This window comes from Hippopotamus amphibius, chromosome 7 (genome assembly GCF_030028045.1).
Source record: "Hippopotamus amphibius kiboko isolate mHipAmp2 chromosome 7, mHipAmp2.hap2, whole genome shotgun sequence".
Taxonomy (NCBI): Eukaryota; Metazoa; Chordata; class Mammalia; order Artiodactyla; family Hippopotamidae; genus Hippopotamus; species Hippopotamus amphibius.
The window spans coordinates 45,054,150-45,336,093 of record NC_080192.1 but is presented as its reverse complement, the minus strand read 5'-3'; the positions used below and the strand labels follow the sequence as shown (position 1 = coordinate 45,336,093).

At 38.6% G+C, this 281,944-nt stretch overlaps 3 protein-coding genes and 1 pseudogene across 4 annotated transcripts; all 4 read left to right on the top strand.

The window, feature by feature from the left end:
* The first annotated feature begins 14,517 nt into the window (after nt 1–14,517).
* On the top strand, nt 14,518–42,674 carry RAB21 (RAB21, member RAS oncogene family). The gene is made up of 7 exons (XM_057742935.1): nt 14,518–14,936; nt 26,602–26,661; nt 27,417–27,524; nt 30,436–30,499; nt 37,836–37,890; nt 38,392–38,480; nt 40,963–42,674. The coding sequence occupies exons 1-7, from the start codon at nt 14,787–14,789 to the stop codon at nt 41,103–41,105; spliced, it is 669 nt and encodes a 222-aa protein (XP_057598918.1). The 5' UTR covers nt 14,518–14,786; the 3' UTR covers nt 41,106–42,674.
* Nucleotides 42,675–84,770: 42,096 nt separating this feature from the next.
* On the top strand, nt 84,771–167,511 carry TBC1D15 (TBC1 domain family member 15). Of its 2 annotated transcripts, none has more exons than XM_057741668.1 (17): nt 84,771–84,832; nt 108,402–108,500; nt 108,834–108,908; nt 113,264–113,402; nt 118,164–118,374; nt 125,333–125,435; nt 126,765–126,962; nt 128,034–128,162; nt 129,112–129,215; nt 130,188–130,282; nt 148,148–148,264; nt 153,772–153,812; nt 157,728–157,827; nt 158,571–158,668; nt 160,645–160,761; nt 161,274–161,360; nt 162,432–167,511. In XM_057741668.1, exons 1-17 carry the CDS (start codon nt 84,803–84,805, stop codon nt 162,651–162,653), a joined length of 1,965 nt encoding a protein of 654 aa, XP_057597651.1. In that variant the 5' UTR covers nt 84,771–84,802; the 3' UTR covers nt 162,654–167,511. The 2 variants fall into 2 exon arrangements, with proteins under 2 accessions (XP_057597651.1, XP_057597650.1); XM_057741667.1 differs by having other exon boundaries at nt 153,712–153,812.
* Nucleotides 167,512–168,331: 820 nt separating this feature from the next.
* LOC130857604 (E3 ubiquitin-protein ligase RNF114-like) lies at nt 168,332–176,700 on the top strand (annotated as a pseudogene).
* A 5,115-nt stretch (nt 176,701–181,815) lies between these two features.
* Nucleotides 181,816–265,165, top strand: TPH2 (tryptophan hydroxylase 2). Its single transcript, XM_057742133.1, has 11 exons — nt 181,816–181,920; nt 184,311–184,463; nt 187,183–187,366; nt 187,477–187,577; nt 192,378–192,445; nt 212,062–212,258; nt 215,373–215,508; nt 230,558–230,684; nt 256,390–256,485; nt 264,728–264,861; nt 264,991–265,165. The coding sequence occupies exons 1-11, from the start codon at nt 181,816–181,818 to the stop codon at nt 265,163–265,165; spliced, it is 1,476 nt and encodes a 491-aa protein (XP_057598116.1).
* The last annotated feature ends 16,779 nt before the right edge of the window (nt 265,166–281,944 follow it).

The following is a 281,944-nucleotide window of genomic DNA, read 5'->3' as shown; positions in this document are numbered from 1 at the left end:
TGAGATTTCTACTGAATGACCCATTTATTCAGTGAGGTCAGCTCACTCTATCTGATGGGCACTGGAATGATCCCAAGCTCTAGGAATTTTCTTGCATTACAGCTCCTCTGTAAATGTTCCCTCCTTAGCAGTTCTTTGCCCCACCTCATGGGGTTTTATCTTGCACACACAAGACTGGAATTTAGTCTGAAAGAATGAAGGGAGGGACACCTGTGAACAACTCTGGAGTTCTTTTTCTAGTACCTCTCTCTCCTATTCACTGTCCACAAGTCTTAGCAGTCTTGGCATCCCTGAATTTTCATCCCTATCTTCTCATCTTAATGAGACTTTCCTGCACTGTGATGAAAATTGTCCTCAGGGAGAAAGCCAGGGCATTCCTAGTGCTCACCTAGTCTGTTTCCCTTTGCTGAAAGATCACAGACCTGTGCTACCTGTTGTCAAGTTGTTTGATATTTCCCCCTACTTTTTTTTTACCCCTAGTTTTCTGCTTGTTTACAGTTAGAGGAAGGGGAGTCCCAGAGCAGCAGAAAGCTAGCCTTGACTTAATAATCAGATTCTTTGTAACTGTCCCTGATGTTCTTAAAACTTAACAGTTACAACATCTGAAAATGGTTGATGAAAGTTCCTTTGCTCCTAAATGTAGAAAAAGCATATAAGGGTGGAAGCAGTAAAAATCTCATTAATGTTGTCAAGTCTATAGTTCACTGCAAGGTGTTTTTCTAATGAAAACCACACTGGGGGCTACTATAGGTACATAAAAAAGACAAATCTTGTTAATTTCTTTTTCTACAGCGCATCCTAAAGGATCCCATTGGGGAAGAGAAGAATGGTTGACTTTCAGCCAAGCTTCACCTCCTTCTTAATCAATCATAATAACTAATGTAGCTCATAAAAATCTGTGTGCCTTTGAGAGTTTTTTTGTTTGCCTGTGCAGAGGTGACAACAAATAATATACTCATTATCAGTAAATGGTTTTCAATTATTCACTGATTTAACAAAATATTTTTAAATGCCTACAATGTGCCAGGGACTACAGCAGACACTGGGCATACAAAGATAAATAAGAAACAATCTCTGATGTCAGGGGGCTTATGAGACAGTGAGCAGACAAGCTCCTGAACATTTAATTATGGTGCATTATATAACCACAAAAATAAGAGTGTATTCAGGGCATCACAGGAGCACAGAGAAGAGAAACCTAATCCAGTTTAGAGGGGAGTGGTTAATAAAGTCAAAAGCAGCAGAGAAGTCCAGACAGTTAATTGCGGAATGTCCACTGGATTTCTCAATATGAAGATCATTGTTAATTATACCCAAGGAGTGCTATAGAAGCAGATGGAGTGGTTTGAGTACTGAAAAAGTGGAGACAATGCATGAAGACATCTTACTGAAAGTGTGGATTTGAAATAGAAGACTCCTTTAAAGATAGAGAGGCAATATACTGTGAGATTAATGTCTGGAGTCCTACTGCTTGCATTTGGAAGTTGGCTTATTTTCTTTGTGTAATCTTGGTCAAGTTACTTAACCTCTCTGTACCTTGGGTTTTCTTCTCTGTACATTGAGGATAATACTGTACTAATATTAGCCACCTCATAGCATTGTTACTGGGATTAAATTAGTTAATACATGTAAACAGAAGCATGGTACATAGAAAGTACTGAATAATTGTAGACATTCCCATTATTATTAAGTAGGAAAGTTGGAAGTTGAGGAAGAACATACCCATTGACCTAATTTTTAGTGATCTAGAAAGCAAAGTCATTTATTGAGAGGACCTGTTGTAGGTTCCATTAGAACCAGGAATGCCAATTAAAAGACAGAGATTGTCAGACTAGATTTTTTTTTTAAAAGTAGGACTTTACACACTCTATAAGAAATCCATAGACATAGATTAAAAGTAGAAGGATGGAAAAAGATATTCCATGCAAACACTAATCAAAAGACTTTTATAAGAGCTTATTAATATCAGACACAGTAGACTTCAAAGCAAGGAATAATATCAAGAATAAAGACGGATATTACATAATAATGGAGAGGTCAATTCTTCAAGAAGACATAACTGTCCTAAATGTATATGCACCTAACAACAGAGCTTCAAAATACATGAAACAAAAGCTGATAGAACTGAAAGGAGAATTAGGCAAATCCACAATTGGAGCTGGAGATTTCAACACAGAAGTAGTAGGCAGAAAATCAATAAAGATAGAGAAGATCAAAATAACCCTATCAATTCACTTGACCTCATTGACATTTATTAAAAACTTGACCCAGCAATAGCAAAATACACATTGCTTTCAAATACACACCGAATGTTCACTGTAGACCCGATTCTTGGTCATGAGACAGATTTAACCAAATTTAAGGAATAAAATCATACAAAGTATGTTCTCAAACCATAGCAATTAAATTTATAAATTAATAGCAGAAAGGTATATGGCAAATCCTCAAATACCTGGAAATTAAATGACATTTATAAATAACTATCCATTTTCTATTGCTGCTGTAACAAATTATCACAATTTTATTGGCTTCAAACAAAACAAATTTATTATCTTACAGTTCTGTAGGTTAAGACAGCCAACATGGGTCTCACTGGGCTAAAATCAAGGTGTTGAAAGGGCTACATCCCTTCAAGAGGGATCTAGGGACAAGTGTGTTTCTTTGGTTTTTCTAGCTTCCAGAGGCCACCTGCATTTTTTAGTTCATGATTCCCTTCCTACATCTTCAAAGCTGGAAATGGTGGATCACATCACTCTGACCTTGTTTTTTTATCAGCACCTCTTTTCTTCTGTTTCCTGTTTCCACTTTAAGGATTGTTGTGGTTACATTGGGCCCCCCTGGATAATCTCCCTATTTTAAGGTCAGATGATTAGCCACCTTAATTCCATCTGCAACCTTGATTCCCCTTTGTCATGTAATGTAACATATTCACAGGTTCCAGGAATTAGGATATAGACATTTTGGGGGTTAAGGAGAGGGAGAAGAGGGACATAATTCTGCCTCCCACAATAACCTATGGGGCAAAGAAGAAATCTCAAGGCAAATGAAAAAATACATACATATTTTTAACAGAATGAAAATGCAAATATTCAGTGTTAAAATTTTGTGCATGCAGCTATTATAAACACTTAAATAGAAAAGAATAAAGATCTCAAACCAGTAATCTAAGCATCTTCTTTAAGAAGCTGGAGCATATTAAACCCAAGTCAGCAAAAGACAGGAAATAAAGATTAGAATTCAGTGAAATTAAGAACCGAAAAATAATTGAGAAAATCAATGAAATCAAAGCTGATTCTTAGAAAAATAAATAAAATTGATAGATTTCTTGCCAGACTAACCAAGAAAAAAACCCAGAGAAAATATATAACCAATATCAGGAATAAAAGAGGGGAAATCACTACATATGCACAGACACTAAAAGGATAATAAAGAGATACTATGAACAACTTAAATTAAGACCAGAAGTAGACTGAGGAAAGTTTGCAACAGTGGTAAAAGAGGGTGGGAGGAAGCTGAAGCCAGAAAAGTAAAGGAACTGACAGGTAGCCCAGGAATGAAGTTGATGACTATGATTTTTTATTGCAAAATCTAGGAGGCTCAGAAAAAGTTTCCAGAAGTTTACTTGAAGGTTGGTGTGCTATGATGATGCAGTGGACATATAAAAATATAGGAGATTCAAGAATGTTGGTAAGAGAGAGTTTAGGTGCTCAATAACGAGTCCAAACATAGTGATAGAGGAGAGTGGGGATATGAGGGCACTAGAAGTAGGGGGGATGGAGAGACCAAGAGAAAGCTGATAGATGAACTGGGGAATGGGGATGAATTTTCTGCATTATGGCTCCTCTGTAAGTTCCTTCCTCAGCAGTTGTTCTTTGCCCTGCCTCATGGAATTCCACCCTTCACACACAAGATTGGAATTTCATCTAAAAGATTCAAGAGAGGACTTCCTAGGTGGCGCAGTGGTAAAGAATTCACCTGCCAATGCAAGGGACACAGGTTCGAGCCCTGCCCTGGGAAGATTCCACATGCCATGGAGCAGCTAAGCCCGTGTGCCACAACTATTGAGCCTATGCTCTACAGCCCGTGAGCCACGACTACTGAGCCCATGTGCCGCAACTATTGAAGCCCACGTGCCTAGGGCCCATGCTCCACAACAAGAGAAGCCACTACAATGAGGAGCCTGCGCACCATGATGAAGAGTAGCCCCCGCTCTCAGCAGCTAGAGAAAGCCTGTGTGCAGCAATGAAGACCCAACGCAGCCAATAAATAAATTAAACAAATAAATTTAAAAAAAAAGATTCAAGAGAAAGACAACTATGCAAATGGAGGTTGGGGGTTGGTGGCAGATGGAGGTTCAAGGAATTGGAGGTTTGCACAAAGGTAAAAAAAAAATTACTGAAAATGGAGGCCTAAGAGAGCTGGTATTTGGGAGATTTGGTCAATTTTTTTGGGTCTCCCATGTTTCAGGCATTATTCTGGACACAGGATATATAATAGAGAGCAAGGCAGGTAGATGTTTACTACCGTAGAGCTTACAGCTTTAGTGCTGATAGATAAATAAATAACTGTAATATTCAATGATACATGCTAGGAAGTATTTATTTTTTAATTTATTTTATTGGCTGTGTTGGGTCTTTTTTGCTGTGTGTGGGCTTCTTTTAGTTGCATTGAGTGGGGGCTACTTTTTGTTGCGGTGCACGGGCTCCTCATTGCCGTGGCTTCTCCCATTGCAGAGCACAGGCTCTAGGCGCATGGGCTTCAGTAGCTGCAGCACATGGGCTCAATTGTTGTGGCTTACAGGCTCTAATGCACAGGCTCAGTAGTTGTGGCACACGGGCTTAGTTGCTCCACGGCATGTGGGATCTTCCTGGAGCAGGGATTGAACCCCTGTCCCCTGCATTGGCAGGTGGATTCTTAACCACTGTGCCACCTAGGAAGCCCTGCTAGGAAGTATTTGGAAAGTGGTATAGAGGAATGGTAAGATTTTAAATGAGCCCATACAAGGCAGGAATGAATAGCCAAGAGGAGAAAACACTCAAGCAAGTGGGACTGAGTGCTATAATCCTCAGTATATATGTGCACTACTTACAAACTTCCCATTAGACCACCCACAGCTATCAAAAAACTCTCCAATCTCAACATCACAAATCTCCCATAAGAACCCTCAGCCAGATTATTTTGCCAGGGCAAAACAATTTTTCTAAGAGGCTTTTCCATCTCTACACTGATCTATTTCTCAAGAAAATGGAAAAGTATAGTCATTCAGACCTAGTTTAAGTGGACAAATCTCTTTAGAATTTCCAGTTCCACTTAACTACTGACATCTAGTTTTAAAAAGTGAGACTGACTCAGACTGCTACCGTTCTGAACTGAACTTTTTAGTAAGGTACTTTGTTACATGAAGATACACAAGATACTGTAGTAAGATACTGCTGATACACAATTCTATTGCCAGGTATATCAAACATACACTTCCATCTGATACAACCTCATGCTCTGGTTATTTCAAAATACGTGTACAATTTATAAATGGTAATATAAAATACACGTTACATTTAAACTGTTTGGCTTCTTTGTTTTCCCTCCTTTTTTAATTCTTGAGATTGCATATTTTTGGTATAAATTGGTAAGTTATGAGAATCTGCAAGTTTGGCTTAAATTCCTTCTTTGACAAGAATATCTAAAGTTTCTTAAGATACTTTTAGTTAACATTGGCACCTTAAGGATAAATGGCTCTCCTCCCCTTGCCTGTATGTCCCCTGAAATATTATTTTCTGTAACTCAGAAGAAAATCGACTTGAATGTACTCTAGCCAACCTGGTAAATTTCATTGAGCTACTTGTGCCCCTTTGTGGCCAGTGCTTACAATTACAGCTCAGTTTTGTTTGCCAGGGAGAAGCATTTCAACTGCTGCTTCGCATGCATGAACAATGGCCTCTAAAAGCTAGAAAGAACAACAGGGAGATGAGATCAGGACCAGCTGGAAGCTAGAGGCACATGGGCTGCACAGGAGAGAGTGGGTACCTGAGCAAGGACCAGATTCTGGTTGAAAGGAGAAGGAGGTGTGGATGGTAGGATGGTCTCTACACCTTATTGTAGAGGTTTCTGTGTTGCCTCCCACTCTAGAATATGAGCTCCAAGAAGGCAGAAACATCTTACCTTACAAAGGTTGTTAAACAACTGAGCAAATAAAGGAATGAATAGGTTTAGTTCACTGAAGTTTCACAGTAGATAACAGCTATCTTTCTTTCTATTGTTAATTATTTGTATTAGATGCTTAAAATGGAAAATGCTTTGACAATTTTATTTAACAAAGCCCCATATGTCCAAGAGCATTTATCAAACCTCGGTATTTTATAGGCTTAGCTTTATTTATTCACTTGCTTTAATTAATAAATATAAACTGAGCACTACATTCCAGGATCTGGAGATACAAAAATGTGACAGACACAGTTCTTGTCCCCAGTGGACAGCACATCAGACTATTAACGGTGTATTGAAAATCCCCGTCTTGCTGCCAAGCACCAGATTTCAGTTCCCTCTGCTCTGGAGCTGCAGAAATAATAATATCTTTAGTTTTCTTTCCTCTATTTTCTTTATCTCTCTTACTGTATTCCTGTTTTTTCCTCCACATTATCTCCTAATACTCAATTTATTCTCTTTCAAATGACTGCATACTATAGTACATGAAACCCACACTTTTTGTATTTGTAGAAAAGCTATACAGGAACAGTACATCTATATGAAATTTCTATTGATATAAGTAGTTATAGAGGTGTTTTTGAATTCCCTTTTTGTCCCTAAGGAAAACCCCAATTAAAATAAGAATGTGTTCCCTGTGGCAGTTGTTAAAGGAAGGAGTGTTCATGGAGGATTATAAATGCCTTAGGGATACAAGATTATTCTACATGAAGAAACGGAGCTGAGAAAACACTTTAATGATTGTTTAAAAGACATACCTAGATAACGGAGGCAAAGTTGGCAATAGTTTCCTGAGCTCTTGTGTTTCTCATTCCCATTTACTACTTGTTCAGCCATGCTTTGCCTCAGTAATATAATACATCCAGGGCATTTATAATTATGATGAGCTGCAAAAGTATACACACTTTATTAGGCTAAAGCAGGGTTTCCCAACCTTGGCATTGCTGATGTGACGGGCAGGAGAATTCTTCATTAGGGTGGGGAGGGGAGTTGTCCTGTGCATTATTACAGAATGTTTAGCCTTATTTCTAGCCTCTTCCCACTAAATGCCAGTAGCTAAAATGTCACCAGATGTTGCCAAATGTCCCCTAGAGAGCGTAATTACCTCCAGTTGAGAACCACAGAACTAAATCAACCATTTTCAGTTAGTTCCTGAGCATTACAAGTTTAATTCAACCCCTACCATTCTATCGAATCTGTTAAACCAAGATCTGTAATTACTACATTGTAGCTAAACCAGTGGACACTCACAAGTCCTTACTTAACTTGATTTCTCCAAAGCATTTCACGATTCCTTCTTTTGCTAAGACATTCTCTTCTCCTTAATATTGACTTGTTCTAGTTTTCCTCTGACTTCTCTGAGTATCCCTTGCAGCTCCTCTTTCTTTGCTCATCCCTTAAAAGTCAATGTTTTCAGGGTTCTGTCCCAGGCTGTGGAGCCACTTACTTTTACACACTCTCTCTGTGTTATCATCCACTCCTGTGGAGTCGACTTCTGTGTCTACATTGATGGCTCTCTCTCATTCTTGCCCCAAGCCCAGATCTGTCTCCTATGCTGTCAGCCCATAAAGCCAGCTATAAAAACTAGGTATTTCTATTTGGAAATTTCTCAGGGCTTCAAAATAAAAATGCCCCAAACCAAAAGAATATAACCGATTTTTTTTTTCTTCTCCTATGTTTCTAATTTCAGTGAAAGGCATCGCCATTTACCAGTTGCCTAAGCCAGAAATGCAGGGCTCCAATCCCTCCTTGTCTCTCTCACTTTGCTTAACCTTGTCTCCTAAATCAGTACTTTACAACCTTCAGTGTGAATAAGAATCACAAGGAGGATCTGTTAAAACTCAGATTCCTGGATCCTGTCCCAAGAAATTCTGACTTAATGGGGGGAGGATGGGAGTGGGGACTGAAAATCTGAGAATGTGCATTTCTAACAAGCTTCCAGCTGATGCTGATGGTCTGCAGGCCACGCTTTGTGTCACACTGTCCTAAAAGACTTCTCACTGTTTTTATGATAAAGCCCCCAAATTTTAGCATGACTTTCAAGGTTCTATATGACTTTTTTTTTTTAAAGAATCTTGGCTGCGTCAGGTCTTAGTTGTGCCATGTGGGCTCTTCATTGTGGCGTGCAGGCTTCTCTCCAGTCGTGGCCTGCTGGTTTTCTCTTCTCTAGTTGTGGTGTGCAGGCTCCAGGGCGCGTGGACTCTGCATTTTGCGGCATGCAGGCTCTCTCACTGAGGCGCACAACCTCAGCTGTTGCGGCTCATGGGCTTAGCTGCCCTGCGGCATGTGGGATCTTAGTTCCCCGACAAGGGATCAAACCCACGTGCCCTGCATTGGAAGGAGGATTTTTTTTTACTGCTGGACCACCAGGAAAGTCCCTTTATTTACTTCATGTTCATTTCCCACCATGCTCATCTCATTCCTGATACTTGTTTAATGGCATGCTGGGTCCTGAAATCTGAATGTTTATCTCTTTGCTTGGCTGATTCCTCCTCCTCCTCCAATGTTCAGATCATTTATTTACTCTATAGGGGGTACAAGATCTTTGTCTACAAACAAGAAATTTAACTTTTCTGAAACTGAACTTACTTGTTTGACTTCTACCAGATAATAGAAACTAAATCTCAATGTGGGTAATTTTAGTCAATTCAGAATGTCCTTCATGTCTTGCCTAGGTTATATCAGTATTTGAGGGGACCAATTATTACCAAATTGGTCAACTGGACCCGCACTGGGGTCCTAGCAGCCTGGGCTGAGACCCGTTGTTTTGGTTTCTTTCTCTGCTCAGATTTGTACAGCCAATAAAGAAACTGATGCTGAGACTGGAACAGCACAGCTTTATTCAATAGCCAAAGAATGGAGAAGCAGGAACTTAGTTCGCAAATCAACTTCTCAACTCGATTCCAGTGGAGACACCATATATATAGGAGGGTCAAAGCAAAAGGGAGGGAACTGGAAAGAGAGGGAGGAATGTTCATGACATCCTCAGACACGGGTGTGATTTGAACCCAAAACTGATGCAACATTGCTTTTCAGTCCTTGTATGGGGCTTTTCTGGTTGTTGCCATGACAATTGTCAACTGTCATGGTACTGGCGGGTATGTCATTTAGCGTATGCTAATGAACTACAGTGAGCGTATAATGAGGCTCAAGGTCTACTGGAAGTCAAATCTTCCACCATCTTGGGCCTACTTGGTTCTAACCAGTTCTTGTTTTTCTCTTTGTAGCGTCCTCCTGAAATTTAGATAACAGTAATTGATTTTCATTCAAGGGAGGGGTAGTGCTATGATTCTGGGGCAACAGCCTTGCTAACACTGTGAACTCTGGAAATGCTGGGCATCGAGGTCTCCGTTATCATCATCCAAGCATGCTGGCATCTGGCATCTATCCGCATTCTCATAGCCATTTGGCCCTCAAGTGCTGCTCTGTCCTCCTTGTCTTAGCCACAAAGTCTCTTCAAGTAGGGTGACCAACAATTCTAGTTTGTCCAGGAATGAGGGGTTTCCCAGGATGTGGGACTCTCAGTGCTCAAGTCAGGACAGTCTTGGGCAAACTGGGATGATAGATCACCCTATCTTGAAGTCCAACTCTTTATCTTTATCAATTTTCCTCTGTAGCGTATAGAACATTTGAAGACTCTTAATACTGGCATTGAGGAAACTCTGTACGTTTATTTCAGGGCTCCATTTTAAACATAATGTGTTTGACATGTCTATTTGACATTTGAGTGACAATGTTAAATGCGAGTTGCCTATACATATCTGGTGCACAGGGGAGTGAGCAGGAGTGAAAGATGTACATTTATGAGTAATAAATCTGTGGCAGATATTTCAAGCCAAAGGACTGGGTAAGATCACCTAGAGAGAGTTTTATTGGCGAGAACGGAGTCTGGAAGCCCCCTAACATTTAAAGGTTGGAAACAGGCAGAGAAACAAGCAAAGAGATGGAAAAGCAGCAGCCGATAAAGTAGGGGAAAACTGAAAGGTTGTGATGACCTGGAAGCCAAGGGAGGTACATATGCCACAAAAGGAAGAGTGGCCAGCTGAGACAAATCTGCCAAAATACTGCGAAAACTGAAGATAAAGGAAGGTGTCCATTTGATCTGACTTATCTTATGGAACAGCTGGTTCCACAGCTGGTTAGTTGCTTTTCCTGTGTGGTTCCATAGCTCCATGTATGTGTCCTATAAGCCATTTACCATACTTTATTGTATAATTGCTTTAATTATTTGTGGTTCCCCTTAGACTGTAAACTCCATGAGGGCAAAATTCATGTCTGACTGGATTCCATTTGTAGCACAACATCTGACACATAGTAAATGCTAAATAAAGACTTGTTCAACAATGGATGAATGAACAAAGAATGAATGAAACATGGATGTACAAAAGGCCATAGACAATCACCCTCCCTCCCAAATGAACAAAGAAGCATTACCAGACTCCTCAATACTGGATAGTTCATCAAAATTCAACAATTGAGGGCCCCAGATAGTCACATTAGAGACCATGAGGTTGGTCTTCATCCACAAAAATAGCATAAGAACAGGGAGAGAAAGGAGGGGCCTTAAAAAAAAAATAGGACTTTCAGAATTTAAAAGCAGTCCATAAACCCAACCTGATAACCACCACAAAACTGGTAGGATTATTCTCCCCTCTTACAGAAGCTATTAGAGCTACACATTACTTTCTGTGGCAACTTTTCCCATTTGATACTGTGCTACACATTCACGGTTTAATAGATTTCACCTGTATAATTATGCTTGGGGTTTGGGATTTTTTTGGGGGGTGGGGTGGGGGGAGGCAGGAAGAGGCTTGTTTTTGGTGCAAAAACTATATGCTTTGGAATTTGCACCCTAGCATGCCTCAGCCCTCACCAATCAGGAATCTATTTTGAGTTTTCTACTCACTGAGGAGTTCTTCCCATGTATAAAGAAACTAGAGTTCCAGTTTTGTGTGGCATCTTCTGTCAAGTCTATATAGACCAATCATAGTTGACTCCAAGACTGATCTAAGTTCTTATGAGCATGCAATCTATCCCACGATCAGCCTGAATTTCTTTCAGTGCTTAGACTAATGTAAGTCACTTGTTTGGCCCCAGGATACTTATGTATTAGTTTCCTGTGGCTTCTGTAACAAATTATCACAAACTTAATGGCTTAAAACAACACACATTTAGTCTCTTTCAGTTCTGGAGTGCAGGAGTCCAAAATCAGTTTCACTAGGTTGAAATTAATGTGTTGGCAGGGCTGTACTCCCTCCAGAGACCCTGGGGGGAAGTCTACTCCTTGTCTCTGTTACCTTCTGATGGCTGTCAGCATTTCTTGGCTTGTGGCTACCTCACTCCAATCTCTGTCTCCATGGTCACATTGCCTTCCCTTCTGTGTGTGTAGCATCTCTTTGTAAGTCCCTCTTATAAGGATATTTATGATTGCATGTAGTGTCCATCTAGATAATCCAAAAAAATTTCTCCATCTCAAGATACTAAATTTAATCACATTGGAAAAGACCTATTTTCTAAATATGGTAGCATTTACAGGCACAAAGTATTCAAACCTGGTATCTTTGAGAGGCCATTACCAACCCGCCACAATTTACATCTATATTTACCAACTCTGTGCTCAAAATTATGCCAAAGTGACTTATTATAACCTGTGAACTTTTGCAACACATTCCTTAAATCCCAATGCAAGTTAAACCTGGAAAATTATTTTAACTTTAAACTTATTTTATTTTACAATAAAAATTTTTCATTGTTTTTCAGTGATAAATACAAAGTACTACATGTAGATTCTAAGATGATCAAGCTAGTAAATGATCTGGGATCCATCTCATTTGAACAGTGATTGAAAGGGTTGGCTACATTGAAAGAGGAGAAGAGAAGGCTTAGAGGAAGGTCACATAACTTTCTTCATGTGTATAAAGATGTTTCACAAAGAATAGAGATTAGATACACGTGTAGGTTGAATGAGGAACACAACTGCAGGCAGAGAGATGCAGATTTCAATCCAATATTAAGAAGAATTCAGAATGAACAATGGAAGGGGCCCCTTCAAAATGAAGTCTCTTCCTAATTCTGGAAGAATTCATGAATATGCAAAGACCCAGAGAAGAGAAATGCAGAGAGAAGTAGAGAATACAACATTAGATGCAATCATGAGGACATTTTATAAAAATCTAATGTCTCTTTAATGGCTGATTCTAAATAAATTGAAGTAATATTACCCTTCTCCAATCCATTTTTCAAATTACAGCCAGAGCAATCATTTAAAAGTCAAACCTGATTATATCAGCCCCTTTAATTAAAACTCTTCATTTGCTGAAAGGTCCTTTCAGTATTGATTCCTGGCTTCCATGCCAGCCTCATCTGAAGCTCTCTGCATTCTTATTGCACTTGCTTCTCATCTTTAGATGCTCAAGGGTGTAAGACATGCTATTCTCTCTGCTTGCAAAGCTCTCCTTCCTTCCTGCCTAGGTAACTCCTACCCAAAGGTAGCATTTTGCCAGGAGCCTTCCCTAGTATGCTAAACCAGTTGAGTCCCCATATACATTTGCAAAATACCCTCAAGTGCTTTATCAAGATGAAAGCATCCAATTGTATAATGACTGTGTCCATCTTTCCTGCTAAAAAGTAAGTTCTTGATGACAAAGACATTGTATCTTGTTCAGCACAGTGCCTAGCATATGGTGGGCACCTTCAAATATTTGTTGAAAGAATGAATGCACTATCTGGTTTGAAGCGGAAAGAGAGTGTCATGAAAAAGAATATGTTTTCCTAACTGACATCGGATATCTAGTTGCAAACTTTTAGAAACACTAATATGCTTTCTTCAAAGAGCATATTTCATGAAAGAAAGGGGAGGCACATGAGGAAATATACAAGAGTGAGTCAAAAATTATCCACACCTCAGTTATTATTAAAACTTCTGTTGGCCGCACTGTTTTATCAGCACTTTCTATTCAAGGCTACCGACTCCCCAGTCACTGCTGTGCAGGTGTGAACATGTTACATCAGTTCATTTGTAACTGCAGTGCGTGCAAAAACAGATGCCCCACTTATGATTTACATGAAAGAAGAGCAGCGTGCAGTGTTTCATTTTTTGTGGTCTGAGGGTGTACCTGGTGCCGTTATTTATCGACGACTTTGTGCGCAATATGGAGAAAGTGTTTTGTCACAAATAAGTGTGTATGAATGGATAGAGAAGTTCAACGAAGGTAGCACAAGTGCTAGCCATCAAGAAGGAGCTGGATTCACTTCTGATGAAGAAGTGAAGACAGTGGTGCATCCGTGGCTTGCAGCTCAGCCTAAAACATTTTTTAATGCGGGAATACGCAAGTTTGTTGACAGATGGACAAAGTGTATTAAAAAGCAAGGAGATTGTGTCAAAAAATGATGTACTTGTCTTTTCTAAAAGTTAATTAAAATAAATTCTACAGCCAGAGTGTGGATAATTTTTGACTCACTCTCATGAGTAATCATCAAACAAGCTAGGTCTATCAAGGCAGAGTCAATATGGAGTGTCAAAAGTTTCATGGGGGCGGGGGGTCATGACAGATAGGAAAATTGGGAAAACAAGCAATGGCTTAAGACATACAATTCATTCCCAAATATTTATAGAATGCCTGTTATTTGCCTGACACTTGGAGTCAGAAACTCAAAGGTGAGCAAGTCTCACATAGTTCTTGTCCTTAACAAATCTACGGCCTAATAAGGAAAGACAAATATTCAGCAAAGTAATTTCCACGAAGTGTGGTAAGCGCTGCTAGAGAAGATATACCAGTGTTATGAAATACCCTAACTTGGGTGGGGAGAGGGATAGAAGGACAGAGGGAGAAGGGTGGGGGGTCAGGGAAGCCTTTCCGGGTTAAGCTGAGACCTGAAAGATGAGGAGTCCAGGTCGTCTGGGGAACTGAAAGAAGTTCAATAGCTAGGATTTGGGATCCCACAGAGGAATACTGTCAAGATACTGCAGGGCACTTGGCAGATTCGGTTTACCGGGACCCTGGATGGGAGAGGTCGTTAGCCTTGGGAACATCCCCTGGGCGAGAAAGAAAACATTCTGCACTTCAACATTCCACCTGAGCTGGGCTTGCCTCAAATTATTCATTCCTTGTTCCCCGCAGGCTCCCACCAGCTGCAGACTGGTGGTGACCCTCGGACAGCCCTGCTCTGCCGGAGACTGCCCACAGGAGCTCCGCTCCCGTTCACGTCGCCCCGGCGAGGCGGCCAGAAGCCCCGCCCACGTCCGGGCACGTTCGCCTGGGCCGACTCCCAGGGGCCGCCCCCGGCCGCGGCGGTCACGTGACCCGAAGTGTGACGTAGGAGGAAGGAGACGCCATTAGAGGGAGGCGGAGAGGGAGCGCTCTTCGCCGTTCCTCGGGTTCCTGACGTGGTGGCTGGGGCCCTTCCTTCTCGGACTTTCCCTCGGCCCTTCCAGGCCTCGCCCGGAGGCGGGAGTGGAGACGGCGCCCGGGATTGGCGGCGCCGGCGAAGAGGGGCAGCGCCGGCCGCGGCTGTGAAGAAGGCGCTGCGGCGGCTGCTGGGAGCTCGGCGCGGCTCTAGGGCTCGGGCGGCGGGGACGCGACGGGATGGCTGCGGCCGGCAGCGGCGGGGCGGCGGCGGGCCGAGCCTACTCGTTCAAGGTGGTGCTGCTGGGGGAAGGCTGCGTGGGGAAGACGTCGCTGGTGCTGCGCTACTGCGAGAACAAGTTCAACGACAAGCACATCACCACTCTGCAGGTGCGGGCCCCGGGGAGCGGGAGGTGGCGCCTCGGGACCCCTACCTCTCCGCGGCTCTGAGGACTCTGCTGCCGCGGTCGTCTCGGTCTGGGCTCTCAGCCCTCAGGCCTGTCACCTCCGCCTTCGGATTGCCTTTCCGCCTTCGCCCTGGGAACGCGCGTTGTCGGGGCAGCCGGGAGACAGAAGGGCGGGCTGTTGGGAGGGGAGTGGAAGGGCCCTGAAAAGTCCCCAGTGTCCCCAGTGTGCCTGCGCGTGTCGTGGAACCCTCATCGGTGGGCTCGTGTTTCCCCTTGACTCACTTCCGCTTGGGCCCTAGGTGCCTTCACCCTACAGTCAACCGAGTGTCAGCCCTTTTTCTTTCTTTCCGAATTAGGAACTTAGCCGCGGATTTGATTTTGCGAACTAGGTGATTTGTAACTTCAGCGTTTACTGATGACTAAGTGTTTGTGCAAGTTCCATTTTGTCCTGTGTTCGAGTAACGTGCTTGTTGGCAAGACGTTCCTCTCCGGAGGGTTTTTGAAATGACCGCTTGCTGGTGTGGGTTACGCAGTTCCATTGCTGCCTGCGTGGGTCTGACTTGTGGGTCACTTATATTCAGCGATGTGGGTCGACCCATACTCACATGGAAACGTCATGTGATTACTGGCTAGCAGTTGGTCCTCAAAGTAACAGCTTAGCTGCTGCTGCTATTTATTTTCTTTGCTTGTAAAGTAGGGCCGGCTTTCATCTGCAGATACATGATTGTTAGAAAAGTGTTAAAATGTAATCATTAATTGGGCGTGAAGACAGGCCTTTGAGGCCCCTCTGTCAAAGAAATCAGTTTTCATGTGTTAGAAGAAAAATATCCAACGAATCTGCCTTTATCAGTTCAGTCAGAGGCGGTCAAGTCTAACGAACTTTGGAGCCTGATTGCCTAAATTCATATCGCACTTCCATGCCTTTAAAGTAGCTGTGTGATCTTGGACAAGTTAATTAACTTGTCTATGCCTAAATTTCTCTGTTAAAATGGCCATAATAATAGTGTCTAGTTCATAGGGTTGTCAGGACAGATATACATAAAAGCACTTAGGCCCTGGACCAGTGTAAGCTCTCCATCTTTATTATTACTACCCCAAATTGCACAATAGATCTTAATTAGTGGTTGTGTAGTGTGTAAGTACATGGACACTATTTAATAGAGTGCACAGTCTCCTAATTGTTGTGACATTTGATGTTTGATGCTATTATTAAACTACTGAGCCTAGAATTTACAAAGATGCTCTGGTTGTGATTCCGTGTTCTATTTTTACACCTCTGTTTTTACTCCTATATAAAGCATACTATCTGAAAACGTGAATGTCAAGGACCTGCACTTTTTCCCTATATTCTCTCACAAGGTCACGTAACACAATTTTAGTAATTATAGTTGAGTGTTATTAGTGTGATCAAGGAAATTCATAGGGTAAATACCCTATGATCAGTTGGAAATTTAGAAATTTAGGTACAGTAATAACGATAGCTAACATCTAGTGAGTTCTTACTGTGCTGAGAATGTCTTCAGTGTTCTCATCAGTCATTAATAGACTCTGAAAGAAAGGGGGGAGAGAGGGCCAAGTACAAAGCTCTTCACAAATCTCACTGTAGTCCAGTGACATGTGACCAGAGGAGTATTTCTCTTTAGATATGCAGAATCTTAGGGTGGGGCTTTTTCCAGACTATGCACAGCCCACAGCCCTCTTTCCTTTTGACAAAATATTTTACCAAGATAGGTAGTAGGTATTTCTGTTGACAAGGAAAAGGGGAAACTCTTCCTTTCATATCTTATGATGCATTAGCTCCTCTCCATTTGGAAATGAAAGGCAGACAAGACTGTGTCATTGTAATTGAACTCTTAATTTTTTTTAAGGTAATTTAGCCCTTCAACCTAAAAATTACACTTTCATTATACATTCCAAAAACATCCTCAAAGCTAAAAGCCGGCTAAAGATTTTTAAATATCTGAGAGGAAACCACTGCAGTCTGTCAATACATAGGAGAGAATGATGGTAGATCTCTAGTATCAAAAGCATAGCATATCTCTCTCATCACAAACAGTGTCTGGATTATGTTCCAGAATTGAGGATTTTGCTGTGTGCCAGTGTATGGAAACAGTATTATATTCAGTCTCCTTCTCTTAGATATCAGATCATTTCATCTTTTTAAACAATCTTTTCAAAGAAATTTGACTTGAGTGAGACCCATAAGACACAGTCTTGTCTGCCTTTCATTTCCAAATGGAGAGGAGCTAATGCATCATAAGATATGAGAGGAAGAGTTTCCCTTTTTTCTTGTCAACAGAACTACCTACTACCTATCTTGGTAAAATATTTTATCTTTTGGAAAGTACACTCTCATGCATTCCTATTTTAAGGACTGAGAGGAACCTAAGATAGTTTATGGTTCACTAATTCAGTCTTTTGTTTAATATTTCAGTCAAGTGATTGTCTGCTTTAGTCTGAACACCTTGGAGGTGAGATGGTAGAGAAGGTGGAAAACTCTATGTCCTGAGGTGGCATGTTTCATTTTTGCACAGGTCTACTTTCCAATTCATTTTTCTGTGTCTAGAGACAAAATCTCTTTCCTTGCTCTCTGAATTTTAGTCATACATGCATCCCTTCTGATAGTTGAAGATGGCTGTTACATCCCTTTGAGTCTTGTCTTTTGGGTTAACAGCTCTGGTTCCTTTTAGTGGATCTCCTATAACATTGTTCTAAATCATATCACTATTTTGATATCCCTTCTAGGCACTCACTATTTAATCATTGTCCTCTTTTCTTAAAATATGACTTGAGTTGTAGAAATGATTCCAAGTGTGGTTTGAACTGTGCACAGAAGTGCAGGCTATCACCTCCCCTGTGGAGAATCCTTTTCTAATACTGAGGTATTATAGAAAAGAGTCTGAGTTTTGGGGGCAGCTGTCACATTGATTAATATTCGGCCTGCTGTCTCAGTATTATTTGCTGAAAGAAAGAGAGGGAGGGAGGGAGGAAGGAAGGAAGACTGAGTTTACATCCCTCAAATTCATTTTTCTTCGATTTTGTAGTTAAATCTTTTTTTCCTAATGAATTTGACCCATTAAAGTTGGTTTTGAAAGATTTTCTCTAATGGTTAGTGCCTGTTAATATCCTTTTGAATTTTGATTTTGTCATTCAAGAAACATTGATGGAGCTCCTGTGGGTCAGGCACTTGGTTGGGTCCTGAACATGCAAAGAAAAATAAGGCATGGACTCTGCTTTTGGATTAGCTACTCATTTTAACTTTGTCACCTGAAGATTTGGTAAGAATGTCTTCAGTGTTCTCATCAGTCATTAATAGACTCTGAAAGAATGGGGAGAGAGAGGACCAAGTACAAAGCTCTTCACAAATCTCACTGTAGTCCAGTGACATGTGTCCAGAGGAGTATTTCTCTTTAGATATGCAGAATCTTAGGGTGGGGCTTTTTCCAGACTATGCGCAGCCCACAGCCCTCTTTCCTCTTGACTGAGAAACAGTCATGAATGGAGTGTTATACGTATTAATGATAGTGGAAACAGAAAACAAGACTGACTGCTATGGGCTACTACCTAGTGGACATGAAGCCTTTAATGAAAATGGCTATTTGTTAGCCTTAGAAACCTCCTAACTTTTTCAGTCTTGCCTGTGGGGGATGTCATGAGATACTTTGTCAAATGCTTGCAGAAGACAAGATACATTGTGTTTTTTTTTTTTCTGCATTAGGAGGCCATATGATGTGGTAAAAAGGGACAGGACTTTGAAGTTAGTTTGTATTTTTGGCTCCACTTTTTAGCCATCACAATTTTGGCAGATTATTGTACTGTTTGTAAGCTGGCTCTTTATCCATGAAATGGGAGAATTTCACTCATAGGATTTTTATGTGGATTAGAGAGCCATAGTATGTAAATCTCCTGGCACAGTGTTTGTTTAATGAATGTTTGTTGTTGAATGAATAGATGGTGCTTAATTTGTGTTGGTTTCTTTCGTGGTAACCCAGTCAAAAAGGTAATGGGATTAATTTGACATGAATTATTTTGAGAATCCATGCTTTCTGAGGGACTGCTACATTTTATATTTTTATACATACATATGTATTTGTTTATTATCCATTCTAGACTTTTGTTTGGGATGGACATTTCTGGAAAGTCACTTCTTTCTTGAAAATCATGACATTTGCCGTACTTTGGTGTTTTAGTACTGCCCCCTTTTTGCCGACCTCCTCTTAGGTTCCTGATAATTATGAAGTAATGTTGTAGGTGAGCTCTCTGAGAACTCAAGATGATTTACATTGTTTACCAAGAAAACTTGATCTTATATAGAGTCTTCAAACTTTCTTACATGATTTTCTCATTGGTTTGGGGCTGTGTTAAACTTGACAGAGACAAGAAAGACAGTTGGAGTGAGGGACTTACTGCTTTTTCTCTGGAATTTAACTGCTGAATTATTTCATACCTGTTACATGTCAAACATTGTGCCAACTGTGGAATATAAAGATGAGTACAGTACTTTAACCAGCTGTTAGCGTTCTTCTTTCTTCTTAAATGTTTGTGCCATTTCGATTGTCTTTGGTTTCTCTCTCTATATTTGTACTTCTGGGTGATCACTTCCTTTTCTTTAGCTGAACCCCCTTTTTCTCCTTACTGTAAGATTATGCACTCTAATTTAAATGCCTTCTATCACTTTCAACTAGTCTCCTGTGTAAAAAGTAACATTCTTTATAATTAGAACCATCGATCATCTTCCGAATTAGAATTCTAACTGGAATTCCACCTATCTGCCTCCTGAAGTCTAGGGTAGGTGCCTGTCATTTGATTAGCAAAGCAGTGCTGTAAAGTTGGCTGGGAAGACAGATAGTATCCTAACAGTTTGGCAAATGAGGAAACTGAGACATGAATTCGATTTCTGAGGTCCCGTATATGATAATGGTGTACTGTTTTTTCTTAAGCTAAGTCGCTATATATATATTTTTTTTCTCATACACCTTAACCTCCTGAGCAACCCTTGGCATTCAGGTTCTAGCAGTTAGTTTTATACTAGATGTCACGGTTCCTGGTCTAGGAATCTTAATTTTCTTGTTTGTAAGATTAATGTTTTGAATGTCTGAAATATCTTCTAAGTAGTTCCTGAAGCCACTTTAGTGTTGATTCAGCCAGTTTGTTTACAGTATCTTTATAAAATACAGTAGTTGAAATCTTTCCCTTTTCCCTTAGTATTTTACTAGATGTGTGTGGGCTATAGAAGGGTGGATGATTTTTTTTTTTTTTTTAAGAAGAGTTTTTCTGAATTACGGCTTTAAACCTCTAATATACAAATATTCTATATCTGACTGCTATTTTCTGCTTTGTGTTTTGAGCTAGTCCTTAGAAGTGACTTTTTGACTGTCCTTTTCAAAGTGTTTACTTGGACTCTAAACTGATTATAATACCTCTTTTTAGAAACTAAGGACAAGAAATGAAGTATTCAACCACCCAGCTTGGTTTTCTTTTTTTCTTTTTTAATTAAAATATATTTGACATATAACATTGTATAAACTTAAGGTGTACATACAACATGTTAATTTGTTACATTTATATATTGTAATGTGATTTTGCCATTGTAGCAATTCATCTTAGTTTTCTGATAGCTAATTTTTATTGCCTTGCTACAGAGGACTAATTTTATGAATTACCTGGCTGAATCCTTTCAGGTCCATGTCTTAAGTTGAAAGTAGTTAATAGATACTTTTTTTTTGTCCCCTGCTTAGTTCCCTGACCAGGGATTGATCGCGGGCCACAGCAGTGAAAGTGCTGAGTCCTAACCACTGGACCGCCAGGGAACTCCCAATAGATACTTTAAATACTTAAGCCTGAAACAATGTTAGTAACTGTAGCAAAAATAATATAACTGTTTAGTTATACACACACATATTATTAATGAAAGTCTGTTGAACTTAGATAAAGACAGGAAAATATTTTTCTACAATTTAGTTGCTATGCCGCATTAGGTATTTTGCTTTGCCAGTGATTAGCAAGAACAAGTGATCTGGCTAACAAAAACAAACAAAAAAACATTAAAACATTGATGAAACAAGTTATGAAAAGACTTTCATTTGGCAAGTATAATTTGTTCTTATTATATCTCTTCTATAATCTTATTTTTTAAAATAGATATTAAAAAAATATCCACTATGATTTCAGATAAGCTGTTGGGTAAATAAGCATCAGGTGCAAATGACAGATGTCTAATGAGATTGTTAAGTCTGTTAATACCACTAAAGTTTGGAAGATGACCTCATTAGAATTAGAAGGAATAATGGTGCTTTAACTGAGGGTTTGGAGGAGTAAGGTGGGAAACGTACCATTACTTTGCTCCTCATTACTTCATGCCTACCCTGAGAATATTTTGGGAGATGAGTTGGTGTCCAGGAACACTTAGTGTCCAAGTGGAGGAGTGCCAGGTTAAGAATGTGTGTGTGTTCTAGAATAGCCAGCTTTGTGCAATGGAAAAAGCACTGTGGAGTCAGACAGGCTTCCACACACTGCAGTACCTGACTGAGTTGTCTGACCTTGGGTGAGTCACTGTATTTCTTTAACTCTCAGGTTCACAGCTGTAAGTAGGGTGAATTACCTACTTCACAGGGTTGTTACAAAGATTAAATGAGAAAACCAAAGCATGATGGCACACAGTATGTACTGTTTTTTTCTTTCCAGATTCCTAGAACCTTTGAATTGACATTGTTTATGCCACCCTCCTCTGCTCTTTCTAGATGGGGTTCCTCACTGAGATGGTGCCAGGGATTTATAAATCCCTTGGGAAAATGAGTGAAAAATTTTTTTGATATGTGCACATGAGCAGTTTTCTTGAGAGTGAGTGGGTTCATAGCTTTCGTCAGATTCTCAAAGAAGTCTATGATCATGCCTCCCTCCCACTCTTACTACCATGTAACAGAATTAAGAACCTCTGCCCAGAGTAAGTATTATATAACCATGAATGATATCTCAGTAGTCTGGCCAAATTAAGTATGCCTCATAGAGGTAGTAGAAAAAAACAAACAGATTTCAACCTTTTGATCATTTGCTGCTATCTTGATGTTATGCAAAATCTTTCAGCCTTCTTCTCAAATATAATTGTTTTTGCTTTTAAAACAGGGGATGTTTGTTCTTTAAGAAAACATCTATAACATATTAAAAACAAGATGTATGTAAAATGAAATGATTTGTATTACAGAACGACTCTTTCTATAGAGTGGGTTTTAAGTGTTTCGTTATAAAGGGGAAAAAAAAAAGAGCAGGGACCCTATGGTAATGTGCTTTACTAGTGCATCAGATATTTGAGTTAAAATAATTTGGTTTATAAGGAAACTTTTAAGAACACATCTCTTATGTAAATTGAGTTATACCAGTCACATTGTAGATGTGTTTATGTACAGTAACAACATTGGCAAGTCTGCTATGGGCAGCACTGTGGTTCCCCCCCCTCCCCCCCATTAGAGAAGAAGTGTTAGCTCACATCTCAGTCTGGAAGGTACCGTAGCATAGTGGTTATGAGTCATTTCTGGAGCCAGACCACCTGGATTTCAAATCCTACTCTGTCACTTACTATGTCACCTTGGACAAGATGCTTACCATTCCTTTGTCTCTGTTTCCATGTCTGTAATATTTGGATAATAATTATCTCTAATCACAGAGTGTTACGAGAAGTGAGTTAATATTGAAAAAGTTTTAGAACACTGCCCATTTCAAGTACTGTGAAAGTTATGTTAAATAAAAAAATATGTAATCTAGTTAACAGAAGACTTATACCCATGAAAAGATAACTTAAAATACAAGGTGACATGTTGTATATTACAAAATTAGGTTCCCTAAAGTTCTTCTACATAGAGAAATTCAGTGTGGGTTGTATGGGTAGTGTGAGAAAGCTTAAAAATTCAAGGAAGAAGAATATAGGTCATGAACTGCTCTTGGGTAGATGAGGTTCAAATAGAGAATAAAGAATAGGCCCAAATTAGAGAGGAATTTTATGAACAAACAGAATTGGAGGGAACGTATAATATAGACTATATGAGTTCCCAAGTAAGTAGAGAAATACTGGCAGCTTTCTTAGGATGATAGTTGTGGACAAATGGTGAAGGTCCTTGGATACAAAGATAAGGCTTTGAGATTTTTATTTGTAGATTAGGGCTCCCTGACTTTTATAAAGGAGAAGCTTATGAATGATTTTGTAAAAAGTGCATAGCACAGTACTTGGTGGAAGGTAAACATTCAATAGCTGTTAGCTAGTATTAGCAATAGTAGTAGAAATGACTGTGTAGTGTCTCACTGTATGGATGGGCGGTATTTGTGTATTTTTAAAAAATTTGCCTATTGGTGGACAGTTATTTCTTTTTTCTTTTCTTTTTTTTTCTTTAATAATCATTGCTGTGATGAGCACTCTTTACATAAAATTGTTTTATATATTGATAGTTCCTTAGGAGAGACTTAGCACTGTCTCTAAACTCACCATGGAAGAGTGGTGGTAAGTTTCACTGGTAGAGAGGAAATGATGGAGCTTTACCAGCTATAAGTCATCCCCCACTCCACAAAACTCACGATAAAAAGGCTATTATGGGGACTTCCGTGGTAGCACAGTGGTTAAGAATCTGCCTGCCAGTGTAGGGGACATGGGTTCCATCCCTGGGTCGGCAAGATCCCACATGCTGTGGAGCAACTAAGCCCGTGCACCAGAACTACTGAGCCTGTGTGCTGCAACTACTGAAGCCTGTGCACCTAGAGCCCATGTTCCACAACAAAGAGTAGTCCCTGCTCGCCACAACAAGAGAGAGCCTGCTCAAAGACCCAATGCAGCTAAAAATTAAAAAAAAAAAAAATTAAAAAAGCTATTATGGTATTAGCTGCCAGTAGGGATGTAGTTCAAGCATACTTATTAAAAATGATAACTAATTAGAGAACTCAGCTATGGATATAAGGGGTTTTTGTTGTTTTTGTTGTTGTTGGTTTTGTTTTTAATCATGGAGGCTTTGGGAAGATAACTTGGCATGCAGACCAGAGAACCAGAGTGTGAGGTGAGACCAAATGTATTTGTATTATGATATAATATTAGACTGGTGGTTGTAGAACTCCAGAGAAAATATGAAGACAAGACTTGGTAGGTTTTTTTTTAGAATATGGGATGACAGGGAGGAAGAATATTCAGTGATGATACTCCTAAGATTCTAAACCTCAGTGACTTGGAGAATGTGATCAAAATACTAATGTTGGAATGGAAAGCTGATTTTGGAGGGATGATCAGTTTAACTTTATGTTTGAAGAAGAGAGGGAGGCATTGAAGTTTACGTATCCATTAGATATTAGGGTAGGAGTCAGATTTTGAGTTTCTTTATGTAACTTTGATATTGAAACAGTACAAATGGTTGAGTTCAAATAAATTATACAGCTAATAAGTGGCAAAACCAAGATTCAAATCCAAAGTTCTGCTTCAAAGTTGATATTCTTAGCCCTTACCCTATGAGTGGGAAATAGTCCTTTATTCATATTTGCTGTCATAACATGTATCTGGTTTTCTCATTTTCCAAGTTATTTCTTTGTTGTTTTGTCACTGAATTTATTTTATACCCTTTTCTGTATAACCTTTGTTTTATTTAATAAAATATCTTGAGTGTAGCTTAGGCCTTGAAAACAGACATTCCTGGATTTGATCTCAGCTCTGCCATTTGTGTCTCTGTGGATTCCTTTAGTTAATCACTAAATCTAGTGGCCTTTTGTTAGTTTTCATTTTCCTTGGGTTACATACAACAGAAAGTCCTTCCTGAAATCTAGGTTCCTTCTCCTTCAGTAATAATTCACTATCCTAGCCTTTTATCTGTTTTACTTTCCATCTCTGTACTTTCTTTTACATAGATACACTTAAATGTGACTGTCTCTGCATAGCTTTGAACTTGGCTCTTTGTTCCTTTTTTAAACATGTCAGCTGACTTTGGTTTCGGATTATATTCTCTTTTCAATTACTCTTTTTTTACAAATTTAATTTATTTTATTTATTGGCTGGGTTGAGTCTTCATTGCTGCGGGCAGCCTTTCTGTAGTTGAGGAGAGCGGGGGCTACTCTTCATTGCAGTGCGCAGCCTTCTTATTGCAGTGGCTTCTCTTGTTGAGGAGCATGGGCTCTAGGCGCATGGGCTTCATTAGTTGTGGCACATGGGCTCAGTAGTTGTGGCACTTGGGCTTAGTTGCTCCTTGGCATGTGGGGTCTTCCCAGACCAGGGCTCAAACCCATGTCCTTTGCATTGGCAGGCAGATTCTTAACCACTGCGCCACCAGGGAAGCCCCCTCTTTACTTACTCTTGATTCTGTTCTCTCTTTTCTGTCTTCATGCACTTAGTTCAGGCCCTTTATGTTTTTCTTTCCAACTTTAAAATAGCCTCCTGGCTCCCAGCTCTAGTCCTGTCCTTTCTTCCTATCGTAGTCATTCTCTTAAACTTCAGCTCTTTAGGATCTATAAGACATTCTCACTGCTTAAAAACCCTTCATTGATTCTCCGTTGTCAACAGTATTATTTCCTAACACTCACTTCTTTGAATGAGTTAGGTATTTCTTTAGGGAAAAAGAAGTCAAGTGAATTTGGGAAATGCTTGTATAAATGCAATTAGTCAGCCTTCCTTTTGGCAGAATCTTAGCTAATGGGCACGGTGAATGCACAAAGGGGATACAGAGCAATATGCAGCAGTCCCCTAATATACCTGACTTTAGTGTACATTAAAAACAGAAGCCAAAATACAAGTCTCGTGTCTTGGAACAGGTTTTGTTGAGACGCACAAGGTAAAGTCCATACATTTGGATATGGAGTTCTAGGAGTTTTTTTTGATTAAGTCAACCTTTGCCTATGTTTGAAGTCTCATCTCTAGCATCCACCAGACCAACTTGAAATTTCCCATGGGGTGGGGAGTTATGTGTTTCAGTCGTCAGTGGCTTCACGCATCTCTCAGGAAAACCCCCTACTACTCCTAAAGGGGAGATCATTACCGTCTTTCTGAAGCCTTCTGTGACTTATCCAGGCGGGCTTTGCACTTCCTTTCTCAGCATTTTCCTTATAGTATACTTGGCAAGACTGTCCATTTTAACAATTATCACATGGGCATTGTGATTCTCTTTATATTTTAACTTCTGCAGTGGACTCCTTGAAAGCTGGAACCATTTCCTTTCATTTCTGTTACACTAGTACCTAGGGCAATTATTAGGTATAGTTTAAATAATTGAATTATAAAATAATTGCAGGAAAATTTCCAATAATAATGGTATTCATACAGTTAAGTAAACTATCAGTAAACATTTCTTTTATCTCAGAAGGCCTTTAGACTCTTTCTATAATGAGTAGGCAAGGGGGCATCAAATTAAATGCTAAGGAAATGTTTTAATGAGGAAAAAACTAAGAAAACATTTAATTACCAATTTTTTTTGTACTTTTCATAGCTCGTGTTCGGATAACAAAATGTTTTCTTCTTAAGATTGGAGTAAAAATAATGTTCTGTCTTCAGTGGAAATACTGTTTAATCATTAATAAAAACTCAGTGATTACTTTTCCTCCCATCATATTGATATGATTCATTCATCTGTAGTTTTTAGGATAAGAAATGTTATTTTATGTGAAACATTGTTTAATGTATATCTCTCTTTTCTTAGGCATCATTCTTAACAAAGAAGTTGAATATTGGTGGGAAAAGAGTAAATCTTGCTATATGGGTAAGTTAACCTTTTCAACTGTATGAATAAAGATCTAGAGTACCTATTCCTGGCACTCTAATAACTAATTGGCTCAAGAATTTCTGGATTCTTTTTTAGTTAACTGAAGGTTAGCCAAAACCTTTTCTTAAATAAACATTTTTTTTCTAAAATCTGGCTAAGAATTTTATCTTGAGTACAATTGTAGACATGAAGAGTTCTATGATAACTTTTCAGCTAGAGAAGGTCAACTCCGTGGGATTCCATGTCGGAGAAAGGGGTGGACAGCCTACCTGGCCTTTAATTCCTCCCCCGACCCCCGCCGTCTCCGTGTTCTAATCATCCAGGGGCGTAGCTAGTGGAGAGTAGGGCAAGGATAATGAGGTAATGGACCTGTTGGCAGGTGGTCCTGGTGCATGGTCTTTCTCTCTGTTATGAACCTAAATTTAGTGCATGGTCTGTTCCTGGCTTATAATGCCATTGTGGCCATTCTGACCCTTGATAACTGAACTGGTTTTTTAGTGAGGGTTGGAAGATTGCTGAGGGAGGAAGGTTGGGGAGGGGAGAAGTAATCTTTACATAACAGTAAAACATGAAATATTGATTATAACTTGACTTAAAAATTTTTTTTGTAACCTGTTTTGTTTCTTTTTACAGTGTTTTGGGGTTATCTATAAATGTATACGTCACTTTCCAATTAATCAAAAGTTCACTGTAGTTAAAATAACAGACGTATTTTTTCTTCTGCTCTAATAAGAGTTTATTGCTTTATTTAGGATACAGCAGGTCAAGAGAGATTCCATGCATTGGGTCCAATTTACTACAGAGATTCAAATGGAGCTATTTTAGTTTATGATATAACAGATGAAGATTCTTTTCAAAAGGTATTCTCTTTACTTATGGGTAGATGACTTTGTAGAACAACACTGATATTTCAAGTCTGCATTAACATGCCTTTGTTTACTAATGTGATTAGCCTTGGCTTTAAAGGTAAAGTGTAGTTTGTACATCAGTGATGACCACTCATTTTTTAATGGAGTATTTAATTCAGGCTAACAATATGGATATCATTTATTAATAGTTTATTACATGGCTTTCTTAGATCTTAGGAAAGGGAAATAATCTGAAGTAAAGCTTCAGAGAAATATAGAGGCTTTTTTTCTTCCTATTAAAGAAAAATCACATACATTTTTTTGATTCTGTACATACTGGGCACCTGAAGAGTTGGTATGGCTGAATGGGTGGGTTCTGTAATTGGGGGGAGGAAAAAGAGGAACTAAATCAAGTTTAAGCTGTTTCTCCCCACTAAATTTTCTGGAAGATATAAATTTTAAAAGGACAATCTAGGTAGTGTTTATTTTTTAGCTGCTGCTGCTTCTTTTTTTAACTGCACACTAAACAGTCACCAAAAATAAAGAATTTTTAAAGTTGTTTGGGACCAAAAATGAGTGTCCATTGAACTTACCTCTGAATTCTCATCACAATTAGGATTGTGAGTAATTACTTATTTGATCTTTTCTTTGAAAGCCCTTCTTGGAATAACTTTGTCAAGGGTGTGTAACTAAAAGGGGTAATTTCCAAGGCAGAAACTTTTCTTGCCTTAAGTTACAGGTTTGTGCTTGTTGAAATTACTTGCCTTTTTAGTTTTTTATTTTTTACTTATTTCCTAGTATTTAACTGAGGAAGCAGAGGTACAACTTAGCCCTTAGATTATTAATGTCATGTGGAAAAACTTAGTCCAAGGAGTAGAAAACTGAAGCAGTAGGTAGCTTTCAGATTTAATGATATTTTAAAAAGTTACATATTTGGGGTGCTGTTTGTTATCCCTTTCCTGCCTTTTTGGCATAAAAAGAAATGGTTTAAGTATTCTATTTCTTAAAAGAAGGTGGAATCTATTAGGTTGAAAAGTGACCAGTTATCACTTGCTGCATAACAAAACCCCCAAAACTTGGTGACTTAAAACAATGATTTATCATTTCTCACGGTTTTGAGGGTTGACTGGGCAAGTCCTTTGCTCTTTGTGGTGTCAGTGGAGTCACTCATGCAGCTGCATTGCACTGGGGGTTTGGCTGGGTGGGGACCTGGATTCAAGAGGGCCTGGTTTTCTTTCACAAGGCTTCTCACTTCATTTGGTATCTCATTCTCCAGTACTCTCTGTGCATGCTCTCATTATTCCATATTCCAGCCAAAGCTTCGTATGTGACAGCTGGATTCCCAAGAGTGTAGCTGCCAGACCTTCTTAAGGCTTTAGTCTGGAATTGGCATGTCATTAGTTCTGCCACATTCTCTTGGTCAAAGCAAGGCTAGCCCAGAGTCAAAGAGAGAGGAAATAGACTCCTGGCAAAGAATTTGTGATCATCTTTAACTCATCACAGAATGTATGGGGGTAATGAATAGGATGCCTGTGGAGGGGGATCTGATTGCAGATGAATAACAACTTTTTAAAAAAATTAGATTTAGTAGGTTGTGATACTATATGCACAGGGAGTAGGGTAATACGTAATTGGATTCTGGCATGTTTCCTTTGAAGTGATGCGGATGTACATTTTATACCAGTACTATCAAATTTTCTTATGTGAAATCAACTAGGGGTGGAAGTTAAATGATTCTCTGAAAATGTTATACGTATATGTAAATAAAACAGAAAGATGGGACTGTACTGCAAAAAGTGTAGTTCAATGGTATTATAAAGATAAGGTAGTGATATTGATTACTTTTGTTTTTGTAAAGATTTTGTGTTTACTACAGTTCTTTAGCATTCTTGCAGAAAATAGGAGTGTGAAACTTTGTGCATAGCAGCATATGCACAGTAAATGCTTACCATGCATATCTAATGTAATTTTTGTAGTTTATAGATGTGTGTGTATTTTTTTAGGAAGGTATATAAGTTCTGTGTGATTTGATTACATACATATTAAATTTCATTACAAAAAAATGAAAGTAAGTATCCTAAGTTTGTTCTTTATCCTGTTTTATTGTGATCAGTATATTGAAAATCATGAGTTCAAAAGATTACTTAAGTTCAGCTTACTCCCAATTGTGCCTACTGCTGTGCTCCACCCACAGTGAAGAATCGGTTTGCCACTAGAATCATTGTGCACCAGTGGTTCTCCACCAGGGAACAGCAATGTCTGGAGACATCTTTGGTTGCCACACCTGGAGGATGGTACTGGTAGCTAGTGGATCGGAAGCCGGGGATGCTGCTAAGCATCATACATTGCACAAGACAGTCCGTCACAACAAAGAACTATCTGAGCCAAGATGTCAGTAGTGCTGAGGCTGAAGAAACCTATCATACACCAAAGGATAAAATTTTATTTTACTGTTTTTGGTACCCATATACAGTTTGTTTTTCCTTTAAATGTGTGACACAGAAGTGCCTATGCCCTCTATTGAGGACTCAATTGGGGTACAAAAGACTTTTAATTAAGCCCATGTTTTCTTAAGTCTAAAGTGTTTCTCTACAAGCATCTATTATCAGAGGCTGGAACGGGCATGTTTTTGCTTTGGTGAACAGCTTTGCTTGGATTTATGGACAGTTATGAAAGTTTGTAATTAGAGATGCTTCTGTTTATACTTATATGTAGATATAGATAGAAATCTTTCCATTGGATGTTTGTGTGGGGGTGGTTTGTGATGTAAATGATCCTACAGTGAATCATTCCTAGTAACAACCAAATACATGGACTGTTAGACAAAATTTTGAGGTAGTTTGACAATGTTGAGTTTTAGGGTGTTGCAATGGTAGTTGTTGTTACAGGATTTGTTTTAATATTTACTCTTTTGTATACACAGGTTAAAAACTGGGTCAAAGAATTACGGAAAATGTTGGGAAATGAAATCTGCTTATGTATAGTTGGTAAGCATCATTACTTTTTAAAAATGTCCTTTGTTTCTTTAACACTTTATTAAAGAATAGTAAATAGGTGTTCTCATTTTAAAGTTACACGAGAAAAGAAGAATGGTATTTTAGTATTTAATATTTGAGTATAATTTAGGATTCGGAAGTGATCTTTCAGGAGATTCAGACATCTGTACTTCAAGGAATGCCTTTGGGGAGCAAGTAGAAAGCCCTAAACATGTAGGGCTTCAAGTGCCCTAGCCTTGCTTCAACTTGACCTTTAGTTTTTCATCATAAGGTTATTTTAGAGAAGAAGAGTTCGGCAACTACTTTACAATATAATTAAAACCCATGACTTAAGCTGTGTTCTTGCTCTGTACATTTAACAATACACATTTTTGAGTTAAGGACAAATTTGACTCCAGAGATATAAGTAGATCATGATATACTAGATTGGAGAAATATTCTTAATGGGTAAAGTAAAAGAACTCTAGAGCTCACTCTTGGACTTCTGGCATTTCTCTTTGGTTTCCTTTTTCTTTAGATTATTATTTCTGTGATATAACAGCTAATTATTGAGCAATAAAGTGTTCCAGACACTGTGCTGTGTACTCAGTGGACATTATCACATGTAATCCTCACAACCCCATGAGGGCTTTGTAGAGGAAGCTGAGCCCTGGAGATACGTACTTAATAACTTGCTCAGTAGGATGCAGCTTTCAGAGATGGGATTCAAATTGAGGTCATTGAGACTCTTCTGCTTATGTTATTAATCCTTATGATGAATAGCCTCAGGCTGTTTTCTCTCTTCCTTTTTATGTAACTGTTAAAATGGCTTGGGAGAAACCAGGGTAGTTTTAGTGGAGGACATAGAATGCAGTAGTCACTATGGGCAAATTCTGCTTTTAGCCTTAAGAATTTCTTTTTAACCTGAGTTTACATTTCTTACACTTTGTCACCATTGCATTGGTAAACTTTACAGGTCCAGATCAAGGTGCAAGTTTTGGGAGAGTAACAAGTGGTGATCTGGCCTGCTCTTTAGTCTAGATGCTAGATGTTAGGCTAGATGGTGGGAATATTTCAGACAAGAACACTGAAGTAGTAGACCACATAGGAGTTTGGGGCCAAAGCTGCAGCTAATCATTAGTGAGTTTGGTCTGCCTTTGTCTAGTATATCAGGCTTACTGGGAGTGGAAGTAGTCACGGTAGGTGAATGACTGAAGATTTGATCATTTGGGATTCTGGTTATCTCTCAGAAGAGAGGAAGGAACTAATATATTCTAAGAAACATAGCTAACATATTCTTAAGAAAGTCAAAGAAGGGACTTCCCTGGCCATCCAGTGGTTAAGACTTCGCCTTCCAGTGCAGGGGGTGTGGGTTTGATCCCTGGTTGGGGAGCTAAGATCTCACATGCCTCATGGCCAAAAAACCAAATCATGAAACAGAAGCAATATTGTAACAAATTCAATAAAGACTTTAAAAATGGTCCACATCAAAAAACTCTTTAAAAAAAAAAAGAAAAAAAAGAAAATTAAAGAAGCCTCAAGAACTTGTTGCTTGACCAAGGTTATAAAGTAACATTTAAAAAATTAGCTGGGTGGGAATTTGCTGGCGGTTCAGTGGTTTAGGGCTCTGTGCTCCCACTGCAAGGGGCATGGGTTGGATTCCTAGTCCAGGGAACTAAGATCCCACAAGCCTCGAGGTGTGGCAAAAAAAAAATTAGTTGTGTGAATAAGCTTAGGATAATTAACTTAAACTTTGTATTCTTGTTCATATTCTAAGAAGGTTTAATATTGAATCTGGTAGGTAACTGCCCCAAGTAGGTTTACATACATCTCTTTTTATGTTATATAATGTTTATTAATGATTGGTATAAAGTATAAAAAGCTCTCACTCTCCCTTTTCCATTGGCAAGTATGACATGGATTTTTATTTGTAATTCAGAGTTGGAAGAATTTTGAGAGCCCATTTACCACAAAAGGAAAATTTCACAGTTACTTTATCTGTGTAACCAGTTCATTAGAAGCCCCACCTGTGCTTCTTTCTCATCCCAGCATTACCCCAGTTGCCTTCCCCTCACCATCCCCCACCCCCAAACATGATCCTGTCTTTTTATTGCATGGAGTAGTTTCGTTCTGAATTTCACACAAATGGAATCATATGGTATGGATGCTTTTTTGTCTGTTTTTTTGGCTTTATGTTATGTTTGCAAGATTCATCTGTGTTCTTGTATATAGTTGTAGTTCATTTTACTCTCTTTGCTATCTAATACTTAATTCTGTGAATATTCCACACTTTATCCTTTTGTTGTTGATGGACATCTGCATTATTTTTTCCATGTATATTTCATGGAAATGAAATACATTTGATTTCATTCTGTATATGTTCAGTGTTTATTTTCTTTTCTGTTTTAAAACTAACTTCAAAATAATAATACCTCACAGGATTGTGGTGAAGAGTAAATAATGATTTGGGAAATACTTGACATTGAGAAGGCATTTGACAAATATTTGTTCCTTTCCCTTTATATGAGACAATTCTTCAAACATTTGAGGCCTACTTGGACAGTTCATCTAAAATCTAACCTAGGTTTTCAACTGTTTAGGCTAACTTTCAGACATCCTCATCATCCTGTTTTTTTCCTAGGTTTATTTCAGTGTATCAGTGTGTCTCTTACACTTGAAATGAATACTAGAATCTAAACATCATTGAGTCAATGTATAACATAGCTTGCTCGCTCTCTTTTTTTTTTTTACAAATTTATTTATTTACTTTATTGGCTGTGTTGGGGTTTTTTTTTTTTTTTTTTTTTTTTTTTGCTGTACACAGGCTTTCTTTTAGTTGCAGTGAGTGGGGGCTGCTTTTCATTGTGGTGCACAGGCTCCTCATTGCCGTGGCTTTTCTTGTTGTGGAGCACTGGCTTTAGGCACATGGGCTTCAGTAGTTGCAGCACATGGGCTCAATAGTTGTGGCTCACGGGCTCTAAAGCACAGGCTCAATAGTTGTGGCACACGGGCTTAGTTGCTCCGCGGCATGTGGGATCTTCATGGAGCAGAGATCAAACCCGTGTCCCCTGCATTGGCAGGCGGATTCTTAACCACTGCGCCACCTAGGAAGCCCCCATAGCTCTCTTTTTTTAAGTCCTCTCACTGTCCTTCTACCAGCATTGCCCAAGATTGCGTGTACTTGTTAGTAGTCATGTCAACTCAGTTTCTCTTTTACATAGGTTATAGTTAACAAAAATCAGAATTCCGTTTCTATAAGTATTGCTCTTCTGTCAGGCTTTTCCCATCTTCCTACATAACTAAATTATTTAAACCTAAGTGTAGGAATTTTAATTGTCATGTTTCTATCTTTCTTTTCTTTTCTTTTTAATAATTTTTGTATTTTATATTTTGGGGAACTTCATTGCTGTGTGCGGGCTTTCTTTAGTTGCGGCAAGCGGGGGCTACCCTTAGTTGTGGTGCACCGGCATCTCGTTGCGGTGGCTTCTCTTGTTGCGGAGCACTGGCTCTAGGTTCTCGAGCTTCAGTAGTTGTGCCACCCAGGCTCAGTAGTTGTGGCTCATGGGCTTAGCTGCTCCACAGCATGTGGGATCTTCCTGGCCCAGGGATCAAACCCATGTCCCCTGCATTGGCAGGCAGATTCTTAACCACTGTGCCACCAGGGAAGCCCCTGTCATGTTTCCGAATGTTTATGTATGATACATAATCTACTAGCTTTTCCATGTGTTAATTAGATACTGAACCTTCTAGGTCCTTATCTAAACCACTGATAATGTGTAAACCAGGAATCAAAAACTCCATACTTTGCTAGCAGGGACGTTTCCCTCTAGTTTTAGTTAATCCATTGATCAGCACTCTTGGCTGTGGTTGCTCTACTTAAGAGAATATTTTGTTTCTACTCTGTCCTTAACATTTGTATGTTTGTTAAACAGATATTTATTGTTAGTGATATTACCACTTACTGAGTGCCAGGTACTGTTCTAAGAACTACACACTTATTATTTCATTTAAGCCTCCTGACAACACTGCAAGAAGGTATTGTTGCCATTTCCATTTTACACATGAGAAAATGCACTTAGAGAGCTTGATACTTCTCCAGCTACATACTATATAGAGAGACCTGGGATTTTGATTCAGGATTCTGTCTGCTACTTCAAACCCATATACTTAACCAACAATATATAGTGCTTGCCATGTACTAGGCTTTGGGAATAATGTAGTGACTAAGTTAAAAAAATAGATATGGTACTTGTCTTCCCAGAGCTTATCACGTAGGGTGAGAGACAAAAACAAGCAGTTATTGTATATTATGATAAATGCTGTGAAGGGGGAGGAGAGGGTGCTTTGATAGCACAAAAGCAAACTTAACTAAATTGGGGGTGGGGTGGTTAAGGGATTTCCTAGGCCAACCAGGGTTGTGGTAGGAAGTGTGTTCATTACCATGGGCTTTAATTCTCTCATAACAGTATTGATTTTCCCTTTGGTCATTCACTGTGATGACTGTGGCTGATTTTAATAACTACTCTTTATTGAACATGTACTATATGCTAGGCCTTTTACATTTATCTTATTTTCATATCAACCCTGCAAAGTTTATTAGCTACATTTGTACAAAGTGAGACTAAGAGGGGTTAAATAATTCGCCCCAAATGTTATAGTTTTGAAGTGAGCCAGGACTTAAAAAACAAGTTTTATCAGATTTAAAAGTTTCTTTCTACTAGGCCACACACTATCCAGTCTAAGCAAAATACACTTCTACCTCCTTATTGCTACTAGGCCATCTGCCCTTAGCAATGGGTATTATTCTTTGTTCTTTGGAAAGGTGTCAGTCACTGACAGGCAGTTGTTAATTCAAATAGGTATTTATGAAGAAGATAAAATTTTTAGTATTCTTAGCAGAATAGCCTTTTCCTTTCCAATAGCTTCAGCCATCCCCCCCCCGCAGCCTTTATATTTACAATACTTTCAACTAGGTGCTTACTTTGGTGGTTATTCTTGTTTTCAGGTGTTTTCAGAGAAAGTTCCCTGTGTGACTGCACAGTAGTATTGAGACAGATGTGAGCCTCAACCATAAGCTTTAGCTCTTTTGCTTTTAAAAGAACATAGGAGCTAAAAAGGTCTTGAACTTTGGAAAGGTGTCAGTCATTGACAGGCAGTTTTGTGATGTAGTCTATGCTATTAATCCACTATGAGCACTTATTGTTCAAAGAAATAGTAGTTATTTAGTAGAGGGATTTTTTTTGTTTAGAATATTAGTTATGTGATTAAAGTAGTTAGCCATTTTAATAATAACTGATTTTAGGGAATTCCCTGGCGGTCCATTGTTTAGGACTTGGCGCTTTCACTGCTGTGGCCCGGATTCAGTCCCTGGCCAGGGAACTGAGATCCCGCAAGCCGCATGGTGTGGCCAAAAGATTAAAAACAACAACAACAACAACAACAACAAACTGGCTTTATTAAAGTTAAGTTTAAAATGCCATTAAATAATAAATCAGTGTCTGAATAATTTTCCCCAAATATTCATTTGAGGCAATAAGGTGATCATCTACTTTCCCTGTCCTCATTTTTAAAAAATAGATGTTGGTAATTCTGGTGGATTTTGAAAAAAGAGACTTTAAAGCTCTAACAGTCCAGCTCATAGGGTTTTAGTTAATTGCAACAAAAGTCTCCTTTTATCTATAGAAGACTTTTACGTTTTTATGGTGGCAGAATTTTGTGCCTCTGTTTGTTGAAGCCACCTGCCACTAGGTGGTGCTTTTTGCATTCTTCATAGCATAAAACAACTTACTCCACTGGTGACCATTGGATATACTGGTTGTAGTATTTAGCAAATTAGAAGCTTTATTGACAAAGTATATGTGGGAAATCAGAACTAATATGTGTCTTCTTTTTTATTAATTAATTTATGTATTTTATTTATTGTCTGTGTTGGGTCTTTGCTGTGCATGGGCTTTCTCTAGTTGGGGTGAGTGGGGGCTATTCTTCCTTGCGTGTGTGGGCTTCTCAGTGAGGTGGCCTCTCTTGTTGTGGACCACGGGCTCTAGGCACACTGGCTTCAGTAGTTGTGAATCCCAGGCTTAGTTGCTCCGCAGCATGTGGGATCTTCCCCACCCAGGGCTCCAGGCTGTGTCCCCTTCATTAGCAGGCAGATTCTTAACCACTGTGCCACCAGAGAAGTCCCTAATATGTGTCTTCTTGCTGAGGTAGACTGATGACTGTTCAAAGAAGGAAGAGTTTATTACTGAATTTGTTAGTACCCGCTGAGCTTTAGTATGTCTACTTCCCTCCCTCTCAACCTTAGGCTGTGGTGTCAGATTGTTGTTTGAAGCTGCGCATAATTAGATGCTCAGATTATTTGAGGTGTTCATATACAGAACCTCTGGGCTTGTACCTCTCAGTTCTAAGCATCACGTCTTTCATTGGGTGCTTATTTCAGTGCCTTATCTGAAAGTGTCTTCTAGACTCTAAGGTCCCTAGAAAACATGACCTTATTTACAAGGTTTCCTTTTTTATCTCTAGAGGTCATAATAGAAGAAATGGAAATATTTATTTGACGTGTCCTTTCTTAGGGTATTTTTCCCCTTTCCTGTCTGTTATTTCCATTGCCTTCAGCTCTCTGTCCAACCTATTTACCTTAATGTCTACCGTGTAGATAATTAGGAATCTGCATTTTGCAGTTTCTTCACTTTTATTCTGGTGGCTTTATGGCATAATCTCAGTTTGCATCCACTGTTTAAGGAGAGCTAAACTTATTTTCAGTAATTTAAAATCTGCGTGATGTTCGTATACTAAGTTCTCTCATGTTTTTAAAACAAACAGTCCAGTTTCTTCCCCTGCAGTGGTGAAGTACTTCAAAAGCCATATATTTTAATGCTTTCTTTAACCAGTTCATATCATCCAAAAAACCAAAATATTCTTAGGATCCAAAAGGCTAGCCTAATACATTTTCATGAACAATAATTATTGATTGGGGACCATTTACACTTGGTTAAGAATCATAGGTTTATCCTTAGGGTTCCCTAGTGAATCTTAGTCACATTGATACCCTAAATCAAAAACAGTGTTCATCATTTTGGAAGAGTTATTTTCTCTGATGGAGGCTGCAGCTTCAGCAGGGATATGCATTGAGCCATTTGAGGGAGGTTGAGGCATTTACTTTGACAGTCATGATCAACCTTCATATAATAGGATTTAACTTTATACATAGTTTCAGGACATTTGGAAGTCTGGTGGGGATTTGTATTATTTTTCTAGGTGATTAAAATGGTAATTGTATATTTAGAATTGGCTTAATTTCACTATAAAAATGAATCAATATTAAAGACTGACATTTCCTTTTTCAAATTAGGTAATAAAATAGACTTGGAAAAGGAGAGACATGTTTCCATTCAAGAAGCAGAATCGTAAGTGTTATCCCTTCTCTTCCTTCCCTCAGTCACGCTCTGTGAGAAGTCTTCATCTTTTCACAGTGTTCTTTACCATTTAGTTATTACTCAAACCTCTTAATATAGATTGAGCTATTGGATTCAGTGAAGCGTGTTTACATGGGCAGTTTCTGGACTTTTGGTGACATTTAAAGATATTCCACTTTCACTTCTTTTTCTGGTTTTAGTAAAAAGTATAAGAGTGATGCAAAAGAAAACCATCGTGACCAAATAGTGAGTCACAAAAGCTATATTTGGGCTGCAAATTAACTTATAAAGATTTCAGGTCTTGGTATATTCTTATTTAAAAGTTGGTTCAATATATAGAGATGTTAAATGGTATATAATCTTAATTTCACTAAACCTGGGTTAATTAGTAATAAGTCACCAAAATTGCTTGTAAAAAAAGTTCAAGTAGCAGTCATGACAAAAACATGAAACATTTTTTTACATCAATTACTGATGTTACTTTTTTTTAAGGTATGCAGAATCTGTGGGAGCAAAACATTATCATACTTCAGCCAAACAGAACAAAGGAATTGAGGAACTCTTTCTTGACCTGTGTAAAAGTAGGTATACGGCTCTTTTTAAAATATTGGTAATATTTCTGGAGTGATGTTTTACAGTCTCTGGTTTGACCACATTGATGATTTGTCACATCGACCAGTATTATTATTTACTTAATATTTTAAACTCATTTTTTGAAGCTTAAATAGCTTCTTTAGCCCTGTTTCAAGTAGTAATGGCTATGAAATGTTATGTGTAGTATTTGCTAAGTATACATGTTAAACGCATTACTATTAACAGTGAAAATGGAAGGAGAATATACAGAATAAAACAGATTTAAGAGATGTAACAACCTGTTGCAGTGGATGGACCTTATTTGGATCCTAATTTGACAAACTAGTGAAAACAAACATTTGTGAAACAATTGGGACTATGTGAACACTCACTGGATATTGATGATATTAAGAAATTATTGTAAATTTTTTTAGGCATGTTATGGTATTGTTGGTTAAGCTTAAAAAATCTCATTTTTTTAAAAAGTTTTTATCTTTTAGAAATCATATTAAAATAGCTTATGAATAAAATTATGTGTCTGGGATTTGATTTAAAATAATGATAGGGATGATTGCCAAGTATGGATAAAATTGTGTGATGGACATACAGAGTTTCATTATGCTCTTCTTTCTCCTTTTATATATATTTGAGCTTTTCCGTTTTTAAAAAAAAAGGAAAATGTTTATTATATACAATCTGAAAGTCATTTTTCATATCACCAATAGAATGCATACTAAGGAAAAGCCTAGTCTATAGAATAATGGATTGAAATGATTTTGTCAAATTATATTCCTTGAAGTTATGACCTCAGACTCTTTTGAGAACATGATGAAATGGTGGTTTTTCTGTCTAGAAAAATGTACATGTACACAAACTGTGGAGTAAATTTCAGTTTTATGTACACCGGAAGCTCATTCATAATTCTTCTAGAGCAGTATTTCTCTAAATATGGTTCGCTATTCAGCAGCATTAGCGTCACTTGAGAACGTGTTAGAAGTGCAGATTCTTGGGCCTTACCCCAAACCTGCTGAATCAGGATCTCTGGAGGTGGTGCCCAGAATCTGTGTTTTAACAATCCATCCTTATTATTCTGATGCATACTAAAATTTGAGAACCACTGCTGTACATATCAGTCACTAGGAGCTCTTGTTAAAATGCATAATTTGGTAAGTGGGTCTGGTGTGGCCCTGAGCGTCTCTTTACTAACAGACACCCAGGTGGTATTAATACTAGTCCTCAGACCATACTGAGTACTGAGGTTCCAAATCAGTGCCTTATAAATGTTATATATCACATCTTTATATGAAGAATTTGGATAGTCTCCATGTGTTTATTTTAAAATTATAGAACATGTACAAGTACTTATGTATTTTGCATTTTGTAAAATATACATTAACAAAATAGAGATTTTGAAAGGTTGGGGAAAATAATAGAATGTTTTCTAATTTTGTCTCTGCGGATTGTCCCATATACCTCAATTTGGAAACCATTGTTCAAAAGCAGTCTCTGGACCCAAGTTTAAGAACACTTATTCTGTTTAAAGGACTCTCTTTTCTTTCCTTATCTTCTCAGATATGTATTTTGCAACTATTTTCTCCTAACCTGTTTTATATTCTCATTTTTCTTAACTGTCTCTCAAAGAGGAGAAGTTCTAAATTTTAATAAGGTCTGATTTATCAGGTTTTCTTTATGAATCATGTTGTTTGTGTCTCACTTGAGAAACCTTTGCTAACTCAAAGTCATAAAGATTTTCTTCTACAGAGATTTCCTCCTATGTTTTCTTCTAGAAATTTTGTTTTGCATTTAAGTCTGTAATTAATTTTTTGTCAATTTTCACATATGGTGGGAGGTATAAATTGAACTTTTATTTTTTACATGTAAATGTCCAGTTCCAGTAGTGTTTCTTGAAAAGATTATTCTGTTTTCATTGAATAAACTTGGCATGTATATTACAAATCAAGTGACCATATGCATGGGGGTCTATTTCTGGACTCTGTTCCATTGATCTCTATATTTCTCCTTTTGCCAGTATCTCACTGTCATCATTAGAGCAACTTTCTGCTGAATCTTTCATAAATCAAATAGTGTGTGTCCTCCAGCTTTGTTCTTCCTCTTTCATCTTAAACTCTCTTTCTTTCAAATTTTATTTGCTTAAGAATTTTACATTACTTGATGAAGAATAACTCTTGTACCCTAAATATTCCTTCTACTTGGAACAATTTGACCTTCTTTGAGATATTTCTAAGTATACTTGGAAAATCTTAAGGATGACACTTGTATACAGTCATTTGCTTAAATTAAAAACTTTTTTTCCTCTGGTGATATCACTGTGGCTGTTATACAACTGGACAGATACATTTGCTATTAATTTTATTTAGTTTCCTTGTTGGTTGAAAGTCAAAAATAGCTATCATGGTGGTAAACTGAAATTATAGAAACAGAAAACTCAGATTGTGGTCCTAAATAATTTCTGCTTCCTCCCTTTTTTAGGAATGATAGAAACAGCACAAGTGGATGAGAGGGCAAAAGGCAATGGCTCCAGTCAGCCAGGAGCTGCAAGGCGAGGTGTACAGATTATTGATGACGAACCTCAAGCCCAGAGCAGTGGCGGAGGGTGCTGTTCTTCTGGATAACTGTTCACCCCTAAGAAATTAAAACAAACTGTGGATCATTGCCCTCAACATGAAGACTGCCATATTCCAAGTCACGTTATTTTACCAATGGGATTATAGAATTAACAGTATTTTAAATTACATTTATAACACTGCAGAGACCTTAAGTGCTAAACTTAGTGGAGTTTGTGACCAGAGAATTGGCATTTTCTACAAATGTTAACAAAGCAATTACCAATGGCCTTTTTACATATTTTTTTCTTTAATAAGGAATAATATGCATGTAGAAAAGATCTACTTAAAGGCTTCATTTATATTCTTTTAAATCAGATCTTTATTTAATAACTTATATATGTTGTTGGAATGGTATACATTTTTGCAGTCCTTTGTATTTTGTGGTAGTTTGAATTGTATCCTTCTAAACTGCAAACTTTTTGTTTTCTTTTTTTTCAATTAGCAGATACCTGAAGTACTATTTTTGCAGGGTTTGCACAGGCCCCCTAACTGTCTACTACACTTTGATATATCTGTATACATCCTGTATGCTGAGCTGATAAAATACATTGTAAATTACATATTAAATATTTTATCTGCTTTTACAAGTGCAAGGTGCAAAAATATATACAATAGTCTCATTGATGACTGTAAAGTGAATTAACATTTGGTGATAATGCCTAAGCTTTTTGACTCTGTTATAAAGATCATAGCTTCCCTTCACTTTTGTCTTAACTTGAAAGTGGTGTGTTTAAATTTTCTCATATACTTTACTTGAATTATTGCTGTTGTCACATTTTTTGCCTCTGTAAATCCATCTGATGATTGAGCAACAGCGTTTGCCTTTTGGTTTGGGGTGGTTTTTTTTGTTCTTTTGTGGGTTTGTTTTTTGTTGTTGTTTTTTTCTGGATAAAAGAGATGACTTCTGCCAATTTTGCTTTAGAATGGTTACCTTAGAAGTATTTGAGTGGAGCATGCCGAATTTCACTTCCGCAACGGCTTTGGTTTTCTCTTAGGCTTTATATGAGATGGATTCACTGGTATGAGAAGAGAGGAAGAAGTCCCAGATAGTAGCCACTCACCAAGACTCATTCATACAGCATGTTAGTGATAGTTCCTGCTCCTGAGGCAGCACTTTTAGATCCTTTGTGAGCAGGTTGTATTTGTGCATTGCTTGTCAGAGATGAACACAGAAAGTTTTGTTTCATTTTATAAGAGCTAGCCTTCTGAGTTTCTTCGAAGGCAAACATTACATGTAATGCAGTTATAGCGAACACTGGAAAGATTTATTATAAAATTATATTCTTGTATACTTTGTAAATTAGTCTCTCACTAGATTGGTTTTTTTGTTTTTTGTTTTTTCTTAAGCATAGGACTGAACTTAAATTTGTTAATTTTAATAGAATCAGGCACTGCTCACAGGAGGAATACAAATTGTGGAAATTAACACATTGTTCTTGTTCTAATATATATATTTTTCCATTTCTGTCATGCTTGGAAAACTAGTAAATGTTATGTCTAAGATAAAATGGAATGGTCCCTGGATTTACTTCTTATAAGAAGCAGTAGTATGCAATAAAGTTGTTAGCATGAGCAATTAAGAGAATACAAAGAGGTTATAGTTACTAAAGAAGTAACTTTCCCAGATGGGTTAAAGTTGAATGAATTGACACCTTGATGTTATGATATTAGAATTTTAACGTAGTGTTAAGTGTTCTGTAAGTCCTCATTTTACCTTCTTTAATTATTGTCCTTGTCAAGCTCAGCACACGGCTTCTCTTGTGTGTGTTTAGGGAGGGTGGGGTGGGAAGAGTCGTCAGGAAGATAAGGTGAAGTTGTCTCCTTTTATGGGATGACTGTCCTCTGTGTCGTCTTGGTTTCTTGTGAAGTTACTGTTTATGCAGGGGGTGGAGGGGGGCAGGGGCAATCGTGAGTGCAGACACAGGAAAGTATTGTTCTTGCCCTCCCACTTCTCTCAGTGGCAGGAAGAAAGCCTTGCCATCGCTGCGGTTGTAGATGGGAAGTAAGCTCCTCTCCATTGGAGTGAAGTATGTTTTTAAAACTAATTAGAGATGAAATTGAGCTTTATTCCAAAAAATAAAATCATCAAGCCTGATAATTGGAGAGTTGTATTCTCGATTTTTGACCCTATATTAATGATACAAAGTCCAGATAGAAACCTCTCCTCCAGAGCTGCCAGGTAATTATTGGTGAGGAACAACCACTCTCCGTATTTTTTTTTCTTCACTCTTTTTTGGTTTTTGTGTGCCTTTCTTAATCTCAAGCATTTCATTCTTCTTTTTTTAACCTGTAAATTAAACTAATTCAGTAGCAGCAATAGATAATATGGTATACCTGGCCTTGCTCTGAAGCGCAAAAGGTCTTTAGGTAGGAATAGGGTGAAAGGGTAATGAAAGAGGACCAATCAATTGCAGCATGTATACAAAGCAAAGATAAACGATAAACCAAGACTGAGAAAGTCTTTTTGCTACCTTCACCTAATACATATCTTTTGTGTTCCTGTCTTTATAATTGTGCTATTAGGAAGAAGACACAAGTTATCGTGTTGTGTATTAAAAGTAGTAGGTAGGTAGAACCAATATATTTTTCAACTAGTAAGTGTATACGCTTAGTATATATAATTAATAATTGGTTTAAGATAGTTATTAAAAAGGTATTGGAATATTTAAAGTATACAATCACTGTTTACTTTGATTGTAAACCCATGATGATGGGTATTCTGCTTCTTGTTTTGCGTTGTGATTATAGAGGAAGATTATTGTTTTTAAAAATGTATATTGCAACAATTTCGGGGTAAACAGTAATCTGAAAAGAAACAAGCATCACGTTATTATATGAAATATGAGTGTTTGAATTTCTTTTGTTCTGGGGATATCTCCTGAAGATAGGTTAAGGCTATGGCTGTTACAGCTAAATTGAAATCTTTTAAAAAATATTAGCCATATATTATTAGTGATTACTTTTTATTTGGCATCAAAAGAAGAATGTATTTCACTTTAAATTTTCAGTAAGAAAAGGTAAAATTCGAGAAATGGAGAAGGAGGGTAGTGAGAAGTAGAATAAAAGTCTGGTAGATATGAAATTCTACAACCTGGCAATTTTTAAAATCATTTTAAAAACTGTGTTTTTCAAATAGTTTCTAAATAAGGCAAGTTATGCATTGTGCCAAATATTTAGAACATTAAAAAACTGAATTGTACTGTTTATTTCTTTTAATATATAATTTGCAATTTTCTATGTTATAAATGCTACCAGGGGTCTAGATCATTGATCTTATATTATCTCCAGATAATACAACTTACGTTTATCATTACCACTTACGTCTGGCAGGGTTTGATCTGTGCCTTTGACTTCTGAAGTTTATCTTTTGACTTCTGTTTGCCATTGTAGTTTTCATGTGTGTTTTTAATATAGATAGTGTGACAAAGAAGGAATACATAGTTTGTGACCATTTAAAATGTTGAGATCTTCTAGAAAAGGCTGGAGGTAGTAATGACCAGCAAAAGCCTTACAGTAATTTCTAAAGATATAGAGACTAAATGGATCCTTAAGTATTCTTTTCTAAATTATAAAATGCATTACCTAGATGTTAATAATTAAAAGCTGGGATTCATTGAACATATACATTTACTTGATTTCATAATAGGCATTGATTCTAGTAAGTTGCTGTTCTGTAATTTTTCATCAACTGAAACAGAGTAATTGATGTTGTGTGCTAAAATTCATACTACACATATGTCTGATGGCTTTTCCCTTTTCAAGAAAACAAATGAATTACAATTATGAACAAACTTTCCTAAATGTAAGTATTTTAATATTAATCATATGTAATGAAAAAAATTTAGAAATACTCTTAAGAATTTACAATTTTAAGTAAAAATGCTTTGCTTCTAAAATATCACTTTGATAGATTTTTGGCACTGTTTGGGCTATCTGGGATTTATATATCTTTTCAAAGGAAGAAGCGGAGTATGCTTTTGTAACCTTTTTCTTGCAACTTTTTTTTTTTAAGCTCTTTATTGGAATATAATTGCTTTACACTCTTGTACCAGTTTTTGAGGTACACCAAAGTCAGTTAGCTGTATTTATACACATATCCCCATATTCCCTCCCTCCCGCGATTCCTCCCCACCCTCCCCGTCCTGGCCCTCTAAGGCATCACCCATCATGGAGTTGATCTCCCTTTGTTATGCAGCAACTTCCCACTGGCTATATTATAGTTGGTAGTATATATATGTCTATGCTATGCTCTCACTTCGTCCCAGCTTCCCCTTTGCCCCCCGCCCCCCCAGCCTCGTGTCCTCCAGTCCATTCTCTGTATCTGCACCCTTATTTTTGTCCTGTCACTGGGTTTATCAGTACCTTTTTTTTTTTTAGATTCCATATACATGAGTTAGCATACAATATTTGTTTTTCTCTTTCTGGCTTACTTCACTCTGTATGACAGACCCTAGGTCTATCCACCTCATTACATATAGCTCCATTTCCTGCAACATTTTTTGTGCAGTAGATAACGAACACAGCATGTTACTTGGCACACCCAGAAAGAATCTTAAAGCATCTTGTCCTCTCCAGAATACTGTACATATTTCCAAGTATGTTGCGTTAAAGCCAAAGGATGTGCCTGCCTACTTAAATGAGCTTTATTCCCACTATATCAGTTCTCACTTTGATTTTGATACTTCCTGGCAACTGAATCATTTCTTCATTATCAGGTATTCAAGAAAAAGCTAATATGATTTTCCTGAACTTAGTAGAACAATGAGAGAGGTGAGGGATAGCAGGGATGAAGTACGATGACGTTGAAAAACAGATAGCAGTGGTATTTGCTAAACTGTCTTCAATGGTAGCAGACTATTTTAAGGAAACCATATGTAGTACTTCCTAGAAGTCTAAAAGTTACTCATTTTTTGTTTAATTAAGGCTATCTTCTAGGAAAAAATAAAAAATACAGATATTGTAGAAGTGCCCCTGGGGTACCCTCTCCCAAATGGTAACTATCACTTTATAGTATACACTCTTCAGTCACCTTTTCTTTATGCCTTTATATATGTATATATTTACCTATAGAAATACATAATTTTGTGCATTTAAAATTTTTACATAAATTGTGTCTTACTGTGCATATGTTTTGCAACTTGCTTTTTTTCTTACCAATGTGTCTAGGAGCTCTTATGTCATTATATACAGACTTTCATGGTCTCCCAAATCTCTCTGGGTGTGTTTTGCCTTTTTATATAACTTCTGACTCTCCATAAAACCTTCCCCAGGGACCTCCCTGGCAGTCCAGTGATTAGGACTCTGCATTCCCACTGCAGGGAGCATGGGTTTGATCCCTGGTCGGGAAAACTGGAATACCACATGCCTCGTGGCCTAAAAGAAAGAAAAAAAACAAAAAACCCTTCCCCAAAGGAATCTGGTCAATGAGGGAGATTTCATTAGAATCATAGAATTTAAATGCAAGCTAGCGCTCACCTTAGAACCAGGGTCTCTTTTAAGTATGTAAATCAGGAAATTAGAATATCATCTGCCTATAATTCACTTGAAGTATTTTACTTTTGGCCTACTGTTGACTGCTTAATATATAAAATTCAGGAATTAACTTTAGCAGATTTTTCTTTATTCAGAATAGGTTTTTATTTGAGGAAAGGAAAAAGAGGAAAGGTGTAGTTGATAGGAAAAGAGGACAGGGCAAACTAAAACAAGTCTTTATACAACCTTTTGAGCAGTTACATAACACAAGACTTCATGCTACCAAAAATTAAAACTTGCTTGATCTGTGCCTTTAATATAGAATAAAAATGAAAATCCCTCTTCAGATATCTCCCCACTATCTCACATCCCTCTTCAGAGGTAACTGTTGTTAATTTGGTATGTGTCTGTATCTCTTATATCTAAATGTTTTAATTTATATTTGGCCTTTATGAAATTTCAGTTCCCTGAAAACAACTTCTACCCTATGTCAAATTCTGTCCTCAATTACCTGACCAACTTTCCAAGAACAAACCAGAATCATACCTTTTTAAAGAAAGTTAAATCACTGGTGACAGTTCTTGAGCTAGAAGTTAACTACCTGACTCTTAAGATGTTTTATGTTTATTGTAAATTAAGCTTAAGGAGTAACTCTAGCATTCTGGAGAAGTCAAATCAAATTTTGGTTTCTGCCCCCTGTGGAAATAGTGCTGGGAAGAAGGGTTGAGCAAGTCCAAAGTCCTTGATACCCATGTAATTCTGGGTTGGCTCACTGGCATATTTTCCTGCTTGGGCAGCATTGCAGTGTCCTCAACAATTACCTTATGAGTACTTCTCTGCACTGTCAAGGCTGTAGCTTAGCATGTGAGTACTGTGATGAAAAGTTCAGTGTGTGTGCTCCAGAACAGCAAATTTATTCATATTTGACTTTTAATGAAAATAATTCAGAAGGCAAGTTAAGCACAAGTGTACATGATTTTGTTAATTGTTTCCATATGGTATTTTACAAAATTTAAAACACTTTCTACTAATCATGACTGTTCTATCAATTTCATTTCATTAATTGAGTGCCCAGAGCATACACAGGGGAACCAGACTTCCTTTATAGTTAGAGCTTGGAGATGGGGAACTGATTACCATTGCCCATAGTCTAAGATGTAGATAGCTTATCTGTGATATGAGGTCAACCAAACACACATGTTCACATTCTGTATTTGATCACATGGACATGTACCAGTCAAACTTTTGAGGTGCAGTAAGTAGAATAACAGTAGTTGAAGCTGATAGTGAATTTGAGGTGAAGCTGAACAGAATGATTTTGAGTCTTGCTCAAAATAATACATTTTCAAGCCAGATTAAAATCAAATAACTTGTTTCCTAGCTGCAAGTGGCAATTAAATGATCCTCATGTCCAAATTGCTTTTCCAAATTTTGTGGTAGCACTGAAGAAACAGATGCCTTTTGTTTGTTTACATGGCTGCTTTTTTTTTAATCTAGAAAAAATGCATTTAGAAAAGCAATTGTATTGTTTTCTTTGCCTTTGACGGATGTTGCCTTGCTGCCAGATAGTAACCCAGGACGAAATCAATTTCCGAGTCCTAGTGGCCCATTTGGGGAGTGCAACACAATATAACGTGTTTCTAAAGGCACTTTCCAGTATGGGTTGCCTTTTTCCTACTTGAACTTGAAGATATAGGCCAGAAAGATAGCTTAATGCATATCAGGAATTCCTAATACTCTTTCCAGTGCCTTTTAAGAATATTTTTCATATTCAGTGTATTATTAAAATTAAATTATCTAGGTTCCTTCTTGGTCCTTTTGGGAAGAAAATAGAGTGAAATCATTGTTTTTTATTTTATTTTTTTAAACTATTCCATGAACCAGTTATCAAGAAGTAACTTCTGTTCATTTGCATTAATTCATCTGCACTAATTCACCAAAGGTGAATACTGTTAATGATCTACTGACAGCTATTCAAAATGTAAAATGCCTGTCAAAGAAAAACTGTATAGTAAGAACAAGATGCTTTGAGAACTTTTGGCTGTCTCCTGGGTGACAAAGTTATTCCTCTTGTCCAAAAACTGTACGATATAAGCTCCTCCCATCCCCATATTGAATCGCATATTGATATTTTTAAACCTGAAAATGTTCTTTAGCTGAATAAGTGGCATTTAGTAGCTCCTCCCTGTCAAAGATCTTAAGGCCAACAGTAGCACTAGAAATTTATTTATTAAGGACATAATCCTGGGTGAACTTTATTTAAGATCACCAGGTATGGCATTGTTTATTTACTTAGAACTCATCTTTGGTATGTTGCCTTGAGGTTGACGTTTGACAGTCCTAATTCCTCAACATTTGGTTCACTGCTTTGCCAGAACTAAAGCTGTGCTACTGTATCTTACATTTGAAAATTTAAAAAATTATTAGATGTAGCATTATTTACAAAATAATCACCATATATAAGCAGTTCTCATCTATGGAATGCTTAACAAGGTTATGATTCTAAAATATGGGGTTGGGGGAGGGGGAATTTCCTTAAATGCAGACCTAAGATCTAAAGTTCAAGAGTTGTGATGTCGATGGAGAGCTTCACTCAATCTAGTAATTTTATTTGTCTTTTTTCTATAAAGAGTGAATGCTAGGAAAATGGGTGAGTTTAATTAGAGAAATAAAATTTGCAAGATTTGTGATTCAGAATATTAAAAGCCAAGAATACAAAAATAGCCATTTAAAAACATACTATCAAAGAATCACAGGATTTGTAGCAGTGCTGAAAAAAAAAAAAAGGGAAGCAAAAGCAGCAGCTCTAAGCCAAGCTCTGTTTTGTTTTTTTGTTTTTTAAAGCATGCATTTAATAATAATAGAGGCATTTGGGGATGCCCCTACACTAATAATGACTTATGCTGACAGTATTTAAAGTCAGCTTTAATATTATTAGGGAAGATTGAGACAGGTTCTATGACCTTTAGTTACTAAGATTAACTAGTATCTTTTTCAGAGTCATGTCTTCCCTGCCCCCCCCCCAATTACAGTCTTTCTCTGTGATCATTAAATTACACAGAAGCTTCCAGCTACTTGGCATTTCTGTGGTGAATTCTCAATTCTTCATATGCCACAAGTTTTGCTAATGCTGTCTTTGAATTTCCTTACCATCTTTGCTATCTTTTGTAGGTGGTGGTGGTTTTTTTTTTTTGAAGCTGATATGGCACTGCCTGTTATCTTTTGGAAACACTTGAACTAGAGAACTTTAGCTGTGTACCACTAATTTTGCCCTAATGTTGAAAACTGGGTAAAAGTTAGTATCCCCAAATTCTTAATTTCTGATAGAAATGTTTTTAATGTTTTTAGCTTCTTCAGTATTTCAAGCTAATTTAGCTGTTTTTGTTTTCTGGTTACTTTGCAATTAAAAATTGCACATGCCAGTTACTTATAATTAATTCAGTATATTTAATAGAATATTCAAAGCAAATCACTACACTTACTGTATTAACTCGAATTTGTATGCTCTTTTAATGTATATACCAAGAAATGCTGAAAGGAAACTGTGTGTGCCTGATGCAGCATCCCAACTGAGAATTAAACAGCAAATGGACAGGAAAAGAGGCAAAACGTAACATAAATTTGAGTCATAATCTCAGGTTGTCACTTACACTGATTGGCCTTATAGATGGATATTTATCTACAGGCATACCTTGTTTTAGTGAGCTTTTGCTTTATTGCACTTTGAAGATTTTTTTTTTTTTTTTAACAAATTGGAGGTTTGTGGCAACCCTGTGATGAGCAAGTCTATCAGCGCCATTTTCCCAACAGCGTTTGCTCACTTTGTGTCTTTGTTTCACATTTTGGTAATTCTCATGGTATTTCAAGCTTTTTCATTATTATATTTGTTATGGTGATCTGGGATCAGTGATCTTTGATGTTACTGTTGACATTTTTTGGTGTATTTTAAAATTAAGATATGTACTTTTTTTTTAGACGTAATGCTATTGCTCCCTTAATAGGCTACAGTATGGCGTAAACATAACTTTTATATACACTGGGAAACCAAAAAATTTGTGCAACTCGCTTTATGGCCGTATTTGCTTTATTTCGGTGGTCTGGAATGGAACCTGCAGTATCTCCGAGGCATGCCTGTATTTATCCAAATAAGAAATCAATTAAAACTTACTGCATTTATTTTATTTTAGTGTTGTGGTCAGGATTCATATCCTGGCTTATGAACTCATTGATTAGACCTCCAAATCTGTTACCTGCCTTTAATGGTCTTTGATGGTAATCTTAAAATAATAGTACATTTGAAATTTTTTGCCTCATTTTTTAGGAGTTGGGAGTGTGGTATATACACAGTCTATAAGTTCCAAGGGATATAGGTTCAATATAAGACACAAGGAAGAATTAGTTATTGAAGAAGTGAAAGAACCTCATCATGAGGTTTGAGAAGAGCATTAGAGTTAGGCTGAGGTATAATGTCTTATGGCCCTATGAGGAAAATCTACAAATATTTATTCATTTTGGCTGGACAGTTTTAAGAGCTGCTTTTTGGGGAATTCCCTGATTAGGATTCTGGGCTTCACTGCTGTGGCCCAGGTTCAAGGAGGGAACTGAGATCCCACAAGTCACATGATGTGGCTGGGAAAAAAAAACTGCTTTTTGTCTGCACATTCCTGAATTTTCATCTTATTTCACTGTATCACAAATTGCTGCTAGCTTTACTTCACCTTATGTAAAATTAATTTGGAAGTTAAAATTTTTAACCACATCTGAAAATGGTCTGGTGAAGAAACATTTGTTTTATCAAGTGGAACTTCTGATTTGGTGTAGTATTTTTAAGATGGACATGTGACTGATATATCCTTTTGATATCTAGGTAACCAGTGTAGTTTGGAAATATTTTAACAAGATCTCTAACTATAAAGTAAGAAGACTAATTTTCTTGTATATAGAATTTAATCTTCTATTTCATGCATATAAATATCTTTGGTTTAGATCTGATTTTAAACTTTAATGGCCATTTTCCTGCTCACATTATACCTAGTGTGTATAGTTTTTACATGATATCATACATAGTTTTAGGAAAACTGTTATGGACATGAATGAATATTATCAAGAATATTTAAGCAAACCTGAGACTAAAATTTTTACTTTCTTGCCTGCAATCTCATATGTAAATCTAAGAAAAAAACTTGTAAGTTGAAAGGCCTACTTTGTTACAAAATATATATGTGACACTTTAAGAAAAGTTATGTGGTAGGAGAAAGGAATTAGATGCTGTGAAGGGACAGAATTGATAAATTTCTTTTTAGAAGAAAATCAGTTTTGGTTTATTTGTGAGACCTGAAAAAAGCGGTATGAATGAATGAATCAGACAGATTCAGAATTTAGCAGGCACTTCATGTTTTTATTTTCATAATAAGGGTCAGCCATAAACCATTCTATGCAGAGCATTTCACTGGTGCTCTGAAAGGTGTACAAAATGCACTACTATAATTCATGTCCTCAAGTAACTTAAAAACCTAGGGAAAATTATGTAACAGATGTGAGGGAATTCAGAGACATTAAAAATGGAGGAGGAGGTAAAATTGTAGAAGATAGTACAAGGCTTAAGAGAGTCAACTGAAAGCAGTATCCTAAAACTAATAAAGTCATGGGGTATAAAATTAGTCACAGAAATTAAAAGCTTTCATTTGTATAAACAATAGGCATTTCAAAGATGTAATTGAACAAAAGGCCCCATTTAAAGTAAGAACAAAGGAGAGAAAATACCTAGGAATAAATGATATGTAAGACCACAAAAAGAAAACTTTATGCTTTTGCTGGAAAGAAAGTTCAAGCACATGAAAAGGCATATCATATTCTTGGATAGGAAGACCTAACATCATACATGCCAGTTCTTCGTAAATTATTCTATAAACTGCAACCCCAAGAAAACGATCAGGGTTTTCTAAAACTAGAAAGCTGATTCCAAGTTTCCTGTGAAAAAAGAAGCAAGACTAGCCAAGAAAACTCTGAAAAAGCAATAAGGGCAGACTAGTCTTACAAAATATTAAAATAGAGAACACCAATAATTAAACCAATTTGGTACTGGCATATGACTAGTCAGATCGTTAGAACAGAAGAGAAAGGTCAAGAATAGACCCAGGGGACTTCCTAGGTGGCGCAGTGGTAAAGAATCCGCCTGCCAATGCAGGGGACACGGGTTCGAGCCCTGCCCTGGGAAGATTCCACATGCCACGGAGCAACTAAGCCTGTGTACCACAACTATTGAGCCTGTGCTCTAGAGCCCGTGAGCCACAACTCTGAGCCCATGTGCCACAACTCTTGAAGCTCATGCACCTAGGGCCTGCGCTCCACAAGAGAAGCCACTACAATGAGAAGCCCACGCACCACAATGAAGAGTAGCCCCCGTTCTCAGCAACTAGAGAAAGCCCGTGTGCAGCAATGAAGACCCAATGCAGCCAATAAATAAATTAATTAATTTATTAAAAAAAAAAAAGAATAGACCCAGGTATGGTAATTTAGCACAGGGCAAAGGTGACATTTCCTTTCAGTGGTGGATAATATGGTTTAACTCATTAAAGGTATTAAGACACCTGGTAGCTATTTGGAGGGAAAAAAGTTGGATTCATACCTCATATTATACCAAAATAAAGCCCAGTTTTAAATGTGAAACTGAAATGTTTAAAGTACTTGAAGAAATCATGGGGGGAATCCTAAAAGATTTTAGTGTGGTGAAGGCTTTTCTAAATTTGCTATAAAATCCAGAAACAATAAACAAGATAGACTCACTATAAATTTATAATAATGATAAATTATACACTATATAAAAATAAATTCTTCATGGCAAAAACCACTATAAGCAAAGTAAAGAAAAATGACAAGTATAGAAAAATATCTGCAAATCATGCCATGCATTGCTTAATATATAAAGAAATCCTAGAATTCAAAAAGAAAAAGTTCAACAGTCCAAAAGGATAAAGGTCCAAACTGTAAACAGAGTTTTCACAGAAAAGGATACGAATGACTTAAACTGAAAAAAGTTCAGCTTCACTATTAAGAGAAATACAAAATAAAAGTATACTGAGAAACTAGTTTTTAACCTATTTGAATAAGAAAAATTTTTTTAATGTTTGTGAAACACTGTTATATCCTAGATATCATTGATCAGAAGTGAGGAACAAATATTTTTGCTTGTAGAGATGTAAATTGGAACAACCACAGAGTGCTGTGTTCTCTGGATTTACTCAACCACCAATTTACCTTCCTAGTCAGAGAAGTTGAAAAATAAACACAGTTCCCAGATTTTTTTGTGTGCAGCTAGGGTTCTGGAATCTAATTAGGTTTTCTCAGTTAAATGTTATCTGCATGATTTGAAAAGAGAAATGAGGCAAAGGACATCTTCTTGAGGTTTTTGAATGTTGCAAGGTTGTGGGAAACATGTTTCCATGCAGCAGTTAATTGTCCTCCAACTTTCTGGATATAGAGAAATGGTGGTGGCAGCAGCTTCTTAATCAGACATTTTAATTCCTGGATTGTGGTATTAGATCTTTTTTCTCCATTCTCCCAGGAGTGCAAGGCTGTGGGGTGACCTCTGGCTTCCATTATGTCTCCACGTATGACCCCAGAGATAGTAGCTCCCCTAGTGAATTGGTTCTGAGTCATGGTGGGCTTCATTCTGTGAGACTCAGCCTAGATTCCTAGACCCTGCTCCTTTAGCCTTTCCATTGATTTGGTAAGCACCAACTTCCCTATAACAAGTGCCTTCCTGTTTAAACTATCTGGAATGGTTTCTGTTTGCTACATTGAAAATTGATCCATTTGATAGTAGCAATCAGGATTGTATTTCCTTTTGACCTAGTCTAGGAATATATCCTATAGCTATGCTTGTATATGAAGGAAATGAGTTTGTACAAGATTTTTCAATGCATTGTTTGCAAATTGTCATCAGTAGTGGAATTGTAAAATCAATTATATTGCATGTATATGATAGAATTCTAGGTAGCTACAAAAAAGAATGAGAAAGCTTTGTATATTTAAAAGAAACAATCAACAGGGCATATTACTTGGAAAAAAAAAAAAGCCGGGGGGCAAAACTGTGTATACTGTTTTTTAAAAAAATTAATTGGTTTTGTTGAAGTATAATAGACATAAAGTACATAAAGTGTGCAGTTTGATATCTCTGACCCACGAAACCATTATCACAAAGATAATGAACATATCTGTCACCCCCCCCACACAAAGTTTCCTTATGCATCTTTGTAATCCTTTTCCCCGAATCCCTGCTTCCCTTTACAACAGCTTAGTTTGAATTTCCTAGAATTTTATATAAATGAAATCATAGAGTGCATCTACTTCTGAGTCTGGCTTCTTTCACTCTTCATAATTATGTTAAGACTCACCCATGTTGTTGTTTTTATTCCCTTTCTTTTTGCTAAGTACTATCCCTTTGTATGCACATGTTACTTTTTGTTCATTTGTGGATGGGCATTTGGGTTGTTTTCCATTTATGGCTATTAAGATAAAGCTTCTGTAAACATTTGTGTACAAGTCTTTGTAAACACAGTTGCTTTTATTTCTGTTGGGAAGCTACCTAGGGGTAAAATGGCTAGATTGTTTGGTAGGTGTGTATTTAACTTTTCAAGAAAACTGCCAATGTTTTTTCCAAAGTAATTGTACCATTTTACATTCCTACCAGCAGTACGAGAGTAACAGTTCCTCCACATCCTTGCCAACACTTGATATGGTCAGTCTTTTTATTATAAGCTTTCTAATAGGTTTGTATATCATTGTGGTTTTAATTTGCATTTCCCTAATGACAAATGATGTTGAGCATTTTTTTGTATGCTTATTTGACTTCTGTATATCTTCTTGGTGATGTGTCTGTTCAAATCCTTTGCCCATATATTATTTACTTAGTTTTGAGAGTTCTTTACATATTTTGGATACAAACCATTTACCAGATACATGATTTGCAAACTCTTTCTCCTGGTTTGGCTTACCTTTTCATTCTTTTAGTGTCTTTCAAAGAGCAGAAGTTTTAAACTCTTTTCTGGATTCTGCTTTGGTGTTGTTTCTAAGAACTCTTTGCTTAGCTTATGGTCACAAAGATTTTCTCCTATGTATACTTCTAAAAGTTTTATAGTTTTAGGTTTTACATATAGGTCTATGATTCATTTGGAGTTATTTTTTGTATATGGTACAGGGTGAACATTGAAGTTTTTTGTTTGTTTGCTGCAGCACCATTTGTTGAAAAGACTATCATTTTCCCACTGCATTGCCTTTACACTTTTTTGTTGAAAATCAGTTGTCCACAAATGGGTGGTTCTATTTCTGAACATCGATTTGTCTATCTTGATGCCAACACTACACTGTACTGATTGCTGTAGTTTTATAGGTGGTCTTGACATCAAGTAGTGTAAGTTCCCCAGCTTTGTTCTTTTACAAAATTGTTTTCCTATTCTAGGTTCATTTCCATATGAATTTTAGGGAGAGAGAATCAAGATGGCGGAGTAGGAGGACGTGCACTCACTCCCTCTTGCAAGAGCACTGGAATTACAACTAACTGCTGAACAACCATCGACAGAAAGACACTGGAACTCACCAAAAAAAACCACCCCATATCCAGAGACAAAGGAGAAGACACAATGAGATGGTAGGAGAGGTGCAAATGCGTTAAAATCAAATCCCATAAATGCTGGGTGGGTGACTCACAAGCTCGAGAACAGTTAATACCGCAGAAGTCCTGAGGGTTCTGAGCCCCACGTCAGGCTTCCTAACCTGGGGGTCCAGCAATGGGAGGAGGAATCCCCAGAGAATCAGACTTTGAAAGCCAGCAGGATTTGATTGCAGGACCTCCACAGGACTGGGGAAAATGGAGACTCCACTCTTGGAGGGCACACAAAAAAGTATGCTCACCAGGAACCAGGGGGAAGGAGCAGTGACCCCATAGGAGACTGAACCAGACCTACCTGCTGGTGTTGGAGGGTTGCCTGCAGAGGTGGGGGGCAGCTGTGGCTCATCGAGGAGACAGGGGCACTGGCAGCAGGGATTCTGAGAAGTGCTCACTGGCATGAGCCCTTCCAGAGTCCACCATTAGCTCCACCAAAGAGCCTGTAAGCTCCAGTGCTGGATTGCCTCAAGCCAAACGACCACCAGGGTGGGAACATAGCCCCACCCATTGGCAGACAAGCAGATTAAAGTGTCACTGAGCTCCACCCACCAAATTGGATTAAAGTTTTACTGAACTCCACCCACCCAGCCCAACCCACCATCAGTCCCTCCCATCAGGAAGCACCCACTAGCCTCCTAGACAGCTTCCTCCACAAGAGGGCAGACAGCAGAATCAAGCAGTATCAGCAGTATTTCATCTTGTGGAACCGAAAATCACAGCCACAGAAAGACAGAGAAAGTGAAAAGGCAAAAGACTTTGTACCAGATGAAGGGACAAGATAAAACACCAGAAAAACAACTAAATGAAAAGGAGATAGGCACTCTCCTGGAAAAAGAATTCAGAATAATGATGGTGAAGATGATCCAGGACTTTGAAAAAAGATTGGATGCAAAGATCAAAAAGTTGCAAGAAAAGTTTACCAAAGACCTAGAGGAATTAAAGAGCAAACAAACAGAGATATACAACACAATAACTGAAATGAAAAATACACTAGAAGGAACCAATAGCAGATTAACTGAGGCAGAAGGGCAAATAAGTGACCTGGAAGACAGAATGGTGATAATCACTGATGCAGAAAAGAGTAAAGAAAAAAGAATGAAAAGAACTGAAGACAGCCTAAGAGACCTCTGGGACAACGTTAAACGCACCAATATTCACATTATAGGGGTCTCAGAAGGAGAAGAGAGAGAGAAAGGACCCGAGAAAATACTGGAAGAGATTATAGTTGAAAAATTCCCTAACATGGGAAAGGAAATATCTACCCAAGTGCAGGAAGTGCAGAGAGTCCCAGGCAGGGTAAACCCAAGGAGAAACATGCCAAGACATATAGTAGCCAAACTGACAAAAATTAAAGACAGAGAAAAGTTATTAAAAGCAACAAGGGAAAATGACAAATACAAGGGAACCCCCATCAGGTTAACAGCTGACTTCTCAGCAGAAACTCTGCAAGCCAGAAGGGAGTGGAACGATATATTTCAAGTGATGACTGAGAAGAACCTACAACCAAGAATACTCTACCCAGCAAGGATCTCATTCAGATTCGACAGAGAAATCAAAAGCTTTACAGACAAGCAACAGCTAAAAGAATTCAGCACCACCAAACCAGCCTTACAACAAATGCTAAAGGAACTTCTTTAAGCAGGAAACATAAGAGAAGAAAAGGACCTACAGAAACAAAAACAAAACAATTAAGAAAATGGTAATAGGAACATACATATCGATAATGTAAATGGACTAAATGCACCAACCAAAAGACACAGACTGGCTGAATGGATACAAAAACAAGACCCATATATATGCTGTCTCCAAGAGACCCACTTCACACCTAGGGATACATACAGACTGAAAGTGAGGGGATAGAAAAAGATATTCCATGCAAATGGAAATCAAAAGCTGGAGTAGTGATACTCATATCAGATAAAATAGACTTTAAAATAAAAATTGTTACAAGAGACAAGAAAGGACACTACATAAAGATTGAGGGATCAATCCAAGAAGAAGAGATAACAATTATAAATACATATGCACCCAATATAGGAGCACCTCAATACATAAGGCAAATGCTAACAACTATGAAAGAGGAAATTGACAGTAACACAATCATAGTGGGGGACTTTAACACCCCACTTACACCAATGGACAGATCATCCAGACAGAAAATTAATAAGGAAACATATGAATTTTAGAATTAGTTTGTTACTTTTTATAAAAAATTTTGTTTTAAACCCTGCTAGAATTCTGATTGGGATTGCATTGAATCTATAGATCAATTTGGAAACAGTTGACATCCAATAATAATTATTGAGTCTTTCAATGCATAAAGATAGTATAGCTCTCCATTTATTTACATGTTCTTTAATTTCTTTCAGCAATGTTTTGTAGTTTTTAGTGTACATATCTTTACCAGATGTATTTCTAAGTATTTCATGTTTTTGATGTTATTGTAAATAATATTTTAAATTTTAATTCTAATTATTCATTGCTAACATAGAAACACATGATTTTTGTGTATTGAACTTGCATCCTACAACTTTGCTGAACTCATTTATTAGTTCTAGTAACTTCTTTGTAGTTTACATAGGATTCTTTACATAGATATTGTGTCATCAGTAAATAACGGCAATGAAATTTTTTTCTTTCTAATTTGGATGTGTTTTACTTCTTTTTCTTGTCTCCTTGCATTGGCTATGTTGAATAGAAGTGGTCAGAATTGACATCTTTGTCTTGTTCCTGATCTTTTTGTTGTTGAAAAAGAAAAAAGAGTAACCATATGTACATATTTGCCTCTATAAACCTAGAATATCTCCAAAAGGATACAGAAAAAAAACAGTAATATTGGTTGCTTCTGAGGAGAAAAATAGGGTTGGATGGGGAAAGGGATGAGAATCCAACTTCTCACTGGACACCTTTCAGTATATTTTAAAGTAGTAGAGGAGCCATGCAAATACAGATATTACTCAACTTACAACGGGGTTATGATAAACCCTTTGAGAGTTGAAATTATCATTAAGTCAAAAAAATGCATTTAATACACCTAACCTCCTGAACATCATAGCTTAGCCTAGCCTACCTTAAATGTGCTCAGGAAACTTGTTACCCTACAGTTCGGCAAAATCTTCTAACATAAAGCCTATTTTATAATAGTGTTGAATAGCTCATGTAATTTATTGAATACTGTACTGAAAGTGAAAAACAGAATGATTGGGTACAGAATGGTTGCTGTAAGTGTATCAGTTGTTTCCCCTTGTGACTGTGTACTGATTGGGAGCTATGGCTCACTGCCGCTGCCCAGCATCACGAGAGTATTGCATATGGCTAGCCTAGCAAGAGATCACAGTTCAAAATTGGAAGTATGGTTCCTACTGAAACATTGCTTTTGTACCATCGTAAGGTCAAAAAATTGTAAGTCGAGCCACCCTAAGTTGGGGACTGTCTGTATAAATTAAGAAAACTTAGGTGTATAAACAGAGCACTTGCTAAATACTGAATATTTTTGCAAAGAAACATCTTAAGAATGGGACACGGGAGATCACAAAGTTAAAAATTAGCAAAGGTATACTTAATCATTTAAGAATACTTGGGAATAGGTGATATTTGCAGTAGACTTTGAAAGAGGAGGGACATGAATTAAGGGTGAAATAGATATTTTGAGAGGAAGATATATATACATAAAGGCATGAAAATGGTAAATGACAAACTTTAGCAAGCAAATTAATTTGACTGGGGCATTGGGCCTGGGAAGGGAAATAAGAAAGAAAAGTAAGAAGAGGGAGGGCTTTGCAGAAGAATTCAGACAAACATAAATGCAATTTCATATGGTTCAACCCAATACCCACCCAATCCAAGGCACATATTTACCTTCAGTTATCTTAACTTGGTTGACATATTTTTAGTGAGTGCCTGCTCTTCAACCAGGTGCACTGCTAGGTGTTGCATATGTACCTAACAGTGAACCAAATGTATATGATCACTGTTCTGGTAGAGCTTTTAGTCTAGTGGGCACCTCTGGGCTTCAACAAGATGAGCAATCTCCACATTTCCTTTTGTTTCAAAATGCTGGCTACAGATTCAGTCTGACACTCTGAAAACCCCTAACCCTTTGCCCACCCTTAGATACACCGTCTTTAAAAATTCAAACCATTACAGTAAGTAAGTCCTCTGCATACAAACAAGTTCTGTTCTGAGACTGTGTTTGTAAGTCCAGCAAAGTTAGCCTAGGTACCCAACTAACACAATCGGCTATATAGTACTGTACTGTAATAAGTTTATAATACTTTTCACACAAATCATACATAAAAAACAAACACAAATAATAAAGAAAACATTTGCAATCTTACAGTCTAGTACCTTGAAAAGTACAGTAGTACAGTACATCAGCTGGCATACAGGGGCTGGCATCGAGTGAACAGGCAAGAAGAGTGACTGACTGGAGGAGAGACTGAAGGCGGGAGATGGTAGAGGTGAAGCATGGTAAGCAATAGGAGACGGAGGGCAGGCTGCAATGTCACTCAAGCCTGAGGTTGCTGGCACAGGTTCTGGTTCCTTGCTGGATTCAATTCTATCTACCCTCTTGAAAAAAATGATCCAGTGATGTCTGGGTAGTAGCTCTTTTTTTACTCATCACAGGTGACACAGTAGCACCGGATTGCATTCTGAATGGCTGCTGCAACCTTCATGTACTGGGCAATGTTCCGGTCCTATGCCTCAAATACTAACAGTGCCTCCTCAAATAAAGAGAATTCCCTTGCCACTTCTTGCATCATGAATCTCTTCAGGTCATCAGTTACTTCTTCCTCTGTATCCCTTTGTCCTTGCTCTGGGCCTCCAATTCCATCAGGTCTTCATTAGTAAGTTCCTTGTGTTGCACAGCAAGGAATTATGAGAAGCCGTCTTCTTGCAGATCTAGCTCCAGCTTCTCACTGAAGGCCACTAAGTTGTTGAAGACCTCTTTGGAGTCCTCATCCACTTTCTCAAATCCATGAAAATTGTGAACAAACTGCAGGCAGAGGTTCTTCCAACCTCCATTCATGGTGACATCCATAACCTCATGCCAAGCAAAGTCAATGTTTTTTATGGCCTTGTAGGTGTTATAGTCCTTCCAAAATTGTTGCAAGGTTGTTCCTGATTTGTCACTCACATTTACTGCGTGACAAAAAGTGTAACATGAATAATATTTCTTGAAAGTCTCTATGTATCCTTGGTTCATAGGTTGGATGAGCAGCATAGCATTCAGTGGCAGATGCACTACTTTGATGTTGGGATGAAAGTTGTCCATGAACGGGGGCAGCATTGTTGAGCAGCAAAAGAATGTTGAATGGGACGTTCTTCTCCAAGCAGTATTTCTCTACCTCTGGGATAAAGTGGTGGAAAAACCAGACCTGGAAAGTGGCCTATGTAACCCAGGCTTTGGGGTTACTCTTCCACACAACAGAAAGAGAGTCTTTGGCTATGTTTTTAAGGGCATTTGGGTTCTCTAAATGATAAACTAAGAGAGGCTTCAGCTTCATATCACTGGAAGCACTGCCACCAAACAACAGAGTTAGCCTATCCTTTGCTGCTTTATACCCTGGCATCAGCTTTTCCTCCTTACTGATATAACTTTGGTCTGGCATCCTCTTCCAGTACAGTCCTGTCTCATTCACATTAAAAACCTGCTCGGGTAAATACCCACCTTCATCAATAATTTCTCGAAGTGTTTCAGGAAATTCCCAGGCAGCTACCATATCTGCACTTGCTGCCTCACCACTTTTGTGTTGTGAAGGTTGACTCTAGCCTTGAACCAATGAAACCAGCCATGGCTGGCATTAAAAGATGTGCCCTCTGATTCATCGCCGTGTTTCTTCTTCAAGTCTTCATAAAGGCTTTTAGCTTTCTCTTGAATCAGCATTAAGCTGAGTGGGACTTGATACTGATGCTGATCCTGCATCTGCACACAAAGTTTCTCCATCTCCCCCATCACTTTTCCATCCTTCTTTGATATTATTGTTGACATCTTCGGCACAGCAGACTTCACATGTTCCATGATCTTGTCTTTGTTCTTTAGAATTGTGCCGACTGTTGAATGATTCATGTTAGAAGAACGAGTGACGGGACTTCTCTGGTGTTGCAGTGGTTAAGAATCTGCCTGCCAATGCAAGGGACACGGGTTCGATCCCTGGGCCAGGAGGATCCCACATGCTGCGGAGCAGCTAAGCCTGTGGGCCACAACTACTGAGCCTGCACTGCAGAGCCTGAGTGCCACAACTACTGAAGCCCATGCACCTGGAGTCCGTGCCCCACAACAAGAGAAGGCACCACTATGAGAAGCACGCACACTGCAATGAAGAGTAGCCCCTGCTTGCCACAACTAGAGAAAGCCGCAGCAACAAAGAATATTAGTTATTACATATGAAGTGCTTAGAACATACTGATTTTTAATAAATATTAGCAATTATATATTTGTATTATATACTATTATGTATTATGTGTTATTATTGGCAGAATATCTTGCTTGTGTCATTTCACCCAAGGCTAATACTTCCCACCAACTGTATCCCACCCCCTCCCACCTGGTGGCCTTTTTATAGATGATTTCATTTTTCCCACAGCATATTGAATATTCTGGCCCTTTTCCTAGAATTATAAACATGATCAAGAGCTGCCAACCTAAAATCCACCCATAATTGTGAGCATCTCTTCTTCTTTTCTGTTTTATAATCAAATTTATTGGAAGTCTACACTAGTGCCTTCATGTTCTCCTATCCTCCCTTCATTCCTTAACCTACTGCAGTCTTGCACCTGACCCCATCACTCCATGAAATTACTGAATTGTGATGATCTATGTTCTTATCTTCTACATCAGATGAGGAGCTACTGTAAATACTGGAACCATTGTTTTTGTCTCTATTAGCCCTATTAGCCCAGAGACTGATCCATAGTAACAGTGAGTATAAGGAGTGTACAGGAGTCACTATTGTACCAATATTTTTGGTAAATGCTTCTGGACGATACTCCAAGGCCTAAGAAAGTGGTTTTTAAATTCTGCAACCCTAGAGCTCCAATGAGCTGATACTAGGATATTGTAAACAATGAAAATTTAAGTTACCTAAAGAAACTGTACAAGTCAGCAGTCTCCAGAGAAACAGAACCAATAGGACATTACCTATCTATTATCTATCTATCTATCTACCTATCTATCTATCATCTATTATCTGTCTATAATTTATTATGAGGAATTGGCTCATGCAATTATGGAGGCTAAGATCCACAATCTGCCATCTGCAAGCTGGAGACCCAGGAAAGCCAGTGGTGTAATTCAATTTGAGTCTGAAGGCCTGAAAACCAGGGGAGCTGATTATATAAATTCCAGTTCCAGGGCAGAAGATGAGATGAGAAGTCCCAGTTCAAGCAGTAAGACAGGGGAAAAGAGAGGAATTCTTCCTTCCTCCACCATTTATTCTATTCAGACCATTAATGGCTTGGATGATGCCCAGCTACAGTGGGGGGAGGACCATCTACTTTACTGAGTCCATCAAAGCAAATGCTAATCTCATCCAGAAACACCCTCACAGACACACTCAGAAACAATCTTTTATCCAGGCAACTGCTGCGTAAAATTAACCATCATGCTTTTTATCCCTTTAATCTGTATTGTTTTTTTTTTTTTAATTTATTTATTTACTTGTTTTGGCTGTGCCGGGTCTTAGTTGCAGTGCTCGGGATCTTCATTGCGGCATACAGGCTTCTTAGTTGCAGCATGCATGTGGGATCTAGTTCCCCGGCCAAGGATGGAACCTGAGACCCCTGCATTGGGAGCTCAGAGTCTTACTCACTGGACCACGAGGGAAGTCCCTAATTTGTATTATTTATTAAGATTTCTTGAAAATAGTTCTGCTGCTAACGAGAGTTTGAAAATGGTAGGTTTAAACCAAAGATAAAGGAAAGAAAAGAAAGAGGACATAGTTCTCAATCCTAAATCCACACTCAGATCACTTGGGAAGTTTCTATATTGATACCTGGACCCCACTCCCAGAAATACTGATGTTAGGGACCAAGCACAGATGTACGAGAATGAGTCAAAAATTATCCGCACTCTGGCTGTAGAATTTAATTAACTTTTAGAAAAGACAAATACATCATTTTCCAACATAATCTTGCTTTTCAACACTTTGTCCATCTGTCAACAAGCTTTCATACTGTCTCACTGAAAAAAATGTTTTAGGCCGAGCTGCGAGCCACGAATGCACCGCTGTCTTCACTTCATCAGAAGTGAAACTTCGTCCTCGTAGGGGTGCCTTCAGGGGACCAAACAGGTGAAAGTCCAATGGAGCAAGATCAGGACTATAGGGAGGATGCTTTAACACCTTAAAACAAAGTTTCTGCAGAGCGTCGATAGTGTGGGCAGATGTGTGTGGATGCGAACACCCTCAGACCACAAAAAACAAATCCCTGCACTCTGCTCTTCTTTCGTGCAGATCACAAGTGTGGCTTCCATTTTTGCTTGCACCACAGTTACAAATGAACTGATGTGACACGTTAACAGTTCACACCTGCACAGCACTGACTGGGGAGACAGTAGCCTTGAACGGAAAGCGCTAATAAGACAGTGCACCCAACAGAAGTTTTAATATAACTGGAGTGCAGATAATTTTTGACTCACCCTCATATTTTTGAATTCTTCAGATGATTCTAACATACAGTCAGGGTTGAGAACTACTAGAGTAGGTAATCCTTGAAAAATGGGGCAAGGCTACCAGGGGAGAAGAACGTCTACCGAGAGAGGCAAAATGTCCTCAATGGTTGCTTAATGTCCTCTTTAGTAAGACTGGGCCATAGACAGTCCTTGTCACTGTTTTTTTATGGTTATGACTAGTAATTGGATCCAGACACTTGAGGGGAGCAAGACCAAGTACTTAATGGCTACCTTATGGGACACTAATAGCAACTAAAAAAAAAATCCTTCTTCCTTGAAGCTTTCTGAAAGGTTAATTATCAACCAGTTCTTTGAACCTTTAAATTACTTTCAGAGGGTGAATCAGAAAGAGGAGTATAGATTCTATTAGGGGATTGTGGTACTTACTGTAGATGAATTCTTCTTATTAAATGGTACTTTGTTGTTCATTTTTCACCACAAAGAGACTAACTTAATCCTTGTTTCGAGCTTGCATATTGAGCAATTCTGGATAATTGCATGTAGAATGATGACCTTTATAACAGGCACGATTCAATACAGAGGAAAATTCGTTCTTGGAATGCAATTTCAAATTCATAAAATGAGACTTAGTATCTTGAAAAGGGAGCATATGAGTTTCTTGGTGTAGTTTTATTCCCAAGGGAAATTTCCAACATTCTATGATTCAACATAGACTTGGGATAAATATATATGCCACAGGTACTACCTGAGGCATACTAACAAATTAACCACATTTGACTCATTAGCAGGTAAGTATGGTTAACCGATGGTTGTATAATTTTGGTCACAGATACTTGTTTTTGTTAGTATTCTTTTTATGAAAATACATTTCAATGACAGAAAAACTCTCCATGTAAAGAAGGGTGAGTTATAATCCAGTTCTTTGTAAAGAGTAAGCTATTTTCATAAAATATAATAGAAGTTTTTTTCCACTTCAGATTAACTGGTTCTTGTGACTGAATCTGATGAAATAGTTTACCACAAGAATTGCCTTTTACATTCCAAAACAAAAGCATTAAATGAAAGTTGACTTTAACAGAAATGGATATTGCATTATTTCTTCCTCAAGTGCCTGTACTTTTTATTTTGTAATGATTTGTGTTCCCTGATATGCTTTATCTCATGCTTGACTGATCACAAATGTGAAGGGGGGTTAAATGTATTCGCTGTTGGCAATTTAGCATTAATTGTAATATGCTGTAATCCAAATTACGATCTGTCATTTCCAGTCAAATTGTGAAGCACTGTAATTGTATTTTAGAGTTTCACTGCCATTGATTATAGCTACCTCATTTGTGTTTTAATATACCATGACAAATTTGTGAATGGAAATACAATCTTGTAACAAGGCAGGAAACAAGTATTGTTCTTCCTATTATAACAGCAAGAAAATTATTTCTTAACAAATGAAAAGAGAATGAGATGGTAAGAAGTAAAGAGGATTCATTTAAGGATGAAAAAGACAAAAATGACTTTAATTTTCAAGCAGTGCATAAAAATAAATGAGCCATGGAATTTTGGAAAACACTTTTAAACAAAACATTACAAAAATATTCTTTAAATTAACATTATTTTTGAAATCTACTCATACTAATACAAACACTCTAGTTTATTCATTTGAATTGCCATATAGCATTCCACAGACATTCTCTCCCTGGTGATCATTCAGGTTGTTTATAGGTTTTTACTGCTACAAATAATGCTGCAGTGAACATTCTTGTACAGACTCTTCATACCCATGGAGGATTCACTAGGGAATATACTTAGAAGTGGAATTTCTGGGTTGCAGAGTATACATACCCTCTATTTTACTCTGTGTGTGTGTGTGTGTGTGTGTGTGTGTGTGTGTGTGTGTGTTTAGTAACAACACATAACATGAGATCTACCCTCTTGACAAATTTTTAAGTATACATTATTGTTGACTATAAGCACAGTGTTGTATAGTCACATCTCTAGAGCTTATTTCTCTTGCTTGACTGAAACTTTTTGCCCATTGATTAATAACTCCCTGTTTACCCCCACCCCACCAGTCCCTGGCAACCACTATTTCACTTTTTATTTCTAGAATTTGAGTATTTTAGATATTCATATAAGTAGAATTGTGTAGTATTTGTTTTTCTGCAACTGGCTCATTTCACTTAGAATAATGTTCTCAAGGTTCATCCATGTTGTCACATATTTCAGATTTCCTTTTTTTTTTAAATGCTCAATACTATTCATTGCATCTATATACCACATTTTCTTTATTGGCTTATCTACTGATGAACATTTAGGCTGTTTCCATATCTTGGCTATTGTGAATAGTGCTGCAATGAACATTGGAATGCCAATATCTATTCAAGATGCTAACTGAAATTCTTTGGATAAATACCCAGTAGTGGGACTGCTGGATCATATGATAATTCTATATTGAATGTTTTTGAGGACTCTCCATACTGCTTCCCATAGCAGCTGCACCATTTTGCATTCCCACCAACTGTGTGCAAGAGTTCCAGTTTCTCCACCAATATTTGTTGTCTTTTGGTTTTGTTTTGATAATAGGCATCCTGACAAGTGTGAGGTGATATCTCAATGAGTTTAGTTTGCATTTCCCTGATGAATAATAACAATGAGCATTTTCTCATATACCTGTTGGCCTTTTGTATGTCTTCTTTGGAGAACTGTCTATTCAAGTCTTTAGTCCAGTTTTTAATTGGATCAACAGTTTGTTGTCATTTTTTAAAAAACTACTAAGTTCTAGTATCTATATATTTTGGAGATTAACCTCTTTTCAGATATGATTTACAAATATTTTCTCCCATTCCATTGGTTGCCTTTTCACTCTGTTGTTTGCATTGCTGTTCAGAGCTTTTTAGTTTGATGTAGTTCCACTTGTTTATTTTCATTTTTGTTTCCATGAAAGCATTGCCAAGACCAATGTCATGAAGCTCTTCTGCTATGTGTTCTTCTAATAATTTTAATTTCAGGTCTATGTCTAAAGTATTTAATCCATTTTGAGTTAATTTTTGTATATAGATGTAAGATAAAACTACAATTTCATTGTTTAGCATGCGGATATCCAGTTTCCCCAGCACCATTTGTTTAAGAACCTGTTCTTTGCCCATTGTATGTTTCTGGGACCTTGTTGAAGATGAGTTGATCTTATATGTGTGGATTTATTTCTGAGCTCTCTATTCTGTTCCATTTGTCTATATGTCTATCTTTTTGCCAGTACCATACTGTTTTGATTATTGTAGCTTTGTATAATATATTTTGAAATTGGAAAGTATGAGGCCTCCAGCTTCATTTTTCTTTCTCAATATTGATTTGGCTATTTGAAGTCTTTTGTGGTTCCATATGGATTTGAGAATTTTTTTCTATTTCTGTAAAAAAATGCCATTGGAATTTTGATAAGGATTGCATTGAATCTACAGATAGCTTTGGGCAGTATGAACGTTTTAACAATATTAAGTATTTCAGTTAATGAACATGGCATATCTTTCCATTTGCTCACGTCTTGCTTAATTTCTTTCATCAATATTTTGTAGTTTTAATATGCAAATCATTCACCTCCTTAGTTTAGTTTATTCCTAGGTATTTTATTCATTTTGATTCTACTGTAAATGCAATTGTCTCCTAATTTTTTTTTCAGATAGTTTGTCATGAGAGTATAGAAACACAACTGATTTTTCTGTGTTCATTTTGTATCCTGTAATGTTACTTAATTCATTTAATACTTCATTCATTTTTTTATGGAGTGTTTAGAGTTTTATAAATGTAAGATCACACTGTTTGCAAACTGGGACAATTTTACTTTTTCCTTTCCAATTCTGATGACTATTATCTCTTTTTCTTGCCTATTGCTCTGACTAGAACTTCCAGTACCGTGCTGAATAAAAGTGGGCATCCTTGCCTTATGCCTAATCTTAGAGGAAAAGCTTTCAATTTTTTGCCATTGCATATAATGTTTGTTTGTTTCTCATATATGGCTTTTATTATGTTGAAGTAATTTCCTTATTTCTAGTTTGTTGAGAGATTTTATTATGAAACGGTATTGAATCTTGTTAAATGCTTTTTATTAATCAATTGAGATAATCATGTGATTTTTATCCTTTATTCTGTTACTGTGGTGTATCACATTAATTGATTTTCATATGTTGAGACAATGCTTGATCATGGTGTATGATTCTTTTAATGTGCTGGATAGTATTTTGTGGAGGATTTTTGCATCTCTATTTATCAGAGATATTGGCCTGTAGTTTTCTTTTCTTATGGTATCTTTGTCTGACTTTGGTATCAGAGGATTAATGGCCTAAAATATGAGTTTGGAAGTTCTCCCTCTTCTACAATTTTTTGTAATTGTTTGAGATAGACTGGCATTGCTCTTCTCTAAATATTGGTAGAATTCACCATTGAAGCTATGTGGTTCTATGCTTTTCTTTGTTGGGGGGTTTTGTGGTTACTGATTCAATCTTCTTACTAGTTATGAATCTGTTCAGACTTTCTATTTCTTCCAGATTTAATCTTGGTAGGTTGTATGTTTCCAGGAATTTATTCATTTCCTCTATGTTAATTTTTTGGCATATAATTATTTATAATTGTCTTATGATCTTTTTATTTCTGAGGAATCAATTGTAATGTTTCTTCTTTCCTTTTTGATTTTATTTATTTGATACCTCTTTTTTTCTTAATCTAGCTAAGGATTGGCTATTTTGTTGGTCTTTTCAAAAAACTATCTCCTGATTTTGCTCATTTTTTTCTATTTTTTTGTTTTATCTATTTTTGCCCTGATACGTTATTTTTTTCCTTCTCCTAATTTTGGGCTTAATTTGTTCTTCTACAAGACTTTGATGAAAAAAATTGAAGAAGATACAAATAAATAGAAAGACATACTGTGTTCATAGATTGAAAGAATTAACATTGTTAAAATGTCCACACTACCCAAATTCAATGCAATCTCATCAAAATCCCAATAGCATTTTTCAAAGAAATAGAAAAAAACAATCCTAAAATTGTTACGGAACCACAAAAGGTCCCAAATAGCCAAAGCAATTCTGAGAAAGAAGAACAAAGCTGGAAACCTCACACTTCCTGATTATAAACTATAGTCTACGGCCATACCACCCCGAACATGCCCAATCTCATCTGATTACACACTATAATAAAAAGCTATAGAAACCAAGACAATGTGGTATTGGCATAAACACTGACATGTAGACGAAATGGAATAGAATCAGAGAGCCCAGAAATAAACCCACACATATACGGTCAACTAATATTTGACAAGCAAGCCAACAATACTCAATTGGGCTATGTAAGAATACTCAAGGATAGACTATTTAATAAATAATGTTGAGAAAACTGGGTAATCATATGCAAAAGAATGAAACTGAGCCCCTATCTTACACCACTCACGAAAATTAACTTGAAATGGATTAAATATGTAAGTATAAGACCTGAAACTATGAAATTCTTAGAAGAAAACATAGTGAAAAGTCTCCTTGTTATTAGTTTTGGCAAGGATTTTTGGATATGGCTCCAAAAGTACAAGCAAGAAAAGCAAAAGTGGGACTACATCAAACTAAAAAGCTTCTGCACAGCAAAGAAAACAATCACAAAATTACCAACCTATGGAATGGGAGAAAATATTTGCAAATTATATATCTCATAAGGGGTTAATATCCAAAATATATAAACAACTCATATAACTCTATAGGGAAAAAACCCCAATCTCATTAAAAAATGGGCTGAAGAACTAAATGGACATTTTCCAAAGAAAACATACAGATAGCCAAAAAGTACATGAAAAGATGTACAACATCATTGATCAAAAGATGTTCAACATCACTAATCATCAGGAAGATACAAATCAAAAGCACGAGATATTACCTCACACCTGTTAGAATGGCTGTCATCAAAATGACAAGAGATAGCAAGTGTTGGCGAGGATGTGGAGAAAAGGGAACGCTTGTGCACTGCTGTTGGAATGTAGATTGGAACAGCTACTATGGAAAACAGTATGTGGTTCCTCAAAAAATTAAAAATAAACTACATTTGATCCAGCAATCCCACTTCTGGGTGTATCTCCAAAGGAAATGAAATCAATATCTTGAAGAGATATCTGTACTGCCATGGTCAATGCAACATTATTCACAATATAGCTCAATTATGGAAACAACCCAAGTGTTCGTTTAGAAATTAATGGATTAAGAAAATGTGGGGATATAAATATACATCCATGAAAAAGAAGGAAATACTGCCATTTGTGACAACATGGACGGACCTTGAAGAAGTTATGCCAAGTGAAATAAGCCAGACAAAGATAAATACTATATGATATCACTTGTATGTGAAATCTAAAATAGCCACACTCTTAGAAACAGACTAGAATGGTTGTTTCTAGGGGCTGGAAGTTGGGGGAATTGGGGAGATTTTTGGTCAACGGATACAAACTTCCAGTTAAAAGATGGATAAATTCTGGGAATCTAACATGCAGTGTGGTGACTATAGTTAACAGTTTTATATAATTGAAAGTTGCAGAGAAAGTAGATCTTAAATGTTCTCACTACAAAAAAGGAATGGCAATTACATCAGGTGATCGAGGTATTAACTAATGCTACTGTGGTAATCATCTTGCAATATATATGTATCAAATCAATATGTACATCTTAAACTTACACAATGCTATGTTACGTGTCAATTATATCTAACCAATGCTGGAATAAAGTATGAATAAAAATAAAATGCCCAACAATATGAGAATTTAAAAAACACGTATAAAATAATTATGGGTCAAAGAGGAAATCATACTGTAAACTAAAAAATACTTAGAGTTGAATGATAAATGAAAATACTACATACCAAAACTTGTGAGATGCAGCAGAAGCAGTTCTTTTAAGAATTTATAGATTTAAGATTTGCATTAGAAATAAGGCTGAATAGTAATATGATAGAGTTTTAACTTAAGAAATTAGAAAAAGAACAACAGAATACATCCCAAAACAAGTAGAAGGAAAGAGATAAAAAATATAAAAGCAGAATTCAATGAAAGAGAGAACTAAGATACCATAAAGAGAAAAAACAAGTTCAGAAATTAGCTCTATGAAAATCTTAAAATAGAAAAACTTTTGGAAATTTTTTCAAGGAAAAAGGAAACCACACATAAGTAATATAATAAATGATAAAGAAAATATAACTATAGTTACATTAGAAATATAAAAGGTAACAAGACAATATTATCAATAATTTTATGCCCATAAAGTTGAAATGGATTAAGAATTCAGAATCTGTGACAATATGACTTAGATAAGACTATAGACCACCTATGTCAAATTGACTTAGCTATTTGAGGAAATTTGGCCTGGAATGGATAATGCTGTAAACAATAAATAATTTCACTTTAGAAAACCCCACAGATCAGTTTATCTGAGACAGTAGACTGCTCACTTCTGCAATTAGCTTGCAAGTATTTACAACAATTTATACTTATGACAAGTGACAAGAATCACTTCAATATCCTCTCTTCGTCCACTTAAATTTTGAACAATTATATCACAAATTTGCCTGATCCCAATCAGCTCCTTGCCTTGAAAGACCCATTCTAAACTACTTGAATTCAGAATCCAAAATCCTATAAATATTCAGTTTGTGACTTCCCCCTTCTGACACACTGCTAAGATTCTCTCAGGTATTGCTCTCCCTTACTGAAGGAACCACTAGTTATAGCTTTGCTTTAGTAATAGGTCTGGTGATGTTTTCGGGAGTTCAGAAGGGTAGATTTCCTCTCTTTTTGGAACTCTACATACAAAAGATAAATTTCTAGTGCTCTTCGTTCCTTGCCAAAGCAAGTCACAAGGACAGCTCAGATTCAAGGGGTAAGGAAATACATTCCACCTTTTGATTCAAGGAGCAAAGACACCTTGTAAAGAGGCATGCGTACAGGAAGGGATAGATAAGTGTGGCTGTTTTTGCAATCTAATACAGGGGTGGAGAAATCATCTAATAGTCCCTGTGTTTTACTGTAACCTTTAACTTAGAGATTGGTTGATTTGTCAAAGTTTACACAACAGTTAAGTGGTGGCGCTTCTCCTGAGTCTGTTCCTAACTGATCCTCTTCAGGGCTTCTCCAAGGTGTTCCTGATTCTCATGGTTCCTAGCACAGCATACTAACAGAGTAGGCACTAAGAAAACATTAGTAGTGAATATCTGAAGAACTAAATTAATTATTTGGAAATGTTTACTATGACATCTGACTCTTCAAGTAAAATATTCAAATTTTTGTATAGAATAAAGGGAGTGAGGGTTTGGGGGCTTGAATTTCTTGATTCTCCTCATAAAAAAATATACAGACTCACCAGGCAGAGTGTGTTTAAAATATTCTGATTATCTGCTGATTTTGAAAGTAATATAGAGCCAGTGTCATGGAGAGGGGTGGCTTTCTCCGGGTTTTCCCAATCCCCCAACCCTATGGGAGCCTGGTGGGGTTCTTACAAGAAGTCAGCAGGAAGATAGTAACCCCTGTCTATTGCTACAGCCCCCAACACTCTGGAGTTGTTCCATGCTTGGCCTACAGCAATTCATCCAGGTTTCTAGTTTGGACTTCCTACTGGTTTGTGTGGCATCTGGTGGCTCTGTTTTTGTTAAGCGGCAAGGCTTCTGATTCATAGGAATACAGATTCAGGATCTTATATACCATTGCATTGTAAGATTAAACTACTGACAGGCTGAGGGAACAAATATCAGAAGATTAAATCACTTGCCCAGAGTCATATTGCTGATAAGGATTTACCCAAGATTGCCTCCAGATACCACACTCTTGACCACCCTCCACTGACAACAGGGAACCCAATTCCAGTATAATACAAGAACTTTCTAACAATGAGGGGAAAAAATAAACTGATTTTTAAAATTTCAGACAATACAAATTGTTTAAAGTTAGAAAGTAGAACTCCTCTTACACTCCTAGGAGTTTGGTGTTTGGTTTAGAATCTATACTGTAGATCCTTAGGTCTTTTTGTTTTTTCTCTTTTATCCTTTATGCCCTTAACAGGTAAGGAAACCAAACAGTTCACTTAAGTAGTTGGCTCCAAACATTCTAAAATCTCAATAACAGGAATAGAAGGCATGATTCCTGAATCTATCAGCTAATTGAATCAGGCACCATGTATACTGTATGTCTTTTCTTAATGTTTAATATTGACTCAAGTTTGGGGGCATGAAGTAAGAAAAACTACACTAATTATGCCTGCACATGCTGTTTGTAGGGAATATTTGCATATGATGCCTCACACCTCTTGTAGAGAAAGATACCCCCCTGAACTTTGGATGGAATAGCAGACTGTAACAACTGTTATTTTCAAGGGCTCAATTTATGCAAATATTTGAATTTGCTAGTTTTGTTTTCCATTAGCTTCATCAGAGTATGAAAGAGAAATGCTGTAGATTCATACCAATATGATTTACATGATTATCACATTGATATTCCTTTTCCTTCCCAAATAGCTTATAAATTTCCTGTCTCCTTTCTTCATTTTTTTTTCTTCATTTTATACATAGTTTTTTTTTTTTTCTTAAAGCATTTAACAACATAAAGCTCCATGACACATTAAAGGAGAGAAAAATGTGAGTGGGGAAGCAATGAAGCTGAGAAGGAAACATTTGATACTGGGTAATATGTGCCTTGATAGGAGAAAACAAGAGTACCTCCTCAGGCTTCAACAGTAACTCTCTTTCTCAATAGTTAGCAATGTTATGATTCTGAGATAAATGGAAACATTTTATGAATAATCAGCAGTTTGGGAAGCTATTTTTTATTATTTGCCTAACAGGTCTTTCATTTCCAAAGCATCATAACATCAGAGAAAAGAATATGGTATGTACAGGCTGTCACTGAGATAGAAAAAATTGACACTCAAAAACTCCTTATATATAACCATGCCTCGGGTTTGAAGTTTTTGTTTATTAGTTTTTCAATTTCTCTTTATTGCTTTTCTAGCTCACTCCTACAATTCTATTAGTAGAGACTCTTTTCCCTATCACTACTAAGATGAAGAATTGTGGAGAAGCCTTCCAGGAGAAAGATTGATATCCTGGTTGATTCTTAAAGTATGAGGAGCCATTTCCTAGTTGAAATGCATAGGTTTGGGAATGGAAAGCAAGGGCATGCCAGGCTGAAGCGGCCCCATTAGCAAAGGAAGAAATAGCATTGGTTCAGAGGACCTAAATAGCTTGGGGTCATTAGAAGATTAAGATTTAAGAAGACTGGGACTTACCTGGTGGTCCAGTGGTTAAGACTTCGCACTCCCAATGCAGGGGGCCTGGGTTCAATCCCAGGTGGGGGAACGAAGATCCCACATACCGCAATTAGGCCCTCAAGCTGCAACTAGAGAGCCTGCACACTGCAACGAAGACCCAGTGCAGTTAAAATAAATAAATAAATAAATAATAACAGAAAAGAAGATTAAGAAGATCACTGAGCTTCATTGTGGGGAAAGGATTAGAAGGGAACAATACTTTAGGCAGAGAGTACAAGGAAGTGTACGAGGAAGGAATTCATAGGGGAGATGACAGTGGCCTTAGATATAATGGGTAACTATAGAGCTATTACTTTTCAATTGCATAGGGCTTAAACAAATTTTTCAATCCCAGCTGTACATACGGTGTTGCAGAAATATAGGTTGTCTACCCAACAGCCATTTTTCCATTTTTCTTTGCTAACTGCTTTCTGATATTGAGAGCCATATATTCAGGCCTCTACTACATTTCCAGAGCCATACGAATTTAGGAATGAGAATGAGATGCAATACTGGCCAATATGGTTTGAAAGAACAACTCCTGAGGTCTTTACATTAGTCTTAAAAAAGGAACTCGTCAAAGAAACTTTGTTCTGGCCTTTGCATGTTTTTGTGGAAGGATGTGATTAATGGGGCTGCTGTAGCCATTTTGAGATTTAGTGGACAGTTTTAGGACAAAAGCCAACATTCTGGAAATGAAAAGGCAGAAATATAGCAAGAGACTGGGTCTTTGATGACCAAGTTGGGGTGGTGAGTCAATCAACCCTGATTATCTTTGAATTTTTGCTATGTAAGACAAAACAAAATCCACTTATTTATTTGAATTGTTTGCTACTCACAGCCAAAGACATCCTAACTGATATATATGTGAAAATATATAACTTAATTAAAAAATATCTAACATACATATAAACTTTGGAAATTTGCAGAAAAAAGTACAGGGAATTTCCGTATACCTTTCACCCACTTTTTCCCAATGATAATATTTTATATAATTACAGTACAATATCAAAACCAGGAAACTGACTTTGATACAATCCACAGAATTTACTCAGATTCCACCAATTTTACATGCACTTATTTGTATATGTGTGTGAACACTGAGTATAGTATGCAATTTTATCACATGTGTAGATTCATGTAACTATCACTGTAATCCAGATACAGAACTGTTTCATCATCACAAAGCTGCTGTGCACTATTCCTTTATAACTATACTCTCATTCCTTTTTCCTTCCTCCCTGATCCTAACCCCTGGAAATACTAATCTGTTTTCCATACCTATAATTTTGCTATTTCAAGAATATTACATAGATGGACTCATGTAGCATGTAACCATTTGGGGATTGATTTTTTTTTTTATTCAGCATAATTCTCTTGATCCATTCAAGTTGTTGCATATATCAATAGTTCACTCATTTTCACTGCTGTGCAGTATTCCAGGGTATGGATAGGCCACAGTTTGTTTAATCTGTTAAAAGACACTTGGGGTGTTTCCAGCTTTGGCTATTACAAGTAAGGCTTCCATGAATATTAATATATAAGTTTTTGTATGTGCATAGCTTTCATTTCCCTGGGATAAATGCCCAAGGGTACAGTTGCTGGGTCATATAGTAAATGTATGTTTCGTTTTATAAGAAACTGCCAAACTATTTTCCAGAGTGATTGCATCACTTTATATTTCCACCAGCAATGTATCAGTGACCCAGTTTCTCCACATCCTCATAAGGTTTGTTGTTACCACTACTTTTTATTTTAGCCATTTTAATAAATATGTAGTGATACCTCATTATGGCTTCAGTTTGAATTCCCCTAATTTCTAATGAAGTTGGACATCTTTTAGGTGCTCATTTTGCCATCTTTATATCTTCTTTAGTGAAATGTCTGTTGACGTGTGTGATAGGAAGAACAACTGCCTCCCAAAAATATGCCATAATCTCCAGAATCTCAAGAATATGTTACTTTACACAGCAAAGGTACTTTATTGGTGTGATTAAAGGTATGGACTTTGAGATGGGGAGAGTATCAAGAATTATCCAGGTGGGCTTAATCTTTTTTTAAAAATTAATTAATGAATTAATTTATTTATTGGCTGTGTTGGGTCTTCATTTCTGCACACAGGCTTTCTCTAGATGTGGCCAGCGGGATCTACTCTTCATTGTGGTGTGTAGGCTCTTCATTGTGGTGGCTTCTCTTGAGTGGAGCACGGGCTCTAGGCATGTAGGCTTCAGTAGTTGTGGTACACAGGCTCAATAATTGTGACTCATGGGCTCTAGAGCACAGGCTCAATAGTTGTGGCGCACAGGCTTGGTTCTGCGGCATGTGGGATCTTCCTGGAGCAGGGATTGAACCAGTGTCCCCTGCACTGGCAGGCGGATTCTTAACCACTGTGCCACCTAGGAAGTCCCAAGGTGGGACTAATCTAATTCCATGAGTCCTTATGTGGGGAACCTTTCGGGGGAGATGTGACTAAGGAAGAAAGATCAGAGATGCAGAGATTGCAGAGAGATGGAATATTGCTAGCTTTGAAGATGGAGATGGGGGTCATGAGCCAGGGAATATGGGTGACCACTAGAAGCTAGAAAGGCAAGAAAATATTCTCCTTTAAGAGCCTCCAGGGGCTTCCTAGGTGGCGCAGTGGTTGAGAATCCGCCTGTCAATGCAGGGGACACGGGTTCGATCCCTGCTCCAGGAAGATCCCACATGCCACAGAGCAACTAAGCCCGTGCACCACAAGTATTGAGCCTGTGCTTTAGAGCCCGTGAGCCACAACTATTGAGCCCATGTGCTGCAACTCCTGAAGCCCATGCGCCTAGAGCCCGTGCTCTGCAACAAGAGAAGCCACAGCAATGAGGAGTCCGCGCACCACAACGAAGAGCAGACCCCACTCACCACAACTAAAAAGGAAGCCCGCGCACAGCAAAAAAAAGACCCAACACAGCCAAATAAATAAATAAATAAATAAATAAATAAATTTATTAAAAAAAAAAAAAAGAGCTTCCGGAAAGGGCTGTGTTCAGTCCTGCTGACACCTTGACCTTAGACTAGTGAGATCTGTGATGTCTAACTATAAGAAAATAAAAATGTGGTTTTCTCCCCCCAGCAACTATTGTGGTAAATTTCTTACAACAGCTATAGAAAAATAATGCAATCTCTTTTACCCATTTTCTAATTGGACTATTTGTTTCTTTAATGTCAAGTTTTGGGAGTTCTTTATATATTCTAGGTATTTGTCCTTTGGGATATGTGGTTTGCAAATGTTTTACCCTGGTCTGTAGCTTGTTTTTTTATCCTTTTTACAGAGTCTTTTACAGAGCAAATTTTGAAATTTTGATAAAGTCCAGTTTATTAACTTTTTCCTTTATGGATCATGATTTTGGTGTCAAGTCCAAGAATTCTGTTAACCGTATATCCGGAATTTTTTTTCTCCTTTTTTTCTAATTATTTAAAAAATTGTGGTATAAAAACTATGAAATTTAATGTTTAAATTTAAATCAGCCAGGCTTCTGTGGTGGCGCAGTGGTTAAGAATCTGCCTGCCAATGCAGGGGACACAGGTTTGAGCCCTGGGCCAGGAAGATCCCACATGCCACGGAGCAACTAAGCGCATGTGCAGCAACTACTGAAGGCTGCGCACCTAGAGCCTGTGCTCCACAACGAGAGACGCTACGGCAATGAGGAGCCCACACACCACACCGAAGAGTAGCTCCCGCTCTCCGCAACTACAGAAAGCCAGCACGCAGCAATGAAGACCCAACACAGCCAATAAATAAAAATAAATAAGTAAATAAATTTATAAAAAAATTTAAATCATCCATTTAAAAATGTACAATTCAGTGGCATTAAGTACATTCACATTTTTGTGCAACCATCACCACCATCCATCTTCCCAAACTGAAACACCGCACCAATTAAACAATGACTCTTATTCTCCCTCACCAGCTCCCCCACCCCCTAGACCACTATTCTATCTTCTGTATCTATAAATCTGACTATTCCAGATACCACATATAAGTAGAATCATACAATATTTGCCATTTTGTGGCTAGCTTATTTCACTGAAGCATGTTTTCAAGGTCTCTCCATGTTGTAGTATGTATCAGAATTTCATTCCTTTTTAAGACTGAATAATATTCCACTGTATGTATATATACCATTTTGTTTATCCATTTACCTGCTGATGGATTTTTAGGTTGTTTCAACCCTTTGGCTATTGTGAATAATGCTGCTGTGAATATTGGTGTGCAAATACCTGTCTCTGCTTTCAATTATTCTGAAAATATATCGAGACGTGAAATTGCTGGATCATATGGCAATTCTGCTTAATTTTTTGAGGAACTGCCATGCTGTTTTCTACAGGAGCTGTACCATTTCACATTCCCAACAGAAATGTCCTCTTTTGCTCCCATGCTGGTTTCCTGTTTTCTAGACTCCATATGTTGCTGGCTCGTAATTAACTGCCTTGTTTCGGTGCAACACAGCCTCCACTTGCTTCCTGAGAAAGGATGTGTAAGAGATACAATTTTTTTGAACTTGCGTGTCTGAAAATGGATTGTTGTACTCTTACACTTGTTTATTTAGTTGGTATAAGATTCTAGGTTAAAAATATTTTCAAATCATTTACTCCACTGTCCTACAGCTTCCAGTGCTTTTACTTGCAAGTTCAAAGATATATTTATTCTTGTCCTATTCATGCAACATATTTTTACCCCACTCTGTGCAAGTTTTTACGATCTTCTTTTGATTTCCGTTGTTCTGAAATGTCACAATTATGTCCCTTGCTGTTTGTTGGTCTTTCTCTTCCACTGTGCTGGGCACTTAGTGGGCTGATACAGTTTGAAAATGCACATCTGACATTTCTGAGAAAATTTTTTGAATTATGTTTTTTAATAATTTCCTTTCCTCCATATTCTCTGCTCTCTCCTTTATTTGGATGTTAGATATCCTGTTCTAATCCACTAATTTTCTTAACTTCTCTCTCTCATTTTCATAGCTTTGTCTTTTTGTTCTACTTTCTGGGACATTTCCTCAGTTTGTCTTTCAATCCACTTATGGACTTTTTCATTTATGTTATCATGTTTTTAATTTCTAAGGGCTCATTTTGGCTCTTTAAGTATTTCTTACATGGGCTTTTATTCTTGTTTCATGGATGCAAAATCTCTCATCTCTCTAAAGGAATTTATTATAATTAAAATGTCTGTCTTTAATTGCTTGTTTGTTGGTTTGTTCATATTGGTCTCTGCCTTTCTACTTAAAAGATTTTCTTCAAATGTGAAGTGATCCATGGTTATCTGTTCATATTTAAGAGATTGGAATAAAAAGTTGATAGGAAGTTTTAGGAATATAGGTGTGGCTTGTTGTGTTTTGTTCTTCATGGTAGAATGACATGGTTGGGTCACTTCAATGGAGATTCCCAACTGTCAATACGTATAGATCTGATTTCTTCAGCTGCTCAATTTATCCCGAGAGAACTCCAGCATTCTCTTGGCTGTCAGCAAAGTCTATGCTTTTTTCATGGCATTACCTTGTACAGTTAAGCACTAAAATAAGTTTTTAGTCTGACTGTTGTAAGAGTTCAGGCAAGGTAGAGATCAACGAGTGGTGGCAATGTTAGGGGAATCTTAATAAATGATGGGTGACACGGGATAAGCCCTGAAAGGCAGACAGGTCAGTCAAACTGAGGTGAGAGAGAATCAAACTGAACAGTTAATTAAAATGCTGTAGTTCAGAGAGGGGAGTGATCACTTTCAGAAGACAGTGCAGCACAGCTGACTAAGACACATATCTGTGATGAAGTCTCTATTCAGCCATAAAGCAGTTCATGACTTCAGCAAACCATTAATCTTTAAGAGCCCCAGTTTCTTCAATTGAAAAACCTGGGAAACTATCTCTAAATTCCTGCCCAGGTCCAAAGTTTCTTTAAGGTATTTCTTAAGATTCTTTTGCATAATACAACTTTTTGAATAAGTTATAATTAGTGAATGCCTATATAGTTCGTGGGAGTGAACTTAGGAACTATAAAATTACTCACTTCCATGAAAACAGTAGTTATTTTAAGTTATAGGGAACAATGACTTTATCAACATTAAATTTATATGCATGCTGCTTTAAAAAAGCTGTCAATTTGTTATATGTAAGTGTACTCTGATTTTTTCCTTCTACTGTAGTAAAAACCTAAAACAGAAACAAATGACATTGAAATCCTGACCTTCCTTCTTCCCTTTGCATATAGACAGAAGATATCACTGAAAACAGAAAATGGTCTCTCTCCTTTTCAATGTAGGTATAACTGTGCCATTTCTTTGTTTTTTTTTCATAAATTTATTTATTTTTATTTATTGGCTGCATTGGGTCTTCATTGCCGCGTGCCGGCTTTCTGTAGTTGTGGAGAGCGGGGGCTACTCTTTGTTGCGGTGCGTGGGCTTCTCACTGTGGTGTCTTCTCTTGTTGCAGAGCACAGGCTCTAGGCGCATGGGCTTCAGTAGTTGCAGAGCGTGGGCTCATTATTTGTGGCTCACAGGCTCTAGAGCACAGGCTCAGTAGTTATGATGCACGGCCTTAGCTGCTCCACGGGCATGTGGGATCTTCCCGGCCCAGGGATGGAACCCATGTCCCCTGCATTGGCAGGCAGATTCTTAACCACTGTGCTACCAGGGAAGACCCAACTGTACCATTTCTAAACAGAGAATTAGTTGACATTAATTTATTAAACAAACCCTTATTTAATGTCTACTATGGGTCAGTCATTTCTGCCAGGTGTGGTGGTTGCACATATAAAAATATGCATAGTCCCTACTTTCCAATATTTCATAGCCTAGGAGGGAAAGGAAGGCAGTTTAGTGAACCACCAAGTATTTTACAGTGTGACACCATGAAAGTGCAGAAATGGAACCTCTGTGATTGATGTCTGCTTGCTTGCTCAGCAGCCACTCCTCTTTTTTTCTGGAATGGTTCCTGGATTTTCCCCTGGGAATTATGCTTCCTCTCATTCTGTGTACTTTGACTGGAGCTGTGGGCATAGAATTCAAATCTAGCCAATCAGAATATCATATCCTTTGGGCCACTGTGATTGGCTCAAGGATGGTTCCATGATCCAAGACAAGTCAATCTGCGACAGTGTGAAGTCATCTTGGGACACAGTATGAACAGTCAGGGAACAGCAGTTATTTGGCTCTGGCTAGAGAACTGGGTCTGAGTTGGGAAGATAAAGCTAAAATGGTAGACAGCAACAGTTTATGAAGGACCTTCTATGCTATGTTGGAGAATCTGGACTCTTTCCTGAAGAAATGGGGAGCCATTAAGGGATTTTAAGCAGGGAGTTCACATGATCATGTTATGCTTTAGAAAGATTAATCTGGTAGGAATATGAATGACGGGGGAGGGGGAAGATGAAGCAAAAAGCAAGAGAATGAATTAAGATACCACAGTAGTTATCCAAACCAGAGGTAATGAGAGACCTGAATGTAGGAGTGGCAGTGGGGATAGGAAGGGGATGTTCTCCAGAAGACACATCAAAAAGAGGTAAGGATAGCAACACTTTTTTGGAGAAACTGTGTTCTGACTACATCTCGAGTTCAGCAAATGGTAGTAATTTTCAGAGAACAGAAGCAAAATTTAAGTTTCATTTAAGACCATATTTCTTAAAGTTTAATGTATACACAAATCACCTGGGGATTTGTTAAAGTACAGATTTTGATTCAGCAGTTCTGGGGTGGAACCTGGGATTCTGCATTTCTAATAAGCTCCTAGATGATGATGGTGTTGCTGGTCTACAGACTACACTTTGAGTAGTAAAGATTTAGGATTTTTTGAGGTGTGGATGGGTCATTCAAGTAAAAAGGTCCAGTAGGCAGTAGGTGTAGGCTGTAGATTTTAGGGAAGAAAGAGACTTAAGCTTGAGATATTTGGGAGTCTTCAGCACTTAAAAGGTGGTGATATCGGGATATGAAGATAATAGCCCAGGAATAGCTTTTAGAAAAAAGTAAAGGAAGTCTAAGAATAGCCCATGAGTAGCACCAGAATTTAAGGGGCAGTTGGAGGATGAGGCTTAAGATATGAAGAAGCAGCTGATGAACCTAGGGTGCCAAATTTTCAGTGAGAAGCCTTTAATTTTCAAGCTTATTATATAAATAATAGTTACAATTTATTGAGTATTTTATTCCTAGTACTCTACTAAGGACTTCAACTTTTCTCCGAAACACAGGGCATAACAAACGTCATTAAAATTTTTCTGGAACCACACCCTGTTACTCTGAGCGGGTGGAAAATTTAATCTGGGTCATCACCATGGCTCTACACATCACACCTAAGACTGCATGAAAGTTCTAGGGGTCATAGTTAGTCCAGTACATTTGGGGAAGGCCCTCAAGTCTGCACTCAATATTGGTGACTGCTAATATGCTCATTCCCCCAGCTCGTTTATCCTTTGCAGGTGAGCTGTTTAACCACCTGAATGCCAAGCTTGGGCATGGGGTCTCGGCCATGGTTGAAATCTCTGGTGCAGTCTTCCTAGTAGTACTACACATCCATTCCCATCTAAGGTCTTGCCACCTCCTTCACCCATTAGGTTCCCAATATTCACAGAACAAGCAACTCTCCTCTTCTGTTATTCCCTTTGGTTGCCACTTACTCAACCAACCTCAAAAGCGTCTAAACTCTCTCCACTGCGTTAAGAGAGAAGTACCTCAATGGGCACAGGTGTTTCGGTACAAAGGGACCTTTTATTCCACTCTGGGGCAAGGGCAGTCCCAGATCTTGTGCCAGAGCTATCGGCGGTAGTATCCAATCATTCTCTGGCATTCTTTTACAGCACTAACAAAACAAATTATTATCTTAATATCTTAACAAATCATCTTACCACATATGCACTGTCCCATGAAATCTTTGCAATCACTCCATGGGTAATTCTCACTTTCCATCCTGAAGCTTGGATACATTTAGAAACTTGTTTCCAGTCTCACACAGCCATTAAGCAACTGTGTAGGAGCTGTGAGCTACATGCGTTGGACTCTGGAGCAAAGAGGGAGCAGTATTATCACAGTTTCGATCAAAATACCTTGCTCTTGGTCATGTGTGAGTTGCAGTTACCAGACTCAATTTCACAAACTTCACACAGAGGTGAAAAGTCTCTGGGTGTGCGCCTCGGGGAGAGGGCTGGGACTCCTTTAATCTTCACCACAGCCTTATCTCAGTCTTACAGATGAGAGGCTGAGGCTGAAGGTGGAAGTGACTTGCCTATGGCCAGAAAGCCAAGACCAGGTTTGCTTGGTTCCCAATATGGTGTCCTTTTCATCATACCAAGCTGAAGGGGCCTGCGACTTGCTCAACAGTCTCGCCCCCAGACAAACTCCAAAGCAAAAACGCTTCAATTTACACATCCTCCTAGGAAAATAAACTGGCACATGCGCAGTATGCACCAGAGACTCCACCCAAGCGGCCTCCGAGTCCTGCTCAGCGCGCATGCGTCAGGCCGCTCCTGTCGTCCCCGCCCTTTCACGTCTCGCCTTTCCCGCCGCTCCCCGCCCCTTTCCCGCCCGGATATCAGCCTAGTTTTGCCGGATGTTGTTTTGAGTCCGAGAGACACGTGAGGCGCTGCTACGTCATCACAAGCACGCGCAGGAAAGATGGCGGCGGCGGGTGTTGTGAGCGGGAAGGTAGGTAACGGCCCCGGGGAATGCTCCTGTTTTTCTTCGGGATGGGGCTGCTTCTGCTGCTTGGAGGCCGGTCGGGGAGGATGCGAGGGCCTTTCTGTATCAGGAATGGCCTGTGGAGGATGCAGGAGAAGATGACTAGTTGGTGTCAGCTGTTTTCTCGAGAATACCGGCTCAGTCCGGGAATTAGAGACCCGGCTCCTGCTCCGAGGCCAGCTAGGCCTCGGCGCTGTTCTGGTCTGCTCTATCCCAGGGTCAGGGGCTTTTATTTGTATTGCCTTCCTAAGAGGCAGGTGGTTGCCCCATTCTTTTCTTTTTCTGGCTCGATTTCCTCTCACTGTAGTTCTTTATGTCTCCTCTTCGGACTCCAGGATTTCTTTCTCTTCCTAATGTACCTTGCCTCTGCCTTCCTCTGCTTCACTCTGGTGAAGGCATCTTTGTCCTTTTCGGGAGGAGCTGAAAACAGGTGCTTTGCAGCTGTGCACTTAGAAGAAGCGTGTATTGGAACCATTTGACCAGATCGCCGAGGTGGTTGGTGATGGTGAACAGCAGGGCATTCTTCCACTCAGGGAGCTGGAGATTTACAACATCGCACGCTGGTCTAGGAAGGCGTTAGTTACGGTGTTTATTTCCTAGACAAATCTGCGATATTCCCTTGGGAGACTCTGTGGTGCCCTTTTACGGAGGTGATCATTGACCCCCTCGTCGTAGTTCGATAGGAATTAGGATTAGGTGCGGAGGATATTTTATCCCATAGTGCCTGTTTATGTTCCGAGGGCACATCTTAATGCCTGTTAGTCAGGTCTGTCATGGTACGCTACTGACAGCCTTTCCCATTGCGGGAGTATTTCACAAGCAGGGTAATGACTCCTCTAACACTAAGGACGGTTTACTTTTCACAGATCGCTTCCTCTTTTCCTTGAGTTTCACTCATTTTCTTTACGCTGCGCTCTCCATCCCATTTTGAATTATCTGACAGCGTTTGTGCTTTAGTGCATGGGCTACAGCCAGAATAACAGTACTATTACCCTGAAGTGTGACCTTGGGAAATTGACCAAACATGACTTCTCTGTCCTTCGTATTCTTTATCTACGGAATGGATGTGGTGCCAGTCATTATTTTCTGTATTGTAGTTGTTAAGATTACATGAAATAATAAAAGCATTACAAAAAGAATTACATACTTCTACCTACTGAGCGTTTTAAATAATGGGTTGGTCACCGTTTTCGGATTTTCACAGTCTCTGGTTGTCTTGTCCGTTTTGTCTTCAGGGTGGATGCTGATCTTCTGCTTGGCTCACTATATATTTTAAGGTTATCTTGTTTGCTTTCTTAATCTGGACTGATCCAATCTAGGACTTTCCAAGAAAGGATCTTTTCTATTTGAACTACACGTCCCTCTCTCAGATGTGGATTCATTTTGATAGAACCCTTGAGATGATGAAGCAGAGTTGTGAAATATAAGCGTTTTTCCACCCTTTCTTTCCAGCCATCACCTTTCATAATTTGACTTCTCCATCTTTTAATTCTTAACTCTACTTCATCACTTCATTTATTCTCACGCATTGCAAATTTACACCAGTTCTTATCACTCCACCTAAATTATTTTTCCATGCCCAAAACTGCCCCGTTCCCAGATAATTCTCTGATGACCAGCAAAACCCACTTACTCTTCCCTCAGCAAGTTCAGATCTAGTTTAATGGCATCATCGTTCACCTGGTTGCATGTGAAATGAACTTGGAGATGTCCATTTCTATAACAACATCTAATCAATAACCACGTCTTACCAGTTTTACTTTAAAGAGGTTTCTTAAATTTGCTGCATCCTCTTCATTCTCAGTGCTTAGTTCATTCAGGCATTTAGTCTTGAGTTCTTGGCTGATTTTTCTTTTTGTCTGCAGTCTCTTTGCCCACTGTCCCCTCTCTACACAGCCACTGGAGTTATTTTCTAATGCACAAGTCTGATTGTCACTTGCTTTAAAAAACCAACAAAATCTTAATTTTGTTATTGTCACCATTAAAATAGTACTCAAGTCTGGTTAACATGGCATAAAAAGCCATGTTGCCTTTCTGGCTTTATCTCATGCTTCCCTACTTCCTAGTCGTGTTTCTTTGGGAAAGGGGAATAGCAAAGAACACACACACACACACACACACATTTATAAAAGAGTGTGTATATGTGTGTAAGTGTCTCTCGGTATTTATTTATTTCCCACCCCCCCACCCCAAAGGTCTAATTTAGAAACCTAGGGCAGTGAATGTTAACCAAGACGTGTAAGAATCACATGTGGTACTTTTAAAAAATATAGATGCTGGGCCACAACTTAACTCTGTTGAGTTAGAATCTCCTGGTGTTGAGGTCTAGGATGCAGAGTAACTTTTCTACTAAGTCTAGTTTGCTTGCTTTGAATTTTGAGTATAGGAAGTGATGGGGGGGAGGAAGTTAATCTCTGTCATATGGAGAAGCAGTGTAAGGTAACAGTTCAGAGCTTGGACTCTGGAGCCAAACTAGTTTCAAAAACTAACTTCACACTTGCTAGTGACTTCAGTCAAATTATTTAACCTCTCTATGCTTTAGTTTCCTTATCTGTAATATGGGGATGATAATAGTACCTACTTTATGGGATTTTTAGGATTAATAAGTAAATATATTAGAAAAAAGCCAGGTGCGTAGTAGATACTGTGTAGGTGTTCTTCGTCATCTTAATTTCCCTGCAAGTCATTGGTTGGTTATGGCAGAATTTTAAAGGTTTAGAATATGGTTTTTGGTATGGATGTGAACTTCATTTTTGAAATTACCTCAGTTCTAATTTTCAATGTTATTTTAGGATTTGAAAAATACCTTGTTTTAGAAGTCACATACTTTTGATGAGTGAAAAGTCATCACAGTAGGGCAGTGATTAAGGAGATGGAGCCTGATTGCTTGGGTTCAGAACATAGCTCCACTGCTTTATAGCTGTGTTACTTTGGGCAAATTTTTTAACTTTCTGTGCACCAGTTTTCTCGTTTGTAAAATGGGGCCTAATAGTTATTCTCCGTTATGGGGCCTACAACGTGGAATTGTAGAGAGGATTAAATAAGTTAATATTTGCAAAGCGTTTAGAATAGTACCTGGCATCAGGTAAGTGCTTAATAAATTTTAGCTGCTATTATTACTATTGTTAAGGAAGATCTTTCAGACAGTGTTAAAGTTGTAAGGTTATTATTGGTTTGAAAATAGTTGAATGTTTAATTTTGCTGCCATTTTTACAAGGAGATTAAGGCTGCTCACAAATATTAAAGCACTATGGTTATGTAAAATAAATTAGAGGGAAAAAAGGCAAAAGGAAATTAAACAGTATGCTTTAGCGGGCTACAGTTTTGATGTAAATTTTCTAGCAGCCAAAGAGGGGAACGTGATCAATAATAAGAATTACAGGATCCACTATAAAATAAAACCAGAAGCAAAACCCCAAAAAACTAGTTTCTGATGATTAGATCAGAGGGTAAAGTCTTCTGTAGATTCTTTATACTATATACTGTAATGAATTTGATCATATATTGTATCCTTTTGGTAAAAAACAAACAAACCACAACCCTATAATACCCATTAGTATGCTGAAGGTTTTATGCCAATGGCTAGTTAAGTAGTTCAGTAAATACAGGGTACCGATTTGATGTATTTAGTTCTTTGATGATTTGACTAAATTCAAGGTTAGGTTGTTGTCAACATGAGTGGATGGGTTCAGTGTTTCATATGTGTATATTTTTCTCAGCTGAGCCTTTGAAAGTGGGTTTGAGTTTGATTATAAACCCTGATTAGTTCTTGGAGTTCAGCTATTCTTTGTTGCTACATATGTATAGAACCGTATGTTTTAACAGTCAACCAAATGGGGGGAAAGAGTGACATTCTCTTGTGAATATTTTTTTCCTGGCTGTGATCTTTATTTCCCACAGTTTTATTGAGAAGTAATTGGCATACATCACTGTATAACCTTAAGGTGTACAGCCTGATGGTTTGATTTATATGTATTGTGAAATGATTACCATAATAGGTTCAGCTAACACTCATCTTCTCATATAGATCTTCTTGTGAATTTTTAGGGGAGAAATAGGGACGCTGCCTGCAAAGGCTATCCTGCTTTAGGATGATTGATGGAATGAGTTGAATTAATGGAATGAGTTGACTTATCACAGAGAAGGCGGGAGAAAAGCGATAGTCTGAAATAGGTTTTGGCCTTATACCCTGTGCCTCAGATGGTTGCAGTTGACTTTTATTCATTTATTCAACAAATATTTATTAAGCACCAGCTTTCTTCCAGGCACTATTTTAGGCATTGGGGATACACCTTGAAGATTAGAGAGTTCAGTTCTTCAGAAGGAAAACATTCATGAAAAACCATCCCTTTGTTTAAATAAATTCAGTATGAGTTTCAGGTCTTTGAAGTGGTGCTATTTTTAGTGAATGTTAGTTTTCTTGAGACTTGCAGACTAACTAGTCCTCATGAGGGCAGGGCCTGAAATGTTTCACCTGCATCTGGCATAGATCCTGGCACGTAGTAGGTATTCAGTGCAGAAGAAAGAGCAAGAAAGAAAAAAATGAAGGGGGACTAGAGGAAGAGAGGTGGGTTCACTACGAGCACTCTTGTTTTGGAGTTAAAAAGTCTTGTTTTAGTATATTTGCATTTCACTCTAGGTCTGTGTTTTTACTGTGATTGTTAGGATTTGGTCCTATTGAAAATAACTTGAAACAATTGGGAAATCACCTGTTATTTATTCATTGGATTTTTTTTATGGCATTCTTATTAAGAATTTATTTTGTAGCTTAGATTTGGCCCTTTCCAGTTCCTTTTAGATATGTTTGTAGTCCGGTGAAACCCTGTACTTAAGAGAGATTAATATTCTTAGTGTCTAGTAGATTTTCCTGGAGAATTTTCTTGGACTGGATCTTGTAACATGGTAGCATGTAGGGTACATTATGAGTATGTCTTCTTTATTTCTCTGGTGTAGGGTACATTATGAGTATGTCTTCTTTATTTTTCTGGCATCCTTTAACAGACATTTGAGTACCTTGTGTGTGCTGAGTTCTTTATTCTTTTTTTTTTTTTTTATTTGGAAAGGCCATTTATTGAGGCGGGGTCCAACATGGTGTGTGTAAAAGGGAGTGAGCTCCTCAGTGCGCTGGACTCAAGCAGATGGAATGTAAAGAGGGACGTCAGGCCAGACGTCTTCTATTACCCCTTCCAGATCACGTCTCCACCCTGCTTCGCCCTGCTCGCAGCCCTAGAGGCTGACCTGCCTGGGCTCCATGAGGGCTCCCTTGTCTTCTGTCTCGGGTTGGATCTGGTCAATGGGGTGCCAGTTCTGGAGGCTGGAATTCCAAGAAGAAGCTGTCAGCAGGATTGGTTTTTTGAAGACCTCTCCTCTTGACTTGTAGTTGGCCATCATCTTCAAATGTCTTCACATGATGGTCTTCCCTTTGTGATTGTGCGCCTGTGTCCTTATGTCTTTCTAAGCTCATCCATGGTCTGACTCACATCTCCCTTAAGGAGCATATTGGCAGGTAATGATGAGTTTTGTCTTTCATGGCTTTATACAATGTCTGACCCTGCTGGTGTTGGAGGGTTGCCTACAGAGGTGGGGCGGGGGCAGCTGTCGCTCACCGAGGAGACAGGGGCACTGGCAGCAGGGGTTTTGGGAAGTGCTTATTGGTGTCCTTTATTCTTGACATAGTACAATAGTTTGCAATTTTAACAAGTCATTTCAATTTGTGATTTAATAAAAGCATGACATTTTTGGGAAGAATTCAAATATTGTTTGCTTTGATGGGACGTAGCTGCTGAGACTAAATGAAAAATTGTAACCCAGCCTCTTAACTTTCACTTTTTTGGTGGAAGGAAATCCTTGTGAAATCTATTTACTGTTTCTTGTGCAATCTACGGTGTGTCTGTAGTTGTTGGTATAAGAGAAGTCATTCATTTAATCCTTGTTATATCTCCCATACTGCCCTCCTGTCTGACATTGTTTGCCACACTGATGCTTTTAAGAAGCAGTAATAGTTCTGCTGCCTGCCCTTTATTGAGAATTGTATCATCATCAGTATCTCAATATCTGTCTTCACTCTCAGAATTTGTGTGGTTACCCTTAAAACCACATGTGTTCTGCATTTCTTTGAGTTACACAGTCATTACTGATTAACGTGCCCCAAATAAAACTTGTTTACTTTTTTCATTCTGTATTCTCTGTTTCAGTGAATAACCGCACACACTGTTTTGTCCTTGACTCCTCTCCTTTCACCTCCCACATCTAATCAGTCACGAAGTCCTGTCATTTTGATCTTCTAAATATCATTCTGAGCCATCTGCCTTTCCTCATCTCACTGCCACTACCTTGGTGCAGGGCACCATGAATTGCTTCCTCCCTGGATGACTGCAGCTGTTCATTCTTGGCTCTGCAGCCGGTGTGTTGGCTTAGAAAAGGCTGGTCTGATATGGCATTCCCCTGCTGGAACTTTCAAATGACTTTCTAGTGGGAAATAATTTTTTTCAGGGTAAATTCCAAACTCCCAAATTCCTAAGCATGGCTCAAAAACCCTGTATGATCTGATCTCTACTCTTGTCTCCAAACTCTTAGTCACTGCTGTCTGATCTGGGTTGCAGCCACGTACTGAACTACTGCTCTCTGTATAGAACATATACCTTCTGCCAAGAACACATACCTTCTTCTAGTTAAAATTGCCATTCTTGAGGTCTCAGCCTATATGTCACTGTAGTTAAAGTCTTCCTGATTTCTCATCCTGCCTGAACCCTTTACATCTAGGTTAGGTATAACTTATTAGGGTCTGCTGTGGCAGCCTATTCATACCTCTATCATATGTTGTAATTATTTGTTTTCTTGTCCTAATCCCTTTAGGTTGCTATGAAGGCAGTGACTGAATCTTATTTATTTATACCTAGAAGCTTACTCTGTGTCTGGCACATTGTAGGCATTCATTATACATCTATGGAAGAAATAACTGAATTTGACATCTCCTACAGGATCCTGTGCCTAGTTCTATCACACTTTTTTCTATGACCGTTGATTTACATGATATTACTAGTTTAGTCAGACACTTTTTACAATGTACGTTTTTTTACCAGCACCTTTTATTCCCCATATCTAGTTGGTGCTTAATAAATGTGTATGAGTAAAGAAACTTAGGTGGAATGGGGGTGATTGAAATGTTTGGACAGGCTATTACTTGTGTTCCTTTTTTAATGATTTTTATTATTTATTTATTGGCTGCATTGGGTCTTCATTGCTGCACATGGGTTTTTCTCTAGTTGCAAAGAGCGGGGGCTCCTCTTCATTGTGGTGCGCGGGCTTCTCATTGCGGTGGCTTCTCTTGTTGCGGTGCATAGGCTCTAGGTGCACTAGCTTCAGTAGTTGCAGCACATGGGCCCAGTAGTTGCAGCTCGCGGGCTCTAGAGCGCAGGCTCATAGTTGTGGTGCATGGGCTTAGTTGCTCCGTGGCATGTGGGATCTTCCTGGCCCAGGGATCGAACCCATGTCCCCTGCATTGGCAGGCAGATTCATAACCACTGCATTACCAGGGAAACCCTGCTTGTGTTCTTTCGAAGAACTTAGTGGAAGTTGTCTGCAGAGAGAAGGTATAAAAGGGTGTTCTAGGTAGAAGGAACAGAATGCACACACACAAAAAGGCACAAGGTTTTGAGGGAACAGGTGAGTTCAGAGGGGCCCAAGGCAAGAAGTATTGGGGAGTGTCAGGTGTTACATAGTTGTAGAGGTAAAGGGTGGTGTCAGAAGGATTTTACGCTCAAGTGTGGTATGGTGAGATGTACAATTTATTAAGATCATTTTTGGCAGGGGTTATACATTTTACAGTTTACACAGGTTATTGGGAGGTGACTGGATTGGGGAAGAGAGACCAGAATGTTATTCTAATAACCCAGGCTAGAAATGATGAGGGGTCAGTGTCAGAGGTGACGATTTGAGGGATTTAGGAGGTAGGATGGGTGTGGTTAAAGAGCCAATTTAGGGTACTGGGTGAATGAGATGTCTTAGTTGAGAATATCAGAAGAGCAGGTTTAGGATTAAACATATTGAGTGTAAGATGCCGGTGGGTTACTCAAGTGGAGATACCAAGTGGTTGCTTAGGTATTTGGGTGTAGAGCTTATTAGGGTTTCTGGGCTTACAGTGGCATTTCCTGGTGATACCATCTTTAACCAAAAGTTTAAATTATTTATATGCTGAATGATTTTAAAGAAACTGAATTTTTGTTACTGTCTTGTTAAGTTTAGCTTATAAAATTCACAGTTGCTAAAGTTTAAGAATGTATGTTGTGTATGGTAGGTGTTGGATTTCCAGGTTTGGGCAGAGATTTAGGGTAAGAATTTTATCCCTAAGCCTAAGAGTAAATTTCAAATATCTGGGTTGAATGTTTTCATTTATCTTTAGTTTTTATTATATTATAATAAGATATTATAATAAGTATAATACAAATAAAAATCCAATCCCACTTAAGTATAGGAGCAATGTAAAAAATTATCTGCTACTATATTGTGCAACTTCATTCTAACTTTTGCTAAATTAGAGGTAAGTTGCTGTGGTCCCCAGAGCACCTTTAGTGAGTTATGTTGGACATGGTTCCTTTGCTAAAGGGAAAAAAAAATCAGCATTTTCTATTGCCATCAGCAGGCTTTCATTGGAAGCTTTATAAATATAATTACAGGTACCTGCTTATGCATCTTAGCAAATATTTAAGAATAAAGAACTTGAAGGGCCTGAGACAATTTTATCCCAAATGGAGAACTTTTCTCCTTTCTTTAGTACCTTCACACATTGTTCTTTTTTTTCCTCCCAAGAGGGTGGGGAACAGTTTAGAATATTCTAGGTTGTGTAAAGATTTTATCCTTTTTATAACATTGCCAGATACATACAGGGAAGGAACTTTACCTTGTTTGTTTTTCTGCTCTCCATGGTGTCTGACACATAGTAAGTGCCTAATAGAAGTTTGTTGAATCAAGTTTAGATAATTAGTTTAACACCACCAAGTGGCAAGTCTGTGAATGTCCTTGGTAGTTTTTGCTCCCTATGGACACTTAATCCACAATGCAAAACAGGTAGGGTGTGATTTTTAAATTTTTTTGAGGCAGGATCAACTTCTTTTTCTTTTTTATTTATTCTTTTTTTTTTTTTTAGTAAAATATCTCTACATATGTATTTACTTTTATGTAGACTCTTCCTGTAAGTTATTTTTTATACAGCTTTATTGAGGTACCAGTTGACAAAGAGTAGGTTGCACATAGCATGTAAATGTGATAACTTTTGATGTATGTATACACTATAGACCCCTCAACAGAATAAAGATAATGACAGGTCTACCACTCAAAGTTTCCTGCTGACTTCTTGTAATTGCCTTCATCCTGTTGACAGGCAACCGCTGAGCTGCTTTTTGTCACTATAGATTAGTTTGCTTTTTCTGCAGTTTTATATAAGTGAAATTATATGGTACGTACTCTGTTTTTGGTCTCCATTCAGCATAATTATTTTGAGGTTCATTCATGTTGCATGTATCATTAGTTAATTCCTTTTAATTACTAAGTAGTATTCTGTTGTATGATATACCACAATTTATTTATCCATTCACGCATTGATAGACATTTGGGTTTTTTCCACTTTTGGCTGTTACAAATACAGGTGCTGTGAACACTGATGAATACGTCTTTGTATGAATATATGCTTTCTCTTTTCTTGGGCAAATACCTAGGATTAGAATAGCTGGATCATAATGTTAGTTGCATGTTTAGCATCTTAAGAAGCTGCCAAACTATTTTCAAAAGTAGGTACCATTTTACATTCTCACTAGTGGTATATGAACGTTCCAGTTGCTCCACATCTTTGTCAACATTTGGCATGTTGGGGACTTCCCTGGCAGTCCAGTGTTTAAGACTGTTCTTTCACTGCAGGTAGTGTGGGTTCAATCCCTGGTCAGGGAACTAAAATCCTGCAGTCCCTCCCCGCTCCACCCCCAAATACATTTGCCATGTTGGTTTTTAAAATGATGGTTTCAGTTTGTAGCCATAATGGCTTATGGTGTTGAGCATCTTTTCATGTGATGTCATACCTATACTTTCTTTGGTGAAGTGTCTGTTCAAACCTTTTGCCCATTTTATTTTATTGAATAAATTGTTTTCTTCGTTTTCTTGTTACTGAGTTTTGAGAGTTTTTTTTACGTTCTGGATACAAGTCCTTTATTACACATACAACATGATTTGCAAGTATATTTTTTCTGCCTGAGCCTTGACTTTTCATTTGCTTAACAGTGTCTTTTGGAGAGAAGTTTTCAATTTCAATTTTAATGATTTATCTTTTTTTTTATGCTTTTGGCATCATTTCTAAAAATTTTTTTGCTGAAGCCAAGGCCACACAAATTTTTCTCTTAAATTTTCTTCTTAAAGTATTGTAGTTTTAAATTTTACATTTAAATCTATGACCTGTTTAAATTTTATTTGTATATGTTGTGTGATGTATGGATTGAAGTTTGTTTTTTGCACATGGATATTCTTGTGTTTAAACACTGTTAAAAAGGCTGCCCTTTCTTTGCTGTATTTGTCAAAAATAAATTTACCATGTATGTGTATGTTTGTTTCTGAACCTTTTATTCTGTACTAGCAATCTGTTTTTCTTTACATCAGTATCACACTTTCTTGATTACTATAGATATATACTGAGTTTTATAGTCAGATATATTAGTGCTACACTGTTAACTCTTTTTCAAGGATGACTTGGTTATTCTAGGTCATTTGAATTTCCATACACATTTTTTTAAGAGTACAGCTCTATCTCCATACACATTTTAGAATCAGCTTGTTAATATCTCCAAGAGAGCCTGCTGGGATTTTGATGGGATTGCATTCAGTCTAGAGATCAGTTTGGGGAAGATGGACATCTTGACAATATTAATTCTGAATGTGGTATGTATCTTATTTAGGTCTTTCATTTCACTCAGAAATGTTTTATAGTTCAGAAGCCTTCTTTGTGTATCTTTTATCAGATTTGTACCTGAGTATTTCATATTTCTTGATTTCTTGTAAATGCTGTATTTTAAAATTTTACTTTATGAGTGTTTATTGATGCTTATAGAAATATAGTTGATTTTTGTATGTTGATCTTGAGTCCATGATCCTTGCTAAATAAGTTCACATAGTTTTGGTAGCTTTTATGTTGATTGCAATGGATTTTCTACGTAGATGATCATGTCATTTGTAAATGAGTTGTTTTACTTCTTTTCTAATCTAGATGTCATTTATTTTTTCTTTATTGTATTATCTGAAACTCAGGTAAAATGTTGAATAGAAGTGATAAGGGTGGACATACATATCTTGTTCCTTATCTTAGGAGAAAGCATTCAGTCTTAAGTATATGATGTTAGCTGCACTAAGTGTTTCACAGTTGCCTTTTATCAGGCTGAAGAAGTTTCTCTTCCGTGCCTAATTTGCTGAGGGTGTTCATGTGAAGTAGATGTTAGATTTTGTTGAATGCTTTTCTGCATCTTTTGAGATGATTTATATGGTTTTTCTTTTTAAAGTTTTTCACTGTGGTGAATTATAGTCACTGATTTTTTAATATTAAACCAACCCTAAGAGTAAACCCCACTTGGTCATGAAATATTTTCCTTTTTTACATATTGTTGGATTCAACTTTTATTTAAAAAATTTTTGTACATAAGTTCATGCGAGATACTGGTCTATAGTTTTATTTTCTTGTTTTTGTCTGATTTTAGTGTCAGAGTAGTGCTGGCCTCCTAGAATGAGTTGGGAAGTATTCTTCCTCTTCATTTTCCTGAAAGAGTTTGTATAGGCTTGGTATTACTTCTTACTTAAATATTTGGTAAACCTTTCTAGTAAAACCATCTGGGCCTGGAATTGTCCTTGTAGGAAGGTTTTTAACTACAAATTCAGGGAATTCCCAGACCGTCCAGTGGTTAGGACTCTGTACTCTCACTGCTGGGGCCAAGGTTCGGTCCCTGGTCATGGAACTAAAATCTCACAAGCCGTGGGGTATGGCCAAAAAAAAAAAATCAGATTAAAAAAAAAGTACAGTAGAAACTAACACAACATTGTAAATCAACAATATTCCAATAAAAATTAATTTAAAAAATTCAGTTTCCTTAATTTATACTGGGATACTCAGATCGGGTTATCTTTTTCATCTTGTGAGTGTCGGTAGCTATGTCTCGTAAGGAATTTGTTTTGTCTAAGTTGTAGTTTTTATTAGTATAAATTGTTCATACATTTTCTTAGTATCTTTTTTACTTGTATACATTTGTAATGATGTTAAAGTTCTGTTTCCTAATACTGGTAATTTGTGTCTTTGATTTTTTCCTCATCCATCTGGCTAGAGTTTTACCAGTTTTATTCTTCTCAAAGAACTAGCTTTCAGTTTCATTGATTTCTTTCCCAGTCCCCCCCCCCCCCCATTTTTCTTTTTTCTGTTTTATTGATTTCTACTTTGATTTTTCTTTCTGCTTACTTTGGGTTTAATTTGCATTTATTTTTCTAGTTTCTTAAGGCAGATGGTGAGGTCATTAATTTCAGGCCTTTTTTCTTTTCTAATAAAGGCATGTAATGCTGTATGTTTCCCACTAAGCACTGTTTTAGTGGCCCTGCACAGATTTTAATATGACATGTTTGCGTTTTCATTTGTTTTCAAATACTTTCTAATTTCCCTTTGATTTCTTCTTGATCCTTGAGTTATTTAGGAGTATGTTATTAATTTCCAGATATGTGAGAATGTTCTGAAGATATTTCTATTACTGATTTATAATTTCATTCCATTGTGGTCACAGAACATACTTCAATTCTTATAAGTTTTATGGCCCAAGTTTTGAGATTTGTTTTATGGCCCAAGTTTTGTTCTGCCTTGGAAGATATTTTGTTTACATTTGAAAGAATATGTATTCTTCTCTTGTTGAGTGGAATGTTTTATTAGTGTAAATTAGGTCCAGTTGGTTGATGGTGTTATCAAGTCTTCTGTATTATTGTTGATTTTCTGTCTACTGTTTAATCAGTTATCGAGAGATGGGTTTGAAATCTCTGACTATAATTGTGGACTTGTTTATTTCTTCTTGCAGTTTTATCACTTTATGCTTCATGTTATTTGAAGGTCTGTTGTTAGGTACATAAACGTCTGGGATTGCTAGATCATCTTGAGGCATTGACCATTTTATCACTGTGAAATTATCTTTTTACCTGGTACTATTTCTTATGTTCTGAAATTTATTTTTGTCTAATATTAATATAGCCATTCTAGCTTTCTTCTGATTAGGGTTAGCATATCTTTTCATATTTTTATTTTTAACCTATTTGTGTCTTTATATTTAAGATACTTTTCTTGTAGGTAGCATAGACTTTGAGCTTACTCTTCTGTTCAGTCTGATCATCTCTTTTTAGTGGGAAGTCTTTAGATGATTTACATTTAATGTGATTACTGATGTGGTTAAGTTTACGTCTGTCATCTTTGTTTGTTTATTTGTCCCACCTCTTCCTTGTTCCATTTCCTTTTTCTGCCTTCTTTGTGATTCATCAAGTAGTTTTCATCATTCTATGTTTATTTCCTTTGTTGATGAATTCATTATAACTCTGCTATTTTAGTGATTGCTTTAGAGCTTACAGTATATATCTTTAACAATATTTACATTCAGCACTACTTCCTGTAAGGTGTAAGAATCTAGAACGATATACTTTCATTTTTCTTCTGGCTTTTGTGCTATTTTTGTTATTTTACTTTCGCATATATTACAGACCCCACAAAAAGCATGTATTCATGTATTTATCTATTTATGCTTTAAAGAAAGAGATTTGATTAACAAGAAAAACATATTTATCCACATAGTTACCATTTTCGGTGGCTTTCATTTCTGTGTGAGGATCCAGATTTCCTTCTAGTGCAATTTATTCTGCATGAAAGACTTTAACATTTTCTGTAGTGTAGGTCTGATAGTGGTGAATTTTTTTAGCTTTTATATGTCTGAAAAAGTCTTTATTTTGCCTTCTTTTTTGAATGATTTTGAATGAGTATAGAATTGTAGATTTAACAGTATTTATTTATTTTTTTCATTGCTTTAAAGATGTTGCTCCAGATAGGAAGGAGGAATCCTTGGGAGGTGAGGGATATGTTTGTGACTTGATGGTGATAGTTTCATGGCTGTATACCTATTCCCAACTTACCAAGTTGTACATATTAAACACATATAGCTTCTTATATGTCAATCATACCTCAATAAAGTGGTTTTAAAAAAAAAGTATTGCTCCATTGTTTTCAGTCTTCATTGTTTCTGAAAAGGAACCTGCTGTAATCATTGTGCTTAATGTTTTTTCCTCTGGTTGATTTTAAGATTTTCTGTGTATTACTAATTTTGCATAATTTGATTACGACATGTCTTTATATAGTTTTCTTTCTCATTCTTGCTTTCATTTTGGAGTTCATTGGTTCATTGGTGGTTATGGGTTTATAGTCTTAATCAAATTTAAAAGAATTTCTGCAATTATCTTTTCAAAAAAAGATTTTTTTTCTGTTGTTATTTCCATCAACTCTCTCAGGTACTTCAGTTATACATATACTAGACCACTTGAAATTTCCCTGCAGCTCATTGATGTTTCTTCACTTATTTCTTAGTCCTTTTCCTGCTTTCTGTGTTTTGTTTTGTACAGTTTTTATTGTTGTAACTTCAAGTTCATTATTCCTCTGCAATATCTAATCTGCCATTATCCAATTCAGTGTATTTTTCATCTCAGACGTTGTAGTTTTAACCATTAGAAGTTCAGTTCGGATCTTTTTTATGTTTTTGATGTCTTCTCTTAGCAAGTTCTAACTTTTCTCTAGTGTCCTGAACATATGGAATTTAGTTATAATAATGTTTTAAGGTCTTTCTCTATTAATTTTATTATTTGTGTCATTTTGGGTCCTATGTAATTCGTTGATTTTCTCCCTCGTGAGTCATATTTTTCTGATTGTTAGCATGTATGGTAGTTTTTGTTTTTTTTTCTTTCTTTAAACCAGATGTCAGACATTGTGAATTTTATCTTTTTCGGTGCTAGATATTTTTGTATTCCTGTAAAATGTTCTTGAGTTTTAATCTTATAAGGTACTTATGTGGAAACGATTTGATACTTTTGGGTCTTGCTATTAAACTTTGTTAGATGGGATTAGCACAGCGTTTATTTATTTATGTCTTGTTTTGATTGGAGTGCAGTTGATTTACAATGTTGTATTAGTTTCTGGTGTATAGCAAAGTGATTCAATTTCTTTGTGTGTGTGTGTGTGTGTGTGTGTGTGTGTGTGTGTGTGTGTGTAAACTCTTCTGTTTATGCTCTTCCATGAGTTTCAGTATTCATCTCACACAAACTTTTCAAAACTTAGGTGTGTCATGGATTACTTCTTTTTGAAGTGTTAAACCATCCTTCTTATAGTCCTGATCTTGCTCCATTGGACTTCTACCTGTTTGGTCACCTGAGAGCAGCCCTACGAGGATGAAGATTCACTTCTGATGAAGTGAAGACAGTGGTGCATTCTGGGCTCACAGTTCAGCCTAAAACATTTTTTAATGAGGGAATATGAAAGCTTGTTGACAGATTGACAAAGTATATTGAAAAGCAAGGAGATTATGTTGAAAAATGATGTATTTGTTTTTTCTGAAAGTTAATTAAAATAAATTCTACAGCTAGAGTGCAGATAATTTTTGACTTACGTGTGTGTGTGTGTGTGTGTGTGTGTGTGTGTGTATGTGTGTGTGTGTGTTTTCCACAGTCTTTTCCATTATGCTTTATTACAAGCTATTGAATGTAGTTCCCTGTGCTATACAGTAGGACCTTGTTGTTTATCAGCACAGCATTTAATGTGAGACTGATTTTGCCCCAGTGCTGAGGCAAGACGGTTCTGAGTACTCTATCTAGTGCCTTGTGAATAATGAGGTTTCCCATACGGATGGGATTGTTTCTTCTAATAATTTCAGGTGGCTTTTCCCCCTTGCCTTAGGTAGTTTACTGATGTGTGTGATCTGTACTCTGCTGAATATTCAGGGATCTTTGCAGATCTCTTGAGTTTACTCTATGTACTTCTCTCTTCTCTGGTACTCTGTCTTGGCCTCGCCCAATTCCCAGCTCTGTGTCCTCAACTCAGGGAGACCCCTGGGCATCTTCTGGGTTTTCTCTTCCTTTGTCACAGCTGGGAACTCTCTCAAGGTGGTAAGGCAAGGCATTTGTAAGACTCACCTTCTTTATTTCCTTTCATTCAGTAGTCAGTATCCTTCATTACTTGATGAAAACCATTGTTTCATAGATTTGGCCTTTTGTTTTTCCCTTGCAGGAGGGTAAATCCAGTCTCTTGTTACTTCATCTTGGCTGGAAGTATAAGCTGCTTTCCTCCCCCCACCCCCACCCCCCCACCCCTTGGCCCCACTACACAGCATGCTGGATCCTAGTTCCCTGACCAAAAACCTGTGTCCCCTGCAGTGGAAGTGTGGAGTCTTAACTACTGGACCACCAGGGAAGTCCCTTTTCCTCTCTTTTTGTTGGGATTCTCCGCTGGAAGTGTAAGCTGTTACAGGGATTTTTTTTTTACTCTTTGGTTTTGGTGGGATTCATACCTATCTCTTCTAAATACATTTTTTCCTCCCTCAAGCTCAGGCTGTTTTACTTTTTTCCAAATTTGTTTCCTTTGTGTTCTTACAAACCTTGAGATGGTCTTTTTTTCTTCCAGAGTTTTTGTTAATATTTTTTTCTTGTTGGTCTGTATTCTCTTCTGTACCTTCTGAGAGGTGACATAGTTAGGAAGACATTCAAGAATTTTATCAAATTCTAAGTATTTAGAGAATTCCAATAGATGTTTGGGTGGCCGAAGGTAATCATCATATCTATAGAGTGAGTTATAGCAGTTTGTTATCCATATTAAAGTTCCTTTTTTCCCTATTTCTTTGGTAGTCTCTACAACAATAGCAATTTTTCCCCTGTCCCTGCCATGGGGCGGGGGTGGGGGGGGTGGTGAGGCAGGGACACTTAGTGATAGGTTGTGCTATTTCCTTGCTGAATTCATGTCATGATTTCCATCTGACAATATCCCTCTATTATTCTTGAGATTTGGTTTAAATTCTGTTTAAGACCTCGTATTTTGTGTTTATCACCAGTAATTTTTAGCATTTTGGTTGTGAAACCAAAATGTGCAGAAAATCACACTTGTATAACTTAATGACGCATAAGGCAAACGTCCTTGTAACCACCACTGTGGTCAAGAAATAGACATTTGCAGCCACTCCAGAAAGCTTTCCATGTACTGCTCATCTCCTAAGTAAGTACTGTCCTAACTTTTATAGTACTTACTTTCTTGCATTTCTTTATTATTACTAGCATTTCTTTAAAACACTGCTACCATGTCTTTTTTTTTTTTTTTGTCCTCTTTCTCTGTCCTCTACTTGGTATTGCTGGGTACTTCTTCCAGTTTTGTTTTTCTCAGTCATTTTCACCTTTGTCTTTCGTGGTATTTGATATCTTATTTTTCTTTGAATAGTTTGTTCATTCATTTCACATTTGAATTTAAGTTCCTTTTATCAAACACAGTACTTCTTGATTTCAAAAGATTGGACATACAGGAATCGTCAAAAACAAAAAAAACACCCAAACCTCCCAAATCCTGATTTTTGACAACAGCTATCTGTTCTGTTGTGTGAAGTTTTCATACTTAGCTTTCTTTGCCAAATGAACAGGAAGATAAAGTGAAAACACATTTTTATTTCCATTAGAGATGTACTCCAGATATGTTTTTACCATGTAGCTTGTTTGCTTGTAAAGTTTCACAAATTAATAAGTTGTTAGGGTTGGAGAATCTGAGGTAGACTTTTAGTAATATCTCAGATATATGTGCTAGAGAAATGATTAGGCTGTTTTATTTTTACATTTAGTGCCTCTGTATCCCTAAGGTAGCAATCATGGGAAGTCTTTACTGCCTGTACATTGTCTTGCTATTCGGGATATTTGGTGCTGATAACTCACAGAGTCTGGATTCTTTGCAGAAGGAGTCTGAAACAAGTTGTATCTCTCTAGTAGTGCAGACTTTTGTTTCATCCTTTTTCGTCTCATAGCTTTCCATTTGCCAGCTTCCTGACATTAGTTTTCATTGCCCTTGACCTCTGTGGAACGTAATTTTTTTCTTGTCTTTCTTTCTGATGTACGTATTTTTTTCCTGTTATGCTTATGAACTCTTCATCTTCCCTCGAATCTTAGGTAGTGGAAAGAAAGAAGCATTGCTGATGCTGTTTCTTTGCTTCCAGTAGCACAGAGGACCTACTCATGTTCACAGCACAGGTGTTTGGTGACTGCTTTAGTTTGGAATATGATGAGCACATAGGATAGCAGAACAATGCTGCCAGTGTCCACATATGCTAAGCTTTAAGTTGGTGGCCTCTTACATTATGTACTCTTTGGACAAATAAAACTTGTCAGAGCAGACCTGAGTCTCAACCCCAGAGAAATGGAAGAACCTTGATCAAATCACTTAACTTCCTTGCTTTTTTTCCTCATTTACAAAGTGGGAGTGATAACATATCTAATTGAGTTGTGAGGATCAAATGTAATAATGTAAAAATGCTTTGTAAAGTAATGCATAGTAGAAATATTACATGGGCAATGATAGCATTTGAACCTTTCTTTTTTTTTTTGGCATTAGAGATTATGAATAAAACCAGAGTAAGGAAATCAGAAGGCTGTTTTACTAAAAGTATTATTTTAGATGAAATTCCTGATATCATAATTGTTCCCTGTAGCAAAATAATTTTTCACATCAAACAAGCTTGGAGATAGCTTTTCAAATATCAGTCATTACCATTGATAAATGTAAGAAGCAGAATGTCCTATGGCAGAATGGCACTCCTCAGGAATCAATTCACTGTAAAGTTTAATAAAGAAATATCATCTTCATGCTATTGTTGTAAGACCAAATTCTTTTTTTCTTTTTCTTTTTTTGTTTTTGGCCTCACTGGGCACCTTATGGGAACAGGGATTGAACCCAGGCCCTGGCGGTGAAAGCAGAGTCCTAACAACTGGACTGCCAAGGCATTCCCTGAGATCAAATTCTTCATTGGACTTTTGTTTCTGTATTTTGAGCTGTTTCAAGTAGTTGATACAACTGTATTTTATTATATACATGTACCTACAGACTGTGGTGATGAACATATATATGCTATGAATAAAAAATAAGAAAAATCATTCCCTCAAAAAAAGTAGAGTGAAGGGCTATGATATTAAAATGAATGATTCAAACCAAGATGCTATAAAAGGGACTAAGTTTTTTCTGTGGACTGTTTAGGAGTCCAGATCGGGGAGAAATTAAGGGTTTTTGTTTAAAGGCCAAATTGTTAAATAGCTGCTGTATTGATTTATAAATTAAAGGCATTTAGAAATAGTTTTTGGGGAATTCCCTGGTGGTCCAGTGGTTAGGACTCCTCACTTTCACTGCTGAGGGCCCAAGTTCAATCCCTGGTTGGGGAACTAAAATCCCACGAGCTCCGTGGTGCAGCCAAAAAAAAAATTGTTTTTAATTCTTGAAGCTGCATTATGTTCTACGTCTAAGAAATTTCAGAAACCACTTTCCTCTAGAAAAGACATGTAGAAATTTTCTGGTAGTTTCTTGAGGCAATAACAGTTGAGATTTAATGGGTGAAGGTACCAGGAAATCTGAAATCCACTCCTTCCTCTGATATAAAGTGACTTAACAGTTCTGTGTCTCAGTTTATTCTTCTGTAAAATGGAGGTGGAGGTAATAAGATCTATTCTGACTCATTCAGTTTGGCTGTGAGGATTTAATGAGATCAGAGTGCTTTGAAAACAAAGTGCTATTCAGCTAAAACTTATTATTAAGTTATCTTATATTTGAAGTAAATTATGTACTAATGCAATTAGTGTTTGTGTGTGTGCCTTTAAGTCTTTTTAATTAAGTTTTGACTGTGTTGGATCTTCATTGCTGTACTTGGGCTTTTTCTAGTTGCAGTGAGTGGGGGCTGCTCTTCATTGCGATGTGCAGGCTTCTCATTGTGGTGGCTTCTCTTGTTGTGGAGCATGGGCTCTAGGCACAGGGGCTTCAGTAGTTGTAGCACGGGGGCTCAGTAGTTGTGGCTCACGGGTTCTATAGCACAGGCTCAGTAGTTGTGGCACATGGGCTTAATTGCTCCGAGGCATGTGAGATCTTTCTGGACCAGGGCTGGAACCTGTGTGCCCTGCAGTGGCAGGCGGATTCCTAACCTCTGTGCCACCAGGGAAGCCCGCCTTTAAGTCTTATAAGACTTCATAAGGTTTAGTAGCACATGAAGGTAAATTTACAAATTTTATTCCTTCTGCAGAATTAATTTGTATTGGTAAACATCACACTCTTCAAATCAGAAAGCTGAATATGACTGCTTTCTAAGACAGTACAAGCCTGGGTTTGGAATTGTAACATTTTGAACATGTAATTTGTTCCTCAGAACATGAGATGAGTGCAGTTTTGACTTTTTTTGTGAGGCGCCTGGTACTTTAATACTTTCTAAGATATTTTCCCAGCTAAATTACTTTGGAAACTCAACTTTTTCTTAAAGGAAAAAGAATAAGGCAACACTTCACTAACATATGTATGGGAAAGAAAGAGCTGTTTAATGTGATTCAGTTAGGTGAAGTGTTTCATTTTCTTTAGAGTTCATTTATTTCATTAAGGCTCCGGAATCTCTTTAGTATTATTAGTCCCACAGAATCTTAGATTGCACTATTAGTGATACCACGCTTTTCTTGGCAAATGAGTGTCCCTTTTTCAGCTATAGAGTTCTTGATTGCTCTGATAGCTGAGTCTTGGGTGAAATATGCTAAAGTGTAGTTTCTGGATATCTATTTGTCAAAAAAGCTTGAGATTTTAAGTTGTTTTTTCTTTCCCATACACTTTTCGTATTTCTGTTTTGTGGCCCCAGGTATAATTATCTCGTTTAGCCTCCGTTTTATACATTGATAAGTTGAAGTCCTGAAGGGTTATAGTTTATACTTCTGGAATTCCTTTTTACTTTACTCATTAAAACTAATTTTTAATTACTGAAGCAATATATACTATATTTTCACTTCGAAATTTTCAAATAAGTTCAGCATTAACATAGAAAGTTACAGTTCCTCTTTTAATCTTTCCCCATCCCATTATCTTTTTCAGAAGTAACCTTTGTTAACATGAAAGTGTGTCCTTCCAGAGCTTGTTCTGTGTATTTTACACAGATATAGAGAAACTTTTAAAAAGTATAATTGTCATCATATTATGTATCATTGGAAGTTTTTTCCATGTATGTCTGTTTGTCTGTTTAATCTACCTCTCAACTTCTGAATAGTATTCTCCATAGAATGAATATCACAGAATATATTTTATAATTTTTCTCTTTGTGGTCATACCTTCGTTTTCCTCCTTTCCTACTCTACCACCCACCATGTTATAAATAATACTATTGTGAATATTCTTATGCATATCTTTGTGCAAGTGTGGATAAATCTGATTTTTCATTTCTATATAAACAGCATGGAATTGTCTCCCACCACTCCTCAATTCATATTGTCTCCAGTCTTTGCCTTCTGCTTAATGCTAGTCTTCAGCTATTTCATTGAAGGCCATCTTGGGATCAAAACTTCTCTTGTGGTCTTGATTACTAGAAGGACTCTTTCTTGACATGCTGTAAGTCTATATTACAAGTGATTAACATAACAGGAGAGCCAGTAAAAGTAATGTGGGAGCTTTGTAGTGCAGTGGCTAAGAGAACAGTTCTCTGGTGTCAGACTGCCTGGGTTTTAAACTCCACAACACTCCTTACCCTCCCCTTAGTATTTGTATCATCAACCTTAGACAAGTTATTTAACTTCTTTTTCAGTTTTCTTGTTCACACAGATGGGCTCCTCATCCTAATGATGTAGTTATAATGATATAATTATAGAACCTATGGTCTCGGGTTATTGTAAGGTTTAAGCTACAACATGTGGAATTCTTGGTGCGTAAGTGTTCCACAAATGTCAACCAGGGTGTGATAGTGATGCGCTGTGTTGCTTGTCCTACATTCTTGGTCCCCATGCGATTCTGAATAGAGATGTGATTGTATTAGTAAAAGGTCTACATAAATGGGAAGTGCACTGTATTCCAAACTTATGTCAAAATTAGTTAGGTCTGGAAGTGACTTTTATTTCCCTTTACTTATTTTCATAATGAAAACAAATTTTTAATAGTTTGAAATGGGCCCCAGGAATAGTCTTTTTTAAAAATTTTTATTATATATATTACAAGTATTTCTTCCCAGTTTCTTCCATATACATATATAATTGTTGTTGTTGTTGTTTTATCCTTTGGCTGTGCCTTGCGGCTTGTGGGATTCTAGTTTCCCGACCATGGATTGAACCCACACCCCCTGCATTGGTAGTATGGAGTCTTAACCACTGGACTGCCAGGGAAGCCCTCCTGAGTCTTTTTTTTTTTATTGGCTTGTGACATTTATTTTTATATTTATTTATTTAGCTATGTGCAGGCTTTCTCTAGTTGTGGTGAGCGAGGGCTACTCTTTGTTGCTGTGCGTGGGCTTCTCAGTGCAGTGGTTTCTCCTTGTGAAGCATGGGCTCTAGGTGCACGGGCTTCAGTAGTTGCAGCTTGTGGGCCTCAGCAGTTGTGGCGCATGGGCTCAGTAGTTGTGGCTCGCGGGCTTAGTTGCTCCGCAGCATGTGGGATCTTCCTGGACCAGGGAATCGAACCCGTGTCCCCTGCATTGGCAGGCAGATTCTTAACCGCTGCACCACCAGGGAAGTCCCCCCTTGAATCTTAATATATAACATTATGCCTTTGGAACATAAGGCTTAACTTTATAACATTTGTTTACTCAGGAATTTACTGAAGTCTCCCCTGTATTCCCATAGGACATTGTTCAGGGACCATGTGTAAATCCTGTTCTTACACCTACAGTCTTACATGCTTTTACATGTAGAAGCGTGTAAGACTCAGTATTTGTGAGCTTCAGCTAGTTTAGTCATTCCAAGAAGTCCTTATCATTACTCTCTAAGAGTCCCATATTATTCCATGAATTTCTATGCCAGTGTGCTACAAAAGCACACCAAAATAAACTTACAGTAAAAAATGTGCTGTTGTGAAATCGTTAGAAATCATTAATTTCTCATTGTATTTCATCTGTTCTTATTTTTGGATATTTTCCATTTGAATCCAATACTTTGCTTAATGTTTGTTAAAACTATATGTTAGTTGGAATTTGCATACAGGGTCACATAACAGTGAGCCTGACATGTTTGTTTAAGGAGAAGTTCAAGATCATGATTATCACTAAACCAACAAACTTACATCCATAACAGAGCAAATTTCCTTCTAGTTTATCTTTGTTTGAAGTGCTTTTAAGTCTGAGTAGTATTTTTAAGATAATAAATTTTTATATGAAATGACCAGAAACTTGGTTCAGGCATTATAGGAAAACATCTCTTAATTTTTTTAAAACAAATGTTGAAATAGTATTGAATAAAAATGGTGTGATTAATCTTATTTTTGCTGTTCCAGATTATATATGAACAGGAAGGGGTCTATATTCACTCATCTTTTGGAAAGACCAGTGACCAAGACAGCTTGATTTCAGGAATATTACGTATTTTAGAAAAGGTATGTTTCTAGTAAATGACTTTATTTAATAATTGTTATTAAATAAATAACAATAAATGAAGTGCTTTAGATGAGCCAGTAAAATGGCAGGGAATATTTTAAAACTTATGGAAAAGTGGCAGCAATATAATTTTTTTATAATGAAAAGCAGAATTTAGAAATCTATATATTGTTTGTTGTCAAATAGTGATTTACATATGATTTGCATATTTTAATGTGCTGATAAATTTAAGGAGTTAAAATTTCATTTTTGGTTCAGGCAGTTAAGTATAGGTGACTAAAAATATAAGACATTGCTGAATAGTAAATATGGTTAATAATTTCTTTCTCTAGGATGCGGAAGTAATAGTGGACTGGAGACCATTGGACGATGCGTTAGATTCTTCTAGTATTCTCTACGCTGGAAAGGTACTTAAGAAAAAATGCATGACTAAAGGAATGCCATTTTTTAATAAAAGCTTTGTTGAAATATAATTCATATACCATAAAATTTTTTAAAGTATGTAATTCAGTATTTTTAGTGTATTTACAGTTTTGCAACCATCACCAATATCTAACTTTCGAACGTTTCTGTTACTTCCAAAAAAGAAACTGTGCCTCTTAGCAGTCTCCCCTTCATTCCTACTTAACTCCAGCCCCTGCACCCATTAATTTACTGTCTTGTCTCTGAGGATTTGCCTGTTGTGGACAAATCTTTATCTAAATGGAATCATATAATATGTAGTCTTTTGTGACTAGCTTCTTTCACTTTAACATAATGTTTTCAAGGTTCATCCATGTTATAGCAACTATCAGTACTTTGTTTCTTTCCTTTTTTATTTTTTTGCTGAATAATATTGTCTTTATGAAATTGTACCATATTTTATTTATTCACTCATCAGTTGATGGATATTTGGGTTGTTTTCATTTTTTAGGCTAATATGAATAATGCTGTGAATGTTCATATTCAGGTTTCTGTGTGGACACATTTTCCCTTGAAAACCTAGGAATGGAGTAGTTGGATTAATTTATGTTTAACATTTGTATCATGTGTTGACTTGTCACTATGGAAGGTAGAGATTTAGCTCTATCTTATCTCTAATTCACCTTGAAACTATAGCTCAGTTGTCTACATTTCTCCTCAAAGTATTTAATCGCATAGTTGATCTTCTAATTTCATTTTCTTAGAGACATTTCTTCCAGAGCCTTCTTAAAAGTTCCTTCTGAACTTGTTGCTCTTTTGGTTTTCTGTGCAGCAGTTATCCTAGGGATTCTTTTTGCCTCTTTCTCCTATTTTAATCCCCGTTTCCTATATCTTCTGCTGTCTTATATTTTGGTTTACTCCCTAGTTGTAGTCCACCTCCAGTGCTTCCTGAGAAAAAGGGTGCAGGAGAGCAAAAGCATTTCTGTTTTCAAACTTTTCTATCCTTATTCTGAATTAATAGCTGGCTGGCATAGAATTACAGTTTGAAAATGAATTTCCCCCCATATTTTTGAAAGGTATTGTCTCAGGTTTGACTGATTTCCTTTATGGCTGTTAAGTCTAATGCATTCTAATTCCTTATCCTTGCTGTGTTTTTCCTCTTGAGAAGCTTTTAGAGTTGCCTTTTTGTTTCTAGTGTTTTAGATGTCCTGAAAATGTGCCCTTGTGGTCTTTTTTATCCACTGTGTTGGGTGCTTGATAGGCTTTTAAAAAACAATTTAATAAAAACATTTTTTATTGGCTCTTTTGGGTCTTAGTTGCTGTATGAGGGCTTCCTCTAGCTGTGGCAATTGGGGGTTACTCTTTGTTGTGGTGCGTGGGCTTCTCATTGCTGTGGCTTCTCGTTGCGGAGCACAGGCTGTAGGCACGTGGACTTCAGTAGTTGTGGCACGATGGCTCAATAGTTGTGGCTCGCGGACTCTAGAGCACAGGCTCAGTAGTTGTGGCACACAGGCTTAGTTGCTCCGCAGCATGTGGGATCTTCCCGGACCAGGGCTTGAACCCGTGTCCCCTACATTGGCAGGCGGATTCTTAACCACTGCGCCATGAGGGAAGTCCCGATAGGCTTTTTTTTTTAACATGAAAACTTGTGTCTTTTAGTTTTTAGAAAATACTTTTAAATTATTTTAGTGGGGTTTTCTTCTTCCTCTCCATGTTCTATTTTCTATCTTTCTGGAGCTCTATATGCTTTGGACTGATCTTGCAATATTTTAATACTTACTTTACTATTTTCTAGTTCTTTGTGTATGTGTGTATTATTTTCTAGGAATTTTTTTAGTTTTATCTTCCAGTTCTTCTATTGCCTTTTTCATTTTTGTTGTTTTTTAAATTTCTAATACATCTTGTTATAAGTGTCCCCTTTTCCCCCTTTTAAAAAGTAGCATCCTGTTCTTCATGGATGTACTATTCTTCCTTATTTTTGAGGAGTTTAAGGATAGTTTTTTAGATATTTTCATCTCTGTATATAGTCCACTTCCTCTAACTGACCTTTTTTTTTCCTATTTCTTTTGGACTTTATCTTTTATGTAGACCCTTGCCTTTGATGTTTGGTGATCTTTGTATTGTGGTGCTCATATTTAATAGCAAACACAAAAAACTGATTATACTCTCTATGTATGGGTAGGTTTATTAATAGTTGGACGTCAGGGTGACCTGGCTAGGCTGTTTCCTTGGGGAATCCCCGATGTTGAAACCTGGATCGTTTTTCTTGGGCTAGTTTTGTCAGAGAAGAATCTACAGATTCCTGTCTGGAGAGGGAAAGCTGGATTCCATTGTTCTTGGAACTGAGTGGAGGAAGAGAGCTGGGAGTCTTGGCAACTCATTATATAGATGAATTTTCATTTAATTCTCCTGTTTTCAGTGTATTGTCTCTTTGCTTAATGTCCTTGGTTTCTCCTAATCCAGAGATAATCTGTTTTACCTTTTCTGATGAATAAACCTCCAGCCTTTTAGACTTTTGTTAGCAGTCCTGTTTTCAACTTGACCTTTATCCTAGTTTCCAAAGGTACCTGATTTACCAGTTCCAGACCTTTGTGTGGGGTGGGGTGCTGTAAATTCTGCTTAGCTTTCCCCTCTATTGATGGGAGAGTTGGTAGTGGTGGTGGTAAGGGTTGCATTTTTTAAACTGGGAAACAAGGAGGGCTCCCTGAGAAATGACATTTGAGGAAGGACTCGGAGGGAAAAACATTCCACTTCATAATTTCATTCATTGTTTTTTCCCCCTTCAATCTATTTCTATTTCTTATTAATTTCTTTTGTTTATAATATATTCCTGTTCCTATAAATCTTCCTTTTTCCACTTTTAAAAAGAATTACACTAGCAACACACATACACATTCTTGTTGTAAAAATAATAGAAAGTTGAAGTCCTCCTTAACTAAAACCCTGTCCCTCATCTGTCCCTGTTTAGTGTATATCTTTCCAGACTTTTATCAGTACACATTTCCTGTCTGATCTATCCATCCATTCATCCCTGGTTTTCTCTAGTGTGTTTCTAATTAACATATGTTCCATGTAGTTGTTGTACTGCATACATTGTTTCATAACTTCATTTTATTTACTATTACATATTGAACATGCGTACATGTGAACAGATATCAGTCTTTAAACTTCTGCCTAGCATTTTATTGGTTACCCCCTAGTTTATTTACTTATTATTCCTTCATTGATGGAGAATAAGGTATTTTCAGCTTTTCACTTTTACAAACAATTCTGTGATGAAAATTCTTGTGTTTACCTCTTTGTATACGTGTTAATATTTCTGTAAAGTAGATGATGAGAAGAGTTATTGTGTTGAAACATATGCTTATTTTGAATGTTAATAAATATGACTCAGTTGTACATTTCAGTCTGCTAATTAGCACTGTCATCAACAGTGTGAGATAGCATTTCCTCACACTGTCTTCCATATTTTTATTTTTTAATTGAATGGGGCAGGAAAATTGAAATTCATCTTAACTTGCTTTTCTTTGATTGTTTCTGAAGTTGGACATCTTCCTTTGTCACTTCATATTTCTTTGATTTGCTTTTCATACCATTTCCTTATTTTTCTCTTTTGATATTTGTTGATTTCTAAATAGATTGGTAGGAGTTTTTGTATTCTGGATGTTTTTCTGTCATCTTCTGTATGTTTTGGAAACATTTTCACACAGTTTTGCTTATCTTTAACTTATGTTTGGTATCTTTTATTGAATAGACGTTAAATTTTTGATTTAATCAGATTATTAGGATAGCATTTTAGACTTTTGGTTTTATTCTCTTTTAAAATAGAAAGTTCTTTAGAACTAAATGCCTAGATAGGTTTTGTAGCTTTTAGCTAATTTTGATAAAGAGACATATGCAACCAATGGTGGCTTAAATAGATAGTCACCATTGGCTATTTTCCTCAGATAACCAGAAGTGTGGAGGTTCGGAGCTATTTGCAGTGTTTTTCTTGCTTTTTTCTCTGGTTTTAAGGTGGCTGTTATATTTTTAGGCAACATAGCTGCATTGAAAGCTGGAAATAGGGAAAAAGGGATGAGGCTTTTATTAGGAAAGCAAAAGCATTTCCAAGGCTCTACTGTTGACTTATGCTTATATTTCATTGGCAACCCTAATTGCAGGAGAATCTGGACAAGCTTTTCTTGTCTTTTTGGTAAGTTGAGCAAGGGAGAAAAGGATAGGAAATACTGTTCAGTTTTCCCACCAATGATGTCTGCCACAAGCTACAAACTTAATTTATATAAAGCAGAGAAGACATTATTGATTGAAATGAAATTATAGTCTTAGTCCCTGAATATTTTATATGTTATAATTATTTTAGGACTCCAGTTCAGTCGTAGAATGGACCCAAGTCCCAAAAGAAAGAGCTCATCGAGGATTGGAACATCTGAACAGTTACGAAACAGAGTGGGACATGGTTAATACAGTTTCATTTAAAAAGAAACCACATACCAATGGAGGTATGAATGAAATCTTTTGAAATCTTAAACTGATTTGCTACAATATAACATAAACAAAAGTGCAAAGAAAATTCTTTACTGTTTCTTAGAAGAAGGATGAATTGGTACTTTGATTACTACGTATGACTCCCACTTTATTTATATTCCATTTTCATCTTTTTATTGCTTTGTTGGTTATAACTTCATAAAAAGGCTTTAAAAATACTTGTTCTGTTCTGTAGTTATGAATGGCAGAAAATAGAAACACTTAAAAAGTTGCTTTGGCTATCTCTCATGCACATTTTTCTTAATCCATTATAATTAAAAAAATCATGTTATTTCATCCTAAAGCACCAGGGGGAGATGGAGTATGCCACTAAACCATACTGTTCTAATTTCATTGTTTTCTGGGATCTTCACAGCTCATTGCAGCTCCCCTTTATATATGTTCAGCAACTGTTCCCCTTTATATATATATATTAAATTTATGTTTGCTATGTGGTGATGATCTACATGTAGATAACAGAAAAGAGCCAAGCTAGCATTCTGATAGAACACATGTACTCCCCCAGATATGATCTAGCTGGCCCATGTGTGATGTGGCCAGCCTATTTGTGATCTCTTTAAAAAATATTAAACACTGTATAGAGTTAAAAATTTTTTCCTATTGACTTCTTGTGTTTTATAACTAATAGAATATTTTATCTTTTAATGATTTTGGTCTGAATTTAGGATTTATCCACATTTACCAGATTCAAAAAGGCTAGCCAGAATTTACTAGAATATGTATTGCTATGTTTATATAGCATTGTTACTAAGTAAAATTGTTCATGTGTGGCCTGGGGAATCATTCTTATATACAGTAGTTATACGTTGTGCTGTATCATTTCTTGGGAACAGTGGCAAATAAGGAAATGGTAAATCAAAAGCTTTTGATAACAGTCAGCTCATGCATATATATCTTTTTTTTCCCTGGCACTCCCATTCTACAGGGAAGGTTCTTACCAGAGCAATGCAGAAATGTTAAGGAAAGATAAAACCACAGGATTTTATTATATTTAGCATATGAGGGATTTTTAACTTCTCTAGACCAGATCTTCACGATTGGTTTATGTGAACTGCTATTTTTTGTTTGCCTAACATTGTTAAATCCTTGAAAATGAAAAAGGTTACAGAAATGAGTATAAGGAGTGAGTTTTCAGAATTTCATAAAAGAAGAATTACATGTTTGTGAAAAGCATAATCTGACAATAAAGATCTTTTTAGATTAATGGTTTTTAACTTTGGCTGCACATTGAAATCACGTGGGGAAGTTAGGCTTTTAAAAAAAGGACCAGTGCCTGGGTTTCAGCTAGCAAATTAAATCATGCTCTGGAAATGGAACCTGGGCATCTGTATTTTTCAGAAGCTCTCCTGGTGATGTTAGTGTGCAGCGTTGAGAACCACTGTGTAGTTGCAGAACTTAGCAAAAAACCATCGACCTAAATGTACCCCTGACCCTAACCACAGACCTTATGTATCTTGGCATTACATTATGACTTGTAAAGAGCCTTTATTTAGTCATTATTAAAAGTTAAGGACACATTTTCTTTCTTTTCTTCACTATTTAAAAAATTTTATGATAGCAGTAAGAAACACACTATACATTATGGCCCAGTGTGCATACACATGCAGATATTTAATAGAACAAGGAGTTAATGAAGTACATGTACTCTCTTCCATCCCATCCCATCCCATCTCATCTCATCCCATCTTATCCTAGACTGTCTGCCTTATCCAGTCATATTTCATCAAAACTCCTTCTTAAAGAAGACATTTTCTTAGCTGGATGTTTCAGAATTTAAAATTTTGCCATAATTTTTTACATTTTCAAAAAGCATTTTTGCAAATAAAATTTTTATTTTGTTTATTATTATAAACTTCACTTTTTTTTGTTTTACTTTTTACCTTTTTTGTGATACATAGAGGAAAATTGGGACAAACCTTTAAAAAATTGACCATTGAAGACTTTTTTAACTTTATATTTCTTAAGAAATATACTGCTAAAGGTTTTTATATATTAGATTAAATGTTTTGAAAATATATCTCCCCAGAACAACAGACTGCCGTGATGTTCTGGAAACTCATTTAAATAAAATGTCATGTCCTAGATGTTAATTCTGTTCAAGACATATGGAAACTTACTGTTTTGTTTACTCTTCTGCTATTACGGCCAGTTTTCCCATATCAGTGTGTTGGAGATATTTTTTACACATATTGGGTAACACAGTAAGTTCATCAGAACTGATTAGCTTTATTTACCTTTCTTTAAAGAGAAAAGAAGGAAATTTTGAGTTAACTCTTGGATTCCGTTAGTTTTCCTTTTTAACAATTTCTAGTTCTGGTTAGCTATTACTGGTAGACCAAATTGCAGATTACTTTTCTGTTGACTTGGTAGTAAGTTATTCATTTATTTAACACATCTCTGACTACTACTATGTGCTAGTCATTCTTCTAGGCACTGGGGATATAACGGTGAACAGAATTAAATTCTTGTTCTCATGAAGCTTATACACCAACAAAGGGACTTCTGGGATTGACTTGTAATTTTTCTCATCATTTATCAGAGCATTAAGTGAGGAAATGTGTGAGGCATTTTCTGTTGTATTTGATATGTAATGTGTGTCTGTTCCATTAATACAAGGGAAAATCTGTAAAATTTTTACTTTTGAATATACACAAACTGCTAATATACCTGCATATATTATTTAATATTCTTAATATGATTTTCTTCATATGATTTTCTTGCATTACTTTGGATTAAATACTTTTTGCGTAATTTAAGAATTTAATTTAAAAAATTGTATCTGATTTTTCATTGCTGTTTGCTTTGAAAATATTTTTGGTCATTGCAGATAATCTAGTATGATGTATCCTTTCTAGATAGTCCACGTGCATTCACACTTAGGTAATTCTTAAAGATGTTAGAATTCTAGAATTGTTCTCACTTTGATATTAGTTTGTAATGGTGTTATGAGCTGTATAATATAAATTGCAGTGAAACATGATGTGTAGTAAAGTGGGCACATGGTATTTAATCTGGTACCAGCCTTAGATATGAGTTCACCATCTGAACTGGTGTGGAAGTAGGCAGGTCACTGCATAGATAAGTTACTTTAGACTTTCTGGACTTTGTTTCAAATGATACTTGTTAAAATGTCCATGAAAGAGTGATGGTATCTGCATTCTTTGCAGGTAGAGGTTTCTGTAAGCTGTAGATTTCTGTGTCAGTTTAGGAGACCTTGTTGGAGGTGGTGGAGCTGTAGTGTTCCTGACTATATAGGAAGGTGACACGCATGCGGCTCAGTACTGACTGATCTATCCCTTGAGTAAGTTCTATAAGCAGATATTATCTATGTAGTTTATCTTTGTGGAATTGATAGTGTTGGGATACGATTAATGAAGATTTTCAATAACAGGATAGTATGATACTTCTTAGGAAATAACATTAGGGAAAAAGTTTTTTAAAATTTCAGATGTGACATGCTTAAGTGTGAGTTAAAATGTTAAAATGACATTTTTAGATTAGAAATTAATTATAAGTATTAGATAACATTTTTCCTTTGTTTAAATTTTTATTTAAATAGATAATCTTTACATTGCTTGTCATCAGTTATATTATTCACAAACCTAGAACTTTAAACTTCTATAAACAACCCACACACTAGGAAATGCTTTATTTTACAAAGCATAGTTTGGTTTGAATTGAGGTCTTAATGTAGTAGAAGTTTGATTTAGTAGGAAGATTGAATGTATTCAATCTTTTTGACGCATTCACAACTTAGTTACCTTTTCATCCTCAATTTCCCACTGTTCTTAGGGTTTTTGCAAATGTGTTCTCACTCCAATGTTACTTTTTTTTTTCAATTAATTTTTATTGGTGTATAGTAGCTTTACAATGTTGTTAGTTTCTACTGTACAGCAAAGTGAACAGTTATATATATACATATGTCCCCTCTTTTTTGGATTTCCTTCCCGTTTAGGTCACCACAGAGCACCGACTAGAGTTCCCTGAGCTATACAGTAGGTTCTCATTAGTTATCTATTTTATGCATAGTATCAGTAGGGTATATATTTCAATCCCAATCTCCAATTCATCCCCTCCCCTTACTTTTTATACTGGTATACTTTTACCTTCACTCAGTGTAGTCTAGTAAAAATAATTGCAGAAGGAAGTGAGGAGTAAAGGTTTGTTTTTGTTTTTGTTTGTTTTAAATGACTACAAGTGCATCATGCCATTTGCATTTGAGGGAAGTGGAAAAGTAATATTTATTGAATATTTGCTATATACTTGGTGCTGTACTTGTTAGTTGAGAAGTATTATCTCTTTTAAGTCTTAGAATAACATTGGGAGGTAAGTTTAATTATCTCCATTTTACAGATGAAGAAACAGAGGCTCAGAAAGATTCAATTATTTGCCCCAAATCATTCAGCTAGTAGGATGGTGATGCTGCAGTTTGAATCCAGCCTGCCTGCTTCCAAAGCCATGATCGTTTTGGGGCAAAGCTGACAATATAAAAATAGCATTTTTTTTCAGTTTGTATGCAGTAAGATTATTTTAAAAACTATTCTTTTAAGAAAATGTATGTTGCCATTTCTAATACAGGTGGAAGCCATGGTAATATGAATGCTACAGTCATTCCCTGGGTTCAACAAATTTCTGTTAGGCAGTCATGAAGAGTGCTGTCAGTACCTTTTAAAAAGGTGAACAAAAATATTTTGCCCCACTTTCTTGTTTTTAAGATGCTCCAAGTCATAGAAATGGGAAAAGCAAATGGTCATTCCTGTTCAGTTTGACAGACCTGAAATCAATCAAGCAAAACAAAGAGGGTATGGGCTGGTCGTATTTGGTATTCTGTCTAAAGGATGACGTCGTTCTCCCTGCTCTGCACTTTCATCAAGGAGATAGCAAACTACTGATTGACTCTCTTGAAAAATATGTGGTATTGTGTGAGTAAGTATCAAATTATTTTCTCCTTACTGAAACTGGATTGTTGTGTTGGTCCCAAGGCAAACTATTTTTATTTGTCTTTGGGTATCAGTGACCTATGCATATTAGGACACAAGCAACTTTGTCTTTTTTTGGAATATTGACTACTTTGGATGAATGACTGACTAAAATTTTTCTATTTTAGTAACTTGGATCTGCACCTTATCACCTTATTACTGTTGTAAAGAATGGTCCAGTATTTTAATACACATTTAAGTGAATGATGATACATCAGTAGCTTATGAATTACATATTTACCAGTTTTATCCTATAATATGTAGTTTCTGTTAAACATAGAGTTTCATTTGTAATGTTACAAATTTAAGTCAGGCAATTCTAAGACCTTTATAAAATCATTGTAGTGTTAGGGCTTTCTCGCTTCACGAAAATCTTGTGTCTCAAATTTATTTACCCAGGTGCATTTGTACACACATACTCTTTCTCTCTTTCACTCTCAACAAATACATTTTTGGTATCTATTATGTTCTGAGCACTGTGCTGGTTGTTTGATATTTAATAGTGAAGAAAACAGGCATGTTCCTGGATATCTGAAAGTTTATGGTCTTCTGAAGGATACTGATCAGTAAATAGCTATAAAGTCAAGAACTAAGATGGAGAAAGTTCAGGGAAGGGAAGAAGGGTACCTTCATTCGGACTGAGGGTTGGGTAGGGGTCAGGGAAGACTTTCTGGAGGAGGTAACATCTAGGTTGAGACTTGACAAATGAATGGACCTTAGCATGAAAGGGAAGGAGATATTTCGAGAAAAAGATGTTTTAGATAGAGGGAAGAATATAAAACATGATGTAATCACAGAACAGAGTAATTCAGTATACAGGTCTGCATAGTAGGGAAAGGAAGGGCACCAGATTTAAAGATGAGGCCAAAGAGCTGAGTAAAGGCCAGAGCATGAAGGATCTTATAAATCACATTAGCAGGTTGCTCCAGTTATCTAGATGAGTTTGTAGTGGCACGAACTAGGAGAGTGACAGGAAAGAAGTGTTGGAGGAATATTTAGTGTTAGAGTTTGTGATTGATTGGATATGTGGAGGAGAAAAGAAGGGAGAAGTTGAGATTTTTAGTTTGGGGAACTGTAGGGATGATTGTTAATTTCATTAATTATGTCCTCACTTTAGGACACTTTAATAGAGTAATGTCATGCCTAAATGTAGATTATATAAAACTAGGAGTGATCCACAATTTGAAAGATACTGACTGTATGTTTTCTGGCATGAAATTCTCTTCCCTTACCATGTTGACCGCCTCTGGTTGGCATTAGGCATGCTGATTAGTACCTGTAACCATAAGAAAGTCAGACCTGGTTGGTAGTATGTGGGTCTTGGATCTTGAAGTGAGAAGCTGTGAATAGGCTACCACCCATGGGGTTAAGTGTATTTCAGGAGGATCATTATCATGACTGGGGCAGAAGGCTTGGCTGTTGAATAGCAGCTGTTAAAGACTTGGGAATGCATCAAAGCAAGCTCAGTATCAGTCCATGCTGTGATGTAACTTACAAAAGAGCTCTTTCATTCTGAGACTGTTGATTAAAGCATAGTATGTAGAATGAAGTGGTAGTCCCTTTCTGCCCTTTACTGGTAAGATCATATTTTGGAGAACTAGGCTTAGTTTTAAACACTGCATTTTAGATGTTAGACTATACTATGTGGAAAAAGACGGCTAGTGTAATGAGAGAGATCAAAGTGGTATCATATGAAAAACATGTGGGTATGTGGGGATTTAACTTGAAGAATAGGAGCTTTGTTGCACGGTTAAATAAAACCGAAACTTCTTACTATGGTCAGTGAGGGCCTGCCCTACCTTATCTCTGTGTATTTCTTAAAGCTCACATTATGCCATTCTCTTCTGTATTCTTGCTATATGGTTTTCTTTCAGTTCCTGAAATGCCCTAAACTCTTTCTTTTCTTAGGGTCCTGTATGTATGTGTTTCTTTCGCCTAGAATATTCTTCTCCCTTTCTTATCCCTGAGGTCTCACTTTAATGTCACTTTCTTAGAGGGGCTTTTCTGGATGCATAGTGTCCCATTTAATGTAGGTTCCCACCCCCGTTCCTTTTTGCTTTCTCATTTCCTTGTGTGCTTCATTCATGGCCCTTAACAGAATAAAATAGTTTTGTCTGTTTACTTCTGTTGTGTTCTCCTCTAGAATATAAGCCCATAAAGGCAGGGATTGCATCTATCTCATTTACGTTTTCTCCTAAATTCCTAGCCAGAGTGCCTGGCACATAGTATTTGTTCAGTACACTTAGTTGAATGAGTAAATGGCATGGTGCTTATCGGTTCTACAAATAATTTCTAAAGGATTGTTAAAAGAAATAAACTGTAGGTTTGTTTTGTATGACTCCAAAAATAAATTAGAAGGAAATAGCTCACGGTGTAGAAATTAGAAGGAAGTAGCTCAAGAGGTAGAGAGTTTTCTATCCTGGGTGGGTTCAAGGATAGACTCAACAATCACTTAGGTGCTTATAAGGGAATAGGTACCTTAAATATGTGTTGGTGATGTTTTAATGAAGCTTGTAAGTGAAACTATGTTCCCTTTTCTGTATTGGTGAGGCTTAGATAGCATCATAGTAATTCAGCCCAAATTAATGTCGAAGTCATCCAATTATCACTTTTGGACAACCACAGGTCTCCCTAGTGAGGGCAGACCACTTATGACATGAATAAGAGCAGACTAGAAACCACTTTCTTTGTTGGCAGGTGGATCCAAGAGATTTAGAGAGCCTGAAAGGGGTTATGCCACACATGCATACTCTTTCCTGATCTCAGCAGTCAAGTATGTCCCTGTGAAGATCTTCTTTAATAGGAGTCCATATTTCCACCTGGGAACAAGAAGACAGGGGAATGGTGTTCCTCTCTACTTTATCATTCAATAAGTATTTTTTTTGAGGACCCACTATGTCCTAGACATCATACTAAGTGCTGGAGAGGAGCACTTTGTCAAAAAAGATATGGCATCTGTCTTCATGGAGTTTGTGCTATTACGGGAAAGATTAACATTGCTTATACAAATAAATGTAAATTTTCAGCTGTAATAAGTGCTATGAATAAGAGATATAGTGCGATGAGAGCATATAATAGGATAATATGTAAGTGTGTGTGTGTTAGTAATAAATGAAGCACTGAGAGAAAATGAGGTTAACTAAGGAGAGGATAAACTGGGCCAGAATGTGAGCATAAGTGATTAATTATAGCCTTTAATGACCTAGTCAAAGAGAAAATCCTAGCAGAGGAGTCTGACTCCCTACACTTTGTTTTCTCTCTTCCCACTAGGCTTTCTCACATTTATGGTCAACCAAGGATGTGGCTGTTTCTGGGGGAGGAGATAACTGTGTAAAGTGAGTCCTTTAAAAGCTTCATCCCTAATACCAGCCACTTTTCTGTTGTGTATTCTCCTGTGACACCGAGGGGCCAGTTTATTCTTTGCCCCCTGAATAGTCTGAAACGTGTGAGAATAGTACATCAAATATTTTATCCCCAAGGCCCCTCTGTACGCTAGGCAGAAAGTAAACACTCCCCTGTTCTCTTTCCCATCATAAATTATGCCCAGTTACATTGTGTCATATATGCTTTGTCCAGGTGGTAGGATATAGATATTCCAGATAAACAGTCACCAGTATAAAAAATAAGTCCCAAATTTGTATAAGCCGTCTCCCATTATCAGATTCTTAGGGAGATATTAAAGGTTCTTGTTCTTTATGTGCATTACTAACGATCCAAATAAATGGGATTCACAAATAAGTCCAAAGAAATGAAAATTCCCAAATAGCCCCCATTTTTTACTTTATTAGGTATCTTTCCTGTCTCTGGAGCAGTTAGCCTAAGCAGAATGGTGTTTCCAGAGTCATGTTTCTGTGGCCACAGATTGTTGTAGAGACCAGAAGAGAGAGTAGACCAGGAAAACCTTGGTTTCAGCAGCTTCACTGGGATCCCAGCCACTCTGTTCCTGGGTCATCCTTCTTGTGTTCTTCTGAGTTCGAAACATCAATAGAGGGAGATTCAGACCACGTTATCATTTTTTCTTCAGTTAACCTAAATTGAAGAATGTGGCTTGCATCTGTGGCCATGATGTCTTCCTAATACTCCCTGTAACAAATTAAGGGCCTTACCATACAGACGAATAGAAATTGCAAATTTGCTAGGGATGTGCAGCCTTGAGAGAGCAAGGTAAAGGTTGGGATAACCATGCGCAGTTCCTTCTTTCAGTCTCACCGACTGGATCACACAGCACAAGATAGGCCAACTTCTTGAGGCTTATTATTTCTCAAATGGTTTTCTTATCTACTGGGAAAAATAAATTGTCCTATTCATCAATATTCTTTACTGTTCTTTGACTTATCACCATTTAAAATATGGTATTCAGTTGGGTAAAAGAATGAGCCACAGATAGATTTTTGTTACATTTCTGGAACCAAGTTGGTTGCTAGGATATGAATGAAGGTTATTGGTTCCGTTAAAATTATTTTATATATTGGGCCATTTTCAAATTAGTACATCAATATCCAAGCAGTAAAATATTTCCTTAAAAAGTCAAATTGGTTGTATCCTAACACCTATGAGATTAAATTTTAGACCCTCATTTATTCCCTTTGTGAGATACACACACATCCATACATATACACACACAGATATATATGTATAAATTACATAGATGGGAATAAACTATATAGTTATGTTGTAAATATTCTGTACCTCTTTATTTTTTATTAATCTTTTCTGCTTTATATTTTTTGCAATGATGTTTTTATTTATTTCTTTAGCTTTCCATATTGGTCTTCTCAGTAGCAATATAAAATGGTTACTGCTACATCTCAGTGTGCAGACATTCTTCAACATTCTGAATTCTGAAGTTTTGGGGAGAGGCTCACTTCCAAAGTACTTCTGAATTTTTAGTAGTTATGCATCTGTAATTGTGATATTAGACAGTGGTTTTCTTTAAGCCCTTTAGTAGGATCTAACAGAATTGCTGATGTTAGCATCATTAAAAGTTCTGTCTTAACTGCAATGAGTTTTTGTTGTTGTTGTTACATTTCTGGCAAGTATAATGAATTCAGGCTGTTATGAGTTAGCTGTAAACACTGAAAATCCACTTTCTCTTCCACAGCAAGGAAAGCATGCAATAGTTTTTGAAAGTCTTGAATAATGTTGTCATGAGTGATCAACTTCCCAGAATCCATAATATCCCCAGAATATATAAATATAATATTTAATCTTCCCAGATTAAATCATTGTGGTAACATGGCAGATGGAAATGTAACAGTATTCTGGAATGCCAGCCCGCCTTTTGGTGAGCTCTGAAGTTGCTTAGCAACATATTACTTGTCTTCTTAGACTGATGCACTTTAAAAAAATGTTTTATTGATTTCTTTAGTGTCAACCAAGTCTAATGTGACTTCCCCCAGCCCCTCATCACAGACCATTAGGGATAAAAAAAAGAAATCCTTCCTTTTTTAAAAAGTATCTGTGGTTGTTTGTTGGTTGAGCAGTCATTTCTTCTTACCATCTCCAGTTTTGTGACCATAGTGTTAGATCTGGAGCCATAAATAATTGGCTGGGTACAGATAACTGAAGGCTGCATATGTGTTCCCCTTCAACATGCATAGCCAGTGTTTGAACTTTCATGATCGTTTTATTTGTAGTTGAAAAAAAAATTTGACAATCTATTTTTAGAAAAAAAAATAATAACTATAGTGCCAGCAGCGCTGTGTTAAGAAAAAAAATGTGCCTATACTAATTACCTTTCTGTTTCTGGTGCTACGTTTACAAGTTGATCTATCATTAGGAAATGCCTTGTGAGAATCTATAGGTCTTCATGTTAAACCATGACTACCAGAAGATGTTCAGAAAAATGGTGATTAATGAAAATTGAATATTTATAAAGTTGTTTTCTTCCTGCTTCATATGACTCAATCTTAGCTCTTTTAAAAAGCCAAGGGGCTTATTAAACTACTATTGTCTGTGAAGATTGAATGGTGTTTCTAAGTTAGAATAAGATCATGTTTTGGATTTCATATCCCCCCAGCATTGCTGTTGCATCCTGTTGTATTAGAATTGGGAAGAGGTAACTGTTATTAAAGTTCTTATCTCAAACATTTATAATAAACTAGAAGTAGATAGCAGCAAAACAGTGCATTGAATTTTTGCTTTTAAACACACAAGTTGTGGATTTATTACAACTGACTTAAATTATAAAACTTATTGAATAGAAAAGAGACTGGATAATTCATTTGATTACTTCAAATTAGATGTCTGGAAAGCATTTTGTTTATTTGGTAGTTATTAGGAAATGTGGAGAAAAAGTTGTATCCAGAGGTTAATAAGCAAAAAGTAAAAATATAGTGTACCTGAACTGTACATTACAACCATGTGTGTTTATAATAATGGTTAGCATAATTAATGATCTTTAACAAATAATTAAGGTACTGTATCTTGTGTTTTTTAACACTTATATTGCAAAACTACCAAGCTGTGGAGTGAAGTTGGAAATCATTTCAAAATAGGACATTTTCCTGTAGTGTACATATTATATATACTGATGAATCCTAAAGTGTGTTTCAACTTTCTTTATAAGAGAAGATATATTCTTATAATAAGGGAAGGTACATTTGTAAGGATTTCCTACTCTAATTCTAAACAATAGTTTGGGTTCATTATAATTTAGTCCACCTAGAATAAAAATATACTTCATCCCTTTTACATTTATTTAATATTTAATGTTTCATGTAGTTTGGGAACTCACTTAAGATAGTTACTAAGTACTTGCTAATATTGTGTTAATGGGAAACAGTCCTAGAACTGGCCATTTAAGGTTTTTTGTTGTTGTTGTTAAGGAAAAATAACTGTGCGTTAGTAATTGTTCAGGTAGTCAGTGTGCTATTGTTTTCTACAAATCCCTTCTTTTATTACAGATCTCCACAGGACAAAAGAACACTTCTTGTGAATTGTCAGAATAAGAGTCTTTCACAGTCTTTTGAAAATCTTCTTGATGAACCAGCATATGGTATAATACAAGTATGTTTCTTAAGTCTATCTTGTATTAATCTGTTAGTCTGACCCCATTATTTTATCCTACCTCTCACTTTCTCAGAGATTATACAGAATGAGGCAAGTGTCCGTGTGTGTGTAAACTTTATGGAACTATTCTCTATAATTTTATAGAAATAATAATATATATCATATTATTTGTAAGACTCAGAAGCTTCCTTGGTTCTTAATTACTCTTACAGCAATTTTCCCCTTTATCATAATTGAAATTGGACATTAGATTTTTATTATCATAGCTTTCATTGATTAGGTGAAAAGTCAGTGGGTAAGCCACCTTAAATTAGTCATTGATAAACTTATGAAAAAATGTGGTTTGACTTTTTATTTTAAGTAGGTTCATTTGGGGTCAGATTAGTCTAATTCCTTTTAAAGTATTTGAGTATATTCTTGCATTTGGCTAAAAATGTGCCCTTAACACAGGCAGAAATAAAGATAATTTATTTTTCACTCAGGTTTCTATGTAAACTAATGACATGTTTGTTTATTCATTCATTTGTTCACTTATTCTTTCAACAAATGTTTGAGTGCTTCTTTGTCCCAGATATTATCTCTTCTTGGTTCTGAAGATAAAGAGGGAACTTTTTAGGAAGGAGGACAAGAGAGCTAAACACTGATTAAAATAGAAAGTGAGGGAACAGTTTTTCTTATTGTGAAAATAATCATTGTAAAGATAGGCCTTTAAGAAGTAACTGTTTTTGCTAAATATGAATAAGTAGGCAGTTTGGGATTTAGAAGTAGCTGTAATACTAGAAAAACCTTTTCACTGCTTTATAGGGCAGCACTGTACAGAACATATTACTCTTTTGGCATAATTCACCAGTTGTATAATTAGATTAAAATGTCAGCTAATATTTAAATATTGTGAGCGTTTAAACTTAGCTATCAAATATTTTGTGTTAGACTAGTGTGGTACTACCCACTTCAAGAAATATTTTTTTTGTGAAGGCAGCACTGCTAGACAGAAGAAAGCTGTTGTGGGCCATTCATCAGTTGAAAGTAAGCACTGCATATGTTTCTGGTGTATGCAGATTGAATGAAGCCTGCAAATCATTGTTTATCTGCAATTCAATCAGTAGCATTAGCTTGCCATTTAATATACTATTTTAACTAAATGAAAAAATTGGCTTAGAAAACTTAAATTTTTCTTCACAGAAAAAAATAAAATTTTAAAATAATCTTAGAATACTCTGTTTTAGTTCTGATTCCCGCTCTTTAAAAAACTGCCCTTTTGCCTGTCATGATGTATTTTTCTTTATTTGATTTAATTATGCAAATATTTTTCTTCCTACTACATAGAAAATTAAAAAGGATCCTTATACAGCAACTATGGTAGGATTTTCCAAAGTCACAAACTACATTTTTGATAGTTTAAGAGGCAGTGATCCTTCTGCACATCAACGACCACCTTCAGAGATGGCAGATTTTCTTAGTGATGCTATTCCAGGTTTAAAGATAAATCAACAAGAAGAACCAGGATTTGAAGTCATCACAAGAGTGAGTGGAGTTTATATTAATACAGCTCTTGTATTTTAGCAGGAGGAATGCTTTTTAAATGTGTACTGAATGCTGTAGAAATAGAAACTCAGTTTTGGTCATACCTGCCTCTTTCTCACAATCCTTCCTTATAGCTTTTTGCTAACTAATATATCTAACAACTCATGCTTGTCCTGCCACCAAATTCTTGGTTTCTTCTTCATCAACTGCTGCTTACACTTTTCATCAGTGTTGGCTCTCTTTCTTTGATTAACTTTTGATAATAATGAACAGGTGGTTCATTTCATTGAGTGTATAGCAGTGAGTAAATAGTAAGCCTTGCATGTTGCCCCTAATTCTGTTCCTAACTTGTTTTCTCAGGTACTCTTCACAGGCGGGAGCTAGTCAGGACACTACTCTCGGGCTTTTATTCTTATGTGAATCTTTTCTTTTTTAAGTAAGATGGATTTTGGCCTTGAATTATGGCAAATCTTTATATATGCTCAACAAGACTTTTGAATTTGCTACAGTTCTAGGCTGCACATAGTTAGAACATTATACAATATCTAAATTGTAGTACTTAATTAGAGGGCTTATCTTGCAAATGGTATTTTAAAATTACCAACATCTGTTAATTGAATAAAAAACTGTAGAAAATGCAAAGTGGAGCTAATGGATCATGAATCAATTCTGAGAGCTACAAATTTTAGCTTGGAAGAAAAGCTAATTTTAGAATATGATTAATGGAATAATACTCTCTGTTTTTAATAATACAGCATACCATTTAGTTTGAAGGGTCTGTTTTAGAATTTACATGTTGAGTGTTCTGTACTTATGTAATTGAAACCCAAAATAGCAAGTGCATTTCTGTTTCTGAATTTATAACCCAGTTATTTGTGTGTTTAATAGGATGGAAAAAATGTATGCAGTGCTATTGCAGTTTATAAACTAAAGATTGGAAACCAAGGGAAAATAGTTAGAAATGTTAGAACTTATGTCTGAGTAATAGTATTTTAGTTGCAGTTTCTGTGTACCTTGATTTCATTTCACTAGTTAAAGGTGTACTTCTTATTGCTTATCTTCTTATTTTAGATTGATTTGGGTGAACGACCTGCTGTTCAAAGGAGAGAGCCAGTGTCATTGGAAGAATGGACTAAGAATGTTGATTCTGAAGGAAGAATTTTAAATGTAGATAATATGAAGCAGATGATATTTAGAGGGGTAATTTCTTTAGTATTTTAAACTGTTGGTATTCAAGTTTTTCTTTTGAGAGGTGGGAGAGATGAACACCTTTTTGATGAATGATGCCTTAAAATCCCTGTAGGACAGAGTGAGGTGCTTGTGATGTCCTTGAGGGTTGAGTTGGAGGGATATAACATTAAGCCTATGGAAAGGTATTTTTTCTTTCTTGAAGTTCTGTGAGTTATATGAAGGAGGCATATGTGTTCCTCAGTGATAGTTGCCTTATCCAGTAAAGATTGAGTTTAGAAAGACTAATCAGTTCCAGGGTCTGCTATACAATCTGTGCTTTCTGGCAGCTGCTTACATCTTCAAAATCTAGAAGTAAAAAACAAGATAGTTTTGACTGAATTGAACTATTTTTATGTATAGGCATAGAGATGTTGTGGTTCGGTTCCAGACTACTGCAGTAAAGTGAATATTGCAAATAAGCGAGTCACTCAAATTTTTTGATTTCCCAGTGCATATAAAAATTATGTCTGCACTATACTGTATTGTCGATTAAGTGTACAATAGCATCATGTCTAAGAAAACAATGTATGTATTTTAATTAAAAAATACAAAATAAAAAAATTAATAATAGTAACATCAGAGATCACTGATCACAGATCACCATAACAAATACAATAATAATGAAAAAGTTTGAAATATTGTGAGAATTACCGAGTGTGACTTGGAGACATGAAGTGAGCAAATGCTGTTAGAAAAATGGCGCCGATAGATGTGTTTAACACAGGGTTGTCACAGACCTTCAATTTAATAAAAAATGCAATACCTGAGAAGTGCAGTAAAGCAAAGTGCAATAAAATGAGGTGTGCCTATGTAAAACTATCTCTTAAATATTAGTTTTTCTGTTTATATGCAAGTTTTGTGAACTTAAAATATTGCATTCATTTTTTACAAATGTGTTTAATATGCATGTTTTCTTCAGGGACTTAGTCATGCATTGAGAAAACAAGCATGGAAATTTCTTCTGGGTTATTTTCCTTGGGACAGTACCAAAGAGGAAAGAACTCAATTACAAAAACAAAAAACGTAAGTAATGGTCTTTTGTGTGCTCGTTAAAGAAATCCAAGTAACTCATCCATATAAAGTGAAATAGACTAGGGTAGGAGAACATATTTTTATTTTCATCTTTTTAATTTGAACATTGTGAGCACTGTAGTTAATTTCAAACCGGAAATACTTATTAGAAAGACTTAATTGCAGTTACATTGGTGAATATGTAGAATGATGGTAAAAACAATTCTAGTCCCCTTGTATTTTTAAATATATCTCATTTGTCTTGATTCATTTTTATAATTTATTATGAAATTGTAAAAATGACTCATAAGTGTATTTGCTATTTAGGTTAATTACCTTTAAATTATTTTCCAGGTGCTGTTATAACATAAACTGGTTTTTCTTTCTTTTTTTTTTGGAAGTGTGTTTCTAGTTTTTAGTAATTTATCAGACTTGAAAAGAAACACAGACCAACTCTCCAGGTGTACTTATTCCCAGTTCGTCCGTCTAACCTTTGATTTAAAGCTCACTTTCAATCATTATGTGTATATTCAAACTCAGACAATCCTTTCTCTTTTCAACATATTTGTCAGTCCTTAGACATTTTCACATCAACAACTTTCTGTAGTAAACTGGTTGGAAAATGGAACTCTTACGTCACATTAAAAAAAAAAAAACTTGTAGGTTTGTATTTGTAATTACTCAGAAACTTCAGTGGTTAAAGTATGTAGTGACTGGAATAATTTTAGGTCTGATATTAAGGATTGAAGTAAATGTTTCCTTAAAATCATACCTAAATTATTCTAGTAGTTTCAATGAAGTTTATGACATGTATAAGGTTATTTCATTTTTCCTTTGTTTTCACTAATTTATCATAACTTTAAACATATTTGTAAATTTTATAATTATAAATTTGCATCTCACTAGCACCATAAATGCTTTGATACATTAAAGTTTTTTTTAGGTGTTCAAATAACTTTTTTGGTGTAAAATTGTTTTCTATAGTGATGAATACTTCAGGATGAAACTACAATGGAAATCTGTCAGCGAGGAACAAGAGAAGAGAAATTCAAGGTTAAGAGATTATAGAAGTCTTATCGGTAATTTTTTCTTAATTTTGGAAATGCATGAGAAGGTTGCATGGAAGGCTTGGTAAGATTTAAGAAATGAAGATAAATATACTATAGAGTTAGGGCCAAATGAGAAATCAGATGCTTGTGGTAAAGATTCTTACTGCAAAAATATCTAGAACCTCCTAGGGCAGCCTTCAGAGTGTGATTTGGGTACTCTGTCTAGCTGCAAAGCCTCTATCTGGCTCTCTAGCCCTCTGAAGAAATTGACATTGTTGTGAACTTGGGCCAAATAATAAAGGTCATAAAACTTTTTCTCAGAGAGGAGGAGATCAAGATGGCGGAGTATAGGACACAGAACTCACCTTCCCCCACCAACACATCAAAAATCATCTACATGTGGAACAGTTTTCACTGAAAACTAACTGGAGACTGGCAAAGAGGCTCCTTTACAGCCAAGGCTATAAGAAGGATACAGTATTGAGTAGGAAGGAAAGAGAAGTGATAAGGTTGGGTCCTGTGTTGGGAAGGGACTCAGAGGGAAAGGGAGATTACATGGGTGAAGATCCTCCTTGGGAAGTGAGTGGTTTGAGCCACATATTGGGCACCCCAGTCCTGGGATCCAACACAGGGAAGGCAAGCCCTCTTGGCTGGTTGGAGGGCTGTGGGAAGCCTGTACTATGCTCTTGAGGAATGTACACATGCTTGCTTGCTTTCTCTTGAGGCAGGGCAGAGGAGGTGGATTGAAAACTGCACAAGTGGCTGGTTGGTTTCCCACAACCACCCCAGTGCACACCCTGGGCTGACCTAAGCAGACACTCCAGCCCTGCTTGGGAGATCGCCTGTGAGACACAGAAGCAGCTCAGACCTGATGCAGCATATGAGCAGAATGGGGACAGCCATTACTGGCACTTACACAGGCAGAACATTAGAAGCAGTCTGGATCTCTGACCCTTGCTGAACCACCATAGCTCATGCCCCTCCACACTCGGAATGCCACACCAGCCCCTCTTGTTTTTGCACTGTTCCCCACTGGGAGAGATGTGTGGGAGTGCACACTTAGAGGGAAGGAAACCAGCTTGGACCTAACCCTCAGGGCTTCTGCTCCAGGAACTTGAGGCCTGACCTTGCCCCTGAAAGGGAGGTGACAGCCACCAAGCAGAGGGAAAGCCCCAAGTCACACCTGTCTCTGGCCCTAGTCCCCCATCTCCAGCTGTACCTCCTACCAAGTGATAGCTACGAGCGTGCTCTCAGGAAAGATATGACCTGTGTTCAAGTCAAATCCAGCTCTCCCTCCAAAACCACTGGGCACATGCAGACTGTATAGGGATTCTCCCACATAATGAAACCCTTAAATGGCTTCCCTATGAAATTAGATGAAAGTTAAGCAAAATGAGAAGACAGAGGAATTTGTCTTAATTGAAAGAGTAAGAGAAAACCTCTGAAAAAACAACTCATGAAACAGAAAAAAGCAATTTACCAGATAAACAATTCAAAGCATTAGTAATAAGAATGCTAGCTGAAGTAGAGAAAATAATAAATGAACATAGAATTTTAACACAGAACCAGAAAATGTAAAAAGGAATCAGCCAGAACTGAAGAATGTAGGGACTGAAATCAAAAACACACTAGAAGGAATTAATAGCAGACTGAGTGATATAGAAGAACACGTATGTGGTTTGGAAGATAGGATAATGGAAATCATCCAATCAGAAAAGCAAAAAGAAAAACAAATGAGAATTTAAGGGACCACTGGGACGACATGAAGTATACCAATATTTGCATTATGGGGGTCCCAGAAGAAGAGAGAGAGACGTGGGTTGAAAATGTATGACATTTTCCAGAAAACTAGAAGAAATAATCCTAAAATTAATGTGGAACTACAGAAGATCCCAAAATGCCAAAGCAGTCTTGATAAAAAAGACCAAAGCTGGAGGTATTCTGCTTTCTGACTTCAGACTATACTACAAAGCTACAGTTACTGAAACAGCATGATGCTGGCATAGGAACAAACACATAGATCAATGGAACAGAGTAGAGAGCCCAGACATAAACCCATGCACTTATGGGCAGTTAATGTACAAGAAAGGAGGCAAGAATATACAATGGAGAAAAGATGGTCTCTTCAATAAATGGTGCTGGGAAAACTGGAGAGCTACGTATAAAACGAGATTAGAACATTTCCTCACACCATATACAAAAATAAACTCAAATTGGATTAAAGACCTAAATCTAAGGTGTGATACCGTAAAACTAGAAGAGAACATAGAGTACTCTTTGACATGCATCTTAGTAGTGTTTTTTTTGGATCTGTCTCCTAAGGCAAGGGAAACTAAAACAAAATTAAACAAATAGGACCTAATTAAACTTAAAAGCTTTTGAACATCAAAGGAAACCATCAACAAAAAGCATACTGAATGGGAGAAAGTATTTGTAGGTGATATGGTTGATAAGAGGTTAGTATCCAAAATATATAAACAGCTCAAAAAAAAAAAAAAAGGCAACCAGTTAAGAAATGGGCAGAAGACCTGAGTAGACATTTTTCCAAAGAAGACATACACATGGGCAGCAAGCACATGAAAAGATGCTAAACCATTAAAGAAATGCAAATCAAAGCCACAGTGAGATAATACCTCATACCTGATAGAAAGGCTATCATCAAAAAGACCACAAATAGGACTTCCCAGGTGGTACAGTGGTTAAGAATCTGCCTGCCAGTGCAGGGGACACAGGTGCCAGCCCTGGTCTGGGAAGATCCCACGTGTGGCGAAGCAGCTAAGCCCATGCACCACAACTATTGAAGCCCGTGCGCCTAGAGCCGGTACTCAACAACAAGAGAAGCCACCGCACTGGGAAGCCCACACTGCAATGAAGAGCAGCCCCTGCTCTCCCCAACTAGAGAAAGCCCATGTAGAGCAACGAAGAGCCAACACAGCCATAAATAAATAAATAGATACATACATACATACATACATAACAAAAAAGACCACAAATAACAAATGTTGGTGAGGATGTGGAGAAAAGGAAACCCTCTTACACTGTTGGTGGGAATGTAAATTGGTACAACCTCTATGGAAAACAGTATGGAGGTCCCTCAAAAAACTAAAACTAGAACTACCATGTGATCCAGCAATTCCACTCTTGGTTATATATCTGAAGAAAATGAAAACAGTAATTTGAAAAGATGCATGCATCCCAATGTTCATAGCAGCATTATTTACAGTTGCCAAGATATGGAAGCAACCTAAGTGTCCATCAACAACAAATGAATTGGTAAAGATGTAGTATGCGTGTGCGTGCGCGCACGCGCGCGTGCGCACACACACACAGAGGAATATTACTCAGCCATAAAAAAGAATGAAATTCTTCCACTTGCAATAACATGGATGGACCTAGAGAGTATTATGCTTGGTGAAATAAGTTAGACGGAGAAAGACGAATACTCTGTTATCATTTATATATGGAATATAAAAAAATACAATGAACAAATGTATATGACAAAACAGAAACAGACTAATAGATATAGAAAACAAACTAGTTATCAGTGGGGAGAGGGAAGAGAGGTGGGCAAAGATGGGGTAGGTAATTAAGTGATACAAATTACCATGTATAAAATAGATAAGCAACAAGGACATTTTGTACAGCACAGAGAAATATAGCCATTATTTTATAATAACTTTAAATGGAGTATAATATATAAAAATATTATCAGTTATATACCTGAAACTAATATTGTAATATTAGTAAACCAACTGTAATATTGTAAATCAACTATACTTCAGTTAAAAAAAAGATATTGTAAATAAACTATATTGTAAGTATTGTAAGTCAACTATACTTCAGTTTAAAAAAAGAAAAATCAGAATGGAAAGTACATTAAAATGTGTGTTTAATGTTCTTGGTTGTTCCTCTTCCAATGGGAATATGAGTTCAGTCAGTATATTTATAAGTACTGATAATATTTCATTTTAAGTTCCAAAAGATGAATTTAAGTTTGCTTATTAGTTTCATTAAAAAAGTATTGTATTCCTCATTACAGAAATACCTTGTGTTTATTACAGAAAAATTAGAAACTATAGATGAGCAAAAGGAGATAAAAATTTTTTTTGTCATTCAAAGATAACTGTGGTTAAAAGGTTTTAGTTCATATCCCTCCAGACCTTCTCTAAATTTTCATATATTTTATTTTTAATTAAATAAATGACTCCAGATGGTAAATTTTTATCAGTATTTAAGAATTGCATAACTGTTCACCGGGGAATATCTATTCTCTAAAAAAGAGATACTTGATAGAATTTTACATTAAAAGAATTAGACTTATTTCCAAATAGTTACTGGGTTGTCTGGCTCTTATGATAAAGGCCAGGTTGGTATAAGTTACTGAAGGTATGCATAATTACTGCTGTACATGTCTACCTGACAAGTTTCAATTCATAACCTCCATTTTACAGATAAGAAAATTGAAGCATTGAGAGCGTAAATGACTTGTCTAGGTCGCATGGTTAATAAGGGCAGTATCCAGTTTTAATGCTTTAATTATCTTGTTACGTAGCCTCCATATAATATAGTTTTTGATAATAGAGGAACTTATTTGTAAAATTCTTATATTGTATTTGGTTTTGTGTATCTATAGCTTTAAAATTAAAGATAGAGGGATGTTTTTACCACCACCATCCTATGGAAGAAAAAATTCTCTAAATCATAGTTAGAAATCCTGATATAACAGTGATTTGGCAGCTTTTGTAGCCATAAAGACAAATTTGAATTTTGAATTGCAAAAGAATTTTTTTCCTGAAAAATAAATTATACCAGAATAAACCATGTTCTTACTCTGGTTAAGGCAAAAGGTTGGGAATCTTGAGTTATGGGGTTATCTGAAGTTTCCAGCTGAAGCTGCCTGCTGTTTCAGTAGGGAAACTGATAATGGACTGTTTCTTCCTGCTTGGAGATATTGGGACTGAAAGGGATCTTAGAGATAAATTAATCCAGTATTTAAGCCTTTTCCTTCCACATGCCGTACTCTCTTCCCTTTCTGTCAAGCAACAGGGGTGATGACTCTGATTTCAATCTTTCTTGTGTTGTATTTTCAACTGTTTCCATCAGATTGGAAGAAAAATTTAGATGTTTTATATGCCCATTATATAATTTGAATTGAGACAAAATTTAGTTCAGTTTTCTCATTTTTAGCAAATAATAAAATAAATTGAAGCTCAGAAAAGGTTAGTAAATTGTCTTAAGTAATCTATCTAGTTAGTTCCATAGCGTAGATGCTTCATAATCAGATCTAATTCTTAAGTGGGCTTTCAACTATATTCTGCTTTCTACTAATAGAGGTACATATATGTTCATTTTAAAACTTCTTTTTCCTGTAATATTTTTCCCCAAAAGTATTCTTTAGGAAGAATTATCAAAAGCTTTTTGTTTTTGTTTGGTGTAAATTCTCTGTATTGAAAAAAATACACAGATAAGTAGGCCTTGTGGATCATGTCAGGAAGTTGACTTTTATTTTAAGTATGAAGAGGAACTATTGGAGTATTTTAAGTGAGATCATTGTATTTATATTTTAAAGTCATTTTTTCTGCTGTGTGGGAATTGTATCGAATCAAGGTAAGAGTAGGAACAGGGAGACCAATTAGGAATGACTCTAAAACAAGAGATAGTGGTGGTAGAGATATAGAGAAGTAGATGGATTCAAGTTATATTTTGGTGATAAAATTGCTAAGATATTCTGATGTGTTAAATGTGGATTATGAAGGGGAAAGAGAAATCAGGGATGGGACTACATTTCTTAAAAAATTGGTCATTTGGTGGTGCTGCTTACTGAGATGCATGGGGTATAATGAAATTGAATTAGATGTTTTATGTATATATATATCTTAAGGTGAGACATACAAATGGAATGTCAAGTGGCTGGTTCAATAATCTGGAGTAGTCTGGGGAGGATATATAAATTTGGGTATTATCAACGTAAATGTCCATGGGAATAGATGATGTCACCTAGGGAAAAAAGAGGTAGATGAGAAGGACCAGGAATCTGAGTCTTTAGAGCACAGTTTTCTAGCTTTGGGTGCATGTCAGAGTCACCAGGGGTCTTTTTGGAAATCACATCGATTATTTTAAAGTCATATTCATTCAATAAATATTTACTTAGTGCCTGTTACATACTAGGCTCTCCTCTAGGCACTGGGAATTCATCAGTGAACAAAACACAAAATTTCTGTGGGGAAGAGCAGACAGTAAACAAGATAAGTAAGTAACATATGTGGTATATTAGTGATAAGTGCTAAATAGAAAAATAAGGTAGGGACGATGGTTAGGAAATTTAATGTGTGGTGCAGGTTTAACTTGGGTAACAAGGCTTTTACTGAGGATGTTGTATTTGAGTAGAAACTTGGAAAGGGGAATGAGTGAGCTATGTAGATATCTAGGTGATGGGCATTTCAAGAAGAAAGGAACAGCATGTGTTAGACTTGTTTACATTCCAGTGTCTCTGTGTGTTGATGTTTGAAGTACAGCTGGGAGGTGTGGCTAGAGTGAGTTGGGGTAGAGTATAGAAACTGATGAGGTCAGAGAAGCAACAGTGGAGGAATAGGTACAGATCACATACAGCCTTGTAGTACTTTGTAAAGACTCGAACTTTTCCTATGAGAGAGATGGGAAACTAATGGAAGGTTTTGAGCAGAAGAGTAACCTGATCTGATTTGTTTTAACAAATCACTCTGGCTATTATCTGGAGAATAGCTTTTGGGGGCAAGGTGAAAGAAAGACTGAGGCTATTGCTGTAATTCAGATGAGAGATGAAGGTTGCTTGAGTCAGGTGGCTAGTGCTTGAGTAAAATTTGAATATAGACTTAAGCAAAGGGTGTATGCTGTACAACTATCTGGGTGAAGGGCATTCTGGGCAGAGGGGAACAGCATGGTCTAGATTTGTTTCTGCCTCAGGACCTACATGTGTTTGAAGAAGAGCAAGGAGACCAGTGTGGCTAGAGTGGAGTGAGTCAGGGTGGGGGATGGAATAAGTGAGTGGGAGATGTCAGTGTTGGTTTCTACATGTATTTTGGAGGTTTCACAGATATATCAGTGTCAGAGGAGAGAGGCAAAGACTCAAGAATGGCAACAAAGTTTTCAAGGTGAGCAACTGGAGGTATAGAGTTGCTGTTATTTAAGACAGGGAAAACTATGAGAGAAGCAAGTTTGGAGGGGAATGTTTGGAGTTTAGTTTTAGACATGTTAAGTTTGAGAATGCGTATTGGGTGTCCATAAGCTAAGAGTAGGAAGTGGATGTATAGAGCTGGAATTCAGAGGAGAGCTAGGGACTGGGGATAGAAATGTAGAGGTCATCAACATATAGGTGGTAGGAGACTAGATGAAATTGCCAAGGGAGTGAATGCATTTAGAAAAGAAGAGGTCTGATAACTGAGCCCTGAGGCATTTTAGCTTATAAATAGGAACAACAGGAGAAATCAGCAAAAGAGACTGAGAAAAGAACCAGAGACTAAGGAGAGAAAACATGAGAGTTTGTCCTGAAGTCAAGTGAAGAAAGTATTTCAAGAAGGAGTGACTGAGATGTCAAGTGAGATGAAAACGTAGATTGACTGTTGAACTGAGTAATGAGATCAGTGAATATTTTGATTAAAAAGGGGTTTAGGTGGCGTGGTGGTTGTGACAACCTGATTGGAGTGAGTTCAAGAGGGAATGGCGTTTGTAGAGATATGAATGGACCTAGAGACTGTCATGCAGAGTGAAGTGAGTCAGAAAAACAAATATCGTATATTAACGCATATGTGTGGAATATAGAAAAATGGTACAGATCAACCGGTTTGCAAGGCAGAAAGATATACAGATGTAGAGAACAAACATATGGGCACCAAGTGGGGAAAGCGGGGGGTGGGGGGATGAATTGGGAGATTGAGATTGCCATGTATACATTACTAATAAGAAAAAAAAAAACCAAATTGTATGCTTTAAATATATGCAGTTTATTGTATGTCAATTGTATCTCAGTAAAAGTTCTTTTAAAAAAAGAGGGAATGGGAGGAGAGAACATGGAGACAATGTATACAGCTCTTTCAAGAAGTTTTGCTGTAAACAGTTAGGGAGAAAATGGGACAGCAGTTAAAGGGAAAAGTGAGGTTAAGAAAGATTTTTATGATGATGAGAGAAACAATGGTATGGTTGAATGTTGGATGGGTATAGTCCAGTAGTAGGAAAAACTTGTGAAACTACAAAGAAAGGCAAGAATTAACTAGAGCACTGTCCTTGAGTAGCCAATAGGGCATGGATTTCATGTGCAAGAGGAGGGATTTGGTTGTAGCCACAATCATGGAAGCTCACGTATAATAATAGAGAAGGGAGACTATGGGTACAAATGAAGTTATGTGGTTAAAATAGAATCTGTGGAAGTTCTCTTTGGATAATGTCCATTTTCTCAGAAATAGGAAACAAGATCATCAGAGCTAAGGTGTGGGGGAAGATAACATGTTGGAGGCTTGCAGAGGTGGGGAGAAGATGTAAAATAACTGTATGAAAAGAGAGAGGGGGTGCATGAGGAAAATAGAGCATGATTGCCAGGTAGCATTAAGGATCCACTTGAGGTTAGTGATAGTGAATGTAAAATGGATCAGTCGGCATGGTTGTGCTTTTCTTCAGTCTAATTTTTTAGCTGCATCAAGTTAGAGAGAGAGTTGGATTTAATGAGGACCTTTAAAAAAAAATGAGTGCTCATTTTCTTTCTGGAAATAGTTTCTAGAAATATTACTTCCCTTATTTCATTTATGGTACCTTTTTGTTTTCTGCCTGGCATGTCAGTACTAAATAACTATACAAGAGGAAAGAGATACAGATAGTTCATGAGGGCACAAATAACTTTTTACTGTGTTTAAAACACCTATTTTATTAAAGCAGGTATTCTATGTTGGTGTTATGGCTAAGTAAATTGTGCTTGAGTAAATAAAAAATAACTTATCACTTACTCTTTATCAACTATGATATAAGAATGGAACATTTTGATGTATGTATGTATATATGTACTTATTTATTTATGGCTGCATTGGGTCTTTCTTGCTGCGCACGGACTTTCTCTGGTTGTGGTGAGCAGGGGCTACTCTTTGTTGTGTTTTGCAGGCTGCTCATTGCGGTGGCTTCTCTTGTAGCAGAGCACGGGCTCCAGTCGCACAGGCTTCAGTAGTTGCGGCATGTGGGTTCAGTAGTTGTGGCTCTCGGGTGCTAGAGCACAGGCTCAGTAGTTGTGGCACACTGGCTTAGTTGTTGCATGGCATGTGGGATCTTCCCAGACCAGGGATTGAACCTGTGTCCCCTTCATTGGCAGGAGGATTCTTAACCACTGTGCAACCAGGAAAGTCCCCATGATAATGTTTTTAAATAAAATGTGACACTTATAGAATGATTTTTTTGGTATTGCTTTTCCCTGTTTGAAAAATTTATTCACAGTTCTATAGATATATGCTGCATTTATATTTATTTAATTAAGCTATTTTAAAATGGCTTAACAAAAAGCTAGAATATTGTCCTGATGATTTTTAAAATTCCCTCACAGAATCTAAATTCATGTCATGTTAGATTCTGCTTTGTTGTAAAATACCTCCTCATCTCTTCACAACAGTTATCGAGAATGTTTTCAGATTATTCAATTTAGTGGGGCAGGGGTGGGAGGACAGTTGAAACTTTTAAACAAAATTGATTATAGAGTAAGTTAATCACTTTAAGTTTGTTTAAATTATTTTTTCCTAATTTACTGAGGGTTTCTAGTTTGGGGAATGCCTTTTTAGTTGTAAAGTCTTTCACAAGAAGATGCATCTAGTAGGTATTAGTGTTTGTGAATTTTTTTAAGGACTTTTATTGAGATACGATTGGCATACAATAAGCTACATATATTTAAAGTGTACAATTTGATATTTTTTCTTATTAGTAATGTATATATGGCAATCCCAATTAACCACCCTCCCCCCCCCCCGCCCCTCGCTTTCCCCTCTTTGTGTCCATATGTTTGTTCTCTACATCTGGGTCTCTATTTCTGCCTTGCAAACTGGATGATACTGTACCATTTTTGTATATCCCATATATATGTGTTAATATACGATATTTGTTTTTCTCTTTTTGACTTACTTCACTCTATATGATAGTCTCCAGGTCCATCCATGTCTCTACAAATATCCCAGTTTCATTCCTTTTTATGGCTGAGTAATATTCTATTGTATATATGTACCACATCTTCTTTATCCATTAATCTGTTGATGAACATTTAGGTTGCTTCCGTGACTTGGCTATTGTAAATAGTGCTGCATTGAACATTGGCGTGCATGTGTCTTTTTGAATTATGGTTTTCTCTGGGTATATGCCCAGTGGTGGGAATGCTGTGTCATATGGTAATTCCATTTTTAGTTTTTTAAGGAACCCCCATATTGTTCTCCATAGTGGCTGTATCAATTTACATTCCCACCAACAGTGCAAGAGGGTTCCCTTTTCTCCACACCCTCTCCAGTATTTATTGTTTGTGGATTTTCTGATGATGCTCATTCTAACTGGTGTGAGGTGATACCTCATTGTAGTTTTTTTTTTTTTTTTGCTGTTTTTTTTTTTTTATTATTTTTTTGGGGGTACACCAGGTTCAATCAACTGTTTTTATACACATATCCCCATATTCCCTCCCTTCCTTGACGCCCCCCCCTCGAGTCCCCCCCACCCTCCCTGCCCCAGTCCTCTAAGGCATCTTCCATCCTCGAGTTGGACTCCCTTTGTTATACAACAACTTCCCACTGACTATTTTACAGTTGGTAGTATATATATGTCTGTGCTACTCTCTCGCTTCTTCTCAGTTTCCCCTTCACCCCCCGCCCCCTCCCATACCTCGAGTTCTCCAGTCCATTCTCTGTATCTGCTTCCTTGTTCTTGTCACTGAGTTCATCAGTACCATTTTTAGATTCCGTATATGTGAGTTAGCATACAATATTTGTCCTTCTCTTTCTGACTTACTTCACTCTGTATGACAGATTGTAGTTCTATCCACCTCATTACATATAGCTCCATCTCATCCCTTTTTATAGCTGAGTAATATTCCATTGTATATCTATGCCACATCTTCTGTATCCATTCATTTGTTGATGGGCATTTAGGTTGCTTCCATGTCCTGGCTATTGTAAATAGTGCTGCAATAAACATTATGGTACAAGTTTCTTTTGGGATTATGGTTTTCTTTGGGTATATGCCCAGGAGTGGGATTACTGGATCATATGGTAGTTCTATTTGTAGTTTTTTAAGGAACCTCCAAATTGTTTTCCATAGTGGCTGTACCAACTTACATTCCCACCAACAGTGCAGGAGAGTTCCCTTTTCTCCACACCCTCTCCAACATTTGTTGTTTCCAGACTTTGTGATGATGGCCCTCATTGTAGTTTTGATTTGCATTTCTCTAATAACTAGTGATGTTGAGCAGCTTTTCGTGTGCCTCTTGGCCGTCTGTATGTCTTCTTTGGAGAAATGCCTATTTAGGTCTTCTGCCCATTTTTGGATTGGGTTGTTTGTTTTTTTAATATTGAGCTACATGAACTTTATATATTTTGGACATTAATCGTCTGTGTTGAATCGTTTGCAAATATTTTCTCCCTTTCTGAGTGTTGTCTTTTTGTCTTGTTTATAGTTTTCTTTGCTGTGCAAAAGCTTTTAAGTTTCATTAGGTCCACTTGTTTATTTTTTTTTATTTCCGTTACTCTAGGAGATGGGTCAAAAAAGATCTTGCTGTGATTTATGTCAAAGAGTGTTCTTATATTTTCCTCTAAGAGTTTTATAGTGTCTGGCCTTACATTTAGGTCTTTAATCCATTCTGAGTTTATTTTTGTGTATGGTGTTAGGGAGTGTTCTAATTTCATTCTTTTACATGTAGCTGTCCAGTTTTCCCAGCACCACTTATTGAAGATGCTGCCTTTTCTCCATTGTATATCCTTGCCTCCTTTGTCATAGATTAGTTGACCATAGTGTATCTCTGGGCTTTCTATCCTGTTCCATTGATCTGTATTTCTGTTTTTGTGCCAATACCATATTGTCTTGATTACTGTAGCTTTGTAGTATATTCTGAAGTCAGGGAGTCTGATTCCTCCAGCTCTGTTTTTCCCCTCAAGATTGCTTTGGCTGTTTGGGGTCTTTTGTGTCTCCATACAAATTTTAGGATTTTTTGTTCTAGTTTTGTAAAAAATGCCATTGGTAGTTTGATAAGGGTTGCATTGAATCTGTAGATTGCTTCGGGTAGTATAGACATATTCACAATATTGATTCTTCCAATCCAAGAACATGGTGTGTCCCTCCATATGTTTGTGTTGTCTTTGATTTCTTTCATCAGTGTCTTATAGTTTTCTGAGTACAGGTCTTTTACCTCCTTAGTTAGGTTATTCCTAGGTATTTTATTCTTTTTGTTGCAATGGTGAATGAGGTTGTTTCCTTAACTTCTCTTCCTGATCTTTCATTGTTAGTGTATAGAAATGCAACAGATTTCTGTGTGTTAATTTTGTATCCTGCAGCTTTACCAGATTCATTGATTAGCTCACGTAGTTTTCTGGTGGAATCTTTAGGACTTTCTATGTATAGTATCATGTCATTTGCAAACAGTGACAGTTTTCCTTCTTTTCCAATTTGGATTCCTTTTATTTCTTTTTCTTCCCTGATTGCTGTGGCAAGGACTTCCAAAGCTATGTTGAATAGTAGTGGCTTGTTCCTGATCTTAGAGGAAATGCTTTCAGTTTTTCCCCATTGAGAATGATGTTTGCTGTGGGTTGGTCATTTATGGCCTTTATTATGTTGAGGTAGATTCCCTCTATGCCCACCTTCTGGAGAGTTTTTATCATAAATGGGTGTTGAATTTTATCAAAAGCTTTTTTTGCATCTATTGAGATGATCATATGGTTTTTATTCTTCAGTTTGTTAATATGGTCTCTATCACATCATTGATTTGCATGTGTTGAAGAATCCTTGCATCCCTGGGATAAATCCCACTTGATCATGGTGTATGATTCTTTTAATGTGTTGTTGGATTCTGTTGGCTAGTATTTTGTTGCGGATTTTTGCATCTAAATTCATCAGTGATGTTGGTCTGTAATTTTCTTTTTTTTCTTTTTCTTTTTTTATTTTTTAATTTTTATTTATTTTGTTTTGTTTTTATTGTATTTGTAATTTTCGCTTTTTGTAGTATCTTTGTCTGGTTTTGATATCAGGGTGATGGTGGCCTTGTAGCATGAGTTTGGGGATGTTCCTTCCTCTGCAATTTTTGGGAAGAGTTTGAGAAGGATGGGTGTTAGCACTTCTCTAAATGTTTGATAGAATTCACCTGTGAAGCCATCTGGTCCTGGACTTCTGTTTGTTGGAAGATTTTTAATCATAGTTTCAATTTCATTACTTGTGATTGGTCTCTTCATATTTTCTGTGTCTTCCTGATTTAGTCTTGGAAGGTTATACCTTTCTAAGAATCTGTCCATTCATCCAGGTTGTCCATTTTATTGGCATATAGTTGCTTGTAGTAGTCTCTTATGCTTTTTATTTCTGTGGTGTCTATTGTAACTTCTCCTGTTTCATTTCTAATTTTATTGATTTGAGTCCTCTCTCTCTTTTTCTTGATGAGTCTGGCTAAAGGTTTATCATTTTTATCTTCTCAAAGAACCAGCTGTTAGTTTTATTGACCTTTACTGTTTTCTTTGTTTTTGTTCCATTTATTTCTGCTCTGATCTTTATGATTTCTTTCCTTCTACTAACTTTGGGTTTTGTTTGTTCTTCTTTCTCTAGTTTCTTTAGGTGTAAGTTTAGATTGTTTATTTGGGATGTTTCTTGTTTCTTGAGGTAGGATTGTGTTGCTATAAACTTGCCTCTTAGAACTGCTTTTGCTGCATCCCATAGGTTTTGGATCATTGAGTTTTCGTTGTCATTTGTCTCTAGGTGTTTTTTGACTTCCTCTTTGATTTCTTCAGTGATCTCTTGGTTATTTAGTAGTGTATTGTTTAGCCTCCATGTGTTTGTGTTTTTTACAGTTTTTTTCCTGTAATTGATTTCTAATCTCATAGTGTTGTGGTTGGAAAAGATGCTTGATAAATGATTTCAATTTTCTTAAATTTACCAAGGCTTGATTTGTGACCCAATATGTGATCTATCCTGGAGAATGTTCCTTATGCACTTGAGAAGAACGTGTAATCTGCTGTTTTTGGGTGTAATGTTCTATAGATACCTATTAAATGTAGCTGGTTTATTGTGTCATTTAAAGCTTGTGTTTCCTTATTAATTTTCTGTGTGGATGATCTGTCCATTGGTGTAGGTGGTATGTTAAAGTCCTCCACTATTATTGTTTTACTGTAGATTTCCCCTTTTATAGTTGTTAGCATTTGCCTTATGTATTGAGCTGCTTCTATATTGGGTGCATATATATTTATAATGGTTATATCTTCTTGGATTGATCCCTTGATCATTATGTAGTGTCCTTTCTTGTCTCTTGCAGCATTCTTTTTTTTTTTTAATATAAATTTAGTTATTTATTTTATTGGCTGTGTTGGGTCTTTTTTTTGCTTTTCACGGGCTTTCTTTTCAGTTGTGAGTGGGGGCTACTCTTCGTTGTGGTGCGTGGTCTCCTCGTTGCCGTGGCTTCTCTTGTTGCAGAGCATGGGCTCTAGGCACGTGGGCTTCAGTAGTTGCAGCACATGGGCTCAGTAGTTGTGGCTCACGGGCTCTAAAGCGCAGGCTCAGTAGTTGTGGCGCACGGGCTTAGTTGCTCCACGGCATGTGGGATCTTCCTGGAGCAGGGATCGAACCCGTGTCCCCTGCATTGGCAGGCGGATTCTCAACCACTGCACCACCTAGGAAGCCCCTTGCAACATTCTTTATTTTAAAGTCTATTTTATCTGATACAAGTATTGCTCCTCTAGCTTTCTTTTGATTTCCACTTGTATGGAATATCTTTTTCCATCCCCTCACTTTCAGTCTGTATGTGTCCCTGGGTCTGAAGTAGGTCTCTTGTAGACAGCATATATATGGGCCTCGTTTTTGTATCCATTCAGCTAGTCTGTGTCTTTTTGGTTAGAGCATTTAGTCCATTTACATTCAGGGTAATTATCAATATGTATGTTCCTATTACCATTTTCTTAATTGTTTTTTTTTAATAAATTTATTTATTTATTGGCAGAGTTGGGTCTTCATTGTGGTGCACCGGCTTCTCATTGAGGTGGCTTCTGTTGTTGTGAAGCATGGGCTCTACGTGTGTGGGCTTCAGTAGTTGTGGCCCATGGGCTCAGTAGTTGTGGTTTGCAGGCTCCAGAGTGCAGGCTCACTAGTTGTGGAGCACGGGCTTAGTTGCTCCACAGCACGTAGGATCTCCCTGGACCAGGGATCAAACTGGTGTCCCCTGCATTGGCAGGCGGATTCTTAACCACTGCACCACCAGGGAAGTCCCTTTGGGTTTGTTTTTGTAGGTCCTTTTTTTCTCTTGTATTTCCTACTTAGAGAAGTTCTTTTAGCATTTGTTGTAGGGCTGATTTGGTGGTGCTGAATTCTCTTAGCTTTTGCTTGTCTGTAAAGCTTTAGATTTCTCCATCGAATCTGAATGAGATCCTTGCTGGGTAGAGTATTCTTGGTTGTAGGTTCTTCCCTTTCATCACTAAATATTTGTGCCATTCCCTTCTGGCTTGCAGGGTTTCTGCTGAGAAATCAGCTGTTAACCTTATGGGAGTTCTGTTGTGTACGTTGTTTCCCCCTTGTTGCTTTTAATAATTTTGCTTTGTCTTTAATTTTTGTCAATTTGATAACTATGTGTCTTGGCATGTTTCTCCTTGGGTTTATCCTGCCTGGGTCTTTCTGCATTTCCAGGACTTGGGTGGCTATTTCCATGTTAGGGAAGTTTTCAACTATAGTCTCTTCAAATATTTTCTTGGATCCTTCCTCTCTCCTCTTTCTGTGACCTCTTTGTAATGTGAATATTGGTGCATTTAATGTTGTCCCAGAGGTCTCTTAGGCTGTCTTCATTTCTTTTCATTCTTTATTCTGTTCTGCGGCAGTGATTTCCACCATCCTGTTTTCCAAGTCACTTATCTGTTCTTCTGGCTCGGTTATTTGGCTATTGGTTCCTTCTAGTGTATTTTTCATTTCAGTTATTGTATTGCTTATCTCTGTTTGTTCTTTAATTCTTCTAGGTCTTGGTTAAACTTTTCTTGTATCTTTTTGATCTTTGCATCCAGTTTTTTTTTTTCAAACTCCTGAATCATCTTCAGTGTCATTATTCTGAATTCTTTTCTCTGAAGGTTGCCTGTCTCCACTTCATTTAGTTTTTTTGGGGTTTTATCTTCTCCCTTCATCTGGTACAAAGTCCTCTGACTTTTCATTTTATCTCTCTTTCTGTGGCTGTGGTTTTCGTTCTGCAGGCTGCAGGATTATAGTTCTTTTTGCTACTGCTGTCTGCCCTCTGGTGGATGAGGCTATCTGAGAGGCTTGTGCATGCTTCCTGATGTGGGGGACTGGTGGTGGGTAGAGCTGGGTGTTTCTCTGGTGGGCAGAGCTCAGTAAAACTTCAATCTGCTTGTCTGCTGATGGGTGGTGGGGCTGTTGGTTGTCTGGCTTGAGGCACTGGAGCTTACAGGCTCTTTGGCGGGGCTAATGGCGGACTCTGGGAGGGCTCATGCTGGTGAGCACTTCCCAGAACCCCTGCCACCAGCATCCCCATCCCTGCAGTGAGCCACAGCCACGCCTCGCCTCTGCAGGCAACCCCCCAACACCAGCAGGTAGGTCTGTTTCAGTCTCCTATGGGGTCACTGCTCCTTCCCTGTGAGTCCTGGTGTGCACACAGTTTTTGTTTGCCCTCCAAGAGTGGAGTCTCTGTTTCCTCCAGTCCTGTGGAAGTCCTGCAGTCAAATCCCACTGGCTTTCAAAGTCTGATTCTCTGGGGAGTCCTCCTCCCATTGCTAGATCCCCAAGTTGGGAAGCCTGAAGTGGGGCTCAGAACCCTTTCTCCAGTGGGTGGACTAATGTGTTATAACTGTTCTCCAGTTTGTGAGTTCCACCCAGCAGTTATGGGATTTGATTTTAACACAATTGTGCCCCTTCTACCATCTCATTTCGGCTTCTCCTTTGTCTCTGGATGTGGGGTATCTTTTTTTGGTGAGTTCCAGTGTCTTCCTGTTGATGGTTGTTCAGCAGGTAGTTGTGATTCCTGTGTTCTCGCAGGAGAGAGTCAGTGTTTGTGAATTGAATTGTCAGTGCAACTTGAGATACACTCCCGGTGATGTTTCCAGATCTGGTTTTAATGTCTTAAAATCATTTCCAGAAAAAATGTGGAGTTTTGTTTTTTTCAAAATGAAAATAGATTGCTTATAATAATATATAAACTGCATAATGTATATTGAGAATAAGGAAGTAATTTGTCCTAAAGATGATTATGGAACATGACAAAGAAGTTGACAGTACTTTTCATGATGAATGGAGCAATTATGAATGAAACAAATCTCTTTGATTACACTTGATTGCATGGTAACTTTTTTCATTCTTGTTTTCAAATACTACTGCCTATCACATGCATTCATGACTGGCATTTTTATTGCTAACTAATATGAACTATTACTTGGTGTTGGTTTTAATTAATGGAAAGTATTTCCTACTATTCAATTAAAAGATTTCAATGTTTAGATAAAAATTGAAGAATATTAAAAAATATACCCAAGAGGAGGTGGACTGACTTTGGAAAAAAATTCCAAAATGTTACTTTATTACATATCTGAAATGAAATTTGATGAATTTTTTTATTAAAAGCTTGGCAAGAGAGTAAAATTAATAAGAAAAATAATGCTGTACTTGTAAGATATGCATTTTATAAAAATTTGTTATTCTAAAGGTTTTCAAATATGTGATGATTTTCTTCCTCAGAAAAAGATGTTAACAGAACAGATCGAACAAACAAGTTTTATGAAGGCCAAGATAATCCAGGGTTGATTTTGCTTCATGACATTTTGATGACCTACTGTATGTATGATTTTGATTTAGGTAAGTTCTCCTCTAACATCCTAATTTAAAGATATATGTTTATTTTAGAATTTAAATTTATTAACCTGTTAGACACATGTAAATAGTTCAGTGGCCTAGTTTTTATAGGGGTTGTTCCACAGGGGACTGGAAACTTAAAAGGCTGTGGTTCCCAAATTGTACACCAAGGAGCACTGGGTTGCTGCAGGAAACTCGGGAATGTGGGATGTTTTAAATATTTGAGGAGAATATAGTGACATCTGTAGGACACTGCTCCAACTACTAGCATGAGTAGTTCAGGGTTTCAGATTAGATCACCAAATTTCTTCTGATGAACTTATATTTTTACAAAGCAGAGTTTTTGGCCTTGCTTTGATAAGCAAATACTGTGTGAAAATAGGCGAGGAATTGAATTCCAAGGTTTGAGAAGTAGTGTAGTGCCCAACAGGTGCTAAATTCATAGGATATTTAAGTATTTATTAAGTTGTTTGGGTCTGTTTAATAAATGGAAATGTTAGTAATATTTTTGAGCCTAGGGATGTCTTGGGAAAAAATTCCTGAGGCATTAAGGGTACTGCGAATTGAGAAAGTTTGGAACCTCTTTTGATATGCTTTATCCCTTGTGAAGAAAAATGCTGATTTGATATTATAGACAAGTGGTGCAGATAATTATCTGGAGCACGTGGAACTTTACTCTCTTCTCTTGGTTAGTCCATTTTCTACCAAGAATGGGTTGGAAAGACAGGTTGGTGGTGAGCATGTGGGATGTTTTAAGGGACAAGAGAACTTGAGGCTGTTTCTTTAAAGGACCAATAAATTCTCTAAGCATCAACCTTTAGATACGTATAAAGAATGGAAAAGTTTCTGAGTTGCCTACTGATGTTAGTGACTCCCAAGTAGAGGATAGTGAAAGTAGATGTTTTCCAGATTACCTTAATAGAGCTTGAGACATCTTTTGGAGAAGGTAATTGGGTATTTGTCATATTAAACCCAAATGAACCTTGAATTATGGGTACATTTTCTTCACTGTTTGTATCTATGTGAATTCCTCTTGGATTCTTGCAATGTAAGTTAGGGAAAGAGATAAACTCTGTTATGGACCTTGAGGCATCACCCTCTGGTGACAGTAGTTGAATATCACAGATTTCTTCTTTAAAATGTGAAATGTAGCCAGTCCTGTCTATCACACCTATAGTGAGCCTCAAATTGGATCATTGAAAATATTAGTATAGTGCTTCTCAGGTTACAGAGTGCTGTCATACTCAGTTTGAATTTCAATTTTGATTCTATTAGAAGCCCTTTGAAGAAGTGCGGAAATAATCCCCACTTTATGAGTAAGGTTGTATTGATTTAGAGAGTGACTCAGGGTTGCACAAATAGTAAATATTGGACTGGGTGTAGAGAACCAGGTCTTTATTTCAGGCTGGCATTCTTACCTCTACACATTCAGCATCATGACCCATTGCCATTTTAGTTTCTGTTACCACTGTAGGGAATAGGGCTTCTGTCTTAGGGAACAAGAGGCATTGCCCTGTACTTTCAGATGGTAATTTTGAGATAGGAATTAATGCCTATTCTCAGAAGGAGTTCCCTAGTGCTCAGTTTTTTCGGAAACTGAGTCCCAGACTAGCTATTTGGATAAATTTCTGTTTCCATTTGTCTCTATTAACTCCACATTCTTTCTAGTCAAATACTTAATACCCAGGTTTTTTATTAAGAACTCTGGTCTTGGGAGAAGCCAGGGTAGTTTTCATAAAGTAGTGGACCAAATTTCTTGCTTTTTACTCATAGCAAAGTAATCTGGGCTGTAAATTTACTCTTATAGTTGATTCTTTTATATTGACTTGTTTGGCTTCTTAGCCTGCAGAGGAGGTATAGGTGTATTTGTATTGAATATAGTGTCATTAATAGTGAGGAAGAAGACAAAAATTACCAAAAGCAGACAGAAGAATTCAAGGAAGAGTAATTTATAGTTAGTGCAGACACTACACCTAAGATGTTTCTGTGGGAGGTATCTTTTTTTTTTTTTTACTATAGTGTATGTTCATAATCATGATCCTGAATAAGGAATAAAAGATTATACTCAAAATACTGTATGTAAGAAGGTAGGAGAGGAGAGTGTCTGGTTAAAAAAAAAAAAAAAAGATTTCCAACTCTTAAGATTTTCTTTTTTAAATAATTTTATTTATTTATTTATTTATTTATTTATTTATTTATTTATTTATTTATTTATTTATATTTACTAGCTGTGTTGGGTCTTCATTGCTGCACGCGGGCTTTCACTGGTTGTGGAGAGTGGGGGCTACTCTTCGTTGCGGTGTACAGGCTTCTTATTGTGGTGGCTTCTCTTGTTGCAGAGCACCGGCTCTAGGCACGTGGGCTTCAGTAGTTGCGGCGTGTGGGCTCAGTAGAGACTCACAGGCTCTAGAGCGCAGGCCCAGTAGTTGTGGCGCACAGGCTTAATTGCTCCCTGGCCTGTGGGATCTTCCCGGACCAGGGATCAAGCCCGTGACCCCTGTGTTGGCAGGTGGTTTCTTAACCACTGTGCCACCAAGGAAGCCCCCCCAGCTCTCAAGATTTAAAAAAAAATTTGATACTCTAATAACTAATAACCGAGTATGCTTCAGTTAACCTGGAATGTTGACCTATTTATAGATGATTTTTCTTTTCTCTTTAAGAATGTGTACACTAGGATGATAAAGAGTTCATTTCTCATACCTCCTCACTGAAACAACTTTGCTATGAAAATAATTTTGGGGAACAACTTCAGAAATTGTAGTAGTGCTGATTAAGATGTACATCAGTCAGCATTAGTGCAGAATCTGAGCGTCACTGATTGCTAATTTAAACAGCTTTAATCTTTCTTTAGTTAAAAGGAATTTGTACATTAATTCCACACCCACAACTCATGACATACCCCAAAGAACGTCATGTATAAAATGAAATAGATTAAAAGCAATAAGAATATGAAGATTAATTTGACTGCTGGTTGCTTTAACTAAAACTTTATGGTAGTGACCCCGTGTGAAAGCTGAAGACTTTAAAGGATTAAATTAGCTTCTTAGAAATTTGTATTCATTATAACTTTATCATAAAGTACTTTTCTCCCCAGAGGAAAGGTGCTTTGTAAATCTTTTGAATAGCACACTTTGAAATACTTCTACTATAGACTATATGTAGTCAGACCCAGTAAAGTAGTACCTCTTTTGCACTTTGTTGAATTCACATAAATTTCCTTCATGCTTTAATTTAATTGGTTTAGGCTTTATGTTTGTCATTGCTTTCACTGTGTCTTTTGCCATATAAGAAAGTTCTGATAACAATCTAGTCTTCCTTCTAACTTACTTTTTCATTTCTTAAAAGTGTTGCATTAGTCAGGGAAAGAAGTAAAGAAAGAAAAAAAAGATTTCTTAGAATATACTGGCTTATGTGATTATGGAGGCTGAATAGTCCCACAGTCTGCCCTATAAGGTGGAGACCCAAGAAAGCTGGTGGTGTAGTTTAAAGGCCCGAGAGCAGGAGAGCCAGTGGTGTAGATGCCAGTGGTGAGTCTGAAGGCATGAGAACCAGGAGCACTGAGGGCAAAATGCTGTCTCAGCTCAGCCAACCAGGCAGAGAGGAAATTCAGTCTTCCTCCATCTTTTTATTCTGTTCAGGCCCTCAGTGGATTGGATGATGCCTACTCACATTGCTGAGGGCCATCTGCTTTAATCAGTTCACCAATTCAAATGCTAATCTCTTCTAGAAACACCTACTCAGATACTCCCAGAAATAGTGTTTAACCAGACATCTGGGCATCCTGTGGCCCACTCAAGTTGACACACAAAATTAATCATCACAAGTGTGTATTATTTTTTAAAAAAAGCATCTGCAATAAATTTGTATAAATGCTTGCATTTAGGTATCATGTTGTATGCCATTTTTTTCTAGCACTTTTCTCTGAATGTCTTTGTAACTCCATTCTTGGGTACTGTAATAACTGGTTGCCTGCCACGGGAACCCAGGTTTTTTTGGGGGGGTTTTATGTGCTAATGTGTGTAGAGCCATACTTTTCCACAAAGTATAGTGTCGGCATAGTGAGGTTGGGAGGGTTTAGGCATAGCAGTAGATGATAGGGTAGAGGTTAAGAGCAGATAGAGCTAAACATTTATTTGTAAGGAGATCCTGAAGTGAACTGAGTGTCTCTCTCTGTTATACTTTTAATCTGAGTTTTCTCAAGAGACTTTGGCTTACATGCTTCCTGGGACCATTTTTAAAGTTTTCTTCCAAAAAGGAAGAGCGATGTAAAATTGTGTATAATTTCTAGCAGAAATATCCTGTCCCTTTTTAAACTATATACTGTTTTAAATGGCTTCAGTGCACAGATTTTGGTGAATGATAAGAATGTAAGTTTCGGTTCTGGAAGTGAAAGACTATGTTTTCAACAGACTTCACAAGCTGTCATTGGGAAAAAAAGTCTCTATGTAACTTTAACAAATGTACAAAAGTTAGCAAAGTCAAATGATAATATGTATGTGTAAAGGCTTTTAGTAAGAGCTTTTGTCCCTTTGTTGATTCAAAAATCTGTATCTTAAGTCTGAAATCTAATTGTAAAACAGTTAAGAAAATTGAGAATTTTATAAGATGGAACTAAAAAAGATGTTTGACATGGTCATGTGAAAAGCAAAACCAAGACTTTTTGTTCATTTTTTAAGTGAGGGGCCTGATTCTTTAACTTTACACTTTTTCTTTTAATCAAGTGCTACAAATTAGTGTCATGACTGAGAAATTATAAGACCACAAGAGAAAGGTGGTTAAAATGGTAGTTTTAGGTACAAAATATTGGCTGGTTTAAGCCCATTGGTTGGGTATAGAGTAACAGCAAAAGGAAAAAAAGAGAACATAAATACGACCATTTAAAAGAGGTAATTTTGTTGTGATTCCTTTTGTGTAGATTACCAATGTCAAGTTGCTAAAGCAATTGAACCCTTTTTAAAAGTCCTCAGTTTACTGGGCTCATTCATGGCAGTTTGGTGTTGTTGACTACTGTAGCCTTGTAACTTTCTTCCCCTTGACTTTTACAACATTCTTCTCCCTTGTTTTTCCCCCCTTACCTCTTGATTATTCCTTCACAACTCTTTTTTGAGCAGGTACTCTTAAATTTGATATTCCTCTGGGTTTCCCTTCACCCATCTTCTTTATCATAATGCTTTTTGCATGTTATTTTTTAATAATATTACCCTCTCTTGATGGTGATATCTACACTAAGACACATACTAACAGTTATTTATTTGGTTGACATCTCAGTCTAAAACAACTCACCTTTCTCACCTAGATTTCCTCCTCATTGTTTATGAACGTCGGTATGTACCAGTTTCTGAAACCAAAAAAAAAGATGCGACTTTAAGTGACATGGTGGTGATATGCACAGATGGTTACATAAAGCTTAGGTTTTTAGAGATATGATTAGTTTTTTCTGTTCTTCTTAGGATATGTGCAAGGAATGAGTGACTTACTTTCCCCTCTTTTATATGTGATGGAAAATGAAGTGGATGCCTTTTGGTGCTTTGCCTCCTACATGAACCAAATGGTAAGAACAGGGGTTCCTTCCTTTAATCAAACTAATTTCGAAAATTTTAGTTGTATAATAATCTTATTATATAAGATTGATGTTTATATTTAGCCGTTTATGGTAGAACTTAAAAAAATTGCTCTGTGTTGTTTGTTCATTTCTTTTTTAAATAGCCTTTTCAAGAGGCTTGGAAATGCTGGTATTGTTTTTGATACAAAAAGTAGACAGTAAGTGCCTGTAGAAGAGGAATAATCAGGATTTAATATCGGTAAATGCTTATGATCTTCAGAAGAACCATGAGTCATTATAGAATATTGATGAATTCAGTTCTTGTGAAGTAGTTGAACTTTCATATCATCTGTTTCAGAGATAAAGCTTAGTCATGCCAAGTAATATCCTTACCTTTTGTGAACATTTTGTATTTTGTCATTATGGTGGCTGATTTTTCTCCAGATGTGTTTGAACTATTTGTAATGTTGACACTTTCTTAGTTTTTTCATAAGCATGTGATTATTAGAGTTGAACTGTGTCTATATGTACATGTTATTATAAGGGACATTTTATCTATTATCATTGATATATCTTAGCGACAGAGTTCTAGGACAATAGTACAGAGAGAGTATTAACAGGAAAATAAAATAGAACAGTCTTCTCAAGTAATCTATTAGAAAGGGGCGGGGGAGGCAAAGGGGCAAAGAGCAGATAAAAACATATGAAATCCAGAGACCTGACTACATAGGTCACTGTACTGTTTCGAAATAAAATAAATAAACTTGATGCTGGGCCTTGATAATTGGATACTGAAATGGCTTGCTTGCAAAGGAATAAAGATTAGAATATGCAATCATATAAAATGTTTCCCTCTGATATAGAGTCTGGGATACAGATGTGAAATTTTTTGATTACTTCTGTTTTTTGATTACTTCTGTTCTTCCTCTCTTGCTTGCCTGTTTTTATTTCCCTCTCTAATTTGTCCCAATTTTACCTATTTCCTCAAGTCTCTTATCCTTGGTTCCAACTCATCCTCCACTTCGCCTAGTTCTTTTCCATACTTGATAAGATTTGATAGTTTTAAAATATTCTTTTACTATTAAAGTAGTAAATATTCAAATTATATAGTCCTTTACCATGAATTAATGTTTTTGGATTATTTGGAAGGATTGTTAATTGCAGTAATACGATAATAACATAGTTTGTATTCCTTACCTTTTTGATTGATTGATTTTACCTGCCTTCTTAGTTCCATTTACTCCCAAGTGCTCTAGAAACCTGAGGCATTTGTTATAAAGGTCTGTACAACTGATTCTAATTGTATAAAAACTGTTGTCTGCTTTCCTTGTGTTTTTGTTGTTTATCCTCTTTTCACTAGAACTAGTATGTTCCTTGATAAAGGGGTCATGTCTTCGTTTAACTAGTTCTCTGATATGCTTCCAGAATTTTCCTAATGCCTGACATAAGGTTTTTGTTCAACAGATTTTTGTAGAATAAACACATGAATATTTCCCCAGTGCTTAGTTTAGACCTCTGCTTATAGTAGGAATTCCAAGAATTAGCACAAACATACGGCATTTAGTTTTTTACAGTAATAGTTTTCATAAAACTGAGCTAATATTGGCATGTTCAGATATATTGGCTTGTGGTGCCAAATACATACATGCATGTGTGTGCATGTATTTAGGTCTCAAATGTAAAGACTACTTTCTGAACATCTGTAATATTCACTTCACAGTCTATTTGTCATTTTTGTGTATGAAGGTTCAAGTTCTTTGTTCTGTCTTTTTCACAGTAAATGTTCTCTGTTTGCCTTTCCATTGAGAATGGTCTGGGGATTTTTCTAGTCTTTATTCTAAAAAGATCTCTTAATATGTTGTCTACTGCATCTTTTGCTTCATGATGTTTGAATGAAAGGGCAGTAAGTTACAATCAAAATAATCTGCACAGTTATTTTTTACTGCATTGCTACTGTTTTGGTGTCCTTGGATCTGTGCTGCTGTTTGATGCCTTCTTTTTGTTTTACAGATTTATTTCATGTAAGTTTTTACTACTTTAGTGAGGCTGAATTCAGTATCTGTAGGTTTACTTTTGTTGATATTTATTCACATCTAATGTACGTCTAGGCACAGACTTTGTTATCGAAATGTTATAGAACTATTTGCAAAATGATCTAATGAACTGTCTTATAGTCACCATTCATTTTGCCATATAGTTTTTGTCTCACCCTTCCTTCTCACCCCCCTTCCATATATATGTATACACACACACACATATATATACACGCATATATACATACATCTATATATGTACATATATGTAGATGTATACATGCCTACATATGCGTGTATGCACACATATATTTATTTAAAGTTACACTTGAAGCCCTTTGTATATCCATTGTTGACCTCATTTCCCTTTCTCCAGGAGTAGCTACTTTGCTGAAGTTGGCTTCTGTCATTTTGGGAGTGCTGCTTTTTATAGTAGTGGGTGGCTGTGGCTATGTCATGTGGGTACTTCCAAACCAACGTTAGCTTTTGGCCATGTCACAACAAAAATTGTGCTGTTAACCAAAGAGTTAATTCTGCCTTTCCCTTATAGTTCCATGTGGGAAATGTGAAGAAACTTTGTCCCAAAGGCTTGTGTTAGTCTATTAAACTATTTCATTCACTTATTAAACTATTTAAATCATTAAAGAGAAACCAGTTATTGAGAATCAGTAGCACTTAATTTTTTATTTTTTATTTACTTATTTTTTTACCGAGAATAAATGGTTTCTAATCAGATAGATATTTCTGATAAAGCACTATTATTGTCTCAAAAACTAAAAAGAAGTGTGTGTGTGTGGAGGGGGGGATGTTGTTCTTAGGCTTTTCACAAAGGTTAGGGCAGTAGTTCACCGTAAATGGGTTAGAACATGAGAATTAAAGTGATCAGAATCATCTAAGAAGCCTCTCATTTACTTTGGTGCACTCCCCACCCCCAAACCTTGACTGAAGTGTTCGTAGGGAATCTACTCAACTTCAAAGATTATTTAAAACATGTAAACCACAGTAGTTCTCCAACTTTATGATCTCAGGAACCCCTCACACTCTTAAATATTATCAGGGGTTCCAAGAGCTTTTGTTTACGTGGGTTATATCTATTGACATAGTCTAAGAAATTTGTAAGTATTTATTTATTAATTCATTAAAAAATAACAGTAAACCTGCTATACCTTGAATACATAAATTTTTTTTAATGAAAAATAACTCTTCCAAAACAAAATTTACTGAGAAGAGGGATTATTTTCCATTTTTCATTTTCTTTAATGTTTAGTTATTTAGTTTAATAGAACACAGCTGACTTTCATATCTGCTCCTGTATGCAGTCTATTGCAGTATCACACATCATATAGCCTTTACACTTATGGGAGAATTTAAAGTGCAAAATGTATAGTTTGTTTTAGTGCTGTCATGAAAATGGTTTTAACTTTATAGATTCCCTAATATAATCAAATCTAAGAAATAATTAGCTATTCTTTAACATGAAATAAATGTTAAAGCTAAAATTAATTTTATTTCATGTTAATTTGAAGAAATATTTAACAATGAATTGATTTGATAAAAGTCTGTTTTCCAAACGTGTGTTCCTTTCACCAAGTCTCTTATTTGACATAAGAAATAAGTATATCAGTCAGTCTATCCCTGCTGTCTCTGCATTATTCTTTATCTAAAAGAAATGAATAGTGGGCAAAAATAATCCTTAATTTGAGACTAAGATTCTCTTTCCCTTGTTTTTAATGTTGCTTTAGCATTTTAATTAGTTGTGATTTTAAAATATAACCAGTGTGGTACAAGTCCAGCATTTGTCATTATATTTTTGGCATAGTTATCAGTGATTATGTACTGTAAAATATTTATTAAATATAACTTATGTGATAACATTTATTTCTTTTTAAAGCATCAAAATTTTGAAGAACAAATGCAGGGTATGAAGACCCAGCTAATTCAGCTAAGTACCTTACTTCGATTGTTGGACAGTGGATTTTGCAGTTACTTAGGTAAGTTTAGTGAAACAAAACTGTGCCCAGCAAGTTGTAGGGTAATACTCAGAAAAAATGTAAAGAACCCTTTTAAAGACATATATACTCTACCAGTGTTGCCTGGGTTCCTCTGAGGAATAAAAGTATGGGACCAAATTGTCCTTATATAATTCTGCTTTAGAACAGTTTACTCATAAAATGAATTATAGTCATCCCTTAGTATTTGTGGGGGATTGGTTCCAGGACCCCACCCCCACCCACATACCAAAATCCAAGGATACTCAAGTCCCTTACAGAAAATGGCATAGTATTTGCATATAACCTATGCACATTCTCCTGTAGACTTTAGATCATTTCTAGATTATTTATTATGCCTAACACAATATAACTGTAATGTAAATAGTTGTAAATACAATGTAAATTCTATGTAAATAGTTGCTAAGCATAGCAAATTCAAGTTTTGCTTTTTGGAACTTTCTGGAAGTCCCCCCCCCATAGTTTGCATTCATGATTGGTTGAATTCATGGATTCAGAACCTGCAGATATGGAGGGTCAACTGTATTTGTTGTTATTTGGTGGTTTTCTTTTAAAAAAGTTAGCCTGCAAATTTGAATTGTTTCCTTGAATTAGTAGAAGACAATTAAATTTATAGGACTTTTAATAGCCTAAGATGAATAGAAAAATTTGAGTTTGAAATAGGTCACTGTATTCTGAGATAATTAGCATAAGAGTAAGCCATATATATATTTTTTTCTGTGTAGAATCCCAGGACTCTGGATACCTTTATTTTTGCTTCAGATGGCTTTTAATCAGATTTAAAAGGGAATTTAGTTTTCTAGATATTCTTCGATTGTGGGAGGTAAGTTCTTAAATTATTGTAAAAATGTAATATTTTTTATGGAAAGAAACATTTTGTATCTATAGAGTATAAGTGGATTATAATACCCTGATTGAAATGTCTAAAGCAGTTATGTTTTGAAATTCTAATGGTTTGTGGTCTGTCCTTAAAAATTAACCATCTTGAACGGGTGGTCTTTGGAGCTTTTTTCTATAAATCAAATCCTTGTGAGGTTGGGGGCCAGTGGGTTTCCCAGAACTAGTTCCCAGACCATCTGTGTTCTTTCCTTTAGAGACTTGACTTTATGTGAGGCTTTGCAACATTTGGGTGTAGATTTGTATAGTTAAGGAAGTTTTGGCAAGCCACTCAGTTGAGACAGTAGTTTATTTGTAGTCTGAAGTATTGGAAGGGAACTGACTTGTGTTTTGCTTTTTTAAAGAAATTTAAGTTAAAGCAGAATACTAAGAATAATGTAACAAATATCCCACTATCCACATTTAATATATGTAAGCCTTATTGACGTCTAGTTTTTTCTCTTTTTTCCCCAAGACAAAAAATATTTAAAGATATAGCTCACATCTTTAATCACCACCCCAAGCCCCACTTCTCTCTTCCCCTCTCTAGAGCATATTCATGATCATGTTATTGGTTTATATCCTTTTATTCCATCTTGCACCCAGGGCAACTCTTGATGAAAAACAGAAAATTGTTATTTTCTTCTTACATATCTATTAATCGTTGTTAGCAGATGGATGTGCTTTTGAAATAGAATATTGGTATAACAACTGCTTGCTGCCTTATCTTTATAAAAGTAAAGATGACAGAAATTTTCCCAAGGGAAGAATGGGGGAAATAACCTGTTTGGATAATAAATAGACTTATATACAGTGGGTGCCCTGAGGCTTTTACAGCTGGAGATCGACTCCTATACTTTCTGTGGCTGTGCTACCATCAGAGAAGGTGATGCGCTGATTGAAGGACCACCCCTTTATGGAGGATCACCTGCTTCGTATGAAATTAGAAGCAATACTTACATGTTCTTGAACTAGAATCATATTTTAAAGTTTATTTATTAAATTAGTATCTCAGCTTCTTTTTAAAAATTATCGCATAGCTGTAATAACTCCTTAATCTGTGTTTACCAAATAAATTGGAACTTTTAACGTAACCTTTGAGGTTAATTGCATTGTAATTAAACTTTCAAAAATTGGATTTAGTCTGAAAATTATTCTACTTAATTTACTTCTGGTAAAAGAAGTAAAAACATTTCAGGTATGCTTTAATGGTGTTGTTTACATGGGGTCTTGATCTTTCTAAAAAAGGTATTATTAGGTACATTAACCAGGGGGAAGTTAAGACCTTAAGTTTTAGGGCATTACCTATACTTAAGGAAGATGTGCTTGCAACTATTGATCAAATATTTTATATATTTGGGTATAAATTTTGGGTGGTCAATTCATTTTTTCTGAGTTATATATAATATGATGTGTAGAATGTAGAGCTACCTCTGGGTATTTTTGATTCCATGCAATGTATAACTTGTTCTTTTTTTTTTTTTTTTTTTAACTTGTTCTTTATTCCCATGATTTAACTCCCCTGCCCCTTACCCGCTAGAGACAGAAGATGATTTAAAAGTGAAAAACTGAAGGTTCAGAAAAATATTGACAATGCCTCTAATCCTCACACCTTAGTCTCATGACTGTGGCTCCTTAGTTACTACCATTTCTCGTATTGGTTAGGCACAGTGTTACTGTAGTTACCTGAAGAGCCATGTTTGGAATGCATTATATTTATATAATGTTGACATTAGTTACTTTGTAGGTAAAAGTAAGACTTTCCTTCCCCACACCTCATTTCTTAACTAGAAAAAGAGTGGACTACCCCATCTAGGCAACTTGTGCTTTGCATAGAAGTCATTCAGAGTTCAGCATTGTATCTGTGAGGAAAATATTTTAGAATTCATAGAGTTTACTAAATAGGTGTTCTGTTTTTTATAGGTAATGTGGACTGAACTACCATGTAAAAATTTCCATCTTCTTCTCTGTTGTGCTATTCTGGAATCAGAAAAACAACAAATAATGGAAAAACATTACGGCTTTAATGAAATACTTAAGGTAATTGTTACTTTAATTTAGATTTTAATATTTTGGCTCTTTCCTCTTTTCAGTGGTACTGATATACAGACATTTCCTTGGAGCATTATTGAATCCCTCAAGTAACTTAAATTTTATCAATAAAATTTAGTCAGTACTGGAACTGACTGTAAGAATGACAGTTCAGCAGACACCTGTTGGCCAGTTATTTTTCCTAGCTAATTAGGAAGAAAAGGAAATTCAACAAGTGCTCTTTTATGTAGTTTAATTTTCTAAAAACATAATTCTTCTGCTTATAACTTTGAGATAGTAGACTTGGGACAACTGCTGGATTTAATATCCCATAAGCTTATTAGCTACTCTTTAGCTTTAAAACTTGGAATGACCTAATTAAAGATGTATTAAATTTCCTGTTTACTTGTAGTATGAGAGTATTTTTAAGGATTTTATCTACAGTGTAATATAACTGGTAATAAATTGTATAGTAGAATATAATAGTGTTTTAGTTATTTTATTTTATTGATTTATTTTAGCATATCAATGAATTGTCCATGAAAATTGATGTGGAAGATGTACTATGCAAGGCGGAAGCAATTTCTCTACAGATGGTAAAATGCAAGGTATACAGTATTTTAAGTAATTGCAAGATTTTTTTGTTTGTATGTTTTCAGTGGCTTAAGGTCAAGAAAGAATTTTTCCTTTTAGAAGTAAAATTAGCAGCAAGTCGAAGGCAGACACAAAGCATTGGCTAGCATTTGTTTACCATTATAAATTTATAGCACTTAATTGAAAACAATTGATTAATTATGCTAGATAGGAAACATATAATAAGACAAAATGACAGAAGTAATGAAAACACCAAAGAGGCTGTAGAGGCATTGATATATTACCCAATCACATTAGTGAACACAGAATAGGACCTCGTATTAAATATGTAGTATCTTCAAGTAAAGACAGATGCTAATCAGAAATAATTAAATGAATAGTATTTGGTCTGTGTCATTACATTTGTATCATTCAAGCTCTTTATTAAGCTTAACTTAATAAAGCTTTAGAATTGCCTGTCTAAAAGCAAGGCAAAGTTGATGTGTTATGTTCTGAATTTAAACCAAAGTATACTTTTGATGTATTTTGGTTTTCATATTTTTTATGAGAATTCTTATTTGGTCTTTGTGTCATTTCTTCATGGTTCCAAATATTTATTTTGGTTCAGTTTTACAAACATTTATTTGGTAGCTATTCTGTTCAAAACCTGTCAGTGAGATAACTTCTTATGTTTAAGGAACTTCTGTGTATTGAGGGAGAAAAATAGTGTAAATAAGGAGAATGAAATAAATGCAAAATATTAGAAAACAATGTTTGTGGGAGTGGTGGGGTAGGGTGGAGAGTGGCTAATTCAGAATAGAAGATCAGAGAACCACTTATTAAAAAGAGTGGTTAGTACGGGGATATGTGTATAAAAACAGATGATTGAACTTGGTGTACCCCCAAAAAAATAATAAAAATAAAAAAAATTTTTTTAAAAATTAAAAAAAAAAAAGAGTGGTTAGGATTTCACTTGGAGTGGAGAAGGAACAATTACACTGTTAAAAAAAAATGCTTAGATGTAGTGTTAAATAGCAATGTTAATTTGTGACTACTTTTCCTCTATGGTGTGAATGAAGGTTTCATACTTGACTTTTCTTATTCAGGAATTGCCACAAGCAGTTTGTGAGATCCTGGGGCTTCAGGGCAGTGAAGTTACAACACCAGATTCAGACAACGGTGAAGATGAAAATGTTGGCATGACTAGTTGTCCGACATCTGCATTTCAGAGTGACTCCTTGCCTGTGTTTGCTGCCAGTGGAGCCAGAGATGACCACCCAACTGAGATATCTGTGCCCCCAGATGTCAGCAGATTAACACCTGCATGATCATTCTTCTTGCTTTTTGAAGAGAGACTTTGTTGCAACTTTGTTTTCAAGTACTTGAAAGGTGGAAACTTAAAATCTTGGTATTGATCCTGCTTTAAGGCTTATGGAAAGAAAGTGTACTATGTGCTTGCATTAAAGCTTTACAAAGACTTAAACTAATTATTTTTGTAGTTACTTCTACCAAATAGCCTTTCCTTTTCAATAACATTCCTTAGTATTTTTATAGCTACGTACATTTTATTTTCTTGCTGATGAACTGGAATTGGATAAATATTACAAGTGGATGAGTTGGAAATTATGCACTTTGAAAACATTCGCTTTTTTACTCCAAGTTCAGTGGGTTTGGATTTGATTAAATTAAATGTTGAGCCTTTCTATAGCATTCTAAGCTGAGAAGTAGATTGTTACCCAGTGACGAAATAAAAGAATTTGTTTTTCTCTTTTGTTTACAGCAGTACTCAGCCTAAATATTTATGCTGGTTGAATGTGATTTAAATTGGACATTTTCATCAATGCAATTTAATGTGTAGATAAAGAGCTATTTCAACCATAGTGGATTGGCAGTATATTTTTTACATTGAACTTTTCTTCACTTGTATATAAAGAATGTATAAGTACTTATTTATGAGTATAAGAAAGGATAGGCATATTTTCTTTAACTGAATAAACTTGACTGTTGATTTATATAACCTGATTTCACAAAGTTAATACATAGCTTCAATATGAGATCTTTTTCAAAACTATTTTCTTAACCAAACATTTATTTCACGAGACTACATTCAGCCCTGTACCTGGTATAATTTTCAAGTTAATTGCTTGTAGTCTCACTTTACTAATAATGTTTACTATCTTTCCTAATAATGCATTAACTGATTAATCAGGTCTTTAAATTTTTATGAAATACTCTTTACAAAAACTTACGTGAAAAATTTCAATATACCATCATGAGTCTCAAAATAATACTTTTTTGTATATGAATGAAGCTGTTGTTTTTACCATGCAGTGTTGCATGATTTTAAGTTATGTGTAATTAACATAACTGATTCCATTTTAATTGTAATTTGTTAACTTCTGTACATATCATTAAAATAAATTTGAAATTGAAGTAGTGTTTTCAGTTAAATTACACTAGAAATAATCTGCTGGTTCTTCATCAGAAGAAAAAAATCCAAGATGGACCCCAATTTATCTTATATTTTTACATGATTGTAACAGTCATTTGAATGAATTATGGAAATAAGCAAGAAACATGACCCTTTATATAACTGAAGAGACTTTTCATTGGCATGACATTGGGCATAGTGTTGCCCTGGAGGACATAATGATCTGAATCAGTAAAGCAGCTTCCTACGGTTGATGTTAGTAATGTAAAATAAAAGTTACACAGTTCTAAAATGGTCCAGTAGGTAAATTTTTTTTCCCCCAGAGAGCTAGGAGACCAAACGAACTTTTTTCTTACTTGAGCATTAACTGACAATCGTGACAGTAGAACCATTAGATTTTTAGTTTTTAATATCATATGTGTGTTATCTTTCATCAGTTAATAATGAGTAAGCCTATTCAGGGGAAAAAAAAGTAAACTGATCAAAAACTCAGCATCTCCAGCCTTTCATTTCCTGCTGTTCAGGAAATTGCTGAGAACATCTTGATGTCCTTCTTGTTCTTCCTGGACCGGGGCTTTGAGGGAGTTTTTTTCTACTACGTAATATAATATCTACTTCAGAGTTTAAAAAAATCTTAATACATTTAGTAAGTTGAACTTTTGTCAAGTTCTCTATTATTAAAGCTGCTTGTTAAAAACACTTTTACTAAACAGTCTGAATTTTTCTTTAACCCATTTTTTATATGGAAATGATAATAATATAGCACTAAGTAAAGTCTTATTTAATCAGAGTCCTCAAAATCCAGTCAGCAAATACCATGTAAACTTGAGCTGTTGATATTGCTGAAATAGATAGTTCAGGTAAATGTCTTAGTCTAACTTTTTAAAGGTTTGTTTATTTCAGTTTTCACAAGATGCTCTGTCCATGCTGATAATATGTAAAATATCGTGTGCTGTATTATGTGATATTTAAAGTTAAAATTCAAGTAATTTAGCTATAAGAAGTATTTTCAATTCTTATAGGAGTCTATGGGAAACCTTTTGGCATTGGAGATCATTCCTATTTTGATTGTTTCACATGTCTAGGATTCTTCATCTCTTTATAGTTTTAGAAATTTGGTGATGACTAAAGCTCTTTTGAGTAAGGAAAACAACTTTTTGGGAATGCTTGTGATTCTTGCTGAACCTGACCTTTCCAAAGGTTTTTATGGATGCCAACTAATTCTTATGGGAAATTGATATATTTATGTCCATTATTAAAGATACTTTGTATAAAGTAACCCAAAATGTTTATTGAAGAACATGGAATTTTACTTCACTTCTGTGTAACTATGTAATAAGGTGACATCATTCCAGCTTGGATTTCTTTACTTGGGGTTTCAGAAGATGTGTGAACCTTTTATTGTATTTGAAATCTTGTGTACATACACTCATTTTGGTGGAGAGGTCATATAGTTTCTCAGAAGTTTCTCTGATTTTCCCCAAAAGTTGAAAACCATTGTTATAAATTATATAATGTGAGGATAATAATGTAATTTGACCCATGCTAATGATTTTATGGGCTGAACCTCCATTAATTAAAATATCTTCAGAGTTCTCATTTCCAAGTTCTTGGTCTGTATGGTCAAAATACATGTCCAGGCTCTACTTCAGATCTACAGAATCAGAATCTTCGGAAGTGAGGTTAAGGAATCTGCATTTTAACAGGCATCCATGTGGTTCCTGAGCCTCCCTGAATTTAGAGAGCTGCCATTATATATTGTATTTCATAGTTTAACATTTTGACTTATGGTCAGGTAGACAAGTCCTTAAGTTTTTAGAAAGTATTTCCTTGATTTTCTATGGTGGATTTACTCTAGTTCTGGTCACTATTTTTAGTAAAAAGTGATGACAGTCATCTTAGTCTATTTTATGTAGGTTCCCTTCCATCCTTATATTTTGAAGAGAAACTTTCAGTATCATTTTATTTGTGAGCATGAAACAGGATTAAACTTGAGATGAATCTGAAAGGTTTCCATCAGAATCTAATGTGATTATCCAACACTAAGCATCTGTATTTGTTTGTATTTTTAATGTGAATACTGCCATTTGAATGATACAATGTATTTGGCCTCTTCTCCGTTTGTGTCCTTATAATGTGGGAGTTTTAAGTTGTAGATTTTTGAGGATTGTTCTGATTACAAATATTTTTCTCACTGTTTTATAAGTAGACTCCTATTTTTCAGGTTATCTGTCTTAGGGAAAAACTGTGTCATCCTTAGATGCAAAGGTGGGGTGGGGTAGGGCAGTGTGATTGGACATACTTGTATAACTTTTGGGATATCCAAAGCGCTCTTTTAGCCCATGGGAAACTGCATTGTTAACAAACTCAGTGTAAAGAAAAACTGATTGTAATCTAAGTCTTTTTCTAAGAACTATCAGGAATCAGAAATATCATTTTTGCCTAATGTAGTTCAATCCCTGAAGTTAGAATTGAAATGTTAGAATAATTGGTCAACTGTTAAATATGTTTCTCCTCAAATATGTGTGTGGTATATTGTTCTTCACATCTCTCTATGTGTAAAAGTAGGATGAAAAGAACAAATTCCAGTAAGCTTAGCTGTGATCAATGAGCAGTCCAGTTCTCTTTCAGCTTTTTTAATTAAGAAGATGTATTAACTTCAGAAATGGGCTTTTGCTTTAACAGTCAATAATAGATATTTCCAACATCGCACTAGTCTGGAGGCACCAGACCCAATGGGTTAGTAGACTGCTTAAAAAAAAAAAAACTATAGTTGATTTTAGATTGCTTTAGATGTTGTATGGCCAGATTATACATCTCTTTTCCATGAGTGTCACAGGCTCATTTTGCAAAGCAAATTCTTCTCCAGTGGAGAAGCCATCAAGGTGCTGCTGAGCGCTTAGCATTTACACTGCATGCCACTGTCCCTGTTCGGCACAGTGTGCAGGATACATCCAAAGAAAATTGGGATCACATGCTTTTTGTTAACTGAATCGTGTTAAATGAGCCAAGTGGAGTATTTGCTGACTAGGAAGTCATTAGCAGTTAACAGCATCTAACCCACATAGACGATGCAAAGACTTAAAGTTTTCCAAATGAAATTTATTTTTAAACTCTTAATAGAAGTGATGCTATTACAAATACACAGATGTTCCTATACCCTCCTCCCCCCCTTCCAAAATTCAAGATACTTTTTTTTGTAAGTTAACCCTAAAAATTTTGTTAAATTCTTCAATTTAAATGCAACTTCTGAATCACTTTGGGATATTTATTCTCCTTTGGTTCACAGAGTTTTTAAGGATTCTACATGTAGGCTAATGAGAAGGGGAAACCCTGTCTGATAGTTCTCAATAGCTTGCTTCACACCTTGTTATCTGTTTTCCAAACCAGCCTTTTAAATTACCGTTTAGTAGGACTTGTCCCAAAGTTTTATTGGTTGGTGAAGATCGAGGGGAAAAGAATCCCTTTCGTTGACATTTCATACCTAAGAAGAGTGACAAAACCCTAGCTTCATAAACTACAGCTTATGGAATGGTTGGGTTAATCTTGACAGAGCTACATATTTACTTAGGGAAGAACTTTAAGGAATAAGGTTGTTTCAGCTGAGGTCCAGCAAATTGAATTCAGGTGACAGAATTCTGGGGCCATCTGCTTCAGCAGAATCATTTTTCCTAACCTGTTCCCTTGTTCCTAACGACTACAACTGATTGATTCCAGACATGAGAATCTACCCCCTGCCCTTCTCTCTCTCTCTCTCTCTCTTTTTAACGTACAATAAACTGCATATATTTAAAGTGTACAATTTGATTTTATTTTCTTATTAGTCATGTATGTATGTCAATCCCAACCTTGTGTCTTTTAAAAAACGCTTGTAGAAGAGGAAATTCTTCTCCCACAGAAATTCCCATTTTCTTTTGGTGAGTCTAAATTTGATTTTGTGATGCTTTTCACATGTCTGTGTTGTTGAGTTTTTCCTATCTTCAATTCTACTTTGAAATTAGACATAAAAAGGTATGTTTAGAACAGCGGGAGTTCATTCTGTGAGAGGACTTAAGGATTGTGAGCATTTTATTTGTTAGCTTTACAGTGTGGAGTGAATCCATGATAAGCCTGGCCTTGGTCTAGGGGGTCCCTCTTATTTTAATCTCTTTCCTGTCCTGAGACTTTCTTAAGGACTCAAATTGTCTGGGAAATCACTATGGATTTTTTAAAAATATAGGATCTTTGTTAAATGTGCTTTTTAAAAATCCTAGAAGTTTTATTCTTATTTTTCTTGTTTTCTTATTTATCTGCTATCGCCGAATTAATTAGTTCCTTGGCCACGATTTAGAGTTACCTAACTACATAAACACAAATATGATTTGTTTTGATTGGTGACACTACTGGACAAATAGTACAACAAGCTTGAGGTTATTTGTTTCCTCAAAGAATTCAAGGTGGTTTAGGGTAGGGTATAGATGCTTAAATCATAAAGTGTCTTAGGTTCTTGCCACGGACATGGAGTTTGTCCTATAAAGCTCTGGGAGTCAGATGTCAGAAAAAAATTCATTCACACTGAATTGTTGATACTAGATAATGTCCACTGTACTTAACGAATGCAAAACAGAAGAGTTAAACTATTTGGATAAGAGCACAAGTTTTGGAGTCAGGTAGTCATGGATTTAAGACCTGGCTTTGTTTCCTGATTTTGTGACCATCATGGTTCCCTCTGAACCCTCAGTTTCTCACCTGTTGGCAGAGATATACCTACCCCAGTTGTGAGGAGTAACTGGAGTACATATAAAATGTTTAATACAGTGCCTGGCATGATGAAGCCTTCATAAATGCTATTATTATTTGATGGCAACGAAAAAACGGGCCATCGTTTTTTATTCTTAAAGCTGTGTGGTTTGCTTTTCCTCCCAAGACATAGTATCTGACAGGTACAGCCTGGGGGCACTATTTGATTTGTTTTCCATTGACTGAGATAATTTTGGTTTCAAATCTGAACTGTGTATTCTGGTTTCATTTGAGCTACTGCCTCGTTGACCCCAGAGTAAATCCCTATCACATTTTTGCTTTAGTTTTATCCTCTTCAAATTGGCTTATACGTGTTTGCCTTTTATAAGTCTCCCTTTATGAAAGTTGTCATAAAAACATGATAATGAGAACACAAATGTAAGACTGATTTCACATTTTGCTTATTAATAAAGTCTAATCAGTCTCAAGTCAACCATTTTGGTCAATATAGCAAATAATCGTAAAAAATAAAAATCACCAGGCATGTCTGCACTAAGCGTTTTTAGTGTTATGGGAAGTTATAGTGTCTTATTTGATAGTGAATGTTTTATCAGGAAACAAACTGATGCCTAAGGTTGTGGCAGCTGCTTTTGGTTATGCTTCATCATTAGATCGGTTCAGTCAGAATGATACCAAATCATCCTTATCCTTCGTGACTTACTTTCAGATTATATTGTTAGATGTCTCGCTGGTTGACAGAACTTCCTTGTAAAGTTTAAATCCACCTTTATCTTTGTTTATATTTTTCCCTCCTCAAAATGATAGTTTCTATAGTATTTGGGTGTATTCAACAGGAGTAAATACATTTCTTTTGTGTCGTAAACACATCTCATCTGCTGTAGTATGGGTTGAAGTGGTGGAGGCCACTTGAGTTTGTATAGTTTGGAGTTTTTCTTCATGTGAGCACAAGGGCATCCCTCTTTCTCACTATCATGGCATAATCAATTTTATGAAGACTTCTCATTCAAAGAATGGCATCTTCTAAGGTCTCAGGCTTTTCCCCCCATACTGCTGCCTTTTTTTTTTTTTAATTCATTTGTAGTACCAGGATAGATGACAACTTCGTTAACTATGTATGTGTGACGTTGGTTTGTGAATATGTTGAAAATAGTGTTACATAGACGCTTACTTGAGTTTCTTAAAATTTAGTCATGGTAGGTTCATTTCATTTCCTTTTATTGATAAATTAGTAAGCTACCAAATCAAGGAGCTACTTTAGCTATGGCATCCGTTTATTTTGGTATGGTATTCACATGTTTAGGTTGGAGGAATTAGGAGTGGATGGTAGGAGCAGTGAACAATTCCTGCCCCAGAAGGTAAAATGGACCCTGTGAGCTCTAGGAGTCAAATGTCAATGGGGAAAAAAAAATCAAACCAAACTGATTGTTAGGTTGGTTTTGTGCTATAAAGTTCAGCCTTTTGTCTTATTCAATGTAGTTTAAGCATAGAAGACATATCAAATTTGCTTGTGACACAAACTTGATAGGCTGGAATGATGGCTTAAAACCAAGAAGACAAGCTGCTTAAGGGAAAGAGATCAGACTTTTTGTTGATTCCCAATCTCAAAGTAATCACTATTTGATTCTTTTCCAAATATCTCCACATGCTCACATCCCATATCTATCCTTTAATAACTTCGCCTGCTTTCTCCGTTCACCTTGGAGAGTGACCGGGAAAATTCTTTCTTACTTTCAGTTTATTTCCTTTTATCCTTCCCCTCAAACACATTTCTTTACATCTCTGAACTTAGCTTTCCTTTGATGACACTGTATTCCCAGTTGGATTTTTATTTGGCCAGAGTGGTGAGGGAGGGTGGGAGGAGTAAGAAGTCCTCAAGGTCCCTCTGTGTGAGGGAGGGGCAGTTGGTAGAAGTGGGAAGATTAGTCTGTTGCAGTTGTGGACCATGGATACTCCTTTATTTATATCACCTTTCCCACATCTTTCTGCTAGGAGTCTTCAGCCTCCTAGGATCCACTTCCATTTTCCAGGTGATTTAAGGACTGGCTTATATTATTACAACTGTTTTCAGTAGGACAAATACCTAGGTTGAGGACTCACTGATGTCCTTAACATCAAACTTCCCTAATTTTGTGGACCTCATCTGGTCTCTCAGCTGTTTATCAGCATGGCCATTCATGGTTACATGACCCTCTTCCTCTGTGAGATCTTGTATTCGAAGATCTTGTCTGTCAATGTCTCACTTTATACTTTCCCACTTTCTGACTCTTGTGTTAACTGCTTGGTCCAAACCAATTCTGTAGGCTCTTCTTATGACTGTTGGCTGCCTGGTTATCATGGACTATAAGGATAGCCACGTCATCAAAATCTAGGTATACATATCTCTTTAATTTCTGCCAAAGATTCCAAACCAGTGCTCCAATTTATATCACTCTGGCTTTCAGAATCAATGAAGGGTAGGGAGATAACTAACACTTTGAGCATTTAATATCTGCCAGACACTGGGATAAGCACTTTATACACATCCCATTTAATCAGCATAACAGCCCTATAAGATGTAGGTATTATCACCCTGTATTACAGAAATAAAGGCTGACAAATGTGACATAACATGTCCTCAAACACAGCTCGGTAAGTGGCAGAGCTAAGATTTAAACTCAGGTTGATCCAAAACCAATGCCCTCTTTCTATGCAGTATAGTTTATTTTTTAAAGTTTTAATTTTTGTAATTAATGTCACACATGCACATGGTTTCCACAAGATTTGTTGTTACAAAAATTTTTCTTCCTTCTCCTTACCCTCCAATTCCTCCTCCCAGTGGCAAGATTTTCAACTTTCAGCTGGTTCTTTTGGTGTTTACTTCCATATCTCAGTGCTGTGATATGCTTATATTGCTGGTACTTTAATTTCCAGTTTGAGGAATTATCTATTGACTCCCTGTCTTCAAAGATGCAGCTTTAGCTGTCTTCCCCTTCCCCTCAGTTCCCACTATATATATGCACCCTTCTTTATTGTTGCATCTTCCAATATAGTTGATATAATATTGGTTAGGGCGATGCAAGTCTTAGCAGAGACGTGTCTTTCTTTGGCCCTTTCATTTTTCTTTGGAAGTTAATTCTTATCAAGATGTTTGTTTCTTTGTTTTTGCTGATTTTATATATAATTGTCACTAATCCAATCTACCGAATGTTTAAATTGGGGCTTGTCAACTAAAGGGGCGTCACCATAGGGTAATCTGATTGCTTGATTTTGTTCAGAGCTCTCAATGTATTTTTAGGTTTTTCTTCTTTTCCTAGTCAGAGTCTCCAAGCTTTTCCCATTGCCTAGCTGCAGGGTAAATGCCTGTTCTCAGCCTCCTGTGGTTTGAGTCTCAGTATCCAGGGCATACATTCATTTAATCACTTTGCTTTCAGAGTGATACTGTTCTCAACCACGTGTAGTGCCCTTCGAACCAGAGGCCCTCTGTTTTACCGTTCCCAGAGAATAAGTTCCATTCATCTATCTGAGGTGGGGGCAGGAAGGGAAGTGGCTTGGCTATGTAGAATAGAAGGGAATATGGGGTCTTAACTGCCTTAAAAAAATAACAGTTTCATTAGGATGTAATTCATGTGCCATAAAATTCACTCTTTTAAAGTACGCAGTTCACTGGTTTTTAATATATTCACAGTCCTGCAACTATTCCAGTATCTAATTTTAGAATATTTCATCACTGTCAGAAGAAACTCTGTACCCAGTAGTCATTCCTACCTCCCGACTCCCCCAGCCCCTTGGCAACCACTAATGTCTGTCTGTCTGTCTCTCCTCTCCTCCATCCCTTTTTTTGTTTCTTTTTGCCTCTTCTAGACATTTCATATAAATGAAATCATACAATATGTGGTCTTTTGTGACTGGCTTTATTCACTTAGTATGATGTTTTCAAGGTTCATTTATGTCCTAACACATGTCAGTACTTCCTTTATATTACTATTTATGGACATACCATGTTTTGTTTTGTCTTTTCATTAGTCGATATTTGAATTATTATGAATTTTGGTTTTTTGGTTATTATGAATAATGCTGCTGTGAACACTCATGTACGTAGCCCATAGTACAAGTTTTTGTGTGGACACATGCTTTCATTTTTCTTAGGTGTATGCCTAAGTGTAAAAGTGCTGAGTTATAGTAACTCTAGGGTTAACATTTTGAGGCCCTGCCAAACATTTTTCCAAAGTGAATACACCATTGTAACATACATCTAGGAGTAAAACTGCTGGGTCATATGGTAACTTTATAGTTAACATTTTGAGGGACTACCAAACTTTTCCAAAGTGGCTGTATCATTTTTCAATCCTACCAACAATGTACGAGGCTTGCAATTTTTCTACTTCCTTCCAGTGCTTGTCTGTCTTTTTTATTTTAGCCATCCTAGTGGTTTATAAAGTGGTATCTCTTTGTGTGTTTTGATTTGCATTTTTCTAATGACTAATGATATTGAGCGTTTTTCGATGTGCTTACAGTTTATATAGTCTTTGGAGAAATGTCTGTTGAAGTGCTTTGCCCATTTAAAAATTGGTTTACTTGTTTTTTCATTGTCGAGTTGGAAGAGTTCTTTATATATTCTGGATACTGTCTCCTTTGAGATACATGACTTATAAATATTTTCCCCAGTACTGTGGGTTGTCTTTTCATTTTCTTGATGATTTCCTTTGAAGCCCAAAGTTTTTAATTTTGATGAAATCATACTTATCTTTACATTTAGTTGCTTATGCTTTTATCATATTTAAGAAAACATTGCCTAATCCAAGGTCATGGAGATAAACTCCTATGTTTTCTTCCAAGTGTTATAGTTTTAGCTCTTAAATTTAGGTCAATGATCCATTTTCAGTTAATTTTTGTGTATGAAGTAAGGTAGTATAACCGAAAGTGGGGTCTGGCTGCTCACCCTCAAAAGCCAATAAAGAGGCAAGTTTGGTGGAAAGGAAAGTTTGCTTTATTCTGGATGCCAGCAACCAGGGTGGGGGGGGGGGGGCAGGTGTCTGTTCAAAGGCTGGCCCCTCCCCACGGACGATTCGTGGGCAAGAGCTTTTACAGGCTGAGGGAGGGGGCTACATGCAGAAACAGCACAGTCAGCTCTGACAGTCATCTTGAAATGGGTCATCAGTGGTTTGACCAGCTTCATCTTGATTGTTTTAGATACAGTTAATCTTCAGTTCCAGGGTCGGTTTGTTGCCATTTCTTTGAGGCCAATTCTCTTATTTGTGGCAGCTTACATCCTGGCAACAGCCTAGTCATCACGTAATTAACTTCTTCCACCTGGTAGGGCTTCAGTATCTACAAGACAGCTCACAGGATATGGCTCAGAATATTATCTGCAGCCCTTGAGAAGGAACTAAAGGTCCTTGACCTTGTTTAATGACTAAACTATTATTATTTGGTCTTCTTTGACTGTTTTTCTTTGTTTCTGCATTTTCTCACTACTCTGATTAAACTTATTCTTTGGCTAAAGTTTTTCCACAGAGAAAAGGCAGACTGAGGACATGGGAGGCAAGGACCACAGGGTCCTGCTCTGTTTCAGTAGGAGTCTGACTTCATTATTTTTCATGTGGATATCCAAAGTTATTCTTTCGCTACTGAATTGTCGTAGCACTTTTGTTGAAAATCAGTTGACCATAAATGTAAGAGTTTATTTCTGAACTCTAAATTCTATTCCATTTATCTATATGTCTATCGTCTTGTAGTACCACACATTTGATTACTCTAAATGTTAAGTTTTGAAATTATTTAACAGCTTCTTAAACAGTCATTGAGCCACTCTTTTTCAGTCTCCTCCATTTACCCCCACTTCTAGAGGTATTTGAACCTTCAGGGGATTCGACAGTGTTAACTGAGTTGCTTCTCAGTCTTCTTCATTGATAGTTTAGGGTTCAGCTTTCTCATATCTGCAAAGTCTTTGATCAATTGTTCATCTCCTTTTAAGTTTCCACTTTTTTTGTTGCTGTTGTTTCTCCAATTTATGCTACTCTTTTGTGCCTTAAAAAGGAAAAGAAATCCTTTACGGTTGCTTTAGTAGGACTTCTGGAGGGAGCAAAAATAATTAAATTTACACTCAATTAGAAAGTCCTTTAAAATCTTATGCAAATGATCTAGACCTATTGCCTAGACTTTGGCATGCAAACTCTCTTTAACTCCTGTAATCTGGGTTTTATGTCCTCTCTCTTGCTAAAACTGAACTCTTTAAGATCACCAGTGACAGTTTCATCACCAAATCTAGTAGTCTTTCTGTAGTTCTCATTCTTTTCCTCTTCTCTGTAGTATCGGAAACCGTTGACCACAAGTTTTATCTTATCTCTTTTCTATGTTTCACCCCCTTTAAACATCTTTTTACTTTGATGACTTCTCTTTTTCATTCTACCTTTAATTGTGAGCATCTTTCATGGTTTAGTTCCTGGGTTCTCTATTTATATATTTATTATTTAAAAATTTTAGATTGTGGTAAAATGCACATAACATTAAACTTACCTTCTTAACCATTTTTAAATGCATGGTTCAGTGGTGTTAAGTACATTCACATTGTTGTGCAACCAACCTCCAGAACTTTTTATCTTGTAAAACAAATTCTGTATCCAATTTTCCCCTCCTCCCAGCCTCTGGCAAGCTCCATTTTGCTTGTGAGTTCAACTGCTCTAGATACCTCATATAAATGGAATCATACAGTATTTGTCTTTTTGTGACTGACATTTCACTTAGCATAATGTCCTCAAGTTTCATCCATGTTATAGCGTTTGTCAGAAGTTCCTTCCTTTTTATGGCTGAATAATTTTCCATTGTACATATACACATCATTTTGCTTATCCCTTCATTCATTGATAGACACTTGTGTTGCTTCAAACTCTTGGTTATTGTGAATAACAACACTATTAACATGGGTGACATTAAAATCCCTTTTTGAGTCCCTGCTTTCAATTCTTTTGGAAAAATATATATCCAAAAGTGGGATTATTAGAGCATACTGTAGTTCTGCTTTTACTTTTGTGAGGAACCAGTTTACCATTTTCCACAGTGGCTGTACCATTTTACACTTCCCTCAAGAGTGCAAAAGTGTTCCAATCTCTCTAGAGAGGGTTTTTCTCTCTCTATATATTCTTTTATTTGGAGCGTTCATGTCCTACATCAGCTAACATCACTGAATTATGCTCAAATTTCTATTCCTAGCTCTAATCTATTTCCCAAATTCCAGCTCATATTTTAATTGCATGCTATTTAAATTCACTTGAGAGTACTGCAGTCAACTCAAATACACTGTCCCTAAGACGCCTCTTCTTTTCCCAAAACTTATTCCTTCTTCAGAAATAGTGGAAATACTGCTATTTATAGCATGAAAGCTCGATAGCTTAACTTAATCTTTTCACCTATTTCAGAAGCAGTATTCAGGCTCTCGCCCCGCCCCGGCTGGCCGCGAGCCCCGCCCCCTCGGGCTGCTCCCCTCCCCTCCCCTCCCCCACCCCCTCCACCTCTGCCCTGCGCTCCTGGGCTGCAAGGTGGCGGCGCGGCTGCAGGACCGTGAGGGTGGTGCGCTCCTGGCCCAGCCGGGGGCGAAGGCCGAGATCTGGGCCGCTTCCTGTGTCCCGTGTGCCTAGAAGTCGGTTCAGGTGCCGTGTGGACACGTCCTTTGCTCTGCATGCCTGCAGGAATGTCTGAAACCGAAGACGTGTGGAGTGTGTCGCAGCACTGTGGCACGTCGCGTCGGAGCTGGGGAGCTCCCTGGCACATTGACAACACAGATACTTCTTGCCATGACTGCCCTAAAATTTTTTTCCCATCCAAGATCATGCTACATGTCCCAAATACCAGAATTGCATCATGGAGGGTGTGAAGGCCACCACCAAGGATGCATCCCTTCAGCCAAGGAATATCCCAAACCGTTATACTTCTCCTTGTCCTTCCTGCCCGAGAAGACTTCTGATCAGTTGTGGAACGCTGCAAGTTATCCTATAGCGCAGACACCAAATCTGTGGTTTGTCCAATATGTGCCTCGATGCGCTGGGGAGACCCAGCCTCCGCAGAGACAACTTCATAGAGCACATGCAGTCCGGGCACACGTTTTCTTAGGACCGTTCGTGGATTACGAGGTTGATGAAGAAGACGCCATGAACCAGGTGCCGCAGCGGCTCCATCATCCACCAGCCAGCCGTCTCTGCTGTTGGCTTGTGTTCCACAGCTTCCCTTAACATGTTAAGCGTGACACATGTGATTCATCCACCTCAAATGTGTAACAGACCTAGAAGTGAGCCATGATATTAGGGCAGGGTCACTTCTGACAGGGAAACAGGCCCCCGGGTCAGAGCCCTCCTTTCCTTTGTGCTTTTCGCCTACTGTTTACCTGTTTCTCACATACCTGGTCTTTTATCGCTCCTCAGGCACTTTCTAGAGCTTCTGCCTCCTCTTTGGAAGGGAACCCAGTTTCTCCGTCTTTGTTTCATGCTTGCTTCTCCTGTCCAGCGTGGATCTCTCGGGTCTTCTGAGCCAGCCAGGACCTTTTCTGGGTCATGAATAGCACAGAAGAGAGGAGCATCTCCTCTCATTGCCCAGGAGATGTGTGAGCTCTGGCAGTAATGCATCTGATCAGTGACGGAGCTCCTTCTGTGCTGTGCAAGTTCCTGTGAGTTGGTCCTTAGCAGCAGCTGCCAGAAGCTAGTTACCTCCTGGGCAACATTTCACAAGTCCTGTTGGGGTGAATGTTCTGGGTTTAACATGGTCTGATGCTGAAAGTTTTGATTAGTGATATTTTCCTACCATTCCTGCACACCCTTAGGGTTAACCGGTTCAATCTTAAATGCCTGCATGGTGCCTTTTTAGGATAGGGTATAACCACATAGTTTTAGTGAAAATAAGTGTTTCTAGGTTAGGAAAGTTAAACTCCATGCATCTATAAGTGGGTAGGAGATCAGCTAAGGGAGGTGGGAGGGCCATTGCTTTTTGGTTCTGGTTTTCAAACTGACGAAGTATTTTCAAACGACTTGGTCGTGTTTGCCTTTCTCTTTGGAAGCCTGCTTGTATTCTTGTCCTTGAAGCGTGAAAAGGAGTCCTCAGAGGAATAAGATGAAGTTTGGGGCCTCCAGTGGATACGAGTTCTTTCAGATTTTATTTGATAACTTAGATTAAACTGAGTATTGCTCTTCTATCACAAATGGTTTCCTTACAAAACTGGTTTCAACATGTAAACCGGTGTGTGACCTGCCTTCTAAAGCAGAGAGGTTATGAGAAATCTGGTATCACCGCCCGCTGTCTCTCTGACAAGACAGGCTGTTCAAAAGGCACAGCACACCTCTTGGGAGCAGGTGGTGATGCAAACTGTCTACTGGAAATTTGCTCTGGTGATAGCCCTAGGAGCTTGAAGTTCAGCACGTTTCACGAATGTTAATAGATACAGGGCTAGGACTGTCTAATTTACAGGAGCAGAGCTTCTGATGGACCAAAAGGCATCTGGATTTAGGTTCATTTTTCCCTGTCAGATCTCTTGTCTGAACACGGACATTTCTCTCTGGTCAGTGCCTGAGGTTACAAATGACGGGGGTTTGGGCCAGTGCACTGCTGCTGTGGGCTTCTCCCTCCCTCCCCACCACTGATAGCTGCAGGTGCCCAGGAACCAGCAAAGGCAGGGGCTTTGGGGGCAAAGTAATTTCTTCTGATGTGCTGTTGCTTGGGAGGGCCCAAACGTTATGGTCAGGTTCTTCACTGTAGTTTCTGGAAAAAGTTCACTCAGACCTCGGTGAATTGAGATCATCTCAGTGTAAGTCTAGAGGGAAATTTGACAGAAGCTTCATTTGAGGGAACTGATGATGATATTCTCACTGTGGTACCAAGAGACTTGATTCCTGGTACTAAGTGCACTTCATGTATTTCTAATAAGGTGAGTTTCCAGAAAGCAACATTTGTTACACCCTGGCTTTTAAAAGGAAAAATTTTATAAATAAATTTCATAATTGATCCAAGAAAAGAAGTAATATTCAGTGAGTGACCAACTCCTTGTTAATTCTTATTTTACGTTCCTTTTTCTAGTTATCAGTGCCACCACTCTAGCTGAAGCTTTTATCAATTTTCTTCCCTCTAACAGGTGTCCTGCCTAGACTAAATCCTACTAAAGACATCATTTTCATTAGGGTATAGTCCCAATACAAAAATAATAAATGTTTCCTTTTTAAATATAACTTTTTTATCCCAGCATTCAAATTTCCAAATAATCAGTCCATTCTGTTTTTCAAGTTTAAAATTTGTCTTCCAAAAACTTATCTTCCCTTGGCTTTCCTTTTTCTACCTCTCTGAATTTTTTTTCTTATTTTCCTTTCTTTTGCTTTGTTTCTTTTCTTCTTTTCTTCTTTTTATTTTAAATTGCTTCTTAACTTTGGTGTTCCCCAGGGCTTTATTCTTGACTCTCTTCTCAAACAACATATTCTTTGTGAATGAAGCTATATCACATAGATTCAGTTTTTTTTTTCAAATTTATTTATTTATGTATTTATTGGCTGCGTTGGGTCTTCATTGCTGCACACGGGCTTTCTCTAGTTGCAGAGAGCAGGGGCTACTCTACATTGTGGTGAGTGGGCTCATTGCAGTGGCTTCTCTTATTGCGGAGCTCCTTGGGCTCTAGGCTTGCGGGCTTCAGTAGCTGCAGCACATGGGCTCAACAGTTGTGGCTCACGGGCTCTAGAGCGCAGGCTCGGCAGTTGTGGTGCACAAGCTTAGTTGCTCCACAGCATGTGGGATCTTCCTGGAGCAGGGATCGAACCTGGGTCCCCTGCGCTGGCAAGCGGATTCTTAACTACTGCGCCACCTAGGAAGTCCTGATTCAGTTTTTTGATAATACCTATATCTCTATATTCAGCTTAGGTCTCATTTCAAGTTTTAAACCCATATACTCAATTGCTTATTGGACAGCTTCACTTGGCCATTCACATGCAATAAATATGTATAAGCTCTAACTTTTAAGAGTTTTTTTTTCTTAAATCGCGATTATGTGTGGTCCGGTTCAATGAATGACTGTAATTTACCTGGTTCCCAATTCAGAAACTTGGGAGTTATTCTGGCACCTTTTTATCTGCTCCCACGTCCAAATAGACTTGTTGTCCTATGGATTTTACGCCTTAAATCTCTTGTTCTTCTCATTGCACGCTTAATGCTATTGCCTTAATCCAGGTCAGCATCTCCTGGCTAGATGATTTCAAGTTCTACATGGTTTAAGCCTTCAGTCTTGAAGTCCTCCTCCGAGCTGCTACTTTTCTAAAATACCAATATGGTTATGCTGTTGCCTTGCACAAAGCCCTTCCAATTGATCTCTTTCCCCGCAGGATAAGGTGATAAAGTGAAAAGCCCACTGAATGCCCTTCAAGGTTTACAGGGATTTGGATCCCACTTTCCTCTTCAGACTTATCTTTCACTGGCACCCTTGCCCCAAACCCACGCTCCATCACTGTTGAGCAAAAACAGTTCTCCATATATTTTCTTATATTGATTGTCTCTACCTGGAATCACCTCCTTACTATCTCCAATTCCATTCCAATTAACAAACACAAACTTACTTTTAAAAATTCAGCTTGAGCAACACCTCCTAGAAGCCTCTCTTAACTCCCCTAAGGTAACTCTGAGCACTCTGTCCCTTGTGCTTCCAATGTCTTCTGTAGAGAATTCAATGTATTTTGTTTCACTTATTTATTTGCATGTATATTTCTTTCAGCTAGTCTGTGATTTGCTTGAAGGTAGGCACTGTATCTCATTTATCTTTGCATCCCCAGGACTCAGTTTCAGTGCTTAACAAATCTTTACAGTTTCCCCAAATTACATAGCTTCCCAAATCCTACTCTAGCTGAAATAAACCAGGTATGGTTTCTTGAGCCTACTTTCGTTACTTTGTTTGGAATCCTCAAGGGGCTGTATAATATAATAGCTGAGAGCTTGGATTTTGGAGTCAGACTGCCTGAATTTAAATCCTGCCTCAGCCACTTTTTAATTGTGTAAACCTTTGGCAAATTACCTAAATTCTTTGTGCCCCAGTTTCTCCGTATATAAAATGGAAATAATAGTTACTGCCTTGTAAATGTTGTTGTGATGATGCATCACATTTTTATCTAAAAAAGTGTTTAGAATAGGAATTGGCAAATACTAAGCACTCAGTAATATTAACTATTATTATTACCTCAATCAGTGTATTTAAATTTCACTTTCCTATTAGGTTATCAGAGCTGATTTTTAGAGGAAATTCAAGTCAAATATTTACTATTTCAAAAATTAGATCAAGTAATAATTATGTCCCCTCAAGACTCCAGAAACAAAATCCAGTTAATTTTTGCTCATCCATTCCTGTTTTGAAAAATTTTCATCCTGTTTTCTATATAGACAAGCAGTGCCAGTCCTAGGATTGGTTTCGTTTTGCAGTAAAACAAGTCCATTTGGTCAAGAGTCTTCCACCCTTCTGGAGGTTGGTAATATCTTCCATGGTAATTTTATGACCTATTAAAGTTTGAATAGTTGATCTATGCATTTCAAATTATTGGACTTGTTCTAGTTTCAAGTCATCAAAGGAATGACTATATGGACATTTCCTTTCCTTTTCCTTCCCGCCTAGTGAGGAAGATTCTAGGGTGAGTGTCTCAACTATATCTATATGTGGCTAAATCACAGCCTCACATTTCCTTTACGGTACAATTGCCTGAACATCATCGCATTGTGGCATCACACTACTGGAAAGCTATGCGTTTTATGAATACCGTCACACACACACAAGTGCCGAAACACAGTTGTAACATCAGATCAGAAAAAGCTTATTAACATAAAGTAAAATGGCTTAGGGATTCTGCAGTGCTGATCTTCCTTGAATTATTTTCCTTCTTTTGGAAAACTTTGAATTCACAGTTACGTAAAGGCTGAGGTTAACTTGCCAATAGCTGGTTTGAGAGATGAGAGCTAACGTCAGGGGATAGATGTTTTCTTTTACAAATAACACCATTAGGTATTGTTCTCCACCACCCACGCGCAAACTGCTACTCGACCTATGCGACAAATAGCGCCACGAACACAGATAACCCCAGGCTTCAGGTCTGTAATCTGACTGTGGCCATCGGCAGACAGAAATGAGTTTCTTTCTAATCAGCCTTCCATCAGTCCCCAGTCATTCATATAAAGGAGCCTGGGGAGGGGAAGATTCGCATTGCTTTTTCTTCAGCACCAGAGTTCTGGGCAGCGCCCTGAGAGGTCCACTGCTCGCTCGCCCCTTCTCTCAATCTCGGCCAGCACTGCTATTGCCCCTCTAGTCCCCTCTGCTGCAGAGAAAGAAAATTACATCGGGATCCATGCAGCCGGCAATGATGATGTTTTCCAGCAAATACTGGGCAAGGAGAGGGCTTTCTTTGGATTCGGCAGTGCCCGAAGAGCATCAGCTGCTTGGCAGCTTAACAGTGAGTACTGAGTAGCTGGCACTCTCTAGAGTAGTGTTTTCTAGGGTAGCGATAGTCTTATCCTTGCCATTCGGACACCTGCTGTAAACACACACCTCAATTTCTTCCTATATCATCTGTCTAACTTGCCTCCCTCCTTTCTGCCTCCACTCTTCCTTCTCTCCCCATAAAGTAAAGTGGGTGTCCTGATCGCTAAGTGCTAAACTTCCTTTCCTCAAAGTTTATAAGTTGAAAGTAAAGAAGTTCCCAAACATTAAGAATGAGAAGTTGTATAAACCAATACATCAACAACCAAAAAAAGTGTGCAGAAATTTGAAAGGCCATGTATTATGAATTTGAACTGGGAGAAGAAATTAAATAGATTTCTATGGTTCCTGCAAGATTATTATACCCCCTTTCATCTACAAAACTTGGTCTTTAAACACAAAGTAATATTTTCTATTTTTGTCTGTAGGTGCTGGTTATTGGAATAAGAGAAAGATCAGATTCCTCTCAGAAGTTTTTCTGTGTTCCTCATTACTCCATTATTTTTCAATTTAAATGGTGGGGTAATGAAAGCAATACACCACTTATTTCAATATTTAAGGCAGTTTTTGTGTTTAAATAATAGCAGAATAAAAAAGTAATATTTTGCAGGATTTTAGTTCCTGATATGGGGTAATAGTCAGGATTTAATAAAAAAAGACAGTGAAAGAAAAATGTATTCAGATTTCTGGTTATTACAAATATTAAATGATATTTTTATTACAGCTCTACCAGAGTTTATCAACCAATTACAATTTAGTCTGCATCATAGAAAAATCTGTTTTAGTATTGTAGCCCCGACTATGTGCCAAAGGGGTTGTATTGTACTGGTATATTATTACTCCTAAAAATGTTGAAACGTTATCAGGGCAAGTTTTGGAGAACTGTTTAAATCAATTTGCAAAAATGAGTCTAAAAGCATAAGTAGGTTTTCTAACATTTAACTATCATGAGTATTTGAATGCAACATTACAATGAGGAATTCTGAAGCCATAATGAACTGCTAGAAGGAAAAGAAGGAAAAAAAGTTATGGTTACTGCATAATAACACTTTCATATAAAAAATGCTATTTAACTATATAAGATCTGTGGCAGATGTTGAGAGTGCTACAATATTTGAGCTTTTAATGACTAAACATACTGTCAAATGCCAACGCCTGTATAAACTTCTTTTCTCCTTCAGGTCATAAGTTACAAAATATTTATTTGTCACGTATAAATCTAGTGAGTGAGGCAATAGTAACATGTGAAAATAAAGCCAGTAGAGAAATCAGAGGAAGAAAATAGCAAAGCGTTACTCACTGGGTTCCATATCAAATGTACATTTCTCAGTTTCATGAGGAAGTAATGGATTGATATGACTGCACTCTATCACTGTCTGCCAGAGAGAAAGTGTGGTTTGCCCAGTTCTTCATTTGCATAGAATGAACACGAAAAAGTACACTCTGGTTTGATTTGTCCGTTAAATAAAAATTTCCAGCTTTTTAACTATGTATTTCTGACAGTGTGATCCGAGTTTCTGGAATCTGTCATTTTTGTCTTTAGCCAATAGGACTAATAGCCATTACTTAGTCATGTGCTATAGCATCTTGCCTGGCCAGTGAAGTGGTAATCTTTTTCACTTTCTCAGATTCTACTCTTGGATGCTAATGATGAGCTAGTTCTTTCTTTTTTTACTTTCTCTCTCTCTCTTCCTTTTCTTTACTTTTTTCTGTGGCTGAATTTTAATAGCCACTTTCCACATATCATTTGCTGATACAGATAGCCTTAACTGAATACACTCCTTTGTGTGGAACTTCTGCAGATAGATCCACGTTGACAATGTGGTTCTAACTGCAGAACGTAAGGTGATCAATTTCAGTGCATGTCCTGACATATGTCAGAACAAAATGAATATTTTGTTTTTAAGGTTTAATGGAAACAAAAATTATTGTTGGGAAAAATATATGTTTAGTCTTAATTTTGTTATGTTTAGTGGTTAATATAGCTTCCATACGATTCAACTAGGCTAGCAGATCAAATTTCATGCTGTAAAATCAACCTAGAAAGAGAGGCAGGAATTATTCTTCCATGACACTTTATACTTTATGATGGTCAGATTTTTGTTGCTATTAAAGTGAAGCAAGTATGATTCCCCTCTAATTTCAACCTCTGGATGATATCTTTGAGCACTGGAAAAGAGTGTCCCTGAGTAAATTAGACCAGTGCTTATGATCAGAAGTTATGAGTGGCTTGGTAACTTCTCGAGTTTGTATGCTTGCTGGGGCTTCCAGCGTATGAATGGAATGTCTGAAAAAGAATCTAGTTATAGAGAACTCTGGAATCCTAACTAATACTTTTGTGTGTGTGCTTCTACCTTCTTAAAGCTAAATAAAACTAACTCTGGCAAAAATGATGATAAAAAAGGCAACAAGGGAAGCAGCAAAAGCGACACTGCTACCGAGAGCGGCAAGACGGCAGTTGTATTCTCCTTGAAAAATGAAGTTGGTGGATTGGTCAAAGCACTGAAACTCTTTCAGGTGAATGTAACATATAATTATCTAACTTTAAAACTGTCTGTGTGTTGGGTTACAAACCTGTCATCTGTTACAACATATTACTGAATCCATTTCTGGATAATGTGTTGAAAGTTTCAAAGACACCAAACTTCATAAAGCTTTACAAGGTGAGTCGGTCTGTCAGACAATGAAACAAGCAGATTGGTGGAGACTATGTTTTATTAATTCAGAGTCAGCCTGTTAGTAATTCTGTAGACTGTTGCCAGGTGAGGAAGTCAGTAATTAAAAAGTGTGAGCCTCACATCTGGAAATGCAAACACAAAAGACGTCAAAGAGGGTATCTTTAAATATCAAGAGCCTGCAGCCTGCTTTGATCTGTTCACATTTGAATCATGCACTTGTCTAGAGTGCATTTATTGCATAAAATGAGGCACATTAGTATAGGCACTGGGTATTCCCCCAAGTCTCATTGTTTCAAGAACCTAATGTGTCTTTTGTAAAGATGAGTCACTCTCCTTATATATGAGCTAGGGCTAGCTCTCTCTTTCTCTTATAGACATGTTAGGCTTTTCCTAAGCCTAAATGGGTGGTTTGTAACCTCAAGAAAGAGCCTGGTTGAGAGGGAGGTTATACAAGCCCAGAAAAACTATTGCCTTCTTACCAGGGTACACCTGATGGCTCCCCTACCCTTCAGCAAGGACCTCCTTTACCAGCAGTTTTTGTGTGGGGGCACTGGCTGTGATGAGAGCTGTGAGTTAGGGAGCCTAGCTCTGCACGGTGCCTTGGGCTGCTGGTGCAGTGGAAAGATGCTTGGAATTGCAGTCAGAGGATTCAGACCTGTGTTCTCCTGGCTTGGCTAATCACTAGCTGCTTCCTAGGTTCAATTGCTTCATTTGTAAAATAGCAGTAATAATTCCTGCCTAACAAGGTTGTTGTGATGAAATAATGTGAGTGAAAGTGCTTTGTAAAGTGTACAGATGTGAGGCATTATCATGATGCCTCTTTGATGACTGTAGAGGGGGAATTAGCAGACTGATTTGATAAATATTTCCTTGTTCTCTTTTGACCTTAAAGAAAGGATCAGGCACCATAAACAGTGGGGATGGAAATCTTGGGAAATATTTTACACATAATTATATCATCCAGCGCTGTTTCCATACAGTGCCCAAAGGCAGGCCAATTCAATTAGACAGCTGGGTGCAGTGGAAAAATCCCTGGAGAAGGAGTTAGCAGCCCTGAGTTTTCACTTGGCCATCAGCTAGTCATGGGGTCTTAGTTACATCACTTAACCCATCTGGACCTCCGTTTCCTTTTCTAAAAATATCCACTCTGCTTCAGCCAAAGGATGTTAAAAGCCCAAAGTGACACAGTGTGTGTGAAGACTCTTGAACTTTGAACCTAATGTTAGTCTTACTTTATCTGCCTATTTAGAAAATATGGCATTATCACAAAAGTTATTAAAAGCAGAAATAGAGCATTTAGTGTCCTGGTCACAGGACTAGTTTCTTTATACAGAGAAGGATGCTGTCAGATTTTATCTAAGTCTGGTACCAGAAACTACCTATCCTGCTGCTATGATGAAAATTCAGAGGCCATCCAGGATTGTATTTGGAATTGTGCTGATAATCAGAGTATACCATGGAGAGATGGGGAGGGATCTGCTTATTTGAGGGTGCGTTAGGGTGGAGAGGAGAACTTAGACCTCAGTTAACTCAGGACAAAGGAAAACTGTATCCCTGGGAAAATTTAAACCTGAGATTTAAGTATTAAATGGCTGCCCTCCTTCAACCACCTTATTGTAAGGAGGTTTTACCCATGAAATCCATCATGATAGTTGCAGCAACACGTCCTTAGATGAAGCTAGCCTGGGGGTTGCTGAAGAGACCAGTTACTAAGTGGTTCCATTAGGGATTCTTCCTTTTCTCCTCCCTCTCCTCCCCTCCTCCCCCTCCCCCCTCCTCCTCCCCCTCTTCTTCTTCTTCTTCCTCTTCCTCTTCCTCTTCCTCTCCTTCTGCTTCTCCTCCTCCTCCTCCACCCCCCTCCTTCTCCTCCTCCTCCTTCTCCTCTCCTTCTGCTTCTCCTCCTCCTTCTCCTTCTTCCTGCTGAGATCCTTTCTTGGCTACTTTTCTTGCTTCGTTTTTCCCCGCTACAATGTGGGCCACACTTTGGCCAGTGTTTCCCAGACTTCAGTCATTTTCATATTACCTTCCCAGTTTCTGCCTCTTTTGTCTGCTAGTCATACCATTAATTATTTTTTCAAAGATTGAAAGCTTTATTTCAAAAACGAGATGTTATACTACTATAAAATCAGAAGTTCAATTTTTTTTTTTTTTTGGAAAATATATAAAAATAAATAAATAAATAAATCTGGGGATGGTATGACAGTAAACTAATTTCCCCCCAAATAGTCATGCATACCAGCAGTGGGATGTGGACTGCTCTGGGAACTGATAATGTTCATAATTATCATACTTTTTATAGGGCCCTTTATGTATCTTAATGTCCCCCCTTGTTGAAAATGAGACAGGAAAACCCATGCACAGTTACTATTCTTATCAATAGAGACAATGGTTGGAAAACATCTCCATGTTGTAGTTAAGCAAACAGTGTGAAGATTGTCTTTTTCTCTTTTGCGGGCACTTGGCACCGTTTTTGCTTACGAGTTGAATAAGAACAGCCCATGGCATCCCTTTTATTGTGCCCTGAAGGTGATTTAGAGATGTTGCTTATATTTCCACAGGAAAAACATGTCAACATGGTTCACATTGAGTCTAGGAAATCCCGGCGAAGAAGTTCGGAAGTTGAAATCTTTGTGGACTGCGAGTGTGGCAAAGTGGAATTCAATGAGCTCATTCAGTCACTGAAATTTCAAACCACGATTGTGACACTGAATCCGCCAGAGACCATTTGGACAGAGGAAGAAGGCAAGGCCAGTTTTTGCTTGTTGGGTGATTTTGCAATCTGACAAATGTTGCAAAGGGGAAAGCACAACACGTGAGCTAATATTTTTGAACCTGCACTGTGTTTCCAACAGAGCTAGAGGATGTACCCTGGTTTCCCCGGAAGATCTCTGAGTTAGACAGATGTTCTCACCGAGTTCTCATGTATGGTTCTGAGCTGGATGCCGACCACCCAGTAAGTGTCCAGTAACATCCATCGCGCACGTGCCCTTCCAGCTCCGCCCGTGTGCCAGGCAGTGCGCCATATTCCGTGCTGTCATGTGCTATCGTAGAGCAGTTTATTATTTATTCCCTGTAACTGAGAGCAGACTGTTAAGTGATAAAGCTTCCCTGTACATAGGCATTGGCTGGAAGCAGGTTAGAAGGATGGCATTTCCACCTAGCATTTATTTTTAAAAGGGCTGGATAGAGGAGGAGAGTATAAACCTTGGAGAATATTTCCGTAGAATTAGACAGCCTGAAATATACTTGTAGATGGTGACCCTTGGAAAAACGACGAACTGCAATTGATCACCTCTTTGGGAAACTAGGGAGGACTAGGCATTGTGGGGCTCAGTGAGAGAATAAAATTCTCCTTGCTATTGTCCTTGACTGTAGGTAGTTAGGAGTAGAGTAATGGGGTGGACTTCAGTCTCAATGGAAAGGCAGAGGGTGATAGAATAAGACCGTAAGGGAAGATGCATCTGTACCCCCATCTGCTCTGACTCTGTGTATGGCGCTCTCTCCTTACTCCAGTGAAAATGACCACCTTTAAAGAAATATGATCCGTAGTAAGCATTTGCCATTATTCCCTCTCTTCCCCTTTACATCAGTTTTTATTTAACACGAGAGGCCTGGACCCTCTTTCTGGTCAGAATGAAGTACAGTTAATAGTCTGGGAGAAGCAAGCAATGTACTCACTCGTTACAAGCAATATTCTCCCCCGGTGCCACTTGTCTAAAACTGGACAGATTCAAGGGTGAAACCCAAGCAGATTGGTCATGCTTATAGGAGCCTTTGTGGTCTGAGGGTAAAGGTTTCCAGATATTCATTTTATTTAAAAGGAGAAAATCTGGAAATCTGATCGTGAGACTGTATGTAGGCAGGGATTCTGTAAGTGTGGTCCTGGGACCAGCCACATCAGTGTCACCTGGGAGCTAGTTTTATCAAGCCCACACTTAAATTTGAGAACCATTGCTTTAAAGGAAACTATGGTAACTTCAGCAAGAGGGACTTTTTCAATCAGTCCAGTCTTTTGGCGTAAAATACAAATTCAAACCAGTTCATAGCAAACCATTCAAACAAATGGTCAAATAAACCTAATTCAGTCACATGATTTTAAAAACTCTGAATTTGCTCAGAGACACAGTGTGTTATGTTTGTCAGCATAGCCTAATATTTCAGAATAATTCACAGGAATTCTCATGTGAGGCTCCCGAACTTTAGAAAAATACTCAGAAGTGTCTTCAATGGTCGTCCACTTGTCTATTTGCCCCTCCCCGACCTCAGAGGGGTCACAATCAGCACAGAAGCCTGATTTAAGAGCTAAGCAGTAACAGGACTGCCCAGACACCAGCTGTTAATTGGCAGGGTGACCTTGGACAAGTCCCTCTACCTCTGCAACTCAAATTCTTTATGTAAAAAGTAGAAATAAAATGCTTATTGAGCTCAAAGGGGCATTTGAAAAGCCTAGTTAATAAAACAACTGGAAAGCATTTTGGCAAGAGTGAATGCTTAATTCCAGGAAAGGAAATGCTGTATTAAATCATCCAGATCAATGCCTGGACAGTAAAGGACGTTTTGCTCACCTCTTATTTCCAAATGCTCCCCTTAGTCTAGTTTGGAAATTACTCAAGAAAGAGGGTCAGAACAACCGCAGGAACTATTGACCTTGCTGTGAAAAAATTTATTCTAATACCCAGCATAAAGTTTCCTGTGCTTCATTTTGTTCCATGACTCCTAATTACACCCACCTTCTGATACCTTCCCTTATTTTCTATGCAGCCACTTGAAATAATTGCAAGTACTTAGCAATTTCCTGCCTCACTCATCATGTTTTTTAACCACATATATTTCTTTTATAAGCACACCAGATATTCATTATGCAAAATTTGATATTGGTCAGTTGGTGCTTTTTATAAGTTATTATTTGGTGAAGATAGAAAAACGTTTCTAAGGAATTTTTGTGTTTGGGAATAATTCCTGTCCTAAGGCAGGGATTATTACATTAGGATGCGCTCGTGGTGAGATGGCTCAGAAGGGGGGCTTGGAATATGAATCAGGTTGTTGAGGCTCCCTAGAAAGGGTTAAATGTGTAGGTCAGTCCATCTCAAACTTTAATGGACAAACAAATCACCGTAGAGGATCTTTTCAAAATACAGATGGTGGGGGGCGCCTAAGATTCTGCATTTCTAGTGCACTCCCAGTTGAGGCTGACACTGAAGTTCTGGGGACCACACTTTGATTTGCAAGGATCTACACTGTGCGGGTCTTTCCAAGTGTGATTCAGTGTCCCCCCCGCCCCACCCCCACATAAGGTGCTTTTTAAAAATGCCATATGTTGAGGCTCATCTGAAGCCTACTGCATCAGAACTTCCAGGGATGGACCCTGGAATCTGTGTTTAAACAGATTTGCTGGAGATTCCAATGAACGCTAAAGTTTGAGAACTAACGTCCTAACTCAGTGATTCTTGGCCCTAGCCTCCCATTCAAATAATCTCTGGGGAATTAAAATATACCCTGATGCCAGGGTCTCACCTCAGAATGCTTAAATCAGAACCTCTGGGAATGTGCCCAGGTTTGGAGTACTATTTGAAGCTCTGCAAATGACTCCAGTATTCTGCCAGGGTTGGCTTATTTGGGATAGCTCTGCGTGCCAGCGTACATTGAGCTGAGCACTTTTGGGTGCCGGCTGGATCTTCAGTTCCTCTTGAGTTAAACTGCGAGAGGAAGGGTGGAGGGCAGCAGATACTCTCTGAGTGCTAGTGTTGCCAGATTTAGCAAATAAAAATATAGGATGCCTAGTTAAATTTGCATTTCATATACAATTTTTTTTTAAAGTATGCCCCAAATATTGCTCAGGTGTCCTGTATTTTACCCAGTAACCTTATCCCTGGCATCAGTTTAGAATGGACGGCCGAGGAGTGCTGGGTCTCAGCAATTGCTAGTGCAGCTAGCATCCCTGCTTTGTCTTGCCGGTCCTCAGTTCAATGCTGAAAGCTCTGGTTCGCCTATAACACTTGCTCAATCACTGCCGCACTAGGCTGATGAGGCGTGCTGAGTAAATCACTCTCTTGCGTGCCTGGAAAAGGTGCAGGTGTTTGCGAAGGAGAGACACTCGAGATTCTTTGGGAAGCCCAGCAGATTACGATGCTGTTTGCATGGTGTCTGGTTTGGCAGGAACCAGGGAACAGATGCTGAGCTTTTCACATAACTCTTTTCCTTTTGTCGGGGACTGCTTTCTTTTTGGAGTAATAAAGGCGCTTGGAATTGATTCTCCAGTTTTACCATCCCAGGTTGCTTGGCGTGACTAGCGAGTTTTGAAATGTGTACTTTCAAGCATGACCATGTCTACCCTGTACGGCATAAGACCTTTTCTTAGGTCACAGACCCATTTGTAAAGTAACTGTGGTCACGAATTTCGAATATACACACTTGAAGACTCCACAAGCCTGCCTATGAACTCCAGTTTAAAAACTCCCAATTTGTAGCAGAAGAGAGTGCTAGCTTTGAGGGCGGAGGTACTTTACTTCTGCAGGGCCTTTGGGTGACCTCAGGGCACTTGCTCTCTCCCTCTCTCAGTGACCTCTTGTCATCCCCATGATAAAGCCTGTTGGCAGCGGATGTTCTTCATTTCTGTTCAGCATACAGTCCTGTGAAGACTTCTGACCTCAAGGCCAGTTCTCCTTCAGCTGGAAGAGAGAACATGACGAGTTTCTCTGAGCTGAGGTTCTTCTTGAACAGCGCCCTTGCATAAGTGTCTAAGTGAACACTGAGTGAGCAGAGGTAGTCCAGGCCTTTGTGGGCCTGGCCCAGTTCTCCTCCCGGAGCCCACGACCCCTCCAGCCTGTCCCCTGCCTGGCCTCCCTCCTCAAAGTGGTCAGCATGTCCTGGTTTCCCTTTGGGTTTTCAGGGGTTGCAGAGGTAAGAAGTTAAATTGAAACAGTTCCTGCTTCCAGCTGTTTGAAGAAACAAACCTGGAAAGAATTGACTGTCTGAAAGTTCCTGAAGGAAGGGAAAATGGAAAGTCTGTTGACAAGAGGAGAGATTCTTGAGTAAACCAAGAAGTCCTCTCAGAAGAATTCCACTTGATGGGAGAATAACAGACAGGATGTTTAATTTCCCAAGTGTGTGATGATAGGTAAAATCTTGACCTTGGCTGAAGACTAGTTGGAGTCATAGGAACTCAGAGGGGAATGGAGCTAGCCTGCTATCCTGTGCATGGATTCCTTGTAATCGATTTTGTATTGTGTGGCTATACTCATAATATACAGCAAAACCTCTTTAATTCATCCTAATTTGGGGTTTTGATGATTATCGTGAATGATAGAATTTCTATACATGTACATTTATTGGTCATTTACACAAAGCAATTAAATTTAGGTTAGCTTACTGAATAGCCATGTTAAAGGGATCTATTTTAATGAACAGATAAGATTAATTTGTAATTAAGATCAATTACATGTAAATAATACTTGAAAACTAAAGGATATTGTTCACAATATCAATTTGCTTAACTAAGCCGTTCTGCCTACTTCATGGAAAGGTTAACTTTAGTCTGAATTGCCACACATCCCAAATTAGGACCCAAATTTAATGAGGTTTTACTGGTAAGTACAATTCGCTTCTGCCTGTGTCATCAAGGTAGTCACCCAAGGAAAAGAATTTACATTTGCATTGGGCACTCAGTAAACATCACCGTGATTTTCTTTTAGGCCTTCTGCAGCTAATTTTTTTTGTCAGTCTGTTGAATAACATAATCTCTTTTCTCTTTAAGGGATTTAAAGACAATGTCTATCGACAGAGAAGAAAGTATTTTGTGGATGTAGCCATGGGTTATAAATAGTAAGTACCTGTGTAACTCTTTCCCGTGACTTGTTGCGGGCGAGTTAGGGAAAACACATCCTGTGTTAAATAGCCCTGTCTTCTCTTCACTTTAACTTTTGCAGAAAGCAGACATGAACCATTTTAAACACTCACCAGCTCTGTAGGCTTTAAACGCCAAAACGATGTTTGACATCCGGGTATAATGGTAAAATAATGAGAGCCGTGGGCCACATGCCGAGCGCTACATTTTCGCCATTGTACTCATAGCTCAACTAAGGCAAGGAGCCATTTTTATACACTCTGCAGGGCCTGGAAAGTGTGTTTTACTTTTACTTTTTTTTTTTTAAGTTTTTTTTAAATTAATTAATGTTATTTATTTATTGGCTGCGTTGGGTCTTTGTTGCTGTGCACGGGCTTTCTCTAGTTGCTGAGAGTGGGGGCTACTCTTCATTGTGGTGCGCGGGCTCCTCATTGTAGTGGCTTCTCTTGCTGTGGAGCACGGGCTCTAGGCACGTGGGCTTCAATAGTTGCGGCACACGGGCTAAATAGTTGTGGCTCACGGGCTCTAGAGCACAGGCTCAATAGTTGTGGTGCACAGGCTTAGCTGCTCCGTAGCATGTGGAATCTTCCCAGAGCAGGGCTCAAACCCGTGTCCCCTGCATTGGCAGGTGGATTCTTAACCACTGCGCCACCTAGGAAGTCCTAATTTTACTTTTGACTTGGCTTTTTAGTAACCTCCTTCCATGTCCAGCTTCCCCAGTGAAAGTGGAGGATTCAGCAAGAATGGTGAAAAAGCTCAAGTAAGCGGTCATGATAGAAATGCGTTTGTTCACAGGAAAAGGGAGACTTCCTATCAACTGGAGGATTTATGGAAGAGTTTCGTATCCATTCCAGGGTCAGGGCTGGGATGAAATTGGAGAGCCTCAGGATTGGGTGGAGGGCTGTGCATAGTGCGTGGTGGGTGCTAAGTGGCAGTGAGAGGAGGTTTGTGACAGGCAGCAATGCGGCGCTGGTGACCGAGGCCACATCTAGAAGGATGGAGTGGACATTAGGCCTCTGTTTATTCTGCTCACACTGATGAAACTTACAGACCGTTGTAGCACCACCTCTGTCTTTCCTTTGGTATGTGATCAGCTGCATGAATCTTGTGATCAGAACAAAATGTAAATTCATACCTGGTAGGAAAGTGTCTTTCTTATTCTAGCTGAGACTGGTGAGAAGCTTAACTCTTCTTTGGGGCAAGTTTGTCCTTGGTGAGAATTTAGGACATTACGTGTGTTACAGAGGGTACCAGTGTTTGCTTTTTTTAATTTTTTTTTTTTAAGGAATCTGACATACAGGTGCTTAAAGCAAAGTGAGAGGATTCCCCACCACACCTTTGATGACAGTCATTTGCTCATTTCTAACTTCCTTTGATGCTTTGGTGCTCTTCTCTTCCTCAGCCTAGGCCCCAGGCATCCTTCATTCTTTCTCCACCATGCTCATTAGCATGAAAACCAGGACTGTTTGGCACACGCTTTTCAATGCGTGTCCACTCCAGGCCCGTCTCCTCTGTTCCAAACAGGTTCTTGACTCTCCTTAGACAACTGTGACTTTCTGCCCCTCTCACATCAGCACGCTCACAACTCGTCCTGACCCAAGCCCCTGGCCTCAGCACCACCACTCACTAGCCCCATCTCCCAGTGTTTCCCAGGCAAATTGCCACGAGAGGACTCTGACGGGCCACATTCACTTTTTCACAGCAGGCCCTGATAAATGGTTGTGAGCTTTCAAATTTGTGCCCCTTGGGTTACAGACCCTCCCTGTGGAATCAGGTCATGTCTTCCTAGATAGGATGTAGGCACGACAGGCCTTTAGGGCATGACCTGCCCAGGACATGGTAAAAGCTCAGTTCTTGGCAGAGCCTTTTTCTTTAGATAAAACAGATAGATAAAAATGTATTTTATACATAGGTGCTATATGTAATGTATCCTATATACAAGGACAAAATATATATGTATGTATGTATATAAAAGATTTTGCTACCTCAGAAAGGGACTACCTCAAATATTAGTTATTTATTCTTTTTTTTTATAAATTTATTTATTTATTTATTTTATTGGCTGTGTTGGGTCTTTTTTGCTGTGTGTGGGCTTTCTTTTTAGTTGCGGTGAGTGGGGGCTCCTCTTCGTTGTGGTGCGCAGGCTCCTCATTGCCGCAGCTTCTCTTGTTGCGGAGCACGGGCTCTAGGCGCATGGACTTCAGTGGTTGCAGCATATGGGCTCAATAGTTGTGGCTCACAGGCTCTAAGGCGCAGGCTCAATGGCTGTGGCGCACGGGCTTGGCTGCTCCGTGGCATGTGGGATCTTCCTGGAGCAGGGATCAAACTCGTGTCCCCTGCATTGGCAGGTGGATTCTCAACCACTGCGCCACCAGGGAAGCCCTAGTTATTTATTCTTGCCAGAGCCCAGGAACTGGACAAGGACAGGCTGATAATGTGGTGCATGAATAAAACTGGTATATATGAGTCAACCGGTTTCAAGGCGCATTGGTAAGGGGGAGTCTTAACGGTTTAAAAAAAAACTTTTATATGGAGAGGAGAGGAAAGGAGCATATAGTTAAAGTGATGGATGGTGAGGTCCTCAAAATTTTATCAAGAGTTTGTCCGTTCCCTTAGCTAAAATGTGAAATTGAGGGGTGGTATCTATGGAAAACAAAAGTAAAAACTGGAGGTTGGACGTGGCGGAGGTTTTAATACAGAGGAGGGCTGCACGCAGGTAGAGCATTCCAGGATCTGGGCCCGGTTTGGAAGGGCCTGACTCTCAGTAACTGAATGTTCAGGAGGCTGAGGTAGGCAGGGCACCGCCAATTCATCATTACACGGGGAGAAATCACTCTCACAGGACTCACAAAACTCCCCCTGTTGTCATGGTGCCAGAGAGGCCAAATTACACTAGGCGGTGGACACAGAGTCAAAGCAAGGGGCATTTAGCTAAGAGAGCTTGCAATCCAGGGGTGTTAAACCCTCTCCCCCGGATCGTGCTGACTAGTAGAATAACAAAGCGATTAAAAACTGGGGTTTGGGAATCAGACAATGTGGGGTTCAAGTTGTAGCTCCACTGCTTCCCAGGTGGGTGGGTGGCCTCACTCTGCCTCTCAGGTCCTCCATCTGCGGAGTGTGTCTGACAAGAAGACCCATCTCAGGGCCCATTTCAGGATCACGAAAGAGAATGCATGTGCTGTGCTGAGCATGGACGTGGCACGTGATTTGCGATCATAACGTCAGTTATTGCTGTTACATCCTCCCCCTCCCCCCCCCAGGCTGTTTTCAGTTTCTCGTTGATCCACTGCTTCATTCTTCAGCTCTGTTAACGCCATCGTTTACGTGCCATCTTAGCAAATGCTGTAGTGCAAACATCGCTAGAAGTAATCCTTGGAAGGAAACTCCTCCAGTTTCTCATTTAAAGGCTGCTCGTATACGGATCCTTTTCATGCCAACCAACCTCCCTATTTATGGAGAGATTTCATAGAAAGCAGTCATAGTCCCATCTGGGTGTGTGTGGGAAGCTGCCAAGATACTGAGAGCAGATCGCCAGTTGCCTTAGGTGCTTCTTGTAAGTGGACGGTGTGAGGAAAGTGCCGGTCAGGAGTGGTGAACTCTGGAAAACACAAACCTAGGACTTGAGGAAAGTAGAGAGAAAAGGATCATTCCTTAATACCCCTCATGCCATCACTGCTGTGGCTTCTCTGAGTGTGACGTTGAGGATGGATAAGGGCTAGCCATTGTGTGTGTGTGTGTGTGTGTGTGTGTGTGTGTGTGTGTGTGTGTGTGTTTATGCGCATGCGTGCGCGTGCCTACGATGGTGCTGGTGAGGTGGGGCACAGGTGCTTACAAATCCCAGGTGGGCCTGCGCTGTGGTGTCCAGCGTGCCGTGCGGTAAGGAAGGTTTCCTTTTGGTTTAACACAAAATAAAGATGCAGTTTCTACTTGCAATACGTATTTTTCTGGTGCTGATGGCTTTCTGAGTGAGCAAAGGAAAACGATGTCAATACAATAATTACTTAAAATAAGCTTGTTTAAGTGGATCCTGGCAGCATGCTGCAATCTGATTTTCCAAACCAAAACTTGGAACCGCTGGTCTAGGAGCAGATTATTTGAAATTGGGATGTCCTGAAAAATTCAACGTGTGAGGTCTCTGCAAATATAGTTTGGTACTATTAAAATTAGGGACTATTTGAACATGGAGAGAATAATTCAGTTCCTTGTTGGTAATTCGTTCAGGCTTTATGGGTACTGAGAAGATGTCAAATATATGGTCAGAAATATAGATGGAGATGGAGTACAGATATTTTGGTGGTGTAGCAATTGGCAGGATGGAGTCTGAGATGTCAAAAGATAAAGAGAAGGAAAAGAAGTGAAGTACAGAATAATGTATATTGAAACCACGGCCAAGAAGCCCTCTGGGGAATTCATGTTGAATACTGTATTTTCTATGATAGTCTTGAAAGGATAAAGCAGGGGGAGAGAATCAACACAAGCAGAGAAAAATGAAAAAAAATTCCACTAGATGATGGAAAAACAGCAGGCTGAAAGTCTGTATTACCATGAACCCTAAAGGGGAGAGAGAGTGGGGACACAGAGCACGCTGAGAACTGTCGATAGGTGCCACTCAGGGGAGTTTCTGATTGACAGTGCTGCCGAGAAACAGGATTGATTGCCCAGAGGCCCGCCGCCCGCAGACAAGCCTGAGCAGCGCGGCCACGAGGGGCTGCAAGGCCTAATTGCCTGACCAATCACAGCAGAGGAAACATTCATTGGTGCAAATATCATTCTCCTTAGCCGACCTGAGAAGGAAGGCTGTGGATGGGGAGGGCACTGTGTAAAATCATCTGTGAGACAATGGGCGGATCACACCCCGTCCTACTCCACCCAAATAAAAGAAATCCTAGTATAAGCAGGAAAAGAAGCCCCCCATGATTAGATAATGTGAAGGGCGTATAGGCGTGCCGGAGGAAATGGAAGCGCGTGGGGGGCAGATGGCATGTGGAAGAAGAGAAAATTATGACTGTGATGGTGTAGCTCTTAGGTTTGTCTGAAACGCTCCAGTTCTCTGTCATTGGCACTTTCATATTTTAACCCTGGCATTAGCTTTGCTACATTTCCGTAGGTTTCAGAATTGCTGTATTGTTGGGGAAGAAAAATCAGTAATATATATTTTTTCAATAGACGAGAAATAAACACATTTTTCTTTCAGAGCCATTATAATGATTATTCCTCAACAATGGGTGTGCATATTTAATTTAATTATACTTTTGGTGGGGGTAGCCATGGTTATTTCAATCCATCTTACTCTCTTGGAAAGAGGCCCCAAGCTCTGACTTTAATCATGCCACTCATTTGCTTAAATTGACTTTGACTATTACTGTGATTGTGTTTTGTTATGAATGTACTTTCTCCTGGTTGAAACTGAGATGGTTTATGAATCTCATGTTCTTCTCATGGGGCTGCTTCCTCTTTGATTTACTATTTTTAGTCCATGGACTCTGACATGTAAGCAGGTAAATGCAAATATCAATGGGTAAGGTAAACAACATATCAGAATTTGCTTAAAGTTGAAAATTTCCATGATTTGCCAAGAAGGTCGTTTGATTTCAAATTCAGGGATCCAGGTGATTCCTCAACATGACCCAGCCTCAATTTTCTCCTCTGTAAAATGGAGATAATATTATCTCTTTTGCCTCTTTCCAGGGAGTGTTTTAAAGATTAAATGAAATCAATGGAGCATTGCTATACGATGTACTTTATTATTACCTTTATAAAAACAGTAATGACAGAATCTAGACCAAAAGCCTGGGGTTTGCTCAGACCCCTGACCCAACTGGAGGGCCTTGCTTGCTTTCTCCAGTTTCTCTTTTGATCTGAGAGGCAGTATGTGGAGTGGCTAAGAGTGCAGAAATTGGAGCTGGGCTGCCTATGGTGAATTCCAGCTTAACTGCTACCCGCTTAGTGACCCCTGCAAATTATTTGTCTTCTGTGCCTCAGTTTCCTTATCTGGAAAATGGGGATAACTCTACAACTGCTTTATAGGATTGTTGTAAGGATTAAATGAGCTAATATAGCAACAGTACTTTGAACACTGCATAGGAACTGCTGTATAAGTATTTGCCAATACTGTTACAATATTTTCTCACTTCAGTGATCTCTCCTTTTTGTCTACTCTTATGCACCAAATCTTTTTATTGCCCTTTGGTAAACAGCCTTCTTCACTCTCTTTGGCCAAGGCATTCTTTAAGCCTTGAATTCCGTCTGATTTTTATACTGTATTAGTCATTGCTGTGTAACAAATGACTCCCAAATCGGGCAGCTAAAACAACAAAGTTATTGTCTCACAAAGTTCCTGAGGGTCAGGAATTAAGGACCAGCTTGGCTGGGTGGTTCTGGATCAGGGTCTCTCATGAGGCTAGAGTCAAAGTGTTGAGCAGGGAAGCAGTCATCTGAAGGCTGGGCTGGGGCTGGAAGATCTGCTTCCAGTATGGTCCCTCACATGGCTGTTGGCAGGAGGCTACAGTTTCTCACAACATGGGCCTCTTCATCGGGCTGCCTGAGCATTCTCAAGATATGGCAGCTGGCTTCCTCCAAATCAAGTGGCCCAAAAGGGAACAGGGTAGAATCTACCATGCGTTTTATAACCTAGCCTCAGAAGTGACTGACCATTACTCCCGATATATTCTATTGGTTTCATAGCCCAACTCTGATACACTATGGGAGGGGACTACACACAGGCAATGATACAAGGAGGTGGGGTTCGTTGGGGACTGCCTGGGAGGCTGCTTACCAAATACATTTAATTTGTGTTTAATTTTATTTTTTCAAGACCCTCCCTAACTGCTCTGCCACAGTGGATGCTCATGCATTATCTGCAGAACTAATTCTCATGAAAGGAGAGGTACCATGGTGTAGTGGAACATGGGGCAGAATGTATAGGCTTTGGAGATAAACAGAACTGGGTGTGAGTTCCTGCTCCATCACTTGTAAGCTCTGTGGTTGTGAGCACTGACCTAGTCTCTGAGTCTCAGTGCCCTTATCTTAAAATGGGCACAGTGTCTACCTTGTATGGTTGGGAGGATTATCAGTGATTACGGGGCTCAGCTGCTGATTGGTACAAACTGGTGTTGAACCTATGATAGATATGATTATTACTATCATATGTTAAATAGCTGATGGTTCTTCAATTCCATGTAATCATCTGTTAAGCTCATTTGAAATGAACAAAGTACCTTAAGGAGTGAATGAATTAGGGAATTTCAGGCTCCAAGATGGACTGGGTTAAAGGAGCTTTTAAAAAAAATGTGGGGTGTGTGTGTGCGTGTGTGTGTGTGTGCACTGCACTTTCATGTAACTCACGCACACAGCTTGCTTCTTCACTCTGAAAAATTGACTCTCTCCAATGCCTTTGCAGGCCAGTGGGTCTCAGCTAAGGTTAGAGGGAGCAGATGGGGGCTGGGCCGTAGTGGACTCATTTCTGAATGGCTTATGGTGGTAGAAATGCTCACCAAAGCTGGACCTCTTGGCTGTCATGCTCCGGTAGTTTTAGTTTCCTTTTATTAAATTCCTGCTATGTGCTGGACATCGTGTTGAACATACTGCTTATGGTCTCTCATTAACCTCACAGTAAGCCTTTGAGCTGGTGCCATTACTGTACCCATTTTGAAGATAAGGAGACTGAGGTTCAGAGACATTAAGAAACTTACTAAAGGTGACACAAAAAGAGGATTATGTCACCTGCATAAACACCAGTTGTTGATGCTTTCATTTCTCTGAAATTGAGTAAACTGAAGAGTAGAGTGAAAGTAAATATCTGTAGTTCTAGGTTTATTTGCCAGTGACCAGAATAGTTTCTGAATAAGATTACTTTCAAGGGTGCCTGTCTTATAGAATCTAAATGTCTTTCTTTGCTCAAGAAGGCACATCTTTTCTTCTTCATCTTTTTGGTCTGAAAGTGGCTGTAGCACTTCCCTTGACATAGGTGGCATCATACACAGGTTGAATATAACAGTTACAGAACTAAGGGACTCGGCATTGTAAAAAGTCATTCTTCTCTTTACAGAATTCTCAGCATATTTGAAATGCACAGTTCTTCTGTGTACTTAATACACTTCAGACCTCATGAAGCCAGGTCTCAAACCAGCCCTGTCTAACTTCAAGTCGCTGCTGTGTCTCCCAGGCACCCGAGACATCTGCCTGACCCTGGCGTGGCACAGCCACGTCCTCGCCCTGCAGAGCGACTTTGCTCTGCTCTCTCAGGCCCTGTGCTCCCCTCCTCCCTCCCGAAGCCTGACCCTTGTGGGATGTATAACGGTTGGAAGTAAACACAGCTGGGCTGAGGCTTGGAAAACAATTGCCAGGGATTTGTCCCTCTCTGGGTTTTTCTAGTGCTAGCCTATTTATTTCTTGATTTTTTTGATTTACAAAATTGCACCCTTTGTGATTCATTTGCTCGCAGTGTAAGTACACAGCTAAACAGAGACACTAAAACAAAATAGCCCCAAATGGGGCCTAGCATATTTGAAAAGTGCAATCACCCAGTCTGGCAGGCTCATTCAATTTGGGTGAGCTTGTGAATATTCTACTCAGCCCCATCAGAGAGAGAGAGAGAGAGAGAGAGAGAGAATTCTCTCATTCAGCGTGGAATAGTGATGATTCTAACCTGCTCTCCCCATCAAAGCAGAGAAGGGCATTTTCTTACCACCTTCCTTCCTCCCACCCACAGCCCCGAATACCATGTGTTGTCAAAATGAAACCCTCTGGGACTAAGATTCAGTGATATGCCGTGCTTTCTAAGATGTTGAATACATACATAATTGTGGAATGGATTTGCCTTGGAATAAACATATTGGGCTTCCAAGCCAGCATCTCACTTCTCAGGAGGTCTCCTCAGTTTTCCCTTCGCTAGGTGACTCAGTGGGAGTCAGCTGTAGGTTTGTAAAGAAAAGGAAGGAGATGGATGATCAGAGATAAAGGCTCCAGACAGATATGGGGTGGAGCTATTTGCTGCCTGACCTCTTACTTCCTGATGCCCAATACTGTGCATACTGGGGTTTCCCTGCTCAGATGTAGCTGTGACGATTTAGCTTATGTTTGGGCTGGAGGATTACTGATGCTGAGTTTTTCCTAGGAGGCATTTGCAATTATTACAACTTGCAGAAAAATAACTGGGGTGGCTCCACCTCTTCACCTTTCCAGAAATTTCAGTTGACCTTAGCATTTCTCATTTCATGCGAGAAGAGGCATGATTTATGGCTCCTGCTTGGTTTCAGAATGTCGCTTAAAGGAATACATTACTATCAGGACTCTTGAGTAGCACATTACCTATTTTTAGGTAGGTGAATCTTAATTGGAAACATAACAAATAGAAGGTAGAGGAAAAATGAAAGGGAAAAGTTAGGCTTTCTTAACAGGAAAAAAACTTAATTGGGAGATAGCAAGTTTTTATTCTTAATAACATTTTCCTCATCAGTTTCACTGGCAGATGGTCATCTTGATGAACTGTGGGCTTTACTGTGATGGGGGACCGAGCTTTAATTTTTTCCCTTCTCTGCCCTTTGGAGAAGAAGCACCTGAGAAGGCGAATATGTTTTCTCCCCTACTGAGCTAATTTTATCCCATTCCATTATCCTCCATTGATTTGCTTTCCCAGCTTTTGAATGAAACTGAGATGTATGTGGCTGTTAGGGTACTTTGTGCCTCCTGCATAAACACCAGTTGTTGATGCTTTAATTTCTCTGAAATGGAGCGGTAAATTGAAAAGTAGAACAAAACCAAATATTCGTTGTGCTGGGGTCATTTCCCAGATGACTTGAATAGTTCCTGAGGAAGGTCACATGAGGGATTTCGAGTCCCTCTCTTGTAGAATCTAAATATTTTTTCTGCCTAAGAGGCAACACTTTTTTCTTTTTCTTTCCTTTAAAAAAAATCTGCATAGCCACTTCCATCTGACATAGGTGGTATCATACACAAGTTGAAAACAAGAGCAACAGAATTAAATGACATGGGTTTTTAAAAAGTTATTTTCTGTATAGAATTCTCAGCATATTTGAAAAGCACAGTTCTTGTAAGTATTTAAAAGACATCAGGCTTTATGGGAGAATCATTTTCATGCCAAATGTTTCTCTCTACCTGAAGTTCAACTCAGTGGCTGAAAGGAAGGGAGTCTGAGAGTCGCAAAGAAAGACAAAAGGGAAAATTGATTTGGAGAAGGTTTCTCCGTTCCATTTTCGGGGCTTGGCGGGTTGTTCAGATGTGCATCGATGCCTCAGTGGGATGTTGTCTGATTGTAGCAAGGCTCGTACAGCTGTTGAAAACATTAACACAGTACGGCTGGGATCACTTACTGACGAGGACAGAAGCTACACCAAATTCTAACAGGGAATGAGGTATGAGTATTTTTGCTTTGAAGTGATTTCCACAAACATGAAGGATTAAAAGTACTTCCACAAGTACTGAGAGATGAATGGATTTATATGGAAGAATGTGGTTTTTCATCTGCAGACCTATTCCTGACCCTGCAGGGAAGTGATGAAATTTTTTTTTTCGTTTCTGTACACCTGGAGGAAGTGAACCAACTGTACTGAGTACCTATTAGTACTAGGCATTGGCCCTGGCACTTTGCAGATGATGTCTCATTTGATACACCGAGCTGTGTGGTTGTCTTACTTTCCTCAGTTTCAAATAAGGAAACGGAAGCCAAGTTCAGTGCTAGGTTCTCAAGACTTTGAGCTAAGGTGTGTTGGTTTAGAGTGGGGTCTCTGGAGCTAGACTTCCTGAATCCAAGTACCTGCTATGCCACTTACTGGCTGTTTGATCTTGGATAGATTGCTATGTCTGTAAGCCTTAATCTCAACCATAAACAGTCATTTAATCGCTGTAAAAGGCGAGCATTATATGACACAGTCCACGTCATGTGCTATTATATTGTTATTGTTACAGTTAGGTGGATGGATGGATGAATGGATGCCATTATTAGGCTTATGAATTGTAGGATAACTGCATTCCCTCATCTACTACTGGAAGAGGGAGGTCAGGGCCCAGTAGTCAGCAACATTTGGTCCCTGCTGATCAAGATATATGGGATTGAACTTGGAGTTCTTGGAGACCCTAGCCTGCGTCTTTTCATCCGAGTGGCCTGAGAGCGTTGGCTGCTTTTACCTTTCAGCTCTTTTCTGGATTGCATTCTCTGAGTGCCCCTTCCTTGTCCATGTTGAGCATGCAGGTGTTGGTGGATGTTAGACCACGGTTGCTGCTGTTGATATTTAATTTCATGGTAGTTTTGGCAGAAGAAAATCACTCCTCTAGAATGTGACGAGGGCTTTCTGCAAGGTGAGAAAGTGGTGCGAAGCCCTATCCTGGGGTGCACAGGACAAATAAAAACAAATAATTTCCAGGAGTTAAATCTTCCCTCTCCCTGAGGCTCCCTAGGTGTAGTAGTTTATTTTCATTATGTCTCTTGTAAAGGCAGCTCCAATATTAACAATGTGAACAAAACAAACTAACATTTTTGTTTGCTACCGTCTGAAAGTTCCTTAGGGCCCATAGACTCATTTACGAAAATTCATGTGCGCGAAACTCATTTGCAAAAGCAAATAAAATATGTGATCACAAATGCTCTTTACCTGGCTTGGCCTAGGGGAGTTGCTGCAAATGAGCTTGTGCCTTTACAATTTTCTCTCTGGTGTCGTTTCGCAGTCCCAGTCTGCCCAGTCTCCTCATCAAATGAACCCCTCATTAAGCCACTTAATGTCAGACGACTGGAATGGTTTCAAGTCTTAGCATAACTCAAGATTTGGTTGTTAAGTCACTGTACTGATTTGCGAGTTTCCTTTTCGAAAAATAGCATTTAATCATCGTGCCTGTGGGTTTGAAAGTTCCTTCATTAAGATATCTAGCCAAGGACTTCCTAGGTGGCGCAGTGGTTAAGAATCCGCCTGACAATGCAGAGGTCACGGGTTTGATCCCAGCTCCAGGAAGATCCCACATGCCACGGAGCAACTAAGCCCGTGTGCCAAAAAAAAAAAAAAAAAAAAAAAAAAAAAAGATATCTAGCCAAGGAAACGTCTCTGTGTTTAGTAATGTCCCTTTGGGTTTGCTTAGGCTGCCTTCTTTCCTGGTGAAAATTTTGGCTACAAGTGTGGTGGGTGACAATGCCTAGAAAACTTGAGTGAGAAAATTAGAAAAAAACCCTCACCTGTCAAATAAGCGGACATAAGGTTAATTGGAAGTTACCAGAAAACTTCTTAAAATCTCAGTCTTTGAGTTGCTTTTTCCATAGCAATTAAAATACATGAGGCAGGGATGAGAGAAGACAAATACATATCTGCCAGACTTTCTGATAAACAGTTATACTTTTGCTCAACCTTTAAATGTGTAGCTTGGTCTAATTGGTTGATTTACATATTCAACGAATATTATTTATTGAACACCTATCTGTTCCAGGCTTAATTCTGGGGGGGCAGGGATATAAAAATGAACAAAGCAAAGAAAAATCACTGTCTTCAAGGAGTATACATGGTAATGGGGGGATAGATTTACCAGAATAATACTTTTGGATATTTCACTTGTTTTTTTCTCCCCTGAGTATTACTGATAGTATTTTATCATAAAGTTATTGAGTGTCCTTTCTGGTCTGAATTCTGAAGTGTAATTTTATCAAATTCGAGAGCCTTAAACTTTTCTCACTGACTCTTAAAAAGCAGTAGATAAAAATGGCATTGCTGGTTAAACTTTAACGAAATTCATCCACTTTACTGAGGATTATTTTTTCTGGCTTGTAGCGACATTTTTTCTGGTCTCAAAGGCATAAGCCATCATCTTTTGGAACTTATTGACTATATGGCTCTACTCTGGTGACACCTAGTTGCAGGTGGTACTATTCATGAAGGTGGTACTAACTAGCATAGTAGTAGGTGATGTTATGGTCACTGGCTAAGGGTGAGAATTTCTACACATTGGTGTGTCATCTCAGTCGTTAGAAGTATAACAAATGCTGGGTAATAATTAATAATAAGTTTTGTGACTGATGAATGTTTCTTTTTTAAAATTACATCACATCAAGATTATTTTTAGAATAGACCAAAATCAAGATTATTCTTAGAATAATGTTGGAATAATGTCAGTCTCACTTTTCCATATTTTTATGTGCTTTCTTGGATGGGGAGAGAGGTGAATTACAGATAGCTCCCTGGAAATGATGCAGAATTCAAGGTATGCCCATTGAGGGGTGCAGCACACACATCTTACAATTTGAGGAGGAACAGAGACCTCCTGCCTTCATGTTCCAATAATCTTTCTCCAAAGGCTTTGTCCAGACCCTTACAGGAGCCACTGATTGCTAATGAATTGCAAAATTGGTGGTTACGTATCACCTGTTCTCATTTCCCTTCGGCATCTCCAGGTGGAAGCGTCAATCACAAGAGAAATGCACGAGGTGGGGAAGGAGAGAAAAGATGAGGCAGAGGTGAAAGGGACGGTTTATTCCAGGCAGATAAACAGGTCTTGAATAAGTGAGGCATCTCCGGCCCCAAGGAACATGCAATGAAATAAAATAGAAAATGAGTTCATTCCTAACTGTTTCTATCAGATCCACCCGTCCCCCCTTAACCAATTCTCAGTTTCCCTTCTGCTCTGTTTAGTCCTTGCCACTGAGGAAATCCAGCTGTTTCCAAAGCACATGATCTGCACTGTGATTCAGTCAGTCTTGCCATCTTGATGTAAATACTATCAATTGCAGCCTGTCATATCTTCCTCCACTGAATAGGGGAATTGCTTCCCCACACTGGAGTTCCTCTAAAGATAATACAAGCAGAGAAGCTGCATCTCACATTAGGAATTCTAGCAGAAAAGACACTAGGTGGTAGCCAGGCTGTACCACCATAATCAAATGTTTTCCAATTCCCCAAATTAAAAAAAGTATGTATAAGAAAAGGAGCTTGCTGTTGGACCTGCTGGAGAAGATCAAACAAATAGTTGAAACAAAATCGTTATTGCTTATTCATCTGGCTAGAGAGAGAACTCCCATAATTTCAGCCTCAGTGGGGTTTATGTCCCAGAATTTCAGTGTAAAAATGTGTTTGTTAAACAGTATTGCTCTAACAAGCTCAGGACTTCCATAGAGTAACTTTTTGTGTACCTGCCCCCAATTAGGTTTATCTATACACTTTCCACTCTCTCCTCTCTGCAGGGAACAGGCAGATTTTTCAGAATCTTTGCCCTGCCTCTAGGAAGAGTGGAATTTAACCTTACAGGCAGAAAGATGCTTCCCACAGCCTTCAGTATTTCCAGAGAAGGTTCTTAGTCATCTCTGAGTCACATATTGCATCAGGAAGTTTTTCCTATTGTCAAGCTAAATCCTGATGGTGAAGGTTTTACTCCATTTCCTTGTACTGCCTTCACTGAGCAATGTTTCCCTATCATGTTTGTAAAGTCTTAGTTTGCCATTCTTTGGCAAGAGGGCAGAATTTGCAGTGAATGGGAACTACTAAAAGTCACATCTGTTTTCCTCCAGTAAATTAGGAATCTGTGAATAATAATTTTGGTGGTTGTTAAGAATTCTGGAATCCCAACTAATTCCATATAAGTGAAAGAGACTCCCTAGAGATCTAATTATAATATTCACTTGTAATTAGTTTGTTGGGGAGTCTCATCTTATTGGAGTTTATACCAATGTAAAATGGTTTTATTTTCCCGGCTCACTGCTTTCAGCTGTATTGTGTTGAATCCTACTTTCCTGTGGGAAGCAAGTTCCTTAGCAACATCTAATTTGCTGTCATTTTCAATTATTAGTATAGTCTCTTTGGGGTATTTAAGAACTAGTCCCATTCATTTAAAAAAAGATTAATCTCAAATTTGATTCAAAGTGTATTCTCCTCCTCCTCAGTTCTTTGGAGTGAGTGAGTGTGTGTGTGTGTGTGTGTGTGTGTGTGTGTGTGTGTGTGTATGGTTCTGAGATACCTTTCCTTCTCTCTTCTAGGACCTAGTTCCTCTGGAGTTGGGAGCTGAGAGGAGGGAGAGAGGAGGCTGAGGGCTTTTTGCAGGATTGTTAGCATGTCAGGGGTGGGCAGCCTCAGGCCACTCTCATCCTGGTTTGGACAGATTCTTTCTGATGAGGTGGTCTCTGTTGAAATGGTCTCTGCATAGGGTTGTGTGTAGTTTTCTTGAGACAGGGCCTTTTTCTCCACCTCGAGCCCTGCAGATAAGCTTCTGCCCTCCCGTGTCCTTTCAGCGTTCACTGCTTCATCCTTTTCCCCAGATTGGGCTCATCACAGCTCGGGCACCCCTCACACAGCTGGCCTTTAGTGCTTCCTCGTCAGGGATGAGGGGAGCCCCTGGAGCGTTCTTCTGTCTCGCGAGAACTGACCGGCACTGGATGGGGTGGGGCTTCCCCATCTTCCTACCAGGCATACCACATTGGGTGCCATGGAAATTTCTAGATTTCACTGGGCATCAGGCTCCATGTGCACATGAACCTCAAGTTTCAGAGGACACCTGTCTCGGGTCCCCTCATCTCCTCCATAGCATTCCATACTCCTGGGCTTGCAGACACCCTCCTAGAGCCCATCTCTACTGCTGCGGGCTGGTGGCAGCACCAGGGAGGGCAGGTGGTCCTGCTGCTCAGCAAGTGTCCAGATGGGAGAGGAGAGGCTAGGCCCTACCTCTTGAGGGCATCTGCGGTCCTTATACATGATTCTTATGGTGCAGCCTGCCCTCCTCCTTTAGGGAAGGAGAAAGAAGGGGGCCTTTCCCTCAAACATCAGCCTCCGCTACAGTCCTGCATGTCTGATTCCCTGTTAGACTGGTGGCTGAGGTTTGGGGGTGGGGTGGGAAGGGTGGTATGAGAGGAGTTTGTTGGTGGCAGAGCCATTTCTGCTGCCTCTTCACAAGCCCTGCAAGGGGATGGTTGGCTGCAGTTGCTGGGAACTTTCTCTAGAAAGTGGAGTACTTAAATGACCTTAGCTGTGGGCCAGAGCAGTTTCAGGACACTCGGATATGATGCCCATTACATACTTGTTATGACATGTGCCCAAAGATAGTTGCATAATGATATGTGGGTATATGTCCTAGGCCCTAAAAAAGATCAGGACACCCCTCTGTCATTCTTCTCATATATAATTCACAAAAAGCCCACTAATGCGTAACAAGTACAGAGAAGTGCAACACATTTCGATTTTTCTCTTGACGACAATTTTTATTTTTCCAAATGTCAAATTTCAAAGTTTTTTTAAAAAAAATACATGGGTGCCCCTGCATTCCTGGTGCCCCAAGCACTAAATATGAAAGTACTTCATGTGACCTACAAATACATGCTACTATAATGATTATGTATGGTTGTATATGAGGTGTTCTGTGTATAAGTACACATACCTATAAGCCTTATTTTAATTTGGTATGTGAAAATAAGCTAGTGCCTGGGATAAATTTTTTATTTGATTGGGGTATACTTATCAATGAAGACCACAGCTGGTCTTGAGCTTGACAGACGGGGTTTTAATCTTGGCGCCATGAGTTTAGTCAAATGGCTTAGTTCCTCTGAGTCTTAATACTCTTATCTGTAAATTGGGGGTCTGCCTCAATGGAGTTGTGAGAATCAAATGGGCTAAGTTGTGTCAAAAGACTTAACTTTAAAAAAGTGTCTGGCCAATAGTGAGTTCTCAAAGATGAACTATTACTATACACTGTATTAACTACATAGGAAAATGAGAAATTTCTTATTTTTTCTGTATTTGGGATACTTTTAACAGAAATTAAATGGATAAAATTAGCCTTTACTTTGTGCAAAGTTGATTTTTAAACATTTACCTTAGTTACCCGGGATGTGGAGGTCAGAGTGGTGTGAGAAATCTCTTGATGGGATCAGACTTACCTGTTTAGGGTAGCTGCGGTGCACTGCACCATCCATTAACTCAAAGAGCAGGCTCATTAGTTACCCAGGCAGGACAGACACGTGGAAACAGATGAGACTGTATGTGACCATTTGTATTCCCAAGATTGCAATGCTGGAAATTCATTATTAAGGAACAGATATGTACTGATGGTACCCGACTTAGGATGATTCTACTTTACCATGGTGTGAAGGTGAAATGCATTCAGTAGAAACTGTATTTCGAATTTTGAATTATGATCATTTTTTTTTCCAGTTCAATATGCAGTGTAATTCTCTCCAGTGCTGCTGGGCAGTGGCAGGGAGCCACAGTCAGCCACCCAGTCTCCAGGGTGAACAGCTGACACACTCACAATCGTTCTATAGCCAGACAACCATTCTGTCTTTCACTTTCAGTACAGTAGTCCATACATGACATGAGACAGTCAACCCTTTATTATAAAATAGACTTTGTGTTAGATGTGTTTGCCCACCTGTAGGCTAAGGTAAGTGTCCTGAGCATGTTTAAGGTAGGCTAGACTGAGTCATGTTGTTTGGTAGGTTGGGTGTATTAAAGGCATTTTCGACTTATGATATTTTCAACTTGCATTGGGTTTACCAGGAGGTAACCCCACTGTGAGTGGAGGAAGGTCTATATAACTCCTTCCTCCTACCTGAACTCACACTTGTCTTTCTTCTGCTGCTTCCTTTTGGCTATAGTTGGCTCCCTTTTGAAACACTGCATGTTTGCAGATTGAAATCAAAGAGGAAAGTCTGACCTAACGATTCTTTTCAAATGGCTTCTCAATATTTCATTTATTGTTTCAGCCTCATTGCTTTCAATCTTCTGACTGTGCACAGCCCTTATTAGCTTTATTGGCTTCCCCAATTCAAATTGATTTTGTTGAATTTTCTGGTACCAGAGGCAGACCGTCCATATTTTTATTTCCTTACATCCTTTCTATTTTTATCTTTCCATTTCAAGCTTTCTTCTAAACTCATCACAGATGCCGAGTCTTAGCAGTCTTGATCTTCTCAGCAAATATTTGTCGGGTTGTAATTTTTTATTTGTTATCAACAGTCAAATTTAAACAAGGCTAATCTTGTTCTAATTTGGTTTGTCGTAAGCCCTAGTCCTGGTACTTAGAGAAAACAAATGTTAATTTCTGTTTTTTCTTCAGTGCACGTTATTCCCTCATCCCTCGTACTGCAGTTAATTTTTTTTTTTAGATAAAAATAATTTGAGGTAGTAGGGACCACCTTTGGGCCTGAACCTTAAACAAAAAGCATTTTGGTAAGAACGCTGAAGTGTGTAGAGGGTTGGGGCGGGGATCTGCTCGTGAGCCTGCTCTTGCTACTGCCCTCCTGCCCTTTCTCACTACCTCGGGGGTGCTTCTGAATGACCCCAGCTTGTTGAAGGTGCCTGAAGCTGCAGCAGCCCTGGGGGGCAGCTGCTGCCTGTGCAGGCTGGTTACTGGATTATGTAGATCGCAGGGGCAGGATCCCTCGCTTTATGTGTGTGTATTGGACGTCCACACATTGTATGTGTCTTTGCTGACTGCGGGGGCAGAACTTGTGACGAGTGGCCAGGGAGGGCAGTGGGGGAGTGCTGCAGGTAACTGTTGAGAATGTCATGAAGTTTTCACTTTCAGGATAGGTTTCTTAATCAGAGGCTAGCTCCTCAAGCGATAGTTTGCAAAAGCACATGTCCACTTTCTACCCGTTCTCCTGGCCTCATGTGGCCTCAGGAGCTATGGTCCCTGCTCATGGCTGCTGGCTGCTGTTAGAAGAGTATTTTTAAACTCATCTTTCTTTCTGTCAGGGGACCTGCAGATCCTACCTGGCCAACAAGGCTCAGCTTAAGTTGCGCCTCCTCCAGGAAGCTCTCCCTGACCACTCCAGTCCAGGGCTGCCTCTCAGTATTCCAAACCAGGTGTCAGCTGCCTATGATTTATGGGTTGAATCTGGCCCCTTGCCTGCTTTTGTAATGCAAGTTTTATTAGAATATAGCTACGTTCATGTGTTTACATATTTTCCGTAGCTGTCTTCAAGATACGGTGGCAGAATTGAGCAGTTTTGATAGAGACTGTATGGCACACAAGCTTAAAATATTTACTTTTTGGACCTTTACGGAAAAAGTTTGCTCACCTCTCTCCTAACTGACATGGCTTGGCTTAATATGTGCCCCTCTCAGCATGATGTGTAATAAATGTTCCTATCTTGCAGTATGCAAAACTCTCACTTTTAAATTTAGCATAGTCTTTTAGTATTTTCCAGACATTTTGCTCACTGAACAAATAACCTCAAAATTACCCTAGGAGATTGGGGTGAGTTCCCCACAAAGGAAAAGGAGGGCCCACAGGCAATTTTATTTTCAAAAGACAGCATCCATTTATTACTGTTAGGTGATTGCAGAAAATGTTCTCAGTGCACAGCTTCGGACCTAAGCCAGTTCCTTCCAACCCAGAGCTCGTAACTTGTTACTGGTCCCAGTGTCAGAACAAAAATCTTATCAAATGTTCGTAAGGATGTGTGAAGACGTAACTTAAACCATTTATATGAAAGTTTCAACACATACACAAAATTAGAAGGTTAGCATTTTCTTTGAAAAATAATACCTAGTGGGATCCTTTTGGACACTCAGGTGTCCCCCTTTACAAGAATCTGCATAGGTATGAAGGTGAGAAAACAGTTAACGCAGTAACCCAGAGCTAGATTCATTCATTTCTCTTCTCTCCTGCCTAGTGGTCAGCCCATCCCCAGGGTGGAGTACACGGAGGAAGAAACGAAAACTTGGGGCGTTGTTTTCCGAGAGCTCTCCAAACTCTATCCCACTCATGCTTGCCGGGAGTATTTGAAAAACTTCCCTCTGCTGACTAAATACTGTGGCTACAGGGAGGACAACGTGCCCCAGCTTGAAGATGTCTCGGTTTTTCTGAAAGGTAAGCTTCACACGGGCTGTCTCTTCCTAACCAACATCCTCATGGGCCGTCTAAGGACGCATGTGGCAGCAATCGCCCTTTTTCCAAATAAGGAAGAACTCCCTTTGATTTAAAAAGAGGAGCACTGCACCAACACGTGGGCACCTGTGGGAAGCAGAGCAGGGCCTCTGGGCGGGGAGATGGACTCAGCTGTTCACCCAGCCCAGGGGCCTTGGTGAAGTCTCTCTTGGTGCGCTGTTTTATATGGCAAACACCAACCAACATTTGCAAGTTCAGCTTTGAGCTTTTTCTGATCCAGGAACGACTCTGTTCGGCTACAGAGGCGTGGAGTGATGTCAGAGGTCGCTTTTTATTAGCTTTGTTAGAAATTACGTACTGGATGAAGAAATATCATGGATAAAGTTGAATGTAGTGACTTTCCTCTGGGGAAATCAGTCAGTCAATCAGATCAGCTATTTTAAAGTATAAATTGTGTCTGGGACGTATCAGGAATGTGGTAGGCATGGTCTGACCGCTGGTCCGCTGAGAACCACACTTAGCATGATGGGAGGGCCCCATGCGTGGATGTCATCCATGGTATTGGTTACTGAAAGAGATTGAGGACCATTGATGAGTGTTATTTAATCAGCACCTAATTACATAATGCCGTATGCCATTGTTTAACTAGATTGTATTCTCCCTAATGGCCCTGCCTCTGGCACGTCCCTCTTTGTTTCCCACGGAGTTATGTACATACTGTATATTTACCATGAGCTTGATTACTTCTCTATGGGGATTGCTTTTCACTGCTTTGTTTCTCAAACCCTAGTAATTTGATCACCATCTCATAAGTTTTGCCATATCTGTCACCCAACTTAATATTTTTATAAGGGGCGGTATGGTACAGCACAGATTCTGGATGCACAATGCCTGGGGTTGAGTCCTGGCTCTGCCGGTTGCTGGCTGTGTGACCTTAGGTAGATAAATTACCTTAACTTCTCTGTGCCTCAGTTTCTTCTCTGCAAACAGAGATAATTTTATCTACCTTACAAGGTTGGGAGGGGAAACTAATTGATATACCTTAAAGCCCTAAAGTTATTGCTTGACACATATTAACCATAGCAGAGTTTTAGTTATTATTACTATTATTGTTATTGATTTTCCCAACCTTTGGTGAACTGGGTACCAGGCACTCAGTTTGTGTCATTCATTGGTACACAGCAAACACAATGTAAATGTGTGTATTTTTATTCCTTTTATCTGACTCACTTTTAAAATACCAAATTTATTTTGAAAGGAAACTTTTTAAGCAATGGTATGCACAAATTCAAAGTTGTTGATGTGGTAGATACATATATTTTTAAATTTATAAGAAAATAAAATATGTAACGATTAAAGAATGTTCCCCTGTACCCCACACATGGGATACTGGATTAATTGACATAAAATACAAAAAGGAGAAAATACACTTATCTTTTTTATTTTAAGGGAGGAGCACTCAATCCACCTGAAAACTTTCAGAATAAATTTACCACGGTTAAAATTACAGGTCTGAGGAGGCCTGAGAACAGGGTTCTTTCCATGTATATACCCAGAATCCCAGGGTGGGTTGGTTTTCTACGCTTAATTGATTTTTATCTTTAAAAACCATTTCTAACCATTCTGAGATACTCTCCTAATGAGCTGAGGTTTTCAGAATGGGAACCTTGACAGTGCTGGTATCAGAGAGAAGAAGAGCCCTCTTGCTGTAAGTTTTCTGGGCCTCTGTGAGCAGGAAACATTAGGCAGGCCTTACCTGGGTTAGCAGTCTACGGTGATTTCATAGATTTTCTTGTATTCTTCTTATTTTGCTTTTTTTCCCCTCTTACCATAAACCAATAGAGCATGCAGAGCTTTAGTGTTCCTTTTCAAATTGCAGTAATTAATATAATTGTTTTCATAATGTCACAGAAATGGGATATCGCAATGTGGAATGAAGTGTTTCGATGGTGTTGACAATAGAAGGCTGTAGTGTGAATTCATGTGATTCCATGATGCTAGGCAAGGGGATGAATTAGCTTTGTGTTCACGGACCACATACACGTAGAAAGAATCCCTATCTGGGTGTCTTTAGAGAGATATCAGGTAATACGTAGGAAGCATCTCTCTCTTTTTCTTTCTTTCTTTCTTTCTTTCTTTCTCTTTCTTTCTTTCTTTCTTTCTTTCTTTCTTTCTTTCTTTCTTTCTTTCTTTCTTTCTTTCTTTCTTTCTTTCTTTCTTTCTTTCTTTCCTTCCTTCCTTCCTTCCTTCCTTCCTTCCTTCCTTCCTTCCTTCCTTCCTTTCTTTCTTTCTTTCTTTCTTTCTTTCTTTCTTTCTTTCTTTCTTTCTTTCTTTCTTTCTTTCTTTCTTCTTCTGTCTTTCATTTTTTAGCAGCTTCATTGAGGTATAGTTTACATAACATAAAATTTATCCATTGTAACTGTGCAATTCAATGATGCTAGTAAATTTATGGAGTTGTGTAACCATCACAACAGTTCAGTTTTGCAATATTTCCATCACGGCAGAAAGTTTTCTTTTGCCCCTTTAGGATCAGTCCTTGTTCCTACCCCTAGCCCTGGGCAACCACTGATCTGCTTTCTGTCTATAGATTTTCCTCCTCTGGACGTCATATAAATAGAATCACAAAGTATGTAGTCTTTTGTATCTGATGTATTTTTTACAAATTTATTTCTTATCAAGGTCACATTTGTTTAGAATATGTTTCACCTTATATTCCTATTTCTGTGTACACTACGGTGTGCTCACCACCAAAAATTTAATTAGCGTCACTTTAGATTGTAGTCTTCTCCTGTGTATTTGCACTTTCTTATCCTATTGGCCTCTGAATTTAAATCCTTAAAATTTTTTCACCATTCTTTCCAGTTTATTTTAATGAATGTCTTGTTCCCCTGGAAACCATCATTCATGAGTGTGTTTTAGTCATCAGAAGCCACAAACGCGATAGCTATTAACAGTATATGTCATTCAATTGTCAGGAGTTTTAGGACCTTGACTACTTTGTTTCCAGAACATCCTCATAAATAATAGGAAGCCCTGGTTGGACAGTCAAGTCCTGTCGGGTTAATATTTAGTTGACTCTTTCTGTTGCCTCTATAGAAAGGTCTGGCTTTACGGTGAGGCCAGTGGCTGGATACCTGAGTCCTCGAGACTTTCTGGCAGGACTGGCCTACCGAGTGTTCCACTGTACTCAGTACATCCGCCATGGCTCGGACCCCCTCTACACCCCGGAACCGTGAGTACCCACACTGGAAACCTGGCTGGCTGGAGACTACTGCACTGGGAAGTGGTCAGTGCTCACGTTCCTTGAGAGTAAATTGGGTGGAGGAACCCGAAAGACCACTGTCCCTCAGGCCACTGAGGTTATCACTTTGCTTATGATGCTGTCTTACCTGAAGAGTCTTGTGATTAATGGGCTGCCAAAGTTATCTCTGGGGAGCAGAGAGCCCTTGGAGGTTTAAGCAATAAAGTAGCTGATGGTGGTGGAAGTGGGCAGGGATCAGAGCTGAGTCTCTGAAGCCCCCTCCCCTTCCTGGGGACATGAGGCTCACTGACCATGAGGCTCTTTGCAGAGTTACTACATTGTTTTTTTCTTTTTCAGCTTCCCTGAAAGCGTTTTCAGGGTAAACAAAGGTTACTTATAGGACTCCAGACATTTGGGAAAGAAACGCTTCTTAGAGTGGATGAGTGCTCAAAGAAGCGTTGTCAGAGTTAGAAAGGCAATCTTTAAATCTAGCCCAGAGGGTTTACAAATGGCCCTGTTTACAAATAGCAGGCACTTTGTTAGTTCCCTTTGAATAACTGGCCCTCCTGAGACCCCTGGTAGCGTGCCAATAGGTATGCAGAGAGAGAGAGGGCCAAGAAATGAGATTTTAGCCACAGAGGTCTGTAAAATTGGGGGGATAATGTGTTACATTTTTACCAGAGTACTTTCAGCCAATTCATTCAGCAAACATTTATGTGCAGTGCTAGCAGGGAGGTGCAGTGGATTCAAAGATGAATAAAATATAGCAGCTGTTTTTTTTTTTAAAGCCTCTCACATTCTGGCAGGGGAGATAGAAACATAAATAATTATGAAAGAATGTGGTTAAGGCTGCAAGGGGGTGTGTGTGCAGAGTGTCAGAGGAGTGAAGAGGAGGGAGCAGTCCCGAGAGGCATTTCAGAGAAAATATAAAGTGAGTGGGGATCTGGAAGGGTGGGTAGGAGTTGCTTTTTTTGGATAAAGCAGGGTAGGGAGGGAGGGGACAGCTTTCAAGTCAAAGAGTAACCAGTACAAAGACGTGGAGGCACGAAAGAGGCATCAATGAGCAAGGCTTGTTACTTTAGAGTGGCCGGAGCACAGGTGTGTGTTCGGGATGAAATGATTCTTCTTTTCACAGTGTAAAACAGTCATTTGTCAAAATGGGACATTTGGGGTTAATTCTGTAGGCACCAGGGAGCTGTCCAAGGTTCCGAAGCATGATTGGGTCGTCGTGTCTAAGAAAGATGATGGGAGTGGGGGCTGGGAAGTGTGGAGAATGAACCAGCTGGAAAACCAGCAGGAGCTCCCGTTCCAGTGAAGGAATATAGTTTATAAGGCATCAGTGGGATAAGACGAGAGGTTACCTCTGTGAGAAACCTCACCGAGGTGGAATGAACAGTACTTGGTGACTGTAAGGAGGATGAGGAGATGAGAGGGTCCCTTAGGCAATGGTAAGTTTTTTATCAATTGATCGGGAAGCTGAATGGGTAGTTTTTTCCTAATCATAATTGAAACTGTTGGAGGGGGATTAGGCTTGGAGGGAATAGGGAAGGAAAGTGAGAGAAAAGAGGAGGATTTGGGTTTGGAGCATCCTGTCTTTGAGGGGCCCGTGGGTGGGGCCTCTAGATGGAGAAGCCCCTGGTAGTTGGAAATAAGGGCTGAGAGGTCAGACGTGGACTATAGCTCCTGCTATCAATCTGAGTGTTTTCTCCTTCCATGACTCCTCGGACCACACAGACAAGAGGAAGCTAAGTCAGAGCGTGGAAACTTGGGATTTGCTACCCTGGGGTTGTTTTTAACAGGTTCCTTTTTGTGGGTTTTATATCACTCATTTGTTTCTTAAACTATTATTATGATTTTATGAGTAGGTAACATATGTACCGATTCAGCATTCAAAGCTTACAAAAGGGCACACTCTGAACAGTGACATTTTCCCTCCTCTACTCCCTTGATACCTGCTACATCCTCCCCAGCGGCAACCACTGCTACCAGTGTCCACTGCATCCTTCCGGAAATACACTGTGCAGACACAATTCTCTGTAAAGAGCCCTTTAATCCTTATGTCTTACAAAGTCCTACGTCTCTTCCCAGCCACGTGCTGTAGTTTGAATCTATGAAACACTAGGTTGGGAGTCCTGTTTCCTGCCCAAGCACTTTCACAGGCATTGTCTTTGAAATGGAATCCCATTTTCTCAATTGAGAACCAACAAGAGGGCAGTGTCTCCAATTTGTGAAGTTCAGCTTGGCTCCTGTGCTTGGTGCTTGTACTCTGCTTCCAAATAACTGCCTCCAATTGCTGAACTGTTGTAGTAGAGGCAGCACTAATGAGAAAAAGGTAAGCCCTGAAGAGGCAGCTGGAAGTGAGAGTGAAAGCAGCAAAAATACATTATCTGAAAAAAGAATTTTATTTTCCTTTTCGGTCTGGGTAGAATGTATTTTGATACATTCTCTCAGTCCAGCTCTCAGTACGCATTGGGTTTTAAACATGGCTTGTTTTTTTTACCATTTTACATTTTAAAATTCTGGTATCTCTAAATGGGCCAGGTAGTGGGACTTGAATTTAAGAAGCAGTGGCAGATGGCGTTGGTTCCCTGGGGAGTGTTCTGGCGTGGAGGACAGGAGAGAAAGTCCTGGAGAACCAGTGACTCCTGGTTTTCTTGGTGGGAAGAGTTGCTTTTTCGTGTGTTTCCACCCGGATTGAAAGGTCACTGATTCTGCTAGAAGCGAGGCTCTCTCTCCCTTGGAGCACTGCCTGAGGCAGGAATTCTGCACATCGCTGTCGCATAGCTACATGCTTTGATCAGCTACATGCTGTGATTGCAAGCAACTTTGTCACTAATCGAGTATTGACGTTTACAAATGATTTCCTTTTCAAAAAAATCAATTGGGTCAAATTCAAGGTTATTCCAATAACAGCATCCCTCTCGCTCAGTGGAATGAAAGGGAAAGAGGCAGAGCTCTAAGTTACGTGGGTGTGTGAGCATCACCCGGCATGTGAAGAGTGGCAGAACAAAAATGTGAGAAGCCCCACAATCTCCTGCTCTCCCCTTTGCCACTCTGGGAAGTCCATCATGGGCCGTGTCATATTGCACCCTTGGGCCACCTTATCTTTTAGAACAGGGTTTCTCGACCTTGGCATGATTGATATTTTGAGCCAAATAATTCTTTGTTGTGGGAGGCTGTCCCGTGTACTGTAGGGTGTTTAGCAACATCCCTGGCCTCTGCCTGCTAGATGTCAAGAGTACGGTCCCACCCCTGCCAGATGTGACAACCAGAGATGTCTCCAGACATTGCCGAATGTCCCCGGGGGCGACAACATCTTCCCCAGTGAGAGCTGCTGTTTGAGAAGAAGAAATTTGACAGGTCATGTTAACATTGCTGCTCTGTCTGACAATTATTGTACTCTTAGAAGCAATCTATAGACTTTGTTTCCTTTCTAAACACCAGTCTAAGTGTAGAATTCCCTTGTTTAACCTCTGTTGGTTCCCTGTTACATACAGGGAAAAAATGTCTGATGTTATCAAATCACATCTTCTGTCTCCTTCTGCCCCCTCTAAAACCTTATGCTCCAGCCACACGGGACTTCTCACCATCCCCGTGAGCCTGCTGGTTCATGCCTCCATCCCGTTACACAGGTGGTTCCTTTGTCCTGGAATGACTCTTGTGAAATCATTTTAATTCTCAGGATTAAAGCTCAGTCGCAGCCTTTTCTGTGAAGACTTTCCCAGGCAGAGCTAGATATTCCTGTAGCACTTTGCCTTACTTCTATTTTAGCACTTACAACACTGCATGGTAATTATTTGTTCACGTGTCAGTCTCCTTCATCAGACTGTAATTAACTCGAGGCCAGCTGGCAAAGGCAATACGGGAACAAGAAGATCCAGACTGAGGTTGGAGTGGATCCCCAAACCTGGCATATAAAGTAAAGACTGAGTCCAAAGTGGGCTGAAGCTGTGAATGCTACTGCCACCAGAAGGTGCCAGGTTTGAGACATACACAGAGTCCCAGGCTCAGTCTGAGATCTGTGGCGTGAAGGGAACAGGGGAAGTCCTGGCTGCACCCTGTGTGGTGGTAGCACCTCCCTCCGCAGGGATGCAGCCTCTCCACTGCCTCCCGCAGCTTCACTGTGATTTTTAGAACTGCTACTGGACACACCTTCATTAATAAGGCATTTTTAATATATTCAGTGTCTTCAGGCAAAGTCATGAACCATTAATGGTAGAATTTTAGACACCAGTTGAAGCTATGGGGATAGGTCACCTGGACCAGAATAGTCTTCTCTGCAGATCATACCCGGGAGGGGCAACCTAGTCTGCTCATCTGCTTTGATTTGGGAATAAAGATCATTTCAAAGAAAAAAGTCGTTGTTCACTGTGAAGTTGAAGGAGAGGAGGGAAAGGAAATGTGGAGGTTTTCCCCACCTCCCCCTTATGAAAATGAGAGAAAGAGAGATGGGAAGGCGGGGGAAGAAAAGGCGAGAGACCCAACTGCACTTCACATGGTGCTAAGAAGACATTTCCCCGCTTTGGGTAACAAACACTGAATATAGTCTCACCTTAAAGGCAGGAAAACTCAGTGCCCTCCCTTAAAAAACATCAGTCTGTGATGTGTTCTGAGTTATATTTGAACTTCTTAAATGTGACATTAAGAAGATACGCTCTGAGATTGGCAAGCATTGGTGCAGGTCCCTGCAGGACTGTCCTGTGTGTGGTTGTGCTGTACGTGTCTGAAGTGAGTAGGTCCTTCTCCCCAGGGTGGAAAGTGGATCAGAAAAGTAGGAACATCTTTGGATTTGCCTCTAGAAGATTCTTGCTAGAGAGGGTCGGTGGAGATTCAGTTTAGGAAGGTCTTTGGCACACTGTGGGGAGAAGCGAGTCGGAGGGAGGGATCTCTATCTCACTCCCTGGTCTCCTTTGTCCTGGTCTCGCCTCTGATGTCAGCCTTCTGGTTTTCAGAGGGCGCTTTGGATTTTCAGCTGTCCTATGTATCCCAGCCCTCCAGTTCTGCCTTGGTTCTTTTGGCTTTTCTCCCCTGGACACTTCCTTTTAGGGATCCATGGTCTCTATTATTCATAGTTTCAACAGACTTCTTGAATGTTTTGTGCAAGGTGGATCTTGAATACTTGCTAACCAAATTTACGTGTGCACATGTACTTGTGTGTATGATTTCAATTTTATCTGTAGCCCCGACAGCCAGTGGTATCTTAGAAATACAGAGCTCTTTAATAAGAAATACAGTTTAATAAAACCATATTCTCCTGGGGCCAGATTTCGTGCTTTTCTTCAGAAGCTGTGTGGACTGACAGAGGTCTTGGAAATAAAGGAGGGTAGTGCAAGAAGATCCTTTTTTCTAAGGTATTATAATCCAGTCTTGTTCTCTCCAATATAGGCCAAACCTACCCATCCCATCTAGATTTCTGGGTGGAGAACAGAGGTGGCCAGATGCCTCATGGTTCTGTACCTTTGGGACGTGAAACATTGCCCAGAGCAGTGTTGAAACACACAGCCGTAGCACCACCCTCTTTCCTCTTGTCCTCTGCTCAGGAAGAAGCAACAAGGCATTTTTCACTATAAACATACATTCTTCAACATCGGTTCTTGGAGGTCAAGCCAGTACAGTATCTGTCTTTCCAGTAGAGCTGTTGCCAAAGTAATACTGCAGTTTTGCACCAGAAATCCCTTTTACAAATGTTTTAATGAAAACGTTTAAAAGTATTCCTTCTATTTTATTTTTCAGATGTCGTGCTTAATCTACTAGTAACAAAAATATCCTTGGCGCAGTGTAGTATAAGCTTCTTCAGGCGGGGAGTTTCAGATTCAGGGCTGCGTTGGGATGATTGATGATCCGGTACATACTGATGCGGGTCTCTCTTCTGCTCTTTCCCGGTGTGTCACTTTTCAAATCAAAGAGCAAACTTTCACCACTAGGGAATAATTCATGACATCATTGACTCATATTGCAACGTTTATTGCCATCTTACAACTAAATGCATTTGCGTTGAGGAAAATCATTCTTGTCACAGTTGAACACTTTAGGGGCAATTAATGTTATTTTTAAATATAACAGTTTTAAAGTTTAAAAAAGGTTTTGCAGTCAGGTGATTTTTCTTGTAATTGCCTCTGTGTTCCACTTTTACGAGAAAAATAAAACTGAATTACTTTTAACTTTAGTTTTCGTCTATTTCTAAGCTAAGTAAGTGAATTTTATGCTTAGCCCTTGCTTATTAGAACAGAACCCGCTCTAAAACTAGCAGATGTCATTCGTTTCCTTTTCTTGGGGCTCAGACATGAATCCTCACTCGTTAGATAACAATATCAGCAGGTGAAGACACAGGCTTTCAAATTTATAAGAAATGTTGACTGCCCCTCACTGGGTCTGTAACGAGAAGGAAGAAAGGGCCTTTCCTCTCCCAACTTCCCCTCCTTGCTGCCATCGGAGAGATTCTGGGTCTGCGAACTTGTCTGACTTAAGCCCCCACCGTGATGAGTGTTTTTAATATCGGGCCTTGCTGAACTCAAGTCTGGGCAAGGTCTTACTGCAGAGCTGGGAGGATAAGCCAGAGCTTTATGGAGCTGAACCTTCATTCCTGTGAGCTCTTGTTTAGCCCTTGCTCTTTCCCACAGATCACCCTTATCCCTGCCAAACGCAGTGCCAAGCTTCAGGCCCAGCCAACTGGCTTCCTCCATGGTTCTATCATCATTTTTGCTGTTCAGGATAGCAGAGCAACATTGTACCAGCGATTCTCAGAAAATGGAGTGTTCTCAGAAAGCTGATCCCATCTGGCCTCCCTTTTCTGAATTTTAGTCCGGAGCTCACACTCCAAGCTTAGCAGCCGACTTCTCCCTCAGGAGGAATTTGGTTTGGGCTACACCCAGGTCAGTTACGATCTTAGAGGCCCTAAGACCTGAGAGTATTTTCACCCCTTCCATTCTCCAACATATATAGTTTCAACAACAACAACAATAGCAGCAGAAGCAACAATAATATATATACATATTTTGTTTACTACTAATAGCAAACATATATATCAACTATGATGTGCTAGGCACTATTTTGTGTTGTATGTGAACTCGCTTAATACTCACAACAACCCTCCGAGTTGTGAGTTACTATTATTATTCTGAATTTATGGATGAGGAAATTGTGGCACAGAAAGGTTAAGTAACTTGCTCAGGGTCACACAGCTAGTAAGTAGGGGAGTCAGGATTTGAACTCAGGGAGTAGTGCCAGCAGCTGTGGGATTAACCACAATTCCATATTAAACAGTAACACTACACAGGAAAACTCAAAACTTGTATGTGAGCTGAAGCTGAATAGCTTCTTTCTTGATTTTCCAATTGCAAATTTTGTATAAGATAGAGTAACACTTTGTTTCTTTAATTTGCTGGCCCCACTTTGCCAGAACCTTAAGTACTGGATGTGCCTGTTGGATGATCTAGCGCTGTGCTGTCCCATCCAGTGTTTGGTCCAACTACCAGGCTTTGTTAGAAGCCCACTCTCCTTTGATCTTCACAGGGCCACGGTTAGTCTGCCCCTTTATCAAGAGGAGGTATCTTTTATTTCACTGGGAAAAAGAAGGCGAAAGTGCCTCACTACAGAGCAATGATGCAGGTGGGAGGATACTGTCTGCATCCTCAGGCCCTATGGACCACCTGCCCGAAATCCAGGGCCCACTATTAGCTCTCAGTGTGACTGTTGGCAAACCACTTAACCTCCCTGTATGAGGGCTGATGAAATAATGCTTTGATCTGTGCAGAGAAAAAGGCTTTATATAAATACCAAATAGGTCCACTCTTCCTTGGCATGCCTTAAATTCACTTGGAGGCCGATGTGCCTTGTAACATTCCAGCGTGTCCTTAGTTACAAGGCCACATTCCTAGATCTGGACTCTCAAGTTTTCAATCATGATATTGTGTCTAGTTTTGTGAGGTGCCTCAAAGCAAAAATAACCCCTAGCATTTTTTATGGGAGCCTTTTGTCTCAAAAGCCCTGAGCACTCTAACAATAGACACTCTCTAAAAAAAAACCCCACACACAACCCTATACATTATTTAAAACCTGTGCATTTTGAAACCAAATTTGTGCCTAAGTGCCTACTAGAGCCCAGTTGTTCTCTTAGGCTGTTAATGGTAGTGACTTGGGATAAAGCTTTCAGCTGCGTGTGTATATATATTTTAGCAGATTCAAAGCAGGATTCCCTTTTTTCCCCACAGCTCCACCCCTGCCAAGGTTTGCCTTCCTTGTGTGGTGCCTGTAATTCAAAATGAGCACGCAGAAGCACCCACGCCTGAGTCACAATCCGTATTCCCTCAGTGCCATGTTGGCAGGGAGAAGCTCATTTACGTACCTTCAGGTGTGGAAGACAGAGATGACCTGGGAAAAAATTTTTTTAAGGAATATTTGCTTTTTAAAATTTCAAGTTCAGAAGAAATTCAGTGACTGAGATTTAGGCAAGGAAGAGGTAACCACTGTTGTACATCTTCACTACCATGTAGAGAATTACAGCTATTGACAGGTAGAGAAGCCACCACAGGAGAGAAGGAAAAAGGGATCTGACATTTCCCGCATGTGTTCTGTTCAGTTGCCAGCATTCCACTTGTGGCTGTGAGGTGGGCAGGATTGTCACCATTTTACAGATGGCAATTCCAAAGGTCAATGAAGTCAGGTCATTTCCCTATGGACACACAACTAGAAAACAGCAAAACCAAGACCTAGTCCAAAGCCCTTGTGCTACACTAGAGAGTAGGAAAACTGCTTGGGATTCACTTGGATTTTCCTCTATATGGTGCAGTAGAGCCACACCATCTCTGCTTTATTTTGTTGAGTTCAGAAAGCAGCTACTGAACATCTATTATGTGCTAGGCTTTTCTAAGCACCAGGAACCCAACAATGAACATGGCATGACCTCTGTCCTATAGAAATTTACTGCTTCCTGTTTAAGTGATAAAATATCTTCCCAAAGGGCAAAGCCTACTGAAATGTAATAGACTTAGGTGTAAGTATAATTTAATGTGTAATAATACATAACTTGTTGGGAATTTAGTTTCTAATGCATTATCCTACTACATTGCTTAAGAACTCCATGAGATAAGGACCCTTATAATCTCCAGTTTATAGATGAAGAAACAATACATCTTTGCTGTCCAATATGGTAGAGATGTGACTATTTAAACTTATTAATTAAAATGAAATAAAACCATAAATTTAGTTCCTCAGTAGTGCTGGTCACATTTAAGATGTTCAAGAGTCACCTGTACCAATTGGCTACCATGTTGGATGATGCAGATACAGAATATTTCCATCATTGCAGGAAGCCCCGTTGCACAGCTCTGCTCTAAGTAACTTGCCTACACAGGGATGTGCAACATGGACTTAGGGCTGACCCCAGACTATATACAGTACTTATAATCATTATGTTATATTGCCTCCTTAATATCTAGTGAAGATTTGGGGAGGGGGAGCAGACAGGGAAAGAGTTAAAAATCTCTCATTTATTCAAGAAATAAGGAATATCTGAGATGATGGGGAACAGGAGGCCTATGGACAGTTTCCCTTGGAGCGCTTTTGTGGTACTTGTAAGAACTGGAAACTATTTCTTTCACTGGATCAGGAAAGTTAGTGCTTGCTGTTTGCTCTTTTATGGAACCATGAGGTGACTTTTGCTGAGAGTTATTCTAGGATTATGTCTTATTTACTTTTAAGTCTCGGTTCCTAACATAGTACTTGGTATATAACAGGCACACAATAAATGCTTCTTGAACTAAATTTCAAAAAAATAACTGTAATAACTTCTGCCGGTCTCAGAAGGATTGTAGTGAAGAAGAGTAACATTGGTGGCCTTCCTTATGATTCCTGCGGGAACAAAGGAAAAAAGATTTCCACCAGGGCGGTATCCAGGAGTTCGACTTCATAAAAAGAGGGCCACGTATTATTTATCTATAACCTGACAGGGACATAAGAGGGAGTGATCATAAGAGCTTCCTAAAATCTTATCTGGGGCAGATTTCACAGTATGCTATTTTAACTCTAAAGAAACTCTGTATATGACTCTAAAACGAGCACTGAAAAAAGTTGCCTCAATACCAAATTAATTCCTGTTATTATCTCCTTAGTGAAGTGAAAACAAACCAAGTCACCCCCTTTCCAACACGTCCCGGTGTGTTATCCCAGATTACTTGCACTTAGCCACCAGCTGTTGTGTGAAAGCTGAAAAAATACCCTATTTTGGCTCCCAGCTCATCCTCCTGCTTCTTTTCATCAATGCAACACCCCCCCCCCCCGGCCCGCCCCATCTTCCTTTTCTACTTTTCATGACTTAGCTTAAGTGTTGGCTTCTGTGTTATTTAGAACAAACAAAACCTATCGAAATAGAGTATCAAAGACAGATGTGCTGATTTGGAATGGGCAGCAAATGCTGCATGCTCACTCACTGCTTCTTAAAAGCTTTAATCTCCAGCAAAAATAAAAAGTTGTTCAACACGCAGCATGAGGAGTGAGCTTTGAAAACTGATAAGAGGAGAAGAATGCCAGACTCATTTTGAATTTGAACTTAACAACTAGGACCCTTCTTTCCCCAGCAGCAAAGGGATCACAACTTCCTTAGAATGATTTAAGAATTCCCTGGAGGTATTTTGCCCAGGTCCCTTTGTAAGCTTTAGAATCCTCCTACCAGGGCTTATCAGAGAAGATTCCAATTTAGAGCAGCAAAAAGTTTAGTGTCTGATATCAGCTCTAGCTTTTCTTTTTCTTTTTCTTTTTTCTTCTTCAAAAGGAGACACGATGTTTTACAGTGTTAACAGTTTTGAAAGGTCCTACATTTCCAGTGAACAGAGCGCTTTTGTGAAAGGGGCTCTGAGAAGCATTATTCAGGCGAAAATGCATCAAAGGGATGTGAGTTAAAAAGAGAAACGTTTGCCGATGTGGAGATTGAAGGCAGCATGTGCTGACAGGTATAATTATAGCCAAATAATTGAATCTCTCAAGAGAGATCTGGTGAGATAAGGCAGTAGTTGTGGACTCACATCAGAAACCTGTTCATAATTAGATATTCAGGGATCCAGCTGTGGGTGACACAACCAGCTTAGGGATAGTGAACTGCTTCACATGCAGGACATGATAGCTATTGCACTTTGTGAAGCAGTGTGAAATAGCATTTCAGTCCCACGGAAGTTAATGGACACAAAGTTTGGAGAAAGGCTTAGCCTTCCCCTGCAGATTCCCAAGAGTCTGGAAATTTTTCATCCCCTGAGTCATAGTCAACCCAGCTTCCAAGTCCTTTGGTCTCAAAGAAACTAAAGAAAATGTCAGTTTTTCAAAGTTAATTAATTGCTTTAATTAGCAACATGAAACATCTTTCTTTGCTGTTTGAAGAGTTTCCAGGCACTTCAGTTTCCCTTGTCTATACCACGTGTCTTCGTCAAAGACGCTGGGATGAGAACAATCCAGTGTTTATTTCTGAGAATGTTCCACCAAAGTCATAAAAGATGATCATCTTATTTTTGGTCTTGAAATATAGGTGCTTAGAGCCTTGACTCAGTGAGAAGTGGGGTTGCTGTATGAACTGCCTCTCCACTTGCTCAGAGATCTGAACAGCATTTCCTTCTTAGGGTCTCTGTGTGGAGACTGAGCAGTGAGGAAGGTATAAACTAGCAAAACACAGCACAATCATTTCTACTTAGAAAAGGGCAAAGGCTTCCCGCGCGTTCCATTAGTAATTCTGTTAGACTCCTTGCTTCAGGCTTTCATTCTTAATGAAACAATATAACTTATTGTGCTGTGTTGTATGATTTTTTTCTTTCAAATTTATAATCTCTCTTCCCCTCGTCTATATATGGTGGGAGTACCTTGTCACTGTAATGCTATTAAAGGTTCTTTAGTTGGCTGTGAGTTATAAGTTTCTGATAATTACACCTTAAATTAAATCCCCGGGATAGCTCCTTTTTTACCACAAAGAATTGACTCCTTAAAGTCTTTGGATCTCTCATATAGTCCTTCTTCTTTCCTTTTTAACTGCCAACTTTTCATTTTCTCTTTTACCTATAAGTGTTTGGACTCCATTGGTACCTAGGCAGGTAGAAGACTGTCTTCTTCAAGTATTTAACAAGCTCAAAAGTAAATCCAATTTTGCAACAAGAACCCACTACCACAGAAACCACGACCTATCCCATTCTCACATTAGGAAGCACTCAGCACTGTACCTGGCCCACAGTAAGCATTCAATACAAGTTGGCCCCAATAGTTGTTATTTTAGTTACTGTTTAATTTATTTATTCATACCAAGAGCTAATATTCATCAACTTTAGTATTTCTCCGTAGTTTGAACCTGGTCTAATTTTGAAATTATTGTCATATTTTCTGCCTGGATCAGTAGGGATGTTTTAGCATTTACATCATAGGCTACAACGGGGGTACTCAGATTTGTCCATGGTGAGCCTCTCGATTCCAACGTTGGTGCAGACTGCATGACCTTTCACAAACTGATCACAGGGGTCTACAGGGTCCACTCTCAGAGTAGAAGTATGCTGAATCAAGCACCTTTGACTTTAACTGACCTTTTACTGAGTCAAGTGCACGTGGAGGAGTAATTTGCTACCTAGTGAACTTTCCTTACCACCTTTCATTATTCCTCAGTATGTATGATGTAATTTGAGTCGCCTTAAACTTTGGCAGCTCAAAATTACATAATCACGTTTAGCTTTAGTTTTTTTTTTTGTTTGTTTTTGTTTTTTTTTAAATTGTATAATTTTTTATTTATTATTTTTTTTGAGGTACACCAAGTTCAATCATCTGTATTTATACACCTATTCCCGTATTCACACACATATTCCCGTATTCCCTCCCTCCCTAGTTTAGTTTTCAGTACTAGTTGCTTGAAGCCTGCTAAGAGTGTTCTAAGCATCATCTGTTAGCACAGGGGGTCTCCACCCTGGCTGTGTCTTATTATCACCCTGCGAGCTTTTCAAACAATACAGCTGCTCAGGTCTGTCCCAGAGAGTCTGACTGAATTGGTCTCATGTAGTGCCCAGTCACTGGTGTTTTTAAAAAGGCTCCTCAAGTAACCTGGAAGATTGAGGATTGAGTGGCAGGAAACGAGACTTAGGACATACTGACTGCATTTTCACCTGTGCTAACCACCTTGGGTAAACTTTGCCCACAACTGAAGCTGTGTCCCAACCCACCCCCTTCTCATTTATTCCACCTTGTAAGTTGAAACAACAGAACAGAAAGAGCGTAGCTTTGAGTCAGAGGAATTTGATTTCAAATCTTGTCTCTGTCTCTTATTAACAGTGTGTCCTTGGAAAAAACGCTTAAATTTACTGAATTTTAGTTTCCTCATTTATCAAATTGGAATAATAAGACTTCTTTGTAAGTGAAAATGAAATTACTAATGGGATATGAAAACATTTAGCCCAGTACCCAGCACATAATAGGAGCTCCGTATACGGTAGCTTTCCTTTTTGCCTCCTTCTCTCATTAATTTCTTCATAGGTAAAATGAGGGGATCTGATAACATTTAAAGTCCCCTTATGCCCTAAAATCCAATGAGTGTGATTCCCCACCTTAAGCAGTGTGATTGGAGAGTAACCACCACATAGTCTTTTCCACAAATTCGATTTCTATGCAAAGGGGAGGCTCTTGGCACACAGTTAACGGGGAATGAATTTCTTTTAGCATCACATCCACATGTTCTCATTTGGCTGCCCTTTCAACCTAATGTAACTGGGAAGTGGCTGGCCAGGGTTGGGCACGTGGTTTGAGTTGCGAGAACAAGACTTTTTGGCTGAGTAATGCCATCTGCTTTATGTTGGCACCCACCGTCTGCCCTTGACCACCATTCCCTTGCTTCAAGCTCATAACCATGCAACTCACTTTATACTTGTAATTATGGTAGTAGTACCTGGCATTTATGTTATAACATCTATTTGAAGCGATACACTTAAGAGGAGTCCAGGAGAAATCAGGAAACATCTTTCAATTACTACCTGGCTCATTAGTTTTTGTCAAGAAAATAAAATGCTGTTGCCTTTTGATTCATTTCCAGAGAGTCACAGGGGAACTCATTCCAATATAGCTTAATACCAGGAAATGGTTTGTGATTCATGGCTGGGACTCAGGAAGGCATCTGCCTTGCTTCATTGTGACACTCACCTGCCTTTGCCTGGTCATCTGGCTCCAAATGGAAGCGCAGGCAAATGAGAGAGGATCTAAACTTCTGCTACTCCCTAGTTCAGGCTAGTCAAAGCAGGGGACTGGGAGGGTCTTCCACTGTGCAGGCTCAAGGGAGTTACTTGTGTTATAGACAGATAAGCTGTCTACGGGAAAAGACGTTTGATGGTGACGATAGGCTCCTCTGCTGTTTCCCAGTGCCCTGCAAAGGGTAACATGGGATGCAGTGTAACTTAAGGGTTGAGAGCAAGAGTTTCAAAATCACGATAAGCTGGATTCAAATTTTGGCTTTATCACTCTCTGTAGTAAGAATCGACAAACTTTTTCAGTAAAGGGCCAGCTAGGAAATGTTTTAGGCTTTGTGGGCCATATGGTCTCAGTTACAGCTACTCAACTCTGCCATTTAGGCAAAAGGAGCCACAGACAATACATTAATGAATGGACATGGCTGTGTTCCAATAAAATTTTATTTGCAGAAACAGGCAGTAGGTCAGGTTTGGCCTGCAGCTGTTGTTTACCACCTCTGATGTGTAGAATGCTGCACTAATAAGTTACTTTAATTCAAGTTTCTCTTGATATTAAAAAAAGACAATGTATGTGATAAAACGCTTAACATGTTTGGCAAATGATAAGCTCCTGAAAATAGTAGTCACTATTATTTTGTTAAAACATTCTATATCGTATAATTGAAGATGCCATTGATTATAAGATGTATCTGGATTTCAGAGTTGTTAAAATGTGATCAAAAATCTTAGGATTGGTGAAATTTGGTAACAGTAATTTTAGTAATAAGGTTATATTTAGAATTTTTTGTCTTGTTCTACCAGTGATAGCTTAACTTGTCTAACATTTCTCTGTGACGTTTTTTTCTTTTCAGAGACACATGCCATGAACTTCTGGGACATGTCCCTCTACTTGCAGATCCTAAGTTTGCTCAATTTTCACAAGAAATAGGCCTGGCGTCTCTGGGAGCATCAGATGAAGATGTTCAGAAACTAGCCACAGTGAGTTCATTTTCAACCTAAAAACCCATTCTGTTTATGCCCAGTTGTAAGGTAAAGAAAGCTGTAGAGGTACTGACTATGAGCAACAAGGCAAACATTCTGGAGAGGGCGTGGCGACGTTACTTCTCCCCATGTGTGTTCCCTTGAAGCACAATGTGTTCTTGGCGTATGAACTGTCAAAAATCTTTGTATTTGATCCTTCCCATTCAGGGACTGGCTAGATAGTAAATGTTTTAGGCTTGCAGGTCATGAGGTCTCTGTCATAAGTACTTAGCTTAGCCAGTGTGGTGAAAAAGCAGCAACAGACAACATGTAAATCAATGTGTGGCTGTGTTCCGATAAAACTTTATAAAAGCTGGTGGTGGGCCAGATTTGGCCTGTGTGCTGCAGTTTGCCAATGCTTGTTCTAGTTCAGTGCTTATTTCCTAGAAACATTTGTAATGGTGAGAAGTATGCCTTTATGGTAAAGTAAGAGTTGTACTCAGGATTATTTCTGATGAGTCAGTATGGGTTTGGTCAGACACTTTGAGCCAGCAGTAAACAGCTTATGCTAAACAATTATTATAAGTACAAAACCAGAAAAAGAAGACCCTCAGCAAGGTTCTTCTCAAGCAGTTTGAGAGGAAAGGTGTAATGTCGGTGGCTACCTTTAAGCCATTGAAGATCCAGATCTAGCAAGCTCACATGCCTCTTAGCTCCATTGCAAAGAGCCCAGAGTAAGAAGCAGCAGGTGTAGAAGACTCACATACCTACAGGTCCAGTCTGTTAGCCTCAATGAGCAAAACTACCAGAGGAAGGAAAAAAACAGGATCTTAAATTGAGTGTATTTGACACACATACACACAGTGGTGGCGTATTAGGCATGCAGGGATGTTCTTCACTCCCACCCAGAAATGTGTTCTCCTAGATTTCTCCGGACACAAAGCCCTTTAAGTATATCTTTTGTTTCCTAATTTCGATAGAGATATAGGAACTGAGAAATATTTTTCTACTGAAAGAGAAATAGTAGTGCAAAAGCTGTGCTGTTGGCATCAGTGTGGGGATGAATAGAGGTCAGCGGGAAGTGTGCTGGACTCAGGAGACCATGGCTCTTCTACAGCAGAAGGCTGCCAGATGGGAAGGTAGGCCTTTGTGTGGCTGGATCTCCAAAATTTTGAGAGAGGCTGGAAATCTAGATTTCTAAGTGAAATTTAATGACTTAAAAATCTACCATCACGAGCTGAGGAAAATGTATTTGTAGACTGAATTAGGATCTAGACTTCCAATTTGGAACCTCTACTCTAGGGATTATATCTCATGTATATTGGCTATCTATTCCTGTGTAACAAGCTTTTCCAAAACTTAGTGGCTTAAAACAATGAACATTTATTCTCTCATAGTTTCTGTATTTGGAGATTCAGAAGCAGCTTAGCTGAGTGGTTTTTGCTCAGGGACTCTCCTGTGGTTGGCGTTAAGATGTGGGCTGGGCCCATAGATGTCTTCAGATTTGGGAAGGTTCTCCCAAAATGGCTCAGTCATGTGGCTATTGGCAACTGGCTTCCTTCAGAAGAGAGGGAGAGGGAGAGGGAGAGGGAAAGGGAGAAAGAGGAGGGAAGAGACAGAGAGACAGAGATAGCTACTGAGGGAGGAAGTTGTAATGCCTTTTGTGACTTGATCATATGCTGGTTACATCAGCCACATTCTATTCATTGGAAGGAACTCACTCCAGCCCACACTCAAGGGAAGGAGAATTCGTCTCCACTGTTTGGGGAAAGAAATATCAAAGTAGACATAGTTTAAAACCGCCACAGTATAAGTCCTGTTACTTAGTTCTCAAACCTTAGCTCTGGCTATAAACACCACAATTTGGAACTTTTCTGTGCCTTTCAAATTTCCCTTGAAATTTTCTGGTTTCAGCCTTTGACCCCTACAATTTATACTGTTGATCAGAGGTGGATGTTTTGCTTACTTGTTTTATTCTGAGCAGCTACAAACTGGGATTCAACCCTGCCAGGCTGTGTGTGTGTGTGTGTGTGTGTGTGTGTGTGTGTCCAAAGAGAGGAGGAGAAGGAATGAAGTAGGACTTCCTGGATGTGAATGTAGGTGGACCCTAGTGAATGATCTAATTTCTTTATTAAAAGCAGTGACAAGAAAGCAGTTTTATTGTCCCTTCCATTAAATGATGATTAATAAATTCCATCATTCAAACTAATATTTACAAAGAATACAGGGTCCTCACTTTTCAGAAATTCATAGCCTATGTGTTCATATCTATATATAGATAAAACTAAGATTTGTCAGAGGAGAAAAACTTTGTGCTGAGTCTTGAAAGATGACAAAAAGCCAGCCAAGTGGTGAAGAGAGAAAGGAAGAGCAGAGGGACATTTTCATTGAGAATAAGAAAGCTCTCTGGTTTGGGGGCTGGACAGGGAATGCCTGCTCATCAGTTGAGAGGACCATGCTGAAGCCAGGATTGCCTTTTGTGTTCATTTGCTGTCATTACAATGAACAAATGACTCCTGACTTAAAACAATATAAATCTGTTATCTAACAGTTTCATAAAGCTAGAAGTCTGACTCACTTCTTGCTGGGCTAAACTTAAGGTGTCAGCAGGGCTGTGTTCCTCTCTGGAGGCTCTGGAGGAGAATCCATTTTCTTGCTTTTTCCAGGTGCTAAAGGCTGCCTGCATTCTTTGGCTCGTGGCCTCCTTCCTCTGTCTTCACAACAGCACAGTTGCATCTCTCTGACCTTCCTACTTTCTTGTCACATCTCTCTTCTCTCTCTCTTGCTATTGCTTTTAAGGACTGATGTCTGCAAAGTCAATGTCTGCAGAGGTAACATTCACAGGTTCTGGAGATTAAGGCATGGATATCCTTGGAGGGGCTGTTATTCTTTGTTTCTGTTTTTACATTTGTAAGATAAAACTAATGATTGAACCTTGAAACCTATTTTACTAAGGCCTGTGAATTTATAGGATAAGCTTTCTTTTGTAATTTATATTTTTTAGCATGGTTCCAGCATCCTTGGCCATGGATTGCCCCAGCTCCAATAGCCAAAATCAGCTTTATCTTTTAGAGATCATTGGATCATTAATCATGTTTCTCTCACTCTTTCTTCCTCTTTTTCAATTGTTCTTTGCCTAGAATGTACCTTCTTTCCTGCAGAAGCCAATTCAAGTCAACAGATATTCTTTAAGTGGCTAAAGAATCCTTGGTGCCACGAGGTAGGAATAGGGAAAAGACAAGGAAGTAACACTTACTTCAAAGAGCTCATGATCTAGTACACAAAAATACAGAAAACCCCAGAGTCAGTTTTAGCTTTCATTCACGTGCATAAGCAGATACATAGGAGAAGTGGATTTCAGGTTCGTCTTCTAAGTGTGTGTGTGTTCTGAGTTCAGTGTTGGAGACTGGGACGCGGGTTCGGTCAGGGACCAGCAGAGAGGTTCTTCTCTGTATAGAAATAACTGGTGGCAAATTAGGGAGGATCAGGCGTCTCCCAAGGGAGCCAACATGTCTGGAACCTCATAGTGGCTTTGACTGTTATAAAAACAAAAAGAGTATAAACTTTCAAAGGACAAACCAAAGATTTTGAGTCTCGTCTAAATGCAGTGGAGAAGCTGGGGCTGGGGGCGTGGTACCTCACCAAGGTTTTGCCCGATCTACTCATTTCTTTTTTCCTGATGTGGCATGAGCCCCCACCTCAACTCTCTTTGATTTTCTGTCTCTCAAAAGCCTTGCAGTTCCATTTTTTCCCCCTATTTTATAGACTGCCCACTTACTTTGAAAAGTGTTTTGCAGACCAAGGAGAAATTTGGAAAGCTTTTCCCATATGATGGGAAGAATATGGAGGAAGATAAACTCACAGTTTGAGGAGGCTAGGGAGGTTTTTTTCTGAAATGATACTATAACTGCCATTGATTTCTAGAACCACATCTCAGTCCTCAGTTAAAAACAAAGTGAATAGAAAACTGCTGGAAGTTGGTCTTGAAAGAAAATACAGTTTCTAGCCAGGCAATTTCACAGAAAACGTTGGGAATAAATAACCTATTGGATGGCATGCATATTAAGGACTGTCAAGCCATATACTGAAGCCAGAAGCCCAATTTAATGACCCTGTTGCGAAGACTAAGAGATTAAGAGGTAAGGCCTCCCTGGGAGGGGTAAGAAGTCCAGTGGTGGGGAGAGAGCGGTGGTTAGTGAAGCCTCTTAGCTGTCCAGATGAGAAATGGAGGTATTATTAGCTGATTTCCTCCAAGTTGTTTCCATTAAGTCTCCTGAAAAAGAACTAGAATAAAGTGAGAGATGAGATGTACCAAAGGAGAAAAATCCATAGAGAGGACAAATGGAAAACCACAGAAATCACTATTTATGCAGAACAACGAGACAGCCCATATTATTGTTTTACTCCAGGTGAGATTGATATTATTAATGGCTCTGTTTATATAGTGCCTGCTTTTCCTTGTTTAGTGAATTTAAGCACTTATGCAAAAGAGAGTCGCGCCTGGTAAAAGTAGACACTCAATAACTTTCTGTGGTGTGCTGTCAACAAATCCATCTAAGGAAGAAAACAGCCTCCACTAAGCCTAACGGGCACTGCCAAACTCTTGTTTTGTTCAAAGCTGCTTCTGAACTTGTGGGCCTGACTTCGGAGGGACCAGGTTATCGCCTATAGCTACTGCCTCTTCTTGCTATATTTCTGCGTGGTATTTATTTTGACATTTTAATAATGCTCATTCTTGAGAATGACGCTGTCTCTGCGGTTTCACGTGGGCGATGGTTTCCACTGCCTGAGAGCCGTTTAAGCGAAACTCTTTTGTATCTGAAGAAATTGATGATGCTGCTTGGTAACTGTGTTTGAAATGCATTGTTATACATGTAAATAATTTGCCCTCTGGTGGATAATGAATAAGGCCACTGGATTTGGCAGCTGCACTCTTTTTATACTCATCATAGCTGTCCAGAGTCTGTGCATGATAGATATGCAAAAATATGCCCAATAAAGGCTGCATAGCATGTGCTATAATTTTCAGACCAGCCATTTCCCATGGCAGTGCTGGCTTACGTGGGTTTAATAGATTAGTGTCTTCTTTAAGGACTGTAAACGTCAATGCTTCAGGGGCCAGATAGGTAGCAAATATGTGTGAAATAGCCTGATATAAGACTATAAGGGGTACTGGAACCGGTGGAGAACTAGAGAATACACATTACACCTAAAGGCCTTCAAATTCAGAAATGAAAATAAAACAAAATGTTCTTTGGCTACAAAGCATGCTTGCAAGCTGAAACAGAACTATGGGCTCTCAGTGGCCCGTGCTTGTATTTAAAATTAGTTTATACGTTATACTATATGATGCGGAGGGACCAGCCCATGCGAGATCCATCTTTGTATCATATTGGATGTTCTCAATTACTGCTTACTGGACAACTGACTATTTTTCCCAAGCAAAGACGGTTATTACCATGCTCACTAGAAATAAGTATCTTATTGCTATCGAGAGGTGACTGGTTTTGAATTGCAATTTTAAGCAGTCACAAGCAGGACTGTCGCGCATATGTGCTGAGCATGTGTCAAAGATTTATTTAACTCACGCGTGAGGGAAGGGCAAGATGGTAAATGTAGCTCAAGGAAGAATTTGAGAGACTGAGACTATCTAGTCACTGAAAGAAAGAATCCTGGAACAAGGTGCAACGTGTTTTATGTTCTACAGGGCAAAGAACTGTAACCTTGAAGTTATTTCTACCAGGCAGAAATCATTTGCAAGTCCAGTGGACAAAAATAACTCGCAATTTATCAATCTTCACAAAATTAACACCTGACCTCACAGCATCTGGGTCTCAATCAATATAAAACGGAAGTCAGACAAAGGGTATTTTCCTTAGATCAGTGTTTTCCAAATGGTAATGTGTATAAAATAACCTAGGGATCTTGTTACAAGGCAGAATCTGAGCACGGAGGTCTGGAGTGGGGCCTGAGGTCCGGCGTTTCTGATGAGATCCCAGGTGATGCGGATGCTGCTGGCCCAAGAGAAGCAGGTGACCTGTTACGCAGGTGCACCTGTTAGACAGTGCTTGAGTATGTCTTTCAAAAGGCACGTGGTAATCTTTTAGCCTTATTTCCATACTCAGTACTTTTTCTAAAAACTGGGATACTAGGGTATTGCCAGATAAATACTGTGCAGTGTGACATGAGTTTATTTAGGACCTATTCTGGGCCTGAAAATGGACTCTTGTATCTCTGAATGCCGTGTCACTGGTTCCATTTTGTGTGTCTGCTCTCACACTCTCCTGCCACTTGCTATTTTGCCATATGACTTATGTCATTCAATTTTACAGGAATGCACAAACAGAAACTCGCTGATCAGGTAAATTTAGGAACTACTCCTAGAAATTTATTGATTTCTCTTTCCCCAAATGTTATGAAATGTAAGGGGACGCCTCTCACCAAACAGTGCATCCTATCCTATGATGCAGATGGCTTCAGTTCAGTCTATTCATTTCTCACATCATAAAGGCATTTGAAACAGACAAAGCTGTGCATCATTTGTTGGAGAAAGCAATCAGTAGGAATACACTACAGATGTTTCCCAAGCAGAATAAATCGGCCTCTGGCTCGTTTGGATTTTTCCCTCTATAGAGTTTTAGGTCATCCATTCAGTTCTGTCAACCCCCAAACATGTTTACCTTTACATCCTGATGAAAGGTTTCGTCACTGGATCTTGGTAAAGCTGATGAGTGAAGAGTCTTGGCCAAGGGTAATGAAGGAATAACCAGTCTTTTCCAGAATGTGTTCCCAGAACATTAGTCTCATGAAATGTTATTATGCGTTCTATGACAGAAGAGATCAATGGGCAAATATATTTGGGAAAAACTGGATTAAATGAAGTAAACAGCTTTGTTTTCAAAGTATGTGATTTTCAGGGCCTTTAATAAGATGATGTGCAGAGTGAATCCTGTAAGTGATAAAAATTTTATTTTTACATTTTAAGATGGATGAAAAAGATTCAACTAGCAAAATTTTTTGACATTGTTTGTAGGAAGCTCCATTTCAGAAATGTTAAAATGTGAACTTGAAAATTAAGAAAGGACATTATATGGTTGCCAAAGTCTCTTTTTATGGAAGACATATCAGCATCCCAGGAATGCCTGGAATATTAGCTATTAATATTCCAAGAAGTGCAGTTTAGGAGATACAAGTCTAAAATGATTTTTAAAAGGGTGAAATTCACTGTGAGCAGAGACCTGATCACCAGCTAATTTTTTCGTAGGAAAGGGTTGTCAAAACATTGGTAATATAGGGTTCTGTTTGTACTTCATCAAAACAAATGATTTATTTGTTCCAAGTAAAACGTTTGTGTTGATTGGGGTTTTTGATGGCCGTGAATCAAGTGTGTTTGAATTTCCAGGTATAACGAGGACTTTTTCATGCTGAGAGCAGTAATGAAATGTACAGTCAGCCTTAAACTAATAATTGACTATAATTCACATTAGAAGTGTAATTGTAAAGGTAACCTTAGTTTATGAATTGCTAATTAATATTTTCCTGTCTGTGGAGGACGTTAGCTTGTTTCCCGGTCTCTCATGACTTTGCCTACCTGGCTCGGGGTAGGGAACTGGCTTTTAAAATACTTACACCCAGCTCTACTTCTTTCCGAAGGTGGGTGACATTAAAAATGACCGTTTTAGTATCTCTACAGAAAGCTCGAAATAAGCCCCAGGCTTATTTGTTCCATGTAGAGTCTTTGAACTAGTTCAGCTATTTGGATCATTTTTCTACAAATCTGACAAAAAGCTGGAAGGAATGCACTTTTATACATTCCTAATTGAGATGTTTGGGTGGGTGATGACTTTGTGTGTTATTTCCAAGAGTAACTTAATTAAAAGTTAATAATAGCTATTGCAACTCATTAATTTCACTTTTATGTCTTCTGTGCCTGTAGGAACGTGGTCTTGCCTTGCAAGGAGCACTGTGCTTCTTTAGCCCCTTAGAGCTTCGCTTCTGTCCTTTGTCGTCGTTTTTACCACGCCTCTTGGTCTTTTTCTACCTGAGTCCTCCAAGGCCACACTTCCTTCTGACTGTCCTCTCTTCTGAGATCTTTGATACTGGAGCTAAGGCTATCTGGCTCTATCTGTATATGTTTCACTTATATTCATCGTTGCCATTAGAGGTGTTTGTTATTTATTTCTGTTGTGATGAGAATGCCACCGTTATTTGGAATTAAAAAGTGAGCTCTACCTTGCTCACTATGTTTAGAAACAAATCTATTTGCACTCTGGAAGAGCTGTACCTTTTTGCAACTCAAATCTTTCTTCCTCATTTATAACTGTATCCTAAGGGTCTCAGAGAGCCATCGCATAACTGCAGATGAGGAAAAAAACCCCAACAACCTATTTTAGGTATTTGGAAACTCATAAAAATAGAACTGCCGTGGTAACTGTTCATTCTCTCTGTGCTAAGCTCTGTGCCCACTTGATTTTATCCTCACAGTAGCACTGCAGGTCAGCAGTTGGAGTCTCAGAGCTTGATGAGGATGCCAGCTGGATGTTCTCATGGGGAGTATGTGGTGTGGTGTGGTGGGATGTGGTAGGGAGGGTCTGAACCTGAAGTGAGCCCAGCGGGGTTTGAGTGCCAGCTTTGTTTTTTCCTAGCTTTACTGAGATGTAATTGACTTATGACATTGTTTAAGGTGTACAATGTGTTGATTTGACATACTTATCTATTGTAAAGTGATTACCACGATGGCATTAACTAACACCTGCATCGCCTCATAAACTTACCATTTCTTTTTTGTGGTGAGAACATTTAGGTTCTACTCTCTTAGTAACTTTGAAGCATATGATACAGTGTTATTAACTATTGTCACCATGCTGAACATTTCATCCCCGGAACTTACTCATCTTGTAACTGGAGGTTTCTATCCTTTGACCAATATCTCCCCTTTCCCCCCAACCTCTGTCTTCTGGTAACCATCATTCTAATTTGTGTTTCTATGCGTTCAGCTTTTTTACATTCCTCATATAAGTGATATACAGTATTTTTCTTTCTCTGACTTATTTTACTTAGTGTAATACCTTCAAGGTCCATCTGTGTTTTTGCAAATGGCAGGACTTCCTTCTTTCTCATGGCTGAATAATGTTCCATCATATATATATACACCAGGTTTTTATCCATTCATCCAGTGTTGGATACTTATGTTGTTTTTATATTTTGGCTATTTTGAATAATGCTGCAGCAAACATGGGAGCGCAGATATCTCTTGGAAATCTTGTTTTCGTTTCCTTTGGTTATATACCCAGAGGTAGAACTGTTGGATCATATGCTAGTCCTGTTTTCAATTTTGTGAGGAACCTCCATACTGTTTTCCTTAGTGGCTGCGCCAAATTGCATTCCCACCAACAGTGCACAAGGGTCATCTTTTCTCTATATCCTTGCTAACACTGATTGTTTCTTGTCTTTTGATGATCTGCGTGCCAGCTTTGTTAGTTCTCGATTTTGTACTCAGGGATCAATTACATTCTCTACTTGTGCCTCAGATATCTTCTTTACAATGGAGATGTTCTTCTACCACTTGATGCTGAATGAGGAGCAAATGAGAGGAAATCCTTTTGTGACGTACACTGCGCCATTATCTATGTCATACCCACGTGTGAGAATACTCCATCTCACCATCACCCTCAAATCCTAACTGCACCAAGGAAGTTATATTGTTGATTAAATAATTTCAAAGTCATTTCAAGCCCCTAAATCCTCTGGTTCCTCACCCAGAGCTAACTTCTTCCTGTGATTGAAAAGCCCTGACATTGAGTCCTTCTTACTTTTCTCAAAGTGAGCTGGAATGCGTTCTTTGTGCACAGAAGATTTGTGCAGTCATTTAAATTTCCATAAAGATGTACAGAAGAAGGAATTTTCTGGTTTAACTACAATAAAGTAGGTTTCCAAAATCTTAGACTTGTATTAACAGAAATTTCTGTGGTATAATTCCATGTCTAGTGAAAGCAGAGAGAGATGGTTGAAATTCTTTTTTATGAAGAAAAATAGCAGGGGTAATGTTATATCGAACTATAGAAATTTAATTACCCCATTCCACAAATATAGTTTTCAGATATAAAGGAGTCAAAAGGATTTCCTAAGCCGTTCTTCTGAACTGTGATATAAAAACCCAGAGCGCATTTAGTAGATGTAAAATGTATTACTGTACATCATGAGCCACAGTGAATGAAAGCATAATAAGAAACCCGACATGAGATTGAACACACAGTGATTAAAAATCTCTTTGCTCCCTTTGTAGAAATATTGTAATTTGCTTAGAATTTTATGGATTTGTTACTGTAAGGATGGGCATTTCTGGAATATTTCTGATGGGTAGATTTCAAACGGGGGAAAGGTTTCGCAGAAAATGGAAGTGCGACCGTGTGAGGGCTTTGGTGCAGAGTAGGCATGAGTGAGCAATGCTGGGAGGGTGGGAGGAATAAATCACCTCAGGGCTCTCAGCATTCTGTCCAGAGTCTGCAAGTCTGTCCTTTATAGTGTCCATAAAAAATCATGAAAGTTGTTAAGAGAGTAAATCCTCAGAATTCTCATCACAAGGAAAAACATTTTTTTGTGTGCTTTTTCTTTTTTATGGTCTCTATATGAGATGATAGATGCTAACTAAACTTCTTGTAGTAATCGTTTCACAATACATGTAAGTCAGACCATTGTACTGTGCACCTTAAATTTATACAGTGAAATATGTGGATTATATATCAATAAAACTGGAAAAAAAAAACCCCATTGCCTCAGCAATGAAGAGAAGGCGGGGTGAATTAGGGACTCCTTTACTGAGAAGTCTTTACAAAAACCTTCATTTCTCTTCCTTATTACAAAAGTGACACATATTCATTATAGAAAATTTAAAAAAAAATGGATAAGCAAGGAAAAGTATATAAAGATCATTTGTAACATCACAGCAGCAATAACCAGTGTTAACATTTTGGTATATAGCCTTCTAGTTTTTCTGAAAAGTCATTTTGCCAAATAAGAACTTAGTAAAGAGGAGTCCTGGCTTTGGAAAAATAAGTAGCAAGATGTTTATCCATTTTATCAAACACTTGTGCTGTTAAGAGAGACTTTATCTTTTACATCAACAGAAGAGAAAATAAATTGGAAATACTCTAGAAATATGGGGTTTATGACTTCACTCAGGTAAGCTGGAAAGTGTTTTAGTGAACATCAGATGTAGCTGATGAGTTTTGTTTGCTTTTCCTTTTGCTTTTTCTTTTTTTTGAGGAAAAGCACATAGCACTTTTTAAAATAAAAAAAATTGGTTTTCGTATGTATTTTAATCTCCAGTCTCCAAATTTTGCATCATTCTTGTCCCCATGAGAAATTGCTACTTTTATCTAATCAATATTCACCCCTCCTACTGTTCTTTTTTTGGGTAAGAACATCTTTTCCCACAGCACTTGATCTCAGATAATCACACAAGGAAGGAGGACAAGGGAAAGCTGGAATGAAATAGAGTGAACCCTCCTATATATGACACTAGGTGGTTTTCCTTGAGCCTGTGCTTTAGGGACCTGCTAGCAAGGCAATCTAGTGTAGTAGGTATTCGGAGTGCAGGCTTTAGGATCAAATTACGTGGCTTCACATCTGGCTCTATCACCTCCAGGCTGGGTAGCCTTGAATAAGTTAGTTAACCTCTCTGTGCCCTAGTTTCTTCAACTTTAAAATGAGAATAATACTATTAAGTCTTGTAGTGCTATTGAGGATTAATGAGATAATGCATTGTAAAGCTGCTTAGCACAGAGCTAAGTGTTCAATAAATGCGAGCTAGTGTTTGATTGCACTCTTAGGCATCTAGGTGGCCACATCGGTAAGAGTCAAGTGCAGGAAAGGTCCCTGGAGAGAATTTCTGCTCTTCGGGTGATCTTTGTTAATTCTCTTTCAACAACTCAGGTTTTCCCTTCTGGAACGCGGGCTCTGCAGCTTATGTTACAAAGGGGTTTTAGATGGAGCCGGCCTGCTGCTTTGCAATGTAAAGTGTTTTAACCATAAATAAAAAAGGTAAGGCCTCCTCTAAATGATGTCAAGCTTTTCTCTGGAGATGGAGGAGGCTTCCCCTGAGTTAATAGTACGCTTCCCCTGAGTGAACATAGAGAAAGGCAAGTTGCAGGAAACAGCTGGGGAGAACAAATGAATAAATATTGTTTGTGCCAGTGAGAGCACATGAAATATGAATTCCTGACTAAACTCTTCAAGCAGTTAGGAGTGATGCTGTTCATTGGTACATGCAGCACTCCCTTAATAACTCAAGAAAGCAATAAATTTGGGGTTTCAAATCTTGGCTGCTTCTTCCGTGTGAGTTCCAGTTCCTGAGAATTTAAGCCAGGTGTTTGCAGTTTGGCTGTAAGATGGCTGGATTAACATAAAAGTATGTAAGGAAGCTGTTGGAAGAATTCCAAAAGATGTTGTTTGCTCTAGTTTTGATGCATTTTGAATGTGTCTCCATATTTACACACAGAGGTTCTACATCGGTGTCTAACTAGCAAGGCTTGAAAGTTCTCTGTAATAAAACAAAGAGAGATACCTTAAAATGACATACTTTAGAAACGTTTAAATGTTTAGCTCTCACAAATCCTTTTTTGGGGCTGTTCACATTTTCTTCTCTCAAATCTAATTAAGAAGAGTCCAAGATAAAAGTCAAGACCATAACTGGCTAGGAAAGGGGCATTGGACTCTGCTTCTCTGCAAAGATGTTTAGCAAAGGCATGACCTTGCTGGCTTCCTGCTGCATGTCTTTTCATAGCTCTGATAGAGTCAACTGTGGCCCATTCATTTATTCCTTCAATGAATGAGCATCTACCACGTGTCAGGCATTGGAATGCAACTGTAAAGCAGGTAGGCATGGTCCTGCTTCTTGGGGACTTAAGTCTAGTGAGGGATACAGATAAGGGTTTGAATATAGTTGAAGCACAAAGACAAGGAAAGGAGGGCGCTTGGGTCAGGTTCAGGGAGAAAAATAGATGACCAAAAGTGGTTTCCTGGGGGAAGACTTTCTCAGCAGTCAAATTGTTATTTTTTAATTTGCTGTTATATATGCTTACTGATAGGATAGATAGATGGTAATACTTCAGGGAACGTTTGCATCTCAACAGGCTGTCTTCATATTGCAAAGTACCTTAGATTGGGTTTCAGGAACTGTTGACCTGTAATTGAGCCTGCCGTCGCCTATCCAGAAGGGGATTCTCTGTATCATCAGAGTCCTGAGACAGGGGATGAGTCAGCCATGAGCGTGACTATGGTCTTAATCGCTACAGAGTAGGGAATCTTCACCTAAATTTCAGCTCTTACATTGATTTAGCATCTGACATGTGTTTATTCCTTTGAGTCTCACAATGGCACTTCAAGATAGGCAGGACTCCTATTATTATCGCCTAGCACACTCCTTGGTATCCACGTGGTGCTACACACACAATTGGCGCCCAGTAGAAATTTGGCAAGGAAAGGAACCCCATTTTACAAATGAGGAAAGGCAGGCTCAGACAAGTGAAATGACTTGCCCAAGGTCATACAGTACCATGGTGGCAGAGACTGAGCTGCTGGATTTTCTGTGTCCTGATCTGGTGCAGCAGCTCGTTTCTCAGGAGTTCAGGATGTCAAGGCAAGGTGTGACCAGCTGAGGCAGCAGAGACAGGTGCTTGGTGCCCTGGAGGCAATAATTGTGACAGAAGTGGGATTCGGACTCTTTAAATCTTGCTACCCTCTAAAGGGATTGTGAATGAGAGTCCTCTGTTCTGCTTAATGTCTGTGGGAAAAAAAAATACAGTCTACACCTCGATTAAACTTAAAAAATAGCCTGCATTTCCGCTTCAGAGGCCATCATATGAACATCCAGATTCCTAGCTTCTCTTGAAAAGACCAGAGTGTCTGGCAGTCAGACTGCTTTTACCCAGGGACACACTTGGCCAGAGCTGAGTTGCTGTTGCCATTAGATGGGATACATGATACTGAATTGGGAAGTGAAATTTCATCTCCAATCACCTGCCTGTCCCCACTTCACTGACCAGGGGACTCTACTGGTCAGGGGGAGGCAGAGAGAACAGAGGGATTGGTGTTCTAGGCAGCAACAAACATACCAGTTCTCTTGGTAGCCAGAGCCAGAGGGTAAGTTTGGTTAAATAGCTTCTCATTAGACACCAAAATATTTAAAGTTTACTGTCTCATGAATTCTCACTGTCCTTTACCAGATCTTTATTGTACCCATCAAATAATGCATCTGTATCCAATGTAAGTAGATTGCTGTAGTTTAAAGTGATACTATGTAGTATTTGGTTTTGTGCTTTGTAATAAGACTTTTTAGCATAAACATGCTGTATTTTATTTCCAACCCAGCCTCATTTATTGCAGTCTCAGCTCTCCTGAGCTAGGTTAGTTGCAGTGCTGTTTCTCACTGGCAAGACTCAGAAGACTGGGCTTCCTGTTATGGCTGGTTTCTAGTGTGTGCTCCTCACTGGCTCCAGGTGGGTCTCTGATGCGCTACCCGGAGATCGAAGGCACCTACCCCAGTGCAAACCAGACAAGGATGACTGTAGGCAAACTAGACAGGCCCTTATCTTTCCTGGCACACACCAAGCTCAACTGTCACAAAGGTGACAGAAACATCAATTCTAGGCCCTGCAGTCACCGAGAACAGGGGTGAACAGTATGGTATAGTACAAACAATATGGACATTGGGGATCAGGCACAACCGATTCCAATCCAGTTCTGTCACCCCTAAACTTGCCCAAGTAACTCAACCTAAGCCTCAGTTTTGCCCATCTGTAAAATGGGGATGGGGGTGGGATTTAGCACTGGTACATAGTGAGAATTCAATAAATGTTAGTTATTCATTTATTTTTCTCCATTTTACAGACAAGGCATCCAAGACTCAGAAAGGCTAAGTAACTTTCCTAAGGTCAAGGAAATGGCAGAGCCTGCCTTTGAACCTTGGCCTTTCACCCCAAAGTGAAGCTCTCAAAAACCACCATATTATGTTACCTCCACATTGCCTGCCTCTGGGGGTTGTGGTGAGCACGATGTAAGGTGTTTCGCATGGTGGTAGAGTATAGGTTTCAGTAATTGGCAGTGATTATTATTAGAGGTGGGGTGCTCAATTAAGCCGAAATTCTGTCTAGAGGTTCAATTACCTATAGACCCTCGTTGTGACAGGGGCCCCAATTCACAGGTAAATCTTTTCAACCCCACTTACACATATAGATGGTTAGTGTCGACTCTGTGAGAGATGATGATGGTAGTGGTATTGGTTAGTGACTGGAAAAGAAACATGACTTCATTAATAAAAACTTAATATAGAGGACAGCTCAGGGCAACGGGGCGGTGAAAATGGCTCTCCTCGCTAAATGAACTTTTCTCGCCAGTTTTCAGACATATAATCATTTTCCAAGATTCTTGTTCTTGCCTGGAAAGAAATAGGTGAGAAAATGCCAGCTCTTTAGTCCTAATGTCTGGGAGGACGTTGCTTGCCATGACACAGGGATAAAAATAAAATGACCCTCTAAAAGTGGTGGAGACTACCCTCGGCTTACTTGGGAGTCAGTAAAAACCTCGTTTTTCATACAAGCATTCGAGAGCTGACCTTTAAAATCACCACATGTGGGGAGAATGTGTGATTCGATGCAGAACATTTTCAAGCATGCCGAAGGATGAATGGCTGAGAATGTGCTCACCAGTTTTCTTCTCCTTCAAGGAGTTCAGAATTGCTTAGGTTATAAAAGTCAGTTCTTGGGCACTTCCAAACCTATAGCATTTGCTTAAGTAGGTCTTCTGTGCAAAGTAGATGAAGCACATATATAAACGGAATGCTGATCTGTGCACCTGGTACAAAAATGATGTGTGTGTGTGTGTGTGTGTGTGTGTCTGTCCTTGGAGTAAAGTTCAGCCATTTCAAGGTAGCAAGTTATAAAGTAAGTTCAACAAAGGGTCGTTTGGAAAAAAGATGGAATTGCTCTAAAAGAAGAGCCAAATTCTGTGAATCGCTTTGTTATGGAGACGGGGCACGGAGGCTCATGTACCACCTCTAGGGTTCAGGTCGTAATACTGAATATAAGACCAGCTTTTGATTTGTGGAACCCAAATACCTGCAGGTTCAGAAGACATTAAAAAGAAGCCTATTTGTATTCCTCATGCCCTTTTTAAAGAGCCACAGAATTTTGTGGAAAACAGAATTGGATGGATGATCATCTCACAAGTTCTTCTCCAGAAGAAAATAGCATCTGTCTGACCTCGTGTATCACCATCTGCTATATGAAGGTCCAGGCAGGGATGCTGATAGAAATTCCTCGTGGGGGCTAATTCTGAACAATCTGGGCAGTGAGGCACTTCAGGGGCTGGGTTGATCACAGACTCCTCCATATTCCGGAGAAGCACAGTTAGCATTTTTCTTGGCTCATTTCCAGTTGGCTACAGTCTTAGCAACAGCAAACTGAAAAACTTTCCCCCCGCCCGACATTTTCAGGTGAGGATCCAGATGTGGGAATTGGTGAATTTTCAGAGTTGTTCCTTGTCATGAGGAGGCCAGAAGCCACTTAACTGTAAGATTGCTGAGCTTCTGCATGAGATACCTGCCCATCAGCCTTCCTCCTGGCTCCTGGAGGCCTGACAGGAGGCCGGCTCCTCCCTGCCTCACTGGCTTAGAGGCCCATTGGCTTTTGTCAAACGGGGTGTAGAGAGAGGTCAAGGGACCGATCTATTTCTGAAGCTATAAGTAAAAAATGATTTGGTGGCTACAGTAGAGGGGTTTTCATCTTTTCAAAAAGTCTGTAATGTTGGAAAATGTGCTGAGGGTAGTAGTTACTGACCTGGAAGATTGGCACGGACCCTGTTGGCTTCGCGTGCTGAGAAATTCTTCTTGCTTCACTGTTTGCTCCCTTCCTTCAATATTTGCTGAGCACCTGCTACAGGTCAGGCAGGGGGCTAGAGACCAGCCATGAAACAACGACAAAGACAAGTCAGGCCCTGTCCCTGACCTCAGAGTCTGGTGGAGGGACAGGCACAAAGACTGGAGATTTCTTTCTGGATCCCCGTAAATACCACACCGAGGGTAGAGGAGGGCCACTTCATCTGGCAGACCAGCAGGAGTTCGGCAAAGGGGCTGAGCGATGACAAGAGCATCCCAGGCGGAGGGAGGGTGGTGTGCAGAGACTTAGATGGGAAGCTGAAAAGAGCATGTCCGTCTGCACAACGGCCAATCGTGCAGTTTCCGGGGGGTGGGGGGGCACAGCAGGGTGGGCGATGGAGAGGGAATGGGCTGAAAGACGGGGCTGGAGGAGGCAGGGCAAGGTCTTGGAGGGTCTTTACCGCCATGGGAACTATGCACCTGTACTTTAGGGTGGTGGGGACGGTGCAAGTTTGTAACTGGGCCACCACATGGCCATTGTGACCTGACACTGAGCCCCAGGGATGGAGTGTCTTAGAGTGGGTCCTGGCGGAGTTTTAGGGGTGGACCGACGGCTCAGGTGGCCCTGAAGTTAAGTGAGGGCTTGTCATTCCTGTTAGTCCCCGAGCGGGAGGCAGAGGATGAGGGATGTTTCTTTTTTCTTTTTCTTTTTTTTAATTAAAAAATACTATTAAAGCCTGATGTAAAAACCAGTAAGTGTTAAATGATACTAAGTCAGGTGATCCCCTTTGAAGTTGAAAATCCTTTCAGATAAGCTGAAGAAGGGGCAATAAAACTGAAATGGCCAGAGGGCACGTAAATCATCCATTTGTTCTTGAAAGCAACTGAAAAGATACAGGAAAGGGTGGTTAAGAAACATAGAACCCCCCCCCCCCCCGACTAAAACAGGGCTTCTGAAAATTGCCTATGTCGATGTGTTCTTCAAAAAAACTTGTTTTCTGCTGACGCTTTTTTTCCTCCCTGTGGATGTGCCTCTTATATTTGATGATCAATTTTCCACAAGGTTTGCCATAATGTTTCCTCAGAGCTTAGGTTTTTACATTTTAATTCATTCCAGGGCTGTTCTTAACCTAAGACAATGTATGCTGTTTTTGCAATTCAGGGTCATTGTTCTCTAGCTGACGAGATACTCAAATCCCAGCCCTCTTCTTTTTCTCGACTTGCTTGTGTCTGTCTTGGTTTGAGGAGAACCACTGGCGAAACAGACAGTCTTTACTGTTCAAGTGGAGCCTATAATCTGGTCCATCCCATGGTTTGACTTAACCTTTAACTTCCTATGATTCGCATGCTGGGTTCCCAGAAATCACTCCCTCCCCCCAGCCCCTCTATGTTACTCTTTCGAGCAACTTCCTCTCTTTCCGAAGTTTGTCTAAGATCCCATTTATCCTTCAAAGTACAACATAAACTTCATATTCCCTGTCTTCTGAGACACATAAGCGTGCTGCAATTTCAAGACAGAAGTTTATGATGGGATTAAAACAGCAGGACATTATTATTACTATTGTTATTATTTTTATGTTAGTCTTGTCTACCCATTTGTATTGTACCTTTCTTGGGCATGGAGACCATATCTTTAGCTACTTTTGTGATCTCAAGTAGCACTTGGCACAGTGGAATTGAACAAATATAAGTTTAAAAAATGTGTTGATTATGTGCTACAGCAGTTTTCATTCAGAGGCGCGTGGTAAAATATGAGTGTGGGGGTCTAAGTGGAGCTACAATCCTGCAAGTCATCTGGACGGTGATCCTTAGGATCTAGACAGTTACTGGCCCCCAAATCTGTGAACCTATGGGAGGGTGGTTTCCTTTAGCCACGGGGAGGCTGCGAGACAGGGTGCAGGTAGTCTTGGTTACAGAGCGGCTGTAGCCCGGGACTGCAGAAGACTGATGTCTTCCAGCTCTAAGTTTCTAGCATTTCTTACACTTTTGTTTTACATAGGAGTAGCCCAGAGTGAACTAATGGAAGCATGCAAAATCCCCCTTTATGCTATGTTTTGAAGCTCAGTTCCAGGGAGTGTCTCCGGCCAAGAACCCTTGCTCTGCAAACAAAGCCTGAGGGTAATGGTTGCACCCTAGTGTGATCTGGCTTTCTGTGTGACTCTTGCGAGTATTGGCAGTTTAAATGGTCAAAGAAACAACAACAAAAATTGATATGTGGTGAGACGTTTTCTATCGTGTGACATTTGAGTGGTGACCTCCGTGGCTTAAGCAGGGAAGCCTCCATTTTCACTTTTGTTTTCCAGTGTGGATTTGTAGTGTCTTGCTGCAGTATTTCTATCTCAAAGCTTCCCCCTTAGCTATCAAGCCTCATTTCTGTTCCAATCCTATTATTATTTGCAATTTAATCAAGATTAAGGGAATTTTTGCCAAAGGTGAGAAGGTACTTGCAGCTTATAAGCTGAAATTTGATGTGCCTAAAGTCCAAGCTCTGGTAGCTGGGGATTTGTGGTAGAGGAGAGAGTGGGCAAGGATCTTGGACCTTCTTCACTTGTTCAACAGTTTTTCAAGCGTATTCTTTGACATGCTAGTTGTTCAATGGAAAGATGTTAGAGAAAGGAAGGCTGTGAGACACAGAGTTTTTTTTTTTCTGTGTTTTTATCTGCACTTACTGAGGTGCAGAACCCTGGTGTAAGAACATATTCATGTGGCATTCTTCCTTTCTGATCCTTTTGTTATGATATGGGTACCAAATAGAATGATGCTCGTCACACTTGTGTGGGAACAGGGTCCCCTAGGCCCCAGCTTCATAGGTATTGAGACCTTATTTTCTAGATCATGAAGAAGTGGTATTGCTGGGGTGGGTGGGGGGACAGAACCCAGAAGAAGGCTGGGGCAGCGTAGCTGGCCAGAGGCACTTAGGGAGTGTAAAGTCATAGCTATTTACACCCATTTGGGGAGTATTTCAGTATTTCAACAACAGGGACTGTTGTGCCAGTGTGACAGGTTGATAGGGGCTCTGCATCTGTGATGTGCCCTTGCTGATGAGGAAAGAATGCAGCATCTGAAGTTAGGAACCTGGAGTTTGACTCCCAGCTCTGCCAACCATGGGTCGTGGAATCTGGGCAGATCCTTTGATCATTGAGACTCAGCTTTCCCATCAGTACAGTGGAAAAAATAACTATCAAGTTAGTACTAAGGGAGCAGATTTGCAGTAAGATGACATATGTGCGAACACTTTGTTAAACTGCAGCTCTACTGGCTGAGTTTTCATATTGTTTTGATGTCTTACTGTCATGATTGAATTCTGTTGTTTAGTGAAAACTTCAAGTATGGAAGTGTTTAGGGTTGTTTACTCAAACACCAAATATTGTATTTCTGTGCTTTTAAAGTTGTTGAATCTGCTTTTGGTATATTTTTCTTGTTCCCCTCTCATGTTGGGGTGTGGGTTTACAAGCTACATAACTGAAGTTTATTTGAACTGTGTACTGGACAGGATAAATGGGATCTGAGTGAGGGCCTGAGGGATTCTCTTATATGTAAAGCAAATCAAATTTAGCACTAACTTTTTGTTGTGTTTAGCACATCTCACTTAGGGCTGTTTCAAACATTCTTTGCTAACTTTTTGTTTCCTGTCTGCCCTGCATTTGTGGATGATGGAATTCTAGCTGTGGAATGATGTATGCAATTACTGAAAAGTATACACTACTAGTTTGAAAAGATCATATTTTTTAGTGAAGGTGGTAGAGAATATACATCACTCACTCACTCACTTACTCACTCAGGCGTTTATTAAATGATGTGTATAAGCTACTTTCCTGGACAAAGTAAAAGAAGTAGGATACCCGGGCATCTTCCTAGGACTTTGTGCACCATTTTAATCCAACTTAAGAATACAGACTGACTCTCAGGAAGAGGTTATGTAAATATTTCAAGGAATGCAGAGAGCTGGGGAAGGGGGAGGCAAAAGAACCCTTCCAGAGGAAAACTGGAACAATAAATTTCTTTTCCATCAAGAGTTTGAAAAAGGTGTACATCTCTTTAATTGGAATATGTGCCTTAGCAAGAGCTTCAGGTGTCCAACACATAACATAAGAAGGATGTTGCAGTGTGTCCTTTTGTAAATCACCATGTGGGAGCAAGTGGATTTTGTCTGTGTGTTCAGTGTCTCTGCACTTTGTTCCTTCCTGCTCTCGCTCCGCTCATTTGCCTGCCAGAACCGTTGCGAGAGTGGTGCGCTACCAGTAGTGACCTGAAGATGGCAGCATTGGGCGACCTATCGCATTTTCCTGAGCAGGCTCCCTGCTCGCTCCTCCTGTTCCACAGCCCGGCTAGGATTTCAGATTGTCCCTCAGACCTTCTGCTTAATGACTGTGTGTATGTAAATGACTGCTTTTCTTCTAGGGAAGAGGTCCGATTTATCATTGCTGTTTTGGTTTTCAGTTAATGATTATATGTAATTATATTCAAATAAAATATTTATAAATAATTACATATAATTAGTGGTATGCAAAACTTGGAATTCATGAACGTCAGCTCTGATGGAAGGTACCCTTCAATTTGGAAGGTGTTAGTCTTAGTATTATTGTTTGTTTCTGTTTAAAAGACATCAGTGGGCAAGACTCTGCAATTCTATTTTATAGGAGTTCTTATAGGTTTTTGTTTTAGAGTTTTTGTGTGGGTTTTTTTTTTGTGATAACAGGTAGGATATTTATTTGGTAAATCTCTAGGGAATATATTACAGATCCACATCTGGCGAGTGTTCTGAGGAAAACAAATTATATTTTCTTAAAATTTCAAGAAGCAATTAGTTACCCTTGAATTCTGAAGGGTCCCCAGGGGTCATCCAGTCCAGCTCTAAGCAGGCTTTGCATTTAAAACCAGGCAGAAGCACGTGCCGCTACCCCCTCCTCCCCAGTAGTGATTGTGCCCAGGGTCTTCTGCATTTTGAGGTCTCCACCTAATGCATTTCGAGGCATTAGAAACAGAAAGAGAAAAATTATCCTGAGCAAGTCCATAACTCAAATTCTGCCAACACCTGAGATTCAGGTACTTTTTACCATCCCTCTTTATCTGTTATCCACACATGGAGCTGCAAATGGAGAGCCATCTCAAGGCAAAAGGTCTAATTCTCTGGGGAGCGGAGGCTGTAGAAGCAGCATCTAGGCTCATTCCTTGGTCAAGGACAGCAGGAAACCAGAGGGAAAGGCAGCTAGGGAAAGAGCAGATGGAACTGTGGAAGACCAGAGTTTCTGGAAGGATTCCCAGATGAGGGATGGGGCCAGAGAGCATTCTAAGCAATGGGAAGGAAGACACCCAGTGGCTCTTTCCTCTGAGGGTGCCCTGATTCTAGAAGCACAAGGACCAAAGACACACTGATAGATTTAGTTTGGAATTTTTAGTTGAGCTGCTGCAGACCTTTTGATTTCTGCTTTACCTTCAAACAGGATGCCACATCTATGTGAAGACCATGTGAATGGTGCACCAGATTTTCTCAGGGGCTCTCTCAGCTTGCTTTGATTTAGATCATAGCCATGACCATGCATTATGTATGCAATGATGTAAGCATAAGGGAAATTAAAAATGCACATAATCGACCGACTTAAATGCTCCTTAGCTGGCTCCATATGTGTACTATTCTGGAGGCTTTTGAAGATGACAGCACATTTTTTCACAAACTCTTCTGTATTCAATGATAAGGCTCCAAGGATTTCACATCATGTGCTATAAATGGAATATAAATGAGAGAAATTGGCCAGAGACATATAAGATGTCATGAGATTCTAATTTCCCTGATTTAGCCTTTCACTCCCCCTCCCCCACCACCTTTTTCTTTTTTTTTTTTGGTTGTAAGGAAAAAATTGGGCATCTATTAATCTTTTACCTGGAAACTTTAAAGTGTGACAGATGTTGAGCTCGTAAAACACTGAGCTCTAGATCCCTTAAATATCACCATCTAGATTGGTCCTGGGTAAGTGACTTCATCTGCTTAAACTTGAGTTTTCCTTTTGGTAAAGTAAGCAGCTGAACTTCCGGGCTTCTTGTTCTCTGACCATATGATCATTTCTGCACTGTGCCCAGGACTGTGCAAAACTTTTTGGAGGACAGACGAGGGCTGTATTTGAACTTTTCTTTCTTTTTTGTAATTGAAGTATATTTGACTTACAACATCATATTCATTTCATGCGTACAACGTAATGATTCAGTGTTTCTGTGCATTACAAAGTGATCACCGTGGTAAGTCTAGTTACCATCTGTCCCCATGCAAAGTTATCACCATATTATTGACTGTGTTCCCTATGCTGCACATTGCATCCTCTGTATTTTACTTTCCAGCATATCTTCACATCTCTTATTTCGGTTCTTCTCATGAGGCCTCGGTGATACTGAGTTCTCCCAACCCCCTGCTACCCCCAGCCCAAGTCTAAGTCACTCACCACGCTTGTCTTGGCTGCCACTGCCTTCTGGCCGGTCCCTCTGCTTCCACTCTTGCCCCCCTTCAATCTATTCTTTACCTAGCACCCGCATAGTCTTTTGATAATGAAATCAGAGCATATCTCTCTCCTGCCTAAAACCTTCCAATAGCTTCTGGACACGCTTGGAAATACACATCTATCCCTGCCTCAGGGCCTTTGCATTTGCTATTTCCTTTGCTGGGAACACTCTTTCCCCTAGGTCTGTGCACAACTGGCTTGTTCATTTCTTAAAGAAAGGGCCATTTTCAAGCCGGTGGCAGCTTAAAGATCACTCCTGCAGAGAGGCCTTCCCTGACCCCTCCATCTAAAACAGCTATATCCTCTGCTTGATTTCTGACAATTACATGATTTTATTATTTATATAGCAGATTTCACCTGACACTATCCTGTATGGTGATTTTTGTTCTTGTTATTATTATTACTTGTCTCATCCCAGGAGCATACCTGCTTCATGGGATGGGGAACTTTGTTCCCTTGTTCTCTGCTGGAGTCGAGTCTGGCATGTAATAGGTTTGTAGGAGTGTTTGTGGAATAGGTAGATGAATGAATAGATGTCTTAGGCAGGAAAACTACAACCCAGAGAGGCTGTGCTCACATAACTCATTAGAAGCAGGGGTAGGACTAGGACTCAGGCCTCCTCATATGTTTCTTTCCTCCAGGTCCTGCTGCCACACAAAAAGCCTAATTTAGAAATAATTCATTCACTGTTTATGTATTCACCAAATATTTATTGGGCTCTTATTATGTTTCTGACACTATCCTGTGTCAGGTATCCTCAACCAGGCGTGATGTTGCCCCTCTGGGAATAGTTTTCAATGTCTGGAGACATTATTGGTTGCTACAAATGGGGTGGGGGTGGGGTGCTACTGGCATCTAGGGGACAGAAGCCAGGGATGCTGCAAACATCCTGCAATGCACAGCCCCCCGCAGCACAGAGTTATCCAGCCTAACGTGTCAATACTGCTGAGACTGGGGAACTCTGTTCCAGATGAACAGACAGGGACACTGCTCTCATGGAGTTGATAGTTTAGTGGGGGGAGACAGAGGACAAATAGTACATTTCATACATAAATTAAAGACCATGTCAAAAAAGTGATGGTAGAGAAGAAAGACAAGTCAGAACAGAGGAAGGGGTGCTGGTGGGTGCTGTGTGTGGTAACGAGGGTGGGAAGGGCTGTGATGGTCGCCTCTTCTGGAGATGCATCAAGGAAGGAAATTTTGCCTCTGCAGGCGCAGCTCCATGACCTGGAATGACCGGTCCTTCGGGTCCAGCCCAGGGCTCCAGAGCCTTGGCCACTCACCTTCAGAGATCATCCGCACATAATAAAAATATAAAAGCCTCTGGAACCAAGGGACATCTTAATCTCCAAATAAAGATAGAGCAAATGGCCATGGGCTAGAAATAATGATTATTTTCCACCCCTTTCCAGGGGTGTTTAACTTCTCTTCCTCCACACCTTCATGGTGCCATCATCACTAGTGCGGGACAGTGTTAATTTGTGGCAGTTTTTTATGGCTTAGTGTCAGCTTCTCACTTTCCTTTCAGAGCACAGATAGCGTAATTTCAGCTCCTCTCAAGAGCAAGTTTTTTGGTTGTACAGAGATTTCTGTCTGTCTAGGTTGATTTCCTAGGAATGCAACAGAAGCAAGGGTAGATTTTAATATCCTGGGGACACTGTAGTAGTTGATGATGGTAAAACTCAGGCCAATGACATGGTTCTTGCTGTATGTATTTAATGTGTATATATATGCGTGTAAGTACATTCATAAGTATCTATTCAAGGTTTTGCTAAGAAGAGGGTAATTTGCTAGGCATACACTTGTTTTCTTGGTCTCTCCTGGGGTCTCTTCACCACAATTATTTTACCAAGCACTGGCACATAGTAGGTACTCAACAAATGTTTGTTGAATGGGTAAACAAACTGCAAAAATCAGTTGGGGATTATTGAATTCCAAGTTATTTTTCCACATTTACACGGGTTTATTTATGTCACTGAACCACAACTTAGTAAATATAGTAGCATATTCTTATGGCATTATCACTGTGTCATAGTCATTCTTTCTAAACCTGTGTTTTTTTTTTTTTTTTTTTCATTTTGGAATCATTGCAAGGGATATGATTTGACTCATAGGGTTTCTGAATCCAGGAAGCATAAGACTCTTAGTAGTTAATACTTTTTCCATATACCGTTAACCTAGGGAGGCATTATTAGGCAAGAGAATAAACGTCAATAAATCTTCTTGATTCCAGTGTGTTTACCTTGGCAGTGCTGGAGAAATTATGCCCAGCACACCATTTTATTTTGGGTGCCATTTTATTTTACAGTAGAACTTGTTGTCCTGTTCATTGGATGTGTGTCCATTTTTTTTTTTTCAGTGCTATTTCTTCACGATTGAGTTTGGCCTTTGCAAGCAAGAAGGGCAACTGCGGGCATATGGAGCTGGGCTGCTGTCCTCCATTGGAGAATTAAAGGTATGAAGCTGTGAATGAAAATGTCCTTCCCAAGCACACTGGTTCAAGGTCATGGGAAATATTGATTTGTCTGTCTGAGCCTCTCTCCTCGCAGATGCCCCATAAATATTTAGTACAGAGGATTTGGCACCTCATGTGTGGGTGCTGACCTCACTTTTTGCGCTTCTGAAAATGGATCATGCCTTTCTGGGTGTGCAGTGTGACTCAAAGGGATGAGCAGCCATGGGCACGAGTCAGCAGCCATGACAAATGTGTGCTCAGATGCTGGGTAACAAAGGACTGGCCTAAATATAGTGCTGAAAAGTGGGCACTGAGCCAGCAGTGATCCTACTGATAGGAAATTCCCTTGTAAGGGTGGCTTGACTACTCTCAATCCTGTCACCCGCATGGCGCTCATGGATTTCCCCAAAATCTGCTTCCTAAGGGGAATTTGCAGTTATTTTAGCTCTTCAAAATTAATGTAAATTAAGACATTTATGGGCATATACAATTAAAGAAAAAAACCTACGTAAACATGTGGTCAGAGCAGTATCTAGTATGTGTAATGATGCCTAAGGGATGCTATTTTTTTTTTTTTTGCCTTAAAATACAGTAAAATAATCGTTTATTCCGAACTGTTGGGGTCTGCGGCATTCTGATCATTTAAATATTCTGATTACTAAAGAATTGCTATCTGTATACCACTGGGAGGTAGCAAGTTTTGATGAATTTAGAATGCGTTGTGACATCTAATCTGGAAATGGTACTGAAAATAATTGAATCTTTCTATGATCGTTCAGACTAAGGTCAGGGTTATGGATGATTCTAGGGTTTTTTATTCTGAGTATTTATTATCCTTACACAATGTGACTGGGATACATATGATTATTAGAACTTTTTAGATGTTGTTACTTTTGAAAGATGCAATTTAACTGTAGTTTCCTTGAGTCCATTGACTTTATGACTTCATTCATTCATTCCACAAATATTTAGTTGAGCACCTACTATGCACCATGTCCTGTTGCAGGCATTGAGGATACAAAGACAAATAATAATGGTGAAGAATAAGAATATGAAGAAGATAACGCTTGCCTCAAAAGACACTTAAATAGACCTTCGTATTTTAGGTGCTTTAAACATATTAACCCACTTAATTCTCATGACAACCCAATGGGATAAGTAACGTAGTTACCACAGATGAGAAAACTGAGGCATAAAGACATTAAGGAGCTTGTTCAAGGTTGCACAGCTAAGAAGTATTGGAGGTAGACCTGAGTCCAGGCAGTCTAGGCTCCAGGATCCAAGCCCTTGACCATTAGGCCCTGTTGCCTGGGATCCCTGTTATCAAGGAGATTACGTTCTAGTGCAGGAGATAAACGACCACGACAACACAGGCAGTGTGACAAATGTGCCTGGCACACTTTAGGCCATGCTTGGGAAGGCTTCCTGATGGGGGTCCTGCTGCCCGCGCTGATTCTGGAGGAGTGGGAAGGGTGAGTAAGAGGAGGCTGAGATGCTGGGTCAATCAGCAGACAGCAGTGTGTGTGCTCTGCTCAAAGCCTGGCCCATTATGGGAGCTGCCTGAGGCCCTGCCTGGCTGGAGTAGATGATGATATTTAACATAACAAAAGCCTGATGTAATGTGGTGACTTTTCTTTTCTTCTTTTTAACTAAATTCTCAACGATGAAAAAATCCATTTGGGGTTAATCCCAAAGCCCACAGCAACAGCATGATGTCACAGCCCTGTGGGACCCATGCCTTCTGTAGACTGTTTCTTGATTTCCCTGAAAAGAATTAGTCAGAAAGTGATGTAGCTCTTGAGCTACATCTATTTACATTCTCCTCAGAGCGCTTATAAATGACACCAGAGACAAAAGAAGCAAATCTCTCTTATTGCCCCAACTTTCACCAGGGTCCTCTGGTCTGGTTAATGAGGCATGTGTAGGCGGCATTGGGGTGAATCTGTTGTTTTTGTTCCTATTGGCACAGACGGAATCGTCTGGAAATGGCAATCAGCCAGAAACATGTACACTGAAGGGCATTGTCTGCCGTGAATCTTCTCGTTCTGGTCCATCACCTCTGGTCATTTGCATTCCCAAGTTTCAACACTCCAACATCCCTATGATCTCTCCTTTGGACCATTTTTACGACTCAGAGATTGTTTCTATATGAGATGTCTTCTGACTGTTCGCAGAGAATACGTAACATGAGCCGTTTCCTTAGCATCTTAGCTTTTCCCTACCCTCACCCCATCCCTGTCCTACCCGTGTCAGCATCTAGAGCCCTCTCACGGCGCTTGTGAATACACCTGTCTAACTTTCATTTGAATGGACAAAAGACAGTCCTGAGCCCAGGTGGGGATAACTTTATTAATAGCATTTTAATAATTCCTGTGCAAACCTGCTTACAATTTTGAATGCAGTTACCATTTGCGGTAAAATGTTTTTGCTGTTCCAGTTGTAGCCCATATGTAGGTCCTGGGTAAGTTCTTGGAGGTTTTGGCATAGTCCTTACAACTTTTACGTAACTGTCCACAATCCATCTTCTTTCCTTGAACTGAACACATTTTAAAATGTGTGCTTGAAGAGGCTAAGTTTTCAGAGTGTAAATGCAGCACTTCAGAGCTGGCCAAGTACTTCCAAGTAGTGTGTCTACAGTTTGAAGGATAACTTTCATTTTTGCCTCTTATTTATTGACAATGCTTATTTTTTTTTTAATCTTTGGAGATAGAAACGAAATAAATATGGAAGTGCTTATAAAAACGAACATAAATCTGATAACTATAAAGACAATCAAAAAAAAAATCTCAGCATTGATTGCTCTCTCTCTCTCGTGCTAATTATTTCTTCTGTGATGTACTTTCAGGAATTACAAAAGTGTGTATGGGAGGGGCCTTGCCAAACCTTTGTCACTGTGGGGAGCAGTTAGTGATGAGCCAGATTGTCTGGAAATTTGATTTTTTTAAAAAAAGGTTGAAAATAAGACAATTGCTTGCTGTTCACTCACAGTCTAGCATGTGTCTTTCCTTTTATATTCTTTTTCTCTCCATCTCAGAGTTGACCTAACTATGTAAGTCTCTCATGAAAAAATGTATTCATTCATTCATTTACTTATTTGATTCAACAAACTCAACATTGAAAGCTCAGATTTCAAGAAACTTGGAGTCTCTAGAAGGGAAGGTCTAAGAAAGAGATGATATGGGTCTTCTCTGAATCCGGGTCTCCTGGAGAAGCAACGGTGAGGTCTGCTCACATGAGGTGGTAAGGAACTGATTGCTAATCGATGAATTGGCTGAGTCATCTCAAAAATTCATCCATCTCAAAAGCAAAAGGCACTTTCTCTTTCTTTTTCATGGGTTAATGGTAAAGTCTAGTTCTTTGTTTCCTTAAGGGCAGAGATTAGATTTTTTTGGTAAATGGCCTTCGCAACTTTTACCCCTTAGGAGTTACTGGAATGTTACATACAAATACATCGGTTTTGCTTTTCAGGTTTAGACAAAGCTGGTGGTTTTTGAAAATTTAATTATTATTATATCGTGGCTCTAGTTTTAGGATATCCTTGCATGGTGAATTTATTGCACTGCTTTAATATAGCTATTCATCAGCATTCACAGAACAGCTTTATATTTATTACAATCATTTGTATTTACAGCCACTTGCAGCAACTCTGTGAGGCAGTCAGGATTACTGCCAGGGTGTAGAGAGGAGGCCCGAGGCCCCCAGGGCTTCCTGAGGTCATCCAGGATGTCAGCAGGGTGCCTGGAGTCAGGACGCTGAGAGCCTCTGAGCTCTCACACTTTTCCCACATGCAGATGGCTCACAGCTCCCTTCCCCCTGTCCCTTGCTTTCCTGAAGCAGCACTGTTAGTGATAACAGGGCAAATGCCAGACACTGGGAGCTGGAGAGGGGTCTTTGGCTTTTACAGAGGGAGGATTTCTTGAAGAGGGAGTTGTCCGCCTCCACCCCTGCCAACTTATTCAAACTGCTGAAACTTTCACCATCACTGCTGACAAAACATGTGAGGCCGTCATCACCCAGTTTGGCAACAGGGATGTTGCTGCCATGCCGTGCTCGGTTAGCAGGAAGAAGATTTGAGGGAGGTTTTAAAATATTATAGACACACGTACGTACATACATATACAAACGTATGTATTTGTTGTTCTGACGTGGGAAAAGATGATTGTAGTGTGAGTGTGGGGGTGTTTGTAAATTTTTATTCAGAATCTAGGGCCCAAACTACCTAGACTTCACGCTTGAGTTTTTTCCCTACTTTAACCAGTCCTAATATAGAGGGTGAGGATCACAGATTTACATCTAGAAGAGCTGAAATAATAACTCTGTGTCATTGCAAAGGCAGGTGGCTGGGAGGAAGGAAGATTTGAAACTGGTGAACTCAGGATAGGCACTGCTGCGGTCTAGGCCCTGGCAGCTTCATAGCCAGGGCCATGCTTCTTTCTCGATGGTTCCAGAGGAGCTGCACCGATGGCGGAAGGTGTGGCTGAATGCGTAGGTACACCAAGCATCATCTGGAGGCTGAAGTAGCAATGATAACAAAATTTGTGGAGCGCTTCCCATGTGCCAGGCTCTTTGCATGCATTGCCTCATTTAATTCTTACCATATTCCTGGGTTAGAGACTGTAAGTATTCCCATTTTCCAGATGACACTGGAATAGGCTTACAGAGGTGAAATAACTTACTCCAAATCATGTAGGAACTAATTGGGTTCTGAGAAATTTTTGATGTTGGAAAGAGGTTCTTTTATTTAAAAGACTGGCACTGGCAAATAAGTCTAAATTTGTGCACTAAAGCCAATTAATTGGTAATGGCCATCTCTGTTGGGAAGGGTGGGAAGGCCACGCCCAGGCCCGGTGGGAAAGGCTGCTATGGTGAATTTGTGCTGGCTGGGTGGTGGAAGAGGATGGTGGTACGAGAGCTGTGTATTTGCAGGCCCTGTTAAAACTGTATTGCAAGAAGAGCTTTAGAATTCATGTAGATATAATCTTTTCAGTTTATCAAAGAGGAAATTGCATCCTAACCTGGGGAATTTTCACTCATTTGATAAACCTAAGGGACAGCTACATTTAGAATCCAGGTCTCCTGGCTCCTAGCCCTGTGTCCTTGTCTTTTGCCCTATGGGTAAATCCTAAGCCGTCCTTTTAGAGAGCATGTAGATGAGAGGTGATTCTCAAGTATTCCTGCACTTTAAAAATGGCTTGAGAGTAAAAGAGTGTCGGCCAGATTCTCTCAGCTTTGTAAAGCCTCTCTCTGCAGGAAATTGGATTAATTCTTGCAGACTTCAGGATATCAGACTGTTAACACTTTGGAAAGGGCTCACCATGGAGCTCCCTGGGTACATCAAGCAGTTTGGCTCTATGTTTACAGAGAATCTACTCTGGACACAGAGGAGAGGGTATGATAGCTGCTCCCCAAAACCAAGGTGACTTAGAGAAAGACATGCATAGGAGTTGAGAAGCAAACTCAGTAGGGCTTTGCTCCATTGGGCAGTGGAAGCAATAGAGACAGGAATGCTATTTTATAGCCCTTGAGCTATGCTTTGATATTCAGAAATGTGAGCCCTCATGGGCTGCATGGGTGTTTCTGGCAGTCATCGCACAAGAGAGCACCCCACCAGTCAATCAGACCACTTACAGGTGTGATCACCACCTCATTTGTTGGCCTCACTCAGTGGCTGCTCCCCCAACTCTGGGCTCTTTTCATTCTCCAGGCTAACCCTTGGGTACCATTATCATCCCCATATTTGTAACAGCCAAGGGATAGAACTGTATCCAGTTCCATGGATAGAGATGTCCCCAGCATGTAACCAGTTGTTGGATGCAGCAGGATCCTGAGGATGGATTGCACTGTTGAGAGCTTAGAACAATGAGCTTCCAGTTTTCCCTTTAATTATTGTATTAGACAAGTGTGAGATATATTACCTAATGGTCTTTGCTTCAAATCATATGCTATGAATCCACTGATTTTTCTTGAAGTCTGGGGCAGAGCACCTTGCCCTCTGGGCTCTTTCTTGGTCTACTCTCATCCCATTTACCTGTTAAAATGACGATGAGCTCATTTGAGTATCTAGTAGAATCGTCACATGATAAATTTTTCTAAAACTACACTGATTTTGATCTCTGCTGTTGCACGCACACCGTCTGGAGGCATCCTCTACACTGCTGAGGGTGCTAATATCCTATCATAGCATTCCAGACCTAAGCAGATAAGTTTCACCCTCTTCTCATGCTTGTCCTTGACCCAGTGGAAAGTCTGGCTCAGCAGGGAAGCCCTGAGGGAGTCGTGGCTTAAACGTTCATATAGCCTGTTTTGCTACCACTCTGCCCTTCCCCAGAGAACGTGAAAACATCAAGGACACTGAGTCAGTCACTGTCCTCCTCTTCATGTGTAATGGTGGATAAATGGACAGTTAGAGCAACATACTAATTAAAATGCACCTAGAGAGTTTGGCTGCAAGGAAAGCAACTTCTAGTTCTGAAAGCAATGGTGAGCCAACAGAGGCCTGTTCTTTGCAGAGGAGCAACAGCCCTCATCAAAGCACATTTTATTTCTTGAAACTGTGAAGTTGTTTTAAAAATGTGGACAGAATTATTAGTCATGTGGAACCCCAAATCCCTCGATGTTCACTGCACTGCATGGAATCTAGCACAAACGCAGTTGCTGGTGTAGTGACCTTCCTCTTACAGTGAAGTTGTTCTGTGGGCCCCCCAAAAATGAGTTCATTCCAAGAGGCCCTCTGCATTCCCTGATTCACATATGCATTGAACTTTGCAGGAAAACAAATCACACACAGGGTAGGGCCATGTGCCCTTTCTCTCGCCTGTCAGTCCTTGGGTACACAATTGTATTTTCAAACTTGGGGAACAAGAGCCTTTTTCGTGGAAGGCTGCAAATCATTCCATGCATTTTGAAATTGTTGGGGGAATGCACCAAGAATATTGAACAGGAAAGGTTTTTCAGCGTTTCTCCAGTTAGAGATTGAAAAGTACTTTGGGTGGAATCCAGAGACTGGAATAGAGTGTCTTCAGAAATCACCCAGCCCAAACCTCTCATTTACACTTGAGGAAACGGAGGCCCAGAGAGGTGAAATCATTTGCCAAGGTTATGCAGTTAGCAGCAACGCCTGGACTAGAGCCCGAGTTTTCTAATTCTCAGTTCAAGGCTGTTTTCTGCTACCCCTTTTTCTCTCTGCCTCTCTCTCTCTCAACTAATTTACCCTTTAAACTGAGAAAGAGGGAATCTAGAGGGGTATTTCTCAACATAGAGTTCACAACCACGTGTGTCTGAATCCCCTTGGGTGCCTTTAAAATGCAGACGATTTCTGGGATTTATCCAGGACTACCAAATAAAATTGAGGCCTGGGCATCTGCATTTTCTACAAGCTCCTCAGTGATTCTTAGGTATATTCTGCGTGAGAACCATCGATCCAGGGGCTATATGTAGGCAGGTGGTGCGTGGCAGGAAATGAGGGCTAACTTTTAGCATCACATCTTGAGAATACAATCATTCATTGTTCCTTGCTGTTCTTAGTGCCAGTCATGTAGTGGCTGAACAGGGCTAATGATGGTTCAAAGAGTAATTACATTGGCTTTCCTGTTTCCCTAATGCCTGCTCTGGGCATAACTATAACTATTAATATTAGCTCTTTTTTTTTTCCCCACCTGGCAGTATTTATCTGCTGTATATTGCTCTGCTGTGCTTGGGGGAAGGTAAATGAATGCTTTGCACATATCCTCAAATATACAGGCCCACGCCAGCCTCTGTTGGTACACAGTATCTGGCCTCAAAATGTCTCACAATGAGTACACAAATAGTTCAGTCAGAGTCCCAATTACCTCTCCACGCAGGTAATTATTACTTCTGCCATTTAAGGGAAATTCCAGTACATTGCTTATGGCAATAAATCTAGGACCATATTTGTGCTCTCCTACTTCTATTCATAGCACAGATTTAAAATTCCATTTCTGTGGGGTTACAGCTCTGAACTGTCCTTCAGTACGAATTTGGTTGATAATAAAATCATACCATAATCTCATTTTTGCCCCTCAGCAACTAACAGACTCACAAACAAACAAACAAACCCCTTCACACTCAACTTCCCCTGCGTATGGGAGAGTTCCATATTTCATGGTAGACGGGTAACTGAGCGGTTCTGTAAGATGACTGAGCTGTGCTGTAGCAGTGTGACACGGTGGCTCTTTGGAAGCCTCATTCTGGAGTCTAACGGGTTTTGTGATGTGTTTTGCAGCACGCGCTTTCTGACAAGGCATGTGTGAAAGCCTTTGACCCAAAGACAACTTGCTTACAGGAATGCCTTATCACCACCTTCCAGGAAGCCTACTTTGTTTCAGAAAGTTTTGAAGAAGCCAAAGAAAAGATGAGGTAAGTTTATTTTTCTTCCACCTGGAGAAAATAACTTTTTATTTTTCTGGCTCTGTTCCTTTCTTCTATCTATCTTTTGAACCAGTGAGGGTTGATCCCATATCCTTCTCTTTTCTGTTTGTCTTGCAGGGACTTTGCAAAGTCAATTACCCGTCCCTTCTCAGTCTACTTCAATCCCTACACGCAGAGTATTGAAATTCTGAAAGACACCAGGAGCATTGAAAACGTGGTGCAGGACCTCCGCAGCGATTTGAACACCGTGTGTGATGCCTTGAACAAAATGAACCAGTATCTGGGGATTTGATGCCGGGGACCCATATCATTGCCAGCATGATCTTTTGGGGCTTAGCAGCAATTCAGTCAATGTCATATAACACCAATAGCTTTCTGTGTCATGGCTTGACTAGTAAGCACGCAATTCTGTGTACTTCTACCTACTTGTAACTTACTGTGATAATGTGTGAAACAACATAAAGAACCCGATGACAGAGAACCACTCATTGTATGAAAGATCCTAATAAGTTTAAATGTCTTAAATAGATTTGACATTCCAGTTTAGTGTCCTTAACCAAACTGCAGCTATTGAAAATTGGTAACAAATAGCCCTCTTATGATTCTAGCTTGTGACCTTTTCTTTCTCAGATCTGAGCCTTTCCTCTGTGTTCATTAGATAAAATGAAAATAGCAGTGAAACTGTTTCTGTTTTCTCTAGTACCAGTGTTTTCACAACACTATTTGAGATAAACCCAGAATTGTATGAAACTTCCCATCACATTAACAAAAGATTCAGTATTCTGTTTCAAAAATTGAAAGTAGTGAACACACTAGATGGAATGGTTTTTAGGTTGATTATTTATACAGTGTAAGAAAAGAGAACTTTTCAGAAATGGAATACATAGGTTGCATTGACCTTGTAGAAACTGAGTTGTGACATGCTTCCTAAAGTATTTTGGAAGAAAACACTTCCAGAAAGGACATTAGGAAAGACTAAACAGTTGGGAACAGATCTCGGGACTATGAATTTTATGCTGGAATAAAGTGATTATCCTGTTTAACCCATTTCTCTTGGAAAACAGTAATATCATAGAGCTTTGATTTCAATGATGTAGAAATTGAGTCTCATAGAGGTTACGTGATTTGCCCAAAGTAGTACAGGGAGTTGCGCACCAACATTTACAGCCCATCACACCTCACTTTTGAACTGCTGAGACATTCAACTTGGTGTGTGTATGCGTTTATGATGTGTAGTCATAGAAGGGAAACTAACGCTCATCAAAACTAATGTTTATCACTAAATAGGGCTTGGTTTGTGATCAAGGGTTGACAACAGTACAAATGTTTCCTCTCACAGCCCCCAACCAGGCTCGATCTAGGAGTCTGTCCACGTGCCTAAAGTTTGGGCAAATTTGGGTAGACAATAGTGATGCACCCCAAATTTCAGTCCTCTTTTGCCGTAAGAGGTATAATCAGGTGATTAACTGAACAAATAAAAAAGTGCTGAATGAGTGAATGAATTTTAGCTGCTTCTGATTCCCTTAACAAATGCAATCACTGTTCCTCAAATTCTGCTTTAGTAGCACAGAATACTGGGTGGAGGAAAGAGCGGATGAGAAAAAGTAGAGAAGAATAAGGTGATGAAATGACTTTTAAGTTAGCAATTCTAAAATAGTTGCTTGAGCAATTTCTAAGGATGCTCCTTAAATGGGAAATTACATATAATTTCAAACTAATTCCTATGGCTGTGTGGCCCATTATGAGTCAGAAATTTTTGGACTAAATATATTCAGGAAGAATGTGAGAAAGAGTTAAAATATACATCACAGAGAGGTAAAATTACAATGAAAAATCAGAGGTTTGACTATTGGTTATCTTAATGATTGAGGCTTTTCATTTCTGAAGGTGTCTCAGAACAGTGGACTTTTTGAGAAAGGATCTAGTGGATAGAATGTGAGAGTCATGCAGTTTAAATGCTATTTTAGGTGAAATAGTAGATAGTGCCTTGAAGAATTATCAGTGATGAGCAAGCTGAGCTGTGATAAATGGGCACGACAGTGTAAAGCAATTATACTCCAATAAAGAGCTTAAAAAAAAGGATCTAGAATGATCGAGTAGTTGTAAATCCCAATCATTTTATAAACCCATAAGTACATAGTTTCTTACCTCTGCCTTTGCTAGATCTAGATGATCCTGAGTAATTAGCTATTTGTAAATACTAATCTAGAACAACAACCCAGAACAATGAAGCCAGAAATTTCCAATAAACAATAACAGGAGACTAAGAACAATAATCTAGAAATTTCCAGAACTAGTGGTTGAATTTTCTCAAAGGGGACACTTGGCTAAGAAACTCCTAATGTCTGCTTTTTCTGTTGTTCACATGATTTGATGTTGCTTTAGGTAACACTTTGAACTTGGAGGGCATTATGCTTGGTGAAATATGCCAGACGGAGAAAGACAAATACTATATGATATCACTTGTATGTGGAATAAAAAGATACAACAAACTAGTAAGTATGACAGAAAAGAAGCAGACTCACATAGAGAACAAACTAGTGGTTCCCAGTGGAGAGAGGGAAGGGGGGTGAAGCAAGATAGGGGTAGGGGATTTAAGAGGTAAAAACTATTAGGTATAAAATAAACTACAAGGATATATTGTACAACATGGGGACTATAGCCAATATTTTATAATACCTATAAATGGAGTATCACCTTTAAAAATTGTGAATATACTATATACCTATAACATATAATATTGATATTACAGCCACTATAATTCAATAAAAAGGAAAAAAGCCCCATAAATAGCCATCAAGCTTTTCCTTTCTAGCCCCAAAGATAGGAGAGCTTCTTGGTTAAATGTACTGAAGGAAGAATTATATTTAATTGTAGGTAAAGTCCCTCAACAAAAATAACATTTGAGCTGTCTTCTGATTGGCTATAGTGGCATCTTTAGTTTTCTTACATGTGCCAAATGTATGTTGTTTCAAAAACAGAAGACATTGCAAAGTAAGCAGGCTTTCCCACAGAGCTTATATAGGTACCATACAAGGAGGAGGAATTACTTGATTCTTTTTAGATTTGTTCTCCATTTGGAATAGCAGTAACCGTGGTTTTCGCCATGTGACACAGTGGAACCGTGGTTTTCATTTGTTGTGAGCATTTAACAGGCAAATGCCATTACAACTAATAGTGGGAAAAGTCCTATAAAATTTAATAGCCATCATAGGAAAAGTGTTGGCACAAAAAGTCCCCAAATGGAAATAGTGCAACAAAATAGTCACAGCCAGCTTCTTGCCATATCTGCTACCTGCTCAGTGTAACCATTTGTCTCAATTATGCCTCCTGACTTAAAGCTAAATTAAATAGATCCAAGGGCAATTATAAATTTAAAGACACTTGCTCACTGTCATCTCACTGTGAATCACTACTTTATTTTGGCTTTGCTGCTGTCTTCTGTAATCAGCTAATCAGAAATCAACCCAAGGTTCCTAGCAAGACCAGGTTTCTTAATGTATCACACTTTGCAAAAAATAGCCAGAATCTGATCCATTTTTTCCTTAAAGCATTTTTGTCTGAGTTGGGGTCAGGAAACCAGTTTATTCTTGAATGACCAGTGTATGTGGCATAACAGATTGTTCTTAAATTGCATGTTTTAAGAATAGGGAACTCTGGCCCGGGGTGGTTAAAAAAATTTTTTTTTTATTCCCGTTAGTGTTAAGGGTTGTGAAACGTGGGTGTCTGGTTTAGTCTCATTTATTTACTGGGTAATTTAGAAATGATACTTTATGGGGATGACATATCCGTGCTTGCCTTGCTTGCACATAGTAAATGGACCTCAGCCTAATGAATGTAATGTATTGCAACATTTACCAACGTGAAAAGTTCTAAAATGAAAAACAATGTGCTTTAACGTGAAAGCAAATAGAAATACAAAGTTTCATTTTCAAATGGAGTCATGGCTCACATCATCTCATTTTCTTCATTTGAGGAGGAAAACATTAACGCAAGATGTAGTTGTCCTCCAATTCATTTGATCTAATTTTCAACTTCTAAAGAATCAAGCGTTGATGCTTATTCTCATGAACCTTGTCTTACTTATAATGAAAAAGAAAGCAGCCCAGATTTTTCTAGTGTGTCTGAGTTTTTGGTTTTTTTTTCCTTCTTCAATTTCCAAAGACATTCTCTTATTTGGGGAAATAATTCTTATGCAGATTGCCATTTTCTGGGAAGAGGCAAGGGAATTAATAGTGACATATTATTTCTTCAGATATTAGATTTGCATGTGTTCAAAATAAACCAGTTCTGAAACATGGAATGGTGAGTCTTTATAATGGGACTTGTGGTCTCAAAACATTCATTCAATGGCTTAGACCATCAGGGACTATATCAGGCATTGTTCTAGACACTGACGATATACTGGTGAAGAAGGCAGAGGAAGTTTATGCTCACTTCCAACTTACATTCTAGTAGAGAGATACATGCAAAAAACCCAGATTATTTGCGATCGTGGCAAACTTTATGAAGAAAATAGTTGGGGTGATGTAATAAAGAGCCGTGGAGAGGGGAGGGAGTAAGGTGGCCAGGGAAAGCCTTTCTGAGCAGATGGCATCTGACTAAGAACCATGGGATGAGCAGAAGCCAGGCATGAAGAGAGCCACGGAAAGAGTGTTTCTGGCAGAGGGGGACCGCAAGATCAAAGTCGCAAAGGCAGAAAACTGATGTGTTCGAGGAAGACAGATTGCCAGTGGGCTGGAGAGGAAGGACAAGGTGGCAGCATGCGAGGCAAGGATGAGATGATACAGGGTTCCAGAGGGGGTCAGGGGGACGCTAAATGCAGTGGCGTCATTGGAGGGCTGTACAAGGTCTGATTTACATATTTAAAGGGTACTCGGGCTGCTGTGTGGAAATGAATTGTAGGGGGATTGGAGAGTGCTATAAAGCCAATTAGGAGACCACTGCAATATTGAAACTCTATAAAATCAATATCTTACTAGATCATGGTGGACATCATTAAAAATAGTTGTAATGAAAAAAGTTACAAAGTTAAGTAAGTGGCTCAGAACTGTCAGATGAAACAGCAGGGGAAACTGGAATAATCAGTACCTGGGCTGATTATCACTGGGCTGGAGAAGCAGACAGCCACCCATATCCTGCGTCTTTTGCAAACACTTAAAGCTTCCTTTGACGAAACAACATCATGTTAAACTTTTCCTGGACGGCTTATAAGGATAAAAAGCCAGACTGGAAAGCAAATGCGTGTTTATTTTCCTAGAGATTCTCAGATATTCACTGCGTAAGCAAAAATGAAGTAGAGAATGGGACATTATTGGTGAAAGTTGGTGCTGCTGACATATAGGGTAATTCAAGACAAAAAAACACCGTCACCTCCAGGCAAACTGAATAGCTGTGTTCACTGTCCCTCTGGCCATTTCTATAGGAATAGGTCACATAAACGTAAGTGAATTAGTTAACTCTATTTTCACTCTTCTCGCTTGCCATCCATCTCCCCAAATGTATATTTGAGATACCCCAGCAAGGGTCACTTGCTGTGATTTCTTCCTCTCTCTAAGAAGGATGGGTCTGGTGCAGCAGCTGGAAGTCTATTTCCTTCTTTGGGAGAATCGTAGTGAGCCTGATGTTCAACCCAAGGGCATCTGTGGTTACCGTGCCTGCAAATAGCATTCTCATAATCCAGTCTGGATACAGTTTTTATAATTGAACAACAAAACCATCTGACAGATGTGGGCAGGGTAATTTGAAAGCTAGTGGCACAAAGAAATCAAGTTCATTTTCTATCAAAATCAAATCTTTAAAAAAGATACAAAGCTACCCCTCATTTTATAGGTTGAGAAAAGTAACATTAATTATAGGAAGATGGTAGGAATTTCATGGTGTTTCCTTCACTCCTTCCAGATCCCTTGCAGTCTCCTGACTTTTTTAGCTTGTTAATTTTCATGGAACTCAGAAGATGCTGATTCAGTAGGTCTATTATTCCCAAAGTTTGCAAACCACTGAACACATCTAATGTACAGCTTGCCCAATTTTAGTGAACAGCTAACTTCACAGACGTTAATGAGGCCAATTATTGGCAAGTGAATCTGAAGTGAAGAGCACATGAGGTTTGCCACTATAGCAGTTATTTGTTTATCAGGATTGATTGAGGCAAACTTCCTTTTGATCATTACATCTGATTGATCACTGCACGTGGCATTATGAAAGAATGAGGTTCCCAAATCAGATAGTTACTTGGAAGAAAAATCTCTGCCTTGCAAGGGCAGAACATGTCCCCCTATCCATTGCAGTGTGAAAGCCTAGCCATTAAGTTGGAACAGATTCTAATTAGCTCCCTTACAAATCTCTCAAACTTTTTGGTCTTTCCTGTTGAGCAGAAGTTAAAAGAAGCCTAAATTCCTCCCTTGCCCACGTACAGTCAGTATCAAAGAAAATCACTTGCAGAGTAATACTTACTGCTGAAAATGAGTGCAGACATAGCAATCCTGATTTGAAGTGGCATTGGAAAGGATAATTTGATTCACCCAGCCAAATGATTACTGCAAGTACAGATCATCAGCACAGCCCACTCCAGCATATTTGAATTGGTGATCAGCTGACAGCTAATTGCCAGACTGAGTCTGCCTCTTGAGCTGCTGCCTGGGAACAGAGGGAAAAAAATCACCATGACTCCTATCTAGCCTGGATGGAGGTATTTTTCCCATGTTGGAAATATGCCTTGCAGGGTGGTTGTCACTGTGCCAGCTGTTGTTTGCCCAGCATCCATATCTTTTTTTGTTCAATAACTGTACCCCCTTTTTTCTTTTGTGAATACTCTCCCACTTTTAATCCATTCCTGAGGTGAGGCTGACTCCACCTCCCAGGTCCAAGGTTGGGCATCTGACCAAGTCTTCGATGAGATATTATATCCCCTTGCCCTAAATGATTGGTGCAGGGCTGGGCCATGCTCTGAGGTGTGCCCATGAAGGTCAACCCCCTGGACTTGAACCATTAGAAAGAGGTGTGCTTTCTTCTGTGGTTGGAAAGTGGTAGCATTTGAGTCTGGAACTTCCGGGGGTTCTCTGCATAGGGAATGCAGGGCCAAGAGTAAGAGATGGGACAGTGTCTTAACATCATTGTCAAACTCATGGATTTAGCTATGCTGAAGCGACATGTATCTTTGGACTTTCCAGGTCTGGGAGCTAATAAATGACCCCTTCTCCCTTGCAGTTATTTTCCTTTACTGTCACTGACACCAAAAAAAGTGCCAATATCCAGGATAAATGCACAGAGGAGAGGCTGGAAATTTTACATTTGCTTTTTTTCACATTTTTCCTCTTGGTTTTAGAATTTGCATCTTCTTGAAGAAGTACGATTTATGTCCTTTTGGCTGAGTTTGTGCCACAGAAATTTGGAATGCCTGACCTCTTTAGCCTCCTCTAATGCTGGTAATGGTATGACTTCTTCCAGTGAGATGTGGCCAGCAAAACTGCTCATTAGAAGAGTTTAATTGGGTTCGAGGTGACCATCTGAGATTCAATCTCTAGGTCACTGATTTCATCCTTGGGAAAAGAATATCAAAACAAATTAAATGTAAGATAACTGGATAAAACTTTTTCTGTTCCAGCTTTTAACTGTAACTAGCATTAGAAGGATTTGATTTTAGGCACTTTTAAACAAAAATCCTCTCTCAGAGTATAGCAAAGAGAACATGGGCTTTGAAATCAGGTAAATAGAGGTACAAATTCTCTTTTTTCTGCTTACAAGCTGGGTGATTTTTAACAGACTTAATGACATTTGCTGAGCTCTAGTTTTGTTTTCTGTAAAATGGGAGTGAAAATACTTCATTTACATAATTATCATGAAAATTAAATATTACACATGCCTAACCATAAAAATTACTTGACAAATGTTAATTTCCTTCTTTTCTTGTTTTTAAATCTAAATGCCCTTAACCATCTCCAGCTTCTCCCACACTTTTAAATGATAAAATCATTGTACCTTAATGGCCCAGAGAAGTATTATACCATGTTATGGGCCATTGTTTTTATTCCTACGACTTTCGTACTTTTATTTGACCAGATTTTAGTAGAACTGACTGAACCTCATTGAGATGTGAATCTGTAGGCTTGTGGTCATTTGCATGATGGCCTTAAATCACCTGGAAATTCAAAAGCAGTGGTTACTAACCGATTCAGTGACCTCAGAGATGGTTTGCATTTCTCTCTGGACATCAAAATTTATATCTATGAAATGGGAAAAACATATAAAAACCTGTTCAAATTAATGAAACAATACAAAGGTTGGAACTTTCTGGAAGAACGACACTAAGCAAATTGAACTATTATTCGTTGTTCATTGGATTGTGGCAAGTTGACTCTGAGCCATTCCGCAACTGTCCATCTCAGAGAAACTGAAATAGAAGGCAGAGTGGTTGGTGGAATCACCAGTCCAGCTACTAAAAGGCAGCCCAGCCAACCCCGTCTATGACAGACGTACTGCACTCCCAAGGCTCCCTTTCAGAGAGCAATTGAGCTTAGGGTTGTCACTGATGAAAATAAAGTCCTGGTCAGAGGGAACATCACATCCAGAATATAAATGCATTTTATTTGCAGAGCAGGAAAGGAAAGTGCTAAGAAGTGAAAATAGGAAATTAGAATATTATATGTTGGGAGAGCAATTCCTTTCATCCCTGCAGCCAATGGACTGAACAAAAAGTGAACAATTTGTTTCATGTGGTAATTCACTAACTAACTGACAAAGTTTCCACTTCTGGGTCGCATTCCACGGTCAGCTGCCTGTTTTGTAGTGTAGTAGTACAATTATCTGCCTATCTATTGCATTGCATAAATGGGACGGCTGAAATATGTGTGAGGAATAACCATAACTGCTTAAGTCCTTCCTGTTAAAGGAAGGAGTGAAGGAGAGGCAATATGGAGTGTCTCCTCCTTGCATTAAAATAGCCAATCTGTTTCCTTTGTGATGTTCGCTTCTCTGGAGAGAAGACTTTAAGAGAAATACTGTATTCCAATAGGGGATGGAGAACAGAAGCTGGGTTCAATTTCACTTTGAGCTTTATTCTTGCCTCCTTTTCATCTTTGTTGTAAATTGAGCAACCTTGAATGGAGGCTGGTTCTAACCACCAGCCTAGACACCGAGCAGTTACCCTCGTGTTGTGTGTTTACATGAGGACCTGGGTTTGGGCATGAGGAGAGCTCACATGTGATAGCCTGCCCTCATTTCAGTAGAGATTATCATCAAAGATCGATCAACTACTAGCTTCATTTTCTATTCCTAAACATTACTTTGTTGACTTTTATTTGTGTATTGTTTGTATAATTTGGGTTCGCTTGGGAGCTTCATCACGTAGGACTCATGAACCCATGGGCAGGAACATAGTGGGCTTTCAAAAGAGACTGGAGCCGATACCCAGAAGGACTTCAGACATTTCTGCTGTCACCTCTGCCATCTCTGCACATCTGTTTATTCTACTCCCTGGGACTGTTTTATTCTTCCCTTTTCTCTGCAGATGGGATTTTTCTACTCACCCATCTGCGTGATGGAATATGGTTAGCTCTAAAACGCCTGAGTTTTCTGTGTTATAGTTTTAGCCAAAGACAGACTCACTGCCTCTGAATTCAATTTCAAATTCTTGGGAAAGAGAATCTGATTGATGCAGTGTGGGTCAGCTGTTCATTCCTGGTCTGATTGACTGAGGTCAGGGTGGAAGGGTAAGGTGCTGTAAATATGGCTGCAGACACCTTGTCCTGTGGGTGGGGAGGCAGTTCTGGGAGAAGATGGGCTGGGCAGGAATCCAAACTATAGTCCAGGGACTTCCCTGGTGGTGCAGTGGCTAAGACTCCATGCTCCCAATGCAGGGGGCCCAGGTTTGATCCCTGGCCAGGAACTAGATCCCGCATGCTGCAACGAAGATCCCGCATGCTGCAACAGGACCTGACACAGTTGAAGAAAGAAAGAAAGAAAGAAAGAAAGAAAGAAAGAAAGAAAGAAAGAAAGAAAGAAAGAAAAAGAAAATGCATAACTATTAAAACAAACAAAAAAAACCAAATTACAGTCCAGACTACAACTGTTGTTGCATTTACAGAAAGCATCATGCTTCACGGATGATTCCATGCTTGCCCTTGGATCCTGAATGGTCAGACTAGGGGTGGGCCTCTAGCCGCTGTGTTTCATTTTCATCACTCTTTTTTGGACTCGTTGCCTTCTCATCCAAATGTCCCAGTTTGCGGAATGCATGAAGTGAACTGATGCTAGTGGTAACCACCACCCTTGGTAAGTCCATTCTCCCCCAGCTCGGCTCCTTAACAGCTTTGAACCTGACATCATCTCACATGCAGGCTGGAAGGCCCCTTGGGGGCCTCTTACAGTCAAGCGGTGGGCAGAGAGGAGAGACCGTGGGAACAGAGGAAGAGCAGCAAGAGAGGTAGGAGGGTCAGGAATGTGTGGTTTCAGAGCCAAAGGAGAAGAGCTTCAAGGGTTAAGGAGCCGTGGACTCCAAAGGGCTGAGTCTCAAGCCACCCCCCTCCTGTCTCCCGCCTCACTGTGCCTAGTCCTCAGGTGTGGATGGAGTATCTGTGCTCTGAACAAAATCACTGGCAAAGCCAGACAAGTTCCACACACACGGACCCCTGCCTCATTCTGAGAGTGGTATTTTTCTTTCTTTGGAAAGCGAGGTAAATTCTGTTGTGGCCTAGTTTCTATCAAGTATCAAGACACTACCTGAAAGGCAGGCCGACAGCAGATCGAATCCCATTTGACTACTGAGATGCCACATGTGTGAGAGGTTGTGGTACCTACTATGGGAAAATTTGGTCCTGCTTCCTTTTTTTCTGTCTCAAACTTTCCCAGGATTTTTTTCTTGGTATACTGTGACCTGTGATGCTTTGGGGTGTATAACCTAGAAAAATAAGGGCAGAGGGTCGAGCCTATGATGTCTATACACTGTCAAATGCCTCCTTTAATTGTAGAAAGAACTTGCCTGTTAGCTTCACTAATGCTTCAGAGTGGAAGCCTTTACCTTTATGAAAGATGTTGCCTTTGAATGATCACATTCGTTTTTTAATGATGTTTATAGCTTCCTTCTCTTTCTTTTGAGATACATAATATATTTTAAAAAATGATTTAGTGTTTCACTAGCTAATCACAGTTTATCATTTAGAATTAGCTATCTCAATCCAGGGAAAATTAGGTAACTGTGCACTATTATTAATTAGCTTCTTTTGTCGAGATTAGTTTCATATCCATTATTTTTAGTATGATTGCTGTACATAAAATGAAGTCAAAGAGAACATAATTGTGAATTTTTCTGAACACGACATCACATCACCCTATTTTTAGAGGCACACGTGAGAAAATTTAAAATGTCTCTTTTATTTTATAGACTCATTTTCCTGGTTCTTCTTTCTGAATCAGGTTGAGCGCTTGGAACACAGTTAGTGTTCTTTGAATGTGGAGGAGGAGACTGGCTTGCTTAGGCCTAGTGGCTATGTAGATTTACTTTCCTGTGTGATGTAGTAGCTCAGAGTGTAGAGGCTGGGGTCAGATCATCTTGTGTACTCAGTGTTGCTACTAATGAGGATAATTGACTTAATCACTGTATTGTACCTGTGATATAGGAAATAATAATAGTACTGATCTCATAGCATAGCTGTGGACATTACATGAGAAGATACATTTAAAGTCCACAGAACAGCATCTATCACCCATCTCACCAAGTTCTTCTGCATCAAAAAATATATGAAAAGCATTTGGCTCAATGCCTGCCACATGACATTTGTAAACACCCAATGAACGTGAGCTATGAATATTTTACACACTGTTCTTTTTAAACCATCTGGTTCTATCTTCATAACCTTTATTATACAATAAATGTAATACATCAGTACATTAAAACGATTGGTTAAGAGTCGAGAGTACAAAAGAGTGAAGAACAAAATATAAAACATTCCCCTTTGCTCACCACCCCTGTCCTTGCTCTCCACAAATTCAATTGTCGAGCTTTCATTTAGGGAGATTTTGGTCCGCTCATAATCTGCATCAGTCTCCACACCATACTTTGATAGTGACGCTTTCTATTTTTTCAATTTATGCAAAGTTCCATGCAAACACAACTTGGAGCTCAGTGACACTTTTTGATGGAAGGTCAGGATAAAGCAGGTTTGGAAACTAGTGTCACAGGAGCAGTACCTGAAGGAATGGGGAGATTTACCCAAAAGAATATCTACTGGTGGGTAGAACTGTCTGCAGCCTTCTGAGGGGTTTCTTGTGGATTGCCGACCTTAATATACTCCTGCATACATTCACAAAAACTCTGTGTTTTGTGAGTTCTTTTCCACTGTCATTGCCAGTTTTACCAAATTATAGCCTAGCCTGGCTTCCCTTTTGAGCCTTGCGTCAAGCCTCTTTTGAATTTTTTTTTTTTTGATTTGTAAGTAACAAAAAAGTTTTTCTTTTTATTCTTCTTTAAATGGACTTTTCACCACACTTGGAAGGGGATTTGGGAAACATTCAGGTTTTTGGAAGATTTAAAAAATAATTTTGAAAGAAAAAGAGAGATAAAAATAACTTCCAGTTGTGCAGTCCTGCTTATTATTTATCAAATACAGGTTCTAGGCCAAGCCCTTTCAGTGTGTTATCTCATTAATCTTCATAACAACCTCACAAGGCAGATATGTTTATTATACTCTTTTCTTTTTTTAGATAAATAATCTGAAATTCAGAGAAAGTAAATAACTTACCTTAGGTCATGCTGAGCGCTGGTGTCTTTTTTTTTTTTTTGGAATGCTGTTGTCATTTTTTTAAACCCTGGAATGTCTGACCCCTTCAGAGCTACTCTGTCTTGTTTGTGCTGAAACTGTGCCAGGCACTGGAAAGGCATAGATTAAGATGTGATTCTTGGGACTCCCTAGGAGGTGCAGTGGCTAAGAATGCACCTGTCAATTCAGGGGACCTGGATTTGAGCCCTGCACCTGGATTTGAGCCCTGCTCCGGGAAGATCCCACATGTGGTGGAGCAGCTAAGCCCATGTACCACAACTATTGAGCCTGTGTGCTGCAGCTACTGAAGCCCATGCACCCAGAGCCCGAGCTCCACAAAAAGAAAAGCCACTGCAATGAGGAGCTCGCACACCACAATGAAGAGTAGCTCTCGCTCGCTGCAACTAGAGAAAGCCCGTGTGTAGCTATGAAGACCCAACGCAGCCGATAAACAAATTAAATAAATAAATACATTTATATTAAAAAAAAAGATGATTCTTTCCCCTATGTCACCCATTGTCTAAACAAGAGCTAAATCAGAACCCGGCCACACGCTAGCTTGATTCAGACTCTAGCTCTACCACTCAGTTACTGAGTGGCTTTTGCCAAGTGACTTAACCTTCTGGTGCCTTGGTTTTCTTGTGTAAAATGAGGATAACAATATTTTGTTACTGTAACAATTAAATGAGATAATACACGTGATGCACTGGAATAGTCCACGGCATGTAGTAAGTGTTCAATGATGTGAGCTGCTATTCTTACCATTATTATTGAGGTTGGCTGAGACCGGGCTGTAACACCCACTGCAGGAACAAGATTAATTCCAGGGTCTCAAAGAGGCTCTCCTTCCTTCCCAAAATGTAGGTAGATAAAGGAAGTTGGTTTGGGAGTATTACTTGGTGTTTTCATGGTGCTCAGCTACCAAGATTCTGAAAAAGTTGCTTTTCTCCCAAGGGTGTGGTGCATTTCAATCTTAGAGTGTTTCCTTCCTGGCCAATATTAACATCTCATTTCGGCTGGGATTTAGAGTAATTTATGTTTTCTCATCATCCAGAGACAACTGTTTTGCTCTAATAGTTTACCTGTAGAGCTTATAAAGAAATAGAACAACTATGGAGTTGTAGCCAGATCCTATACTTTTTAGGCAAATCTGCTGATTTGGAGGGCTGTGTTCTTGTATTGGCTGTGACATTGACTACTTTGGGCAAACCATCTCCTCTCACTGCGCCTCAGTGTCTTTCTAAGTATAAAAAGGGATTGAAAGGGTTGGTGAGGATTTGGAGCAGTTGGAACCCCTGTTCACTGTTGGTGGGAATGTAAAGTGATGCAGCCACTATGGACCATTTCTTTAAGATTCAAGGATGAAGTTTGTTGACCTCACCATTTAACATATTTATTGAAGTATTTCCATACATATGGAAAACAGTATGTTTCCTCAGAAAATTAAAAATAGAATTACCATATGATCTAGCATTTCTACTTCTGTGGCATATATTCAAAAACATTGGAATCAGGATATCAAAGAGATATTTGCACTCCTATGTTCATTGCAGCATTATTCATAATAGCCAAAGTATGGAAACAATCTAAATGTCCACTGATGGATAAATAACATGGGGTGTATATGTACAATGGAATATTATTCAGCATTAAAAAAGAAGGACGTCATGCCATGTGCAACAAAAGGGTTGAACCTGGAGGAACTTATGTGAAGTGAAATAAGCCAGTTGCAGAAAGACCAATACTACATGCTTCTACTTATATAAGGTATCTAAATTAATCAAATTCACAGAAGCGGAGAGTAGTAGAGTGGTGGTTGCTAGGGGCTGGGGGGGAGGGGAAAATAAGAAATTGTTCTATGGGTATAAGGTTTCAGTTATGCAAGGTGAATAAATTCTAAAAATATGCATATAACATACTGCCTATATTTAACAATACTGTATTGTGCGCTGAAAAAAATTTGTTGAGGGTAGATCTCATGTTAAGTGTTATTACCAGAAAAAACAGAAACGAAAACAAAGGCGCATAAGGAAACTTTTGGAGGGGACAGATATCTTTATTACCTTAACTGTGGTAATGGTTTCACAGGTGTTTATATATGTACAAACTCATCAAATTATATATATTAAATATGTGCGGTTTTTGTATGTCAATTATACCTCAGTAACATTGTTAAAAAATAAATAGGAAAAAAGGAGGATTGGATTATATAATTTATAAAGCTACTTCCATTTCCAACATTCATTTAATGTATTATTCTGTGATTCTGCTTTTGGGCCACTGACTATAGGGCAGATTTTCCCCAGATTCCAAAAAACCTATCTACCTCTCCATCATATGGTTGTTAAAGGTTTTCAGGTGTTTTCAGAGCTGATTAATCTGCCAGAAAGTGTACTGAATACTTCTGAGTGTCCTGCCACCATATCATATCAATCCTTTCCCTTTTATATCCCAATCACCAATTGCAACTTCTTCTAATCACTTTCAGGAAACTTCCAGAGGCTAGTGTGAGCCACAGAGGCAGACAGATTTTCTTTCACCTCAGCCTCTTTTAAATGTTTGCTTTTTCATCTACTCCTGTCCACAAGCAGCTCTCTCACATTAATAGTACATTCTTTTTCTATTGCTGCTGTAATGTATCATCACAAATTTAGTGGCTGAAGCAACCCAATTTTATTATCTTAAATTCTCTAGGCTAGAAGTCTGACACCACTCTCCCTGAGCTGAAATCAAGGTGCCAACAGGGCGGCATCCTTTCTGGAGGCTCTAGGGGAGAATTCGCTTCCTTGCCTTTTCCAGCTTCTAGAGAGTGTGGCATTTTTGGTGTGGCCCCTTCCTCTATCTTCAAAGCCAACAATGGCAGGCTGAGTCCTCCTTTGCATCACTCTGACCGTGCTTCTGTGATCGCATCTGCTTCTCTGACCCTTTCATCTCCCCCTTCTAAGGACTCCTGTGAACACATCGGGGCCACCCGGATAATCTAGGATAATCTCCGTAATTTGAGGCCAGCTGATTAGCAACCTTCCTTCCATCTGCCGCCTCAGTTCTTTTTCGTTATGTAACCTAAAATATTCACAGATTCCGCAGATGAAAACAAGGACGTGTTTGGGGAGGCATTATTTTGCTTACCACAAAAAGACATCTTAAACGATAGCGCCACCATCCAGACTTTCTACACAGCTTCACCCACACCTTGCCCTTCCTCATAAGAGGGAACAGTGAAGAGGTCTGCAGGAGTCAATAGCGGCATGGCTAAGAGTTGCCAGCAATTCCAGGTTGGTGGTGTTAGGTTTAGATACAGGGGAAAGCCTTCCCCATAGCTCCTGTAATTTACAAGATGAACACTCTTTCCAGCAAGAATCCCTTGCTTTCCGATCACTGCCCCATCCCCAGAAACACAAAGTCTATTTGAGCAGTGTTTCTCTTTTTTAATGGCCTTAGAGATTGCAGAGTTCTCATTAGTTAATTTAAAAAAAAGTATCTTTGGGCTTATCCAGGTTGATGTTCAATTTCTTTCTCACTAATGCCGAGTAAAGGAGTATGAAATAAGCATGCCCCCAAATTATTAACTACTACTAAGCATGGATAATGGAAAAATATCACCACATCACCTCCTAAAATCATTCCTTCTTGGCCAGGTGCATTTTACAGGCCTGACGTTCAGAGAAGATCAGACAACGCCTCACTTTCCAGCTATCCTATGCTAATGGGAGGACCACAGACAAGTAAGATCTTTAGTTCCCTTGTTAATCACAAGGCTTCCAGTAGCAGCAAAGAAGTTCTTTGCTGAAAAAAAAATTGGGTGGGTTCCTAGCATGTCATTTTATTCCCTTCTTTAAAATAGAGTTTATTCATTGCCTAGTGGCAAGAGATGGGCTTTGGAGTTAGACAAACCTAAGTCTGAATTTTATCTCTGGATCATCTTGGGACCTCGAGAAAGTTACTTAATCTCTCAGAGCCTCAATTTCTTTATCCTTAAAATGGGGATAATATTATTTTTCTTATATTTTGGTACAAAGATTCAATGAAATAACATTAAAAATTCCAAGTACAGTGCCTTGCACATGATAGATATTTGATAAAGAGTACTATTATTAATAATGTAATATCTGGCACACCGAGACAGGAAATATGGCTAATAGAGAATCCTATTAGGAGGATTATTTTCTGATTTGCTCTCTCTTGCACTAAAAACTTTTTTCAGTATAAACTTTTAGAAAGTTGAGAAAACTTTCTATTAGAAAAGTAAATAAAATGACATGTATACCTACCTTTCATTATATGAAGTTTGGAAAATTAAAAAAAGTAAATAAAAT

Coding starts and splice junctions, on each gene's coding strand:
- RAB21 (XM_057742935.1), top strand. CDS start 14,787: ATGGCTGCGGCCGGCAGCGGCGGGGCGGCGGCGGGCCGAGCCTACTCG. Junction 26,662..27,416: donor GAGTAAATCTTGCTATATGG/GTAAGTTAACCT, acceptor TGCTTTATTTAG/GATACAGCAGGTCAAGAGAG. Junction 30,500..37,835: donor AATCTGCTTATGTATAGTTG/GTAAGCATCATT, acceptor TTTTCAAATTAG/GTAATAAAATAGACTTGGAA.
- TBC1D15 (XM_057741667.1), top strand. CDS start 84,803: ATGGCGGCGGCGGGTGTTGTGAGCGGGAAG. Junction 84,833..108,401: donor CGGGTGTTGTGAGCGGGAAG/GTAGGTAACGGC, acceptor TTGCTGTTCCAG/ATTATATATGAACAGGAAGG. Junction 128,163..129,111: donor AGCAGATGATATTTAGAGGG/GTAATTTCTTTA, acceptor TGTTTTCTTCAG/GGACTTAGTCATGCATTGAG.
- TPH2 (XM_057742133.1), top strand. CDS start 181,816: ATGCAGCCGGCAATGATGATGTTTTCCAGCAAATACTGGGCAAGGAGA. Junction 181,921..184,310: donor AGCTGCTTGGCAGCTTAACA/GTGAGTACTGAG, acceptor ACCTTCTTAAAG/CTAAATAAAACTAACTCTGG. Junction 264,862..264,990: donor GAAGCCAAAGAAAAGATGAG/GTAAGTTTATTT, acceptor TTTGTCTTGCAG/GGACTTTGCAAAGTCAATTA.